A 264,562-nucleotide genomic window follows, 5' to 3' on the forward strand; every position below is an offset into this window, starting at 1 on the left:
CAACTACCAGTTTTAGTCCGTGAGGCAGACACCCTGTTTACTTTTAAGGCTAGGCTTAAAACTTTCCTTTTTGATAAAGCTTATAGTTAGGGTGGCTCAGGTTATCCTGAGCTATCTCTATAGTTATGCTGCTATAGGCTTAGACTTTTGGAGGACATAGGGACCCCCATTTCATCATTCTGCTTCATTCTCTCTCTGTTCTCCTATTCTGCAGAATCTGTTAGTTCAATCTCTAACCTTCTGCTCTCTCTGCTTTTCCTCAGAGTAGCTTTGCCTCGTCTGTTCCTGTTTGGCTGTGACGTCATCCTGGAAAGAAACATCAGCTGTGCTGCTTCCATCAACACCCTTGTTTATAGATGTTGGAGATCGGCCTGTTTTCCAGTGTGGTCCTGTTTCTCTGGCCGTGACTGAGTGGATGTGCTCTCTTCGTCCTCTGGCATGGGAGCTGCCTTGGAGCTCGTCTGCCTGGCTGTGTGTTTCCTGGACGGGGCCGCCTTTTACAGCTGCTTTTTGTATCTCTGTTTCTGTCTCCTTGAACCCCAGTCGGCCTCAGCAGATGGCCGCTCACACTGAGCCTGGTTCTGCTGGAGGTTTCTTCCTGTTAAAAGGGAGTTTTTCCTCTCCACTGTCGCTACAAGCATGCTTAGTGTGGGGGATTGTATTTGAGTCAATGAGTCAATGCAATCAACTGGTTTTCCTTAGATAGAAAACTTTGTATCAATTTGACTGTATGATCTGGTTGAACTGTAAAGTGCCTTGAGATGACATGTGTTGTGAATTTGGCGCTATATAAATAAACTGAACTGAACTGAACTGATATATTGACGCGGCATCGATCTATTTTGCTAACAAAATCTCACAAGAATTTGCCAAATATCACGAGAGTTTGTAACAGAACGATGAAATTTCATGAGATTTTGAAAGTAAAATAGATCGATACCGCGTTTTTAAAAATCAATTTGATATCAGCATATGAAAATATATTTGAGTATATTATTTTTCAAAGTGTCAGAAATGGATAACAAAACTGCTATTTTCAATGACTACTTATTTTTGTCCAGCTTTAACATCGGTATCGATATCGGTTATCGGCTACATGAGTTTCATAATATCGGCATATCGGATATCGGCCAACATCCCAATATCGTGCATCCCTACTGTAAATGCAGATGTCAGAGAGTTGCAACACTATAAAATACATAAATACATAAGGGCTTCTTTGGCAAAATGAATACATTTTTATTCCAGGGGCAATATCTTGCCCTGCAAAATTTATAAAAAATCTTACTTTTAATCTGAGTGCATTATTTAGAGGGAGGTCAGACTTAAAAAGATTATTGTTTTAAGTATTTTGAACCTTTACAGTTTCCAATACCTCTGCTGGTACACTCTTATACAGCTCTGGTAACAATATTGATATTTCAACATTATAACAAACATTGAATTTTCTGCTTTAGATTTCCTAAGTCTGTTAAAACAGATTTTGTTTGGCTCTTTTAGAGGAAACGTCTCGGAGCCGAGCAGGTACCACTGCGTCTTATAGATCAGAGCCTAGTTATCAGAGGGCAAGCAGTGCAAACTGACACTCATTACTGTTCATTTAGGCTCACCAGGAGCTTTATTCAAAGAGGGGCTGTGATCTAGTGTATGTGTTTGCTGTTAATTCACTGTATCAGTGGAGTCTGTGATCGAGTGTTTGATGAAGAAATCATTTTTGACTGTGTTCATTGTGTTTGAATTTATGCAATTCATCTCTGTGTTCTGGCATTTTCTTGTGCTTTCCCATATGTCCTGCTATTTGTTGAGTATTTAGCGGTTTTGCTGGTGATGGGGTGTCCTTGTGTCTTCCTCCTGTGCGTGCGGTGTCCTCCCGGTGGAGCTGTGCCTTGGGGGTTTGCACAGCTGCAGGGAGGGAGGTCTGCTGAATTATGGATGGAGGTGAAGAGGGTTGGCCCCTGGGGGTGGTGTTGGTGGATGGGTGGGGGTTGGATGCTTGCACCCCTCTGCTCTGAACACTTCCGACTTTTGACCACCCCTCCCCCTCATCACCAGCTCACTTGGTTTTCCCAAACACTTGCCATCCATGCATGAGGTTGGATGAGGTTGACTCTGGACAATTCTGCTACTTTGTTTTCTTTAAAACCTTTTTTTATTCTCTTTACAGCAAAAGTTAAAACAAGAAGGCTTCATTTTTCCACCATGTTCGATTGCTGTCAAAGAAAAAGCAATGGAATTTTTTTTGCCATTAGCTCACCAGACCATGTGGTGTTGCTATTCAAGCGTTTGTTTCATTTTAATGGCATATAAATAAAAATAACAAGAAAGTTTAACTTCAAACCAGTGGCGGCTGGTGGAGGTTTTTCCAATGGGGGCTATAAATTCTAAATAGATGTATACCAAAAACCAATCAAACATATACTTAGTTATCACACTAGTATATTTATATGAATGCCAAAAACAAAAAAACATTTTAAAAACACTTTATAGAAACAAAACATAATTTATTGTAAAGGTTTACTTTTTGTACATAAATCTTACCAAACATCTAGAAAAGTACACTGTATTATATTATTTTTCATTTGAATCCCAGATTGTTCACTCTTCCTTTTTGCTTTAAAACAGTCATACCTGTCTTTCTCCATGCTGGGTCAGATGCTGACGTTTGAAGAAGGAGGCATGGAAAGCAGAATAAAATGTTAGCCTTGCTACATGCAGGTAGCCAAGCCTTGTAGCTAAACCAGGTCCTGGAAAAAAGACAGAATGAATTGTCTCCATCTGTCTTTGGACTGCTGATTAATTTTGATGTTCGGCTGATCAGGTCCAAACGGTTTCACATCCAGCTCTTAAGTTTGCTTCCCTCCTGCGACTCGGCCTGTCAATCATCCGCACAACTTTGACGACAGTTACTGTCTCCAGGGCGTAACTTTGGAATGTCTAGAGCTCTGATTTACTTCTGTATTGCATAGGAGCAACTGCACATGTACAGCTTTTAATGAGAGTCAATGGAAAAACATTTTTGCACCCTAGGACGGAAATATGTCACCAATCCAACAAAAAAAAAAATTACGCTCTACGTCATTAAAGACTAAATATTTATCTTGCACATCTAAAAAATATATATGAATATTTTATAATTTTTTTTTAAATGTCTTAATCAAGGTCTATTGGCTGGTGGCGCGGTGCCCTAGCGCCCTCTAGTTGCCAGCCGCCACTGCCTTAAATTATAATCAAGAGCCCAATCAAAATACCCTTATTACAGAAATGACAAGTTATGAACATCTTATTGCTTACAGTTGTTGTCCTGTATAGGTTATTGCGAAAAAGCTTGCTGTATTCATGCATATTCGAAGAAAGTTGAGTGGAGAAAAAGTTTGGTAGATAAAGATGCATAAGGAAAAGGAGTATTCCCAGCCTTCAGTGCGTTATTAATTGGATAACTTGCTTTCCAGCAGATGTTGCTACCAGCTTATACTACCAAAGCTAATCTATTACCTTAAAGGAGCTATAGGCAGGAATTGTGAAAGATTACACATTAATATCCAGTTTATTTAATACTAATTAGTGATAAGACATTAAAAAACAAAACCAACGAGCTCACCAATGTATCTCTCTGTTACGTTGAATGAGCTGGGTGCTGCATAAATCAGGTGCTGAATTATTTCACCCTTAGACCTTTTGATGTGACATAAATTACTGCTGAATGCTCACAATCGTCAGCTTTGATACAGGAAGTCACAGTATACACAAAATATGTGCAGCGGTCTTGTAGTAAACTGTCCCTTAGTAGATAATGTTACAGCACCACTAGTGCAGTGCTGTGAATATGGTCTGTACGTGTTTCTCTCAGGTCGCTTTTCTCTGATATCCTCATTCTGTCTGTAGTTCCAAATCAGGAGTTTAGTGAATAAACTTATTAAGTTCTTCTGTGTTATTGGATGGTAAAGGATCCAGTTTAATTTGGAACTGAATTTTGATTTATTTATTTTTTTTATATATACCAGCTAAACATTTGAGTAAAAAGCATGTTTATGGGACTAAATGACTTTCAGAAAAGCTGTTCATCTTATACTTTTCAGCTCTGTCTTAATCACCAAGACTTTGCAAAGAAATGGTTTTCTTCTTCCATAATTTTAACAATAAAAACCAACATGTTTTTCTCTGCAATTAATCCCAATCTGAAAAAAAAAAGAATGTGAAAATGGCCCTTTGACTTTCTTTTAGGGGGAAATACTTCCATAGTTTTGTAGATGTATTGAAATAGCTGCATTGCTTGCAACTAAAAGACAAATAAAGTAAAACAACCTGGAGTTTTGGATTTACATAAAGAGCTGTTATTTCTCTGTTTTTTTGGGAATCAACCCCTGTGCATATATATATATCATTTAAGAAACTACTAAGATAAATAAGAGCTGTAGGTATTTTACAGTGTAGTTCGGTTCGTCCTCATGATAATGCAGTGCTTGTGGGAGAAACTCAAACTGCCCAAGGGGCATGATTTCTTTGATGGCTTCTGATGAATGATTTTTATATATTTTTTTAAACAAACATAGAAAAAACCCCAAAAAACGATCAGCAACGTTCTTTGGGAAATTAAAGATTTTAACAACTGTTTAATGTAAAGCTCAGTAGTTTACACACCAAGGCTACAAATACTTTATTGCAGTGTTAAATTATTTTTGGAGCGTGTCAGCAAAGTTCAGTTGTTTTTCTGTTTCCTCTAAAAATAGAGTTAAAGTATGAACCGTATAGTAACTAAAGTTTTTTGTTTACTTGACACTTTATATGCTAGAAATGATTGATTGCATTTTGAGTTCCATGGTTTAAATGAGGACATTTTCTCTCAGTACTTCATCCTGGGCTCACAGCTGCTTTCCTTTTTAAAAATGTAATTATGATCTACATGAACACCAGTTTGCTTTATCTTAAATGTGGCAGTGTCATAATGATGTGCTGTGGTCTGTTCATGTGGACAGCGTGTTTTAATGAAATTTGTTGGGGTTTTTTTTCTTCTTTTTTTTTGTTTACCTCAAAGTAAAATACAGCAGCTCCCAAAATGACAGAGAGAGAGAGAGAGATTGAATTAAAGTTTTATGACTGATGAATATTTCATGTTCTGGGCAGTGATTCCCACATTCTGGTATGTGTTCATGCAGTTGTGTGTGGGCTCTAACTTGCAGAGGCTGTTGTCTGTTAGTGTATTTTTTTCTTCTGCAATTTAGAAACCATGGTTTAATCCACTCTATTAGAACTTCATGATTATGTGGATTATTTTGCATTATTTTGTAAATATCAAACCTCACACTGGGTTTCTGGGCTGTATCATTAGGTTTCTCACCTTCGAACTCTTTGACAAAAGTTTTTCTTTCTGAGGGCAAATTCATTTTTTTTTATATCATATTTGCAAATTGCCTTATTAGATGAGTCAAAGCTAAAATAACATGTTCACCATCAGACAGAAAACATTAGTTTGCTTTCTCATCTACAATAATTTTCCGTGATTTTCAACTGCACTGACTCATCCATGTTAGAGTTAACAATGTATTTTTATTGTGTAACAAATTGATGATTACACATTGATTACACATTTAAAATTTAAAGTTTTTTGTCCACTCTGATCCTAACTCAGATTTTTAACTATTTCTTATATGATCCGGTCCTGTTTTTCAATACAGTAAATGTCTTTAACGTTGCCGTTGATGACTTCCCCTTTTCTGGGACTGAGTCGCCGGGGGCTCAAACACCCTTTGACACCCATTAATTTTGCCAAGTTGTTAAAGAAAATGTCGAGTGCATTAATCTTTTACATGGATTGGTGTTCTGATTTCAAATTGTTTTAGGAATCTTTCTGTTTTTTGACCTGAAAACATTTTTTTTCTTAATTTCATGTTGATATTCTAATACTCTTTTGTTGACTCTTCTGTGTGATAATGTCAGTTTTATTGCTTTTTTGTTTGTTTTTTTGAGCGCATCCCTCCTATATTTTGGTGAGTCACAAAGGACCAGCATGCATTTAAAAAAAGGAATGCCGTTTCCTCTCCTTTGAACGTACCTGTTCTTTGTGAAGTACTTTGCCACAGTGGTGGTTGTCAAATGCTTGACATATAGTTAACTTAATCAGTAAGCCAATGATCTGATTATCCTCCCTGTTGACTCAGTAATGACAGCTTCTGACAGGTATTCAGATATACATATTAATCAATAAAGACAGATGTGTATTGGCCCATCAGTTTAGGTCCTCATAAACCATTGATTAAGCTCAGGGATCAATATGCCATCCTGGTTTTAATCATTGGATGATCCTCCCCAGCAGTCATCAACAGTAGTATACATGTACACTGAAAGGGAATGATTGGGTTTTAAATTGAATTTTTTAGCTTAGTGGATTGAAGTGCAACACATTATGGGCCTCGTCTTCAGGCTAACTTTAAAAAGTGCTAAAAATAGACACAAAAACTATGCACAGTCACCTTCAGTTTGATCATTAGAATATGATCTGCATTTTCATGAAAACACATACAAAACAGCGGCCACTGCACACACAAATAAATAGCTCTGCACCTTATATGCAGGTCGGTTTTGTGTGTGCAAACAAGTTTAAACACATTTTAGTTAAACTCCTCCAAGTTTGCAGTTAGCACAAAAATAAATCTAAATTAAATCGAAAAGGGCAATATTGGTTAAAACAAATGTGGATTTGTTCAGAACTAGTTTCAATACTGAAAACCTTTTGGTGATCAGTCCACATTTATTTCTAAGCCAGCAAAGGTTTATAGATATTCAAGACAATATCAAGTTGCAGATACAGTATAAAGAATATTTTCACAGTTGTTTTTATTTTTGCCTTTTGGCATTACAAGGATGTGAATTTAAGGTCATAGTTATGGAACATTATGTTTCTGAATTTGGATATTTGCAAAGTGGGATTGGAATCCCTTGCAAATCAGTTGATGGAAAGTAATACAACACCAACCACAATAGCTAGAGCGGAAAATATGTTCAAATATTGCAGTTTAGGCAATACTTTTAAGGATTGGAATGTAATTGTAATCCGACTGAGATGGGCGGTTTATGCAGACTGTTGATCAGATCCGTATGCATATAAGCGCTTGACAAGATGAAGTTGTTCTGAATTAAGCAAGCTGAGCTGAGTGTGCATCCTGTGTATCGTGTGTCAGTGCAACTAATGGCAAGGTGCTATCAGAAATTTCCATGGGCAAGTTTACTTGTAACATTTTGTGATTCGATTGGCTTTTTTGCTACTATTACTTTGGACATTTATGAGCTGATTTTCTGGCAAACAGGACTAATATTTTTATGATTGAATGTTTTCGAGAGACTTAAGCTTCTGAATGTTTACACAACTTAGAGGATTATATATGCTTTATAAATAGCAAAGGAATTAAAAGGAAAGTCTTTTAGAGGGATTTTCATCTTTTTTTCTGTAACAAATAACATATATGGTTATCCTGTCTTTGATTTTTATTTTATTTTGCAGTTTCAGCTTACTGTAGATTCAGTGTTTTACTAATAACAAATCGTAGACATTTAATTGAGGCGCTGTGATTTATTCAGTGTAAAACTATAAATTAGGAATCTTTGATTGAACCATTCATTAAACATAAAGAACATGGTAATAAAATAAGGACAGTTCCACTTGAGTAGACAAAAGGCTTAGTTTTTTTTCCCTTTTTTTAATGTCTGTAATGCTATTGTAGTTGTGTATTTACAGTGCACATTCTAGGGTTGTCAAAAGTATCGATACTCAAAAAAGTATCGATACTGAAATGTTGTATCCGGATACAATACTCATTTTCAAAAGTATCGAGTACCAGTGGCACCTAAACAGTCATTCATCTAAAGTGCAGAATAGAGGAAAATGCACTTTCTGAACACTGTGATTGAATAATTCTCTGCACTTTTCAGTTTCACACTTTTTTTGTAACAGGTGCAGCTGCTGGGAATTATTTTTGTTTCTTAACCGGTTTGGCTAGTGTCATTGTTATGTGTGCAAATCATAGCCAAGGAAGGAACACTTAATTTTAATTTTGTAAGTTTTTTATCAAGCTTGCTAAATACGGTGCACAGCAAACAATCTTAAAATGTTGTTCTTATTGTTTATTGTATTTTTTTATTTATTGTATTTTAATTCTTAATTAAAATATTTCAGTTGAAATTTGGAAATGTTATCCTTGTGGTATCGAAAATGGTATTGAGTATCGAATATTTTCCTTAGTATCGGTATCGAGTTGAAAAATTTGGTATCGTGACAACCCTAGCACATTCACACGTCTTGCTCATTTTTCGTGCACAACGAAAACCTCCAGATTTTGTGAAGGATGCATCTTATCCTATTTTATTGAAAATCAATCATCATTAGAAATAACATCCAAAAAATGTGGGTCTATTAATGATTCATTAGTGCTGTTTTTTAGGTAACAGCTTTTGTCAAAGTTTTAACAGCGAGTTTTGGGGCGCTGACAAAGTTAGCAGTGATGGCGATAAAATATAACCTGTTTTAAAATTAGAACAGGGTAAACCGAGAAAATTTAACTAATGAATGAAGAATAACTCTACAATTATAAGGTCTTAATGCAAACTTTTGATGCTTGAATAAAGATAGTAAAAATATTAAAGTTGTGTGTAGTATAATCGAACCATCTTAGAAGTTGAGTGGTTAAAATGCATCAGTTAAAGACCAAAATGATTATGACACTCATGTTAAAAATGAGTTTTTGTTAATTTCTAGATAGCTCTGCAGATAAAGTGGTGCTGTTTCTACTCTCGTTTTGCACATCTCTTTGTGTTTACATGTATTTATTTCTGTCTATACGAGTGGGTGTGCATATTATATCAAGCTTTGTCTGGTGTCCCTTGGTACATCATTATTGTACTTGTATATGCCGTGTGTCTTTGCTTAAAGATGTGTCTTCTGCATGTGTCTTTGACAGAAGGGATAATGTTATCTATAAATTCAAAACTTATTTTGTTACACTTATTCTCTGTTGGTGGGTAGTTTTATCAGTTTATCTAAATTGTTTTTTCAGGCTTGATGTCATCTAGATGAATTCTCGCCTTCATTTTTTACAAAACTTTTAGGTGTGCCTAAATTGCATTATAAAAAGTCATTTAATATCAATAGTAAGATCTGCCTTAAACCAATTAACATTCTTTAGATTTCAAGCTTTCCATCACATTCAAGTGAGTGCACTACAAGAAATTTTAGGCTTTAAAAGGTCATGAATACAGCATATCTAGAAGTTTTCTAGTGGTTGTTTAGTTCTTTTACATATAGTTAAATGTGTGGTTATATACAGTATATATTTTTTTATATATTTGGAATTCAGCTTTTCCCTCTAACCTATTTAGGGCATACAGCCAACCAAATTATTCCACTGAATATTAGTTGCATTATTTATTTCATCAGTGTCTTGCTTGTTATTGTTTTTTTCGGATTGCATTTCGGATTACATTAAAGATCTGCATTCTGACTTTGTCTATAGCTACGTTTAACCCAAAATGTCCTTCTAAGCTGTAGGAAAAAAGAAATAAAATGCATAATCATTGGCTGTATAATATGACTTATTATTCATGCTAACCCAAGTCTGCTGGTGAGTAGTTAGAGCAAGCATGTGTTTTCTGAGGAGCTGAGTCAGACCATACTTTGGTAGGGTTTGTTTGTTTGCTCCAATCTGAGCAGACTGGACAGGTTATCTCTCCAGTTATTTATTTATTAATCCAAAACATTATCCCTATAGTATTTTTTTTTTGTTTGTGGGTTAGCAGCATGCGGAACATGCAGCGTTTCTTTTGCTCCTCAAGCCAATATATATAAGTTCTTTAATAATAATACTAATTAATAATGCATTTAACCCATCCCCTTGGGGAGCAGTGGGTCATTGTGCGGCACCTAGGGTGCAGTTTGGGTTTAAGGGTCTTGCTCAGGGACCCAGAGTAGCAGTCTGTGGGAGTGGGGCTTGAACTCAGAACCTCTTGAGTCACCACCCCTCCCCCAAATACTATTTAAGTAGTATAGTACCTTTCAAATGCCTGCGACATGCCTAGGTAAAGTCTTACAGCTGATGCCACTTGCAATAATAAGTTCTGTGTTTTTATGACGATTATCATAGTGGCAAAAGGTTCTTTAAAGAAGACTTTTTTACAGGTTTAAACCAGGTGAAACAAAAATTTTCCACTTGAGGAGTTCTGGATAGAGCATAAGATTTTTTATTTTAAATGCAAAATGTAAATTTTTTTTTTTTTTTTTTTTTTACAATTGTGGTATAATTGCTGTTCAGGTGGGTAGCTCTGTCAGCTAAAGGCATATTTTAGAGTCTCTATACTCCAGTTAACGATTAATCGATTACTAAATTAGTTGACGATCATTTTATTAATCGATTATCACAATTAATCTGATTAATTGTTTCAGCCCTACTGTAGTGTATAAAGTGCTTTATAAGTAGAGGCTGTTTTTGCTACATTTTAAAATTTGTTATTTTTCAAGCTCTTAATGAACTTAAAATTCCCATCTGAAAAAGTCCTAGTAGTTATTAATGAAGGTTACTGGAAACCTGCTGATAATTTGGGACACAAATATTCCATCCAAAGGGCAGAGTAAAAATGCTTTCTTGGATTTCTTTTTACTTGAACAATCTCTTAAGTGTGCCTTTTTTGTGATTTCTCAAAAGTCTTGTAATTTGAAGGCATGATCTTGAAGAACGCTGAGAAAACTGAGAGTGGGGATTAAATAATTTGCTGTAATGTGTAGTGGTATAATCTGTACTACAATTAGCGAAAGAGCAAAATGTTTTATTGCATTTTTTATGTTTGAAAATGTTGAAGTTATTCAAATTATTTGTTAAATGTACTTTTAAACTTAGCTTCATTAAGTTATCATATCATTGACCATGTGGGTATCCCTTTTAAAGATGATGAAACCTTTTTTTTTTAAACTTGGGTTAAGATTATTATTATTATTTTTTTTTTTTTGACACTGCACCTTGTTAGACACTTTGCATAAATGTATTTATTCCTAGCGTATCATGCATGCTACAACCCTTCTGTCCTTTGACGCCCCACGATGGATTTGAGTGGAGAAAAAAAAAAAAAAACTCTCACTGTCTTGCTGAGAGTTGCTGCTGGCAGGAATCCTGTGGACCAATGGGGGGAAACAATCCCAACAAAGTGGCATAAATTAATGCGCCTAATTAACACCATGTTAATTATTTGTAAATTGCATGTTTGGGTACACATTACTTGAGAGACATATGCTGCTTGTCGTGTTCGTCCAAACAAGTGCCAGCTAATCTGTATCTCTGGAGTGCCCCAATGACTGAAGATGGGCCAATCAGTACTGAGCAGAAAACTAAAAACACGAGCAGGAGTAAGAGTGGGATAAGAAAAGAGCATAGAGGAACAAATAAAATCAAAGTTCATATTTCTTGAGGTAAAGGATACAATATGTGCTCTGCTGTGAAAGGTTCTGCTAGTTCTTTCTTTCATGTCACAGCGGGGATTTGCTTTAATCCTGTGATTAACGTGTTTGCTTATGCTGACTTCAGTTGAGAGTTTCTCCTTTCAGCAGAAAGCCTTTTTGTAAGATACTTATTAAAAAAAGATTTTTTTTATGCAAAAAATTCATTTCAAAAATAAAAAAAAATCAAGTGTTTAATTTTTCATTTCAATTTTATTTCAGTCATGTCATTAGCTTTTTTATTTTTAACATTGATCATGAATAGCTTCACATTGCATGTTGTTTAAATGATTGAAAAGGAGCACAAAGAAGACAAAGTTTTTTATACATGCCCCTTTTTCCAAACAAAATATAAAAGATGGTGTGATGCGCAGTTTACAATATAACTTCAAACCACACAGAAAGGTCATGTCTTAGCAAAAAAAAAAAATGAAGTTTATTTATTTCTCATGTTACACTTATTTTTAGCTGCATATAAGATTTAATTAGCAATTTTGCTTTTTATGAAAAGGAAATAAAAAGAAGCAGTTACTTAATCACAACATTTAGTGAATACGTTATATCCCATTGATTTTTCAAAGTAAATACACTAAGATATCTATAGAAATCCAGAGGTCATTTTGTTTTTACAGCCAACCGTTATTTAGTTTAATAAATTATCATTATAATTATTTATAAAATCTGTTTAAATTAAATGGAATGTTCACTTAACTATATTTTTCAATTGAACTTGTTGAGTTCCAAATTATATATAAAAATTTCTCAAGGCACTTCATGAAAAAATTAAAGGTAATAGCGTAATGGCAAATTTAGTGACCTTATCTACCTGTTAATGGTTATTGCAGTAATCGTCAACTAATTTAGTAATCGATTAATCGTTTACTGGAGTAAAGAGACTCTAAAACGTACTTTTAGCTAGCAGAGCAATCCACTTAGAGCAGTAATTATACCAAGATTGAAAAAAATATTTAAAAGTTTTTCGCATTTAAGATAAAAAAAAAAATGTATTCGTCCATCAAAATACTCTATCCAGAACCACAGAAATTGAAAAGTTTTAGTTTCATCTGGTTTGATATCATAAAAATCTTTGGTTATCCGATAATTAATCGATTAATCGATTAAGATTTATCAATTTGCTAAATAATCATTAGTTTCAGCCCTAAATCTTATACTAAAGTACGATAAATTGTTACGCATAAGCTACTCAGGATCATAGATAATTATTTGAAGTGTCATTTCTTCTGCTTGTTTGTTGCTTATTATTATTTTCTGTACAATGAAAATATATTTCAAACTTCTTACCAGTGTTTGATATTTATAGTTTCCCACTTAAAACATTCAGTATGAAAGTATATATTTTCTGTCGCCCAGTGTGTTTTCACAATCACCATCTGTTCTCCACTCAAATTAGCAGTTTCTTTAACATTCTAGGTAAGTTGAGAGTTAAGTTGAGAACTTCTTTAACCAATCTCTAAATAAAGAACAGCAGGAGAACCAAACTTTGTGACCCTAATTTTAGATTAACTAAAAGATGAACTTAGATTTTAATTACTAAGAGTTAAAGAGTCACAATGTATTGTTGTATCTCCTTACTAAGAATTTAACGTGATGAAGTGTCAAAGCTCCTTCCAGCTCGTCTATTGTGTTTGTTTGCTGTATACAGGGAGCATAAAGTATTTGAGTCTCAGTGAGGAAGTTATCTGAAGAGAAACACAGGGCTGCTGTGCTTGAAGTGATCCAAGAGTTGCTAGCACGGCTACTATTACATGCTTATCTATCACTGTGTCACTCCGAGTTACGCACACTGACTTTTATTAGAACAGTTTTGGTTGAGGAGACGCAACCAAAAATCCTGCATGGCTTGGCGAGATGGGCAAGGAGCAGATCCGTGAGTCACCTGAGCATTCCCCTCCCAATCTCTTCATCTCTTCTCCTTGTACCCCCACTGCCGCTCTTCTCTCCCTCATTGACAAGCTCTTGTATTTTTGAGCTTTTCTCCTAGTTTCCCTGTACTGTTTCTCTTTCATCCCCTGCTCATTTTTATTTCAGTCCCAATACACCCCCCCATACCCCCCGTTTCCTCAGAGCTCCTCCGCATTAGCAGTCAGCTCCACTCCTTGGCGTACTTTGTTTTTCAGCCGTGGTGGAGACCAAGTGAGGGAGGCTGCAAGATACAGAGAGAGCGAAAGAGCATCATTTACACAGTCATCTACGTCGAGCACACTCCCCCGTTCCCCTTCCCTCCTCCTCCTCCTTCTTCTCCTCACAGTTGCTGCTCACGATGCCAAACATTTTATCTGTTATTTAGTCATGCCTGACTTTATCGAATTTAAAAAACATGCCAGTCACAGGTCCACCCTCCCCTGCTTCTTCCCCATACTGCCCCTATGCACCCAGCCACTCACATCATCCTCGTATTAGACTCTACCATCCGGGTCTGACCACAAAAATCCTCCTGAGCCAGTGTCTTAGGGGACATTTCACTTCTTAATGAAGTTTTATTCCCAGGCCAAACCCTTCCAACATCCTCGCCCCCCTTAGATTCTAACCTTCACTGCCTCCTGACCAACCAGCCACCCTGGGGAAAAGAAAAAGGGCATAATTCTAGGCAGCACAGTGTTGACTCTAAGATGGATTATTCTTGCTTGAAATCAGAGGCTGTGTGTTGCTGGATAATGTGGCTATCCAAGTCTTTATTTATTTTTTCATGAATGCTCAAATAATGCAGATTCGGTAGTCATGAAAATGCAGAAAAGGAGAGACATATCCCATCAATAAAGGAGCAAGAGGTTGAAGGAAAATCCCAGAATTTAGGTTATGTCTGTCAAATCTTAGTGCTTTTTGTAGGTCGCAGAGGATTTTAACTTGAACCCTATGTTGCCAAAATGAACGCAAGAAAACCAAGTTTAGGGATGTTTCATTTTTCAGATTATTAGTAATGTTTGCTTTATATTATTATATATTAGGGCTGCAACAACGAATCGATAAAATCGATAAAAATCGACTTTTAAAAGCGTTGGCAACGAATTTCATCATCGATTAGTTGTGTCGCGCGATTATTGCGTCATCCGCCGCGCCGTCATCACTGCCTCTTGACTGAAAGAGGAAGAAAAAAAAAAAAAGGCAGAGCGAGTCAGCGCCGCAGGTGCAGTGTTGCCAACTCAGCGACTTTTCAGACCCCTCCAGCGACTATTTTTTAAAAAAGCGTTCTAGCGACAAATCTGGCGACTTTTTTCGGTGTCACTGGCGGCTTTTGGAGACTCTTACGTGAAAGCATGTATCGTTCCTACTCTGCCGTGGGGCGCCTCCCCCACCCCAACCGCGTTTTCCCGCAGGAGTCCCTCTCAGCGCTGCAGTCAGAGCCTCAGCGTCCAGACTGCAAATGAAGCGCGCATGCACCGGGATTGACGGCGCAAATTGATCACAATAATTAAAATAGCCTGCGCTTTGTAAAGCGAAAAAAGTGATAACATGCAACTTTTTTCAAAAGAAATTAACATGGCACGGAAGCACCATGTTTGTTTGGTTTTAAAGTGGGGAAACGTAACGTTAGTTTCTCAGGTAGCTCATCTGATGCTTTCCTTACCGTGTTAGTAGGTTACAGACAGTGATAAGGTTGGCTACTTATTTTACCTTTAATTTCATTTGAATTAGCTTAAGCAGCGTTTATATTTTCTTTATAAATAAATTAACTTGCAAATTATGAGGGCAAGGCTTTTAAAGTTTAAATCTTCTGGCAAAGTTAAAGTAAAGAAGATCCTGCAATTTATGGAAGTAAAGCAGAATAAAATCCAGCAAGATCAGTAATATGTCAATTAATTATCTGCCACATTCCCATGTAAATATCTGTCTTTGGAGGATGTGTTTTTTAGCACCCCTAGTTCTCTCATTTTTATTCCAAATACAATTTATAATTTGAATCACAGGGCTATTTTTATCTCTATGATTCAGTATTTTCTAAAGTAGCAACTTTAACTGCTATACTTTCCTGTCTTAAAAGGCAGAACTCTTCTAGTCTAAAAAAACTCATTTGTTGAAATGGGGGGGCCTATTGTTTGAACCCCTTAGGGGCTTTTAAAAACAAAAATGTCTTTTTTTGCGCTTTATGAAACAAAGTACCCTATATTTTGTGGATGTACAGCTACATTTCTCATGTAAGTTTGCGTAGTTTTAACACAAACATTTATTTTTCATATTGCACCAGTACAGTTAACGAGCAACCTGTACTTGTGTGCTTGTTTGTTCTGTCTAAAATGTTTATTTTGGAATAAAGAGGTTAATATAAAAAATATTTTTTGTCCGATTCATCGATTAATCGAAAAAATAATCGTCCGATTCATCGATTTTTAAAATAATCGTTAGTTGCAGCCCTATTATATATAGATATTATTATGAAAACCTCCACTAATGATGCTGTTAGTTAGCTTGCAGCCAGGTTTTTTTTCAGATATGCCCTTCTGAAGCTTTCACATTTTTTTTCAAGTGTGAGCTTCATAAAACTGGTGGGTGGAGCTTTAGCTCCTGAACCATGACTGCACCATGCAGTTTGCAGTCAGGAATATCTCCAGACAGCCAAATCTGTCTTTCTTGTCAGTGTAGAAGCATTCTTTCAGCTGGATATCTGGCAGCATGATGCAACCCCTGAGCAGCCGTGACGAATGTCCATTTTTGATATGAGCGATACGACTCACCTCCCAGGGATATACAGCATAGGGGGAGCAACAAGAGCTCCATAGGATGTGTTTATTGCTACCATGATCAGTCACAGAAAAGTGTGAGCCTCTCAGTTTAGGCAGTGTGAAACTCTTTCCCATAAAGACTGCTTAACTAATGGTTGATTACTTTAAACTGATTACAGATTTCCGAAAACTTTCAAACATATTTTTGACAAACTTATTATGGAGTGACCAGCGCACATGTGCAGAGGTCACACAGGAGAGCGATGTGGCTAATTAAGTTAGAACTTCCCAGTGAAGTTTTGAAATTAAAGAAGACCCATATTGATAAAATGCAAAAAAAGAAATAAAATTAAAAGAAATAATACTTGATTCTAAAAGGTATAAGATGGGAATAGTGCTGGGAGTACGCTATGAACATTGGTGTTCACTGAAGGGAATGCTAAATCTGCGGAAGCATTCAGATGAGGCCACTAAGTTAATGGAAGCGTGATTAAACATCCTTATTAATACTGCTACTAGTCAAAGCAATGCTGCTTTTCTCAGTTTCTACAGTCTAGGTTAAAAAAAATATTATAAATGGATAAGTTGATTTTCTGATTACTAATTTGTTAAATAGAAAATAAACTGGTGCTGATTGAACTTAAGAACAAACTTTGGATAATCGATCTTTTATGCAACTTTATCAGAAAGATTCTTTTTTTTTACCTTGTTCTTCTCATACTGTACGTCTTTCCCACTCTTTCAATCCAAAGTGTATTTCTAGCTACAAGAGTCTGCAGCCCTGTTTTTTATTTAGCCACTATCCAGACAAAATTGAACAATGCATGAATTAGAAATGAAAACCTGCACATGTACTGACCCAACTAATTTAATAAATAATTATAATATGCTGCCAAATCAATGCGGATTGCTATAATTGATTTAAGGCCACTTTTATTAGATATTTTCTGTGAGAATATAAACATTGGTACATTCTTCCTCATTAATTTATTATTGTCCTTTGGTTTTTATTTCAGTTTTTTCTGTTAGTGTGTTTATGTGTTTCTGTATATTAATCATTGCATATTATTTATACATTTTTTGTTTATTTGTTTAGTATCTATGAAAAAAAAAGAATAAAGTTACTAGAAATAGAAACCTTGCGATTGTCTGACTCTGGGTATTATGACTATGTTGTGGAATTTAGCTTAATGCACATACAGTGTGTTTTTACAGTAGTGGTTTCTTATCCTATTTCATTTTATACAATGTGAAAGTTTAATTCCTGCGATTTGCATTGTATTGTACAAAGAAACTACGAAACATTTGTCATGATAATGTATATCAAAAGTCTAACTTTTTTTGTTTTTGCTGCTTATAGATGTCCAATACTGATTTAGAATATGTTTATTTAAGATTTCTCTCATCTTAACATCAGATTGCAACCAGGGTTTTATATGTTTGCCTTTTGAGTTGCTAGCTTTATTAAACATGAGATTTAAATCATATTAAATACATGTCTACTGAGATTTGCATACGTATACGAGGGAGCAATAATAGTTTGCAGGCAGAAGAGAAAAGTGTCAGCTCAGGATGGAGCAGATACTGCTTCAGTTTCCCTGTGCATTTGATAAGTAGCTGCCCTTAAGCAAGTCAATTTGCTCGAGTGGAGCTGGCCGGTGATGTTTGGATGAAGCAGGTGTTTGCAGAGCTGCTCTCAGGCATGTGCGTGTATGGCAGCGTATAGCATATATGGCTGTACAGAAATAAGAGCTCCACAAGTAGGCTCTTTAAGAATATGCTACCAAGATGTTATCTTTGAGTTTGGACATCTGCTTCACAAGTAACTAGAACTGCAACATTCAGGGTTGGAGAGACAAGTGGAGGCTGCAGGTTTTACTTCAAAGAGAAAGCTGTGTGATGCAGGTGCTCTCTGTGGGTGGTGCGCAGATGATTAATCTACATGTTTAGTTTTGCACGGAAAACAGCCTTGTTTTAAATTCTGAGTGAGTTGTAAACATGGAGATGTGATCTGCATCTACCTGATTTTTTTTTATCTCATGAGCAATTGTCTTAGTTCTTCAATTTAATTGGCCAATTTGAGATAACTAAATCAATATCAGCTTCAGTTTATCACCGTAGTTTCAATTATCCAGTTTCTGCAGTTTAATAGTTTACTTCCTGTAACTGTTTCTTATTAAAAAAGCTTGCTTGGTGAATCCAATTCACAGTACCAGGCACATTTAATGGCACCCTTGGTAAAAATTTTGAAAACAATGTTTTGTTGAATTAGCATAATCCTAAATTAAAACAAACTGCTTCAAAAATTAAACCTTTAATTTTAGTACCTTTATTCGTTTGGGGAGTATTTATTTAAAATTGTTTTTATAAATAGTCAATTTTAATACAAGCCCCTAATAAGATTGTTATGATCATTAGTTGTGAAAATTTCCCTAAACATCATCCATCCTCCACCATGCATATATATACATCCTTTCTTTTCGTTTTATTGGATGCAAAACTCAAATTCAAAACCCCAATTTAGGAGTCGTAATTAAAAAACATGGTGCTTGATAAAGTTGTTGTAGAATTAAGGCAACTTTTTGTTTTTTGATTGAACCTGTGAAGAGTTTCTTCTGGCATCATTCCCAGTTGGTTTGCTCATCACTATCTAATAGTTGTCAGGAACTTTGCAAAAATAAATGAAATGCTTTGGAAACTTTTTAAAACTCCTTCCTTACCAAACTTCTCACTGTGATTAGTGGAGATTAGAAGTAGGTCATTTTTCAGCCTTGTGGGCAGTACCTTAAGAAGTCTTACTCTGTGTCATATATATGTACGTATATCCCAATAAAGCAGAAGATCAAACATTATTGGTTAAAATTTAAAGAAGGTAAAATTATATAAATAATCATACTGAGCCTGGTTGTGCTGGAGGTTTTTTCCTGTTTAAAGGGAGTTTTTCCTCTCCACTGTTGCTACAAGCATTTTTGGTGTTAGGGATTACCTTCATTACAAGTAGTACAGTAGATACAATTAATTGATTTTCCTTAGATAGAAAACTTTTAATCAATTTGACTGTTTGATCTGCTTGAATCGTCACTGTAAAGTGTGAATTGATGCTATATAAATAAACTGAATTGAAACTGAATTGAATTGAAATAGTTGTTAATATAATCAACAGTTGTGCCTCTAATGATAAAGAAAAAACTAATCTAAGAAGTTTGTTCTTCTCCCCCTAATTCAAGAAATGCGGCTAAACAAAAAGTTGGAATTTCACCTCATTTTAGTGTGAGTATATGCTTTTTCAGTAAATAGAGATTTGTTTTGAAACTATGCATACATATTTAAGCAGGAGTGTAAAGGCATTATCTTTTTATCTTTTCATTTGTTTAATTATGACTTTATTTTCAACGTATAGGTTATTTCTTGGATGTTTGTCTAATCTCAGTTTAGATTGCCTGTTTTTAAAAACAGCTTTTGGTACAGCTCATGGATTTTAAATTTGGCAACTGGACCTTTTCTAAATGTATTTTGACATGCCTCTTCAATATAGATGCCTTGTTGGGAGATATAGGGTCATTTTTGGTCACTTTTCTGAGGTGGAAGGGCTTTGAGGCTTTTATAACCTTTCAAAATATATTAATACAAACATATTTACTTATACAATAACAATACTGACTCCTCCGGTTTATATCATGCAGATGCTCATTGTCTCTTCAGGCTACTGTTGAAAGTTTGCATTGCAGAAGCTTTCTGTGATTATGTGAAACATTTCATATAAATGTTGTACAGGTAGCCTAACCCTGGAAGAATAATATACAGAAACATTTAGTTGTTGGTTAAAGGAGGTTTTAAATATCAGCTGTTTGTTGAATGATTTGAGCCTTCAGCTCTGTTTAAGAAGAGTTGAGGAAAAATCTGATGTTCAGAGCGTTCTGCGCTCACAGACACATTGTGTCGATATAAATAACAATAAATCACAATGTAAATGTTTTTCTTAAAATCAGTATCGTTAAGGGTGATTTGGATGTAAACTTTACTAAGCTGCTATATTTCAAGTTAAACACATTTATGCTCTGCATGCAAATATATGTGGGCAGTTTGGATGGACTGTTATTGCCAGTGCTCTCCAAACCTAATATTGATTTTAGTTGTGGAATTGCTTAAGCCTATAAGTAACAGTGACAAAATCCATATAGTGTCTGCCTCAGTGAAAGCTCTGATTTCTAAATGACCTCAATTAGAAAGTCATCTTCTTCATGATTTATATATTTAAATGTGCAATCATTCTGACCCCTCCTCAAGACTCACCTTTCATCTAATAATTAAAAGCAGCCTGGCGGCAGAACAAATGTCTCAGCTGCACCCGTGATTTTCATTGATATGGAAGGTGTCAAACAGTAAACACAAACTAAAATTAGAATTCTTTGTCCTTTCTTGATTTCTTAAAGCGTTTTATGCCTGCCATATATTTATTTTTGTTATTATTGCTTGTATTAGTAATCTTGGTATCTTTGTATTTAAAGGATGAGAAAATTAAGCACTTGGCTTTGATTTTATATAATTTTTATTATTCCTCTAACTCAATTAACTGTGTTAATGTTCAGCATGATACTTTTCCTCTTACAGCTAATCAAAACATTAAAATTTATAATAATAAAAGTTACTTTTTTCAGAATAACAACATTAATTTTGACAATATTAGCATCATCAGAACAAATATATTGCAAGTTTTCCCACTATTATCGTAGGAGGTATTTTATACCGAAATGCAAATGTATATTATTATTATTATTATTATTATTATTATTATTATTACTATTGTTGTTGTTATTATTATTCCTTTGTATATTAACTACATAAAGAGACCTGTTAAAATGGCAATTAGTGCTACAACACATTATTAGAGAGAATTGTAGACACTTATCTAAGTGAAATTACTATGGGAATTTGCTGCAAAGTGCTCATTGGGCTGCTTGTTTTCAGAATAAAACTGATATATAATAATAAATAAAAATATATATATACCAACTAGTGAGCACAGTATAAAAAAAAAGCAGACAGACTCTTTTTGTTTGTGTGCTGAGCCAGGAGGCAATTAGTCGAGCCTAAAATATCTCCAAGACGCAGGAAATAGCACAGTTCTATCCATAAGGTTCTAATTTATGCCTGTCCATCTCTCTGAAGTTTTCTAATGATCTCCCTTTATCTCATTTGTTGAACCATATAATGCACAACTGCAGTGCAAAAACAGTAGGGTAATTTGTGGTGCTTCAGCCCTAGCACACAGCTCGGCCTGCTACCTCCTGCTGTGTCAGGTTTTTAATGGAGACACAAACTACTTCTTTCGCTTAGAACATAAAACATAAGCTGAAGAGATGCTTAAGAATTTTTATCTGCCTCATATTCTTCCTTTAAGGTTCGGATAATAATTTGGTAAAAGTAACAAAGCTTGGAGTTTATACTGACTAATTCATTTGTAATCCCTAGTGTTGTGCACACCTGATTTCATGTTAAACCTGCAGATTTTAATAGATAATATAACTTTATGCATGAATACATTTTAGTTAACCTGCATCTGGTAAAGCACTGTTACTTTAGGTTAGTAGAAAACTAAATAGTGTTGTATGTGCACAAAGCCATATTCTGTGACACAAATAAAAAACCCTGATATAAATATTACATAAAGCAGAAATTTATCACTAGACCCTGTCATTTGTGGACAATAGGTTTCTTGTATAAATTGGAGTAGGAAAAATAGAGCAAACTGAAACAAACATCCTAAAACATCTTGTTGTCTACCTGGTGCAGCCAATCAGCCAAACATCTGTGCATCCTGCATTCAATGTAAGTTGAAAGAATCTCTGTTAATGAGAGGAACTGTTGTGCTACAGTAGTAGTTATTTATGCAGAGGTAATGAAAAAAAAAAATCCAACCGAAGCTCCTGATAGTTGTTATTCCATTTTTCTTTTTAGGTGTTAAAGGGGGTGACCAGCCCACCTGCAGGGAGAAAGAAGTCTCTAGCCCTGTATTTTAGGGGTTCGTTTGGGAACTTATGATATACAGTAACCTGAATAGTTGATTGAAGTAAAATAAAACATAATTTGTATGTTTTAAACAAGGTTTCTTGTTGGAAGTGTACCAGAAATATGTTGAGCCATGGCTTTAAGATCTGAATACATAATAATTTATAATATCAGTGTATGGTATACCTACAGTACTGCTGCAAACATTTTTCAAGCTAAAAAAAAACTAAGAAAAAAATGGTCAAACTAACAGCTATTTCATTAAAAATATGTATATACTCTGATCTAAATGAATCATTAACGATTCATTGTTTGTGTTTTGTGCTCAATATTTGCTTGTGCATTATGTGTTGGGTGGGATGGTTGAGATCAGAGCTGATCTAAATCCAGCTGAGTCTCTGGTAAGACCATAGATTAGAAGTTCAATATTCTTTTTACCCACTCTAGCCTAGCTTGAGCTATTATTTAAAATAATAATGGGTAAATAAAAGATTTAGAGCTAAAATTGCAGCACATGGTGGTTCTACGAAGCTTTGACTCGAGAGGTGGCCATTGATTAAACAGTATATGCAAACACTTCGGCTCTGATAAAGACAGTTGTGCACTAGTTTGTGTTCCTCTGTTCCACCACATCACAACTAAACATATTTTCCTTTATGTGTTTAAACCCGCCGAAATTCAATACACCTCAAGCAGCATAAACAGTGTGTTGATAACTGTTACGTGGCAGCGCAGTGCCATTCCCAGGATGCCATGGCAGATTCACCTGGTGGGGATGTGACTGGATAGATAAGCAATGCCAGCTCAGACTGAAGTGTCTTTAGGCAAGGCATCTAACTTATTGGTAAAAAGCAAAGAACTGCAAGTATAATGAGCAAAAAAAAAAAAATAAGTATATGTAATACTGTTTTAAACCCCCTTTTGTCTCTAAGCTTTTTTGTTGACCAAGCCTAGCCTGCTCTGCTCCTATTTGGTATGGTTAATATCTGACTTTTTTAATATATTATAGTTTTTTGGGGGTTTTGTTTTTGGTCTACTGGTTTAGCACTTTTTCCCCCCACATAATTTCATGTAGGTTTCCTTCATTATTCAACTTTCCCCTCCTGTCCTTCTTCTTCCCTGCAGCAATCGGCCGGACGTTGATACCCCGTTATTTCAGCACAGTGTTTGAAGGCGGCGTTACTGAGCTCCATTACATCCTGAAACACTCCAAGGAGTCCTTCCACAACTCCTGCATCACCCTGGACTGTGATCAGTGCACCATGGTCACCCAGCACGGGAAGCCAATGTTTACAAAGGTAACACCTGACCCTCGAGCTTCCCTCGCCATAAATAATTGATCTTGGCTATGATAATGGCCTGAAAAGGTGTAAAAGTGCTTTAAGATCAAATCCATTAAACCCTTTGATTTCCTTTCATCCTCTTTTTCATTTCTATGATTTTTGAAATAGTCCTTAATGGTTTTATCCTCAAACACTGAAGGTTTGTTTCTTTATAAATGCATTGTAAAAAAAAATCTCCAGTATTTCAGAATGCTTTTTCTTCCCTATAGCATTGCAAAGTTGAAATTGTAATGCCAGATACTTACAAATAGTGAGTTTTTATTCTCTTTCGTATTATTTTTTTGTTTTGTTTTTTTTTTTTTTATAATGAAAGCTGCTTTGATTTATTTAGAACAAATTATTTCTATCCAGTGTAAAAGTTGCCCTTCATGAATGTAGAAAACTAATCACAGAAAAAGTGTCTTGTTATATTTAACCATGCTAATTATTTAAAAATATATATTGAAAAAGTTCTAATTAAATACTGGGGGCTATTTTTATAAAGCAATGCTGGTTTTTCTTTCTTTCTTTTTTTTAGAGTAAAATGCCACTTATATTTACTTTTCTGTCATTCATCAGAAATCTGCCCTTTCAGCCCTCTGGCATTTGCCATGTTAAAGACACAGACTGATTCCTAAATCTGCAGGTACTCCAAAGGCAAAGCCATCAGGACAGCAGTAATATGTTAGCCAAGTGTGGTTTAGTGTAGATTTTATAATAAGTGACACACAGATGGAAGCCAACAAAAGGAAAGGAAACACTAATTGCACAGGTAAAATGATCCAAAGCAGACACAAAGGTCTTGTGGGTGGAAGCAATAATGCTGAGCTCAATGGCTTCTGTCTTTGGGGACAGTATTCCCCTGTGAGGTGGAGTGAAAATGCACTTCTTCACGGTCTGATCCAGACGGCTCGCTGACTCTTAGTGTTCTTCTGCTGACTGTCTAAATGAATCTGAATCCAGATACCTTGTCAGTTCCAAGCAGCTGAGCTAAAGGGATTCCATGTTCCTTCCACCATGAACCCTGAGCTGAAGTACCAGACCAGATTGTTCTGACATTCAACAGCTATATGCACCTCTTGTTTTCAGGACTTGACACTGTGCACTCACTCAAAGGTGCCTCGGTGTGTGTGTAATTAACTTCTAAGCTGACCTGTCACAGGATGTGAGCTGGTAAAGTGAATAGAAAACTTTTGGTTATCTATAACAAGGAGCTACTGTTGTTTTTTAGTTTTTATTTCAAATTAGCTTTTTTTGAATTTTTAAGATCTTTAGTAACCGAATGTAGCTATTCCCTCCTTTATCTTCAACTCTTATGTTATTATGGTTTGAAAAACATAAATAATTAGAAATAAGAAAATTAATTAAGATATGGTGCATCTCCATTGTTGACTTTGCCTTTAGATAGCTCCAACTGACAACCACTGCTATTTTAGCTATAATTGTTTCATGCCTACCTTTCTCAATGCTGCTTTTAAGGCTATCTATGTTTGTTTGTATGTGACTTTAACTACCGGTAAACACCGCTGCAGCATTTCTTTGCTCCTAATCTCATACTGAAGCATTTGTGATTAAATCTAGATCTAAGCAAGGATGCTACATCATTTTTGAACATGTCAAAGAGCAGCACGGCAATGGTGCGCCCAGAAATTCTGCACCATGATGGTCACAATTATACTTCACAGATTTACCACTGCTACAAAATCAACATTAATGTTGCACAAATATGGTAGCAATAACCCACTAATGGTACGACCTAATCTCATGTTTTAGCACACAGGTGCTCTGTTTGCACTTCTGAAAATTTAGTTGGCCTCATGCAAATGAATGTTTACATTGTTGCATGTTCTTTTTAATGAACCTCTTTAGGTGAATTGAGGAGCTGTACATAGAAGTCTGAACAAAGACCAAGAATGTCACTGCAGCATTTTTTTAGGTTAATCAGCGAAATGAAATCAAAATTTAAACCTTTTTTAGGAAGCAGTTTGTACAATGTATACGTTGTAACATGACACAAAAACAACATTAAGAATCCGCCTGTTGTTGAAGTACAAAAAGGGGTGGCATCTCTCTGTTAAACAAAGTTAAGATGTGCTTCTCATTGATAACGACTATCTTGTTAAAAAGCTTTAGCTTTAGCGGTGTGGCTAAGCTAATTAAAATTGGACTCAAACTTTAATTATTGCTCAACCAAGGTTCCTAACCTTTAACTGAGCTGATATGGATTTTTATTATACAACAGATATAATTGCATTAGCCTTACCAACTCTTCACAACCAACCAGAAGTATTAGTTCAATGATGAATCAAATTGTTCATGCAGAATTTGTTACCAAGATAGAGAAACTATTGTTGAACATTACATTTAAACAATAGTGTTTCATAATTTACTTTTTGAATTATGTTTGACGCTGGATAACAGGAGTTTAAGATACTCTTATAGGAGGTGTAATAAAAACATATTACATTTTGGTATTTTCTGATCAGTAGGTTAATAATGCAGAATTTATTGAAATTATATAAAAATTCAGAATAACAATACAATTTAGTTTTCATCTTTTTTTTTTATTGACTGAAGCTCTTTTATCAGACATTTTACTGCAAAAACTAGACCAAAAAAAATAGAGCTTATAAAAGGGGCATAAATGCACCTACTGCATTCTCCACACAGTTATCACCCTCTCATGCTAAATTTTTTATATGTCCCTTTCAAAGGTTTTTTATTCCTTTAGCTCGTAATTAAAATAGCATTATTTTGCATCCAATATGCTTTTTTTTTATGGTATCTATATTAAGGTGTATTTATCTTATATCTGAAGGGGAGAAAAGGAAGGGTCGTTTTCTTTGGTTGGGGTTCAGCTTCAGCATTTTGTAAGTAAAAACTAGTTTACACTTTATTATTATTGGAACAAGGGGGGCTCTTTTGTTATCGTGTTAATAAACATGAGCAGAACGTCTCAAGTAATAGAAAAAGGAAATTTCTTTTCATGTTGTTACTGGTCGGGTTTTCTTTGCTTTTTGTAAACAAGGCTTCTCGAAAGCAGCAGACCAAAAAAAGCTATAATATATTACAAGTGTCAGATATTAACCGTACAAAATGGGAGCAGAACAGGCTAGGCCCGGTCAACAAAAAGCTAAATTTGATGCTTGCAGCCCTGCTCTCTTTTCATCTTCACCTAAATTGGATGAGAAGAATTAATTCATTAGAAAAAAAAAAATTCCAATAACTGAGCGTGTTCTGTCTGAGCTCCCAGCAGCAGCGAGCCTGCAGCTCTGGAGGCCCGAATCTCAATCAGCTCTGCCTCGCCTCGCTTTCCCTCAAACACCACCACCACTGCACATCACCCCCACCACCGCTTTGCTCATCCCCCTCCCCGCTTTGCCGGCTCGCTCATTCTTCCCTCGCTCTCTACTCCACCGCTCTCTCCCTCATCCCCCTCCCCTCTCCCTCCACCCCCGCTCCCTCGAGACGTACAGACGCACACACTCCACACAGACACACACATCCGCATCCTTCATCCCTGGAGAAATCATCCCCAGCTCCCAACTCGTGCTCTTGCTCTCCCTCCTTCTCTCTCTCTCTTTGCCTATATCTGTCTTTTTCTGCTCCTCTGTCCGTCTTTCAAAAAGTCTAATTCTTTCCACATTTCAACAAAGCCAAACATATTGTGGTATATTAAAAGTTGTTTTAGATTTCCGTATTTTTACATCTTTTAAATAAGTAAAAAAAACCTGGTTAGAAAAAAATGTATTGGTTAGTCGGGCATTCTTTTAACGAGAAACAAAGACAACAAACCTAGGATGCAGGGACATTTTAACCATCTTATCCTTAACAGAAACTTTAAAACATAAAGGAACAGAGAATGCAGTGCAACTTATACCACTGAGTACAAAGGTAACATATTGGTTCATAGTTTGTGTTTCTGTAAATTTAAAGTAGTAGGATGCTTTTAAAATTATATGACAAGGAGAATATAGTCAGTTTCTAATTTTGTTCTTTTTGTTCATCTTAAAATAAGAGTTCTGGTTAACCAAAACTGGCCAATTTAGAAAAAAAAAAATTTCTTTGTAGGCCATCAGCAACAGAAACATTTTCCAATTTCAACACTATTAACAATAAATGTTACATATATCGAATTATGGAAATATCATCCATTAGAACTTCCACATATTTTTTTATAAGACACATTAGTTAGCAGTTTACATTGACTAACGCTTTGCTTTCCATCATAGAAGGCCAATAATCACACTCACAGATCAGCTATCAATTGCATGATAGTTAATATTGCAAATACACCAAAGCTGAAACAATAATCTGATTAATTGTCATTAATCGATTATTGAAATAATCGTCAACTGATGTAGTAATCTATTAATTGTTAACTGTATATAAGAGACTCTAAAACATGCGTTTAGCTGACAGAGTGACCCAATTAGAGCAGCAATTATACCACAATTGTAAAAAAAATATGTAAACATTTTGCATATAAGATAAAAAAAATCTTTTTCGTATGTTAATATGCTCTATCCAGAACTCCTCAAGTGGAAAAGTTTTAGTTTCCCACCGTTTTACTTTATAAAAAGTCTTCTTTAAGGAAACTTTAAGGTAAAAAGGTGGTCCCTGTCAAACCTAGTATATGCACAGAATAAAGTTTTTAGTAAATTTACATGTGCTGTATTATAATTAATCTATATGTGCTAAAAACCATAATCAGAATTTGTATTGAGAGTCTGTCTTGTGTGAAAGTGAGAATTGAAGTTTGAGACCAGTTAATCTTGTTTGTCTAAAATGCTATTAGTAAAGTCAGACTTGATAATAGGGTTCTTAGCTCGGACACGGTTGTTGCCAACGAACGGCGTGTTAGCTGTCGTTGTCAGGGTCTCTGCTGTTCTCTGTGTGATGGTAACAACCGTCTACACTCATAAAACTTGTGCACAAGGATCCGCATTAACCTACTATGTTTGTTTTTTGAGTGAAATCAGGTTTTAGTTTTTAAAAATATATATAAAATATAATGGGTTTTATTATATGTATTATATTTGATCATTATATATATATTTAAAAAAAAAATGTTAGCACTGTAAATTTACAGTCATTTTTACTATTTTCTAGGCTGCACTTTTAGAGAAGATGAAATTGTCCAGAGAGCTGTTTCTAAACGAAATTTCTTTTTGTTTTTACACTTGTGTAAACAAAATGACAAATAAAATCTTTCTTAGCCTAAGTCTAATATATGGGAAGGTTTTTCTCGGTTGAAAAACATTTAAAATCTGCTTTTATTCTCTTTAAGAGATGTAGGTTTTCAAGTCGTTTTGAACGTTCAACTTGAGTTGTAGATTAATAAATGCTGCCTGTCCTCACTACAGTTTACAGTGAAATTCAAAAGTAGAAAGAAAGGAAAATTTTTAAATTAAAGGAAAGGAATCCTATGATGTTATTATTATTATAACTGTTTTGTTTTGTAGGTAGATTTTCAGAATAGTTAGAATTTCATGGATTTCTTTAAATTTCTGTTTGAGGCAAACCTGCATTATTTTATTTTAGAAGTATCAATTAACACCCTCCAAATAAAAAGGGTTTCATCGGTTAGATTCAAGTAATTTTATGTATCAAAGGATGCTTCAAGAATAAACTTATTTTGTGTTGCCTTGCGAACCAGTCCAAACACAAAACATTATTCCCATATTTCAAGCAGAAAATACTAAAGTACCAGGTAACATAATTCCATTATTGGTTTCCGTTTATAGTATGAGTTATGGTCCTGTTGCAAATGATCTACAACAATGAAGTGACACTGATGAAACATAGAATAATATCTAATCTAATTTAAGAGGTGGAAATACAAATAAAAGTCAGATTTAAAGACTTTCAGCCCCCCATGTTCACAACTTCTTTTCCTCCATGAATTGATATCACTTCAGCTACGGTGGAGTGCTATAATCTAACGAATAGGTGGTCCTACGGGGGGTTCTCTGAGTGGGCGAGCTCTCAAGGTGCAGGTGGAAAATGTGTGTGTGCAACTTACAAGCCTGAGAGGTGTTGACAAGGTGACACGGGGTAAGGTGACACAGGGTGCCAATTTGAGCAAAAGCTCCCAACCTCTCAGCCACCTTCCAGTATCCCAACACCTCTATTGAGTACCCAGCAGGCCTCGCTTTCCCTGACCAGAGTGTGTTAGCTCTGAGGCCCTGGTGCTTGTTACTGATGCCCATCTGGGGTTTCTGCATGCTGGGAGGCAAGCAAAGAGGAAGGCAACTTTATGACACAATGGATTCATTTTAACAAAATCCAATTCCAGGGGAAGATTTTTTATTTTTTTTATCCCTGGGAAAATTAAAAGGGATTGTAAAATAACTAAACAATTTTTGTCATTTTCATTTAATTGTGTCCATCTGAAAAATTTGGTAAATTAAAGGTATAGTTGAGGATGTTCTTTTTCCGGGTGGATCATCAAAACAAGTGGTCCTCCTAATTTTCAATCATTCTGGTAATATTTTTACATAAGGCCGTCCTATGTGCTCGTCCCAATGTTCACTTACCCGTGCTGAGTCTGACATAGTGGAAAAATTGCAAATCTTCTTTTGGAAAGTAAGCTTATATGAGTGACGCAAACAGCAACTTTTAAACAGAGTGTGCACAAAGAGATATGCGTTCAGGGAAACTGCACGCATTTAATAGGCATTTTCTGTCGGGAGTGGGTACAGGGTTTTGCATGTGAATATTTTCAAAAATTGGCGAAAATTCTCCACTATACCATTAAATTTATCAGTTATCTGGATATTGAATAAATGTATGGACAGCATGCATCACTCAGGGTGAATCTTATATTTATATTAGAAAATCATTATACAATCCAAAGCATGAAGGAAATACAAGGTTTTCCTCATTTAGGTAAGTCAAACCATAGTCTATAACTTTGCTCCCACTGGGCTCTGCAAAACCTCCCTCATAAACCCAATCCAGGGGTGAAAAAGCCTCCACCTCAAAATATCTAGCGAAGGTATTACTACTGTTGACCCTCTGCTCACACTGAAAGCTTTAATATATATAAGCTGATGTACAGGTGCTGGTCATAAAATTAGAATATCATGAAAAAGTAGATTGATTTCAGTAATTCCATTTAAAAAGTGAAACTTGTATATTATATTCATACATTACATACAAACTCATATATTTCAGATGTTTATTTTGTTTAATTTTGATGATTACAAATGACAACAAATGAAAATCTCAAATTCATCATATCAGAAAATTAGAATATTACTGAAGACCAATAAAAACAAAGGATTTATAGAAATGTTGGCCAACTGAAAAGTATGAACATGAAAAGTATGAGCATGTACAGCACTCAGTATTTAGTTGGGCCTCCTTTGGCCTGTATTACTGCAGCAATGCGGCGTGGCATGGAGTCGATCAGTCTGTGGCACTGCTCAGGTGTTATGATAGCCCAGGTTGCTCTAATAGTGGCTTTTAGCTCTTCTGAATTGTTGGGTCTGGTGTATTGCATCTTCTTCTTCACAATACCCCATAGATTCTCTATGGGGTTAAGGTCAGGAGAGTTTGCTGGCCAATTAAGAACAGGGATACCATGGTCCTTCAACCAGGTACTGGTAGCTTTGGCACTGTGTGCAGGTGCCAAGTCCTGTTGGAAAATGAAATCTGCATCTCCAAAAAGTTGGTCAGCTGCAGGAAGCATGAAGTGCTCTAAAACTTCCTGGTATGTGGCTGCGTTGACCCTGGACCTCAGAAAACACAATGGACCAACACCAGCAGATGACATGGCACCCCAAACCATCACTGACTGTGGAAACTTTACACTGGACTTCAAGCAACGTGGATGAAGTGCCTCTCTTCTTTTCCTCCAGACTCTGGGACCTTGATTTCCAAAGGAAATGCAAAATTTACTTTCATCAGAGAACATGACTTTGGACCACTCACCAGCAGTCCAGTCCTGTTTCTCTTTAGACGCTTCTGACGCTGTCTGTGGTTCAAGAGTGGCTTGACACAAGGAATGCGACAGCAGAAACCCATGTCTTTCATACGTCTGTGTGTGGTGGTTCTTGAAGCACTCACTCCAGCTGCAGTCCACTCTTTGTGAATCTCCTCCACATTTTTGAAGGGGTTTTGTTTCACAATCCTCTCCAGGGTGCGGTTATCTCTCTTGCTTGTACACTTTTTCGACCACATCTTTTCCTTCCCTTCGCCTCTCTATTAATGTGCTTGGACACTGAGCTCTGTGAACAGCCAGCCTCTTTAGCGATGACCTTTTGTGTCTTGCCCTCCTTGTGCAAGGTGTCGATGGTCGTCTTTTGGACAACTGTCAAGTCAGCAGTCTTCCCCATGATTGTGTAGCCTATAGAACTAGACTGAAAGACCATTTAAAGGCTTTTGCAGGTGGTTTGAGTTAATTAGCTGATTAGAGTGTGGCACCAGGGGCCATCAATTTTGAACCTTTTCACAATATTCTAATTTTCTGATATGATGAATTTGAGATTTTCATTTGTTGTCATTTGTAATCATCAAAATTAAACAAAATAAACATCTGAAATATATGAGTTTGTATGTAATGTATGAATATAATATACAAGTTTCACTTTTTAAATGGAATTACTGAAATCAATCTACTTTTTCATGATATTCTAATTTTATGACCAGCACCTGTATGCTAGCTGCCTCACCCCTGCCTAACTCCACCAGTCATCTCCACGCTTAGCCCCCATTGTAAGGGTATCTTGGCGCTGACCCCATTGATGGCATTTTTCAAAATATGTATGGGGCTGTGTTTGTTATTCACATGGGGTGAGACAAATTTGATTATGTATTAAGATAAATCCAATGAAAACAGGTTGATTCTAATCTTTTGTAGAGTATTTAATTAGTCATTTGTAAAAAAAAAAAAAAAAATGGCGTACTAAAATTGACAAAGCATGCCCTATTTCCTCTTTATGTATCAGACAAGCTGTTTTTTCTATATTCCAGCATCATCATGACTTACAGTGCCCTCCACTTTTATTGGTACCCATTGGAAAAAAAATGTGTTCAAATACATTGTTTCTATGGAGATTTGGTGACCCCTGGAAACACTCTGCTGCATCCTCTTGGAACAAGCTTTCAAGATTTTTCTTCCTTCTTAACCATTCTCCTGTCATTCTGTGATAGCCAAATTAATGTGCCTCTTCTTTCAGGCTGCGTTATCAGAGTTCCAATTGTTTTAAACTTTACATTAATCTATATTAGTGTAGATCGATAATTTAGTGACTTTAAAAGCCTTCTCATCTTGAAGACTGGTCAAAGCAAAATGTTTCTAGCATCTCATACAAGGTATTAGATCAACTCAAAAAAGACAAGTTAAAGCAACACTGTGGAATTTTTAGCCACTAGGGGCAATAGACTAGGTTTAGCACCCCTGAAAGCAACTTCCAATGCATTGTGGAAAAATTAAACATTTTTGTAACCTGATAGCAAACCAATTTCCACCCACTCATTGAAAAGTCATGGAGTTACTTTTAAAGACAAGACAGAGTTCCCTACTGTGGAGGGAATCCAACATTAGTGAACCAAAAATATGTCAGTTCAAGTAAATGTTTTAACTGTTCTGTTGCCTAACACTAACTATGTTATTTTTAGTGTTTATGGGGAGCTCAAATTGTCGTAAAGTGGCACTTTAACTCACACGATCCAATACTCTCAAGTTAGGTGAGATTTTGAGATGGTCAACGCACACAAAGCCTCAATTGGTGCCAAGTTATGTATATTGACCAGATACGTATATAATTTAAGACATAACAAATGAGACTAATTCTCTGGTCAAAACATTAGCAGTGTTGCGTTTTCTCATTAGAGAAATATTAGCTGTTTTGTCGAGTAAGAGATGCACACTTTGAAAACTGCTTTCCATATGGTAGATTTAACATTTGCATAACCTCTACCCATAAATTTGTGCAGTTTGGTAATTAGAATATGATATGAATATTGATGAAGACAAACACCCAAAAAAAGGTTTGCACACTCTGAATTGCAAACGCAAATCACTTTGCACCTTCTTTTAAGGTTTCCTCTGCACTTACAAACACGTTTACACCTGTTTTAAGATACCGGAAACTACAAAGATCTGTCCCAAAGTGCAAATTTGCTAATTTAAGCATATTGGGGAATAACTATTAGATGGTAGATTAGAATTATGGTTTGAATGGGCATTAATGGACATTTCTGCTGTGTTGTACATATGCTCCCTTAGCTGTCAACAGGTACAATTTTTGACCCAAATATTAGCCTAATTTTCAATGTATTACATTATTTATTTCAGGCCAATGTGTGGCACTTGGCTCATATCAATGCAGCATGTTACGTCAGACATCCTACGTGCTCGTCCCCATTTTCACTAACTGGTGGTGAGTCTGACAAAGTGGAAAAATTGCAAATCTTCTTTTAGAAAGTGAGCATGTATAAGCGATGCAAACAGCAACTTTTTAACACAGTGTTCACACGGAGAAAAAGGCTCTTGCATGCGTTTAATAGGCGTTCACTCTCAGGAGCGGGTACAGGGTTGTGCATATGCATTTTTTTGGGGGGGGGGAGAGGGCGGGTCCTTTCAAAAATTTGCTAAAATTCTCCACTATAGCTTTAAGAGAGTTTAATCTTTGAATTAGTCATGTTACTACTTTAAGGTAGTCTGAGCTTGCCTTAAATTTAAGCAGTAACCTCCTATGCTTCTGTGTGTTGCATAAAAAAAAAACCCCAAAATAGATAGGACACTTTTTGGTTTTCTATCAGGTTCAAAACACAGAAGGAATTTTTTAATTTTGCGACAGTGCTGTGATGCTGGTGGCCTTCAGGGTCGCTCAATCTGGAAATTACAGGTCTAGAGCCTCAAGTGCTTAACAGTTACAGTGCTGCTTTAAGGCTTAGCTTATATGTCTATGTTTCAGTTTAGATTTTTTACACATAATTTTCATTTCTAGCCAACAGGAAAAGTTCCCTTGCCAGAGTGTCTTTAAGTGTGTAAAAAGAACTCTGCTACCCTTTCTTTTTAAAGTCTCAGACTTATAAAAACAACGCAGTCATGGTTTGGTAACCAAAGGATCCTTTAAACTGCTGTTTGGATGTTACAAGCAGCCCTGTTGATTAAACAGGCCAACCAGCTAATCTGTTTAACTGAGCTTGTTTGTTATAAGCAGAAGAGTAATCTTCCCTGCAAGGGGCAGCATCATATTTTATGTAGTATTTTAAGCAGCAGTAATAGTTTTAGATTTTATGTTTCTTGAAAAAGCAATAAGTTCCTGTTATTTATTTTAGTTTTAATAATTTTGAAATAATTATATTAGAAACTTAAAGTCTAGGCTTTTTATTCAAGGTTATTTCACCGCCAACAGCCCTTCCTGCATGTGGTATTATAAGCCATTTAATCACATAAATACTCCTGCTGAGAATATTTAGTAAACATTGATCCTGTTCATGTGTATCAGAAACAGTGATAAATGCTCATAATAGTCAATTTAATGACCCTCAGCCCCTCCGTTAATTGATTGTCAGGTTGAGGCACAGTATTGAATAGTGTCTCAGCAGCACGACACTGTTATTCTTTCTTGCTCTTTTGAGCCAGAGATCTCAGCCCCGTTGTGTGCAAGATTTATGACCCTGGTCTTAAATCAATGAGGACTCTGTGAGGGGTTGTAGCATTTAATGGAAAACTTTTTAATTCATCTAGATTTTCTTCCTTTTGGTTTTTCATAAGGGAACACTGTTTAGCTAAAAAATAATGGTTACAGCTGTTGCAAGAAAATATGAGGTGTAACTAACTGACTTTCATGGTGGAGAAATAACCAGCTTGTATGATTGAATCTTCTCGACGGAAGAAATGAAGCCTTGGCTGCAATTTTGTCTTTGCACCAGTACTGCAATGACAAATCCCTGTGCATTTATTGCACTTGGCAATTAGAGCTTTTTTTTTTCCTTTCTTTGATCTAGTACTGATTTAGTCCATTTACGATTTTATCTTTTAATTGCAGAAAAGCCGAAGGATTGCAGAGAGGTAGGAGCAATATTAGAAGGCAATGCTAAGGACACAGTAGGCACTATGGCAGAAGGAATCAATAGTGCATTGTTGTTTCACTGTAGGCAATAGACCTGGAAAGCATCATAAGACACTGATTCACTGGTAAATACATTTCAAGTTATTTCACTGCTCCTGGGTGAATGCCATGCAGAGAAAAAAGCAAACTTTCAGCAACGATGTAAGAAAATTAATATATGTAGCCAGGGATGTACAAAAAATATTCACTGCATAATTAAGAAGATATATTTCAGTTCAAAAAGAAAATGACACCAAAATGAACATTTTCTAGGTTTCTTTTGCTGAATCCTTATTTGATTACAGTGAACATTTAAATATATTTAAAATAAAAATTCAAATTTAAACCCTTTATTATTTTATTTATAGTAATCAGAAAATATAAGGACATGTTTAACGTAAGTTTTAAGGCCACAAATCTGATAAAATTTTTCTGATTTTCAGCATTTCAAAATCACAGTTAAGTTTTAGAGTATTTCTATTCTATTTCTTTCTTTTATTTTACTTAACTTTAAGCAATTCTACCAAACATATGTTACTGATGAGGTCAATTTATTCACGTGTAGCTCATTTAAAACAGGAGTTACTCTCCAGCAGTAAAAAACTGTATTTAACAGAAAACTAAATAATAATAATAATGAAGTTTCTTGTTTCTAAGTTTATCATTTTTAATATTATCATGTTATTAAGTACAGAAGGATTGACTTTTAAAACATAAGACACAACAACACAAAGAAGGTACAGTAATAATCTAGTATGTGGGGGGAAAAGGTACTGTATAGTGATGGAAATCAGTAATGATCATATTAGTAAAATAAACAAATATAATAAATAAAGTATGTAATCGGGAAGGAAATTACACTGAAGATACTTCGATTTAGACTTAGACAGATTTATTTGTCAATTTGTTTACACAGGTGTAAAACAAAAAGAAATTTGGTTTAGAACAGCTCTTTGGAGATTTTTATTTTTTTTAAGTGCAGCCTTGAAAAATAGTAAAAAATAAAAAATTAAGTATTTTTCTAAGTCAATGCTTCTTTGTACTTTTTATTTAAAAGTCAAGATAAATAAAATCAATGTTACACATCACTACAAAAATATGATGATATATTTACTGGTTTAGTTCTTGTGCCCATATAAAACATGTAATTCTTTAGCAAACTTTTTTGTCTTTCTTTTTTTTAAGGGGATATATTGAGGAAAATTTAGGAAGATTGCAGGGTATCTCTTTTTTTATTTCACGCACCAGAGCGGCTGTTTTTCATGCAGACATTTTAAGGCAGTTTAGATGCTCTGTATATTTCCTTCTTCTTGTTTTTTTTTTTGTGTAACTAAGTGTGTTAGCATGTGAGTAACAGAGGTAGTTGGGTGGGAGGTGGGGGGCCATGGGTGGGGAGGGGGAGGGTCGTGGTGGGTTGAAGGGTTTGCGGCGGTGGTGGTGGTGGAGGGGGGGGGGGGGGGGGGGGGTTGTGTTCAGTATGGCCGCTAGCCTCTTTCTTGTTGATCCTCAGGAGACCATCTGTGCTGGGGGCATTGATTAGAGTGTGTCTGGTGGGATTACATCTTTGCTGTTGCCATGCCAACTAATCAGCTGATTTTTCCCCCCTCTCACTGTCTATCTCTCCACTCTCCCTCTCCAACTCCCTCCCTCTCTCTCTCTCACTCTCGCCTGGTTGTCACAGCAACAAAATACGGGGAAGCGCTAGAGCCCCTGCAAGAGCTGGATTCAGCTAAAGGGGCGAAATAATGTTTTTTTTTTCCTCTCTTCGTTTCCCCCTCTCTGGCTCTCTTCGTCTCCTCCTAATTGGCAACTCTCTCTGACCTGAAGTTCTTTTGTCTCTGGTGTAAACACACCCCTTTGCAGATTACATTTAATTTTTGCATTTTAAAATTTTAAAATGTTAATATTGGGATCAAAATAGCTTGAAAAGCTCTTCATCAAATTCTAGAAACAAGTCAAAATTATTTCAGTTCATTTTTTTTTATTAGAACCATGCCTGAACAATAACTGTTTTTTTTTTTGTGTTTTTTTTTGTTAGAATTATCTGACATATGCCTTACAGTCATTAAAGTCCGATCTTTATTTTTGTTCTATTTTTTTTTTCTTTATAGGTTTGTACAGAGGGTAGGTTAATACTGGAGTTCGCCTTTGATGATCTGATGAGGATCAAGACATGGCACTTTACTATCAGGCAGTATCGGGAGCTCATCCCGCGCAGCATCCTGGCCATGCATGTAAGTATCACCCTACTAACGCACAGCAGAAGGTGGAAAAACAGTAATGATAAAAAGCATATGACCCACTACAGATTTCTTCTGGTTTTACTTAATAATATTTCAAATCAAAGCAAATATTATACTTAGTTAAAAATAATATAAATTAATGCAAAAGGCCGATTTTAATAGGAATAAGTATCAGAACAAACCTGATCCTTTATGGAAAAAATAAATAAAAATATGCATCTTACATGTACTGTAAAGATACTATAATGGATTGTGCCACATTTAGCAGCAATGACTGCAGACTAACATTCATGCTAACTGACAAAAAGTCTTTTAAGATCACTTTGAATAAATTTCGTCCCTCTGCTATTTATAGAATAGAACGCAATAGAATAGAATAGAATAATTTCATTGTCACTATATACAGTGGCATTCAAAGCTCTAATTCCAGAATAAAAGAATAGCAATATGATATATTATAATAGCTTTAATTTAGACAAGTTGGAGGATTATGAAGTTTTTGATGAAAAAACGTCTCATTTCAGTTTAAGTTCAGACCAAACAAAAGAGCCAAAGCCTATTGGCTGAGTGATGACGTAGCAGCATGGCTGTAGTCGGTGCTGTACTAAGCTTCAATGTGGTACTTTTAGCTACAAAGTGTGTTCCTAAGATAAAATTACCTTTCCCTGGTAGACAAAAAAAAACCAAAAAACACATCCCCAGATGTAACCCTGATATTTAACAACTGATGGATCAGAAAAAAATGTGTTGCATGTAGAAAATTATTCCAATAGCTGAGTAGAAAGCATTTTCTCATCAGCAACAGCCAGTCATGGTGCTGATAATGTAGCAGTCAGTAAAGAAGAGCTTATTACTGTACCCAGCTTTTAAATAAAAGCGGACATATAAGAGCAGAACTTGAGGTCGTCTCCACTGACAGCAAGCTCTCCAGCGATATTATGGTGTGTGTGTGAATTGATTAGCTTTGTTTTAACGCAGCTGATCTTTCCCATGATAAAGGTTTGGTTTCAGTGTTACCAATGTTGTAAACGATTACGTACAGATAAGAAAAGATTAGAGCTTTAATCTGTTTTTTTTTTTTTTTTACTAGAAAGGAGAATTGCAAAATAAACCAAGCTTTCATTAAGAAACAAAACTGAGAGAGAAAGGAAAAGGCAGGATTCACTGTTGACTACAGTATCAACAGTGGTTCATCAAAAGTTAGATGTTCTAGAATTTACTTGGGACCTGTAGTTTGTATTTTAGAGCTACCTTTGTGTTGTTTTGCCTTTCTATAATTTGTGAAAAAAGTATTTTAGGCCTTGGTTCATTTGTCTTCTTTAAAAGTTAATCATAAAAAATAAAGGAGTCAGTCAAAGAGAAACGGTGAAACAGACAAGGACTGAGAAATTGGAGGAGGCAATCATCGCCTTTGTTTATGTGCATTTAATCTCTTGCAGCTGCAAAAAATTTTTTTTTTTTTTTTACATTTCTAAAATCTTATATTGACGGGGTTTCATGAACTTGAGAGAATAATTTTCAGTTATTGTGGACTTTCTTTCCAGCTTTGGAGAGCTTTCATTGCTGTTAATATCAATATCAAAATGAGATATTTTAAATGAAATATAACAATTCTATTGTGATATACTGTAAGTATACACGTTTTGCTCATGTCACCCAGCCATAAAGCTGACAATTTGTACTCTTCATGTTTTCTCCAAGTATGGATCATGGCTTTAACTGTGATGTCCAGTTAGCTCATTGCAAAGTTTTAGAACAAGGAATTATGTGTTCACTTCAGGGATCTTTAGTCCTGGTGTCACATTGTCATTGTTTAATATTGACATTTGTTCTCACAGAGCTATGAAGATGCAGGCATGTTATGTATGTGACTTTGTAATCAACCAAGCTGAGCTAATGAGGTTTACATTTCAAAATGTCATAAAACATGACTAGGCACCTTTGAAAGTGTTTAGTGGTAAAGTTAAGTAATATGAAAGAATTTGTTCAATACATGGTAAAAAAACAACAACAGACTGATGAGGAAAATAAGATCTTTGTCTGCAAAAATGTAATTCGAAAGGTTACATATTTTTTAAATTCCATTACATTGACTGCATTACTGCGACTGCATTGAGATCAGAGTTTAATGAGAAATCCACATGATGCCCAGGATATAATAAGCGAAACCATACATATGGTCAAACTAGCCTTCAAGCCATAAAAGAGTATTTTGTAGGCGTTTCAAGGGCCAATAGAAGACAATAAGCAATCTTTACTGTCCCTCATTTGGTAGAAATTCTGTTGTACCAGCAGCAACGAAACAGGCTAATCAAAGCATTTGGATTTGCACAAAGGTGGAAGAAATAAGAGCAAAAGGTAAGAATAAAAAACCATGGGCCAATTTCGAGGAATAAAAGCAAACATACTGTGCAGGCGATAAAAATATCACCCGCACATGCAAATAAATGTGCAACAGTCAGTTAATTAAAAACAGATCTTTGCTATATGATCTTTCTAGAAATCATTAGCAGCTATTTAACTAAAACCAATTATATTTTACATTTTGATCTCATTGATGCAGAGGCACCAACATCATTTTCAAATCCAAGTTATAACTGAAATCCATCACGATAACATTACCAAATCACTTAACATGGCATAGTTGCCATTAGTGCGTGCTCGCATTTAGGTATATTTGCCCTAATTTTAATACAAAAGGTGATAACAAAGATCATAGATTTGAATTGTTCAAGTATCTAACCCAATGCTGGAACAGCTAATAAATCTAGCAAGTGAAACACAAATCACACAATTACATTTGGATTCATATCAGTTTTCTTTTTATTTTGCTTTAAAGGAGGGAGTATAAAAAAACAATGTTGATTTAAAGGTAAAGTGGATGCTGTTCTTTTTACGGATGGATCATCAGAATAATTGGTTCTCCTAATTGTCAATTATTCTGGTGATATGTTTACGTAAGACCGTCCTACGTCTTATTGTTCGTCCCCATTTTCCCTTACCGGTGATGAGTTGGACATAGTGGAAAAATTGCAAATTTGGAAAGTAAGCTTTTATGAGCGATGCAAACAGCAACTTCTAAACAGAGCGTGCACGAGGAGAAATGGGCTTGTGCATGCTCTCGCATGCATTTAATAGGCCTTCCCCATCGGGAGCGAGTACAGGGTTGTGCATGCGCATTTTTTAAGTGGAGAAGGAGCTTCTTTTCAAAAATTAGCAAAAATCCTCCACTATACCTTTAATTGTTTTTGTGGCTCCTTCCTTAAGCCATGCCGTTGAATCTATAGTTGTATTCTCAAATCTTGGCCTAATAAAACACAAGATATATTTTCACAGAATTATGTGTCAGAAAAAAAGGGTTAAATACACCTTTAAATGCTGCATGGTGGCACAGCTGGAAACAAAAAGTCAGCAGAAGAAGTTCTAGATGCGGACCAGGGACTTTCTACATGGAATTTGTGCATTCTCCCTCTTAACAGTGTGTTCTCTCCTGGTACTCCAGATTGTTAGGTTAATTAGTAACTTTAAAATTCCCTTAGCTTTCGTGTTCATGCATTGTATGTCTCTTGGTCTCCCTGTAGGCGACTGCCAACCTGTTCAGGGTAACCTCAGAGAGCCATCATGGCAACATGTGTTACCAATCGTTCACTTGTTGACTGTCATCCTAGGTCCCAGGGTGAATTCTTGTATGGAGCTTCAAAGAGAGGCTAACACTATTATCTTGTGCTTCTTCTATTCACCAATAACCGTGGTGTTGTTCATTTTTCTACTTCTCACCAAGCTTGATGCCATTTTAGCACTGTCTAGGCATGCTTTTTTTTTTTTTTCTGATCTGAGAAAGCTTTTTGGTCTCACCAAAGGCAGTGGGGATATTTGATATGACAATACGATTTTATATACTGTATATACTATATATTATGATCTGATTATAATCTTTATACAAATTTTTTAGACATTTATGTAGATTTCATGTCTGTTAAAATATTCCTATTTTACATACAGTATTCTAGACCATAAATTTCTATGTAAAGTTGTTCACTATGGGATCAAACAAGTATTTCTCACAGCATATCTGATTTGACATCACAGTCTCCTGCTGACAATGTTTTAATGCAGAGCCCTTAGCTGAGACGAAAAGGCCAATGCTAGCATATTGTGTCTTTATTATATGTCAAAAACTGAGCTCATAACTGTTAACTGTAGATGCAGATATTCGTTCTTGTTAAGACATACAGACAAAGTTATTCTCTTGCTATGTAAACTCAATACTTTACTCCAGCATTCAGTCATCTAATTTTTGTATATATATTTATTTATATAATTCTGACTAATTACAGGGTTTTAGGTTTCCATTCCAGTGTAACATTTTTTGCACACACACGTTTTTCAATGTACTTTGGGACAAACGTTTTTTTTTTTTTTTCCTATTTTTTGTACATGGCTTTAAAGGTAACAGAGCTAGTCTTGCTTTTTTCCTGAAACTTCATAAGAATTTCACTCACCGATAAATTGGCCCCTCTGGGTATTTTTGTTAATTCCTGAAGAGTGTGATATTGTGGGCTGTTGTGGGTCTTGGCCTTTTGTGATTTGTGTTTGAGTATAAGTAGATGCTTTTGATCGCTGCCACGGCGAATTAAAGCAGATACAGACACATGGGACTGCAAACGGTAAACTTGAAATTGCAAGTTCTTGTGCAATACCAGCAGCTTTGGAAGGGCCCACATTTCAAAATGTGGACTCTAGAACTGTTTTTTTTTCTTAGTTTTTTATGTTTTCTTTTTTCAAAATTTAGCTCCAAAAATATTTGTATTTTGTTAAGAACTGATCAGACTGGCTACATAAAGCAGCAAAGCAAAAACTTTGCACCAACTTTTGCATTTATAAATACTGTTAATCAGTCTGTCGCATGTAAAACCTGGCAACTTCTATAACAGCTACGTGGGATTGCCTTTAGAAAGTCAACTTTCAGGACTACAATTACTTTGATTTTACTAAAATGTAATGTATAATTTCCCACAATATTGTCCAATAATTCCCCAATTGTGGGACAAAAATAGATTTTCTATTTTTGTCTAACTATTGGATAACCTATTGAGATACTTAAACAATTATTAATCAAGATATTTTTGCTTGCAACAGTGAGTATTTAGGACTCTGTGTTCTTTTTTTCAACAGATTGTTTTCAAGTTATATTGGTTGCTGAAAAAGTTTAATTTAAAATTGAATGTCATTAAAAAATGTTTGATTGTAACAGAGGCAAAAGAAAAATACAATAACAATAAAGTGGTTTTAGTTCCACCTTTAACAACTTGCAAGAGTTATATGTGGCCATAGTTTGGATGCTATAGCTGTGTAATGACATCATCACTTTTTTAACAAATCAGCTGCTTTTTCTAGTATGATGAAAAGGTCAAATTCTTCTAGATTTAATGCAGATAAAATCTGTTTTTTTCATGTTTTTTGTGTTTGACCCTATATAGTCTGGTTCGTACTCTGTTCTTTGTTGGGGTGTCTCCTCTACTCCACAAGTCGGTATTTCCTCAAGTTGCTGATGCGTCGCTGTACCGATGATGCCAAGAAAAATATGTTTACAGAACATTCATCCTAATTCTGCTTGATGAGCAAAGTAATTCAGACTGTGATCCTGCCAGCTGTCAAATAATGCACAATAGTTCAATCCTGCCATCACTCATGCTGGTCTGCCGGGGGTACAAAAGGACTCCCCCGCTTCCCTCTTGACTTTCCCCACACAGAGATGCGACTAGAGATAGAATTATGCATTTTTCATGAGGCACTGAATCCAAGTGTGCTCGCTCCTTCAGCTCAGTCTGGGCTTATTTTTTGGTATGTCAATACCTCCAGCTTTTTTATGATGTGAATGTTTATCTGTGGAGCAAACAAACTAGTAAAAGAAAAATCTTCAGATTTATCCTCATACCTTTTAACCTAAAAGATAAGATGATAAATTGCCAGAAGCTGGACCATCAAAGAGGAAGTCCCAGAACCTAATTGCCAGCATGAGTAAAAAAAAAAAAAAAAAGTTTTTAGAAGTATTCCTGTTTCAAAAGCTTAACTGCAAAAGTTCATTCTATGCATTTCTTAAATATATTCCAGCATTTACTGTTTTTGCAAAATGCAGATAAAACATCTTGCCATACTGGGTCTGTTTTAGAAGGTGAAATACAAACAGTATAACCCAGAAATTATTTATTTATTTTTGTTTTTAGGCTACATCTTTCTATAGCTTGTCATTATTTATTTAATACTCTCTCAGCTCAGGCACGATATACCAATATTAAATCTATTGGAGAAAAAAAACTAAACAAACAAACCTCCAAATGCATTTAGAAAATTGTGAAAACTTGAATATTGTTAGTCATTTGCTTTCAAATTTGCAAATATATAAAGTAGAAAGGAAATCAGATTATGTCAGTTTAAATTTAATCCAACTATTACTAGGTGGATGTAACATGGGCTTGAGTATACATAGAATCTAATTTTTTTATGTCTCTGCTGCTCACTTTAGGCACAAGACCCTCAGGTGCTGGAACAACTGTCCAAAAACATCACACGCATGGGTTTGACCAACTTCACCCTCAACTACCTCAGGGTAAGTACCTTGAGTGTGTATATTGTGTATGTTTAGGGGGTAAGGGGGGATAAATCCCGCTTTTGGTTTGTGCAATTCTGTTACTCTTTCTGCATGAAAAGGAGATATTCTTGTCTGTTTTTATACTTAGAAAAACAAAGTGACTCATAATTTCTAATGAAGTACCATGTCTAGACGGCATATTGTCATTTTATTGTGCAGAATATTCATGCTGCGTCATTTGCAATGTTCTCTTTGTCAAAAAAATATAACATGCTCTACAACTAATTTGAAATGTTCTACTGAGAATTCTTACATTTGCTGATTTTAAAGCACAATGGTTAATTTTTTACTCTCTGATTATCTGTATCGGTAGCTGAAATATGCACTTGCTTAGCTTCTTCTATTGAAATTTAAAGCTAAAAGGTTTTCAATCTTTATTGTGTTAATTGAAAGGGTACATGTAAGGAAAATAATGATAAAGTTTATAAATAAACATATTTTTCTCAGCATTTTAACATGTATTATCATGAGATAATAAGCTGGCTGATGGTATTAGTGATGATTTCAGTGGGTTTTGTTTGTGTTTTTCAACACCACAGTTGACTGACAGGTTCAATTTTCAAATGGGGGAACAAGAGGACAGAAACGAGGAGAGGAAAGAATTAATTGGATACAGAAAATTAGCATAACATTAATGAACGCTCCCTGTTGAGACTCATAATTGTGAAATGGCGCGAATCAGTATACGGCACCTTCGCAGCTTATTATAGCCGGGTGAAGAAAAACACACAGAGAAGGAGCGAGGGAGCAGGATGTTATTTTTTTGTTTTGTTTTTCTCTTAACAAAGATTTTCCATACAGAGGACAACTCCTGCATGGCTGAAAGGGAAAAACGCTGCTAATCCTAATTTAAGCATCTTTAATTACAAACTAAAGGCTTCCTTTCTGCTTCTCCAGTAATTTGTTGATTCACAAGGTCAGCACTTAAGAAATAAAATGATTTTTATGGCTTGAGTGCAAAAAATGTGTTTAGAGGTTAAGATCAGCGTAAACTGTCATAGTGTGACTCTTTCAAACCTGAAATATCCCACCAAATCAATTTGGAAGCAGTATTTCTTAGAATAAACTTTAGCACAGTTTGGAATATTTTTTTTTTTACTTCATTCTGTAGCCATGCAGGATTCTAAAACACTGGATTGGAAGTCTAGAATGAACTCTGACCAGTTGAGGATCAATATTTAAATAGTTTCACCACTAAATAAACAGATAATCCAAAATAACTTATCTTTAAGTCAAGTCAGCTTTTATTGTCATTTTCTACATATGTACAAGACATACAAGGGAAATGAAATTACGTTTACTCTCTGCAATATACAAATAAGCACTTCTTTAAGCACTTCTCCGTATCTCATTAAATCCATCTTGAGGTCTGACTCTTCAGGTTTGAAACTGTGCTTTATAGTCAACGTCTCGCACACTTTGTAAGTTATGTTTTCTGTCATTCTTATCTGGGGTTGTCAGTTTAAAATATTCCCTTTCCTCAAATTAAACAAGTAATAATATGCCTTTGGAAAAAGTTTTTCCCAGCATTTATCAGTCCTTCCAAGAGAGACTGACGGCTTCCTGGCTAAAGGGGCGACAACTTGCATTCTCCCCCACTCAAACACACACATCTTTTTTTTTTTTTTTCATTTGTAGTGTCTAAGCCTTCTCTCCGTGTATTGGAGCTGCTAGCTTCCTACTATTCAGCCTGAAAATAGCCCTTGTTTTCAGGCAGAGAGCCAGGGCTTGTTGGCTGAGCCGGGGAGGGATATTACTGTGTCAGGAGGGAACCATCAGAGGAGAACACTGGATTAGTCTGCCACAGGGATGCTCACTTTACCTCTAGCTGCGTCGCATCCAAACACAACCCAGCGTCCCAGTTCACAGAAGAAAAAAAAGCAACACACATCGCTATGTTCATGTGGGGTAATTTGGCTTAGGCACTTGGCTTTGCTGCTGTTAGATTGACTGGTTTAAAACTTGGAGAACATTTATCGCTTCTCCATAGATTCTTAATGTTGCATAGATGCGTCCAGTCCTGTTTTATCATTAGCTGTGAGTGGACTGTACTCAATCCATACTTCCTGTAACGGCTTCTTTTGTTTTCTTCTAAATTTCACCTTTTCAAGATGGAAATAACTTGTTGATTAGAACTGACATAAGAAAAGTAGGAGTGGTGGGATGCTGAAGGTCAGATGAGATCATTTGAACATGCAAGGAATGATTAACAGTCTCCTTTTCTTTCAGTAATGACTATGAGAGTGCCCTTGAGCAACTTAGTAAACCCACGCCTTCAGTCACTGCAGCAGTTTTGACCTTATATTACAGCCTGATTAGGAGACAGCAAATATGTGGACATATTAGAGTAGTTAACAGCTGCTGGAAAACTTCATTGCACAGGTCAATAAGTCTGGAAAAGTAAAGAATGTGAGTTATTTTCAGGTTTTGGATAGGAATTGAAAAAGATAATCGAATATATACAAATGTTTGTATTTCAAGCCTTTTTTTTTCTTTCTTTCTAAAACTGTTTTCATCCTACTAGAAACATGGACCCTTATGTGTTATTTCCTTTGTAAGTTTTTTTTTTTTTGTAAAAACTGTCATTCCTATCCAAGAATTTACACCAAACTTGCATTGACTGCTGTGCAGGTATCGCAAGGAACCCCGATTTAATTCAAATCAGTGTCTACACTCTGATTGTTCCCCAGTGCAATGCGGGTGTGGTTACTGAGGCCTCCTGAAAACAGAAAATTAGACACCAAACAGGAAAAGCTACTGGAGAATTTCAGAATAAAATCAAATTACTAACTTCAGCTTGATTTTTGTTGATGCGCCCATGAGGTCAGAGTGGCCAAATGGTTCTTATAAGCTTTCACACCCTTTCAAGTGGCGCCCACAGAATTTTCACAGAGCGCTGCTACGCAGACACATCCACTTTGAAAAAACGTGGTGGATGAGCGCCAAATATATACCGGTATATATCTAGAGACATCTTGCAAGTTAGCCCATGAATATAGCCACAATCAACAGATTAACTCTTAGAAAGAAATCACTGTCACCTTTGCATGACATGAAGAGGCTCTGATAAAGTTTGAAAAGCCTCAGGTAGTGTCCGTGTGTTTCATTTTCAACGCAGAATGTAGGCATGTTATGCATAAATCAATCTTTATACTGATCTGACCATATTTTAAAGCACAAGGAACCTGACTATTCCCGCCTTCATGTGGTATGGTAGTAATGTTAAATAACAAAAACTAACATCTAAATTGCACATGAACACCCGCTGGTTTTGTAATTTATACTGGAAAACTGGAAAAAAATTATATTCGAGTTACGGAGAACAGGTAAACTTTGACCGTTCAACATGGCGTAGAGCAGAGAAACTATTGTCTATGGCGAGTACTAGATTCTTAAGTGTTCTCTCATGTTGTTTGTATCCTACATAATGCTGTGACTTATATTTTTAAACAAATGTATCACCCTTTATGTGTTTTTGAAAATACCGTTATTGTTTGATTTCAACAAATTCTCACTAACAGTTAGCTGATGCATTTGATGCATCCTGTTCTTCCTGTAGCAGATGATTTAGGAAATCTAGAACTGTCTTCCCCAAGTATCAGAACAGGCTAATCTGTGCATCCATAACAGAAGCACTGGAAGACAAAATAATTTCCAATTCACAAGTGGAAAAGATTATCTTTACCATACCATGTAAAGGCAGCATAAATCATTGGTCTCTTTTCAACCATTAGTTCTACTCGCCTCTCAAAACCTTTGGTGTGAAGTTTGATGGTGCCTTTAATTTGCTAAACAGGGAAACCATGGGTAATTTCCCTCTTAAAGATCTTTAGATGTTAATCATGGCATCAATAACTACATAGCTAGATTTCTCTAACCAATTACACTGTGGATCAGTCAATAAGATGTAGTCTACAGCTAGTGCAAAGTGTAGCAGCTTGTTTTCTCATTGAGACAGCAAAAACATTATCATATTTCACCTCTTGCCAGCTTGTAATGGGCTGACACCTCAATATCAAGCAGAACAGTTTCACTCTCAAATCTCAGCTAACAGGGGTCTGCTGGAAGTCCTTGGAGCTAGGTAAAAGACTGCAGGTAATGAGGCTATTTTCTGGTGACCGACCTTTGGCTTTAGTATAGCCAATAATGGAGTATCAGGTCTGCCCTTACCTTTGACACCTAAGGGGGGGAAAAAAACTGTTATTCTTCTTTTAATGCATTTTCTAAATAATTCCACCAATTCATCATGATTTCTTTAATCGTTATGCAATTAAAGGAAGGAAAAGCAACTCCAAATTCTTAGCCTGGAAAGAAAAATGGAATTTAAATGGAAAACAAACCTTGATATGGATGGTTCAGGCCACAACTTTTTCTAATATATGTAATAAAAAGCACAGCAAACCAACAACTCCTTGATCTTGACAAATTTGCTTTTATGAGTCATTTTTTAGCTGTTTAGATTCTCCTAATGGAATACAGACACTGCAGGAGAGCTTAGACACTAGTGGTAATAGCTACTGTAATGGAAAGAGTCGGCAGAGCTATGAGAAACCAACATTTCCAGTTAATAGGATACAGATTTGAAGCAAAGAGATGAAGTCAAAAGTTTGGTGAGCACATCCGCCCACAAAGTTCCCCCTCCCTAAAAACATTTTGCAGCTACTTCCAGATAATATGGAGCATAAATGTTGGTTTGTCCAAAGTCGTTTTCTACAAATGATCGTGCTGCTTTTCCTCTAGTTGAGGAAAGGAAGAAGAAAGGAGCTGATGAAGAAATAATGCTATGTTTTTCTGTTTTACCAGGTGGTTAATTTCTTTTTTCTTTGGTTAATTAAAAATAATGCAAAACATCTTTTAAAGTTATTTGATTTCCTTGACACCTCTGCTCACCTGCAGCATGATAAAAGTTGCTGAGGCTTTTAACTAACTTGTCCCTAACATATCTGGATGGTCCTGCAGCTGAACAGTGCGGCATAACCTGCTTCTAATATCCTCCAGATGTTCTGTAGTTAAGAGGATCCTGATGTATTTAAGATGACATACTGACCCCTGATTCCTCTCAAAGCAGGTCGCTAGAGATTTAGTTTTTTTTCCAAAATGAATATTTTACTTGTGGTCTTTCAATATAAGGAAGTTATGAGACCCAACATGGAAGGGACAGACTGTTCTCTGTGGTTACTCTCCTAAAGAGGGAATATATAATAAATGAGAACGTGAATGAAGTGTGTGACCTACAAAATATTTGGCACTGTTGCTAAAGATGTACAAAAGCTTTAAAATATTTGCTTTTGAGACGTTGTGCAGTTCTCCAACAGTAAACTGTAGAGGTGTTTTGTTTTCTTTTCTTTAAACTCACTCAACATTCTAGTTTTAATGAACTCATTGATGTTTTGTAGTCTTTCCCATTTTAATGAGTGACAGAAATAAATCTGTGTTACATTTATACCTAATTGAAACAGGGTCAATGATTATCAATACGAATTTCTTCTGATTGATAATAAAAAAGAAAGTCTGAATAATGCATTTTGGGTTCTTAAAAGGCACAATCGCAGGGAGTTCTTGAACTATCTTTTCTTCATTTCAGGGGGTAGGGGGTTTAAAGGTTTACAAAAGTACCCTTATGCCATAAATCTTTTTAAATTTACTTACATACCAACAACAAAATGTGAATTATTTTGTGTGATAGACCAATATAAAGTAAACCAAGAGAGGACAGTCAAAAGGAAAGAATGCAGAGTTTTAAAAATCTTGCATATATTATGTTCTATTCCGTTCTGCTATTTAACAAGCCCCTTTTTAATCTGAAGTCCAAATAAAAACCACTTAGAACCCCTTTCTCTCAGGAGGGCACCAAATTGGTTAAGTCTACTTGTATCAGTATGAATCCAGCTTACAGGCCTGTAAGACGACATTAGAGAACAAACAGCTTTATCACAAGCAGGGAATAGAGGTCCAGCAAGGAAAGCTGACATGTTAATCAGCTATTTATCATCTCAGATGAGAAGAAGGCTATTGTTAAAAAAACAGCTATAAGTAGATTCACCCAAAGTTGGCATGTAGAGGCTATCCCAGACATGAGAGCACCACGGTGTGATCTAAAAAAAAAAAATAAAAAGGCTCTTTGGCCTAAATTACAAAATGCAACATTTGTGCAAAGCTAACACAGCTGTCACTCCCTGTGGACACCATTATCCAGTAGGATGTTTACCAAAAATGATGCCAAAGCTACAGGCAAATGGTTCAGATATAAGCTTAAAGCTACAGTGTGTAATTTTCAGCGACATCTAGCGGTCAGACTGCAGACCGCAGCAACATGAACATCTCCCCCCCACCGCTTCTCCCCCCCAACAGTACGGCGAGCGTTACGGGACAAAATTTCTTCCACGACGTCCACATCACCTACCTTCTCAAGTGATGAGGTTTGTTTACATAGATAATTTTACAGATAGTATTTCATTAGTCTGAGTAGGGTATAGATTTCATGTAGACTTAAGATAATAAATATACCCGTTATTTTTTCTACATCGTTGTGACGTTTTGGTGAGCTGCTTTGCATGGTGATATAAACAGACGAAGGAATTGTAGTCATTAGTTTAACAGCGAGATTGTGTTCGCTGGAAGAATATATATTCCCCGTTTACAGAGTCTAAGTCATTTTGGTGGCACGGGGGTTACAACGCGAGGAAGAGGGAGAGGACGAGGGCGAGGGCAGGGAGGCCGTGCAGCTAGGGCCAGGCGAGAGAGGGGAGCCAGCGGGGTGAGAGCAGAGGAGGAAAGGCTTGAAGATCTCCAAAGGAGCCGGAGAGAAGTAACCGAGGTATATATCCAGAAAATTATTTTACAGAAAATTACTGAATCATTACCTATGAAACGTCAGGGACGTTGCTGAATAAGTATACTGGAGAGTAACAGCATCATCACGCAGCATGTTATTGTTTTAGACAGGTCTGAGCATCCTGTACTCCAAAAACTGCAGTGATATTAGACAATTGTGTGTGTAGGATTAATTACCTGTCCAAGAGAAAACTGGCAACTTGAGCGTCACTTTGAAAACCTTTTTCCTCCATCAGTGACTTCCATCGTGTAAATGCCGTGCCAATGTTGATCCGTGTTTTTTGCCGTTTCTTGTCACGCTTGCGTTTATTCTCGTCGTGTTTCCGCTTCTTAGATGACGGGGGTTCGGTGTCCGCCGCTTTTCGTTGTGATACAGAGTAGGCATGATCCTCCATTCGTCTGATGTTTGGCCACACAGTGCCAAACAGTTTGCAAAGTCACTCACGCCTGCCGCCTTGTTCACCTTTCTTGTTACTGAGGCGCAGTATACCTGCTTCTTCTTCTTCTTCTTTGGTTTCAGGCAGACTAAACGCTTCTCAGGCATAATACTGCCATCTACTGTTCAGTACCGTCTCAGTTCATCTCTCTCAACTTGCCGTAGTTATTTTTGAGCGTCATGGGAGATCTCGCAATCGCTAGTTTGTTGCCTCTGCGCTTGCCGTAGCGCAAAGATGTCAGCCTCCATGGCTGCGAGACCCGCTCCTATGTAATTATAAATAACGAATTCTAAGGCAACGCAAATATTATGGTTAAAAGGCTGAGCTCATAGGTGATGATAAATAACATAGTTATGTATAATATATTAAATTTCTGACTTTATATCCCTGTAATTATTACACACTGTAGCTTTAAATACAAAGTGTCCCAGTCAAAGTATTTACAGGTGAGAATCTGCGGTAAAGCTTTAAATTTAAGCACTCCATTCAGAATGATGGAGCTTTAGATAATTACCAAAAAAAGCATGGGCTACAGTATATTTATTTTTTTGCTTTTCCAGAGGCACATAAAGCATTTCCCAAAATATATATTTGTAGAAAAAGGTGCTTCAGCAGCCTGATGTAATGTTTCAGGAGGGACGAACATATAAGTACTGCAGACTTTTTGGAGTTTTATTAATAAAAAAAAAAGCAAATTGATAGATCTGTTTAATTCTGTGGACACTCTGTTGAATCTAATAAAATGTAATTAAGTTTGTGGATAAAGTGTCAAAATGTGAGAATTTAGCTATTGGAATTCTCCAAGTTCTCCAAGAAGCCCTTTGATATAGTTGATAGATATATTACTTTTTACTTAGACCTCAGTGATTAAATGAGTGATTATTTAGCAAAAAACTCATCCTTTTCTGGTTTTGGTTTACCATGAAAGAAGCAGCATCAGCAGTAAGGGACAGGTGCTGTTCTCTCATCAGTAAATCTCCTTTCACTGATGTTTGCTTTCTCTCGTTGTGTCTGCAGTTGTGCGTCATCTTGGAGCCCATGCAGGAGCTCATGTCGAGGCACAAGACCTACAACCTCAGTCCCCGCGACTGTCTCAAGACATGCTTATTCCAGAAATGGCAGAGAATGGTAGCGCCACCAGGTAACTACCTAATTTATGGTGTGCTCTTTCATTAAAACCATAAAGACATGGTTCCCTCAGCAAAACTCTTCAGTCAGTTTTTCTTTTTCCTTAGAATTTAATAAATAAAAATGAGTCCTAATAGGGCTGAAGTAACCAACATTATAAAAAGCTGGTTCCTTTTAAAAAATGGTGAGAGGTAATTGCTCCCTCTACTGAGTTTTGAGTTTATTCTTCCATTTAAACAGCTTTTAATTTTACTCCATCCGTCACTGTACAGGAATATTTTCACTCAGAGTACGTATTATTGCATCATTTATGTTTCCAAATTTGCCATCTTAATCCTAGAAATACATTTTTTTTTAGTTGCCTGTCAGGTATATGAAATCATCAGAATTCAGGGTTGCCTCTTGAATCTCAACCCTGCCAATCTTTAACGGGCCTCTCAGGCGCCCTTGATTGATGTTTGCAGGCTGGTTTCTGAAAAGTACCGAGCTTAAATTGGCTGTGCGGTCTTAAGCCGAAGAGGGAGTAAGCCGAGGCCTTTTTCTTTCTTTCTTTCTTTTTTTTTTTGGACACATTGGAGTGGCTGCAAATTACAGCAATGCTTAGCGAGGCGTGACGAGATGTCTTTAAAAACCAACACCAGTCAAAAAGCCTTTGACTCAGACCTGTGTATCTTTAATTAAGAGTGCCTGGTGTAATCAAACTCGCAGATCCAGCTCCCTGGACAGCGGCTCCCCAGTGTCGACGACATTCTTCAAAGAAGAGAAAAAAAACAGTCAGAGATGAAAAAAAAGAAAGTATTTTATGAATATAATAAAGACTCCTGGCTATACTGATAGTTATTTGTGCTTATGGGAAAAGAGCCGAAGCAGATCTGCAAACCTCTATGCATGCAGTTTTTTATCCAAATCTTTATTTATAAGGTAAAAACAAACAAAAAAAAAAACAGTTTTGGGTATTTTTAATTTTAAAATTACTCCTGACACTGCTGACCCTCTAAAAAGAGGTTATTTCACTTTATTTATTCGCACGTTGACACATCTGTAACATCATCTTTTCGGTTTAGCTGAAATGAGGGTTTTCCTTATTGGTGGGGTTTTGTTCCACTTTTCCTGTGATTCTTCTCCGGCTCGGAAACAGGTTGGGATTTCAGCAGGAAGGAAGCCACAGGCGCATTTATGCTCTGATAAGTCCTTTTAGTGGAAATGGAAGCAACTTTTGTGCGTCACAGACTCAGCATCGGAGGAAACCAGTGGGATAAAACAAATGATTGTCTCCCACAATAGGAGCGCATTTTTACTTGTTTTTTTTTTTTTTAACAAACACGTTTGTCCAATTTTTGAATAAAACAAGATAAGATACAGATAAGAATTCCCTTTTTTGTTTAGGCTCTGATTTGTGGAGCTACTTTTGTTTGTATTGTAAGTCTCTGATTGTTATAACTGAATATGAGAGCATCTCCCTTGGCGTGATTAGAAGGAACCTCAATAAATGTATTCCACTTTTCAGACATCTGTTTGAAGATTGCGGCAGGATTTTTCTGTCTTCTCTTGAGATTAAAAGGAATAATGCTTTCTAACATGTCGGGAGAATTTGCAAAACCTTGTATTCATAAATTATGCACTATGTTCTTTATCAAAAGCAAGTGAAAGAGTGAGGGATAAAGCCTGAACTATTTACCTGTGTAACTTTGAAATACTAATTATTTTACTTGTAATGTAATTGCACATTCTACTTAAAGTGTGCTGAGTTACCCAGTAATGTTATTAGCATCTGTTTAACAATCCTCTGTTGTCACATCCGATATCCTCCTCTCTGTTTAACAAACTGAGAAAAACAAAACGGATTTTTGCTCCGGTTTCAGCTGGACACCCACAGAACTTCAAAACGGAAATATTTCCCACAAATCACAAAAAAGGTATCTTCTCTCTAACAATGGGAGCTGTCCGAAAGCAGCGTTATGTTTGTTGCTCGCTTGAATGGTCTGAAATACATTTTTATGTGTGAGGTTATCACACCTGCTCAACTGTCTGTTGACAAATGATGTGTTGAATGTTTGTGATGATTGGTGTATAACTTGTAGTTAAAGCTGTTTAGGGGGAGTGGTGGCCTAGTGGTTAGGGCTTAGAATCCTGAGGTTGTGAGTTCGAAACCTTCTTCCACAGACCACCACTTTTGCTCTCTGAGCAAAGACCCTTAACCCCTGGTTGCCCCACAATGGCAGCCCACTACTCCCCATAGGGGATGGGTTAAATGCAGAGGTAAATTTTTCCAATGTGAAATCATTAAAGTTAAACTATTATTATTATTAATAATTGGCAATGAACAATAAAAATAATAGGAGTTGAGCAGTGATTCTACTTATGTTTCTTGCTCTTGTTTTGCTCCTGCTTTAGAAGAATTTGAATCACATTGAACATCAAGGTCTATAGTTGAGCATTTGTGCTAATAACACAGGGGTTCTTTCTTATAACTGCATGTTTTAGGAGATGTTAACGCTTGTGTGGTTTCACCTCCATAGATAACAGAGCATGCATCCTTGTTTAATAGAGTGTCTTATCTGTGTAGTATGTCTGTGGGGTGTCTGTCTGCATGCTTTGCAGTGTACTAGCACTCCAAACAAGTTTGCATGATCTCACCTACACATTGTACACGCTGCACACACTCCTACACCTTGTCTCCGTCTGTATGCATTATGTTCTTGGCATGGCCTCTGTTTCTCTTTGCTGGTCGCGCCAAAGCTGAGCCTGCCCGACAGACAACGACGAAGAGGAGGAAACGGAAGAACTCAGCCAGCAGCGCCAACAGCAGTGTGGGCACGGCCGCCAGCAAGAAGCGCAGCCCCGCCACCAACTTCAGCCTCTCCAGTCAGGTACCTGTAAGCATCAGCTCCTCTCGGTTTGCCTCTTCTTTTATCTACATACAGCCATTTTGCAGTATTTTTTTTTCTTTAAGCATCTCAGAAAAGAGCTTTAATTGGTTTATGTAGCTGCAATTGAATGCTTGCAGGGTTTCACACAAACACCAGGATTACCTAATGGTATTTCAGTTTGTAGGATTTAAGTTATTTTTACAAATGAAAGAAAAGGCTTTAAAACTGTAAAGAAAATGAGTTAAGAGAGGAAATGAAATGAAACAAAATAGAAACGTCCAAAGCAGGAACAGGTTTTATTGAAAGGTTGCAACATTTAGGTTGCATCGTGACTAACCATTACAGATGCCTCCTAAATGTTCTCAGAAAAGCTTTCTCAGAATGTTTATTCAGACAGACCAATCAGCATTGAGACCCTGTTGCTCATCCAAGTGACCGAAGCCTTGGGCTTTAAAGAAAATAAAGAAAATCTCTGAGTCAATAGAAAAATGTGGGTGGTGAAAATAATGCTTTGCCCTCTCACAGCCACCATACTGACCAGGCCCTTGAGCAAGACACTGATCTCACCATCCCCTCACTTTTACTCAAATATTGGCGACAAGCCTGCCAACTGAAAACAAAAACATTTTATGATCATCTTTAAGCTTACAGTTTTGAAGCCTTTTCTGTCAGAAATGCAAAGAATTGTAAATCTGTAAATGTACTTTTCATCAGGAATATTAAATATTAAAGAAATGGGAAAATGTGTTTAAGAAAAGTGTTAAAAAGTGAATGCAGGTTACTATCATTACGTGGCATAAAAGTATTCAGTATTTTCATTTTCGTTCGGATAAACAGATAGAAAAATCTATTTACATCTCCATTATAAAACATCTCATACACAAAGTCAGTCAATGCACTTTGAATATAGGTAAAACAGATTTAAGACATTAAATGCATAAAAAAAATCATGTTACTTTAGCAAAATTACGCATTCAAGATGTTCATGTTTCTCTAAAACTGAGGTTAAGAGATTACCTCCTTTACAATCCGAAACAGTGTATGTGTTACTAAGATCAACCGTTCCCCTTTCCCAGGCTTATTTGGCACAATTTTGTTGGTATGTAACTTTTTAAGCTTTGATCTGACAATAGCTACGTTTACATAGGCATATGCATTACACGAGGCGAGGGGGGGTGGCATCCCCCTTCTTAAAAAATCGTAAAAAATCATCTACCTTCTAAAATGAACATCCCCCCATACCTTTCCCTGTGACATTTTCTTACTGAATGTGTAAAATTTCTACTATATATTAACAGTAATGGCAATAATATTGCCCTTTCAACATTTGGTGGGCTGTGGGCTTATGAGTAGCCTGAGCAAAATAAATAAAATAAAAGAAGCGGCCTACCATTACTATGAAGCTGATCCCAGTGCGAAATTTGTCCTCTGCATTTGTCCCTATGTAGGGGCAGCAATAGCCATGCCAGTCCAGGGACTGACTGCAGTTCTACTGTAAGGTGTCTTGGTCAAGTTCAATGACCGGCGAACCTGACATGTAAAAACCATACCTTGCATAATGTTTTAGGTTAATAGACTATATTAATTTTGGCTATGTGTGCTTCCAAAAAATATGAAAATAAATTCCCCCTTCCCCCTTCTTTTTTTTACAACTAGACTACTGGGCATATGTGTGATCAGAGTAAACAAGTGGTTGGACAAAAAATTTGTCATGTAAGCATGTCAGTCGGAATATTCCGATCGAATTACGAAATAAATTATAATCCAACTGAGAGGGATGCTGACTGACAAGCCAGTTAGCATGTACGCAAACACTTAACAGGATCGAGTTATTCTGAATGATGCATCCTGGCCTAATTAAGCATATGCACCCTATGTCAATTTGACGTGTATTCACTTTGGCTGGCTAATTGCTCTGGGTATCTGTTTTTATAATATGCGATAGGCAAGTCTACAAATAAAATTGCAATCTACTTATTTATCGTTTTTTTAATCAGGACATTTAAATCAGATTGTAAAATTTTGAGACAAAGATAAAGGAAAATGTAGTTGATAAGTTTCCTTTTAGCCAAGTCTTGTATGGTTTTTTAATATAGTTCACCCACCTTACTTAATGACGTGTTGTATTTTCCCAGCTCTAGGTATAAACTAGATATTCTTGGATCATGCCCATGCATGTTTATCACTGTAACATTTATTTTAAAAACCATATAATTGCATTGAGATCTTTTGCTTTTTAAATGTAACTGTTTACTGACCATCTGTGTAGTTCACAGTAAACTTCTTTGTTCCATATGTTATTGTTATTGGCTGAATTACTTTTTTTGGCTAATTAACCAGGCATAAGGTGACAAAGCTACTTAATTGGAGCTTTTTCAAGTGTTTCCAAGTAAATTTTCTTCAGTGCAGACTAAGCTTCTGCATGTGATTACATGAGAGTGGTAAATAATGTTATTTTAGGGATAATGCTGAGATATATAAGTCAGTATAAGTCATGCATACATTTATGAGCAGTACTTCTTATGTGTAGTACAGTATATATGGGGTTCACCATTCATGGTGCAGAGTCGTTTTAACATGTCCAAAGCATGGCAAAACTGTGGAAGCCTGGCTTAGCTGGAGAACAAATTGTTTTTTCTAGTGTCAAATAAGATGCCGCTGTGTTATATTTTTAACCTGGACTAAAACCATTTTCCAATGCAAACAGAAGACAAGCCAACCGTGTTATACAGTATGCGCATGCACTGTTTTTTTCTCTCTCTTGTCAAAAGAACTTGCATTTATAGTTTTAAAAGTATTCACTTGTAGACAATACATGTTGAGAGTGCTGTACATACTTGTTTTTAAATACATACAAGGGTGTGAATGATATAAGCGGCCTTAAAACACGTATACTGTCCGTGTGAATGTCTAATAAACAGCACCTTTAGGATTCTATTAGTGCCAATTCTGCTCAGCAACTCTACTGTTTATAAAGCTAAAAGTAGAGTTACTGTTCCTTCTAACACCTTCTAACCAAGCTTGATAGGGGGACAAAAGCTGCTATTTCTACTTTCTACGTGTGATGATTTAAGCCTTATATAACTTTAGCATAGTTTCAATTTTAAATGTCACATATTTTAAAAAAAAATAAAAAAATCCCCAAAACCAAATCTGAAATCCATTAGCTTGTAGTTGTATTTTAGTTTTAAAGAAAGACGTTTCATATAAACGTGAAGAGTATTTCAAATTCTTAATGTTTGCAGTAAGGTATCATAGTATCATCTTTTCTAGGATGAACTCAGTATAACCTGCAAGGCTTAAAATGAATTTTGCAAGCATGCAACTTCATAACCTGTTTAAGACTGAAAGTGCCTGATTTGGCAACATGGCTGTAAAAAAGGTTACTAGACGTACTTAAAGGTTAAACAGCCGCCTTAACAGCTCAGTGTTTCACCACATGCCTGGCACCTCCCTGGAGGATTGGATGCCGCTGTGAGTGTGCTGTCTGCAGAGGTTATACTTTTATTCCACACAATGCTCATTATACACAGGCTGTATTACATTCACTCCCCAGCATCCAATTTACTGTTCAGTAGGCTCGTCGGCATGGCACTCTGCTGTTCTTCAACAGAGATCATTTCAGTGCACCAAAAAGTGCGCTGATTCAAAACATAAAAGGAATTTGTTTTTGTTAAGGTTTTTACTGGTTGGAAATAATGGACATTCATTTAGTCCTCTGTACTAATTCAGCTTAATGGAAAATCTAAGTGTAAGAGACTTTCTGTGCAATGTCAGCCCAGCCTCACTATAAAAATGTCTGTTTTTTGGTAGCATATATTCTAAAAAAAAAAATAAAAAAATGACATGCATGTAGGAACCATAAAAACACAAAGACTTTGGATCAGCCTGAGGTTAACTGAGCCTAATTGCAAGATAAGTTGGCAACAATAGCGCCTCATGGTTATTTGTTGGAAAAATTTTTAGATAGAGTAAGCAGGTGAGACATTATTTATAAATTGAATTAGACAAATACAACTTAAAATATTTTTAGAAATGAGACTAGTTGGTAAAATATTGACAGTTTCCCGAACTTCCCCATTTCTTCTTACAGAAACGTCCTGCGTTTACCACTTAAATACTATTCGGGAACGCTGGGAGGTTTAATTGACTGTGCCTACATTCACAAAAGCAACTTCTTGTTTAGATTTGGTTGTAAACAGAGAGTGGATATAATGTGATTCCAGCTGGGAGACAAGAAACAGAAATTCTTAAAGAACAGCAGTAGGCTATTGATTTTTTCTTTGATATCTATTATACAATTCTGCTATTTGACAATGTCTCATTGCTTAATGATTGGCTTTCATTACATACAGTTATGCCTCAGGCCAGCAAGAATCCTTGGCACAATTATTTTTTTTCTAAATTATGCCAATGATTTTTATTGTTATGATTATTATTTAACTTTTGAAAACATAAACAAAATTGTAATCTGTATTCAATAAAAGTAGGGCTGGTTTTAGAGATGATATTGACATATACATGACCTGGTCCTTTTATACAAGAGTCAAACTGATTTAAAAAATGACTTCTTGTTTATTATTTTCTTGTTCTTTTAACTGGACAATAGAGTTTACCACCCCAGGTTACTTTCTCACATTTTTGAACTGACCGTGTAGATTTACTGTAAAGTCCAGGCCTGTCTCTCTTTTTTCTATTCTTTTACCTGCTTGCCTTCGTCTTACCCATACATAATGTACATCTCATGCACATATACACACAGTGCTCGCAAATTGTTTTCTCTTTGGGAGGTAGCGTGGCTCTGTGCCAGCTCTCATTATCACAGATATCTGTATACACCCCCACCCCCCCTTCCCTCCTTCACATGCTCCGTCTTTGCTCCATCATTGAACCCCCAGCACCACCACCACCACACCTCCAACCCAAGCCGCCCCCATTCCCTTTCCTCTTCCTCCTCACCTTCACCTACCTACCCACCCACTCACACAAGCACACAAACACACACAGACATCCTCATTGTGCATTCACACACAACTCTTAAAGACGGGCAGTGCGGTCGGTAACATGCTGGTTACATATGTTGCTCGCCTGCTGTCTTTGTCTGAGAAGTTCTTCGTTTGTGGCTGAACACAAGCCTACGTGAGTCCAATAACAATAAGGAGTGGACCCTTGCAACTGGAAGGGGGGGTATTACTGGAGGTTGTGGTGGTAAGGGGTTGTTTTATATAGAATAAGCAACACTGACCTCTAGTGGCCAAAGCTGCAAGCTTAACAGTGCTGCTGAAAGCTTAACATTTGTCTTTTAGGAGAGCAGAAGGCATATGCTCTTTAGGAAAGGTTCACCTTCAATTTGCATATTTTTATAACCAACCCTTTTGTTGCTTTTGAATACACTTCTCCCTTAATACTATATTTAAGTATCCTTAAATAATTGATCTTATGCTCGCAGTTACTGCAGGAATAGTAAAAACGCTTGTAAAAAGTCAGATGTTTTAATACACTCATGAGACCAGAGCTTTTAATTGTGCATTGAAACTGTTTATGTAAGGGGTTGGGTGATTTTACATTAAACATATTTCTTGAGTAAATGTAAATTGAATGAGTTAGAACAAATTCAAGTCAATGTAAAAGAAGTTTCTCACTAACTTCTGTATTCTAAATTATTCCTACACAAACAGAATATGCTGAAACTCACTTCCTCTAAGTGGACTGTGAATATGCAGTCTTGAAAAGAAGTAACTGCATTTGGTGTCTTTGAGTTAACAAGAAGCTTTAAAACCTGCAGAGCACGCTAGAGTTAGCCTAATGCTGAGGAATGCAGAAAGTGGGTAGAATAATACAGACAGGAATACCTTTAAATAATATCTAGCAAAAATTACAACAGAATCTTGTTGATGGTCACATTATTTTTTTTATTTTTTGCCTATTGATAAGGTAAATTATAAAAAATGCATGTGTATTTATGCATTTATATATAAATTAGACAATGTGTAAAAATAATTGTACCCAGATTTAGTTTTGAAACAGGTAGCTATAAATGTCTCCTCAGCAGACCACCCTTGCAAAGAAGGGACAGAGAGAAGGACAAAGTCAACAGGGGTTGGTGTGAATGAGCCTGCCAATGGTGCACTAGAAAAAATGGTGAACTAGAAAAAAAGCAAAAGTTACACAAATGAAGTGAACAGCGGAAGCTCTCCATTATAAAACCCAAAGCATATGAAGGTGTTTCCATTAGCATGTTTTGCACTGCTTTTTTTTTTTAATGTACCATCACAAAAAAGGTCATGTGCAATCATATAGCTCCTATGCAATGGATTGGAACATTGGTAGATCCATTTACTAAAAACTAACTACCAATAGGTTGCCTCCTCCTTCCTTTTCCTTTGTCTGATAGGGATGGTCCGTCTTAGTTACCAGAGGCGACTTTGATTGACATTTATCTTGGATTAATTGAGCGTGCAGCCCCCTGCATCCTTAGCATCATCTCTAAGAATCCAGGTAGAGACCTGCATAGTCACATGGAAGCCAAAAGTTTCAGGAGACACATGCATATAAATACGACGTCCCTCCTCACAGAACCGCATGCCTTATAGCCAAAACAAACAACTAATCCCAGATATATCTAAAATGAAACAAGAACCCTAAAAAAAAATGTAAAAAAAAAAATACATTTTTTGAGTCATCATAATGATTATCAATTTTGTTTATGTTTACTGTCTCTATACTCCTTCCCTGCAATTGTGAAGTGCCCTACCGCCCCCTATTGACAAGTTGCCACTAGTTGAATGCAATTATCACCATCTGTTCATCCCACAAGCTGTATCTCTCCATGCTACCTGTGTCTGTGTAAACATGTCAGTTTATAATACTGCTGTGATGCAAAACAGATTTTAGACTTGATCTGACAATAAAGGAATAGCGTATCCAAAAGAATCAAATACCTAAAAACAATCTGCTTTCTTAAATACAAATGCTTTTTTAAATTGTGATTTTAGTTGAAATATACAATATGATTGTTTCTTTTGTATTACCTATAATAATTTGGCATCTCCTGACAGGGATTTATTAAATAAGTGTTTTGACAAAATAGAAAAATAAATACTACCAGTTAGTTTAACTCTAGTATTTATCTAACATCTTCTAGTTTTTTATAAAGTAAATTAGAAGATGTCTGTATAATCTCTATGTGCAAGGTATGAATAGTTATTTTAATAAAGATAAGTTCGATAGAAAATATTTAAAACACCCAAATATCCTTTATTCTAGTAGTGTTACTAGATTTGTTTTAAACTATCTACAATTAAATATTTTCAAAAATCGATTTGGTAAAAAGCAATATAATACTTTTTGTAGTACAAGTCATTTTATATAAGATTTTAAATGAATTATTTTACCTTATTAATCATGATACTCAGTTTTTGGTTATTATCTTCCTTCATTTTAGCAGTTTTTGCAACTTTTGTTTTTTTATTTCAAGTTCTTTACAGCTCACAGGGTTTTTTTCATGGCTGTTTAGCATTATAGTGCAACTGAGGTTTTTGAAAATACAATGAATCTCTATCTGTTCTCTGGTTGTCTGTTTGTCTGTTTGTACACTTTCCATCTCCTCCCATCTCACCGAATTCCCTCTTGTTGTTCAGAGAGTCTGTGGAGGAGCAGATACGCTCCTTTCCTCGCTCCCCTCTCTGCTCGTCTCTGTGAATACATGCCAACGCAGCGTTCAGTGAAATCAAGTAAGAAGGGAGGCGTTTGTCTCTGCGTCGGCCCATTCAGAATCTCAACGCTCAGCCAGTGCAAAAGCAAACTCCTAACGAGATGAGTAGACAAGTAGACAGTATTAATTAGCTCACAATTAGCTCTCCCCAGTCTCAGACTAGCCACCAGCTGTTATTATCGGAGGGATTTTTTTCAAGAGGGGAGGTGGAGGGAGGGGTTGCCTAAAACGGGCCAGAGGTAGGTTGACAGGCCCCCTCACAGGAACAGATGGTGAATGCAAGGCTTGTTGGCAATCAGTACATTTTTAGCTAATGACTTAATTAGCTATGCAAATTGACAAATCAGTGTGGATATTGTCATTTAGTTGAAAAGCTCACCTAAATTAATTATCCTGATTAAGGCATAGAGAGGTGTAGAAGTGGTCGCTGGGGGAAAAGAGGGTGGAGATGGCTTGGATTCATGAACTGGATTTCCTTGTGATTCCCATTAAAGTGAGTGAGTGACTGTTTTGTTGTTTTATAAGACAAGAGTAGAAGCAGGTTGTCTTGCGCATGTTTACATCATTGCTTACTTTGTACAGTGCTGCAGGCAGGGTTAATCTGCATTCATCTGCCTTTGTGTGGAGTTGTTTGCAATGGCGCTGTTATGCAGTGGGTTTGTCTTGGCCCCCGTCCAACGCGCGTGCACGTTTGTGGGTTATATTTGTGTATTTGTTGTAGCAGAGATGGCTGTGTAGAGTGAGATCTTCCAACCAGGCAGCGTTGACACACATGGCCAGTGAAGCGTGCACCCCATTTAACTGTACGGCTTGTTCCCAGGTTACAATAGCTACTCCAGACACTCTGCAGCTACAAAAGATGAGACACAAAAACTCACAAATGAATATAGCTCTAATTGAGGTCCTTGTTTATCGATGCTTAAAATAATAAATAACAGTGCAGTGATTATTTTGGCAGAGGAATTGTAAAACATGACTAAACACAATCGCTTCCAGAGGGGCATCCCTCTCCATCAGGATTCCGTCACATAACACAAGTCACAGAAATCAGTAGATAATGGATGAATCTCTCTCCTTGCTTTCCATGACCCAGTGTGAGAGGGCTATCTCTTTGAAATATGTCTTACATGATGAGTATTGATCGGGCCGGGTGCAGAGCACCAGGGGTATCCACTCAATGTACGGGAAGGTTTCATTTGCACAAGGAGCTCCAAGAGGGGTCACCCATTTGGATGGGTTCACTGGGTACAGCCTCACTTTTCCTAAACACACTCAAACTCACATTTGCTGTCATTCCACTGTAAGCAGGGGGTCTGCATTTAAAGCAGGGAAATATACAGCTTTCAGTGTGGGGCGCCTGGGTGTTTCTCCATCAGACAGAAAAATTGATAGAACGTTAAAGGCCTATTAAAGTCAGCTTTTGTTTTTTTGACCTCATGGTATTTCAGTTTAAAGGTGGCCGATTCTGTTCTTCTTTTATAAAACACAACAAGCATAATCATATATGTAAAGTAATGCAAGTAACATTAGAAAAAAGTACCAATGGTGCTTTAGTCGAAGATTTAGATTAAACATGTAAATATGATAGAACAAAAATAGTTTTAAAACAAATATTTCCCCTGTAATGTTTTTTCTTTTTTTTTTTTATTAAATTCTGAAAGTATTTCAGATCGTTGCTTTGATGCATTTGTTCCAGGATACATTGTCACTTTTTCAAATATGTTTTCCTTCTTATGTTTTTCCAAACACAAGACAGAGGTTGCTAAAAGATCAAAATATGATCAATGGATCAATGGATGGAGACATTCGTTTACATTTTCAGATTAAACTAAATATTTTAAGTGCCTGGTCACATACTATGATTTTACACAGTTTTATGCAACTAGCCAGGTTTGGTTGCAGGTTTGTTCTGTTCAATTTGTATATTTACTGTAACAAGTCCCGGTGACCAGAGGCATAGACAAAGAAGTCTGTATTTTCAGAGGAGGAGTCAAAAGAAAGAGGAAAAGTATAAGATCAACTCTGCAAATGTGTAAAAAGAAAAAGGCACTGGATGCTAAGTTGGATAAGATACAATTAGATTTAAAAGTGCTCAAAATCCAATATGAAATTGGTGTTCATTGAAGCAAGGGATAACGCTGCAGAAGCTGCCAAGGTAAAGGAGGTGTAAATAAGTACTGCCAGCAGATCTCAATGTTTAATTCTACTACTTGTTTTCTGGTGCAAAAATCATTTTAGTCTCAAAAAGGACTAAGTAAACATGGTCAGAATCATATCTTGGCATATATTGTTATAGCTAAAAATGAATATGTATTATATTGTGGTTTTGTTAAAGTCATAGTACGTGACTAGGCCCCTTTGTCTTTTTTTCTTCTTCTGTAATTAAATTACTAACTAACTAACTAACCGTTATTTTGTGCTGAATTCATGCGCTATTTGGGAGTTCACAAATTAAAATTCTATCTTGTATGCCTCCAGCTTAGATTGTTCACCAAAACAGATGAGCGAACCACATTGTAGTAATATGGTTTAAGGTAGTGACAAAAACAAGAGCTGCCCAGCCCATAGCCAAAGCAAAATAAACATAGCAGCACAGGAGGTTATACGTCTAGCTTCTGCTATCGCATTTGTTTTGCTGAAATCCATTATTTTATCTTTGAAAAAGGGACAGCAAGAGCTTTAATGCCTATGGTTTTTTTAGTATCTCATGGCGTCTGTTGCTATTTTATTTGTACTGATATTGGCTAAAAAGAATTGAGAAAGAAAAGAAAAGAATTGTGCTATGATTACTGTTCATGGATTGTTTACACATCTATAGAGGTACATTTCCAAAGACATATTAGGGCAGAGGACCCAACTGCTGGCTAATCCAGACCCAACCATATTTAAATCATTTATAAATTACCACATGTTGTCCGAAGACAGTGTTCAACTTCACTTGCGCCGCTTCTCCTGTTAATATGGTAAAGCCCGCCAGAGCGTCCGGCGCCAGGCTGCAGATGATACAAATTAGCGAATGAGCTGTTAGTATGGGTCACTGCTGCTTCTGCTACTTTTAGACACAGAAGGCAAACCTGTGGTAAGCTGGGCGATTGGAAAGCAGGAGAAGATGATGAGAAAAAGAACAGAGAAAGTTTGGACTGCTGGAAGAACTGCGGTGAACTGGTAAAAGAAAAGTGAAATGGTGTGCTCAAAGATGACCCTGCACATTTCGAGTGTTTGGCTCAACCTGCTGCTGTGAAGCAGGATTCTCCACCATGACCATAATCAAAAATAAATATCGATCCAGGCTGACGAATGAGCACCTTGATATGTGCTTGAGAAAAGCTTTGTCGCCATTCAAACCCAGTTTTTAAAACCTTGCAGGGCAGCAAAAAGCCCACCGCTCTCATTAAGCCAGAAAAAGAAATCAGTCAGTTCGGGTGTTTTATAAAATTTGTGAATCAGGAAACTGTCTATATGCCAAACTGAACGATTGTTGTTCTCTACTTCAAAAAGCACATTAGATTTTAAAATGGAAATGGAATTTTTTTTTTTTTTTTTTTTATAGAAAATTTTTTTGGACCTTTACTGGTTGATGGTTTTCTTTATTCGGACCCTGCTGATTTTTAATTGGTTAGCCCTGACCTAATATTTTGCAATTTAACTGAGTCTATGAAAAACACAAAACATTTGAAAAAGCTTTTAAGCTCCAAACAGGTTATTTCCAGACACTAATTTGCTGAAAACATTTAATTCAGAAGATGAGATCTTTAAAAGAAAATCTGGTGAACTGTTGGACTTTACCCTTTTTAACACAAACAAAATGCATTTTAGAGGTTGTAGAGTAATAGGGTGCAATTTACAGCGACTATAATCATGTAAAAAGTATTAACCTCAGTAAAGAGCTCTTTTTTTTTCTTTTTGGTATCAAAACTCAAATGAGTCAATGTAAAAAACTGTTTTCGATCGATGATTGAAAGTAAACAAAACAAAACACAATCAAACAAAATTTGGTCCTGTGTGAAACGATGACTACTCCTCACACCTTCTGTCTACACATTAGAGAGCCAAATTCAGTTTCACATCAAAACTAATTGATGCCATACCTTCCATCCATCCATCCATTTTCTGACACGCTTTATTCCAGCTGGGGTCACGAGGGGTACTGGTGTCTATCTCCAGCTGTCTACGGGCGAGAGGCGGGGTACACCGTGGACAGATCGCCAGTCCAACGCAGGGCGACACAGAGACAAATAGGACAAAATGCTTTATCTATTAAAGAAATTTAAAAGATCTGTGCGACACCATAAAACAACCATCTCAACAAACAACACACTTGCCCAAATATAAAGACATTTGTGAACAGAGCAGAAACATAGGCAACGGAGAAGGGGAAAAAAAAGACAAAAAAAAGAAAGAAACAGAAGCAATGAAATTGCTTTAGAAAGTGTTACAAAACTGAACTACAACTGGATTATGCAGCAAGATAGCGATTTGCAGCACAACAGTAAAAAAAAAAGCTTTGAACGAGACTTGTCAAACATCTGATTAAAGACCAATGGAGATTCTGTGCCCTTATGTTGGCCAAAAAAATGGCCCTAAATGCTCAGGCGTTACTTAAAACAATTCTGCAAACAAAGATCGGCCAAACAGTGAGGTAAAGGACTCTTACTGTGTAACTACTTTACTACATAAGGCCAGGTTGGTTTTATTAGACCTGCAAAATATCAAAGAATCTTTTAATCACCATACTAGTTTTGAACATCTCTGATGTTGCTGCTATTTTCAAATATCTCTTACTGTAAAAATGTCAATGGCTGGATATTGGTTACTAACTCTCCAGGTAGACAATATTTATATTGTGCACTTGTACACAATGCAGTATTTTAATTGTTTATGTTTTAACTCTTCACTATTATGTTATTCTTATATACATTTCTAAGGACCACATTTGTGTGACCAATTTTTCTATCATCTTTTTGCTGCTGTAAACACAAGAATTTCCCCATTGTGGGACAATAAAGGGATTCTCTATTCTGTTCTATTCTATTCTTCTAGTTACAATAAATGCCTATTTTCTTCCTTCCTCTCTTCATCCATTTGTGTACTACATGCTGTGTGACCTTTAGTATTTAGGCAATGTCAGTTGTGTCGAGTGCAAGCATCTCTTACCACAAGAGTTATTCCAACTGGTTAAATATTACATTAGTATGTAAAACATGAGTTTGCAAAGTTTGGACTACATTAGCCAACGTTTATTGCCATTCAAACAGACCCTTAGGATTCACCTTCTGATATTGCTTTGACATTAAATTAGCTATACATATTTAGCCTACATTTTTAACAGTTGTATTTTCTTTCTAAATTTAAACATTGAAAACTACAGGTTATAATTACACAGCCTCTCTTCAGCTTTAAAACTTATTTGATCATCTATTAAATTCAAGTGCAAAGAGAAAAGAAATTTCAAAGGCAGCAAATACTGTTTTCAGCTTTAAAACTAGTTTAAATTTTTGATTTTTAAGCTGTTTTATCAGGAAAGGTTCCAGTCTCTCACCATCTTCTTTTTTAATGGCTACAGGACGTGATGGTCGTTGGCGAGCCCACCCTCATGGGCGGTGAGTTTGGGGACGAGGATGAGCGCCTGATCACCCGTCTGGAGAACACCCAGTATGACGCCACCAACGGCCTGGATGATGAGGATGATTTTAACAGCTCCCCTGCTCTGGGTAACAGCGCCCCCTGGAGCAGCAAACCTGCCACCCAGGACACCAAGCCAGAGAGTACGGCGCCACAGCCTTCGCAGTAAAGTTACAAATATTAGATAAAAGAAGAAAACAACAGATCCTTGGCTCAATGTGGGTCAGGCGTTCAAACATCCTCCTCTCACCCAGAGGGCAGTGCTTCTATGCCGCATAACTAATTCACCTGTCTGCAGACTCATCATTGGCATGTCTAGCCAAACTGTGTCATCTGGAATATTTTCCTTTCTGAATCATTGCAACATATCTTTAAAAAAACACAGAGAACTGGATGAACTGCTTAGAAGTATCTACAGACTAGAAAAGCATACAAGATGTATGCAATGTATTATAGAAATATTATTGCAGGCTGACTTAATCCTTGAGTGGAAAGCTCTAGATCAAATTCTCCTTCTTGGACCGTCAGATACAAACCTCCTGTCTGGTGGAATACCTCAGCTGTGATTGGTTGACCTGCAGGTCACAAGTCATCACACTGACTGCGGACAGTAGGAAGGAGAGAAGAGTAAAAACAACAAACAAAATGTCTCTGAAATAAAAAGCCTGTGAAGGGAATGTGGTTTTCAGCAGCCAGCAGAGCCCATGGAAGTGTCTCAGCACATTGGACTCAGATGAAAACATTGTTGGAGGCAATTGCATTTTTATTGGAAATCCAGTCGGCCGTTGGGCTGTTTCTACTGTTGCTTGAGTTCCATTTCCAATTAAGAGGAAATAAAAGTCCTCTACAAAGTGGATCCTTTTTCAAATGAGGAAAAATCCTGTCCTGGAATAGTTTTCTTATCGTTACCGCTGTTGTCACGGATTGTGATTTCATGCAAACCACTTTGATTGTGTTTGTAGTCTGTTGGTATTTTTGGCTTCTTTCTGAATCTTTTGAAGTCACATTGTAATTTTTGCCAATCATTTTGTGAACTTTGCTGACCCATGTTGATGCTTTATTATTATTTTTTGTTTTTTAATTATCAATCCTGGAAAGTAGGACTTCTTTCCCTTTAACGACCTCCCAAACTGATACAAAGCCTTCTCCTGCATGATTTTATACAATTTTTATTTGGTTTGTTAAATGTGCTCTTTGAAACGCATTAGTTGTTTTTTTTTCTTGTTTGTGTTTATCAGTTTGGGAACACTGTAACAAGGTTTGTAGCTTGTAAATAAAGGTGGAATCTATTTTGTCCACTGTAAATCGACCACTGAAAGCAGTTTGAATACGGCAGCTTTTTTTCCCTTTGTTTTATACCAGTCTCTATTTCTGTAGGGTGGTTCGGATGGATGCAGGTTTACTTTATTTTGAACCAAAACTTCTCTTATTGGAAGTTAAGACCTCTTTAGCTAGCACAGAACCAAAGCCGCAAAGTTAATGAAAAACCACAAAGTCATTATATTTGGTTATATGAGTACCTTGTGACAGACTGAAGGAACCATTTAAAAACGACTTAAAATCTCATCCACCCCACAGAAATGCTTAAAGATCCCTGTGTTTGTGTTCACAATCGTTCTTTAATCTTCAATTGAATCGATACCCTTGCATATACTCTTTTTGTTGGAGATTTCTTTAAAAACTGGCAAGACAATGACAGATGTCTTTATACAATTGGATTTAATGGGTATTTATTTGTGTATTTGTAAGGAAGCTCACACATTTGGAAATATGAGTCTAGTAATATTAGACACCATTTGTATATTATATAGCAGAGGTGTTCAGTGTCATATCTGATGTCTGGTATGTATGCTTTACCATTATGTGTGCCAATAAACCGTGCTTACAGTAAAAAAGCTACTTTCTATTTGGTTAAAGCATGTGGTGTTAAGAGGTGATCCTTTCCTGTTTGTTTGTTGAGCCATATGTGCTTTACTACACCATTAACTCTAAAAATTATAACATTTATTTAAAAGGACTCTATTTAATACCCTGGAAGCTCTTTTGGATTTTTTAGGACTGTCATTATTTTTGCTCCATATTCTAAAATATACATTTAATTTATTTTCACAGCAGATGCTTGATGGGTTGAACTAAGAAGGCTTTTAATTTGGAAATCAGCTCTACAGCTCTTTTGGTGTAGCTATTTTACTGTCCAAAAACTTAACTTGGAATTATCCTCAGTTTACTTTCACCAATGTTTTACCGCTCAGTGCGGTAAAACATATTGTTTTTCTGTGACATATTAGATTATTGATAAAAAGCAAAAAAATATACACTGCTCAAAAAACACAATGTGACTTCAAATAAAAAAAACTCTTGAGAAATCAAGCTGTCCACTTAGGAAGCAACACTGATTGACAATCAGTTCCACAAGATTTTGTGCAAATGGAATAAACTAAAGACAGAAATTATTTGCAATTAGCAAGACACACTAATAAAGGGGTGGTTCTGCAGGTGGGACCAAAAACCACTTCTCAGAACCTATGCTTTTTGGCTAATGTTTTGGTCATTTTTCACCATTGGTGGTGCTTTCACACTCATGGTAGCATGAGACAGACTCTAGAACACACACAAGTGGCTCAGGTAGTGCAGCTCATCCAGGATGGCACATCAATGTGAGCTGTTGCAAGAAGGTTTGCTGTGTCTGTCATTGTAGTGTCCAGAAACTGGGGACGATACCAGGCGATGTGGAAGAGGCCGTAGGAGGGCAAAAACCCAGCAGCAGGACTGGTACCTCTGACTTTTTGCAAGGAGGAACACGAGGAGCATGTCTATTGCTCCTCGTGTTCCTAACCTTAACGGTTCGAAATCGACTCCATGAGGATGGTATGAGGACCTGACATTAACAGATGGGGGTTGTACTCACAGCCCAACACAAATTAGCAAATTCGCCACTGGTGACCTGTGTTCTTCACAGATGAAAGCAGTTTGTCATTGAGGACATGTGACGGATGTGACAGAGTCTGCAGAACACCGTGGCAAGCGATCGGCTGCCCGGAAAATCCTTCAGCATAAGCGATCTGGCAGTGGGTCAGTAATGGTGTGGGGTGACAGTTCTTTGGAGGGCTGCACAGACCTCCATGTGCTCACCAGAGGTAGTGTAACTGCCATTAGGTACCGAGATAAAGATCCTCAGACACCTTGTGAGACCATATGCTGGTTCGATTGGCCCTGGATTCCTCCTAAAGTAGGACAATGCTAGACCTTATGTGGCTGAAGTGTATCAGCACTTCCTGTAAGATGAAGGCAATAAAGCTATGGAGTTGCCCATCCATTCCACAGACCTGAATCCAACTGAGCACATCTGGGACATCATTTCTCGTTTCATTCACCAACATCATGTTGCGCCACAGACTATACAGGAGTTGGTGGATGATTTAATCCAGATCTTGGAGGGTATTCCTCAGGAGACCATCTCCCACCTCATTAGTAGCATGCCCAGGCATTGTAGGGAGGTTACAGTATAGTGTACAGGCACATGGAGGCCACACACAATACTAAGCCTTGTTTTGTCCTGTTTGAAGGACAAATTGAAGTTTGATCAGCCTATAGTGTGCTTTCTAACTTTAATTTTGTGTGTAACTCCAAATCCGGGCATCCATTAATAAATTTGATTCTATTGATAATTTTTGCATGATTTTTGTTGTCAGCAGAATTTAACTTTTTACAGAAAAAAGTACTCAATGAGAATAATTCTTTAATTTAGATCTAGTGTTATTTGAGTGTTCCCTTAATTTTTTTGAACAGTGTATAAAGAATATACATTGGAACAAAACCTGGATATAATCTGGTTCCTTAGGTGTGCACATCCAAAAGCTGACACTTTTATTAGATTTCATCACTTTATCTCTCTTGCTAGGACTTTTTCTGCATTACTGCATGAGAGTTTGCAAAAGTTCTCTTTTTCTTTGAGACTATCTTCTCTGACCTCTTTGTAACAAACCAGGCTAAGGACCTATAGATGGCACTTTAAAAGTAGGATTCATTGCACAGACCACCCTTGGTATAAGTTCTCCTTTTTTTTTCATCAGAATGTGTTGTGACACTATAAAGAAATGAAATCAGTTTTCAGCGGGCAACTAGAGACTATAAAAAGGTTTGAGGTTAAATCCAACAGGTGAGTCTTGTATGTATTTTCCCCTGATCTTTATCAAATATAACAGATTAGTTGGCTCATTATTAATGTTGCACCGATCCAGCACAAAAATTGTCGTATTGGTATCGGCGAGTACCAACAAATATGGCACCGGTACTATTTTGAGAGCCAGAAGTTTATGCAACTATTGTCAACCATTCCAGGTAGGCAATAAAAAATTCTACTGGATTCATTTTGTATTAGTCTCTTTTTCCTGCTTCACAAAGGTAGGCAGCAGCTTGACAAGCCATGACGGCAATTATTTTACATTCAAGTAGTGTGCAGTTCTTCATATATACACACATACATCAATTTCAAACAGATGGTATCAGTCTGGTATCGGTATCAGTCGATACTGCACAGCCAGGTATCTGTATCGGGGCAAAATACTGGCATCGGCGCAACACTACTCATTATGCAGGTTATCTTTTCATAAAGACGTGCTGTTAAAAGCTTGACACGTCCGTCTTCAAAACAGCATATGCTTAAATGTCTTAATCTTTATTTCACATAAATGCAGATTTAGATAAACTAGACAACTGAGTTATCTTCCTTGGTTTACGTTATAAAAGCTTCAACAGAAATGAAACTGTTATTATAGCCCTAAATTTGGACATAAGATTTGCATTCTTGACCATATAAAGAGATAAAAGCTGACTGAAATGAATTAACAGTTGTGATCTATATTACTCTTGAATAAAAGTTAAAAAACAACTGTTAGCTTGAGTTTTGTTTTTCTCAGTAGTGAACATCAAACCACGAGCTTACTTTTATTTACTGTCAATAAATTTGCTTTTAGTGATAACCTTTGATTAGATATCAGCTGTTTAGTTTTCTTTATGTATTAATTTGTTGTTGTTGTTTTTTTTAAATACAGCTTTTCATTTGCTTAACTTGTGATTTTTGCAATTCATTTGTGGCACAGACAGCCATGAAAACATGAAAACAACCACAAATATGCACAAAACAGAAACAGGCTCATGAGTAGATCTCATCAAGTTAGATTCCATATTTTTAAGAATTAACATGATCATTTTGTACAATTTTAAGAGCATGAGACACCTGAATAATTTACAATGTCCAGTCTTGCAAAAACACTTTGATGTAAAAGTTATCTTTTGTAGATTGCTGTTGTTGGGTAGACTTTAAATTTGAAAATATTTGATAGAACTTTGGCGCCCCCATGAGGAAAGTCTTGAGAACTGTTCTTTAATTAGATGTAACACACGGTTAAACCTAAGATATTTTTTTTAACATACCCTAGCTTGAAATGTTTAAAATTGTATGGTCTTTGTTATTGAATATAAACCTTTATTATTTGGTATTTTACATCACGCAAAAATAATCTTATCTATCCATTGTATTATTTTAGGCATTTTATTAATTGATAGGATATATGTTTGAAAAATAATAATAATAAAACCATCGTTGGCTTGTTTTAGAATTTTTATATAGTTTAAGGTGGATTTACAAAATATGACTATTAAAATATGAATAAGCAGTATGTAAGTATATATGTGTATACATAAATACATACATCCGTTTTTTTCTTTCATAAATATTAAAATATGTATATTTTGTATATTTATTTGTATAAGCCGCTCAGTTGACGTGTCGTAGAGCGACGCAGTTTGATGACGTCGTGCGTTGACCACAGTAAAGATGGCGGACGTGTTGGGGACCGAGCTGTCAGAAGAGAAAGAGAGCGAAACCGAGCTAAGAAAAAGACAGAGAAGACCTTGGGAGGATTTTAACAGGTCGGGAAAAAACAGGATAACCCCAGAGCTGCCAGAGACGCTGGGCTTTTTCGACATTAGTGCGGCGAAGAGGGAGCAGCAGGAATCCTCAGCAGGTAAGTCGGAGGTCTTTGAAGCCGCTACTGGAACCGTTAAACAAATTCAACCTTTTTTGCGTGTGTTTTGAGGCGACTGCACGATTACAGCGATTTGTTTTTATTTTGTTTTTTACAGTGGAGGGTATTCCGAAATTAATTAGGTACAGAATCTGAATTATTTCCCTCAGTTTGATGACAGCTGCTCTGTTTGTTTACAGTCAGTGCTAGCCTAATTATCAAGCTAATAATAAACCAACAGCTGGTGCAATAACTGAGTAAATTAAGGCATTTGGTGAAATTATTTGTTTAGTTCCATTATGTTTGGTTTTTTCCCCCAATTTTCAAAAGTTTGCTAACATTATTTTAGGTCCCTATGCTTACCCTCGTGGCTGTTCCTTTGTCCTACTGTATGTTGTTTGTTTAAATAAACCATTTTTTTTTATATGTTTAGTTGTGTTTCTTACTATAGTTTTTAGTAAGAATTCTTATTTAAGATTTTCAGCATCTAAAGTATCTATTTATTCACATTATATTGTGAAATGTGTTCAGATTGCTCTGCATGATTATAATAAAGGAAGGTTAAGGGGAAGAAAAAAAGAGATTGTGTCATGGTGTCCATTGCACCTGAGGTCATTCTTTAACAAGCCAGCACGCATTAGCTCTTCAAAATCTAGCCTAAGGTGATCCCCTTCCTTTAGGCCAGTTATGAATAACGCTTGATGAGATTATTTCAGCAGATATGCAGAGGACAGGGAATGGACTGTTGGATTGTGTTAAAATTCCTTTTTTTTTTTTTTTCTTATGAAAGCAATTGCTAGTTTTATTTGAAAATCAAAGACTTAGAGCATTGAAGGAAAGTGAACAGTTACTCATTTTAAATTGCTTGAGATCTGGTGTAAAGTTTCAACTTTTAGTGCTGATTTATTGATTTAAGTGATCATTTGCTGTGTCAGTTGAGTTTCTTAAATTCTTTTTTTCAGGGATTATTCTGAGCATTGAATATTCTTCATAAAGGAATACTTATTATTTAAACACTAAACTCGTCTAGAAAGCCATTTGGACTAAAATTCAACTCAGTGTTTTACCTACTGATAACTTACAAATTAATAAAAAAAATATATATAATAATAATAATTTTACTTCCTTTATTTGCAGTAGGCAATAAGTGGAAATGACTGTGTAGACAAAAGAAAAGGGCTCCAGGTTTTATGTTTGTAGTGTTATAATAATGTAGTAGGCTCCACTTTTTGTTCACATACTTGAAAAAATGCATATATTTCAAAATTCAATTATTAGAAACAGTCATAAGGCTTCACAGTAGTTTGAATAATGTAAAAGCTCAAAAGAAATGCTGCCTTTAAAAATACAAATTTGGATTCTTTTCATTCATATGCTAATTAGAAATCGTAGTTCCATCTTGATCATCAAAACTATTTCTTTCTTTCCAAAAGAAATACATCCACAGAATGTGTAGAATGGTGTAGAACAAATGTAGTTCAGTAGATGTTAGTGAAAGAAAGATTGTATAGTATACTATTATGATACATTGATATGATGGGTCCTAGAACTATAAATATTTTCTTTAGGGTACGATCCCAATGTCAACACATAAGGATACTGATGCTGAGCATCTCTGTGATAGCGCACAGAAAAGGATTCTTCAGTATGCATTGCCTTTCCTAGATTTAACCCCACCCCCCAACCTCAACACACACACACACACACACACACACACACACACACACACACACACACACACACACACACACACACACACACACACACACACACACACACATAAGAAAAAAGAAAGCAAATAGGCAAAACAAGAACATTTTGAGCAGGGTTCTGTCTTAAGGAAGCAAAGAAACTCAGAACTAGATTGCTACTTTCCGTCTGGACAGGTAGGATAAATGTTTGTAGGACGTCAAAATGAGCAGACCTACCTAACGGCAGGAGGAGGGTGGCCCACTTTCTGGTGGGAGGTTATCTTGTCACCCTTAAATTTTAGGTTATAGCTCAAGAACATCATTATAAATAACAAACCATGAAGCTTTGACCAAACCAAAAACTTCCAGGAAGCTGGTTGTGAAATAAATCAGTATTATCTGGTGCTAACTACATCTTTTATCATCTAAATGCGGGTAAACAAACACACAAAAGTATAAAGTACAAAAGTCATTCTAGGTTACATAATCTCCCTAGCTGTATAAAAAGCTATTTGCCATTAAAGTCACAATAGATGTCCATAGATATGCTACACTAAAGCTCATCTAGAGTTGGATTAAGAGGATTCGTTTAAAAGATAGCTGTGCTTTCATGCAAATTATGTTTCAGCTCCATTTTTACAATATTCATCTTAGCAGCACCATAATGCAAAAGTATTATGTAGATCAAAAACCCAAACAAGCTCATCACTTTTCTTTTACCCTTTTGAGACATAAAAGGTTGAAGTATTCTTGCTGGTTGCTGTTTAAAAGAATGTATAGCATTTTTTTCCCTTTTAGAATTATAAAATGAATCCTTAAAGTTTTTATCAATGAAAATCTAATGTTGTCCAATTTTCTTCTGTCTAAATTTGGTAAATTTTGCCTTTGCATTGAAGTGATCACAGATAAAACGGGCACTGAACTTTTTACCAGAATAACAATCATAGTATTGGAAACTTATTGTGCTGACAGCTGCTACTGTTACAGACAATGGCTTCGTGGTAACACTGTGGACCTGTTGTTGTTCCAGATCCATCGTTGACACGCTTCATTTGTGCAGAACTCACCAGAGGGTACTTCCTGGAACACAATGAAGCAAAGTACACAGAGCGCAGGGAGAGGGTATATACATGCATGCGTATTCCCAAGGAGCTGGAGAAGGTACCGTCTAGTTATAGCCATGTTCATCAGCCTGTCACGTTCAGTTAAAGCCATCAAGGATCTTCTAGACTGAGTCGCAGTTAAACCATTCAACAAGCAGATACATTTTTTCATTCATACATCAAGGGATTTTTTGATGAGAGAGGATTTCAATGTGCTTTTCTCTCTGTTTTATGGTCATTTTTAGAAAAACTAACCAAATGCAGCTTGCCATTCGATGCTTTTATAAAGGATATTAACCCTAACCTTAATTGATTTAAACATGATTTATTATTGTTTATAACAACACGCAGCATTTACAATTATGCAATGGTTACAAAATCCCATTTAGCCACACAATACTGAATGGAATTATTAAAATTCCAACATAATTTGTGTGGAATATTGTTGGAATTTTTGTTGTTCCCTATCTGGTGGCACTCATGAAATGCAAATATTTCCCAAATTTTTCCTCAAACTTTCACCTTATTTATTTTGATTGGATCTATTATTTTGTGCTTCTTTCGACGTACTTTTAAAGAACCTTTTTAACAACATTACAAATGTCTCAATCTTTAAAGGACATATATGGACCTCTTCTTCTTCTAATAGTAATTTAAAATGATGAAAAGCATGATGTACTGTATGCAAATTGACCTCAGTCTCTGAAATACATTGAGATAAACTAATTCTAATCAAATGTATACATTTAAAGATTTCAGACATTTTTATAAGGGTATGTTTGCTGCATTGTTAGATTTAATCCTGATTTGTAAAAAAAATAATTTCAGACACTTTTAATGATCACAGGTAGGGTTTTCCATTCTCACTGACAGCTGTTGTTTGGCACGGCGCTGTTTGTTTGTCTGTTCCAGCTGATGATCTTTGGCTTCTTCCTGTGTGCTGATGCCTTCCTGTACATCTTCACCCTGCTGCCCCTGAGGGTGCTGCTAGCTCTGCTTCGCCTCCTCACTCTACCATGCTGTGGCTTCAGGTAAGACTGAAGACCTACACTGCTGTCACCATCTGCTAAAATATGATATATCTGCAGACAAGTTCACTCCACAATAAAAGCTGCTTATTCTCTAACATCATGTTTGTTGAGAAAACTTGAGTGGTTTGTATGTATTAATTCTTTATCTTACAGCCCCTCAAAACCATAGAAGTTGTAGAGAATGCTAAGGAATGATGATCAGTACTAGAAGATGCTTTAATAGTAGCACTACTCCTCAATGTTTTTGTTTTTTTTTGGTCTTGCCTGAAAAACTGCTACACTGCGGAAAAGAAGTATTTGCACAACCTGCTATTTTGCAAGTTCTCCCACTTAGAACTCATGTAGGGGTCTGAAATTGTCAGCGTAGGTGCATGTCCACTGTTAATAATCATAATCTAAAAAAAGAAAACTCAGAAATCACAATATATGATTTTTTAACTATTTATTTGTATGATCGAGCTGCAGATCAGTATTTGAACACCTGCATCCAATTTATCCCAAATTAGATGCATCTGTTTGAGGTCGTTAGCTGCAAAAAGACACCTGTCCACCCCATACAATCAAGAAGAATCCAGCTACTAACATGGCCAAGACCAAAGAGTGATCCATACAATGTGAGGCATGGGGGTGGTAGCATCATGCTTTGGGAGTGTTTTTCCGCACATGGGACAGGGCAACTGCACTGTATTAATGAGAGGATGACCGGGGTCATGTATTGCAAGATTTTGGGGTATCACCTCCTTCCCTCAGTTAGAGCATTGAAGGTGGGTCGAGACTGGGTCTTCCAACATGACAATGACTTGAAGCACACAGCCAGGATAACCAAGGAGGGGTTCTGGAAGAAGCAGTAGCCAGTCTCCAGACCTAAACCCAATATAGAAAAAACTACACGAAACATTTGACCTCTGTAATAGCAAACAAAGGCTACTTTAGCAAATCTTAACGTTGATTTTCTCATGTGTTCAATTACTAATTTGCAGCTGTATCAAACAAATAATTAGTTAAAAAATGTATATTTTTTTTAGATTATATCTCTCATAGTGGACATGAACCTACGGTGACAATTTCAGACCCCTCCATGATTTCTAAGTGGGAAAACTTGCAAAATAGCAGGGTGTTTAAATACTTATTTTCCTCACTGTATCTTCAAAATGCATTTCTTTTAAAAAGCTCTGACATGCTACATAGGCATGTGGTTGAGAGTGTACAGTTGATTATAGTCCAGGCTATCTCACAAATGTGGATAGTGGTGGACACAGCTAACCTAAAAGAGCTTCAGTAACTAATGTTCTGCTAATTGAATAGATTGCTCTAATTACTAATGAAGAAATATTAAAACTGACCAGAGGTTAAACCGATTTAAGCCTGGTTCAGCCTGTCAAATGTTGTTTCAGGTTAATAAGTCTGGTCTGTTCTAAGTTCTTCTCAGTGTGTTACTGCTGCTTACCAGAAAGCACTGCGTTACCCGAGCTTATCCTGTCCAGTAAACAGAAAGTAGATTTGTGGGACGACAACATCAACAATGTTTTGTTGTGTGTACACACAGCTGGATGTTGCAAGTTGTTGTTGTGAATGTTGTGATTGGATCCAAATATGACAAAAGAAAAAGAGCCTTGGTTTTAGCTGCTATCTAATTGGTGGGAGTGTGCCCACCAATGCATGAGGACAAATGTTCACCTGCCCCCTCAGGAGAGACCTAGCCCCCCCTCCCCTTTCCCTTCTGTACCTGACTCTCCCTTACTTTGCTTCCCCTGCAGGGCACGCACATGCCCCTACTGCAAAAGAAGCAGGTATGCTCCCACAAACCTATAGTGGCTGTTTAAAACACTATTATCGTTCTGAAACCGGCCCCCGTCAAGTCCTCGTCTCCATTCATCTCCATACTTGTTTGTTAAGATACAGTCTGATATTACACATCATTTTATGATCTTCCAGGTCAGTTTTCATTTTGTTTTGTTGTTTTTTTGTCTGATGTAAAGATATGCTGAGCATGTTTGGCCACTTTTACCCCTGTGTCGATTATTAGTGATAGTCCTACCTCACCGCTATCGATCCGAGTCTTTATCGATACCACTATCGATACTTTTCTGTTATTTGGTGGAAAGACGATGCAACAATATTTTTTAACAGAACTGGTATTGCTTTTATTGCTTAACAAGTGAGCATAACAAAAACGTTTCTAGCCTTCAATAAACGTGGCTAATGTAATAGGCCACTTCGAAATGACATAAAACTAACTAGAATATATTTTCACAATTGTTGGTTAATGTATTGTCTACTGTCACTTTTCATCATGTTTTTAGTGATTAGGAGAATATTTAACAAATAAATAATTGTATTTTAAATTAAATGTAATTTTTGATAAATGTTGGCATCAGTAGTTTAATTATATATAGAGCAATGTACAACTGTATTACTCATGTTTCTCGCCAAAAACAAAATTTCCCGTTTTCTTTACGTTACACTTGAACGCATCATGATAACCTAATTGTCATTTTACTGAGCCAATCTGAACACATCATCATGCAGCACATCTGAAACTTTATTTACTTTTCAAGCTAACTAGCTTGTATGCTGCCGATTACAACACGGATTTCACAATTACTATTTTTAACTGACAGGTCAAGCTACAAAGTCTGTGTGCGCGCTTACCAGTGGTACTCTGAGTGGATGATTAAGATGGGCCCGACTGTGGTGCGGCGGGGCAGCAGCAGGAGGAGGAGGAGTCTTTTCCGTTCAGCCATTCTCGAGTCGCGAGCAAAGTTAACTGCCAGACTTCACTTGTTTTACTTTTAATATCTGTTTGCTTACAATTTCATTCCAAAACATTGGTGTACATGCTGCAGTGATTGGATTGATTAGATTTAAATGCTGTGACGCGACTCGAGGGACACACAATTATGTTACAGGACCTCCGGGAGAAAAAAAAAAAAACGACCAGACTCGATAGTGGTATCGATAAGCCCAAACATTATTGATTTTCGGGTTTTGAAAAAAGTGGAACCGGGTCCTTGATGGAACCGGGTTTCGATCCCCATCCCTACTTGAAAGTATTGGGTCTATGTGCTAAGAATGAAGAGTCTGTCTAAAAATTATCTCAGTATTAAACCAGCTGCATTTTGACTGATTTTACCTCTTTTTAGTCGAGGGATTTAGATTTCTTATTGAATGAGAAGTTTCGAACTTGGATAAAAACCTAATTAGACCACCTTCCTAAATTAGGCTTAAATTAACTTTCCTTTTTTATTTGGAAGAAGTTTAGAATCTCCCAGCATTTTTGCTTGATGTTGGCAGATTCCAACATTTGTCCAATTTTTTAAGCATCTCCTTTGAAATTAAAGCAACACTGCAACCTTTAGCCACTTGGGGCGCTAGACTTAGTTGTCTCTCCTTTGGTGAGCATAGACTGCAGTAAACAGCGCTTTGGGTCACATGATTCACTTATTATTTCACGTCATGTGCGCCATCCAATGCAGATCATTGGCGCCATCCACATCTAGTGAAAACTAGTGGAAATGGATGAGTCATACAACGCACTCAATGGGTAGCTAAAGGAAATCATCAGAAGCAAGCAGGTGTTCTTCTCACTGCAAACGTGAATTGTCTATGCCATGCTACAATGTTGGATTCAGAAAAAGATGTTGAAAGGTCGGACACAGACGAGAGTGTATTGGGAGACGGAGACTAACAAAACCTCCCTCATCCTTGGCCCTATCTCAGATAATTTTTTGAAATTGTTGAAAAATTGAGCTTTCAATTCATATAGTGGCATCTGGCTGCTCTTTTTAGAGGTTACTTTAAACTTTTATACTTTAAGTAGTTTTTGGAGCACATACTTTTTCACTTTTACTTGAGTAAAGAGGTCAAGTTAATACTTCAACTTTTACCAGATTGTTTTTAAACTGCAGTATCTATACTTCTACTTAAGTAACAAATGTGTGTACTGACACCACTGATTATTACATAGTAAGCTAATCCCGGGGTCAACATTTACAGTGTTGCTTTAAACTTTAATAACTTAAATGTTTTACTTCAGTTATTTGTAGAAATTCTAACATTCCGAATTTTTTAAATGATAAAAAAAAGAAATATAAAAAATATAACTATCACTATTCCAGTTCTAATCTGTGTTGGAACTATGTTACCATTATTGTTATTAATCAACGCATTACATAAATTTCTTATTTTTGCAGCAACTAGCACTGTAACTAATTAGATTGTAAAAGACAGTAATCCCTTTTCATTTCTACAGTTTAATCAGATTTGATATTTGTTACCTTATATAAGTAAGGACTACAGTATTCTGGTGGAAGCGCACTTGGAAAACGCAACAGCTATGGGCAACTTCAGCATGAGCACAGAGGGAAGACGATGGCACAGAGACGCTGATTCAATAACAGCGTTCTGAAAAAGTGCTGCTGAACGTTCCTGTGATTTGCTCATTATGTTTGTTAACACAGACTTTATAAATGTTGGTTAGATGCTGTAATTTAAAAAAGCCCCACACATCATCTTAATGCTGACTGACAGCTGCTGCACATGTTCTCTGCTTTCTTGTGGCTATACTGATAATTAATATATGTATTTATTAATCAATAACAAACGCCTTATATTCTATAATTGAACCTCTAGCTGTATTTAAAATTCTAATAACAAGTATGTTTTGAAAATTCTCTGATCCTTTAGTTCATAAAATGTAAACACATTGTTACTTTGACTAGTAATTAGTTACTTTCACTGAGACATACCTGAGTTACTTACTCATATAGTTTTTGGAGAAATAACTAGTAACTATAACTATGTAGTTACTTTTTTAAATAACCTGCCCATCACTGGTTAAAAAAAGTTGCAGGATTTCATTAAATCTTTTGTCTTTGTGGATTTAACTGAACTGAAGCTGATGGTTTTGGCTCTACTGACTGTGAAACCAAGAGTATTTTATAGGTAGGACAGTTATTTATACGTGTAACAATGGAGACAAGTTTAAAAGGGGGATATAAATGAAAACATAATAATTTGAAAGAAAATTTAACTGATGTTATCAGAAGAACTGTAATCTGGCCTGATTTATTCTGTGATGTCATGTACTGTAGGTGGTGTTTTTCAAAGAAGCTAGAGCTTATCTTAAAATTTTGGGTTTGTTCTGAAATCCTTTTAAATCATTATGGCAAGTTGGATCTGAAATAAGTCAGAATAATTCTGGCTGTTAGCATAATTGGATCAAATGGTGATGAGAAGTGATGCAGGCATGCACCATTTAATGTGTGTGATGTATGTGATGTATTAAAACGTCTCACATTTGACCACTGGATGGTGGTATAGCGCCAGAAGTCTACTTTACAACAAAAACGTTCAGGATTTGTTGATGATCAACCAGTGCCTTTGCTTTAGCGCCCTTTTCTCAGCTGTGCATTCAGAGAACATAGTGATGCTAATGATAAGCCTGTTTTACTTGCTGTGAGGCACTTTTTTTAGTTTTTCCGTTTTTCCATCTGTGTCGGCTTCAATAACAGTTCAGATTTGTAGGGGTAAAGCCTCACCATTACTCACCTCCTAAAACTTGTTTCCTCTATCCTTTTTTCTGTTGTTAGTAATCAACTGCAAACTCAAGTCAGTAAAGGTAACAAGGCCTGTTAGAGTAGTCTCTAATAGCAGTTAAATATTGCACTTTTTTTGATTAAGAACAAAGATTTTTTGTCTTTAACTTTGGAATAGAGCTTAATACAGCCAGCAGGATGGCATTGAGACTCCCTCAGCACTTTAAAGGTACATTTCTTTTTAATGGTATGTAATTAAATAACTAGAATAATAAACTCGTCGCCATTGAGAAGTTAATGTCTAAGAAGAAGAGACTGGCTCTGCGGGCTAAGATACAGACACACAGCTGACATTGGAAATATGCAGAAAGTGTTCAGATTAATCTCCCCTCAGCTCTTTCCAGTCGCCTCTGTCACAGTAACTAAATAACCGCTCCTATGGATTTGTCAGCTTTCCTCCTAACGTGCTCCACAGCTGCCCCTGCCAAGCGCAGATATTAATAAAATAAGCTGCATGTTTGACACACTTTATTACCCTGGGAAGACGCTTCTTGATGTTGCTGTTGGATATGACGGCTGATGGTGTTTGTTTTCTGTTTTAGACATTTCTGTCCAAAATGTGGAATCTCATTTTATATTATAACTGTAATATTTGAAGAAAGAGCGAGGCTCCTAGCGCTGATACTGCTGGGCTGTTTGGTAGATAAGAGCAGCCTGGGTTTATTTATACTCATGTACTTTAAACGGACAAAAGACATATTTCAAAAACGCCATATTAAAAGGAAAGCTGGCTTCCAAGATAAATGTGTTATAATGGAGATAATATCTTTAATATTTCATATTGTGCGCTGGTTGATATCATCTGTTGTTGCCCCTCCTCATTTTATCTAATTTTGAACTGAGAAGAGAAATTTCCCCCTGTCTATGTTATCTCTTTGTAACGTCTTGTGAGATTATAATCTGGGATCATTCAGCCTCAGTAACCTGCAGTAATAGGCGAGGCTGGTAGAGGTCTGTTGTCTGTCCATCAATGTTTTGGTTTACTGTGTGCCATATGGCTGCAAAGTATCGGCTTGGGGTAAAATCTGTGCATGAATCTTCAAACAGTCGGAAATGTCTTTATGTTAGTACTTAGTTTAAAAAATTTGTCAGTACACTTTACACCATGGTGTGAATACATTTCCTCATGCATGTTTGATACTGGGAGATACAGAGCAGCTTGCAGCTCAGCATGCATCAGTGCATTAAATAACACATGTCTCCGTGTCAGTGGAGGAAATAGACGATGAGCTTTCTGACTGCCTTCCTTTCTCTGTGAACAGTGGGTCACGGTTGCTGCAGCCAGCACAAGTTTGTGATATGCTGAAGGGGCTGATCCTGGTGCTGTGCTTCTCCATGATGCATTACGTGGATTACTCCATGATGTACCACCTGATCAGAGGACAGTCTGTTATTAAACTCTACATCATCTACAACATGTTGGAGGTACCCTACACTGCACACACACAGGAAAACAAAGGGAATCTGGGAAGCTTCTCAGTTGGGCTGTGTTTAAAGATTCTGAATCACTTGTATTAATTCCGAAAGATGCTTTGATATTGCCCAGTAGTTCCCAAACTTTTCTTGTTGGGCCATATTTCACAACAAATAGAAATCTATTAACTTAAAGCTTTGTCTGATGCCCCTTACACATCAGACAAAGCTTGCGCTAGTGTCATGCTAGTATGTTTTCATAACGATATCCCTCCCAAGTGGACAGAGCTCCGATCATACTGGGGGATGTCATTTTAAAAGCTGTAAAATATTAAATACAGACCATGAGTTGAAAATGAAGCAAACCAACATTTGGAAAACTGTAAATTATGCAGAAAAATGATTTGCCTCTTCGCAATGGAAGAGTCTGCACTCTCAGTCAGGTGAAAGGTAAGTCACAGAGGCACTGGCTAGCACATTAACCCTACATATTAACTTAGAAAAATAAATGTATACTAACCGGTAGCTAAATGCTAGGCATATGTGATGTAGAAGCACTGCTATAGGTGTGTAAGCGGTGGGTGATTCTGACAAAGTAACCTGCCAACGAGTCATGTCCACCAGAATTTGTATTCCCTTCAGCTAGACATAGAAATGGCAATGTTTTAGTTTTTGTAATGAAGCAAAAGAAGAGTTTTAAATGGCTTTTTACATCTAATATCTTAAAAAACTAAGTTTAAGATCTGCTTCCTTAGTTGAGATCTTCAAAAGAAAAGTGACTTGTTTTCAGGGAGACTTTATCAAACTTATAGGACCAATAAAATTATCAGACTTATGGAGTTTAAGAAAAACTGGTGTCGGATAATGGCCACAGGCTTCTCTGCAAAACTCTACTGCTGGTTGCTTGTCAACAAGAGTATCCTTTTACAAGTGGATAGATAAAAAAATGAATGCAGCTCTCCAGTAGTGTAACAGTTAACGAGAAAATAATGCCTGGTTCACAGAGCAAAATGAAAATGGCAACCTTTGCCCTGATTCTCCACTTCCTACAATCTTGCGATTGTAACCGTGATAGCCCTCATGATAAAATGATAAGATATTTCTGCTGTGTGGTGTTTGCACAGTAATTTTGTCTGTTTGGAAGGACATTTGATATCCTCTGGACCTCTAATGGGCTGATATTATTTAATGAATTGTCCTGGCCTGGTAACCTATTGGGAGTTTTAAAGAAGATGGCTACAAGTTTAAATCCTCCGAGCCAGTAGGTTGGACATTCGCCCGCATCCACTCTCCTTCCAACCATTAATTGTACAGTTTTCAAGCCGTTTGCCACGTCTGCCAATACAAACGCATTAGCAAACTATTTAGCCTTCCTGTTCAGAAAGAAAGCTGTAACCTCTGTCTGGCTTCTAAACCCTTTTGCTTTCTTCAGTCGGCTCCCAAGCTCAAAAGCTTGGCCGATGTTCACTTTCGTTTTGCTTCTTTTTTTTTTTCTTGGCTTGAATCGGAGAAAAGAGAGATGGCACCTTTTCTGAGCTCTAACATTGAACTATTAGCATCTGCAGTGCCTGAGCTCTTTCTCACCTGATTTTAACCTACCAATCATATTGGCCCAGAATCTGTTCATGTCGACAATGTCATCATAATCTAAAGTAAATATATAGTTAACACTCATAAATATGACCTTTTATTGTGTAATAAAACACATTTAATCTCAAGATGTTTTATGAGATTTCCTAACTGACATCTAAACGTTTGTTAGGGAGATCTGTTGGTGAGTGCGTCTTCCATCTGGCTGTGTGCCAAGCACTAGTAACAAGCCTGTTAGGTCTATGATTTTTGTTTTTATCATCATGTCTGACGTTTTACAGGGTTAAAAATCAACTGACAATTTCAAAATCCGGCTGTGTGAACCACGCATAAGATTAATGACTTAATAGCAAGTCATGCTTAGCCATGTAAACTTCTTAAACATAAAAAAGAACAATTGTATACTTCAATTAAACAAATCCTACAGGGTGAAAATGAACACTATCACAGGCAGACTGTAGTTCCTTCTGGTTTTCAGCCTTTGAAGCACTTTATATCAATGTTCTACAAGTCAGAATTGATTTAGTGCAGATGCTTTAATACACACTAATAATTCACCAGCTGATACCTTCAAGGTAACATTCACAGTTTTTTTGCAAGAGTAATTTATTCTCCAACCTATGTTTTAATTGTAAGGTTGCAGATCGCCTCTTCTCGTCCTTTGGTCAAGACATCCTGGATGCGCTTTACTGGACGGCCACAGAACCCAAAGAGCGGAAGAGAGATAATATAGGAGTCATTCCTCACTTTTTTATGGCTGTCTTTTATGTCTGTATCCTTCCGTTTTATCTTTGTGATAAACCCAAACTCTTTAGAAATATTATTACCTATGTTTTCTTATTTTAAGCAACAGAGATAAACAGACATAAGCTGGGCATTTAGCCATATTTTAAACTTGCCTGTCAATCTTTCAAACAAGGGATACCAAATACAGGAAAGTAAATGCTTAATTGGCGTAGCTATTTGTGTGTAGCCTTAACATTTGAGCCTTCAGTAAAATAATTTTAAATTCATTATTACAGCAACTGGATTTTGTCAACATGTTTAGTTTAGAGGTGTTATACCTAATTTCGGTCATCAATGAATTTGAGATATATGCTTTCATTTTCAAAGTTGTTTTTTTCCTGAGTCTTTCTTCCTCAGTCCTTCATTCCATCCTCATCATGGTGCAAGCCTCCACCCTCAATGTCGCCTTCAACTCACATAACAAGTCTCTGCTTACCATCATGATGTCCAACAATGTCAGTGCACACACACACAAGCCAGTATTTACACAGATACGTGTCACTAAACCACATTATACTAAAGCAGAAGTAGCTACTTAAATATTACCTCAGTTACTCTTACATTCAAAAAGGATAACAAATAACCTTTGCACTAAAAGTATTCAACAATAAAGCATTGAATCCCACTGCTGCAGCTACATTGCTGTATTCTTTTACAAGTATATTTAATGATCGCTTTTGTGTGTTTGATGTGTCACAGTTTGTGGAGATCAAGGGAAGCGTCTTCAAGAAATTTGAGAAGAACAATTTATTCCAAATGTCTAACAGTGGTAAGTTTTTCAGTCCATTAAATATCGGTTTTCACTTACCTCTGTTATTCTTAGCATAAGATATATATCTATAAAAGAGGTCAGAAGAGACTGAGCTGGTTCAAGTCTCATTAACTATGCAGGTTATTTTTGAGAATATTTTAAATAAGCATAAAATACTTAAAGCGACCCTGTTAACAAGGCTACCATCATATTAAAAAGAAACGCAGTTCCTTGTAAAGGCTGGAACACATTTACCCCTTTAGGTTAAATCCTACATAAAAATATGTCTGATTAGGTAAGTGTCATATTTATTTAGCCTAACAACTTTTAGCTCAGCTAGCCCATTTTTCAGGGAAGCTCGGACTGCTCTAAGGCAAGGGTCTGGGTCTCATAAAGGTTTCGATCCTCTTAAGTTACTTTGGCAAGGCTTTGACTAGAGCAGCCTGCTCAGAGCATTCATACAAGCCAAGTGCTTTACAGAATATATTGACCTGATAAATTGTTTAATATATGGATTAAAAGTTAAACAGTTCAGCTTTAATATTGGGGTAATTGATTGGTAAGCATTGCTACCACACAGCTAAAAGGTCCTGAGTTGAAGTGTCAGCTTCTGCATTTTAGTGGGGATTTCTCCATTCCAAAGACACATATGCTGATTAACTGGCCTGTCCAAAAAGCTCTAAGGTGTTTGAGAGTGTGTGTGAGCATGCTATACCATTTTGTCTCATAAGGTGAGGCCCTCTTCCTGTTGGCCCCTAATTGCATTTGCAATAAAACTGCAATTTTACAAAATGTAATTTTCAGCTCACACACTGAATTTTGGTCACAATATATTGACACTGACCTCTGCACTGCAACCCGTTGGGTGGCCATAATACATTTAAAGTGTGTTTGCTGCCACACAGAAGAGAGTTCAAGCTAGCATGCAGATCCATGCATGCGATTAAAGTTATTACCCGTCCATCCAACAGTAGAAATTCTGCAACAGTGGACCTATAGAAGCAGGATTTATTAATTTCCTGAAAACAACAAAACCAAAAATGAAAGATCTGCAAGGCTTTGGATAAGGCTTGAAGAATTACTACCTGTAGTTTCATAAAAAAGAGCTTTTGGTGTCAAAATGATGCAGTTTATTTATATATATATATATATATATATATATATATATATATATATATATATATATATATATATATATATATATATATATATATATATATATATATATATATATATATATATCGCCAGTTAAAAACACATGCCATCTAAAGGGACTTTACACAGAAAATTCAACCAGATCATACAGTCAGATTGATTTAGTTTTTGATCTAAGGAAAACAGGCTGATTTGCATCGTCTTATTGACTCGACGGCAATCCCTCACACCAAGCATGCTTATACCGACAGTGGAGAGTAAAACTCCCTTTTAACAGGAAGGAACCTCCAGCAGAATAAGGTTCAGTGTGAGTGTCCATCTGCCAAAACAAAAGCAGACATACAGAATATCCGATGATGAAGAGAGCACACACAGTTAGTCACAGTCACAGAAACAGGACTACACTGAAAAACAGGCCAAGCTCCCACATCTACAAAGGTGTTGATGGCAGCAGCACAGTTGATATTTGTCTCCAGGATGGTGTCACAGCCAAACAGGAACAGACCAGATAAAGCTACTATGATTAAAAAAAGCAAACAAAACATTAGAGGTTGAACTAACAAATACTGCAAAATAGTAGAATAGAAATAGAATGAAACAGAATGATGGAAAGGGGTCCTCTAGTGGTCTAAGCCTAAAGCAGCATAACTTCTATATATAGTAGCACAAGACACTTTAACTATAAGCTTTATCAAAAAGGAAAGTTTTAAGCCTTGCCTTAAAAGTAGAATTGGTGTCTGCTTCACGGACTAAAATTTGTCGTTGGTTCTACAGGGGAGCAGCCTGATAACTAAAAGATCTGCCTTACTCTGACACCACTGTGTGCAAACGAAAAATAAACTAAATTACAAGTTTTTTTTTTTTTTTACATAATTAACACATTTAATTATTCTTGCAGATATAAAAGAACGGTTCACTAGCTATGTTCTCCTCCTCATCGTCTGTCTCAGGAATATGGAGCAGTTCTCATGGAACCCAGGTAATTATTTGTGTTCCCTTTTAAAATTACATGTCATTAACATTTAGAGCGCAATAAAGATAAACAAAAGCAGCACCCTTTCAAATTCTGCCACAGATATAAAACCGAATCAGTATTTCTGTCCCAGTTGGTGCTAGCCTTTAACAAAAATCTGACAGTAATGCTGAGAAGTTCCTTTCTTTTTCTCACTGCTGACCCGCTGTAGTACTTTGGAGGATTTTTTTCCCAGAGTCTTCCTTCAACGAGGCAGTTAAGTCAGAGATGAGAACTGGGTGTTACTGTTGACAGCTTTCTGAAAACACCCTGCTTCTCCTGCCAGTCTTGGTCCATGCGAACTATGACAGCTGACCTTTGAACACCTTAAAGTAGCAGTCATTTATTTAATTAGAGTGGTGAGAATCAGTGTTTTTTTATTTAGATATCCTGACAGCAATGTTTGGGTTCTACCAAAAATTGTACTTATTTGTATTTATGATATGCTCTACATTTGGATACCAAAGCCTTATATTTACTTAAACACATTGTTTTTTCTCCTTAGACCACCTGTGGATGCTGTGCCCTGACGTACTTATGGTGGTCATGTCTGAAGTTGCAGTTGACATCATTAAACATGCATTCATCACTAAATTCAATGATATTACAGCAGATGTAAGACAAAGCCTGAGGCAGAATAACTACTCTACATATCAACTTTATAACTTTTCTAAACAAACACGTGTAATACTGGGTCCTCCAGGTGTACAGTGAATACAGAGCCAGCCTGGCCTTCGATCTTGTCAGCAGCCGACAAAAGAATGTATGTACATTTTATTTGTCCTTATATCGTTCTGCAACATTTATGGCTGTCAAAGATTGATTCTCCAGAATGTATTTGTGCTAAAACGATGCACCTGGATACACTGCTAATTTGTCATGGTAATATACCATCATCATCATAAACTTTATGTGAAGAGCGCTTTAAAACAGCAATAATAAAAATCTGTTTAGGGTAAAAAAAAACGTCACTACAACTACTGTAAGTCCTGCCAGTGTTAAAAGCCACTTCATAAAAGCAAGTTGAGCCCTTTTTTAAAATTTGGCAATGAAGGATTCTCCCTAATGTGCAGCATTTATTCCATAAACGGGGATCCTTAAAAAACTGTCCAACTGTGTTACATTTGAGTTATTTGCTGTAATTTGGATGGTTTTAACTACCATCTTTTGAGAAAGCATGTTCCATAATGAGATAGAAAAGGTGAGTTTTTCCTTTAAGTAAAAATATTTGTAATCATTTCTCATTGTTTTCATTCCCACTGTATTAAAAATGGTATCCAATACTGATTTTTTTTCTGGATATTAATGTCAGTATTTAGAATTTTATTATCACAACCTACTAACATCATAAAGCTCATGCTGTCAATAGTTTCATATGTTAGAGCTATAACCTTGTCTGTGACTGTGCAGGCCTACACCGACTACAGTGACTCAGTGGCCCGGAGGATGGGCTTTATCCCTCTGCCGTTAGCTGTTCTGGTAAGTGACAGCAATCTGTTACAGCTCAGTAACTGTAAACAGAACTTAAGTCATGACACCTGACTACCCATTCTGAGAACAACCCGTAAGGTCAGCTTTTAAATCCTACAGTAGGTGCTGATTGGGTTTTAGATTGTATTTTGGAACAAACTAAGATTTTGAAACGTCTTCCTGTTTTTTTTGTAGCTTATCCGAGTGGTGATGAGTTCTTTGAAGGTGCAGGGAGCTCTGTCATACACATGCGTGCTCCTGTTTTATCTTGGGTAAGCCTGGAGTTTTGCTTCACTAATTCTTCTCATCTTTTATGTTTCACATGTACTTGCTTATTGCCTAAATCAGTGGGCAGTTTACGCCCTTTGAGTGAAAGAAGTCAACACATAGTACTGTAATAAACTTTTCTTTTTATTATTGAAATTGTAACTGAATCTTTATAGAATCAAATGTATTTTTTGTGACATTCCTTATGAGATGAAGTCACACCAACATATTTAACTCTAAAATCTCTTGGTTATATAAGCATCACTACTGTAGCCTCACTTTGTGTCAGTTTCGTGGTGTTAGTGGATTTGCTGCCTTCCCACTGGGCTCCTACTATTGAAGAATTGACCTGAGGGAGAAGAACACCATGTTGTCATCTCTTGTGTCATCTCTGGCCTTCCTTTTCCTTTGGTTTTAAAAATAGACCTTGTTTGAGCATATCTCTGTGCCTGGGCAAAGATTTAGCTGACACAGTCTCTGTACCAAATGGCCTGTCACAGCGAACATTGTTCCACAGACCCAAATATGTCCATCTTCCAGTCATCAGTGTCAGAGTTTAGGCCCTACAGACAGACGGATTCTGCACTTCAACATCCGGGTGTGAGTGATAAGACTTTTATGGTGGTGATAGTATACAATGGTTTGGGCCTTTTTTAAGAAAGCACTATGACAATGGTGCATTTAAATAAATTAAAACTTAATTTAACTTACAGGGGATTAATTCTACAAATGTGCGTTTATCATAAAGCTGCATTATATACATTACTACATACTAAATTACTTATGAACTTTAATTTTTTGTCTTTTTTTTTGTGTGGTGATTATTTTACCACCATCCAATATAAGGTGCCGCTCTTTATTCCTAAGCTGAGCATCACTAGTATTTGCAAGAGAAGAATTGCCAGAGAGGAGGCATGCTAGTGGAGAGTCTGGTCCAGGATTATTTGGATTATTTTTCACCCTTATTGCATCCATGTGCTGCATTGTGGAGGAGCTTCAACTTCTCTGCTGTTTGGAAGGCCAGGATTTGATGATAGAAAACTAAACGGCATCTTTTGAAAGTCCTCTGAGAGCAACCATACAACCCACCCACTTAAAGGTGATTTTAATGGTAAAAAGTCTCTCCCAGAACTAGATGCTGGTTTATGCTAAAAACATAGAGCTACATGACAATTACCTTCATCTTCATTGAAACACATTGGTTAATAATCTATCAGCATTTCAGAGTGACATAACCTCTCTTTTAATGATAGGTTTACATCTCTGTACTTCGCTGATCATGTTTAACATATTTTATTAATTGTTTTTTCATCCATTACGCTAATACTGTAGATTCTTGTTTTGTTGTATCTTAGATCTAATTCCATAATGTGTAAAATACAATTTTTATCAGCTGGCACAATTCTTAAAATAAAGTTATGTACTGCTCCTTTTTAAATTCTTTAAATTCAGCTTATTTTAAAAAGATATTTAGCCCCTCATGTTAATGGAAAGATCCTCTTGATAAAAGAGAAAACTCTGGTTTTATAGAAAACAACCACTTATTAATCAGTCATTGCTGTATTGAACAGGCCAATCGACTTTAGATAAATTAATTAATCAATAACCTGGATCCCTAGTCTTGACTGTAACCCCATAGATAACTCACCTCTTCTGTCTTATTTAGGTATGGTTAATCAGAAGGGATGAGACAGTTGTAGCCTACGTCTCAAGTGTGGCTATTTAAACACAGCACAGTGAATCAACTTCTGGGGGGTAAAAAAAGGCCTGAAAAGCAGGACTTTTAAAGTCCTATTCTTGCTGGTCTAATACACCTAAGTGGATGGCCTGTTACCTTCTCCTCAACTAACAGTCAAGTTCTACAAACTTCTGCTAATCTACTAATTATATGCATCAAGTGTGTTTAAAAAGATGTACCTCCTGAAGCTGCAGGACGAAGAGCTCACTCCAAATCAGTAGTTTGAAGCTGTAGCCCTAGAGAAGGCAGTTTCAAATTAGCTCTATATAGGTCCACTTTGGCATCACCAATTCTTTAAAGATGCCAGTTGCAGCTGTATAAAACAAACTTTTGATTTCATGATTCCATTTAAGAAGAAAAGCATACTACTGGTATTATAAACTCGCCTACATTTATTTAGCTGTTTTAGCTATATTGTATACTTAAAAAGAACTTACAGTATGCTCCTATTTTATGAAAAGATTGGCAATTTTATGGCTCTTGAGGGCCAAATAAATTGGCTGGACAGAGGAAATTCAGCCTGAGAACCTCAAGTTTGACACATGCTCTAGGTTATCCTTTGTGCCTTTTTGTCCTTTTTCTACCAGTTGTTTTCCTCCACTCAATATTCCATCAGTACTTTTAATAAATCACACTTCTTTTGTTCGGTGTCAGTGCTTTCTCTTGAATAACCATGAGTTTAGCCTTCCTCATAGTTGTGAAAGCATCACACTGATATCATAATGAACTGCACAATACATCAAAAATGTCATTGGATGTTGTCATGGTTATCTACTTTGCAGTTGCTGGTTAACAAATTGATTTTTAGAGGACGACATTTTACATAATAATGTAGTATTTAGTCAGTTGGACAGAGTAATGGAAGTACAAAACTAAAAGAGTTGTTTTATTTGGTGTTATGTTATAACACTATTATTATATGTCATACATAGATTCCCATGACAGCACAGAATGGTTGAATCAAAAGTCATTTGGTGTTATCAAGCTATACAACATCCACTTTTAAATTCTAACAATAAATATAATCTAAAAAATTTGTTTTTTTAACAAAACTATTCTAAATATTTAAATATAATTTGAGAAAAAAGAAAGTCAGTCATACAGTGGGCAGATTCTCTCTTTCTTAATGTTTATAATTATTTGAAGTGTACATAATTGTGTGTTTTTTAGCTCAGAAATTATGATATTTGGTCATTTTAACCTATTATTGCACGTCCTTTTCCATATGATTTGTATAAACAAGGTTCTTGTGTATATATATGATGTATTTATGTATATATACATCATATCTGAAATTAATGAAGTTTAAGCGTAAATTCAATCTAGAGGACTGCAGCTTCACCTGAACCACCTGCGATGTCCCTCTTTCAGCTCCAGCCAACCAACGCAGGGCTGCATCTTCTCTAAAGCCAATCATCTTTTATGATCCCCTTCATTTAGCTCCTCCCTCACTCTCAGACTATTCTCAGCCCCACTAACCCTCTGGCTTATTCCACCACCAGTCTCCAGCCCTAGGGGAGGACTAGTCTTTTTCCAGGTTACACATACAATTGAATGTTGATTCACAGCATTGAAGTCTTCTGCCAGGGCCCGAGTGCCAAAGAACTTAATTAATTAATCAATTAATGTGTTTATCTGTTCCTTGAACCCCAGTCGGTCAAGGCAGATGGCCGCTCACGCTGTGCTTGGTTCTGCTGGAGGTTTCTTCCTGTTAAAAGGGAGTTTTCCTCTCCACTGTCACTACATGCATGCTCAGTACGAGGCATTGTAAAGAGCCAATAGTCCTTGCAGTCAGCTGGTTTTTTGAAGACAATGATTCTGTTACTTGAATAAGTAAATTTAATATTCACTATGTGCATATTTTCCCTGTGAGTTTCTCCAGGTTGAATTGTGGTGTCTAATTAATACGCTTTTAAATCAAATTTAAATCCATTGAGATTCTCCTGTGAACATAAGAAGATAAATTCAAGGAACCTTTGCTTCCAATTAGAAACATATTTACTCATTGGTTTGGCAATTTCAGTGAAACTGATCATTATTGAAATCTATAAAATAGATTATTAAGACCTTAATATCTTTTCAAACTTCTTGAAAATTTATTTTGTGCACATGAAAGACGATAGGATTGATTATTTTCTTCTTTTCATCTTTGCTCTAATTGCAGGATGGTGACACTGAAAGTTTTAAACAGTATTGTGCTGCTGGGGAAGTCTTGTGTGTACGTCAAGAGAGCCAACATGGAGGACAAACTGTTTGAGAGGCCATCAACCGCTCCGTCCTCCTCAGCAAAGAGCCCAAGCAAGGCTGACCTACGTAGATGCGCCAAACCCTCAGGTAAACAAGGACATTTTTTAACATTTGAAATAATGTTTTACATTTATCAATTTCTTTGATTTTTCTACCATTTTCTTACTTTTGTGCTTTAAAACCATCCTCCTTGTCTGCACAATGCCTGGTATAGCTACCTGTAGTTCCAGACTGGAGTAATCTTGTTTCTTTGTTAATCATAATAATTATTGTGCAGTGCACTAGAGTCACTGCAAAACAATTTTCTTCAGCATATTTTATTCCAAATGATTATATGTTAGTTCATATAATTGTAAGTAGATCAATGTCTGCCATGAGAACAGGAGGCTTTGAAGCTAAAACACCCGGAATGGAGGCATTGGTCCCCCTGCCAATCCTCTTAATTATCAGTGCAGTTTTGTTCAGTTCCTTCAGATATAAAATATTCTGTTTATTCTGGGATTGATTTTCCTAATGTTTGGCCCCCGGTGCTCTCAGAATGAAATAGCTCTTGCAGTGTTGCCTTTCAACAAAACACAGTTCTTTATAATGAGACCATTGCTGTTCTATGTTTTATAGAACACTCAGTTTTCTGTATAATTTCCATTATTTTCCTCTAAACTGCATTATGGTATATCAGCCATATTGGTGGATTTGAATGAAGTTGTGGAAAAAATTGCTTTATCTTTGCCAGGCTTGTTTTTGATTGGTTTAATTTTCACTCCAAGTCTCTGGGTGGCCGGACGTATTAATTTAATAGTCATTATATCTGCTAAAACATAAAACATTTATGCTTTATTTGTTTGTAAATGAAAGGCTTTAATCTCACTGATTTGTAAAGATTAAACTTTTAATCTTTTAGCTATAGCTAGAGTCTTGAGGGACACTGAATCTTAAGGCAGGTGCTGTAAGCTGCAGCAGTTTGGTTTATTAATATCCATTTTTTTGTGTAATTGGTAGATAAAGCCACCATAATAGCACTAAATTGCCTTATTGAGAACAAGTTGGCAGATGCATTTACATGCTGGATTCTGCCTTTGTTGCCTAGCAACAAAAACCCTGTACAAAGTCAGCTGATGGCTATGTCCATTGCAATTTTTTAATTCTTAAAAAAAGAATCATTACAGCTTGCATTCAGTTTTTTAGCATTAAGATAAAAGACAGTCTCTTAATACAACATGAATTTGTCTTCTAAAAGTAACAGTAAAAAAAAATACTTTAAGAGAAACAACATTTTTAAATATCTGCATGCTTCATCATTCAGGTGAATCCAGCATCGATCCCAATCCTGCCACACCCTTCACCTCACCAGCCTCCTCCTCATCTGTGACCACTCAGCCATCCCGACGGCCTGACCTGTTTCCTTCCTCAACCACCGTTGCTTCACCTGCAGCAGCAGCAAGCTCCTCTTTGATTACAGAACCTCAGTCTGATGTTGAGCCACCAATAGCTTCATCCTTAAAGGAGGAGGAACCAGACGAAGCCTCAGAAACGAACCAGAGGGCTCCCAAAAAAGACCTGCTGGAGATTGACCGCTTCACGATCTGTGGCAACAGAATCGACTGATCAGCAGCATCACTGATGTAGCTGAGATGTAACCACTCAGGTATAATGGAGAGCGAAGGCTTCAAGCTGAAAGCAGAGTATTTATTGGCAATACATTAAGTTATTGTTAACAGGGACTCAGCGTCAGACGATTCTGCTGTGCTTGATGCCTAAAGTCGAGACATTTGACAGGAAAAGCTTCAGGTGTCTGATAAACAGTGGGAGACAAAGTGTGAGTGTGGCAGGCGAGTTGTCAGGATGGTCTGCCAATGATGTTTGCGTACCAGTGATTTTATGGGTGTCTGTGTGAGTGAAAGAAAGCAACAGCATATGTGTGAGTGTGACAGCACACAAGCACTTCCTGATTGAGCAGCTGTGGGACCAGAAGGAGACAAATTTCTGTGAGCAGCCAGAAAACAAACTAAAGCGGCAGAATATGTTATTTTTTTATAAGAAAACAGATGCTGAACTTTCATCAATATATTGGCTTTGAAGACAGACTTTAATTCTTTCAGAGATTGATCAAACTGGAAAGCAGGAAAATGTTTTCTTCACATTTCAGCCAGCATGTTGTCTGTTTTATTGTGAATAATAAAAAAAATAATTACGCAAGATTAAAGAAAATATAGACACCAAAGCATCTGTGAGGAAGAAAACAAGACCTTATGCTTTTTTTTTAAAGACATTGAAATGCAAAATGAAACTTTTTTTGTGACATCACAAATGGCACAAAGAAAACAACATATTTTCTTTTAAAATGCCTCGGAGCATTTTGTTTACACCGTTGTTAGATTATGATTGACATCTTCGCCGACATACTGACGTTTCAGTAAAGAAACCCATCCTTACTCAACAGATATAGAGCAGAGGCTCAGGTCTGCACATTATCTTCACTTTTGGTACATCTATATCAACACTCTTTATGTACAAAGTGAAAATCCTTCAATATTGTTAAAATTAAAATCTCTATATGAAGACAGGGTATGGTTGACTGAGGTGCCCTCACTGGAATGTACAAAGTTTACTTTGATTTCCTCTGGTCTCGATTGTTTGCACTGATGGACCATATGATGTTTATATCCAGTTATGTTTCACATCAGACTCTGCTGATGTTTTACAGGAATATCTGAGAAAGATGGAAGTCATATGTCCACAACAGAAGGCCTTTCCTGCATGTGTGCTTTAAAACCAGTGATTTGACTGACTTCAGAAAGTTATTGTTAACTTTTTTATTTAATATACTGTATATTAATAAAATATAAAGTATATTAAAATATTGTTTTTTTTTTATATAATTAAATGTAAGGACAATATAAAAAATCAGAGCTTCATGATATTTCTATGAAGGGAGTCAAACAAGGATTTTCATCTGACTAGAAAAGTTTAGTTTCAAACGTTCTGAAAATACCATATCAAAATGCGAGATCTTGTATTTTATACTCCAATTACTGTAATTCTTTTAAGCAACAAATTATATATATATATATATATATATATATATATATATATATATATATATATATATATATATATATATAAAAACAAACAAACAAAGAAACAAACCTTCCAAGTTAAAAACATTGGCAATCATCTTTTTATATTGTCCTTATAATATGGAATATGGTTCTATTTGGGGAACTGTAAATTATTATAAATTTTTGGGTGTGAAATGTGATTGCAGAAACCATTGCAGGGTTCTAACAGGTGGCAGGAAGTCCCCCTTGTTTTGTTAGGTGTGGTCCAAACTCTTTGCTTTGTTTACAGCGAAAGGCAGCCGAACCAAAGGCAGGCCGAAGCAGAGGTCAACAGAACTTATGGAACTAGTGTTTTTACGTCCCATACACTGCCTGCTATTTTTCATCAGTATGGATTAATATTTAATTCATACTTTGATAATGTAAAATTTACCTTTTTAAAATAATAAAAGCTGATTGTTTTTAAAATGGTGAGTGTAAACATTTTTTTTTATAATTCTGGGGAAAGACTGACTGTGAGCTACAGCTTTTATGTAGATGTAGCTGCTAAAGGGCAATAACCCAGCACTATGTAGGAACAAATAGCCTGCTTTGGTAATTGATAAATAATCTATGATTCACCACAATAATCCAGTTAAATCTCAGATATGGAATGATGTGAAAATCAGTAAATACCTTCTAACATACCAGCAAGTCCACCCATGTTTAACGTAAGAGAAATAAATAAGTAAACAAAGTACCGTTTTTGGGGTGACCTAGATAAAGTCTTTACCTAAATTCTGTACAGATGTTTTGGCATTAACAGTTTGTTCTTCCTAAAGAAAATATAACCTTCATATTTTTGTTGTTTTCTTTTCTAGTGGTGAGAGCTCATGTCTGCTGAAGGAGTAAACTTTAATCAGAAACAACAGACTGTTTGTGAACCATTTATGGGTGTAGCGCATTTCACTCAGTGACCAGGATCCCACAGTGATTAACATTCATTCTGTTTACACTACATAATAAATCAATCAAGCTAAAGAGAAGAAGGGATTATGAGAACCATCAATATGACTTAAAAGCGTGTATGTGAACATTTTCTCTAAAAGGCAAATGATGAAATATAATGAAACTTTAAAAAAAATAGAGTTTTTGTGACTACACAAACGCTAGTATTTTGGTTTAAAATGTCAGACCTTAAATTAGCAAAGAACCTTATTAGTTTTAAGAAAGTAAGTATTATTTCTGTGTTTAGCTATGTACAGAAAAAGCTGTCAGTTGCAGGTAAACATTGAATACTTGGGTTATTATGCAGTGGTGGAGCAGAGGCTTTGGTCCTTAACACATCTTTTAGAGGTTCAAGTTCTGGCCTGGTTACCTTCGCAGCCTTTCTCTGCTCCCATTTCCTGTCTGCATACTTTCAAAAATAACACAAATAAAGTTATGTGGTATAAGCCAGATTGAAACCGTGTAGAATTCAAATTGAGCTACATATTTCCATCTGGAAAGCCTCGTCAGAGAGTGTTTGTAAAAGGGAGGGACAGTCGGTACAAATCTTTAGGCTTATTGGGTACCTGCGTCCCATGTTGAGTGTCCAGCCAATTGCAGTATTGGTTTTAGTGGGGTTAACTGATAAATCAAACTCTTACCAAATCTGGGCAGGAGGGAAGTAGCAAACATCTTCCCAACCACAAAGCCAAAAATAAGGCCCTTTCATTACAAATGATCTTGCTTGCAAGGGTTAGGTTTATAAAGTCCTAATTAAAGGCCAAAGGAGCCAAAAAGAAAAAATAGTCTTATCTATACATATATTTCAGCTCTCTTTTGCTTGTTAGTTACATTATAATTCTAAACTTTAATATTCTGACATTTTGAAAGCTAGACCTTGAAATATCTGCCTTTGTTCTGAGCAGAACTATTACCCTGAGTTTCGGCATCAACTCGTCTCAAACTGCAGTACCATTCCAGTAAGGTAGGCCATTCTTCCTACTGAACCAGTCACTTGTGCCATAAATCAACATAAGTCAATATTTTCAGCAGCACTTGACTTCTCTTTGGGATGCTTCATGTTAAAGGATTTAAAGCTGCACTTTACTGCTGTATGAGACTTCTGAGGAGTGTTACCATGGTGACATCACAGAGGTTTTTGAGCTGCTGATTAATAAGGCATTTTGGCATTCAAGCTTTATGATGTGTTTTACACTGGAAGATTTTTTCGAGATGGGCAACATGTTGTAATCATAATCATTTTTAAAACATGCATGCTGTACAACTAATGGCAAAATAAATCTATTATCCAGTCTTAAGTTAATCCTTTGTCGGTGTGCATTATGAGTCCACTTTGACATTTAGTCTTTATTACGAGTCTATTTGCATCCCACATCTTACTGTAACTTCAAATCCATGTTATTCCTGCCCTGAAAAGTATCTATGAATCTTATCAATGTTTTACTACCTATTTTGTCAAATGTAACTCTAGACTCTGGAAATGCTATTCCAAAACCTCCACTTTCATTTTTGAAGCTTTTCTCGTGGTGGTTTGAATGTTTGCCTTAACTCACTGTGATTCTGATAATCAAATGAATCTATGTTCTCATCTTTCTCATTTAGACAAATATATTTTTTTCTTCATGGAATTAAGCCTCCATCTAGACAATCTCTTGATTTTTAAATCATTTTCTTGCAAGCTTTTTTTTTTTTTTTCTCAGAGCTGCATAGTTTGTAACAATGTTGCCTTGTAGCAAGAAGGATCTGGGTTCGATTCCAAGGCCAGGATCTCTCTGCATGGAGTTTGCATCTTTTCCCTATGCATTCTTTATCTGGTTCTCTCCAGGTACTCTCTCTTCCTCCCACAGTCCAAAAACAAGACTGTTAGGTTAAATGGCGCTTCTAAATGGCTATTTAACCTAACAGTGCGTTTGTGCATGATTATATGTCTTTGTGTGTCTATGTGTTGCCCTGTGACTGCGACCTATCCAAGGTGTACCGCGCCTCTCGCCCGTAGACTGCCGAGGAACCTCACAAGGACTAAGTGGGAGAAGAAGAATGGATGGAGGCTAGTTTATTCTTGTAGTCTTACAATTCTTCAATTATCCTCATTTTGCAATTATATTTAAATAATTGTATTTTTCAGTCTTCCACAAACGTGAAAGAATAACACCTTACAAATTATCTGCAACATATCTATCCAGCAAACTATGACCTTAATCGGAGGAAGGAAGAGTCCAAAACTCAAATAAAGTGATTTTTTTATGTAGCCTAATAAACTAGCCCCACCTGCCAGAGGCCAAAATCATTTTTGCCTGCGATTTTTTTTTTATTACACATTTAGTCTGGTTTATCAGGCTTATTTTTATGTATATAGCGCAAATTCAGACAGCGTGTCATGTCAAGGCAGTTTACACAGACAATTCAAGGAGACCATACAGTCAGATTGGTTCAAAGTTTTCTATCATGGAAAAGCAACTGATTGCATCCAGTCCTTGATTTGGATGAGCTTGTGGCGACAAAATTTGCTTGCATTTTGTCGTTGACTATTCAGCAATACAGAGAAATTCATGCACAGCATGCTTGTAATGACAGTGCCACATCTAACATTAATTAAAAGAAATACAAAATATATTCAAAGGCACACTTGGAAACATTCTTTTAAAAATGTATAAAAGTGAACCATGGTTCAAGTGTTTAATGCAGGAAGTAAAATCACTGCAAAGTTTCACTTATTGTTTGAAATCAGTGAAACTCCCATCCTTACAGCATAAAAAAAATTCCAAAAGTAAGCCACCACATATTGTTTTGTTTGCCACTTCCCATAGCGGTTGATGACCTCACCTTTACCTGTACATTGTCTGTTTGGGAGCGGAGGTCAGGCAGAATAAATCTGCACAGACATTCTTAGAGGGATAAGCTCCTTACACTGGCGAGAGCTGAGACAAGCTTCAGCCCTGTTCCAGCTTCCTGTACAGTAGAGAGTGGACGACAGGTGTAGACAGTTCTGGGTTATATAGACAAGGTTTAATGAAACAGCACCAGTAGTTTAGTTCAAAGTCTGAAACTAAAACCTTTTATAAGAAACTTTAAAATATGTATTAATGGCATTATTGAAGCAGGTGCTTTTTTTTTTTTTAATATATAGACAATATCTGGACTTTCACTGCAAAGATCTGTCCCAACCCAGAAAATGATACATATCATATATCAGTACAGCTAGGCCATTCCCCAGGTCTTATTAGGTTTGTTATCTATGAAGAAATGTGATCATGGTCAACTATCAAATGTTTCTGAGCCTGTACCAAGGCCTGCCGTGCTCCACATGCAGAACAAAGATGTTATTGTATTGCAAAAACCTGAAAAGAGCTTAACTGAGCGCCACATCAGCAATCACACTGGCATGTCAGCTCCCAGCACAGATCCAGTTTCATCTGTTTGCAACCTGAAAATTAAAAGGTATGCAAAATGCATTCTAGATAAACAGAGTGAAGACCATTTCTGGAAATACATACTTTAACTACATAAAGCTATTTAAATAGCGACTTCGATAAAACATTGTGTTGTGGCACAGTTTTTCTTCAATGTGTAAGCCAAGTTTATTTCTATAGCACATGTCAGCAATGAGACAACTCAAAGTATTGTTCATGACTAAAACAAAAAAGAAAGAAATACATTGCTGTGGCAAAATGGCAGATGGGGAAAATCGGACTACATAGACAACAAAAGGCAACTCTAAACACAGGTTTTTAATGTTGACATGTTGTATTGTTATATGCTGCATTAATATGTTATCATAATATTACAGCTTTATCAGCTTTGATCGGTTACCTATTATATTTGTCTAAATGAGTAAATCTTATACGCAGATGACAACGATTCAAAATATTCTAAAATACAGAGGTTCTCAATTACATTGGAACACTGAAACAATCTGTAAGCTAATTAACTTTAATTTTGTCCCTTGTCAGTACATACATCCATTATGCTAAATGTACCTATGAAAAAATGTAGGAACAAATTTGGAAAACCACAACTGTAGAAAGTATGACTATAGTACATGCTTACTGTAACCGAAATCAGTTCCTGGAGCCATAAGCAAATTGAGGGACTTCCCCGTGGGCCGGCCCTGTACTTACTATAAAACTGCCATTATTAACCATTTATCTACTGAATTATATTATATTTAAATGTTAAATAAAAGTTAAATGCATCTGTTCAATATATCTGCACCATTGACAGAGGTATATCATAGCAAAGTACAAAAACTTTGCTACCTTAAGTAGAAATTTTGGCTATCTACTGTATACTTGACTGGAGTAATTATTTTCAGGACAACTTCTTACTTCTACCCCTTACATTTTTTGATTTTTATTTTTTTGCAGTTATCTCTACTTTCTACTCATTACATTGTAAAAATAGTGTGGTTAGTTTTTTTCATTTTCGTTAACAAAAAGTCAAAATGATTTGTTTAATCCAGACAATTTTTTTTCTTGTTTAACTCGATCCTGCACCAACTTGTTGTTCACTATACAAAGATAAATTTGACACTATTTCCATTAGTTATAAAATTAAGAAATTTAACTTTAAGGGAGTTTTCATCCAGAATTTAAGAAAACTATTTCTTTAATAGATTAAATAATTTAAAGCATTTGTTCTTAATTTTCTTTCCCTGCATGAAATTCACGTTTATACTTTGGCTAGGTTTAAAATGGTACTTTTACACTTTTACTTGAGAAAAAAGCTTACGTTGATACTCTACACTTCAACAAAAGTATTTTTAAACATTAGGATTTATACTTCTACTTGAGCAATAAACATTAATACTTTTGTCACCTCTGATCATAGACATATATTTATATATATATTTGAATGTATATTTATGTATTTATCTATATAATCTGAATAATAAGACATGGAAACAGACACACATACCCCAAGGAGACAGATATAACAGTTATTATAGGCGTCACCCTTCCTGTCAGCCATGATAAAACCTCATGCTCTAGCTAAATTAGGTGATCCTTATACCTGCTAACCATATAAATTCAATTTAAACTTCTCACTTCTTTAAATAATGTAAGTTTGAGCTTGATCACAAAGGAAGAGAAGTAAATATTAAATTAAATATTTGTGCTGTTGATCTTTTTTATGAAGTTGAGCAACTTCAATATGCAATTTTTGGGGCCTTTTTTTTTTTTTTTTTTTTTTACATTTTCCAATTTTTCCATGTGCAGTCTGGGTGACATTACTTTAGCTTCTTTTTTTATATGAAATGTTGCAACCACTCCCTTGTTGCAATTGTCCGTGGTCTCCCAATTAAAATAAACTAGGTGCAGTCTTTTGTTCAGAAATTGTAAAATTCAACCTTTTTTTTAGTGCTGAGGATAATCTAATATAATAATATCAATAATGATTTGTATGCAATAATGTAATTTCACTTCCTATGCTTTTTGCTACCCCATGTGAAAAGTAAAAGGTTAAAATTATCAACTATAGAGCTATATACTCTAGACTTATAGGTTGGAGGCAAATATTTTTCTTAACCAATGGTGTCTGTTTTAGCTTCTAGAAAGTTATACTTGCTAAGACAGAGTTTCCATGACCTTTAATAACATGGAAAATATTTATGCTCCTGTTGTACTTCTGCTTCTCTCTCCTTGAACCCCAGTCAGCCTCAGCCGAAGACCACTCTCACTGCAGCTGGTTCTGCAGATTTATTTTTGTTAAAAGGGAGTTTTACCTCTACACTGTCCCACCATTCATGCATGCTCTATGGGAGGGATTGCTGTAGAGTCAACAACAATGCAAACCAAAATCTACTGTCTCTACATGGAGGTGTTCTGAAAGGTTATGACTGGATGCAATCAGAAAATGTTTGACCAATCTGCCTGTGAGATCTGGTTGAATTGTCTGTAAAATGCCTTGAGATGACGTGCTGCAAACTGGCATTGAATTGAATATTAATAGGATGAAAGGCTTTTAAAAAAGTTCATTCTTTTTTTTATATATATATTTATATTGTTTTTAGATAATCCAGATCATTTTATGGACATTTTAAGAGTTAACCCTGATATTTTTTAAGTAGATTTATCATGTAGTTAAAGTTTATCCTCATTTCCAGATGATTGTAGTGGGTAACCCTATAAAAAGTGAGCAGAGCACACAGATATACATCATGCCAAGACTTGTATCAAGCATAAGGCTGCAGGGTTTTCAGACAAAAATATTTAACTGGAATATTCATAATAATTATGATTACATTTGATTTTTAAGATATACTTCTTGCATTACCACTGTGTCTCCAATAATCTCCATTGATTCCTTAAATAAAAAATAAAAAATCTGCTGTAGGAAGGGAAAGTTAAGAGTCAATTAATATGATAAAAGTTTGATTAAACTTAAGATATTACGTCTCACTAAATATTACAGCTAACTAGTCCATGCAATTATGCCTCTGCATTAAAAATGTTGTAATTACAAGTATGATTGCATTAATTTTGCTTTTCATCCTGCAGCAGGTGCATGTTTTCAGAGCTAGGTATGTACTGTTATACGTTTAAGTAAATAAATAGACTTAGCCTATTGGGCATAAAAGTAAATTTAATTTCATCTTGCTGGAATGACATCCTTCATCCACCCTCTTTTTTCCCGGCAGGAGGAGCGCTTCTCTCTCCGTGGATTATCTGTCCAGCTCACACCCCCGCCCGCTCCTGTGACGCAGCGCATCTTTGCGCGCAGATACTGGAGTGGAAGCGACAGGAGCGCACGTCTCTGTGGAACTGAACGCACAGGAGACTGGATACGGTGGAGACAAGATCAGTCGGTTATCAGCCGACAGGGAACCCCGGACCGTGGGGTAGGATGCTCACAGCGCGTACACCCGTGGGCAGCAGAACTTAAAGAGCTGCGGCCCATCCGTTGAAGCGCTTTAAGTCGAAAATCTCCCTTCTGTTTGTGGAGAAACACAAATCTGTCAGTGATCGTCCAGTTGAAGTACCTGTGTGCAATCTGAGGGTAGATCGAGGTTCGCTTTAGAAACGATGTGGAAACCCGGGACACTGCTGCTGCTGTCGCTTCTGTGGGCGTCCGGTGAACTCCAGCAGGAGACGGAGCAACGGAGGCTGCCGCCTCCGGGAAAGTTGGATTTCGGCTACGTGCCTGCGGGAGTTTATGAGACCCTGGCCCATTACGAACCCGGACCCATAGGGATCCTGTTCCAGCTGGTGCGCGCCTTCCTGCACGCGGTGCAACCCAACGCGTTTCCACACGGTAAGGCATCCTCCTTTGGCATCATCGACCCTCAGCAGCAAGAAAATCTGCTGCAAATCAGCAGGGTTATGGACTTTTCACGACTAAACTAGTTCTCCCTTTACCTCCCATGTTTATTTAAATCAAATGCTCTACTTTTGGTGAGAATAATCCACTCTCTGATTTGCTGCTGATGCTGATTTTTGCGTGACGTCCATCCATGCGCGCCTCCAGCTCCGCGCGCACAGCAGCGCACTAAGTTTAAAGGTGGTGTTTATGCCTGTGGCTCACTTTGTGTCAGGATGATTACAATTAGCGCACCTACATGTTGTCAGAATCAAATGGACTGTGGTTAGTTTTCCTGACGTTTTGAGGTATGCGTAAAGAGTGTTGTTGGAGCTGCATCCAGAATCTGGGACTGCAGCAGCTCTACATTTTTGAAATGACTCAAAGAAGGTTGCTTTTCAATTGGGTTAGAAACCCTTAAAAGAAACAGCCACTCCTTACCCTACTTTGAGTTCATATTCCTTTGCAACAATTTGAAGATTAGTAGCTCTCCAAGTCACCTTGTTAATTGAGTAATCCCATAAGCCTCTGCACCATATGTTGGCCCCTTAGTTCTCAGTTGGCCACCAGCATTCAGAGGGGGGTCCTGACCCAACCGCAGCAGGTGACAGCCCTATCTTCAATAAGATTTTATTAACCTGTGACTGTAACCAGTAATTAACAGGAGATTGTCTTGCTGAGGTTTTGTAATAACGTAAAACATCCATTCATTGGGCTCAATTTAAATCTTGAAACAGACCCACCAAATCAGAAAAGTTTATCTAAACCTGCAGGATGAATTATACAGTTTATTTATAGTGGTAGTATTCAATCAAAGCCTTTAGACATATTCATATATATTTTATCGTCTAACTACAAATTTTACTGTATCTTTTTGGGATTGAATTTGGATATTATTTTCCTATTGGCTGCGTCTTTGATTAATTGTCTCCTTTCCTGGCCATGTCGGGGTAGTTTTTCAGGCAAAAAATTTTTTTTTTGTATTAATTTAAAGTGACAGAGTGAAATAAAATGAAAATTTCAAAACTTAAGATATTGTTTTAGAACCCAATCCCATTTCAGAACCCAGATTCCCCATTAACTTTTGTTAAAACTTTGATTGTAGGGTTATAAATCACCAGCTATATAAAAATGGGGACATTATATTGATTTATCTTCGATGGTGATATCACAAAGTCAGACACAATATGATTTCCATCCAATTAGATTAATTAATCTGAAATTTATAAAATGGAAAAAAAATCAGTTTTTCTATCACAATTATCAGCGATGTTATACCCCTAGCCAGCTGTGTTTTTTGGTCTTTGTGCTCCCTTAAATGCCTTTTGGCTGTTTTCCATTTACAGAAAACCATATAAAATGTTTCCTTTCACTTCAAAATTGCGCTCCCTTGTGTTGATCTATCTCATACTGTCAAATGATAAGACACTGAAAATCGGACGATGGGGGAAAGTTTAGGATTATATTTTTTAAATGCACTCTTAAAAAAATAAATCCTGCTGAGACATGGTTTTCTTGGCCATCACTTTGCATTAAGTGCAAACTAACATTCCCACTGTGCTGTTTTTATTGAAAATCTGTTGGAAGTTAGTAGCCTCTTTTTTTTTGAAAAATAATTTTTTTAATTTATTGAAGCATGCCTCTAAGTCAAACAAATGAAAAAAAGATATAAACACACACAGAAGCTTCCACTCCACTTTATAAGCTAAAATTCAGGAATTGAGGCAACATGCCAGTTGTTAAAGCAGGAGCTCATTCCTTTGAAGTGATGTGGTACATGTTACCAATGCCAAAGGTTAGGTCAAATCAGTTTCATATCAAAATGTGTTTATTTGTATAGTGTCATTTTACAACATGTGTCATTCCAGGGAACTTTACAAAGCCAATACAATTAAATCGTCCAGGCAGATTTGTTAAAACGTTTTCTATCTAGGAAACCCAGTAGATGGTATTCAGCCAACGACCTGCAGAATTTACACCTCCTTAATGAGCATGTATAGCTGAAAAGAAAACTGCCCTTTAGCAGGAATAGGAAAGAACCTCCAAGTGAGGCTAAATGAATGGATGGATTTTCATTTCATAACTGTTAGAAACAGTCAAGTGGCTTAAATGAATAGAATCAAGGAGTCAGGAAGATATTAATCACTATGTTGTAGCTGTTTTATCCCTGACAGGACCCAGTTCTCCATGAGTTATCTATATGCGACAAAGACAGGATAATGTTTAATTGATCATACACTGAAGTGCTCTCAATTTGCTTCATTATTTGAGTTTAGTATCTTTAACATCAAGGCTTATTCTTGTGCTATTTTGCTGTGAGTTTCCAGTTAAAATGGTTCCCCTTGAACTTTGTCCAATTATTGTTCAACATTAATTTGTTTTTCTTCTTCTGCACACCATTGCTTATTTACAGCAAATGGCTTCCATCATTTCATGGTGACCTAAGATTAAAGATGATAAAACCCAATATTTAATGTAGTTAAGATCTTTTTTTTGTGTGTGCAAATAATAGGGCTCTAACTTGAAAAAAAAAAATAATAATGTACAAAAATAAAATAGAAAAAAGCAAGTAAAAAAAAAAAACAAAACAAAAAAAAAGCACCTACAGCTTTAGGCTATTTCATCCTCTCTTTAAATGCTATGACATCAGAAAACTTAAAAGCAGCTTTCTGGCTATTTGTCCCACAATTCCTGCTGTGAACAATGGTTAGTCAGTAGCTCATCTAACACAGTGTGAGACGGTGTTCTCTATTCTACAGGACTGAAATACTATTTTACACCAAAGAGAAAATTATCAGTCTAAATGTTTTAACTCAAAAGTGTCCAATACTTCGTAGATTATTGGAGTTGAGTAGATTATATGGTTAGTTGTAGAAGAAGTTCTGTAGAGGCCAAAACTAGCATGCTCCCTAACACAGGTTGATAACTCCCAGCACCTCTGCAGTGCTTTGTTTAGCCTTTTGCTGAAAGTCTCACGATTAACTGATAGATCTGACTGTTTATGCATGCTATCCACTGAACATATTTTTCAAGAATTTTTTACGTCTCATGCTAATTAATTTGTTAAGAACCCATACACCAAATTCATGCTGTCAGACCTGTTAGTCTTTTAGGGAGAGGATAGTCACTGGGTGGAAAGAATATCTGTTTTTTATGTTTTTTATCCATTGGTTATCATTTAGCTACAATCATAATAACAATCAGAATTTTTTTTTTTTAGATTGTATATTTACTAAGTTAAAAAGGGCAGTTTGATCATCCTTGGACCAAAGTGAGCAAACAGAAGTTCTGTGTTATTTGGAGTATGTTTAATATCCACATCCCCTGCATTCACAGAAAGTGATGTTTTCCAATTTTGGAACTCCTTGCAATGTTTGTTTGTTTTAATAGGCTAACTGTATCATTCAATTTTCTGAAAGCTCGTAGGAGGCGATACAAAACAGACAAGCAACAAAATCCCACCATGCACGACCACATAACACAGAGGAACGGTGCTGTGTGTTTAATAAAGTCTGTCGTTTGGTCTTTCTATGTAGTGTGGTCGTCCACAGCAGCTGCTGATGTCCTCCATCAAACAACACAGGCTAATGTTTGGGTTTCCATTATCTATCTGTAACATTCCTTTTGCAGAACACAGAGCCAAGTTGTTATGGTAAAATGCTTTGGTTTCTAAGAATGGCAGGATAAGTCTTGGTTAAAAATTAGATGATACAATAAGAGTCTTTCAAAAATTATTCATGCAGTCCACTTAAAAGGCTCCATGCGTCATTAAAAATGATTTATTATGTATTAAATGCAACTGAGCAGCAAACTTTCAGCAGTTACTAATGCTAGTAACTCATATAAATGCACAGTGATCAGGAGCTTTACAGTCGTGAGAGTTTTTATATAAGATTATTTATTTTGGTGCTATACCATGTTTTGCAAAATGATTTATTCCTCTTGAACTCTTTGGCACATTTTGTTGAATAAATACAAGCTGCAAGGTACTATATTGGTATGTTACTGGATACTAACACGAGGGATTGCTTAGTTAGTTTTTAGTTAGTTTCCTTCTACGTAGTTCTAATTAAAAGGAAAATGATGCATTGTTTTTACACTTTTTACCCCCCAAAAAATCAAGCAGGTTTTGTTAGCATATGCAATTTTGCTACATATTCTCATTTGGATTTCAGTGTGATCTTTGATGCAATCCTTCTATAATTTCTTTATACAGTAGACTTTACAAAGTACAGTATATGCAATTCTTCTTTACAATACCAACAACAAGTACTCCTTTTTGGTTGAATTTGGGGCATTATTTGATGGAAGTAAAAACTCTCCCCTGGCCACATGTCTTGCAGCCTGTAACATGGATCTTTGAGACCTTTTAAAGATAGAAGTTGTCCTTGCTTAAAGGTATAGAGGGTGATCTTTTATTTCCAGGTGGATCATCTAAATAAATGGTCCTCCTAATTGTCAATCATTCTGGTGAGATGTTTACATAAGGCCTTTCTATGTACTCACCCCATTGGCTATCGTTTTCTGCGTATGTGTGGTGTGATACGATTTCAGGCATTCATTAAAGCTCACCTTTCTCACCATGGTTCTTGGCAGAGAATGGCAGAGGGTCGTAAGAGAAAAAGTGTCTACAAAGTGTAATAGAAGAAAAGACATGCCTCAGAAGAAGCAGATATATCCCATAATGCTTTGCGAGAGAGCTCTCCTCACAAAGCATTATGGGACTGTAAATTTGTTTTATAGTATGCAAATGAAGGAATCAGGACAAGAGCTGGAGCTATGGGGAACTGAGGATTAAAAGATGTCGGACATCTATGGGTCAGTCTGCCTTCTCAGTGAAAGCATCACATCTCTGGAACTCTTTGCCTCTGGAGCTTAAGTCACAGACTGATATTCGACTTTTCTCCACAAGATTGAAAAAATGGCTCAAAGACAAACAAGAGTGTGAGCACTAAACTGGCTTGTACTGTACATTTTTGTTTTAACTTCTCTTGTTTTTTTTTGTGTGTTTTTATGCATTTGTGTGTCGTTTTTAACCTCCCTCTCCCTCAATGCTAACACCTTTTAAAAGCCTAACCAGGGACGAAGGCTGCAAATTAGCCCATGGCTACAAGCCTTATGTACTTGGACATCGGCCACCTGTTTGGTTGCAATGTTTAATTGTACTGTCCCTGTCAAATAAACAAATAAATAAAAAAAAATAAAATAAAAATTTACTGTCACAATGGCTCACTATCGCCATAGACTGTCCCTACCTGACTAATAAAAAAGATGGCTTCGCGTGACCAACGAAGCAAAAAGCAGTGATCAGCTGTCTGAACGGTCAGTTAAATTAGTTCACTATAAACTCCACGATATAGTCCCCACATTTTAAACAGGGCGTTCACAAGGAGAAATGGGCTCATGCATGCTCTTGCACACAAATTTTTTTCAAAGTGTTGAGGGTGGGTCTTTTAAAAAAAAAAACTCCAGAATACCTATAAGAGAAGCATTCCCACAGCATGATGCTGCCACCACCATGGTTTACATTGAAGCTTGTGCTTTTGGGTTAGGTTTAGCTATATTATTTACCACCCACCATGTTTGTAGAAGGTCCAAACATTCAGTTTTTAATTCACTATCTGTTTTAATTAATATTTAATAAGAATTCTAAACCCTTTGCAATCTTAAAAAAATATATAGAAACGCATTTCATGTTACATTTTTGTTCAATGTTGTGTTACTATATCAACAGAAAATTGGCTTTTCTGGTTTAAAATTGACAAACAAGTTTCAGGTTTGAACACTTTTCTGAGTTTATGAATATCTTGTAACCCCCCCCCTTTAAACAGCCTGACATAAACTATTCATGTAATGTGATTCAAGCCTTCGATATCCCATCACTCATTTCTTTAAGTCAATCTTTCTGCAAGTCAGTCTACTTAAAAACTGGGGTGCAGTTTGCTTTCCTGGTATCATCTTGTAGCTGTGGGGGCGACACCAGTCACCATCAGACTGCAGATTCCTGTAGAAAAGCTTGTTCTCATTAGTTTCTGTGTTCCCTTTCTTTGTTAAATTAGTTTTACACAGAATTCAATCTACAGGAGGATCTGAGAATACCTCCCACTTCAAGGGAAAAGCCGTCTTTCGTCAGAACAGGGTCTTTGTTTTCAAGCTCAGTTTGTTATTTAACACTAAGCAGTTGACATACAAAGTTTAAAGCAAAGGAAGGACCTCCGGTGATTTCTAAGCAGGAACACTGAAGCACTTAATGATTTGCATTTATATTATGCTTGTCAAAATATCATTATTTCATATGGTATCAATACTCAAAAGCTTTATCCATATACAATACTAGTTTGGGATGGTGTTGATATTAGATACACATGTTTTCATTTTGTTTCTATTGTTGGGTTTAGATTTCTGAATTATTTACACATTAGAGAAAACATACATTGGAAAACCTTAAAATGTCAAATTGGAATGTTTGGGTTGCATTTAGTTGCCTCCTCTTTTATTTAGCTGTAATTCTGGTAAGGAAGCATGTTAAATGTCGAGCTTGAAAAAAAATGTTTTTTCAGGTTCATAAAAATATTTTTTATGCCTTTAATTATTTCTCATTACTCCCATTGTATAAAAACTGTTACTGAGTATCAGTGACGTGCGGTGAGGTTCATAGCTGGTGAGGCACTGACGTCATCAGAATCAGATTTGCAAATAGATGCATAGATTGACAGCAGTTTACAGGTTATGTTTCACTTCTGCATCCTTACACATACAAACTGTAGCTCACAAAACACACATTTCCTTAAAAAACAAAACAAAATAAATGTTATTACTGTCTTACCCGTATTACTTATAATTGAAGTGTAAACAGACCTCTATCTCCATCATTTAAATTCTTCTACTGTCCTCAAGAGAGTCACGCAGGAAAATAATGCTCTTCTTGATCCTGTCTACTGTATCCTCTGCCTTATGTTTTCATCTCTGTTGAGCACCCCCTTGACCAATGAGTAATAGAAAACTGATAACACTGCCTCACCTCGAACTTGTTCTCTCACGTTATTAAAATCGCTTTACACAAACACGTTTACACACAATACAACACTGTTGGTGACAAAAGCGTCTGTACATGTATATAGCATAGGCCAAATTATTAAAAAAGTTCACATATAACATTTGTTATAACCATTTTTGATTGATGATTCGAATCAGCAACTATTCCTCCCACCGCATTTGCATCCAGCGAATTCCAGGTTTGCGCAATCTGCAAAGTGAAGGCTGCTCCTGCTGTACCTCATACCGTCATCGCTTCCTAACCTTATTTTGAATGGAAATATAAGAAAATTCAGCGATTTTGAACAAATAAAAATCGAAATTGGTGAAGCTACATGAAAAATGAATATTTTTTAGTACAAACCACCGGATGAATATAACAATTTAAATTACTTTATGATTATATATTTTCTTTCTTTCCATGATGGCTGGTGAGGCACTGCCTCACCTGCCTCCCCTGACCGCACGTCACTGCTGAGTATCAACAATTTGGAGTTTCCATTTTTGGTTTGTGGGTAAACTACTATATATTTATAGGAAATTTGCAGGTGTTTTCATTTTGGCTTTTGTATCCTGAAAAATAGGCACTGATAAAGGAAAAGGAATATTAATACAATCCATCTAAATTGGGTTTAAAAATAGAAAACAGGCGGAGTGCAAACCTGCTGCTGCTCCTGGTTGCCACCTCATGCAGCACAGGAGAACATCCAGATTTTGAAAAATATTTTGATAATAATGTTCAAATATACAAAATGTTAATCATTACTCCCGTAGATTAGCACTACATTTGAAGGTGTAAACAACCTGCTCACCATCACTGTAAATCTGTTCAGTAAACTCCTTTCAAAAATGTCCAGAGAACAATAATGTGTCTCTTTTAGCATACTGATTCTATTTGGGAACAGGCTGCTAGACCGTCAGTTTCAACAAAAGCCTGAATTGCATGCAGCCACATTGCTAAATATGATCCCTTATAAATTAGAGTAATAAAAAATCATGAATTTAAACAATGTTACTGATCTTGTATACTGTGTTCTTTAGATAAAATAATGGATTAAAATAGCTTTCAAATACAACATGTCAATTTTTTCAAACAGCATCAATACAGAGCTGTTGTATCTGTTTAGGTAGAACAGCAGATTCTGTAGGATGATAGAAGCCTGCATTGAGGCTGAACCGATTTATTAAACACACAGATATGCCAAAAACAGACATAGCCTCAGTTTGCTCCTGATTGATAATTTTGAATCAGAATCTGTTTAGTTTTCCTTCCCACCCATGTTTTTATCCAGAATTCCTACGTTTGCATCTGAAGCAAGGCTGCTCACTGTGATACAGCATCGATAGCACTCACATTATTAATTCCTTATTTTGCATAGCAAATTTATAAAAAGGGGTTTATCATTCCTACTGATTATGTTTGGCAAAAACCTGTTAATATTATTGTAGCGCATCACACTAGACAAAAGCTAAATCAGAAGCATTACAAATGACTTGTCCTGGATTAGAATGCATTTAACATATTTTGGCTTTTTGCAAAAATAAATAAATAAATAAAATAAAACATAACATAATTCTCCAGAAGCTCATAATCCACATTCTTTAATATACCTATATGAAGCTTGACTTAAAAGCTTAATATTTCCTTACAAGACTTCTTACTATTAGAATTTTTTTTGTTTTTCTATTGTTTTTTGGTTGCATCAGTGTTCTGACTTTTAATCTATCTGAGCTTTTCCTCTCGTAGGGGTTGAACTTCACTGAAAAAAGACAGAATCAAAGCCTGAGCTAGAAAATAGGCTGTTTGTGCCTAAAGGTATTTTGCAGTGCACAGCGATGACCGGGTGAAGCTGTGGGCGGCGTCAGAACGCAATGCACTGCTAAAGTGATAACAGCGAGTGTCCTTCAACTGGAAGGTTGTAGCTAGAGCCCTTCGACAGCAAACATCTGCTGTGCTGAAGTGTCCCTGAGCAAAGGACTGTGCAGAGTGTAAGATGATGAAACATCTCTGTTGGAGAGGGTGATCTCTTTAATCCCTGGAATTCAGAACAAAGGAGAGTCCTGAGTGGTTTTATCAGTATTTCTTCCTTCTGGGGAAAATGTTCCTAATTAGAGACTTCCTGAGCGGTTGGAACATCTGGAGAGATAACCATCAGGGACTTTGATGATCCCCCACAAAGGCTTAGATTTGCAATTCAGAGATGTGAAAAATCTGAATCATCGTTCTATTCATAATCTATAGATACATAATTACCTCACTTTCTTGTATTATAGGTTGAAATTAAGCTATTCTACATTACTACGCTTTAAATAACTTTTGCACTTTTTGTACAATATAGTTTTTTCAAGTTTTTTTCATTTATTCTATTTGCAACATATAGTTTAGCTAAATGTGATAAATCAATGTAAAAAAAAAGTGACAAAGAAAAATAAAAAATTTTTGTGGTTCTGAGATGCTATCAAGAATGAACCAAAGCTCTTAATGAAAATGTTATGTTTCCTTAACATTATTTATACCACAACTGATCACAAACTAAAAGAAATTGATCTACTACGCTTTTAAAGTGAAATACAAATTCCTTGGCAGATAAAAACCTTCAGGTTCAATGAAAATCTTTGCAAGTGCAACTTAGCTTTATGTCTTTGTGCATCATGTCACAGCTTTAGTCCTGTTCTTTTTCTGGAGTCATGTGCAGCTGGGCTGCAGCAACACGGCTGAAATTAGAGAAGCTTGATTTATCAGAGATTGCTGTGTGTTTGAGCAAGACTTGGTGCCGCTGTTGGGTTGTTTGTGGAAAGGTGGCATTGGACGGTCTCAGAGTTTGAGTAACAAATCTGTTTTTAGATTCTTTTGCTGCATTTAAGTCCTAGATTCAAAATTAGTTCAGTTGTTGCCACATAATTGTCTGAACCCAGAATCAGCTTTATAATGTTCAGCATTTTAGCTAGAAGAAACTAGAGATTAGTTGATTTGTTGAAGCAATCCATGACATCAAGTTTTGAACAGTAACAAAACAAAGAATATGTAAAGATTTATAAATCTTTGAATAAAACAGAATAATCCATTGGACGAGCACTTATATTCAATTTTTTATTTGTTTTTTCTTATTCTGATTTTTAGGTATTTCTTTCCAAACAATCTATTTATAATCCCATTTGTGAACAGAGCCATGTTCAGTGAAGGATTATTTGGTTCTATTAGACCAATATAAGGTCTGACATCACCTAAATCTTATATCAGCTGGACAAGTCTTCATTTATTTATTACGGTATATTCATCTTTGTTTTAAACCGCATCCAGTATGAACCTAAGTTGGACATGGATTGACAGATGGACAGCAGATTCCGCAACAGCTTCTTCCCCACTGCCATCATGCAGCTGAACTGTTGAGAAAACTCTAAATCATGCCACAGACTCTGTTATCACATTGATAACACCAAAACAAAATTCTGCATATTTGTACCATACATATTTTAATGCTCTGAACTGCACCATGTCTTTACCCCCACACTGTTTAAATTTGATCACTGCTGCTCTTTATGGAATGGAAATGTTCTGAAAGCTGCACAAAAAGAACTTTTGTTTTGTATACACTGTGTAAACAAAATGACATTAAAAGTTGTCTAAGTCTAAACTGTGAAAATTCTTGTCCTCAAACGAATGTCCTTTTTTCTTAAGGTGTAGGGGGACAGCAGAGTCTTGTCCGAAGGAGGTAGCCCGTCTGTGTTGAGCCATGCGTCTGTGGAAAGGTTGTTTGGTTTCTCCAATATAAAGATCTGAGCATTCCTCACTGCAGTGAACTGCATATACTACTCATCTTAAGTTCTCAGGTTTTGTCCTTAGGATTCACTAGTCTCTATCTAAGGGTCTTGTTTGGATTGAAATGTACTGAGATTTTGTGTTTGGAGAAAATCCTCTTGAGTTTTTCAGAGACTCCAGCAACATATGGTATGTTGATGTTTTTGCGTTGAATCGTCTTATCGTTATGTTCTTCTCCATGTCTTTTGGTTTTCCTCGCTGATTTTAAGACTACTAATGTTGTATTTTATCTGACTTACCTCACAACATCCACGGACTCACAAATTTGCCTCAGAAGAGATGAGAAAGTAGAAAGCCATGCTCTTTATCACACTTAATTCTGTTTACATGAAGCACAATCACATCAATACTACTTTCTGTTAGAAGATTGACTATATTTTACAATAAGTCTGTGACAACATTGAAGAAATTAAGCCGCATTTACTCTGTAACTTTTCTGTCAGCATTTCCTTGCCTCACGGATAGATCCTGATGGATAAATGATTTAAAAACAGTGAACATTTTTTTCATTGATTTTATAACTTGAGTATTATCAGCTAGTTTCAATGATAAATGGTGAAAACAACAGCAGGAACAATTATATGTTTGTCTAGTTTATTGTAAACCCCTTTTAAGGATTTGATTGAATCACTTGAGTTATAATCTTTCTACATTGAAAAGCATGAAATTCAATTCAATTCTGTTTATTTATATAGCACCAATTCACTTTACAGTACATATCATCTCAAGGCACTTTCCAGAGACAATCCAGTCCGATCAGTCAGGTTGGTTGAGGAAAACAATTCTTCTGGAAGAGCAGAAGGCAACACTAGATATTCACTTGCAGTATTTTGCTGACTACAGCCGTCCCTCCCAGAGAGTATGCTTACAGTGGAGAGGAAAAACTATTTTAATAGGAAGAATCCTCCAGCAGAAACAGGCCCTGTGTGAGGAGGCTGACAGGGGCTTCAGAGAGGTAGAAGCAGTACATGATGAACATAGACCCACTGATCCAATCATACTACATATGTTAGAAAAAGTAACAACTAGCTCCATATGTGGCTCTATCAAGGAAAGAAGCAGTGAAGCAGATGAGCTCTGAGCTGGTTTTCATATCAAATGGGATGGTAGAGAGCGCATCCAGTTAGTCATTATAAAATCTGAGCTCAGTGCTATGTCTATGAGAAAAACAGGACTAAACACTGAAAAACAGGTCCAACTTCATCATCTATAACTTCAGTTGTTGATTAGCAGCAGCTCAGCTGATGTTTCCAACCAGGGTGGAATAACAACCAAAGCTGGAGAGAGTACCTAGCCCCTCTTTACCCACACACAAAGCAGTTAAAGAAAAACAAAAAATGTCAACAGAAAGGGAGCTTGCAGCAGATTTTAGCACAAAACATGCATTAATTTTACTTCAGATTTGAAAGATTAGTCATCAATGTTAAAAAAGCATTTAGGCAACTTTTGTAACATTGATTCATTTTACATTCAATTTTATAACAACCATGATGTCATATTAAATATAGTACAGATTACCGGTATGTCAAAAAATAAATTTAATTGTGTTTTTGCACAGCTAAATGTTTCCAAGCTTTACCTCTTTTCCCTTTTTCTAAACTATTAATACCAATTAAAAAACATGACTTTCATTCTGAACATACATGTAGATGTAATGTCATTGGGGGAAGGAAAGGATTGAAATGGGGATTTTTTTGTTTTAGGTCTGAACCTTTCTAAATTCTAGTTCTAAAAAATATTGCCATGATGGACAAAGGCTAAGCTCTGGGCTGAATACTTTGATAATATTGAGTTGGAAGTTAAACACCAAATGAGAAAAAAAATATTTAAACATCCTTTCGTTTTTTGGGGTGTTTTTTTTTTCTGGAGAGAGATGATGGCAGTGCTATGTTCTACTTTTAGCTTTCAGAAGCTGTTCAAGCAAACAGTCAGCATATCATGCACCATCTGGGTCTCCATCCTGATCATTTCCATGCAAGATTGAATGACTCAAAACATGCCCTATGTGTCACATCGTCATGTCACATTTAGTAAAATTGGGCTTCATCTCTGTTGCACTAATTGTCGTGTCTACTTAGTTTTGGATGCACGCGACCTTTTCATATGTAAATGACCAAATATGGACAGATCCACAGGCATAAACCAGATTGGTGCACATAGAGCCTTTTTCTTAATTGAAATAAAAACCAATAATTTCTATATGATTGCAAAAGTGACAATGAAACTTGCATCACTCTTTTAGTCTTGAAACTGGATATATTTTTCCCTCTTAGTATGAATAGTGACAGGCCAAAGAATTAATCTATGATTTATGCTTTCTTTATAAAGTGAAAGCTCTTTCATTGTTAGTTGAAGAAACACACTATGGTGTTTTCATCAGACAAGCTTGTCTTGTATTTAAGTTACTGCTACTGTCTCAGATTTGTGGAACACTCAAGCACCATTTTCAAAAGACTAACAGAAAGATTTTATATCACTTTAATTCTCTATTTGCAGTTGTAACCTTGTCAGTATAAGTAGCAGCCTTAAGCCACAGGCCTACAGTATATGGTGGTTCTCTTGAAATAAATCCACATGTTGGGGTTAGTCTTTCTGAATACCCAGAGAAAAAAAAAAGAAAATTCAGTTTTGGTCGATTTTGGCTCCCCCCGAGTGGAAAAAAGCTGTATTGTTTTGCCTGAAGGAAGACCTAATTTCCCACATTGAGCAGCACATTGCCTGGATGTCATCCCTGCACAATTCACATGAATATACACTGTGTGCAGAATTATTAGGCAAGTTGTATTTTTGAGGATAATTTTTATTATTGGGCCACAATTGTGTTCTTAATCAATAACAGAGATGCACACCACCTTATTTACTTAATTGGTAGTTGGCTTTCAAGCCTATACAGCTTGGAGTAGGACGACATGTATGAAAAGGATGATGTGGTCGAAACACACATTTGCCTAATAATACTGCACACAGTGTACAGTTTCTAAGAGAAACTTCGCATCAACTTCTGTCTTTATAACAAACAGAGAAAGCGGGAAATGACATATGCAGTCTGCACATTTGTAGTCGTTTTGTGTGGCAAGGTTACTGCTTAGTGTTGGTGAAAGTGATACAGACTCCCTCAGGCTATGACAGAGGTGTCATTCAACTAGTTGTAAGTCGATGTATAATCACAACAGTGATTAGTAATAAAAATATTTTATGAGGGTTAAAAGAGCAATTTGAAATGAAAAATTATGTATTGCCAAAACCAAATACCAACAGACAGCCTACAGATAGATAGACCAAACACACAGTTACTTGAAGGCAAAGTGCTTTACATGCAGACATCTTCAGGAGAGAGGTTTGAGTTTATAAAAGACTTTTCAGATATGTCTATTCCCATATTCCTCCTAAAGAAACTGCAAGATTTCTTTTGCTTCTGAAATGTTTCAAAAACGTGTCTTGCAGTTTTGGGGACAGATATATTAATAACAAAACAATAGTATGAGCCTCTACGGGGTCCCAAACAACACTGATGCCTGACTTCAGTAATAAGTAACTGTCTTTCCTTGGGAATTTTCTCTTTCCTCACATCTCATCTTCAGAGAGAGAAAGATTCATCTCTTGAAAATAAATACAAAACATGACCAAAAAAATGTTTCCTAATGCTTGTGATCTAGCATGACTTTGGTCCAAACTTGATACTAAGTTGCTTCTCTCAATATTTAGGTAGAGGATAGAGGATCAGGAATGCCAGTCAGAAATTTAGCCTTGCTTATAATTAAAATTTTTTGAATTAAAACCATAGATGCAGTGGAAATGAAGGAGTGTAAAAAATGCTGCAGTGTTCCTAAAATAATTGAGATGCCCCTTTAATGAATGTAGAAAAACATTACTATTAACGGGAAGTTCTTTTCAAAATAAAAAATGTTTTTCTTTATTGTCACATTTTTGACCCTACATTCCTTAACTGTACAAAACAATGTAATATTCTGTTGCTCTGTCAGAATATGATCAAATGAGGATATCTTCTTTTTTTCTTTGTTTTCTTATTTGACCTGGTTAAATGTGTTTTGGAAAAGAAGGTAATAGACTTAAGAGATTCTTAAACCCATAAATGGAAGTGCATTAACAAAACTTGTATATATGAATATTTCAACATATTAATGTAATTTAGCAGTCTGATAGCTTGAATTTAATTAACTAAAAATAAAGCTGATGAATAGATAAGATTAAATGAAAAGAGAAAATCAAAAAACAAAAACATTTTTTAAGACATTTTGCTTTTCCAGAGACTTACTGTGAGAGATCTACTTTTAAAATACTAGAAATTAGTTTTAAATCTGGTGATTATTATATCTTAAAATGATATTAACAAAGACGTAGATGATTTCTCTCAGTAAGCCAGAATCTCAAAACTCTGGTTGGACATTTTTTCTATCTTCAGAAGAGGATACAGTATGAGCCGTTATCCAGGATGCTAGACCCCCTGTTGTGACCCACATTCTCTTTCTGGTGTATTCCTCTCTTCGAGAAAGAGTTTAGGACCTTCTCATGGGCATTCAGCCTACCAGCAAACTACACCATCTTTTACTTAGAGGTTGTGTATCATTACATGGTGATATATTGATTTAATCACATAAAAACATGTAAATATAAGACTCAAGAACACAAAATAACCTGTCCAAAAACAGGAGTCAGATTCTGTGGATTAGACTTGATAGCCTCACTCTGTATCTGCCTAAGGTTAATCTTGATCCCAGTTATTGCTCAGACCATCTTTTTATCAACCTAGGTAAGCATCTATTAATCTGTATTAAAATTCTATCTAGCACGATGTAGCCAGCAGCTTTTTAGCCTTTAAAATCTATTCACACGCATTTAAAAGACACATTTTTTCACCCTAATGATGTGTTCACATCTAACCTGATTGCAATGACCCATTTACATGTTATCCTTTTAAAGAGGTACAATTCAGGAGCGATGCTACAGTTGTAGCCATGCACCATTATGGCGATTACAGCAAAGCAACAATGAAGCAACAACTTTAATGGATTTGCAGCTACTGTAGCTGGAGTTGAAAAAATTTCACATTTCCGTCAAGTGGTGTTGTGACGACCAGTTAGGGAGTGGATATGGCTGTGATGTTGCATGAAGGAGCTCAGTGGAGACAGATATCTTTTTATCAATGTGGAAGGTAGAAAAAAATATGTTGAAATAGGATGAAGCAAGGAATGCACTTCAGAGGTTCGTTCATGGCTTTATAAAAAAATGTTTTAAGTTAGCTGTAGACCGTCTGCCATCTGCCACCGCTGCCCGCTCTGGTTCACTCTCTGACCTGCTCCAATCTCCTGCTGTCCTCCCTTAGCTCCAGAGCTGGTTCGGGCCACCTGCCTCCAATGCAGCCCTAAGTTTTTGTCTCTGTTTAATTTCTTACACTACACTCACTCTGTCCTCCCTTAGCTCCAGAGCTGGTCACGGCCAGCCACCTTTGCCCAACTTGGGTGCTTTCGCTCTGATCTCCCACTTCTTCTGTCTGAGCTCCAGAACACCTTTCCCGTTTACCATTGCGATCCTCCGCTGAAGAGAGATAACAATTTGGAAGCAGATGGAAGTACTGCAGGGGACAGCCATGACCCAGCCATAGTTCCTGGACTTCATAAACTGGGAGCACCTCTGTAGGATTTGATGGACCCAAGAAACTGGAAATGTTCATATCCCTCTATGATTGGTGGGCATCAATATTTGACTCTCTAAAGTAGCTGCTGAACTTTTTCCATCTTGGAAACTAATTAAAAAATGTTACACTTTTCTAAAACTACCTGTGTGTATATATTTACTAATATAAATAAAAACAGTTTTGAATTTGTTAAGCAAACATTTTCTAAATCAAAGCAAATTAATAAGCAACCAAAACCATAGTTATATCCTTTAATACAAGCTTACCCTGAAATGTATCCATTTTTAGTGTTTTTATGCTGTATGTTAAGACCTAGTGATTGACTACGACTAAAATCATCAAATCTAAATAGATAATTATAATTCTAACAAGCATGGGAAGTAAATTACTCAACTTATTAGTATATATTATGTATTGATATAGAAATAGAACAGGGAATTAGAATGTACATGTATTTCATTTTGGAACATTTTCTTTTTCTGGTCAGTCATTGTGGACATATTTTAATTAAAATGGTTAAAGCAGATTAATTACTAATACAAATATGCTCTAAGGTTGTTGATAGGCTGCCTTTGATGATCTGTACCAAGTCTGGGATTTGGTAACAGGGCCGTAGGTGATGTTTCCTTACCTGCTGTAGATGCTTGCCGTTCTCCCTGGCCTGGCTGGTGGTAATCATGCTGACCTTGGCCGGACAAAAAAAATAAATAAAGAAAGAAAATAAATTGCTGCATCCAACACAAACTTTCTCGACTCCACCCATCTCTTTCACTTTTATTTTGGTCATCTTTGCTAATTAATATCCAAGCCCAATAAACAATGTGACCATCAGCAGATTCTGCCTGGAACAGACCAACAGAACTCCCTACTGCCACCCCCACCCCTACACATAGATATCACCAAACCTATTCAAAGCCAAAACTCTTGTTATTTTTAAAGTAACCATACATACAGTATGATCGATTTGACAAATGCTTTTTTTTTTATCAACAGCATTAGAGAAACAAGAGTGTAATTTTTTGACACTGCACTTGGGATTTGGCTTCCTTTTTGATGACGTTGAGTATGTTTAGTTTTTGTGTTCCCTTGAGTTTAGATTTCCATCATTTCATTACATGGTGAAGAATGGATCATATTAATTATGCCCAAGAAACCAGAGAGGGTGTGCTTTTACCGTATCTGGCTGAACTAAAGATGTTTCACAAAATTGATTTCAATCGTTGTAAACTTTTGATCTCTTGACAAGATTTCATGAAGTCTGTTTTATACAACCAAACCATCTAGACTAAAGAGCCTTCAAATGTGCAGTTTGGGTTTGAATGCTGTATGTGAATTTAAAAATAAAATGGGAATTATGAAAAAAAACAAAAATGGATCTTTAAAAAAAGACTTTAACAATGGCTGTGATATTAGGAGACTAAGAAAGGCAAGATAAGAGCTCTGCATTAAAATAAGGTGAACATCTTAGACTTTTAAAAGTAATACAATAATGTCACTGTCAGCTTAAACTCACCGCTACTTTAGATACTGGATGAGAACTTTATCAGACTGAAAGCTGAAATGAAAAATCAAAGCAATTCAAAAGACCAGTCCTTCAAGAAAGGCTGGGTAGATCAGCTTATTTTAAGAATCAAGAGAAAGAAGATGGAGTAAAATAAGGGGAAAAAAAGGAGGAGTTAGCGAGGGAAAGAGCTGTCACTTCCCCGGGTGTTGCTAAAGCTCCGGTTCATACGGGAACATCATATTTGGGTCAGGCTTGGGAAGCCAAGCAGGAGAGGCGAGGATGAGATGAAGCAAGCGGCTCAGGCCTGCTAAATAGATGTCAAGTCATGCATTCTCTGCCCCTTTGTTCTGCTTCATTGGCAAGAGCAGTGAGGCCCGCTTCAACTCTGGGGATATGGTGGATTTTAACCACAGGTGTGTTTTGATAAGGGGTCAGTCTGCCAATGCAGCCCATGATGGCTTTACTCTTAAGGTCCAGCTCTCATGCTGTTTGTTGTCAGAAATGTTTTTGTGGTTTTTGTTGCCTTCACTCAGAAACTGTTTCTGTGACACAGAAAGCTGGCTGTGGGATCATTCAGAGGACTTAAAATGAATCGAGCTTATCTCAAACTGACAAGCTGTATGTCAAAAGTACTCCATCGTGGAAGACAACATTTATCCTAAGTGGTCCAAAATTTTTTTATATTTTTATATATATATATATAAATATAAATATAAATATATATATATATATATATATATATATATATATATATATATATATATATATATATATATATATATATATATATATATATATATGTATATATGCATATGTATATATATGTATATATGTATATATGTATATATATGCTTATGTGGCAGCTTAGGAACCAAAGTCTAAATTGGGTTTGGCTTTAGAAATCCCTGCTCCAGTTGGTTTGCTTTTTCACCCTTTAAATGAAACATCTCAGTGTTCATTTGATATAGAGTTATACTAAATTATTCCACCACTATCTCAGCAGCTAGAAATTAAATGGAAAACACAAATTTTCTGTCCGAAATAGTTCAGCAAATTAATGCAGCACTGAATGTTCAATCTCTTTATATAATAAAATTACTAGTTAATTTATGTAATCACTACACCAAGTATACCCCCTTATAAAGTTTTTTTTTTAATTAAATGCTGTTTAGAATTTTTCATAAATAAATTAGAAAATCCCTTTTTTGTCCCACAATGGGGAAATTGTTGTGTTACAGCCGCAGCAAAAGATTATATCAAAAATGGTCACATAAATGTGTACCTTAAAAAGTGTACAAAAATAACAGAATGAGTGATAGAGTTAAGAAAATAAACAAATGAAATACTGTAATGTACAGCATTTTAAAAATAAAAATACTGTTCATCTGGAGAATCAATATACAAAACTGTGCAAAAATCAGCAGGAATATTTCATGAAAAGACTTTTTCATAAAAATATTTTTAAAATATTTCTGGGATGATGGAAGTAAAACAGCAGAATCGGAAGACTCCATTAAAGCCCCTTCACTGTTGTGGTGGTTTCTCACACAGGCAAAATAAAGCATGCTCTCTAGATTATTATTTCCAAGAGGCTTTTAAATCTCAGCCCACACACATACAACACTGACTAAAAAAAAAAAAAAAAAAAAAAAAACTCTCTCACTCTTATTTTGCACAGCAGCATTTGCACTATATAACAAATTTTTATTTATACATTTATTACCTGAATATCCCAGTAAGCCAAACCAGCTGGTCATTGGTTAGTAAAAGTCAAGGAAGCGCTTGAACTTTAAAATTCAGTCTGATTTGTTTCAATGTCACACAAATACCGGGAGGGATTCACACCGCAGTGGTATAACAGATGATAATTTGAATAGCCCCCCATCTGCCTATTTATTGATATGAGTTTTGTTTTTGTTCTGTTTCAGGCATCCCCATTCAGTAAGTTTGGAGGTATTAGATCCTGATTATTTTTTTCCTTCTGTTGTTGTTTTAAATGATCAAAACCATTATGATAACAATGTCATAACAGGCTGCCCTTTTTAAATGGCAGATTGCGGTAGAGATTTAATTTATTTTTTGTGAATTGTGTATTTATGAAAATATTTCCAGAAATAAATCTCTATTTGTGATTAATTATTTTAAGAAACCATATTCAAAAAAAAAAAAATTATGGAACATCTCTATTTTCATGCCAACAAGACAATTCAAAATGATAACAAAAGCCTTTTAGGTCATCAGAAATCTCTCACAAATGGAGCTGAAACTCACCACAAACTTGCTATAATTCATTACAGATTTTTTTTTTTATGATCTCTCACGCAATGGCTTGAGGCCAAACTCATGTGTCGTAATGATAATTTTCCAAAAAGCTCAGCTGCACAGTGTAGCAGCAGCTGCCTCCCTCCAAAGCACTTAAACATAGATATATATACTTTCTCTAATGATACATGGCACTATAATGTCATAGCTGTTTCAAATCTTAATTTCATGCTTATGAATTCATAAAATCTGAATACACCCACAACATATTTATTCCAGCTTGTTATGGATGGTGTTTATGCCTGGATAACAGCATTAGCTGAAAATACATTTCACCTGTGTCCCCTTTTATGTGATTTATCAGCAGGTGGGCGTCCAGATCGTTTGGTCTGATTTGTTATTGTCCAGACTGCAGGTCTGTCTTTCTCTGTCACCTCTGTGACAGCGCTTCAGCCTTGATCAGCTAATGATAATCTGGGTTTTGTTTACCTGGTCAGACTGCAGAGCCAATCAGATTGACACATACGATCCAGGCTCCACCACAGCCCTCTGATCTCCAAATGTAGGCAAAAAAAAAGTATATAGTGTTTTTATCTGACAATTTTCTGTGCACTGTTTTCTAGACATGCATGCAAAACTATACATAAAAAAGAGCCAGATTCACTGAATGGGTTAAACCCCAAGAAGTCTTGATTTATGGCACCATTTCTAAAAGTGTGCAGCTAAGATTACATGGAGTCTGTGCAATACAACATGCTTTATTGCTGTGTTTCCTTCCACCGTGTCTCCTAGATTTATTTTTATCTTCCTGTGATCGCACTAGTGCTCGCACACTCGCCTTGTCAAGCACTTCCTCTTATCAGTGTTACTTCAACACAAGGTGAGACTGTCAACTTTATTAACACACTGATCACACTGTATTTCCACAAGTGCATCATGTAAACTACAACTGAGCATTAGTATTCTTAAAGCACAAGTAAAGAAGTGTTTTTGTTCTGAGTGTTTCTTACACTTGGCTTCACCTGTAAAAAGAGAATTAAAGGAGACTCCAGCTGTGTATCTAGCCAAGAGACTCAGCTGTTCACATTAAAGTGCTTTATATACACCCATACATTATGCCTGTGCAGTATGTATATCATTGTATAAAACCATCAACCCTTAGATTATGACACAAAGAAGCACATAATTGTTAAGTAGGAGGAAAATAATGCATACTTTGTTTTGATAAATCTAAATATTTAAGTTCTTTGTTCAGTTATAATGAAGTCTGATTAACTTTAATATCCTGAAATAAAATCCAGTGCAACCAAATGTTTAAAATGGGACTAAACTGAGTACATCTACACTATATTGGCAATTATTTGTTGTTATTATTATTATTATTATTATTATTATTTGTCTGTAGGCTTGACATGTATAGAGTATGAACTGACAATAACATCCTGTTCTTATTCTCTAGGGTCCAATTTGTTGATCCCGTGATAGAAAGGTTTTCACAGTTTTTAAACTTGTCAAGAGAATTTCTTTGTTTGACTCTGCTCTCATTATGCCATGAGTGGTAGGCATGTGGATAAGTAATATGAAAACAACTTAAAACTAAATACCACCAAGACCATTATATCCTACTAGGAAGGTTTTATCACCAGGCAAAGATGGATCTTTAAAACTCAAAGCATTCTTTATTGTCTGAATAATTCAGATGTAAATTTGGGGGCTTAATTGGAGGATTCAGTTTTATTCACTGAATAATTTCATCATCCTTTATAATAAAAATATAAAATAGACAATTTTTTCTCAGGAAAGAAACACCATGGTCATGATGCATCAGAATGCATCATGATCATTTAGAAAAGAAGTAGCAAAGATACTGGGAAGAGGTAGCAGGGCTTGATGTTCAACAAAATATGTTAAAAAACTTCTTTTCAAACTCACACAAGACAGGAAACATAGACCAGAGTAGTTTTAGAGCTACAAACTCTCTGGATAAAAGGATATCTGAATGTAATCCTATGCAATACTAGGAAGCGATACTATTCCTTTCCATTTTATTAAGCACATAGATTATGAAATATTTTTTTCTTTTTTCCCCCCTCTACATGTCCTACCACTCTTTGTGCACTTGAACTTGTCTTCCAATTAACCTATGCAACCTATGCTATGACCTACTAAAAATGTGTGTATATAAAAACATGTTTATATGATAGTGAGTGTGAAGCTGATCCACTACCACAGTCAAATATAAGACATGTTTAGGGCTTTTTCACAAGCTGCTTGGACCGGTCAAGGTTATGTATGCACTAGAGGTATTTTAAATGGGTAAAAGATCTGGTTATAATAATATACTGCTTAAAGAATATAATACAAATGTATAGCAGTTCAGGGGTGAAAAGGGTACAATGTAAATTAGTTAAGTTACTAGTTTACCATGTTAAAATGCAGTTTTACAACTTCTGGTATGTGTCCGACAGTATGACATAAGTCAACCAAAATATTATGTACAATAGGCTCAGGGATTAGCCTTTAATACATTTCAGAAATGTTCCGGGATGTGTAGTTTGTCTTCTCTGCTTTCTGTATCCTGTTCATATAATGATAATACCTGCCATCTGTGTTTGGTGCTGTTGCAAATTGTTACAGCATTTGGAATGTGTAAAATCTTTCCATTCAGCTTTTATAAGTCTCCATAGGGACAATCAATAACATGCATAATCCTTTTTAAATAGGGAAGTCTGACAGCTTTTGCACCAGGGGTCCACCTCAAACACAATCTTGAAAGGTCACCTGCAGTATGCCCATTGATTGCACATCCAACTTTGTGTTTGCACTAGTAGTTTATTGTCCTTATTTGGGATTTTAGTAGATTGTGCCCGAAGTGTTTGCATTAAGGGAAATAATAGTCTGTAAGGGGTAAGAAATAGTATTGGCTCAAGGTTTTGAATTTATGACACAGGAAATGTGTCATATCAAATTTTGTATTCAGGCAGTCCTCTGCAGCTGCAATATTACAGCAGGAAGATATAGCCCTCATTTGTAGGGGATATATGGATTGTATCTCCTGCTGTTCATTTGCTGCACCACCGAAGACTCAGGTAAAAGAGGTAGAATTCACTATAAAAGTTAAAGTCTTTTCTCTCCCTTAGTGGGAACATAGTTACTGAGTTATTAATGGCAATGTTGGCAGCCCTGAATCAAGTGTCTTGGTATACTGTTGCTATGATTGTTAGTCTTCTACAAAAAAGTAAAGTGTCATTGTCTCTCCATAGATACAGATTCTATGGTAACAGTGTTTGTTCTGTGCGGAGGTGTTTTTCAGGCAAGCTCATGGGAAGTCAGCTCTGATACAAACATCAAGCCCTTGAGGCAGTCTCTCTCTCTCTCTCTCTCTCCCTCTCTCACTTACCCAAAAAAATACACAAATTGTGTGACACTATCCTTGTGTGGACTTTCTATTGACTTCTATTTGTATTGAATTTAGTTCAATGGCCTAACCCTGACCTTTTCCCAAACATTACCAGTGCATGCCTAACCCTAAACCCTAAACTCAATTCACACCTTAGTCATAAACCTAACCACCAGCACCCCCCAAAAAAACCATTACTTTCCCTCATGGGGAACAGTTGTTGGTCCCCACAAGTACCTACTGTATAAATCCCCAAAATTGAGTATATTGATAAGAAATCTGCACCACAGAGTAATAAAGCCATACACACAATATTGTCTCTCAATATTTGAGGTGACTTTCACTGATTTCTGTTCATTTCTAACCTATTTCTGCAGCCTCACCATGACCTTTATCCTAAGCCTAACCTTTCATACCTAACCCTAACCATGACCTAAATTTAATTCACACATTAGTCCTAAACGTGATCCCTAACCCTAAAACAGCAGTTCCCCTCTTGCAGTCCAGGCATCAGGCCCCACAAGGAACAAGCAAGAAACCAAATCTCAACATGTTTTTAGAGATTTACAAGACAAATATTTATAACTGGTATTAAATGGGCTTATGACCTCCACCACAATGATTTATCTAGACTGGTGTTGCTCAAATCTATCTATCTAACCTCTATTCATCGAAAGTCACCAAAGTCTTCTTCTCAAGATGGGCCGGAGGTTTGACAGGACTCAAATGCAGACACTGAAGCTGAAGGTGGTTACTTGCAGATTTAATTAAAAAGGTGGCAGTAGAAGCAAACACCCAAAAACCTAAATCCACAAAAACTGAGAACCAGGAATACTCTCGAGAAGGGGGCAAAGAAATAGAAAACAGAAATAGTCACTGAGCAGGAGATGCATATATGGGAGAGAGAAACAAAGACCAGGCTAATCAGCACATTGGGAGCAGGTGTGAACACAGGAGACTAGAAAGGAGGGCAAACAAAAAAAATACCTAAGGAGTCTAAAACATCCAGAAAACACCACAAAATACAAATTAAACCAATAAAACTAGAAAACTAAGAAAATCATGGATCAAAGTTAAACTATAAATTAAAAAAGAAAACTTAAACAGAACCAAAACTAGGACACATCTTTATTTATTTTGACTGTGTTCTACTGTGACACTGAAATAATATCTACCTAACAGTTAAATCTTAGCTCATTATGTTGCAGAATAAACAACACAAACACAAACATCACAAAAGCAACTTAACATAATCCCCTGTTCTTGACCTCCTTCTTGTGGTTCCGTATAGCCAAAAGCAACTATAATTTGCAATACTTCAAGATGCACTGGTTAGAACTTGGGCTATGTGTCCTTCTGTCCGTCCGTCCGCCCGTCCGTCCGTCCGTCTATAAATATCCTTCAGGAAACCTTGAAATCCTGACTTTCTTATCTCTGCTCTTCAAACCTCCCTCTGACAGAGAAGGAGCTACTGTCAGACAGCAGTGGTATTCTGCTCTAAACGAATGGATTTACCTCAACTTTTCACAACACCGGTTTGACATTTTAATAAAACATAACTTCTGCTTGATATAGAACTCATAAAGGTAAATTGAATCAGAAAAGAAAGAAAAAAAATCCCTCTTGCCGCAAGTTAGAGTTTCACACTTCAGGCTGGTGCATCAGGTGATGGATGTTCTCTGGTGGTTTTTAATGACCTGTTCTGTATTTTCTAAAATTGTTACAGTATTTATGTTCAGTCAGGGTGGTTTTTATTTTGGTTCATTTGCATATAGGACTGGTTTCCTCTGCATTCATTTGTGCAGGCCAGTACACTTTTCCTCACTGATATTGCTCTACATTTTTTTTGTCTGGCAGTCCAATTATGTTCACATGCACAGAATCTCTATCCATCTACTGTAATTTACCAAAGCTCTCTTTGCGTTTACAATGACCATAGAAATTATATTGTGCGCGCAACTTTGCACCTGACTTTCATCTTGCCAAATAAAGAGAAAAACTGCACCCATATTTAGTTCACAGTTTAATAAATCACTTTGTCTGCAGTAATTATCCTCCATCCAGCAACCTACATAGTGTAGTTGGTCATTAGAACGGGGTAGATTTATGCAGATTTATGGATGTATATAGCACAAATGGACAGTCTTCTGCACGTTTTACACACAAATAATTAATTGCACCTGCTTTGCAGATCAGTATTGTACAAGTATGTACAATACTGATCAGCGCCGGCGGGAGTGTTGATTTTCCAAAACAACAGTGGCACGTCTGGAACATATCAGGGTCACGGAGATGGATCCAGTGTATCCATTGTTGTTATTCCTCGGTTTTTAAAAATGGCACCACCCAGCACCAAATCGACAAGGACGTCCACAGAGAGCCGGAAAGGCATACCAAGGACCAATCACAGCTGCTTTTCGTCTACACACTTCCGCTTGAGGTCTGCGACCGTCCAACGTGTAGTCAGGATTTTTTTTAGGTGCGTGACGACAGTTGCAGGGCCTCTGCGCGGGGGGCGTGGTCGCACACAGAGACAGATTTTATGGTTGCAGAGGCTATGCGTCAGATGGATAAATTGGCCTTTAGTGGTAGCTACTTGTAAGCATGGATTTGTGCACTAGCTGCAACTCTCCTCACTCCTTTGTTAGAGGAGTTTTCAAACCCACTTTGATCATATAAATCAGCGCCACCTAATGGGCTGGAGGAAGAGATTATAGTCTACACTATGGAATATTGGGGGGAATTCCAATTTCTCTAATGTCTGTTCTTAATTTCTTGTTTCAGTTGACCTTTTTTTGTCCTTATTCCCTCAGTGAGTTTTTTGTTGATCCAGATCAGCGGTCACCAACCTTTTTACAGTTGAGGGCTAATTCAGGGGCACTGAGTCACAGGAAGGGCTACCAATACTGACCTATGAATTGCAAGGGTCAACGTTCACCTAAACTTTATACATCATAAACATATCTTTATCGTTTCTTTAAATTTATAATTTTCTTTTAGACATTTTCATTTTGAAATCTCTATAAATGCTTAAATGCCATATATGATTAAATGATGTTCTATAACCCAATTAAAAAAAGAAGAGCAACAGAATACAGGAAAATTTCAAACGTGGCTCACTGTTGAGTCCTTCTATTTTCAGAAGACTCTAAGGGCATGTGGTCCTTGAGGGCCCCTTGGTGCCCGCGGGCACCATGTTGGTGACCCCTGATCCAGATCATAGCATTTATTAGAGGGGTTGGTACCATACAAAAAATGCAGTGCTTGCCTTTGCTGCAATTTTTTGCTGTTTGCTTTGAATTTTTTAATTTTAAATTGATTAGCCTAACCTCTTTTTTTATATTGTTCTTATATAAAAGAAAATTATAAATTTAGGGCAAAGGTTCTGTTGCAATCTCTAATCCAAAAAATGAAAGAAATACTTACCCCAACCTTACAAAGTCCTGGGTATCAATCGTTACAACAGGATTCTTTTCTTTCTTACTGTTTCCCTGTGTTGAACTTTGCTTTAAAAACCTGAGTGTCAAAGCTGTTATCCAAAACTGAACCTCTAGTTGCATAGCAACAAGTAAAAGGATGAAGACCTGATCCTTGAATGCTTTTAGCACCTTTTTCTATTGACACCCTGAGAAGCACTGTAAGAAAAGCTTCATTTGTGATATCACAGGAATGCAGAGAGCTTGTATAGAAGACAGAAGATATCACAGCATTTTAAAAAAAGCATAACTTATTAATTTTGTGTGATGTATTTACTTAATTTAAACCTACATTTCTTTTAACAATGTTGCTGGTTGCTTGCCTGAGTGGTTATGATAGATACATGTATATAAAATAATAATTCATATTTAGCATGCTGTCTTATGCTGCAGTAAAGTACTGTAAGCAGTACATTTTAAAAATCAGCATGTATTTTTAAAAGCTTTAGAAATAATAAAATTGATATTATTGGTATAATAAAATAGTAATTTGGCTAAAGGCAAAAACAAATCCCCTTGTTTCATGCTAAATGTTAGAGCATTTTTTTCGTAAAGCATATTAAACTAATAGCTTAGGTTGGGCTATCGAAACAATATAAGCAGTAAAATTAAGATGATTGCAACAAAATATCTCCCGCAGCTGTTGAATTTTTTTCATATTATGTTTGGTGGTTGCCCGTTATTGGCGATAATTAATGCCAGACTCTTATCAGGCGATAAAAAATATATCGCCAATAATCTATTCTCACAGTTGGGTTGCAAGCTGGATCTATAATAACAATGACTGTAGACTCGATATTTTAGCATAGATGCATATCTGGGGGAGAGAACAAATCAGTCTTCCAAGCTGTGTAGCCGTACTGTGAAATTACCACATTCAAAGGGTTAGATTTAATTCCTTTTTTGCTAAATTATATATGTTTAATTATATATGTTATAATATGTAATTATATATGTATCACTACAGAAAGCAAAGTTGTTGATTTTGTAAAAAGGATTGTGGCAAAGAAGGAAGTTTGTTAATGAACTTTTTCTAAAGTGAGGGGATCTATGTGATCATTAACACTAGAACTCATTTTGACGGCCGTGGGAGTTCTAGTAGGATCAGAATTCTGGGAAGCCCAGTGTTAATAATGTCTGACCCTGAAACTCTGTCTGCGTCTGAGAACATGTTAAACATGGAAGCAGCTATAAAGATGCTGGGTTTACTTCAGGGGAAATGTATTGGACAGTTTCTCAAGCCAGATGGCTTGATGGCTTGTTCAAAGACTTACTTTTACTTATTATTTAGGTAGCACACACATATCATGAATTTCTTAGGCAGAATTCAAATGATCTAAATTAATCTAGATTAATTCCAAAATTACAGTGAGATTAATTTAGATTTAAAAAGGAAAATCTATGCCCACCAGTAATTATGTTTGATTTATGGCAGACAGTAAAACAAAAAAACAAAACAAACTAACCTAACATGCTGTATAGATCTATCTTTCTCAGTGTACCCTGCTGGGAAATGAATGCAGAGGAAACCAGTCCTATATGCAAATAAACCAAAATAAAAACCACCCTGACTGAACATAAATACTGTAACAATTTTAGAAAAATACAGAACATGCCATTAACAACCACCAGAGAACATCCATCACCTGATGCACCAGCCTGAAGTGTGAAACTTGCAGCAAGAGGGATTTTCTTGACTAAGGAGTGAAGCGATAAAAGGCCAAGCAAAGTTCCTTGTCTACATTAATCTTAGAATTTTTGCTGGATAAAACCGTTGACATAAATGGCTTTCCACATTTCTTTCTGCATCTTCTGATATTTTAGTGAGAATGACACACAAAAGCATCTAACTGGCTGGGCTCTTTGTTGCACTCCTTGCCTTGCAAGCAGAGAAGGGTTGAATCAAGTCTTCGTACTCAAGCTTACTTTAATTTTTTTTCTTAATAAGCCTGTTAGTAATGCATGTTGTCACACACTGCAGCCACAGCTTAACTGTAAGATGTTGATTTGCCTCATGGCTGTTGGAGCAAGCTGATTGCGTTTTTTTTTTTTCCCCAGCCGTTTTTGCAAAGGTTACAAGGATTATGTAAACCCCAGTGTAACATTAAATCCTCCATAGTGTAGCCTGCTAAAAGCATACAAGGTCTCACCTAAATATTAACATGTGTACTCCTGAATTCTTAAAATCCATCTCTCTCTATCATTTCTGTCAAAGTTTTTTGTCTATCTGCGTTGTACTTTGTCCTACTATCTTTTTTTCCACTTTTCTCAGGTACTATATATATAGATATAGATATATATATCTATATATAGATATGGATATATATTTATATATATTTATATATATATACAGTGTTGTGCCTGAACGCGTTCATTGAACGAAAGGTCATGAACTCGTTCATATTTTGGGCGAACGTGAACTAAACGTATTGAAAGTACTACTGCCTGATGAACGTTATTGTGAACTCGTTCATTCTGGTGTCTGTGAACGGCACGCTCTCTCAGTTCAACTTCGTTCAATAGGTTGCCAGATTTCTCTAAAGCCCTCCGGGCAAAACCCCGGCTAAATCACACCGTAAACAAGCCTTAATATGTAGCGGGAAAAACACCCAATCTGGCAACACCAGCTACCAGTGTCGTAGCCTACAGCCGCGTGCGTCATCAAAACAAAATGCAGCGTGGAAGCCACAGCAGCATGGAGGCGACCGTGGAGGCGACAAAGCAGCAGTATGATCACTTAAAACAGTTTTATGACCAGGTGGTCGGTGAGGATGATGGCAACAATCTTACATTTCTCTGCAAACTTTGCCCGCCGGCTTTCAGTAAAAAAATCCGCACTTCAGTAAACTTAAATTCCTCCCTCAGCCTGGTCCCTCAGTTTGTGTTAGTAAAATTTTCTTAAGGGTTTTGTTTCTTGTTTCTTAAACCTGCCTGGTATAATTTTCCAGGATTCCAGGATTCCTTTTTAGTATGTACTGAAATGTAATTTCAAATTGAAAAAATTATTAAAATTAAAAAAACATTTGCACCTTGAAGACTACTTTCCTGTTTTTCTTTTAACAATTCCTTATAAAAAAGACCATTCAAGCAGCACATTTTTCCTGATGTTTTTGAGAATGTACTGTAGGGGTGAAAGCTGCAGCTGCTACTAGTGTGAAGTGAATGGACAGCAACAAAGCATTAAAGCAACAATGGGGAAATCTGTCCCCTCAATGCTAATGTAAACCCTGGTTGGATAAGGATTCAAAACTGGATATGAAGATGAAATCTGATGCACAGTTTCAGTGTTACAACTGATAAAATAACTGCTGTCTCTGGTTCTACAGTAGGCTATGGTGTAATTGAGGAATATATGAAAAAAAAAAAAGAACTATGAACTAGTTCATTTTTTGGAACTGTGAACTTAGTTCAAAATTTTGAATTATGAACTATGAACTGAACTAGTTAATTTTAACATGTGTGAACTGAACTTTGAACTAGTTCACGTAGAAAGAGAACTTTCCCAACACTGTATATATATATATATATATATATATATATATATATATATATATATATATATATATATATATATATATATATATATATATGTGTGTGTGTGTATATATATGTGTGTATGTATATCTGTGTATGTGTATGTATATACATATATATGTATATGTATATACATATATATGTATATTTATATACATATATGTATATTCATATATATGTACATATATGTATGTATTAGGGCTGTCAATCGATTAAAAAAATTATCTAATTAATAACATACTGTATAATTAATTAATCTAAATTAATCGCATATAATTTGTGCTGTGAAAGTATTTTAAATATTTCAATGCAAATGATTCAATGAATAATCAGCATTAGACACATTAAAAGTTCAAAAACTCTTTTACTCACATTTCATGCCGTCAGACGTTTAACATGTGTGTTTGTGGCATATGTGACACAGTAACATAGGGGACACAATGAAATTAAATGAGCACTCCCCTATCAACACTTTACAACAGCTTTACAACAGCTCAGGCAACAGTCCAAAGGTTTAACATAGTCCAATATAGTTGAGCATAAACTTTCAATAAAAAAATAGCCCTTTTACCACAAAAATAAAAAAAGCAAACATTTTTCAAGTTGTAGTAGACACATCTGCCTCACCTTTACTTCTCCTTCAGCCAGTCACTGAGACAAACTAGCTTCTCTACATTCTCAGAGCTCAAGGCTGCCCTCTTTTTTTTGGACTATGTTACCTGCAAGTGAAAAAAAGTCTCTCACAAGGAACAGAACTTGCAGGGGCAGCCAGATATTTGCGAGCCAGGACAGACAGCTGTTGATGGGCTCCTGCATGAGTTTTCCACCACTGGTGGGCTCAACTTTGTAGTGGTTCAGAGCCCTGCATCGTTCCACCATGTCATCATCTGAGTCTGTGTTTGTTTAAGCAAAGAGAAGGCTTCTCTATTTCAGTGGCTCTTCTACAGGTTCTGCCATCCATTGTTGAGGTTTGCTTACCGTTCAGACAGGTCCTTCTTAAAGGCAGCCTTGAATTTTCCAATATAGGCTGGGTCCTCGTCCGAAACTTCCATTGTATGGTACAGGTGGCAGAGAGCAGGCAACACCACAAAGCAGGAAAAATAAGTTTCACCTCGAAGGAGCTCAGTCACATATCTGCAGTAGATGATAAGAGATGCACACACTGCATTAGGCTATATCAGTCATAGTAGTAGCCTAGCCTACTTAAACAATTTGCAAAATCAATTACTGTAAATTTCTTTACAATAAATAAAGAGAGTCATTTTGTGTGTGTGCATGTGTGTAAGCTTTTACCTGCATGGTTCAAGGATGGTTTTCAGCCTCTGAAGTTTGTCCAACTCAGATGTAGTCAGAATAGTTAGCTTGTGCTTCTGTCTGCTCAGTGTAGCCTTGATGGCCTCCTGGTTCTCCATGAGACGAGAGATCATGGCAAGTGATGAGTTCCCTCTTGTGCTAACATCCTGAATCAGACTTTGGTTCACTTGCCCAAGTTGAGTTTGCTGCTGGTGGAGCTCCTCTGTATTGGCAGGGCTATATTTAAAATGTAAACACCTTGCCAATGTGTCACAAAACCCACTATCTGTAAGGCAAAAGGAGATGCTTCTTTGTAACATATGGCATGTGCTCATATAGAAGCTTTCTCGCCGCACCGATCATGTTTCGGGCACTGTCGGTGCCAACTGTGGTGATCTTTGGTTGAACTCCCCATACCTCCGCCACAGACAAAAATTGCTGGGCACAGGCATCGGCGTAATACCTGGTCTCCGTTTTTAGCATTGCTAACGTAAATGACTGGAGTTTTCATTCACAGTCAAGATGTGTGCCGTAACCCCACGATAATTGTGATTGCTAACTGAAGTCCAGGGATGCCCTGTCAGCGCGATATGTTCTGCTCCCACCAGTACATCTCCTTTTGGGTTTTTTTTCAGTGTCGTACAGCTGCTGGATTTTTGACATGATGGTGTTTCGTGATGGCGTGTTATATGTCATCTCTAAAGAGGCTATTTGCAAAACCTCTGCTAACCCGCTGTCTTCTAACAATGAAACTGGTCTGCAAGACCATTTAGCAAGGGAATTGCTCAGTCGGTCACATGCAGATTTGCTTAGTTAACGTTTCAGCGTTTGCTCCAGTGTGGTTTGATGATGAGGTTGACTGCCAGAGCGGTCAAAGCGGCTCGTGTATGACGTCATCCATGCGCCAGACTGGAATTGTGACAGGCAGCCTGGGCCACAGGCGGCTACGCTCTACCCTTCATATTCATTCGGCTAGCTAATCTGAATCGTTCAATTCCATTTCGAGAGCGAGATCATCTGTGGTAGTAGCACTAGACATCTTCCAGGCATGTGAGTAAAACTAGCAGCAGTTCAGCGGACAGGATGAATTATTGGTAGCCGGCCCACGGATGACGTCATACACGCACTACTTTGTTTTTAAAAGATATAAATATAAAACATATACCTGCAGATGCCTGGGGGACAGTGATTCGCCTACATGTTATGAATGCTGGCGTACCATAAATGATAAATTATTAACTGTTTTGTTTGTGCCTTCAACTCGTTGCCCATAGGAAGACTAGGAAGACTTTTATTTGGATATTAGAAAACCGAATATCTTTGGAAGAGCTCCAAATGACACAAAACTAATATGGGTGTGTAGAACATGATGTAATAACGTAAAATGTAAAAAAAAAAAAAAAAAAAAAAAAAAAGTGTTCCCCTTTAACCATTAAATATAAAGACTATCAACTAATAGTGTTCAATTTCACTCACCAGTAAAGCATCTATAGGAGATTAAGCTGTAAGATGTTGATAGAAGAAAACAATCTGTAATAAAATGGAGGCCTTAACTAATAGTTATTTACTTTTAAGGGTTATTTTTCCTCCTCACATCAGCGCAGATTTTTAGGCAGCATATTTTTGGGCTTCATGTACAAAAAAATGTTCAATAAACCCCGCAAACACACATCATTTGGCTAAAAATTACATTTATTTTCCAAATGTAATGCAATAGTGCAACTTTAAAACAAACAAACAAAAAAAAAAAAAACAGCCTGGTAGGATTAAGATTTTTGTCCAAAGCTAAGTTCAGTATCTTCATTACTCATGCGGTTGGTTGTCCATTTTTTCCCACTGCTGTTCCAATCATGTGGTGCATCTAGATGAAGAGCTGTGGGATTCCTCTGGGTGGGCGACTTCCTTCTAGTGAAAACTGATAAAAAATTCATCATGCCAGGTTCTGCTTTATCTTGAGAAGCCTGAAAAGCTTCATCAAATCTGCTGGGAGAGCTGTGCCATGAGATTGTTTAAAGCTCCTGAAAGTAGTCATGGCAGCTAATTTTACATTCATGTGCCTTGTACAGTTCAATACTGATGTATTCCTTTCAAAAGGAAAAGAAATGAACAGGCAACCTAGAGGCATGGGCAGCCTACTGAAGACTGGCTACATCATCCATTTGACAGGTGTGTTTTACAGACTTCAAAGGCCAGTGCATCCTGACAAATACATTTATGTCCATTTTGAATGGCATGCATATCATTATGAGCCAAGAGAAAAGGAAAGTGGGTGGAAACCAGAACTATCTGAGGGTTAAAGCTGAAGTCTGTAAGTTTTTAAAAATCACTTTTTTGTCATATTGGCTAAAACTGTCCCTATGCCCAGACAGCAGTAGGTGTGATATGTAACCTGTGAAAAAAACTGCTTCAATTGGTACCGCCTACTGCCTGTATTTCAATCTGGAAAGAATAATTAGGGACGAGTCAAAACAACCAATCACAGCCAGAGGAGCGTCTGATGGAGTGTCAAATGATGAAATGCATTTATTTAATATTCAATTAAATAACTTTTGGTCTGTCATATATTTTTTTCCTGTAAACACACACCCAAATGGCTGTTTGTTAGAACAACAGAAGAAAGATTGAATTAGAGCTTTATCTTTGTCAAACATGCAAACTCTGCACAGATATAGAATTAATTATTTTAAAAAATCTGTTGAAAATATTAGAATTTATTCACATAAAGAAATCAACTATAGGTTAAGCTTATTTTAGTTAAAACTCTTACCTAAACTAGTGAAACTCAGCTAAGTTGCTATGTACACATAAAATGAAATTTGTTACGAACTGATTAGAGGACCTACAGATTAAGCCAGATACAACAGCACAGATTCAAGAATTTTTTTAGGAGGGAAACTCAGTGATTAGCAGGAGGTTGTCAGTTGTCAGGCCAAAAGAATAAAAAGCCAAGCATGGAAAGGCAGACTGACGCTGAAAAAATCCAGGGGGAAGACAGGAGTCAACACTCCGAGGGCAGAAGAAAGGTCAATGCCCAGAGATCAGAGACCATGGGGTATCTGTGATGTGGGCATGGATGAACTGGTAAATCCAGAAAGCAGAAACAAAATCAATATCAGACAGGGAGGCAGGGATGCAGCATTGGATTTTTACTCACATAAGGCTTGATAATCTGTCAACTCTTTCCAGTACGAGCAAATTATTTAAAGGCAGGATCACAGGTTTGGTGAATGAGGGGTGACTACTGTAGTACTGAGTTCTAATTCAGGGGCTGCATCCCCGATTACGTCATAGCCCAGGTCTCTTTGGACTGCAGCCTACTAGTTATCACTGCTCTTTAGCACTCTGGTGTTCTTATGGCACTGATTTCCTTCTAGTTACATTTTAATACATTGATGAAGATTAAAGTGAAAATTATTTGTATAATTATCTTGACTTTCTTTGTTTAAATAATTTGTTTTCTTTTTGATTTTCAGGAAAGAATAGGGTCTCCTATTATCTGCCCAGCAGCACTTCTCATCTCTTTGCAAACTGGTTATATAATATGGTACTGGGGTTAGAAAATGGGCAACTAATCAGTTTACTCCTAATTTTCTTTGAATGGCATTTCTCAATGAAGATATTTTATTCAAAGATGACTTGAAATAAAAATTTTAAGGGAAACCTCTGTTGAGCTAAATATCTTCAAGTAATGATTGATTTGCATCATACAGCCATTCAAAATAGTCGTTCCCAGTCAAATGCCAGGGGAATGGCAGCCCACTTCTATCCAACTCCCAGCAAAATCCCCTCCAAATTCCATCCACTGGAGTAACCCCTTCTTGCATATTGTTTCACTCTGACTCCACCCTTTTGATGGGTCTGACCAGGAGAGGACACTTCTCTTTGGGTCTTAATGTACACAAATCATGACAGAAAGAATATTTTTGTACAAATACTGATGTTTAAAAAGGAATTATAGGGGACCAGCCAAGGGTCAGCTAAGGACCCATCCAGGAAAGTGGGGTCATTTTGAATGGCTACTACTGTAACTCCTACTGTGCAAAAACAAAACACAGACAAGCAGAAAATAGAAGTTTTTGCAGTGGTGCTGGGATAAACGCTCCATCATAGGCGTAACTTCCTTAAGGACTGGTGCGGACATGTCCCCACCAATCTTGACCGGTAGGGGGACAGTCCCCACCAATATTTTGTACACGTATTTTGCTTTCGGTGCTGTGTATATCTGATTAAAACCCCATTCATGCCGCTCCTCAGAAAGAAAATTAAAAAAGTTCTCCCCGCTGCTCACCGTCCACAAACCCCGACAAAAAACTCAGAAAAAAGAATCTGTTGCCTCTCGCTTTCTCCCCATCACCCTCCTCCGCCCTCTCCCCATAACACCTGTCGCTTCCCTCCAAAAATGCTAATCCATTCAGGGACAGCAGTGGACTCAGACTTGCAGGTGAGAGGGACTTGTGGAAATATTAAGACCTAATTTTATTCAGGAGAGACTTAAAGTAGTAAAAGAATAGAGAATAGTGTAAAAATAAGTTAATACCGTATTTAAAATATAACTGAAACATTGGAAAAAAACTCAAACCACTCTTTTCCGGCCCTGTTATGTCAGCTACACTAGAGTCCTGCAATGGGTCGGGTACCCGCGAAAAATACATAAAAAAAAATAAACGGGTCGGGCGGATATTTTTTTAGTGCGGGCGGGTAGTTGGTGATTTTTTTTATGCGTGTGTGTTGTTATGGACATCAGAAATGTAATATTAATCAGGCACTGGGTGCAGCGCAGCGTCCAATAGCCTATGATGGGTTAACGGATCGGGTTGCGGGTTAAATATCAACGGGTCGGGTCGGGTTTGGATTTGAATTGAAGATATCCGCAGGTGACGGGTCGGGTTCGGTAGTCATCCTAACGGGTTCGGGCGGGTGCGGGTTGGTAAAACTCGACCCATGCAGGTCTCTAAGCTACACTACATTCAGTATCGTTGCCATAGAAACAGACAACAGCGCCAATATATCAGAATTATACTAAAACACACGCAAATAATTTCCCACATAAAAAACAGGACTTTCAGTCCATTACAGTTTTCCGTTTTTAGAGGGTTGTTTATTTTGCGTTTATTAAGTGATGGCTGTGGTATATTAGCTTTCACTGCTATAAGCTTTCGCAGCAGTGATTGATTAATTTAAACACCTGCTCTACTGATGGTCTATCGGAGTTGGTGTTTAGGTTGAACATAAAGAACACCTTTTATTTGAAGCTTCTTGTAGCTACTGTTTTAATCCCGGCTTTACTTAAAACGTTTTCCTGACTTTGATAGTGTTGCCATTCAGTAGCAAGCACTGCGCCCCTTTTTCTTTTATATGTACACGTACATTTAAGATTTAGCGTGTTAAGTTGACAACTCATGAGCAAGCTGCTTTTTGCAATCTAGCAGGAAGGTAAGGATAGGATCTTGCAGGTGTGACGTCACTCTGCAGGGGGTCCAAAGATAAAAGATTTAAACAATTTTGGCATTGGAATTTCAGATTTAAGGGAGTTGGAAAGTTCACTTAGTAAAAGTGCAAATAATAAATCTGATTACCGATTACTTTTAAGCTGGTTGAACATACTGCGACAGACTGGTGACCTGTCCAGGGTGACCCCACCTCTCACCCAGAACGTGGCTAGAGATATGCACCAGCACCTCCTGATTCCACTGAGGGATAAGGTTAAAGAAAATGGATGGTTGAACATAGTCCGCTCTCCCAGATTCTATCAAATCAGTATTGATACCCATACCCTGCTGGTGGATGTTCTTGACAGAAAGACGGAGTTGCTTAATCATATTCTGCTTAAGGCCCCATAAGATCTTGTCCGAGTCCTGGTTTAAAAGTAAATTAATTTTAAAAAGTGACCCAAAATTGACTGTCAATAAATGTTCTACAAAATTGATATATTTATTTGATTTGTACTGTCTGTTTAGATTTATGTGATATTTTTTGCACAAAATATATAAGTGAATATTGTAACAGTTATGTTTTCAACTGTAAGCATTAAATTGATAAATGTTATTCGCATTTTTTTGGCTTTATCCTTTCCAACAAAAAAAAAAGGCGTCGCGCAGGTAGCTCCCTTTCCTTATGAGCCGTCCCCACCAACTTTCAACACAAAGTTACACCCTTGTGCTCCATTGTTAGAAAAACACATAAAAAAAACAATGTTATAGTATTACATGATTTAAAAAACAACAACATGTTACTGACCTTTCTAGTTTGAGCTGAAAAGCTGCCACTTGATCACGCTTTGACATTTACAGAAAGTTTCTCAAACTGAAACCCTATTTCCAGCCCTGAGAATTGTCCTTTGTTCAGGCATTGAAGCCTTTGTTTATTATATGGAATTTACAGTTTATGTGGATGAATGGTATAAAAAGCACACCCTAACCCCAAGCCTGTGTTGGAAACACACACTCTTATCTCTCTGTACTTATTTTCCACGGACAGACTGGATCGTGTGACACTTCATCCAGCAAAGCACAATAGTGACTGCCGGCAGCCATTTTGGGGCAAAAGAGTTGACCCAGAAGACATGGACAAGCTGACCCAAAAAGTTGGGTTGTTTTTCTGATCTCGGTGGGAAAATTGATACAAGAAAGTGCCCCACACTCTCAGATGTTGAATTACATTAGTGACACAATAGGTACAATGGACAGAGCTATAAAAGAAACAAGAATGGGTGAGACTAGGTTAAAAAATTCTGTGTCGTAGGGAAATCATATTTAATTGTCAAATCATTCTGGCTTAAACATGTATATACACTCACCGGCCACTTTATTAGGTACACCTGTCCAGCTGCTTGTTAACACTTAATTTCTAAGCAGCCAATCACATGGCGGCAAATCAGTGCATTTAGGCATGTAGACATGGTCAAGACAATCTCCTGCAGTTCAAACCGAGCATCAGTATGGGGAAGAAAGGTGATCTGAGTGACTTTGAACGTGGCATGATTGTTGGTGCCAGAAGGGCTGGTCTGAGTATTTCAGAAACTGCTGATCTACTGGGATTTTCACACACAACCATATCTAGGGTTTACAGAGAATGGTCCGAAAAAGAAAAAGCATCCAGTGAGCGGCAGTTCTGTGGGCGGAAATGCCTTGTTGATGCCAGAGGTCAGAGGAGAATGGCCAGACTGGTTGGAGCTGATAGAAGGGCAACAGTGACTCAAATAACCACCCATTACAACCAAGGTGGGCAGAAGAGCATCTCTGAACGCACAGTACGTCGAACTTTGAGGCAGATGGGCTACAGCAGCAGAAGACCACACCGGGTGCCACTCCTTTCAGCTAAGAACAGGAAACTGAGGCTACAATTTGCACAAGCTCATCGAAATTGGACAATAGAAGATTGGAAAAACGTTGCCTGGTCTGAGAGTCTCGATTTCTGCTGCGACATTCGGATGGTAGGGTCAGAATTTGGCGTCTACAACATGAAAGCATGGATCCATCCTGCCTTGTATCAACTGTTCAGGCTGGTGGTGGTGGTGTCATGGTGTGGGGAATATTTTCTTGGCACTCTTTGGGCCCCTTGGTGAAAGTAAAAGTGCACTGTCGTAAATATGCTAAGCTGTTCTACTGGTTTCTCCGTCAAGCCAGGCGCGGTTGTTTTGAGCTTAGCAGACAGGCGAACGCAACAAATCACCATGTCTACTGCCGTAAGTGACTATTTTGATCCAATTTTTGAGTTTGAAAATTTAGCATGTTTTCATACATTATTTGTTATGCATGTGTCTAAATAACAAAGATTGTAGTTAGCCATGTTCTCGTGGTAAAGCAAGACAGACTCTCGCGATCCACGACACTTCTGGGCCAAGGGCTCCTGCAATTGCAAGTATGGGATTTCCCCTACAGACCACCAGGGCGGCCGAGAAAACCTTTGTTCGACCTGAAATGACTCATTTAATCATCCAAAACGTTATGGAACACATTAATTAACTGAAAGATGTTGCATAGTATTCCTTTAAAATAAGGAACATTTACTTTACCATTGAGGTATGTCCCAGTGTTTCCTGGGATGGAGGTCTGTGTCTTCGGCAGGCGTAGAGCTAACAGAACTGGCAGCGTTGCGAGGCAAGGGCTCAAACATGTACGGCTGTAAGCCTTCTACACCAAACGAAGCTTCTGCCGCCCTGGCATCCTCTTCCACAACATCTTCGTCCCTGCTTTCTTCCTCTAAATAAAAAATGTATGACGGAGGACACTCATCCACGACCTTCGACACAAAACACTCCTCCTCTTGCATCAGCTGTCCATAGCATTCCTTGACAGAGTCGTTTCTAAGTCACCAATTTTGTGCTACACGGTCCCAATGTAATTTCCCATTGGGAACCTACTTGAACTAAATAATCGCTAACTGGTTCTTAAGATGCTTATGATAAACCGGTCACAGTCAAACTTGCTTGCAAACCTTCCACGGTCGTTTCCCTACGACTTTAAAAGAGAAGCTTTTTATTTGTGTATCCATAACAACGGGGCGAAAGCTAAGCCTATAGCAACATTTTGATGTAAAATAGATTTTCTTTGAGTAGATGTGCAGTTTCGAGTTTCGGTTTTATATAGAATAAAATGGCTTCAGGACAGTATGTTTATTTAACTTCAATTAAGACAAAAGAAAAACTTCATGGTTGAGAAGGAAAAACTCTTATTTTTCTTGTATCCATTTTTGGAAGTGATGCTTTCTCTGTCATCACTGTATGATGAGTCAGCTACCACTGCTCCACATGTACATTTGAATTAGAACAGAAGTGTAAAACTTTGATAGGGGTTCCTGATGATTTAAAAAAAAAAAAATGCTCATCTGTCTTTATCATTTTCTTAGATTTAAATACATGTTTCCACAACTAACAGCTTACTGTCTATAAAGAAACTGATCGTACATTGTCAGCAGGTGTTTTTTTTGTGGTGGACTTAAAAGATTCGATGGAATTAACTGTAATGCTTGGATGAACCAAGAACTGAAGATTTGCTTGTCTTCAGATTGTAGAGAGGATAAAAGTTTGTGTGTTTAATATTTAATCTAAACACCTCTGAGGGAGATATAGCATTTATTTTTTATTTGACTGTAACCTACTGACAACCACTATATTGTCTTGGCAAAGCCAATTAATGGTGATGCCCATCTGCATGAGAAACCTGACAATGGCATTGCACAGAATAAATCACTGTTGTCTTTTATTTTATTTTAATCTTTTTTATTACTTCTGGCTTTAGAAGCTTCCACGTCAGTCAGATTTACATTGATGCACAAACACAAGAGTGAGGCTGACTAAGGAACCACATTTGTAACTTTAAAGCAAAATGCATCATGTCATTATGTCAGCCGGTACACCTGAGGGCAAAGATTTCTTAGTCAGTCTTATCAGTCTGTGCTTTGTCCATTAATCTAACCAACATGTTGGTGAATGTTTCTTTTAATTGATGTTTAGGGTTTCTCTGATTCACTACAACATCTTTGCATACTTTGTTCTCTTTCTCGGAAGACATAGATTCAGTCTCTTCCTTTTTTTTACCTTGTCCTCTGCCTCATCTTACTGTACCTACCACCTATCTTACTCGGCACCTCAGAACACAGTCTCCAGCTGTAAAACCTCCTATATAAGTTGTATCTTTTACAGATTTGATAAACCATGATTTACAGCCTCTGTTTACCAAAACCATCTGCGTACCCTTCGCCTTGTTCTCCAGCTGCGTACCATGGAAACAAAATGATGCATTCTTTATACAGATACATTGTAAATCTGATAATATTTTATTGGTATGTTTGAGTTGTGAAAGCATTACTGATAAATTAGGTGAGTTCAGAACTAGATATTAGCAGATGCAGCAAACAGATCAGTGATGAAGATTTGGGAGACTGATGGGTTAAATAATGGACCCATACACTGCTCTAAAAATATGGTAAAACATATGGTCTTACAAGATTCAACATTTTGTATGTCTTTTATATTAGAGGTCTAGTGTAAACTAGAAACTGGATGTAAGGATTTTTAATAAGATGAACTCAAGACAAATCATAGATAATGTATATAGAACTATAGAGGCATATATGTTTATGCTGAATACATTTAAGGAATTTGTGGATGTATTTTCTGTAACAGAAGGAAACCAATGTAACTGAGGTTTTGATAGTGCCTGTTATTTTCTGAAAATGAGATAGTTTGTCCTTTTTTCTGTACCATTGCAGATCTTATTGTCAAGCTGGCAAAGGACAAGTTTGGAGCCATTCAAACAGAATATAAAAAGGTGAGTGAGTGAGTGAGTGAGTGAGTGAGTGAGTGAGTGAGTGAGTGAGTGAGTGAGTGAGTGAGTGAGTGAGTGAGTGAGTGAGTGAGTGAGTGAGTGAGTGAGTGTGCAAGTTAGTTGGTAAATGAGTGAGTGAGTGATTCAGTGATTGACTGAGTGAGTCAGAGTGAGTCAGATCGTGAATGAGTCAGAGAGTAAGTGAGTGAGTCAATGACTGAGTGAGCTAGTTATTCAGTAAATGCGTGAGTGAGTCAGTGAGTGAACAAGTAAGTAAATTAATCAGTGAGTGAGTCAGAGAGTGAGAACGTGAGGGAAAGATTAAAAAATAAGTTAGTGAGCAAGAGATTAAGTCAGTGAGTCAATGAGTGAGTCAGTGATTGACTGAGTCAGTGAGTGAATGAGACAGTGAGGGAGTCTGCAAGTGAGTCAATAACTGAGTGAGAGAGTTAGTCAGTAAATGAGTGAGTGAGTCAGTGATTGACTCAGAGAGTGACTCATGTTTACTTAGTAACCTACTTAGTAAACGTGTGAGTGATTGAGTCGGTGGGTGAGTGAGTCGGTGAGTGAGTGAGTGACTCAAGGAGTGACAAAGTGAGTGAATCAGTGAGTGAGTGACTGAGTTAGAGAGTAAATTAGTCAGTAAGGGAGTCACTTAGTGAGTGAGTTAGTCGGTGGGTGAGTGAGTCATTCATTTATTCAGTCATTCAATCAGTGAGTCAGAGTCAGTCAGTCATTTTGGCACCTTGTCACCTTGTTTTAATGTATTTTTTTAAACTTCAAATAAACAGAAGCCCTGTACTTCTGAGCTACTCTGTGACATAAAACGTTTACTGTAAGGAGAGCTGCTCATATGGGTTTTAATATTAACTAGCTTTGTTTCCATACACTCTTTTTTATTACAGAGGAGATACAGCCTTTCTTCTGATAACCTAAATTAAGGATTTCTTGGATGCAGCCTTTCACATATAGACTTGTTATTCACATAATATACTCAGCATTCTGAAATTACATTTAGATAAACCCAAAAAGTGCTTTTTTCACTGTGTTTTGGTACATTATGTATTGGTGTCTTTGCATGCAGGCTTTGTTGTTTTTCTTTCTATTGGTCTTTTTCATATGTTTGTGTTTTGTGGCTTTGCTCTTTCTTTGATGCTGCACTGCCCGTGTCTACTGCATGTCCTCTTCATCTCGTCTGGCTTCACTCAGCCAGAGAATATAGTGCTGACCTTGCAGGTAAAGTCTGCACTCTGGACTTTCTGTCCAACCCATCTGTGGTCTAACTCCTCCTCTGTTAGTCAACAGGGTGGTACAACTACATCTGAGAAAGTCATTTTTCACTCTTTTTAAACGGTTATTTTACTAATTTAAAGTATATTTTGGTGAATTATGGTGATTAGTTGTGCAGCCCTGAGTCTTTCATGAAGCTGTCCCATTTTCCACCACCCCTTATCCCTCAGTTTGTCCTTCTGCTCTGCTTTAAAAGTATGTTCTCAGAGAAGGAGAAATGCTTTTTAGATCTCAGAAAGGACAACAGTGAGTAATGGAAAACCAAAACATTATAATTTGGATTTCACTTCATTATTGGTCATTCCAGAGCTTTTTAGTTTTAAATAGGTTGCATTTTATTATTTCTGAAATGCCTTAAGTCCGAAGCACCACCTCTTCCTCCCTGTTGGTTACAGTTTCATTGGTATTTTGTCACTACAGACTTTAAAGTTGTTGAGAAGACTAGATAACAACTTCAAAATATTATTGGCTTTGTTTGGATTGAATTAACTTTTTAATGTATGTGTAAAAAATAAAAGTATAACACCAGATTTTTTATGTTTTACATTATTGTGTATATACACTTGGAAACTTATGTAGTACTAAACTTTATTGTTCAATTAACCCATAACACCAAACTTATAAATACAACTTGTGATAGACTAGACCAAAATAGAATAGAGTAGAATAAATAGAATATAAATATCCTTTCACTATCCCTCTGTGGGGAAATGCAGGTGTATTGACTGCAAAATAACAGGCAAAGTGATAGAAAAAAGAGAAAAAACTAAACAAAAAACAGGCTGCACAGAAAGGGTACATTAAAGACATAAACATACGACAGTTATTAAAATATGATATTTTCATACATTTAGATGAGCAACTAAATATAAATGTATACACAATAATAATTGTGCTAAAAAAAACAAGTATTTTTCAAGAACAGAAAAAACTTCTAATAACAAAAGTGATGGAAACAGTTATTGCGCCTATTGGTAGCAGTGATAGTTAAAAAGTCTAAAAACTGCTGAGGAGATTGATTTATGATAATTGCGCTAACATGCAAACAGGATATAGCATGGTTTTTTTTGCAGAAGGAGCACTTTTGTTCTGCAGAAGTAATTATGTGTGAGTTGGGAGACATTTTTCAACAACTCTTCAGGGCTCCAATCTCCCTCCACCTTCATTGAGTCAATCGAGATGCCTGATGAACTCATCCATCTGCTCCATCTCAGCAGTATATAAGATATTTCAGGATAAAAGATTACCACCTGAAAGTCAAATAAGGTTTTCAGAAGTGCACCATTACTCAAAAAGATAAAATTTTCCTTAGCAAGTAGAGTCTGATCTGACCCATCTTATTATAGGAAGAGTCCCTGGATCCTTGGATGGGCTGGGTGTGTTTCTGCAGAAATCTGCCACCAATTCCATGTTTATTTATTTTTTTTGCACATAGATCAATCTAACCGGACATTTAACAAAGTCCTTTGAGTGACAGACATATTGTCCTAGTTTTATGATGATGTGCCATATTAATACTGCAAAGCCTTGCATTTGCACATTTTAATGTAGAAGGGAGATACTCACACAAATGGCATTGCACAAAAAATGTTGAGATAGGAAGCACTGGAAGCATAGAGAGGAAAGAGGTTAACAGGCATACATTGCAAGTGATGTAATCACAGTATAATTATTATTGCCAACACAAGTCCTTTTTTTTTTTGTAATGTAATGTAAGATTTTACATACTGCTCTGTTTTATATACTTTGTGGTCCTGTAGGCTAAAATGCCAATAATATGTTTTTTTGTTTTTTTTTTACATATGCTTGGCAGGTATTTCTAGAATATAGGTGGGTTTAGCCATGAAGAAGCTGTTTGTATTAATGCTGAAAAGGGTTTATTTTGGTAGACACAGACAGACTAATTCCATTTAATATTTTAGTTTATGTGCACACAGTACCATCTGCTGCCAGTGAGGCCCAAGAAACCAGCAGGGACTTGCATTGCAGACATGCATTGCTTTCTACATAAAAAGTTAGATTAATTCTACTGTGTTTGGACTAAGTTATTTTTTTATGTTTCCTCTACATAGGCATACTGTCTGAGTAATATTTCCACATAATAATGAGACTTGTATTTCCAAAGCACACTTTAGTGCACAGAACCAACTCCAGATTGAACATTAATATACCAATAATTTATTAAATATTTTTAAAGTTTCTTAGTCAAAAGGCAAAATGAGGACTTAGGAATTTATTCGAGTGGGGATGAAATTAGTTTTTTACTGTGTTAAACATGGGACGATGTTTTATTCTTATTGGTTCACTGTTCAGGCGCCTATGGCCACAACAACAAATTAAGCTGAAATAGAAAAAAGAGGTTGAAACAAAAGGCTTCTCCATTAGGGGACTCACACCATGGTGTATCTCAAGTAATGGCTTTAAGGTATTAAGCTTAGACTCACAGTAGGCAGGTTATTTGCATGTCTAATGGCTGCTGCTGGCATTAGATTTAATCAAATCTACATCATCTTAATCTGTCAGACATGCTGCCAGCCTATCATTCACTGTGTTCCTTTTAGAAGGGCACCTTTTTACTTTGGGCATGTGCCAAGTCAAAACTGATGTCCAGAAATAGTAAACGCTGCAGGCACTCACAGAATTCAAAGAAAAAAAACCCCCAAAACATATATACATGGTTGACCTTTTTTGTAACAGATAACCCAATACCAAGCAGTACCCAGAAGCATAATGACAATGGTTGACATTGGGGCTTTTAAATGACTCACATACATTAAAACTCATTTATGCTTCATTTCTTTTTCTCCTCTTCTGCCTACCGGCATTAATACTGTCCCATTTGCAGATATGGGTTTTGTAATCCTCCATATTTTAGTAGCTTTAGATTAAACAAAAAAAAAAAAAAAAGGATCAGACTTTACCTATCAAGCTCTTTTTACACTCCGGCTCCCACTTTGAAGGTGGATGATTGTGAATACATAAGATAACCCTTTTTACTCAAATATCTCTCAGAGAACCAAATAAAATTCCTGAACATGGTTCAGAAGCTACTTATTTTTTGGATAATAAGACATGGTTTGGATTAGTGAAGATCAGGACTAATGAGAAAAAAAAAAATGATGACGCCACATACATGTTAAAAAGTTACATTTGCTGGTAGGGATTAGACGCAGTGTTTTCAGTTTTGCCAAATAGAAATCCTTTGATGATTTTAGGTTTAAAAAGGTTAGACTGCTGTGAAGAGCCGAGGCGCATAACAAAAAAAGGCGGAAGATCCACATAGAATATTTTACGACCAGTTTAGCCGACGTCAATATTTATATTCAGCTGGAGTCCTAGATTACTGTGGGTCTATGTTGAGGGATTTCTACATTTCCTGCGTGAAAACATAAAGGACAAAATCCTAAACAATAAGGCTGAAGTAAAACAGCATTGCTCCTCTCCTGCTGTGAGTTAGATTAACAAGTATGTGCTGTTTTCTTGTTCTAAAATATCTTGAAGTATTAAACATAATAATGGTTTTAAAATCCCTAGAGTTTGTTGTCACAGCATTCATGTGGTTTAAGCTAATTTTAATGGCAGTTCTTTATTTTTTTCTACTGGTAGTTTATCATAGTTACATCAATTTCCTCAGGTGTTCCTGCATGCAGCAGCAGGGGCACATAGCAGAAAGCTGGGATTCCATCAACACCTTTCTGATTTGAGGACAACTTCCTCGCACACTAATCTAAAACCCTACATGCTAGATACAAGAAAATTAACTACACTTTTTTTGTATTGGAGTACAAGGGGTTGGTGATTGGGTAGTAAAAACCAGAGGCAGGTAATAAAATAACATAGGACAGCTCTTCTGAATTTGAATTTAATTGCATTAAAATGTTTTCCACTATTTGAGCCTGTCAGAATAAACAATAAATCTATCGATAATGTAAAAAAAAATGTCTTTCATTTTATATTTAATAGATTTCAATAATTTACGTATGCATGCTTAGTTGTTTTCCATTTGTACTTCTACTAGAGTCCGAATGACATAAGGTTTCACTCCAGAGTAGGGTTAACACAATTAATTGGATTAATCATGTTTAATCGTCAAATTATTCAGTAATCGATTCATTTTTAACTGGAGTATACAGACTATGACACATGCCTTTAGCTGAAAGAGGATTACGCAGAGAAGTAATTATGCAGATATTATTAAAATAATGTAAAAAAAAAAAAACATTTTGCATTTAAGATGAAAACCTTTGATGTCCTTTAATATTCATTATCCAAAACTCCTCAGCAGGCATATTTTCAGACTAGGTTAAAATTCTGCAATCAGTTACAGCCCTACTCCAGTGCATTGCTCATATTACATACCTCCCCTCGTTATTTCCTTAGCCTTCTGAGTGCAACATGAGAGTCTTATGACAAGGAGGTAGCAAGCCAGAGAAACGCTTGTGTCACAATTTGGTTATGGATTGTTGACCCAAAAGCAAAGGCAGGAAGGCAGAGGTCAATTTCTTGGTGATTTAATGAAGGTTTACTGAAAACAGAGGCAGATAATCCAAAAAGAAAACTAAATCCAAAATAACAGGAAACCACGAGTCAAAAAATACAACAATCAAAACAAGAAAACAAACCAGAAACCATGGAGACATCAGGGGGATAACTATCACAAGGTGGAAGGCTCAGAGAGACGGAGTTGGAGGAAGTTTGACGAGGAACCAGCACTGAAGAACTGCACAGAGAGAGTATTTATGGGAGACTGAAACAAAGGGAGAGCTAACGAGCAGATTAGGAGCAGGTGTGAGTAGAGCAGAAACAAGAAAGGGGCAAGGGAAAAAAGGAGAACTCAATAGGGCAGCAGAGGGCAACAAATAAAAATTTGAGAACTGAAAATAACCAGAAAACACAACAAAATAAGAATTAAACCACTAAGACTATAAAACATGGAGTAAAGCAAAACTCAACACTCAAAAGAAAACATAATAGAACCAAGACTAAGACAGAAACGGAGAAAAAAAACAAAGAACACAATAAAATAAGAATTAAACCATGAAAAACTAGAAAACAAGGAGCAAAGCAAAACTGAACATCCAAAAGAAAAAAGAAAAAAAAACATAACAGAACCAGAACTCTAACAGCTTGTTGAAGTTTTGTTTAGAAAAACAGATATGGAATTTATTTTCAAACCTAAATGTGACAGATGCAATGTGGTAGCATTTTTGGATTTAATACCAACATTTATTACAATAATAGACAATTTATTATCCAGAAAAGTTTTTTGTAATAACACACCTAAACCTGAGTGAGCTTAACAAAAAAAAATGACAGACTGTTACGGCCCGCACAGGGCACGCAACATATGAAGTCCAGAAGTTACACAGACAAAGGTTTTATTTAGACTGTGGCTGGACATAGAGGTTCTGGGGAACCGTGACAAATAAACAAAAGGATGGGAGCATTCGCGAACCAGCCAGCAGTTGACCGTCGGATTCGGGCCGCTCCCCTCACCCTGCCTTGCCGGATCAGTCACCCTACAACCAAAAACCGGAAAAGCACAGTCCGGCCAACGGTCCCCAGACCTAACAACCCGAGGGAAGATTAACAAAAACAAAAAGACACATCCAAGGAGCGGGAGCGAGGCTTGGAGACACGCCACCACACAGGAGTACTCCCAAACTTCCTCCCCCCCTGGTGGGTTGGGCTTGATCCTTTTAAACTCTCCCCAGCCAATCAACTGCAAGAAGAAAACAGCAATTAGACAGGGATTCATTCACAAAAGTGACAGGAACCCGTCACACCTCCACCCTTAAATGCTGCACGGGGACTTTGAGTCATCATGCAGCATCAGTAGTAGGAGCGAGACAGTGCGTCAGCCAAGATGTTATCCTTACCCTTTATATGCCTCACCTCTAAACAGAAGGACTGAAGATAAAGGGCCCACCGCACCAACCGTTGATTGGAGTTACGCATTTGCTGAATAAAGACGAGCGGGTTATGATCGGTGTAAACCACAATTGGGGCACTAAAGGAGCCCACATAGACCTCGAAGTGTTTCAAAGCCATAATCAGCGCCAGTGCCTCCTTCTCTATTGTAGAGTACACCTTTTGGTGCCTATTAAATTTCTTTGAGAAATAGCACACAGGGTGTTCTATCCCATCTGAGCCATCTTGCAAAAGAACCGCCCCAGCTCCTGTATCACTGGCATCCACCGCCAGTTTAAAGGGGATCGTGTACACTGGTGCGGCAAGCACCGGTGCATTACTCAGGAGCGCTTTGACGCATTCAAACGCATGTTGGCACTCAGGTGACCACTTAAATGGAACCTTTGGACTCATCAGGTCAGTGAGAGGAGAAGCGACGGCGGAAAAGTTCTTACAGAAGCTCCTGTAATACCCAGCCATACCAAGAAAGCGCTGTAGCTCACGTCGTGAGGAAGGAATAGGAAATGCTGAAATAGCCTCTATTTTTGAGCCCACCGGTCTCACTTGTCCATTACCCACCACTTTACCCAAATAAACCACAGTGGCACGACCAAACTCACATTTTGCGAGATTAACAGTTAGATGGGCTTCATTTAATTTTTGAAACACAGCTTTCACCTGTTCTAGATGTTCCTCCCAAGAATTTGAAGAAATGACAATGTCATCTAAATAAGCCTCACACCCCTTCACACCAGACAAAACCGTGTTTACCAGACGCTGAAAAGTTGCCGGCGCGTTACGCACGCCAAATGGCATCACGGTGTACTGCAAGAATGCATCTGGAGTCACAAATGCAGTGATTTCCTTGGCTCGCTCAGTCAGCGGGACCTGCCAATAGCCTTTCAGAAGATCTAACTTTGTCACAAACACTGCGGAGCCTACGCGATCAACACAATCCTCCATCCGAGGAAGTGGGTGGCAATCTGGTTTTGTGACTCCGTTAACCTTTCTAAAATCAGTGCAAAAGCGGTCAGACCCATCCGACTTAACTGCCAACAAGCACGGTGAACTCCACGCACTACAACTGGGCTCAGCAATGCCATTTAGCAACATGTATTCAGTTTGGTTTTGTAGGCGTTTTCTTTTATCTGGATTCACCCTATAGGGATGCTGCTTAATAGGGAGAGAATCACCGACATTTATATCATGTTCCAACACATTCGTTTGGGAGGGCACATCTGAAAACAAACCATGGTATGAATGAATAAGGTCCACCATGTCCTGTTGTTGATCAACAGACAAATGTGACAAACAAGCGCCCAAGTTAACCAGCATCTCAGAATTTTTTAATCGACCCCGCAGCACAGCCTCCTCCGGGTGGTCAGCATCGGATTCAGGACTGGACAGCTCCTCCGAGGAACTCGCCTCAGCTGACTGTGCTGCGGGTGGATCTGCAGGTAAAGGCTCACCACCAGAAGATAAACTCAAGGCAACAGAGTGGTTTTCACCTCGTTCATGATATTCTTTCAGCATATTGACGTGACACAAGCGGCTGCGGCGCACGCGGTCAGGAGTAGAAACTATGTAATCTGTGTCACTCACTTTACGCACAACCACGTATGGTCCGCTGTAGCGTGCTTGCAGACTAGCACCTTCAACTGGCAAAAACACCAAAACTTTATCTCCCGGTTGAAATTGCCTATTACTAGCCTTAATATCAAACCAGCCCTTCATTTTGCTCTGAGCGGCTTGAAGATTTTCTCTAGCCAACTCACATGCCCGATGAAGACGAAAGCGAAACGCACTAACGTAGTCAAGAAGGTTCTGTGAGTCAGAGCCCATCCACTTCTCTTTTAACAATTTCAACGGGCCACGGACAGAATGGGCAAAAACAAGATCAGCTGGGCTAAAACCTAGTGATTCCTGCACCACCTCACGTGCTGCAAAAAGCAGCAGATGAACTCCTTCATCCCAGTTCCTGTCAAACTCGAAGCAGTATGCACGGAGCATGCTTTTTAAGGTCTGGTGAAACCGCTCCAGCGCGCCCTGGCTCTCCGGGTGATAAGCGCTGGAACGGCAATGTGTGATGTCAAGCTGTTTTAAAACTTGCTTAAAGATGCGTGACATAAAGTTGGATCCCTGATCCGTCTGCACTACTCTTGGCAAACCAAACAAGGAAAAAAATTTCACCAAGGCAGACACCACCGACGGCGCAGTTATTTTGCGCAATGGTATAGCTTCTGGAAACCGGGTTGATGCACACATCACCGTTAGCAAAAACCTATGACCAGATTTGGTTCTTGGAAAAGGGCCAACACAATCCACCAAAACACGGTTAAAAGGTGCATCCACAGCAGGAATAGGATGTAAAGGATAAGGTGCAATTGTTTGATTAGGCTTCCCGGAGATTTGGCACACCCCGCAGGTTTTACAATATTTCCTCACATCTTTTTTTAATCCCGGCCAAAAAAATTGCCGCAGAATGCGGTCATATGTTTTGGTCACCCCCATGTGACCAGCCATAGGATTATCATGAGCAAGGCTTAAGATGGCAAGACGAAATTTCTGTGGTACCACAATTTGATTAACTGTCCGCCAGTCATCCTCTGCAGTGGCCTGTGATGGTGTCCATTTACGCACCAGCAGGCCATCTATACAAAAATATCCCTCGTGCATTTTCTCAATTTCTTCATTTGAGACAACACGGTCGAACAAGGGAAAAAGAGAGGGATCACGACTTTGTTCTAGAATAAGATTTTCTCTCGACATGTTGTCGTGATGAGCCTCCCCCTGGCCCACATCACATGAAGGTGCCACAGGTGTGAAAGACACCGACGTACCCGCAGAATCCAAGTTGCTTTCGATCATATCACTGATGCCCGTTTCCATATTTTCCCGGGCCATAGCACGAGTAACCGCACACACGGGGAACACCTTTGGATATCCTCTCTGCAACTCGTCTGGTGCACCTGAAACCACTGGAACTGCCGTGACTTCCGGATTAATTAAAATTTTACCCCCGGCCAAATCATTTCCTAGGAGAAAATCAACCCCTTTAATTGGGAAAACTGGGCTTGCCGCCACCACCACCTCACCAGAAACCAAGTTCGAATCCAAACAGATGCGATGAAGAGGGATGCGTAAAAAATCCATCCCAAGACCTTGCACCAGCTCATGTGAATTTAAAAAGGTCTCATCATTTAACGACAGAACACTATCAAGAATAATGGATCTAGAAGCTGCTGTGTCCCTCAAGATTGTTACAGGTACTCCTTCTCCACCCCCTATGGAGACACTCCCTGTCATGAGAAAAGGTGCATAAATTCCCAGCTCTACGTTCCCCGGCTCGCAGGAAACTAAGACTGGGGGTGACTTAGCTGCCGCGGCCACTGTAGCTGACAACGGCTTCTTGTTAAGCAAAAAACAATTGGCCATAATATGACCACGCTTATTGCAGTGAGCACAAACTGGCCCCCTACCAACTCCACTTTCAAAGCGGCGTTCCACCTCAACGTTAGGCTTTGCAGGAGGCGGGGCACTACGTAGCGGCACACAAGGCTGCCTATCAAATACATTTTTATGAGTCAAAACATACTCATCCGCTAATACAGCCGCCTTGGAAATCTCAACAACCTTCTGTTCATTTATATAGGTTACAATCTGCTTTGTTAAGCAGTTCTTAAATTCTTCCAGCAGAATCAGATCACGTAACTGACTGAGATTTTCCACGCCCAGTGCCAGACACCAACGATCAAAGAGGACCTCCTTATCATGGGCAAATTCTACATAACTCTGACCTTCAGCTTTAACAAGACCGCGGAACTTTTGCCTATAGGCCTCCGGCACTAGTTCATACGCTTTAAGAACAGCTGATTTCACTGAGTCATAATTCACACTGACATCAGACGGAAGTGCAGCATAAACCTCCTGAGCTTTCCCGGTAAATACGCACTGCAATAATAATGGCCAAAAATGTTTTGGCCATTGTAATGATGTAGCCACTCTCTCAAACAGGACAAAATACATGTCCACATCCTTTTCGGAAAAGGGTGGTATCAAACGAATGCACTTGCTCATATCAAAGGTAGACGAACCCCGCGGGGCAGACGAGCTGCCCACCTCAAGCTCCTTCAAGCGAACTTCTTTATTTGCTTCAGTTTCCAATTTACGCAGCTGAAACTCATGATCCAATTCCCGTTGTCTGAGATCCAGACGGCCGAGTTCAAGCTGCAATTCCAATTCACGAAGATCAAAAGAAGATTTTTCAGTCCCAGCGCCCTGACAGGTTTGACAGCTAGGCTGAGCAAGAGGGCCAAGCAGAGGAACCGGGTCAGAGTTAGTTTTACTGTCAGCATCAGAGTTAACCCGTGGACCAGCATCAGAACCAACGTGAGGAAGAACGCCAGCGTCAATCAAAGCAGAAACAATCTCAGATTTCATATCCGCCTTTTTTAACTGTTTAGAAACGGAGAACGAAAACTCACCAGCAATTAACAAAAGCTGTTCCTTTGTACAACAGTCAATTTTCTCAATTGTAGGATTGTCCAAAAACTCCTCCAGTTTAAACTCCATTTCAGTCTAAAAAGTCGAAACAACGCTGAAAAAAACAAAACAACAAAAGAAAACAAAAACAAGCACGAAAACCAAAGACGCTCCTTGCAACCCTCAAACATCAATAAGTGCCGGAAAAACCGCCGAGCGTCCCAAACCAACGCCCCAGCAAAAATATAAGCGCATTTCCAGACCACCACAAGGATCCCACACAGAATCCTAACTGAATCAAGTCCTCCAAATATGACAAGCCCCCAATATGTTACGGCCCGCACAGGGCACGCAACATATGAAGTCCAGACCAAGTTACACAGACAAAGGTTTTATTTAGACTGTGGCTGGACATAGAGGTTCTGGGGAACCGTGACAAATAAACAAAAGGATGGGAGCATTCGCGAACCAGCCAGCAGTTGACCGTCGGATTCGGGCCGCTCCCCTCACCCTGCCTTGCCGGATCAGTCACCCTACAACCAAAAACCGGAAAAGCACAGTCCGGCCAACGGTCCCCAGACCTAACAACCCGAGGGAAGATTAACAAACAAAAAGACACATCCAAGGAGCGGGAGCGAGGCTTGGAGACACGCCACCACACAGGAGTACTCCCAAACTTCCTCCCCCCCTGGTGGGTTGGGCTTGATCCTTTTAAACTCTCCCCAGCCAATCAACTGCAAGAAGAAAACAGCAATTAGACAGGGATTCATTCACAAAAGTGACAGGAACCCGTCACACAGACCAGTTCCAACTTATCTTGTAGATGACGTCTAATATCTTATACATATTAAGTTTGTCAAAAACAAAATTAACTTAAATAAAATTGTAAAATTTTAGGAACGTTGATGAATATCTGATAATGTGCCATATTAAATTATCTGCTGCTTATCTGCTAATTATCCACTTAGATGTGGATTTCTGCTCTTTCAAAAGAAAAAAATAAGTTTTATAATTCCAGTTGAATCTTGTTCAGAATCTGTTTTCCCTGTTTTATTACAAATTTCAGTAAGGAAGGTTTTCCATCAGGATTGCAGCCTTTATATCTCATTACATCGGAGAAAAGAGCACTGCAGGCTAACTTAGATTGGTCAGATTCCTTTGACTGTTTTCTCCATCATGCCTCATGCTGTATGCTGCTATTCTTTTGATCACTGTTTGAAATATATTCAAACTCTCTGAGGCTTTTCTTTTAGAGTTGCCCTGACCAGACTAACTAATGCTGAATTCCAGTTTTCTTTCATGTGTAAGCTTACAATCCTGTTTATTTTAAAGGCTATATATCGTTAAAGGGGGGGTGGGGGAATAAAAGGGTCATTAATCTAAGAGCTTTACACATATATATATATATATATATATATATATATATATATATATATATATATATATATATATATATATATATATATATATATATATATATATATATATATATATATATATAAATATGTTGTAAATATAATGTAGATTCTACTTGTAGATGATGTAGATTCTAAACATTGATGCATTGACAGTATAAGAAGCAAAAAACACATTTGCTGCTCATTAGTTGTAACCAGTAAGGGAGGAAACAATCCCATTTATGTTTCTGGCTAATTCTTTGGTGCTTCTTTATATCTTTAAGCAGCATTTCAGAATTAACTTTCCTGTCCATTACAAATTCAACTTTTCATATGTAGTGTGATAATGTTTATCTCATCCTATCATACTATTAAAAGTTATGTTTTTCTAAAATCTAAATTAAATAGCTTGGAATGTTTAAGTGTTATCCGTTGTGTTCATTGTTTGTGTTCAAAAATCATTTGGACAGGAGTAGATTTTACAGCCCAGGGACCTTACAGATATTTTTAGATTTGTTGCTCACTTTATCCTTGGCCTCCTTGTGTGTCCTCCCTCATCCTTCTTTTTGCCTTTATTAATCTCTCCTTTATTTCCTTCCTCACCTCCAAACTCCCTGCACCCAAAACATCTTATTTTAATTCCCCTCTGACCTTTCATTTCTCATAACTTTTCCTTCTATTCTTCCCCCATTAACCCCAGGCCATCTACTATGAGATAGGCTTCCTCATATGTGCAGCGGTGGGCCTGCTGTTCGCCATCCTCATGCCAGTTGTGGGGCTCTTCTTCTGCATGTGTCGCTGCTGCGACAACTGTGGCGGCGAGATGCACCAACGCCAGAGGAAGAATGCGGACTGCCGGCGTGGCCTGCTGGGGACATTACTCTTTTCCACCTCATTGGTCATCACGTGAGTGTGACAGAAACAGGGATGACAGAAATGTCCTAACAAGAATGCATATTGCTTTAAGAAGGTCTTTTAGCACATATAAACCAACCCTTCAACAGCTTTGTGCTTGTAATTATGTTTGTGCACAGACACTCCAGACACTTTTCTCCTCTGGTCAAACACTCAGTCATCAGCCTTCACCATCCCCCCCATGTTGTTTGCTATATTTAGTCAAGTATTACTGTAGGTTCAGTGTGGCAGCATTCTTCATGCTTGTGTTCTGTCTAAGCTGTTGTCTCATATCCTGCAGACCATAGAAAATCCTCTATCCAGTCAATATACACTTATAATCCAAATATATCCCAGATAAACCTTAAAGGTATCTTTAAACATATTAATGAGTTTTCAATTTTTATGTTTTTGATGTGTTTAGGTGCTATAGACACCTGACATTTCTGCATGAAGGGGAAACATTTCCCAGATGACAATGCAGCGGTTTTAGCAAATATGAATTTATTTCTGTGGTCTAAAACTAGTGTAGTATGAGTTGTTATGCAGGATTTTATTGCTTCCTGCAGCTATTTATTGGTGAAACTCTGCCTGCCCTTCAGAGCTTTACAAGGCAGCTGTAACCAAACATTTTTGTAGAATATAAACCCAAAGGTCATTGTTTTACATCGTCTGCTATCTGTGTTCATTCTGAAAAGTGCTCTTGGTTTTAATGTGTTGTTTATACAAAAGCATTTGTTTAATTTAAGCTTGAATTTTGATTTTTTTTGGTTCTATTCTGCATCAGTATATTAATTCGATTTTTTTTCTTAATGAATAAAAAAGATGATCCACTCCTCCAAATGGCTTTCAACTGAAGAATAGGGGTTTGCCCCCTTCAGGTCAGAGGAAAGCTCCTTTCTTAATTGGAGGAGTTCATGTACCTTGGGTTTTTGTTCATGAGTGAGTGGAGAATGGAGCAGGAGATCGACATATGGATCAGTGTGGCTGCTGCAACAATTCAAACGTTGTAAAGGTCTATGTGAGTTAAGAGAGAGGGCTGAGTCAAAAGGGAACCTCTTGATTTAATGGTCGGTCTGTTCCTACATTTACTGTCATTGAATTTGGATCATGACCAAAGAAAGGGATCCTGATACAAGGGGTTAAAAATGGGCTTTATCTGCAAGGTGCTTCCTTAGAGATTGGATGGAGAGGGAGGACATCAAAGTAGAGCCACATTGAGAGGAGTCTGCTGAGGTCTTAGGGCATCCAAAGAGCAAAGGCCCAGGACACGCTGGAGAAACTGTGGCCATTTCACCGCAACATATTTATGATATTTATATTTGAGAAACCAAACAACCACAGATGCATGGCTCAACACAGGAGATCTACCAACAAGATTCCGTGGTACATCCACACCTTCTGGACAACGGACATTCTTTTGAGGAACAGAATGTTGATATTTTGGACAAAGAGGACAGGTGGTGTGAAAGGGTGTGAAGGAAGCTATTGATATTTGTTAAGAGAGAAAAAACAACCTTAATAAGAAGGGGTAGACTCAGGTTTCAGCTCTCAAAAACCTACAATGCAGCGATAGAGTTGACTCCTGCAGGGAACCAAGACAACTCGCCTGGTCAGTCAGGCCAACAACGCCCCTAATGACTCCCCCCTTTCAGAGGTATCGACCAGCATCGCGTACTTTTTCCTGGATGGGAAGCAAAATGTCTTCAAACTTGGAAACCTAAGTCTAGTGTATTGTTTCTTAACTTTTTTGGAATGATAAAAAAATAATGTACCAGTTTAATAATGGAGAAGCTATTAGTTAGCTTTATATTTGTTTAATATATAAAAGCAATTAATTTTATGAGGATTTGTTTATTTTAGAGCAACTATGCAAATTAAGAAACACCTAGAAAAACGACACTAAATTATATGATCTTCCACCTGAATCCCAGATTGTTCATGCTTCTTTGTCTTTTCTAAAAAGTGCCTTTTCTAAAAAGTCTTTATATATGCTGGGTCAGATCCTGACGTTTGAGAAAGGAGGCAGGCTGTCAAGGCAGCAGAATAAAGCGTTAGCCTCGCTGCATGCAGTTACCCAAGCCAATTTTGATGTTGATCAAAATCTGATTAGGTCCAAACAGTTTCACCTCCAGCTTCTCATCTCAAGGGGAAGCGTTGTTGGCCCAGAGCGCTCCTATACGTCTGTGTTGCAGAGGAGCTACTGTGCATGTACAACTTTTAAAAAGAGTCAATGAGCAAACATTCTTGCGTCCTAGTGTGGAAATATGTCACCAATCTGATGAAAAAAAATGAGACAGCTTTATTCGTTATTAAAGATAAAATATTTATCTTGCACATCAAAAAAATATTTAATATATTTTGAAATATTTTTATTTTATAATTTAATTTTGTTTTTTTTATGTCTTAATCAAGGTCATTGGGTGGGTGGGGCGGTGGCCTAGTGCCCCTATTGGCCAGCCGCCACTGCTTCTGAACATGCATCATGGTTAATTTAAAGGTGGCGAACTGTCTTACTGCAGAATGATCAGTCATCAGAGCGTAGCTGACTCCATCTATTTTCAGCAGAACTAGAAGCGCCCCCAGGTTTGCAAACATCTAGCATTTGCACAGCTTTGTGCATCTGCCCCTTGGAATCTTTTTCACTACTTTCTTTAACTTGGTTTACTTTGCACTCTAAGTAGAAGCTTGAAATGTATCACCAGTCTGAAGGCTTTGACAGAGCTTTAGTTGCATGTTGTGCTTAAATGCAGGAGTCCAGAAGTGTACTTTATTTGATCTACTTTGTCTTTCTGTCCTAATGTTACAAAAAAATTCCACAACAGTAACCCAGCAGCCCAGATACAGGAGTCTGCAAGTCACTTTTTTTAGTTTTATTAAATCTCCCAAGCTACAAGGGAGCAATGCAGCAAAAGCTCTAATGAAGCAATTACAAGCTGAGAAAGAGGCACCGAGCTCAGACACTGACTGCTTTTTACTGTCACAAGAAAGCTGACAGCTCACAGGAGTAGCAGTGAGGACATTTATTTCACAAGAAGTGTTGAAATCAGATTAAGGGGAAGACAGCAGCCAGGTGAACCTGGGAACATAAAAGGCAAAAAAGTATTGGTATAGAGCAAAATCAACTTTTTGCACATTCATAGTTGGAGGCAGTAGCACTCGCTGCTGAGTTTTCTTTTAATTAGTTTAAGGTGATCCTTTATTCTGGTAAAAGGAAGCTTAATATACTGTATAACTTAAAATCCAGTTTTATGAAGTGATTATAAATGAATTAAACAGTAGATTATACAAGACTAATGCACTAAATGGAGCAAATGAGAAATGCTGCAAATACACAAAACCTACTGCAAATACCTAAATAAAGGCTACATATTACTACATATTCCATAAGAATCAAGATATTTGTTCTTGAGGCTGCAGGAAAGTATTCAAACTCCCAAAGTCCACCACTCTATAACACAGGTCGCTAAAAAGAATGGGGAAGGGGTACGGAGAGAAAGAACCAAGCAGGAGAGCTGAACCTAGAGGAATGAAAAGAAATATAAGCTGTTGTGGCTCTGCTGCTGCTTGGAAAGACCGCAAACACTGGGGAAGTGCAGCGCTACAGGGGGTCGACCGCTGCAAGTGAGCTTAAGTGTTACGTTTAGCCGCTTAAGCCACCAGATTTGAGCTGTGCAATGAAAGTTTTAATTTTGACAGACACATGAAGCATCTTTGCTTTTCCAGCCTAAACACGCCCATCTTAATCACATCCAGTCGCAGTACTGTAGTCAGACACCCAGCAAGAAAGTTGTGTTTTCTCAAGAACAATCAACAGACAACCAAAGAAAAGATGGAGGGCACAAAATACATTTTATGAAAAGCAAGTTGAAAATTTTTTCAATAGAACAGCAAAAGGTTCATCTGCAAAAGAAGATATGTTAACAATACTGAGATTGAGTGCACTTCTATTATTACAATCTAAATGGATACCTGAATATTAATAAATAGAGTTGGGGCTATTTTTTTAGGCTCATTATCACATCTACAACCTCAGAAAAGTTTAATATCTGATTTCAGTCCAAGCTTAAGGCTTGTATGGGACACATTACCGAGCAACTGTACATGTTTATGCTAACAGCGTTAAAAAAAGGCAATGCATGAATCCTTGACAATACTAAGAAACAGTCTTAAGTTACAGGCTGAAAAGCTACATAAAGGGAAGTCTGTGTGTTCTCTCTGAAGCTGTATTAAAAGGAACTGTAATAGTTTTTCTTTTCTTACAATGGTTTGATTCCTTTGGCATCAATCTGCATTGATACTGGCCTCATTGTAGTTCAAAATTCACATCTTTAACTAAGTCTGTATTTTTACTTTTAATTTCCTACTGTAGTGCTGGACCTGAGAAAAATACACTTGAAAAGCAATATGAACCTGAAAGCAGCAGCAGCAGCATCCTTCGCTTGTCCTCATCCGTCACAGTCAACAACCAATTAAAGTCAGATTTGCTGCAAGTAGAACCGATTGATGCAGTAATAATGAATAAACAGTGTCAGCTTCATTAGAGGCTTGTTGTTGCAGATTCAACATTTCTAAAGTCTAGATATCGCTTGATGGAATGTTTTTAGATTTACAACACACAACTTGAAACCTTTCAAGTGAGACTTTATTTTTTTATTTGTTTTCCTCATATATGAGTATATGGATTATTGCTGATCTACATATTTTGTAACACTGCATATTCTGCATATTACATCTGGGCATTCATGCATTCATATTATACTGACATGACAAGTTGTATTTTGTCTGCCAGCTACACTGATGCTGCCCCATGTATTATTAAAAGAACAGCAGGAGCTATTTGAGTCTCTCCTAATCAGCTCTGATTCACCATGACCAGTGCATGGATTTATAACAAGAAAATGAAGATCCGTCCTTTTGTTGCAGTCAAGTGGAAGAGCTCTGCTTTTGTTATTATCCAGCATGCACTTTAACTGTCTGTATTAGTTACTGGGTGTCCAACAGTATTAAGAAAATGGTCAAAATTATACGCTTAGTAAGCCATGCTTACAGTATTATGGTAATCAGATGTGCTCTAATTAAAGATAGTTCAGATAGTTTGAGTATTGACTTGAAATGGCAGGCAGCAAGTTTAGTGTGAAACACTTACCCATATCTTTCAGGTGCCACACACTTTTCACATTAAGCAAACCATGTCAGCTAATTTGCTGTGATCATAAACAGCTATTCATTTTACTTGAAACAACAATATGCACAGATTAATCACAGCGTCCCATTTAAGCTAAAAAATAAATTTATCTGGGGTTTAACATGATTTTCTTCCAAAGTTTATTATTATTTAGCGTTTTATTTGCAAACATTTAAAGCGTGAATTAACCAAGTTACCAGTACAACATCCTTTGGCAACTTAATTAGTGTAAACTGCACCAAAAACTGGGCACAGTAATTACAACAAATGTTGTCTACATGAAGAATTTCTGCCACTTTTCCTTACATACAACAATATTTAATTTCCCATTGTCTTGATATTTCTGTCAGGTTCCAAACATTTGAGGCTTTTGATTTACTCGGCTTGGTGTAAATATCTGTCTGTTCAACAAATCCTAAACTAGCACAGTGAAGGTGTTGACCTGAAACGTGGTGATGTTCTGGGGTTCCATCTCTTCTGGGTATTTAGACCAGGTTAGTGTAGCTCTATTTCAAAAAATGTGCAGCAATTATACTTCAACAATCTGGTATGGATTATAATGTTCAAAATCTCTAAGGCATAGCATGTTATTTGCAAAGATAAAGAAAATCAGATAGATAATCAATGCAAAAGAGGCTTCAAAGATACTGGTTTTTATCATTTTGATATGGAATAAAAAATAAAGTCTGAAAAATTTAATACTTAAAATTCTATTTCAAATTTTTTACTCTAGACTTATCCAGAGTAAAAAAGTTTTTTTTTTCCAAAAGGAAACTCATACATCCTATCAAATGGTTTCAAACCAAAAGAAATCTGTCCTAGGCTACCAGCTATTTCTTAAATGCCGTCCTGATAGTCCAAGTTTATGTATTTATTTACTTTTCTGTCTTGGATTATGCTGCTCTAAAAACAAATACTAGAATTAAAGCTTTGACACATCTTTATTAATACAGTTCAATTCAGTTTATTTATATACTCATTTATATCTATTTCACAACATATGTCATCCCAAGGCACTTTACAATTCAACCACATCACACAGTCAAATTTATTCAAATATTTCTATCTAACGAAAACCAGTTGATTGTATTGACTCATTGACTCTTCAGCAATCCCTCACACTAAGCATGCTTGTAGCGACAGTGGAGAGGAAAACCTCCCTTTTAACAGGAATAAAGCTCCAGCAAAACCAGTGTTAGCTGCCATCTGCCGAGGCCGACTGTGGTTCTAAGAGACAGCAGCATAGATACAGGAAGAAGCAAAGATACAAAGGCAACTATCAACCAGCTCCACAGGCGGCTCCGTCCAGGAAACACACAGGCAGCCAGACAAGCTCTGAGCCAGCTCCCATGTCAGAGGATGAAGAGAACACATCCAGCCAGTCACAGTCAGAGAACCAGGAGTACACTGAAAAACAGGCCGATCTAGAACATCTATAAACAAAGGTGTTGATGGCAGCAGCTAATATTTCTCTCCAGGATGGTGTCACAGCCAGAAAGGAATAGATGAGGCAAAGCTACCATGAGAAAAAGCAGAGAGAGCATAAAGATTAAACTAACATATTATGCAGATTTGGGAGAATAGAGATAGAATGAGGTAGAATGATGAAAAAGGGGTCCATATGTCTAGCCTTAAAAGTAGACATAGTGTCTGCCTCACGGACTAAAACTGGTAGTTGGTTCCACAGCAAAGAAGCCTGATAACTAAAAGATCTACCTCCCCTCTACTTTTAGAAATTCAAGCAAAGTGCTCTGTTAAGAACATGAGGAACGTTCATATCTGTGATATAAGATGAAACTTGCCCATTTAGGGTTTTATATGTGAGAAGGAGGATTTCAAATTCTATTCTGGATTTAAAGGGAAGTCAATGAGAGGAAAGAGGATAGAAGATATATGATCTGTTTTTCTATTTTCATCAGAACTCTGGCTGCAGCATTTTGGATCAGCTGAAGACTTTTAACTACAGTTTGTGGACTTCCTGATAGTAAACAATTACAATAGTCCAGCCTTGAAGTAGAAAATGCCTGGACTAGTTTCTCAACATCACCCATGGACAGAATATGTCTAATGTGTGTCCCGAGCCCGTAATATCATCAAAGACCCCTCACACCCCCACCATGGACTGTTCTCCCTGCTGCCCTCTGGAAAGAGGTTCCGCAGCATCCGCTGCAGATCCACCAGGTTGTGCAACAGCTTCTTCCCCACTGCCATCAGACTGTTGAACCTTTGATCCACAATCCGAACTCTGCACCTATTGCACATTATCGGGCATCAAATGCTGCTGAACTTTTAACTTTTAGCCCTTTAAATTGTTCATCTCATTGTATTTTTCAATAACGCATTTTTTGCACAAATGCCATTTTGCACTGAACCACTGCAACTTGCACACTGTCTCTTATCCTCTGCACTGTTCACACTTTGACCACTGCTGCACTTTTTGTATTTTTCTATAACTCGTGCCATTTGAAATATCAATGCAACGTTCATAAGCTGTATGTAACGCAATTTCGTTCTGTATGCACCCTGTGCATACAAAATGACAAATAAAGAAGTCTAAGTCTAAGTCTAAGTCTAATGTTTGCAATGTTCTGCAGATGAAAAAAATAAATTCTAGAAACCTCTTCAATATGGGATTTAAATGACAGGTACAAAAATAACAGCAAGATTTTTTACTTTACTTTTATTCTGGGTAATTGGAAGGTCCCTGTATGTAAGAGAACATCCTGCTTGCATAAACAAATCTTTGCAGTTTTAATATCTATAAAAGGTCCAGTCAGCATTGTTAAATTTGCTGCAGTGGTTTAATGGAAAACAGCATGTTTTCAAATAAAGCATGAAAAACTTGATTCAAACGTCCTGTTAAAAAAAAAAAAGAAAATCTGGTTCAGATTGGATTAACATTATTCTCAGATAACTGCTACGGTATCATACTTTTTACTGAGTCCTGAGATCTTCTCGATTAAGATCAAAATAGATATCCATGATCTCTAAGTTTTCGCCTTTTTTCTTGCAACACCATGGAGTCTAAGCGCACATTTTTCTACTTTAAAAGCTCTAACATAGAAAGAAAATAAATGCTGACACATAGTTCCTTTTGTTAACTAAAGGTTACAAAATAGCACCTAATATCTGACAGGAACTCGATTACTGTCAAACCACCAGAATCGCCTTTTCTTCAAAGCTCTATGAGCTGGGCCCCCCACCCCAATCCTCCACTCACTCCCCATCCTATCCTTTTCATTATGGGTTCATCATTTGGGAATATCTTCTTGGACATAATATTATCAATATTTAAGATAATGAGATGTTATTTGCCACAATAAGAACTGTGGTTGCTTAAAGCAGTACTGTGTGAGCAAAGCTGTCAATGTAATGTCAAACACAATAAGCAAGTCAATGATTTGACACAAAAAGCCAAAGTTTTTATATTAAAACTATCGAGGAGAATGAAGACATTGTGCAATTACTGGGAAAAATTGAGATTTCCTAATTAAAACTTTCTTTCCCACGTCATCACAAGTTTAATTCATTACATTCTTTGCCTCTATATTTTCCCAGACATGCCCCTCACAATCTAAATAACGAGAAATTCCAATATATTAATGAAAGCTCTAATTGATCACATTACAGCTCATTTCAGTATTCATTTTCCGAAGCTCTTGTGTTTTTCATGAAAACATCTTTATCTTGCTCTGTGGTTATTTGTAGGATGTACGCAACATTACAACATACAATTCAAGCATGTCGTTCAGGCTTCCCTAAAAATCTATAAGGTCATTAGTTTAGGGATAGAGAAAGTATTGCACATTGCACCTCTGAAGATAAAAGAAAGGAAAGGAAACTGCAGGGCTCTGTGATGTGGTATAGAGCTCAAGTAGATTCTCTATCTCTGCAACGCTAGTCTGGGTACTTATTCAGCCCCAAAAACAGGATTTCTAATGCAAATTGGTTTGTTTTGTCTTTCTCTGAGTCCCTGTGTTTCAATACTCATTTGAACTAAAAAGACATTATGTTTAATTCATCAACTTTGACAAATAATGAACTACGTTTATGTAAAACAAGGAAAAAAGAGATATGGTTTGTTAAATCATACTTTTCTATAATGAAATTTCTCTACTCATAGAGGGGAATAATCCAACTCCCCTGTCCTTTTGATGCAGTTGAACTAGAATATCACACACAGCTATTAGTTAAAACAACCACTTCACTGCCTAAAAAGCAAAACAAAAAACAGCATGATTCTTTTGTGGTTTGTCATATTAAAATGGTAATATTTAATCAAATTCAGCACAGGTACTTTATGATAAAACAGCTAAATGGAACAGCTTTAGAATTATTTTAATTTGTCTTATTGTCTTCTGTTGCTTTTTGGAAAGCCTTCTTCCTTGGTATTTGTTATGCACAGACTTTGGCATTCATATCATCTCCCCCAGACTGTTCACAGGAAATTTATGTTTTGTTCTTTTCAACCTTACAAATGCGGCCATTCCAATGATGAAGAAACAGCTACTTACATAGAGCTATATAACAGGAAAGGCCCTGGCATGTTAGAGCGTATCCATTCATTGTCTGGTTATATGCTTATGGGGAACAGCTGATTGTAGCTGGACGCTGGGTTTACATACTGAGCCGGGGTCTCATTTATAAAGCTTGCTTATGCACAAAATGTTGTGATTCATAAAAAAAAAACACACCTGAAATCTGCAGTCCCTCTAATGAAGACTGACCCATCCGTACAGGTACGCATATTTTGGAGAGTGGGGCAAATTGCGAAACAGATGGAGACTGTGGCAGGAACTGTAGCTAGATTGCATCATCATTTCTCTAAGACATTTAATTTCACTTCTTATGAAATTCTAATCATACATCGACTTTATCAGATCCAAAACTACAGTGTGATAATATGCTGGCACTGACAGGTCCTGTCACCAATAAAAGACAAAACAAAAAAAAGCTTAATTTCAAAATTAAAGTCTGCCCATATTTAGATGTTTCTTCAACTGTCTTTATTGAATTATTAAATTATCATCTTTTTTATTGCTCAAGGTATTTCCAGAAATATATCAAAATAAATTAAGATATTTAACGTCTTACAATTTTAACAAAATTAATACAAATTGCAGTGTTAGTTTCTTTTTTTATGTAAAATATTATAATAATGAAAGGTTTGTTAAATACTTTTATCCAAGTTAGGTCTAGTTTCAGTCTTAGCCATATTTTTCATTCCTGAACCACTTTCAATTAAGAATTAGTCAGATTTTGTGTGCAGGAATCTTGCTTGTACTAAAAAAGATGACAGAATATTGCAATCCAAGAAATTAGTACTTCTTCACTACAGCAAGCCAGCTATACAAAACCTGAGTGACAACAAAATAAGCCAGACCTGGTCAACTAAGTCTGACTTTCAAACTAAACGACTTTTATGAAACATCTTGCTGATTACTTGAATAACCATTATGCATTAAAGGGGTTACCACCAGTACATGGGCTATTATAAGATTCTAAATGCAAGCAAACCCACGGTAAAGTATCCCCGTTTTACGTTTTGCGGTATCAACACAATAAATTTAATTGACATCTTAAACATGGAATAGTTACTTTAACTTAAATCAGAAAAGGGCCAGTTATTCTTAATCCCGCTAAATAAAACTTTCAATACTGACTTTTTCAGTCATAAAACTGTTATTTCTAAATCTTGTTTATTGTTTAAATTTCAGAATAAACACCCATTATATTCAGTACTGGCAGAATAGGATTTCTCTTTACTGTGCTAATGATAGAGTAAGAATAACAAGCTTATATCAGCTGCTTAATTAGTCAGGATGTCTGCTCAGGCAGCCAGAAAGTTTTGGGCTGCTTAACAAGCATTTTGCATTGCACATACATTATTAGGGTACATCTCGATAAAAATACTTTAAACCGTAGCATCATGTGTACTCGTTCTCTGTAAAATGTTTTGATTGTATCTGCTCAGTAGACAAGGACAGGATGTGAGAGTACATTGTTTTGACTCCAAATTGTGTAACACAGCACATATACTGTATGTCCTACTGTATGGATTACGCTCTAATCTCTCTGTTCCCATACATTATTTAGATTATATCAACACAAAAAAGCAAATAAATTAAGATATGCTTAAAGTAAAAAAACAAAACTTTTGGATAGTCACAGCATAAAAAAAGAGTTTGAGACTAAAGCTTATGTCTTTATTAGAGATGGGAGAAATGAGGGCCAGTTCCAGCAGTGTGAAACAAGGCTGAAAGGAGACTGTCCCTGCCTCGCAAACACAGTCACGCTGAATGCGGCCATTGTTAGAGTTTGTAAAAGCTATGGAGCCACCAGACCATGTAACACACACTTCCCAGCCCCGAAGTAGTGGCCTAGATTCTACAGTATTGCACTGGAGTCATGCTCTTCTTCATCTGCTTTTCTGAGTTTCCACCCTTAGGGAGGAGTTTCATGTGTCATTTGGCTTTTATTCAAACAAAAATTAAAGCCTTTATCCACAGTTGTTCGAGGTAAATCTTTTTCCAAGTGTTTGAATTATCCCCCCTGGTCAAAAAAAAATACACTACCGAGAAAAAAAGCCATACAGAGCTGTAGCCATTTGCCAAAGTTAAATGTATTAAACTAACCTGGAATCCCTTAAAATCTGTGTTGAGGCACCACCATATGATAGAGGCTCGGCTTCTCATTTTTAAGACCAAGATAGTGTAAACCAAAAGAGGCAGCACTCATATAACCTAATGTATGCAAAGCAAGTTAGGGCTTTAAATAATATTGTGACCAGGAGAGCCACAAGCAACAATGTACTGTAGTGTAAATCTATTTGATACAACAACATCCATTTAGGTACAACATAATGTTGAAGTTGAGAGAATTCAGCACAAGGTTTTAAGATATTTGCAAATCAAAATCTATAAGGTGTGGTTTCCATTGTATTCCAGATAAACCAACAGCCATATAAGCAGGGAATTAATAAGAGAAGCAATCATGCGAACTTTGGAGGAGCTGTTGGGATTCCAAGCTCGGGTCTGTGGTGGTGTATTATACCGGTATGTGTTTTTTCCAAATTAAGCCAATTTAAGCTAATTTTACTGACGGTTTGCAACTAAAAACACTCTTTACTACTACTTTACTCAACTCTCTTTAGATAAATGGGATGTCGCTTTGATCATGTTGGTATTATATGAGATTTGAATTTTTTCATTAGTATTTTTGAAAAACATTAATCTGTAGAGATTATGAAGCTTAAGTGTAAATTCAATCTAGAAGACTGCGATCAGCCTTACCTGGATCACCTGCTGGTGCCATGCCTCCAAACCTCAGCTAATGAGCCTCAGGACCGCACCCCTCCCAGAGCCAATCGGCTTGCAAGGTCTCCTTCAAGCGTCGTTAATGACGTCCCTCCTGCTCACCAGCTGTCTCTCTACCCACCTCCACCCCTTCTTCTCCCCACGAGGTGAATCTGGGGACAGGCTCCGTTTTCAGCCGGTGTCCGACCGCCAAACAGCTTTATTAATTATGTCGCAAAACGCTTCTAATTACAACTTCTCTCTCTGTGAGTCTCTCCAGGTGGAAACAATTCTAGAAATAAAGTGAAGCCTTGGGTAATACATTTAAACATCACACAAATGTCCCCGACTTGGACTAAACTGAACAGCTGGCCTCAGTTTCAGCCCGTCTGTTTGTGACAGTATCTTCAAAACAAACGAGGAGTGCTGATCATCCGCAGAAGAAAATTCTTTTTGCTGTAAGATAACTTGCTTGTTGCTTTGAGAGTGTTTTCATATGCCGGAGGGTATAAATGCGCAGAACGTTTGAGGCACATAGAGGAAATGAAGATGGTTTTGAGAAACAACATCCGATTCCGTCCAGTTTAGTTTATTTTTTTCAAATCAGTAAAAAATAAGTTTTCCTCCTGAGGAAACCCAGCAGGTGGGATCAAGTCCCTGACTTGCAGCTTTTAATCCACCCCCGGATGAGCAAGTGGCAATATTGTACGACAGCTTCCATTGTGTCATGGATATTGCATTTTTCACCTTTACTAAACTATCATATTATTCCGTGGAAAAGATTTCAATTAGACTGTTTTTAAAAAGAAAATATGTTTATTCCACATATATGTCTACGTGATAGAATCCTTTTAGTGGGTAAAATCTAACAAAAATATTCCTCTATGTTGTAAAGGAAGACAGAACAGTTTAAAGCTCTTTGATAACTGCTTTACTTTTCACTCAAAGACTCTTTGTTTAGCACTAGATTCCAGTGACCTTGCTGGGCATCAGGGAGACAAAGAGAAAGGGAGGTGGGCTGAAAGGGAGAGGAAGGGAACAAAGTGTAGATTCTACAGGCAGAGAATCTGTGTGTAATAGCAAACCTGAATTTCTCTGTAGATGGACAGTGTGTTGAGTGATGTGTGCAGCTTTTGCTGAAATAACCAATTGAACCCTGAGAAGAAAGAATGATATTATCAGACAAATATATTTGAATTTTTTTCAGTTTCGTGAATGTAAAGATGATAAATTGATAAAACTGCATATTCATAGGATTGAAAGAAATTGAAACAGATGGGAGAGAAGGTAAAACAAAATATTTTGGTGCTAAAGTGCTGTTTTTCCTCTTCCAAGAAATGTCGATCTTTCTTGAGTCCTGCTCTACTCATTTAACTCTTTCTTTTTAAGTAGATTTCAACCTATTCTGTTAAAGAGTTGGAACATGAACTCAGTCATTATTCACAGCAATTTGATCAAAACTGTAACATTTGTGGTGACAGAAAGTAATTATTGAAAGCATTTGTTATTCAGAGATCACAGCACTGATTTAAGATTTTTAGCTGTGCTTCTGTGTCAGCAGTTTGCCTTTAAAGTCAAATGTTCTTACTATTTGCATCAATCATGTTTTCAGAAGTTGTTTTTTACAATTCGTGGTTTTTGAGGATTTGGAGGAAGACAGGACCTTCCAAAAACCCTCATGGTGGGAACCACCAATACTGGATGATGTTCTCTCCTTATCTGGACTTTGTGGGTCTGCTATTAACAGTATCTTTAATATCACATGGATAATTCAAACAGTTCTGAACAATTTTTGGCCTGTCAGGTATGTATTTTGGTCTATGTATTTTTCTACAAATAGTTGACATTTCTTATTCTATTGGGGAATTCTTACCCTTTTTTTTATGGAGGTTGTGACTTGTTTGGCAAACTGGATAACGTAGCAGACTGTTAACCAAATGCATAAATGTGGAATATTTTTTTATAGGGTTAAGTTTTCAACCTTCAGATAGCTGAGTGGTCGAACCCAATGCGCCACAGCAGCCAGCTTCCCCACAGCTGACAACCTGTTGGGTCTGCAAATATATAGCAATAAAATGATCCTCGATGCGTTTTGATCACCTCATTAATCAATACCTATATTTCATCTATATTTATAGCTTAAAACTGTTAGTGGCAAGCATTATGGAACAATACCGGTTTGAAACTGAATTTTTCATGAGTCAATGCTTGAAATACTGCAGTTGCAAAATATTTATTTGGTCCAATGTCAGATAGATAGATAGATAGATAGATAGATAGATAGATAGATAGATAGATAGATAGATAGATAGATAGATAGATAGATAGATAGATAGATAGATAGATAGATAGATAGATAGATAGATAGATAGATAGATAGATAGATAGATAGATAGATAGATAGATAGATAGATAGATAGATAGATAGATAGATAGATAGATAGATAGATAGAAGTTATTTTACCTTTTTAGCTCACCTTCTTTTGCTCTGCAGAAATCACTTAATCCTTATGTACAAAGTTTGGGCAGTCAGATAAAATGTAAAACATTATCTCATCATAGCTATTCTAAACAGACATTACAATCCCTGCTCTGGAAAATGTCTGCAATTTAACATCACATCAGATAATTTTCTTGATGCCAGACTGTGACTAATGCAGCGGCTGCTGCTCAGAACACTGTAAGGATAAACTACACACACCATCTTCACAGCATCACATATGTACGAGCTGTTTTTCTACTTATGCACAACTGACGGCCCCTCTGCTTTTTTAATATAATGAGTCACAACAACCTCATCCATTTCTATTGATCTAAACATCCCAGCAGCATCTGAGTCAGTCCCTTTGTTATTCCTCTCAGCAAGTCATCTTACATCATTCATAAAGCTGCTTATTCCGCTGAGGCATTTCCATGAAAGAGGTTTGCTGTGCTCTACAATCCCACTCTATGAATTCAGACTTCTTCAAACTCCATCAAACATCTTTTTTTTTTCTTTTCTTTTTCTTATTCTGAGGCTAACACCCCAAGAACCACAGCGGTACTCTCAGGAAAACCCAAAGAGACTTATAGAGGCAGGTACAGCTTTGAGGTGCTTAGCAGAAATTTCAGCTGGGATGAAAATGAGTCATGGAAACAGCCTAATATTATGGGCTAGCTCCCTTGATGTTACTGAAACTAATTAAGCCTTGTGAGCTATCCAGGTTTGTTAGAAGCATAGAAGAGACTCCCTCTATTGCCCTGCTTTTTGCATCTGTGTTTTTGAATGTCATTTATATTTGTTTGCAACCTGGGGACATTTGATTTGATGTCTGGTAACAAACTGTAATCATCACATTTTGCAGGAACTCATGATGGATTTGTATAATTAAAGTACCTTGGTCTACAGGTGCCTCTTATATAAAAAATAAAGGCAGGAAAGACTGACCCCTGCTGCTTATAGCATGCCATTATACCACTCTGTAAAACCTACTGCTTTTAGGACTGAGAAAGCTTTGTCACAAACAGGTCATTGTGTTTCCATCTTTCAACTGTTTGCAGGATTGGTGTTCTGTGTGCATATGCAGCCAACCAGAACCTGAGTTCTCAGGTGAAGAACATACGGCGGCTGGTCAACAGCAACATGAGAGACCTTCACACCTTTGCTAACGACACACCAATGGTGAGATGATATAGACACCTAACATCCGTTGCTGCCTCTCAGTAAATCACAAAATAATTTTGAATTTATGATTTGAGAAAGTCTGTCCGACAGTGAAACATATTTGCTCTCTTTATGGATGCATTACTCTGAGACATTTTCAAATCCACATTCTCTCTAAATTTGGATTTTAACTTAAAGCTTGTTGTACTTAAAACTTGTTCTCAGAAGACATGAATACGACCATTAATATGTAGTTTTTTTATGCTGTAAAAAACTGACTGTTGTCCAACAAACAGATATTGAAAGGAGGTCAGCATTACATGTTGGTGTTCGCTAAAGAATACATCCAATTTTAGAAAGTTAATTGGAAGGAAAAAGTGGCATAGCAGTTGTTACAGGTAACATTAATAACCATCATGAAGCTGTTACCCTAGGAGTTTCACGAGATATGGGGCCAGTGGTTTAATACCCACAAAGCATATACATATCCAGGACATGGCATGTATTTCTTGTTTTATCTTCTGTACAAAAAAAATAAAATTGAGAAAAGAGCTTAACTGTGTCCCAGAGACTGGAGGAGGAGTGAAGATGAACAGACTCTACGTTGCTTGAAGTTTAGAGTGAAGTTTTTGTGTTTTGTTATTGTGTCACAAGTGTCCCAGGGAAATATTCAGCACTTCATGTTTCACTTTCTGATAAGTTTACTGAGATGCTTCATGATGGAGTTTAACCCCAGATTGAAATCATGACCATGGTCTAAAGCCTATTAACAAGAATTAAAGCTTTTCACTGATACTCTACCTTAATAAGCATTGAAATCTTGTGAATCTTGTTGATCTGATGCAATCAGTATGTTCTGTAAGAAACAAGATCTAGAGCAGTTCAAAAAATGTGTTGTAATTGAAGGATTACTGCTGGCTCTTGTCCAGCCCTTTAACTGCCATTTGTAAAAATGTACATAAACAATAACCATTTGTGAAATGTCAAGGAGTAATTGTTCGGCATTTGAATCATTATTTTTTTGCATTAAGTGTAAAAAAAAAATACATTTTTGGAAAGTACATTTTTATCATTAGTTTTAATCTCAGACCTGAGGTTTTGATTTTTGCTGTTATTCTTACTTATATTGTCTCAATTGATTTAACAAGTTTTTTATTCTGAACCATTCAGAATCCACTAAAAGATTAATGAAGTAGTTTTTGCATGCTTTCATGTAAGACTGCCTTTGTGTTTCCTGTTTGCAGCAAATCGATTACCTAATATCCCAATACGCCACCGCCAAGAACAAAGTCATCTACGACCTAGATAGTAAGTAGAACTTCTTTCCTCTAATGGAGAATTAAGTAGGCATAAATGATTCACTCAGCTTTTATTCCTTGTAGTACATTGTGTTGATTTCTTCTTTTCCAAGACTTGTTTTTAGAACTGAATGGCAACGTAACTGAGTTTAGTTAGCTCCAGCTGTGACTGTAAAGGATGCTCACCCTGATTATTCAAGTTTCCTTCTAGAGAGTTTTCTTGAAAGTTAAGCTTGCAAAACAATAAAAAACAAGAAAGCAACTCAAAGTCCTTTAGCAGTCACATAACTTTTGACAAAAACAGCTGAACTGTTGAAAACAACCATAAATTATGTCACTGACTCTGCATCAAACTGACAGCGCTGAACCAAAACTCCATACTATATATATTTAATGCTCTGACTTCCATATCAATGCATTTTTTGCACCATGTCTTTTTCTCCCACACTGTTTACATTTGATCACTGCTGGACTTTAAGAAATGGAAATGTCATAAAAAGCTGTACAAAACAAAATGTTCTATTTGTCTACACTCTGTGTATAGAAAATGACAATAAAAGTTGTCTAAGTGCCTAAGAAAACAAAACTAGCGTATATTGTAAATTCTTGCTCTCCTTATCTATTTCTTTTTTCTAACAGACATAGGTCCATTACTGGGTGGAAGGATACATGAACAATTGGATAAGGAGGTTCATCCTGCTTTAAACCAAGTGCTTAATATGGCTGGAGGTACATTTATCCTTTCTTTGATTTACTCTGATTGGTGTAAAACTTCCTGCTTCTGTCATTAGGTTGAATAGCCTGACTGCTGTTTTATGAATAAACTTAAGATCTGATCATTTCCTTTCAGTTGCTGTGAGTAAATCATTCACCTTTAATCAGTATTGCTATATTTTATTGTTTTTTATTTGTATTTTTATGTCATAAAGTGAAAATCCAGAGATTCATCAAAGGTAACTCAGAGACTCAATAAATTTCTGATGATCCACAGCTGTTTAATCCCTAATGTCCCTAATGTTTTTGATGCTGTGGTTGTTCCTGTTATCTGACCCTCTTGTTTTTTCCTTGAAAATGTGGAACCTCCCTAATCCTCAAGTCTCATCTTACTGGACAGCAATTACAACTTTCAAATTGCACTATGCAACATCTGACAACAAATATCCCAGAACCTCATAGACAGTCAAGAAGGAGATGATGGTGATAGAAAACATAAGCAGGGTTGATTTTATTCTATTGTTCAATTTGGATTGCTAGATTTCTATTTCTATAATGTGGGATAGGTATTTTTTTATTAAATGTTGCTAAGTGCATTTTTAAGTTGACAGTATTTGTTGAGTCCACTAAATGTCCAAACCAAACTCTACCTGCATCTGAATGTTTTGACTGTTTTTTGTCTTGGTCAAGTGTTTGTGTAACCAGTCCTTATTTTATTTTAATTAACCTAGAAAAACTAAGTGTGACTAATTATCTAAAAATGCCTTGCTTTGAAAGAGCTTTCATACACATCAAGCCATTGCATTCAACACAATAGATGCATACATAAATATGAAGAAGAAAAAATATGTATGCTTTTAATTTATTTCACAAATGACAAATCTAAAAAGTATCGTTTCTCCATGATGTCCCCCTCCTCCCTTTGATACCCCAAAATAATATCCAATGCATTCAGCTGAATTCTGAATAAACAGCTGTGTGTAATATTACCTCTGTATAAAATTAACTTATATTTATCGGGCCTGAGAGTTTTGTGGTAAGGAAAATATAATTAAACAGCATCTTTAAGGCATAGGAACAGACAGGTGAAGGAAAAGGCTGTGTTGCAGTTTTGAATCTCGGTTATATTATAAAACAATAGACCCATTTGCTGTTTGAAAACAAATACCCCTGTGAGAGAAAGTTGCAAAAAAAAGGATGCCAGCTAACAGAGGCGTGTCAAACTATTCCATTGCATTATCTATGGAAAAATTAAATTACTTTTTCTTTTCAAACACTAATCATCATAAATGAAAACCAGCTCAAGGTCTGTTGAAGGAAATTATAGGTTTAGTAAGTGGCTGTGCACTTTCTGCTGTAGAAATCAGCTTGATTTATCCAAAAACACTCTTTTTGTTTAATACTTCAACAACCCTATGAGGTTATTTCATTTTGCATGAACTGAATACAGCAGCCTATTATTCAGTGAACAGTCCCACCTTACATGGTTCAACATGAGCTGATGGAAATGGCAGAAACAGAACAACTGATTCTGTACCCTAAAAACCCCAAGGCTAGGGCAACATTTGCACTGCATCTGCCTTTTTTACAGAACAGTATTATGAAGCAACCACCAACACCTTTTAAACATCATGTACCCAAAAGAGAATACAAAATTTCAAAGACTTTCACTCAAAATAAAGTAAATAAATATTTATTTCTTAAGGAAAAATACACATGCATTTGTTTGAGTATCTATGAAATCCTAGGTTTCTATTGAAATAAAAGTTTAGACACATAAACATAGCTGATATAAATTAGGCACTGCAGACGTTTTTTTTTTTAACTGATTAGTTACCCAAAGTTATGGGTTGCCCTGAAATGATCCACACAGCCCCTTAGTATGCAGCAGAACTGCTTAAGTTCATTTAAGAATTTGTGTTTGAACAGCTATAAATGCAACAACCTGTCTTTAGATGTGGTTTTGTTTCCTTGTATGTTGGGGGGAAAAAAAGAAAAGAAAAAAACAAGAGCTTACAGCTCAGCTAGAATAGTCTTGATAGATCTGACTCTTATGAAAGGGTAGAAAGATGGGAACCATTACTGAAAAATAAGTCAGAATTTCACTGTGCTAGAAGCATTAACTCACTTGGTTTAGTATTTTATTTGCAGAAAATATGGAAACCCTGAACTATACTCCTTTACTTCTAAAGTGCACTATTTTACTTTTTCTTGCACATAAAATCCTGTTAAATAAACATTACAGTATGTAGTTGACAGGTGAATACTTTTGCAAAACACTTTTCATAACTGTGGCAAACCTAAAGAAGAACAAACGGCTTTCAAAACGTAAAGCTGAACATAAGGATCATCAAACACCATTCTTTTTACATGGGATTAATGTTTGTAACAGCCTCAGTGTTGCCCTTTTTTCTCAATAATTTTTTATCATGCTTCCAGGGTGCTAGCATCTTCTTATTCCTGAACCTTAATTTGAATTTGGACATTTGCTTCAGGTTATTATGGGGCTTTTAGCCAGAACTGACTGCTGCTTTTCAAAACTCTAAAGCTCCTCATTAACAACATTGTTAATTTAAAGAATCTAAATATTCCTCATTTTAAATATGGCTGTTTCTATTCAAGGAAAAAAAGACAAAGCAGTTGCATGAAAGAATTTATCACATAGGTTCAGTTCAGCCTTATATGTTGTAATGAGCTCTGTTCTGGTGATTTCACTCTGTTAATTGGTCCCTGTTTGAGTCTGAATGTGTGGAACATGAGCACACATTGTGTTTTATGTCTTTTTTCTGTCTCTGTATACCTATTAATAAAAATAAAACTAAACTTTCATACATACAACTAAACAATGGGCCAATTATATTGAGGAATGACACAAAACATGTACTTCTAATAGTAATAAGATGAAGCTGTACATCATTTTATCCATCCCACATTTTATCAGATTTATCAGTTACATAGATTATTATTATTTTCCTCTTTATGGGTCTTAATGGCTCGTTTTGTAAAAAGTTGGACCCTGAGGAAATAATCCCTTTTTTTAAAAAGCTAATTAAATTTAAAACTCAACTTGATCCATAAATAATTCTTACTGTTTGATAAAAAGAAAATCAATGTTACAAGTTGAACATCTTATCAATCATGGCCTGGTTTTTCATAGGCAGCCAAATAAACGTTTTTTAATCTCTTCTTTACTCCCTTTCATTTCAGCCATGAGAGAAACCAAAGAGGCCCTGGAGAACGTCAGTGTTTCTCTGGTGGTCTTGCAGGAAGGAGAAAAAAAACTTCATTTCAACCTAAGCCGAATCCGCAACAGCATCAACCGTACCCTCGATGACCCTGGCTGCCTTGATGAAGAATCGGACGCCACCACAGCCCAGCTTTGCCGCAGCATCCGCCAGTCTTTGTCCCAGCTGCAGATTAGTGCAAATTTCACCCGGGTATGAAAATAAATGTTTCACAGTCTGAGAGGGGAGAATGCTGTGAATCTCTTTAGTCTGTTCATAAATGTAATGAAGTTGAAATTAAATTAAAAAGTTAATTATCACCTCTGTAGCAGTGGGAAGATGTAACTTTGATTTAATGACACCAATACATATCTGGACTGCTACAGGGGAAGACTTTTAGCAGCTAGGTTTTCTTATCTGTTACATACACTGTATGACCCATGCTTGAGAGTTTATCATGAGAGAATATGAAGCAAGGAGCCAAGCTGGTCTGATTCCTAGTCAAAAACTTTACATCTACACCAAACAAGCTCCCAGTGCCATGGTTAGCGAGTGCATTGAGTTTGGCTAATGAATTGGACAAAACCAGAGGGTTTTCATAAAACAGATAACACCAACATTCCACAGATATCACAACCAATAAAGACAGTGCAAGGATCAGGCTTCTTCCACACTGGAATCAGTAAACACTGGATTCCTGTGGATGAGAAGAGAAAACCACTGATTAAACTGCTGCTGGTTGCTGGGAGATAGGTGAAAGTGGAGTTTTAGAGGATGCAGTTCAAAATGTAGTTTTATAATGTCAAAGTGTTACCCTGAAACTGTATAGGCTATAGTACTATTAATAAAAAAAAAACATGCATAAAGCTTTATGTAACATAAGTAACATGATCATCCTAAAGCATTATGCCCTTAGCTGAGAATTTTGAAACCTTATTTTATTTTACATTTGGTGTGCATATAATCACAACTCTGTGTTAAAAAAAAAAAATATTTAGGATGGCACATTTTTCCAAATGCTTTTTCAGCCTTTTTCTGCTTAAAATGTCTGGTAGGAGTTCATATTTCTTGCCCATATTATAGTATTTTCACTTTGTAAGGTAATCAATTCTAGCTTTATTCGGAATATTGTGTTTGCCATCTGCTTAATGAGTATAGAAAAACTTACAACAGTGATAAACCAATGACGGCGTCATCTTCCCCTTGCATCAGTATTCATGTTTATTATTGTTGGTTTTTCTGCTGATTTTTAGCTCCCTGATGTGAACCCTCAACTGGAAAAGATGAAAAATGTTGTGAAAACAGATCTCAGCTCTGTTGTCCACAGGGTAAGAGTTAATTAATTACTGAAAAGATTTCACTCAACACTTTTAAATTGGTTTTTATTTTTGTTTTTAGTTTTCAGTTTTTATTATTGTTAACAAAAATAACCAATGCCTTCTCCATTTCACAGGGCTTCTATGCTTTGAATGACACCCCACACATGGTCATTGAACAGACCAGAGCTGTTGTCATGAGTGAGTGTCTTTTAATAGCAAAAAAAAACTACATTTCGGAATCCTATCTTTCTGTTGCTTTTCAGAGCTTTAGGTCTCTTCATGCTTTTAACTGATCTGTCTTTCAGGCATACAGAATTTGGTGGGCAGCGTCGGTAACAACATCACCAGTTTCTCCAAAGTTTTTCCAGTGCAGACATGCCTGTCCAACTTCACCATCTTCATCAGCCATGCACACGCCAAAATTGAAGATTACTATCCTGAAATTGATCAAATAGATTTCTACAGGTGATCTGACATCCTGATCCTTATCTGTTCATAATAAAACAAAACATCTGAATATATATAGTGAAGGAAAGATGAAAGAAGATGCAAAACTTGTCATTATTTTGTTATGATAGAAAATAAATTAATCCCTTTTTTATACCTATAAGCAACTATCAAGGAGAAAGACAGGAATGTTTGAGTATATTATATCCGAATCTAAATAAATTCACAGGGTCTTTCAATAGCTTCATGCACTAAAATGTAGACAAACTGGTTTGTTTTTAAAACAAAGTGGTTACTTATTATTCTTTGTGACAGCTGTACATATTCTCATCTGATATATTACGTACAGTATATTTTATGTATTGCTTCTATCAGTAGTTCAATGCTTTTTTTTTGGTTTAACCTATTGTATCTTGTAAAAAAAAAAAAAAAAAACACAGCTCTTTTACTCAGAATAATAAAAAATAGACTATATCCAATTATTTTGTATGACATTAAGGCCACTGTCCAGTGAAAATGTATTTAGCTTCTGCTTGATGTTAACAGATGGATTGGCTGTATTGCTCTGTGCTGCATGGTGGTTCTGGTCTTGGCCTTTAACTATTTGGGCCTTCTGTGTGGCACTCTGGGATACGACAAGCATGCCTCACCTACAACACGGGGATGTATATCCAATACAGGAGGAACACTGCTCATAGCGTAAGTCTTCATTGAAGAAGTCGAACACTTTTTTCTTACTCAGACTCCTTTAACTCTCCAACTGTTGTTTCCAAACATAATTTTCTCTCTTAATATTTGACATATCTGACATAATTAAAGGTGTGCTATGCTAAACGGAAGAGAAAACTTTGGAATGTCTTGATAATAATCATAAAATAAAAATATTCACAGTTATAGTTTTAACCAGATTTAACTATTATCACCTGAGTTCAAGTTTGCTTTGTACCACAGCGGCGTTGGATTTAGTTTCATTTTCTCCTGGGTGCTGATGGGGCTGTTGACTGCCATGTTCCTGGCAGGAGGAAACATGGAGAAACTCCTCTGTGAGCCGTTCCACACCAAAGAGCTCTTCAAGGCAAGTGAAGAAGCAGACAAGCGTTCAATTATTTCCAAACACTTGCTTGTAATTCTCAATGGGAACAGAAGGAGTTCTTTGCATCATAAATGTATTGCTTTAACACAAACTCAGGAAAAACAGATGATGTTGCTTGGACTGATTACGGTTTCTACTGAGTTGCAAGTGTGTAGAATAAGAAAATATGACTTTGTATGAATTTGAAGTCGATATTTTTGAAAATTTCTCTTCAGTAGTCTGTCAGGCTGGACCTTAGTGCCTTTGACACTACGGAGTAATTATTTGTGATATTTCTTTTGCTGCTTCCACCAATAACCCATGTCATTATGTGATAACCCGATTTATTGCCTTTAACTGATTGGTTATGGTAGAATAGAATAGAATAGAATAGAATAGAATAGAATAGAATAGAATAGAATAGAATAGAATAGAATAGAATAGAATAGAATAGAATAGAATAGAATATACCTATTGTCCCCTAAAGGAAATTTTTCATGGACCCAGGTTTACAGTACATAGTAGTAGCTGCCATTAGAAGCAATGAATACACATAAAAAATACCAGCTAAAAATAAACAAATAGCCTACATACACACTAATAACACATCCCCTAAGGAATAAAAATAAAAATAACATACAATACTAAAACAACATTGATTTGCCAGATGGACATTTCAACAAAACAGTACAATAGTGTACTATTTGTTAGCTATATTTCTACCAAGTTTACACCAACACGCTTTTCATCATTTTGTTGTAAAGCATATGTGTTAGCATAAATGTTGAGCAGAACTTGAAAAGAAAATGTATTATATACTTTAACCTATTATTTTTTCCCACAGGTCGTGGACAGTCCGTATTTGATCAACCCAGAGTGGAAGAATTTCATCCCTGGCTACCTGTATAATGACTCTGAATTAGAGCTGACGACAGAAAGCTTGTATAGGTAAAGGAAACTCGGATACATACATTTACAACTTTCTGCAGATTTATATCTTGATTTCAAATTTCTTATTTTGATTTAATCTAAAATAATTTCATATAAAAGTATATTTTATAGAGTTTGGAATTTGTATTTAAGAAATTAATAAGCAAAAAATGCATTCCTCTGATATCAAAACTAGGAAGAAATGAGAAAAGTGAGAGTTTTAAACTGAAAAAGACTTTTTGCTCTTTATCTTTCTTAAAATTTTAGAAAGCACTGATGAATGTGTTTTTCTTCCAAGGGAATTAATGTTTTATGTTAGATAATCAAATAAATAAGTTATTTAGATTTTGCTCAAACTTTCCGTTCTGTCACATTCATCGCTTGTGGCTTTGAGTCTCTTGATGAATATTTCATTCATGCAAATGAAGGAGTGGCGGTTAACTTGCCGTAGCTAATTAGAGTCATTTTTATACACCATCAGTGCTGCCTTTCTGCAGCGTATTTCTATGTCATTACATGAGCTTTCATCATCCTACTATTTGATAAGGATTTATGAGTAATCTTGGATGGTAGATCCAAAGTTATTAGGTTTACAAACAAACAGACATGGAGCACTAACACACTGGAGTCAGCCTAGTTGGCTGACTAAATGTTTTCATTTGTGTCTGACATTTGAAGAAGGATTTTAGCTTTTTCTGTAAATTATCCAGCTTCAAGCTTTAAACATATTTCTGTACTTCCAGTCAATTACACATGATGGCAGCAAAGGCTTTCTCTCATGCTCTCCAGTATGTGTATTTAATTGTCTGTTTCTTTTCAGCACTTGCAAAGAGAACAAAGGCATCTACTCTGCCCTCCGCCTGGACAAAGTCTTCAACATCTCCTCATTCCTTAACACTACAGTGGTTAGTAACCTGCACAAACACAACAAATATGAAGATTTAGCCAATCCAATCCAACTTTATTTATAAAACATTGTAAAATTTCTCAAAAGACCTAAGGGCTGTACAGTGAAACAACATAGCACCACTACACACCAGACTCAAAAAACCATACAACCATAAAAGTCCAATTGAAATCAGAAGTATAAAATCTATAATAAAATAAAAATAAAAGTAATTTAAAATAATGTATCAAAGACTAAAATCAACATCTAATACAGTTTAGAAAGCCAAGGCAAAGAGATGAGTTTTTAAGAGCGATTTAAAATCAAACAATGAAGTAAACAATTTAATTTGCAATGGAAGGTCGTTCCAAATTTTTGGAGCTGCCACAGAGAAAGCATGATCGCCCCTAAGCTTCCATATAGTTTTTGGCACCTGAAGAAGCAGCTGATCGGCTGACCTGAGTGAACGGGAGGGTGCATGAAGGTGGAGCCAGAAGAGAAGTGGCCCCTAAACTAAGCCCTGTGGCACCCCATACAATAGGGTAGCAGAGGAAGACTTCTACAGTAATCGCTAAGAGAGACACAGAAAGTTTGGTTTTCTAAATATGATTTAAACCAATCCATTGGCGTAAACCTGATGCCAACCCACTGTGCCTGACGAGAAAGTAAAATTTTGTGGTTTACTGTATCTAAAGCAGCACTTAAGTCCAAAAGTACAAGAATCACACAGTCACCAGAATCTGTGACTAAGAAAGTATCATTAAAAACCCTTAGAAGAGCCGATTCAGTGCTTTCTAATGTTTTAAAACCACACTGGAAAACCTCTAAAATATCATACTCTTCAAAAAAGGCCATCAGTTGATCATAAAACACTTTCTCAATCATTTTTCAGATAAAGGGAAGATTTATGCTGTAGGTTCTGGTTATGTAAATACTAAAATCCAAGAGATTGTTAAAGAAGGGGAAATCACTTTTATCTCCTCAAAAATGTACTGCAGAGTAAACATGATAACCACATAGTGCTATGAATAAGACCATTCAAAACCTTTTAAGACCGAAATGAACCAGATTATAAAGTGTAAATATTTACATAAATAATATTTAATACTAATAAATAGAAATTGCAAATATATACATATTTTTTCTTATGTTGATGTTACATTATATGAATAGGCGGAAAGTCTTTGCCATACTTTGCAATATTATAAATACAAAGCAATTGTAAATGTATCTCAGAGTGCTAAAATATTAGCTCTGTTTCATGTCCCTGTTCCTAATATAAACAGGCATCTAACAGGAATAAAAAGATGAAAAAAAACATCAAACAATAATTTATGACAAAACCTAATGAAATTATTAAGATGTTATGTAAAGAAACGCACAATCCAAACAACAGGATAATCATGCGTCACAAAATGACTGACATAGGCAGTCCTGATGCTCCAAAAGTGGTAATTTGCATTATAATTGAAGGCATGGTAAAATGAAAAATCTGCTCTCAAAGAGCAAAACTATTGGACTGAATGCCCCTTTGAGTGGGTGCATGTACACAGTCTTCTCTGGCTGCTCCTATTGTGGCTTTGTTCACATCTGATTTCATATTAACAAAATCAAACAGATAATGAGTATCAAAGGCAAAGAGGCTCCTAGAGATGATGTTTATAACACTTCTTCATGTAAAGCTTCTTTACTTTAAAAAAAAGGTTTGCAATGTCTTAGACTTTGTAGGGTTTAATTTTGTCCAGTATATCAAACTAAGAGGGAGTAATATTAATATTTAATATATTCTAGTGACTCATTATTGTAGCCAGCAGCTGAGTCATACAATACGTAACATAATTTTGGACATTTATCATTCATCATTGTAATCTGAACTTCTCATGTGAACCTCATAAAATCAGAAAAAAATATCTTGCATTTCGCCCTAATTTAAATTTCTTTCTTTTGCATCTTAACTGTAACAACCATCTTTATCTCAGAAATAATAATGGATCATCTTACAAATGAATTAGAATGGGAAAGTCACACCAAAATCAGAAGGCAACCTTTTTTTTATCTAATTTTATATCATGCAAAATTACAATGATTAAACATTTGGGCCGTGGTGTCAATAACATCTGTATGTAAATAATGTAAAATTATCAGAAAAATTCTATTGACTTTGTCACCCTTTGTTGTATTATAGATGTTAGTAGACCTGTTAAGTTGTATTCTTGATACTAAAACGGATTGACTGGTTTGACTGCTGTAACCATTGTGTTTATTATCCAATCAGACTTTTCGCAAGCAGCCAAAAAGTCAAGTTAGGAGGATTAAGTTTCATTAGGTATTTTTAAGTGTATAAAGTGGCTTTATATGATAAATAATACATTGCATTAAATTGTAATCCTGACATGAAGCTATTTAGTTATAAAAATTTCTCATTAACTGTACCAGGGCTCAGGAGATGGACATCGGTATCACCTTAAAAAGTGATAAAAATGTTTTTTTTTACTCCTTTCTTACACTTGGAAGTAGATAACTTTGACTTTAAAACATTTATTGTACTCTGCTGAAAAAAAGCACAAAGCAAAAAAATTAAAAGAAAAGAAAAAAGAAAGAAAAATCTTGTATGCAAGGCGTATTTAGTTTTCTGGAAAATCCTAAACTTTTGTCATGGTCATACAGTTAGCCGGGAAATGACTTTATTGTCCCAGTGTTCTTTTTACAGTCTTTATGGTGGCACACACACAAAAAAACATCCCTCTTGTCTGGGAAATAGGACATTCTCTGGTTAAGGCATTCCTTTACAAAACCAGTTCTACCAAGAAATGATGATGTTTGTGGTTCTGAGAAGAGCTCAAAAGAATAAGGATACCTAGTGAAATCTTTTGTTATGTCGGCTGTCAGTCCACGTAGAGTTGGTGCACGCAGACACAACAAATACAGCTCTAAAGCACAGCTGGAGGGCAAGACATTGTCAGGAAAATACCAACAAATGCATTTCTGAATTGAATATCTGCAGCAGAAAAACAAAGATAGAATATTTGAACAAACACGATCCACATCTGTGTTCATCCATTGAGTAATTCACAGTCTCTGGAAAAATTTTTACCGTGCTAGTCACATGTTTACATGCCGCTATCATCACCACTAGGAATGGCATATTATTTGGAACTGTTAAATTTTCTTTTTCAGTTGTTCTGTTTTCAGGGTGCAGTGATTCAGTGGCAGGTATTATTTAAAAAAAATAATCTGATGCACAAGTTGTAATTAACACAGTCTTTTTCTCATTGACAGGGGACAAAAATAACAGATAATTCATCTACTAATATTTTCTCATATCAGTTTTTCTTAGAGTTTTTTTTCTCAGAAGCAAATGACGGTTTTATTAGGCTGCATCATAATATATTATGCAGCTCTGTAATTATAAATAACCTTTTTATTGGCATGTCATTATCCAGGGGACAATGGTTTAATTTGTGGTCATTTTCACAAAAAGAACAGTCAATGAGCTCTATGTGAGATCAAACTACTATTGAAATATCATCCAGAATAGAAAATTGCTAGAAAGTTCAGCAAAGCTCCTCTGGCATTTTCAATTCACTCCATGGCTCTTTGGCTTTATTATTACACTAAATGTGGAATCTTTGGGTTTGTGTCTGTCTGAATTCATCAAATTAGGGTTTTATTGTCAATATTTTTATGTTTATGCATGAGACAGATGGAGATGTCAGACGTCAATGATGGGATGACAGACGTGGTCTGTGTGTGTGCATTAAAGGAGATTTTGCAGAAAGTTGTCATGTTTGTTGATGGAGAGCTCATATTAAGCATTCATATCATATGTTTTCATTGACTGTTTTTGAATCAAAAGATTTTTTTTTGTATTATTTTCATGTTTTTTATTTTGTTTACATTTCTGTAGCAGCTTCTGACAAGCATGAAAGTTGTAGCCCTGCTACTCATTAGTATCTTTATAACATTATTGGGGCGGTAATTATGCAGATTCACTTTCCTCATTAACACACACAGGGAAACTTGCATCATGTTTACAAGGCTTATTTAGGAATTTTACTGAAGTTAAGAACGTTTGTTAAATCTGATGTTTCTTATTCGTTAAAGCCCAAGATAGGAAAAAACCTAAGAATTTTATGACAAGAATTAAAATAAATGTTGTTGCATGAGGTCCAGCATGAGTGAATAAAGTGATATCCATGACAGTGAGTTTGCAAGAAATACAGTCTTCAGTGTTGGTTGATGAGAGGGGTGGTATGGTATCAGCGTTAGCCTCAACACTATGGAGGATGAGCTTTACCATATAAATAAATGCTCAATAAATAAAAAAGCACACCATTTATTGCCCCCCAAATATACAATAAACAAATAAATGTTGGTAGAAATTAAATTATACAGTGAGACATAAATGTATATATGTCTTTTAATTAGCTTCTTTATTGATTCTCCTTTGTAATAATTCCCTCATTTATTTATTGTCCATTATAATCTTCAACTTTATTTATTAATGACTGATTTTCTTAAGTATTTATTTATATGCATGTTATAATATTTTTACCCTATTTATTTCTTCAATGCTATTTATTTCTGCCCGTCGTTTTTACATTTCTGTATGCATTTCTGCCTTTTTATTTCTGTATTTATTTTTAAATATGGTAGAGCTGGTCCACCATACAACACCCACCCCAAACCATCCTTTTCAACTATGTATAACTTCTGGTAAAAAAAAAACAATCAAATATTTATTCAGAAATAGATTACCAATATATTGAAAGCAGTTCACCAATATAGTTGGTGTTATGATTTTACCCTGAGAAATTACATGTTTCAGTAAATCGTCAAATCTTCGACATTGATAAAGAACATGACTAGATGTAAAACCATAATTATGAATGTTAAACATTAATCATATAACAATATATTTTCATTTTTAGGTTAAAAAACAAAACTACTTTTCAAAACGTAATTCAAAAACCATTAGCTGTGGCTATAATGTATCATGCTACTATCAGCATTTAAATATGTGAATAATTAAATATTTAAAGCCATAATGAAAAGAACATTTTTGAGAAAAAACTAATTTAGTGAAAGCTATTTTTATAGGGCTCCTCTTTAAGGTAGGTCATCAGATGTTGGCATTTTTCACTCCAGCTTTAATGTGTTGTAAATGTGTTTGTGTATATAAGGAAACCAAAGGCCCTGTTGGTGATCAGGTTTGAGCAAAAACCTCTCATGAAGTTTTGTGTAAAGATATTAGAGCAGCTGAGGGTCACAGAACAAGCTGTTGTTGGCATAAATTAACATCTATTTAGCTTTTAAGATTTAAGCAGGTTTATAAAAGGGATTAATTAACTGAGGACTAATTGTTACAGACCTTTCACCTGTTTTAGGATAACATTTGGAATTTTCCATATTGAGTTTGAGAATCCCTGTTCTGGATAGTTATCCACAGCTTTTCTTATTGCTCCAAAACCCCTCATGCCCTGTTGTGTTTGCAGTTCACTAAGGATGTGGTGCGCCAGCTGGAGAGCTTCCGGATCGACCTGAGAGGAATAATCTTGTTAGAGTCAGAGGGGAAGCAAAACCTCCAAGATTTCTCTGAAGCAGGCCTGTCAGAGATTAACTACGCGGACTTCCTTGAAGAGGTGACATTTGATACCTTAATATAGGAACTAGAAAACAAGAGAAAAAAAACCTGGTTAAAAGCAGGTGTTGTCAATTGTTTAGGTTCCGTTGCTTTAAATGGCCAATGTTAGAGAAAAGAAAATTAACATCTTAATGATTTTTTTTTTATTGAATTACTAAATCATCAACAACTAAACTTTAAGTTATGTTCTGCTGAATTCAGCTTATACTTTGATATCCAGTTAAATCCATTCTTAGCAAAATGGCGTGAAGGGACATTTGTTCTATTCCTCAGTTCGACCTCTTGGGTTCACCTAAATTAAAGGCAGTATAAGAATTTTTAAAATATATTTATTTTCAGGCCTTCTGCTCGTAACAAGTGGTGAACAGACTTATCCAATACATTGACAGTATTGATACTATCGTGGTCGACTTGAGTTTTAGATTCACTCTTAAATTCACTGCTGCTGTTTGGTGTAAAAGGCAGCGGCATGTTTATATTTGTTCTACACAGGCCAACAGTGAGGCTCCTTCAAGATTTTTTTTTTACTTTTACTGTTTGATAAGTTTGTACAATTTTTCATTTTAGTAAAATCATGAAAAACATTTACAAAACACACTCTCTTTTGTGGAATATGAATAACAATAACTAAGATGCATCAATAAAATAAAAAATTCCCCTCATGAGCAGTTTGTGTATTTAATAAAATACACAAAATGCACAAACCGCACAAACTGCGGAATACCCTAACCCTAGTGTGACCTAGGGTTAGGGTATTCCGCTTAGAATCCACAGTTTCTGAGTTCAAACCCCACTCCCACTGACTGACACTCTGGGTCCCTGAGCAAAAGACCCTTAACCCCACACTGCTCCCCAGGTGCCGCACAATGGAAGCCCACTGCTTCCCAAGGGGATGGGTTAAATGCAGAGAGATCATTTTGTTGCTCTGTACTTGTGACATTGTAAATACAATAAAAAAAGTTGAAAAGCTTAAAAAAAAACACCAGGCCGCCACTCTCAGGAAATAAGTAAGTACCATATTCTCCGGTCTATAGAGTGCACCTCACTATAATATAGACATATAGACAGATTTATTTTGTCATTTATACATGAGTGTATACAAAAACAAATCTCGTTTAAAACAGCCTAAAACAGCTATAAGCTGCAGCCACAAAATTTTTTGAAAAAAAAGCAAAAACTTACCCTTAGCAAAAAGTAGTATACCTGAAATAAATTCTATTAAGAATACTTAAGTATAAGTTTAGAAAGTATACCCGAACAATGTACTTTTAGTGTACTTGAAGTATTACTAAAGTAATACTTCTTCGAACTAAATTGGGACATTTTTAAGTTTACTAAAGTATACTTAAAATATACTTTACTAAACAATAAAGTAAACAACAGTATAGTCAAGTTCAGTTGACTATACTATATACTAAGTATATGAAATATAGTTTAGAATAAGTAAACTCTAAGTGCACTGCCTGATTTTAAGTATGAAAATCATGCACTTTTAGTATAGCCTACTTGAATAAAAACTACCTTTTGCTAATATATATATATATATAAAATTAGGGGTTAATTTTCATTTAACACAAGAACATGGTAGCAGCAAGCACGGTGGAGAACAAATGTCCCGGATTCATACATTTTGCCATTTATTTGTCTCATTAAAGCTGCCAAACCAATGGAGAGACTGAGCTCAACTCAGACTGGGCTAAAAAATGGACAAAACCCCTTTTTTCAGTAGAAGCTCTCACTGCTGTGAGCCAACAAGCTAATGGGAGCTAGCATTCTTCTTCGTCCCATAGTCCAGGGGCTATATATAGAGCTCCCCCTACAGGTTTGGTGGGAGACAGCTCAGTAGATATCAGCGGATTATAGCCTGGTGTGTTATATATATATATATATATATATATATATATATATATATATATATATATATATATATATATATATATATATATATATATATATATATATATATATATACATATATATATATATGTATATATATATATATATATATATATATATATATATATATATATATATATATATATATATATATATACATATATATATTCTTCTACTGAAAAAAGGGGTTTTGTCCATTTTTTAGCCCAGTCTGAGTTGAGCTCAGTCTCTCCATTGGTTTGGCAGCTTTAATGAGACAAATAAATGGCAAAATGTATGAATCCGGGACATTTGTTCTCCACCGTGCTTGCTGCTACCATGTTCTTGTGTTAAATGAAAATTAACCCCTAATTTTATTTCCAACTATCACTTCCTCCTCTGGCGGTTAGGATCTTCTTATAAGCTACATGGTTCAAACAGTGGGGGAAAAGTAGCGGCTTATAGTCTAGAAAATACTGTAATAGTTGCATACAGTGTTAAATGTAAATCCTCACTTTCTATGTCATTCCCAAAATCCAGCGTGTTTCATTATAAAGAATGAAAGCCTAAAACCATAAAACTGACCAATTGTCAGCATTTATCTATCTTTTCTTCAGCCTTTAGTGAAAGCCTCCACACTGAAGAGTGTTGTCACTGTGGGCTGGAACTTATTATACCCTGTTTACTCCATTTAGCCTTCCTATTATGTGTTGACGGTCTGAATCTCACTCTCTTGCTGCATTTAAATAGCAAACATATCAGGGCAAGAAAAAAAAAACAACTCTTTACTTTTGAAACGCTTATTGAACCTCTGTGCGTCCTCCAACCTCCTTTATTAAACAACTGATACATTGCATTCCCTTTTTTTTCTCTCTTAAGGTTAATAAAGGTGTCACTGTGGTGGATGTTGTCTCGTTCGCCAAAGAGCTGGAGTCCCAGACAGACCTGATGGTAAGGAAGCTGATTTGGCCTCTTTTGTTGATGCAGTTTACGTTGACGAGTTTTATATAACCTTTTCTCTCCATGTTGTTATTTTTTATGCATCTATTGACTTAAAATGCTGCAAGGAGGCCTTGGTCTTTGTAAATAGTCTCTATTGGTGTGCAGATTTGGTTGCGCTGGCAAACACAAAATAAATGATCCTTTCCAAATGCTGAAACTAAATAAGATCATTAAAAATGTATGGTTGGGTAAACTTTAATTTAATGTCTCAGTTTATTGTTTCATTTTATTTTTATAGATTTGGATTTAAGTGTTTCTTGCTGACTTTGTAATTATTAAATAAAAAAATGATTCTTTCTGTGATGTCTGATTGACGACAACTAAGGAAAGCGTTGTTGTCTGTTACGTGACAGAAACGTTTAAGAAAAGAACTCTCCCCGGGCAGCAGGAATCTGACGAATGCAGTCTTTTGTTTGTTTCTTTTCTTGGGAATAAACCTCAACTTGTTTTCTGTCTTTTATTTCAGCCCAGGGGACGTCTGCAGACAGCTCTGAAAGGCCATGTGGCCACTCTTCAGCGGATCCACAGACAACAGATAGCTCCAATGGAGCAAGCCATGGTAATCCTCGCTGTGTCCAAGAAAGTTTTTCCAGAACTTTGGTTATGAGTAGACCAGACTTACATAGTTAGCTTTCCACATAGAAGTAATATGAAAATATTGACATACTTTCAACAATTTCCAACTTTGTTTTTTACTCGGAGCGTCCTGAGAAAGTCCTAAACGCAGCATTTAGGAGAAACTTGGTGGTTTTAAAGATATTAAATTCAGTTTCAATCTCTATGTAAGATTTCATTGTAGATTAATATGATTTGATATTTCTGAAAGTAGGTTTGTGTTTCTTGTAAAGTTCCCTGAGATTAAACATTTGTGTTTGATAATAAAATAAAAAAAACAAATAATATAATATTTTATAGTTCCTTTTGGCCTGTTTAGTGTAATCATTATTCTCTTTTCGCTATGTTGTACTTTTGCCGGTTCACTTTCTTTCCCTAAATTCTTAAATTAAATCAAGAAATCCCTTATCAATGTTCCTGCCTTTACAACCAGATATTTGAATTTAATTTGGCAGCGTTGAGAGGGGTTTTATGTAAATACAACTGTGGTCAAATTTTATGTTGAAAATGTGCAAAAAAAATAAATCAATAAAAGTACTACTATTGTTATTATTTATATAACTAAGGAAATATACATATTTTTAAACAGAAAATCATTCGAAATTTACTTTTGTTTGGTTTGATGTTGTTTGGTAAGTTCTTTGATATAATAAATCAGTGCTTTTGACCCCAGGCCTGTGTCATAATAGACATTTTCTCAGTGAAAAGCAGCACCTCTTTTTCAGATATTATCTAGGACGTACAGCATCAAGCACTTTTGGTTCTCTCTACAACTTTTATTTATTTATGTTTTTGCTGTTCTTCTTGTTTCTCTGTTCACCTTCAAGAAATATGTTAGAGCAAGGGTAAGCACAAATGTATTTATGATATGCTTTGTGTCCCTTTTTACAGAAAGCTTTAAAGAAACTGAATCTTTCAGATGTTATGTTTTGTTGAAAACACAGTAAATTATTTTTTTCTTCTGTTGTATGTATATGCTCATCACAAACATGTGGCTTATATCAAAGCCTTCATGCCAAAATAGTACAAAATATCCACCTAAAATTTTTTTATATTTGTCAATGATAAAACAAAAGAGACATTTTTTATGTTTCTTTTTGTTTACCGGTACATTATGTATTTTTCTCTCATCACATCGTGGATATTTGATTTTGGGAAGAAAATCATCCAGCTTGACAACATTTTCATCCGTGTAACTCATCATATTTGTGTTGCCTTCAGTTTTCTATAAGTCTACCTTTGACTTCTAGCACTAATCTCTGATAATGCTTATTTTTTTCTCTTTTCTAAGAGTGCATTAAACCAGAGTATGAGATTTCTGGAGAGGACAGCCTCTGATCTACCAGTAAGAAAACTCTACACTATAACACCTCATAGTTAACACATTTACAGTTGCATCCATACTGACTCTCTTCTCTACAGAATAAAGTAACAGATGTTCTTGAGGCCATTGAAGCAGCTCAGCACCTTATCTCTCACAATGCAACACTTTTGATCAATCAGGTAAATAAATCATATCAGTTTGTATCCTTAGTAGTAATAGTTATGTTAAACTAACAGCGGTTGTTCCATTTTGTTACAGGAAACAAGAAAGTATTCAGCAACCATTATTGGCTATTTTAATCAATACATAGAATGGGTCAAAACATCAGTAAGTGTTGATCTACCATTTGAGAACATGATGTGGTGTTTTGTTTTTCAACATTATATGTAGATGTTTATTGCAATGAGTTTAACCAGGATGCATTTTGAGGAGTTATGAAAAGGCTCTGCGTTATGAAGTGGGGGGGGGGGGGGGGAATCTTGCATAAGAGTTTTGGGGTAAATTTAGAAAGGATGACTATAAAAGCTACAGTGCTTTTTTAATTGAAGGAATTTGCTTTGAGGCGCATTGGTTTCTGCTGCAGTAAAACCAAGGAATTCAAACCAATGTAAAAAAAAATAAGACGTTTTAGTTCTGATTCACGGACAGGTCAATAAAACTGCTTTGATTCAGTCTTAGTGTTTTTGTTGTTATTGTGGAACAGGAAGCATACACAGATCTGGTGTGCAACAGTTTAGAAATGTTCGTGTTTACTCCTTAATGTGCTTTAACATTTCCTGTTTTCATTCTTTCTAGTTGGCTTTGGAGGTCGCACCATGCAAGCCTTTCAGCAACGTGTTGGATACAGTGCAGATCATGACCTGTAGTTTCTTGGTGGATTCAATGGTAACCACTGTAGAACTAGTAACGACAGATCCAACATAACCAGGCCTTATGCTATTATAGTTTTTCTCAATCACTTTGGTGCATTTCTTACATCAATAGTAACATTTACACAACAGGTAAACGTCATATCAACAAAGTTTTAGGCAAAAGATTAATTGTAAATAATACATCCGCACAAGGAAAACTAAACATATACTAAACTCTCTTGTATATACTACTAAACTTATACTACTAAACTCTTTTGCATATACTACTAAATTCTGTTGCATGTACAACTAAACCTATACTACTAAACTCTGGTGCATATAGCACTAAAATGCAAGTGAATAGTTGTGATTCTGTGTTTATATCAGCATGTAAGATAAATTTTGTCCCATGGGGCTTCTAATACATAAGCAAAACTTCAGACACTTAATAATAGACACAGAGCATAACATCAGGCAACTTAAACCCAGAGTGTTCTATCTTTGTCCTCTTTAGTATGATATATAAAATTAAATTTTTGATGAGTAAAAATTTACATGGTATTCTACACTATATACTAAACATACATTAAGAAGTTGCTAGGGACCAGAAAAGCTAGGACTAAAAACTACCAAGTCGTAACACATCAGCACATTTTCATTGGTTTACAATCTTATCTCCAGCCATACATCCAGTTCTGAACAGGTTTATCTATTTTGATAGGACATTCATATGAAAATTGGATCATTTTAAAATGCTTCCTAATCTGACTCCATGATCAAACTAAAAGGGTGCGAATACACATCTATCCGTCTTAATCTGCATAGTCTAGTTTGCCAACCAGTGTCTTAGTTTTCTGATTTACATGATCAAAGGCTTTAGAAGCATCTTAGAAACATTAAAACAACTTTAACAACTTAAATTCCTTAACTCCTTAAATTCCTTGAAGACATATATGCATACACCAGTTCTATATTATAAAGCACAAATTGAATATCAGCTGAGAGCAGTTATAGTACATTACAGAAGCATTCAAACCTATTTACATTTTGGCATATTAAACTGAATAGATGCTAAGATTCATCTCTGTAAGACGAAACTAAGGTCTAGCCTCCAAAGCTCCCAACCTCCAATCAATAAGATTAGGGAAATATTTAATTTTTCTGTATAGTAAGTGAGAAGCAGAAATAATGAGCCATTTGCTGCTCCGGAATCCCCAGATAGAACAGATAAAAGCCGTGATTCCATCTGCAGCTAAAATCATTGTTAATCATTGTTCAAATAAAACTGTAAAGGTTAAAAATAAAATAGATCCAGTCAGTTAGGGCTTTCATGCCAGTGCATAGAAATTCATAACAAATGTTTTTACCATTACAACCTTTGTACAGGGGCCATAATAATAAGGTGATGACCAGTTTTATGGGTGAGTAATTCCCTGTTGGCCCCTGTCTAGAACCAGCCATGGTAGTAAGCTGTGGGTTTTCTTTCTGGGTTTTTTCTCTAAAACACGTCGATGTGTCAGAATTTATCCCCGAATTGTCTATAAGTCTCCACAGAATGACAATTTAACAATTGAGCATCTTGCAAAAGATTCATAAAGCATAATCATTCTAACACATCAATATACATTCACTTTAAAGATGAACCTGCACCTCAGTCTCCAGGATTTTTTAACCTGTAAGAGGTTTATCTTTTACCACAAATCATTCCAATGAAACATCTTTATAAATATATTTTGAAAAAAAAAGGAAAAAAAATCATTATAATTTTAAAAACGAAACAGTTCTTCTCTGTTAAGTCAAATTAAATTTTAGGATGCCCATTTGTTGAAACAGATCAAATAGATTAATAGGAGGTATAAAATTTAAAGATGTGTAAGATAAATTAACCTCCAAACAGGTTTATATTTGTAGAAACTAATGCTGATATAGTTAACACCATCCTTCTTTTGCAGGGTAATTTGCAATGTTTTCAATAAGATCACCCAATACGATATGGTTAATATTGTGGTCATAATGTGACAGAAAGTTTAAGGGATGTCGTTACCTTACAAGGCATAGTACTGGGTTGATTAATGCTGATTTAACATGTTAAATTCTCTTTCCAACAGAACACTTTCTGGATGGGTCTGGGCTGCAGCACTCTATTTTTTCTCCCAAGTGTAATACTAGCGGTGAAACTAGCCAAGTACTACCGCAGGATGGACACAGAGGACGTCTACGATGAGTAAGTTGTTTTTCCACACATATATATTTTATTGTATCTGCTGTAAAGCTGCAGTGTGGATTTTGTCAGTTATATCTGAATTGGGATCAATGGACCTAAACAAACATTATTTACGTTTTTTTCTGATTGCAGGACATCCTTCCCTTTATTAAGCTTATCAGTATTTAGCATCCTAATATAATTTGATAGTTTTCTGTTTCTTAAGCTTTCTTAAAATGCTCTGTACCCCTGAAACTCTTATAGTTTGAATTATTTTGTGCTTACTTTTCTCTTCCTTGTAGCTCCTCTGTATCTGGGACTTGGCATTTTACTTTGTGATAACCATTCATACTATTTCCATCTCCCACATTTTTTATTTAAATTTTTTTTCCTTCCTGTCAAGCACTTTGCACTTTACAAAAAAAGACACGGCGATACTAGTCTGCTCTTATTTCGTCTTCATTTCCAGACTCTGTGGTCTCATAGCTTTTACTACTTTGTAGTATTTCTGTTATGTGTCAGCTGATTAAGTGCATCTTCTTCTGTGTAATCAGTGTTGGATTGTACAGAAGGACATATTGTGGTGCATTTCTTTGGCTGAACATCCCGATAAATATTTTTATCTTATTGTATCCTGTGTATCTCTGTAGAGTTGAGACAATTCCCATGAAAAAGTAAGATGTTCTTCCCAAACATCTTAATTTTAACCTCTCTCACTCCATGCTTTTCTTTCCAAATAATGTATATAGAGAACTGTTTACTAAATTATTGGTGCTTGTTTGTAATTATGAGCTTCAAAACTGCTGGTGTGAGTGGATGATGTGGCTTTTCGTCGTGTGCTAAATTTAAGAAGTGTCCCTTAAAGTACCTTTCACGAAGGGCTCTTGCAATCATTAAAGTTTTTTTTTGTAAAATATTGTCTAAATAAAGCACTAAAGTTTATACTGAGGTCATAACTATCTCATAATGAACCATTTTTATTCAGCATGTCATCTTTCTCATTTTCATCCCATCATTGTTTACAATGTTTTATTTTTCAGTATGGAAATTGGTAATAATGGTTATCATATTGAGAGTTCACAAGGTGTTCCTAACCCTGTGATGACAAGGTAAACATCCTGTTTGTCCTGCTGACTGCATGTCATGGTGGAGGTGGATGCATGCCTGGGAAAGTTGGCTGGTTTTATAAATTACGGTTTTATAAAGGGCGGTGCATGTCTGCAGGGGGAGTCATTTTAATACACTCACATTTATAGGTGGGTGTAATTATTACTGACGCAGACATTTAACCTGAGAGGTAGTGGTTGCTTTTCTAAAAAAAAAAAAACTACCCAAAGTCATTTTTGTACTTGATGAATATCAGATGGTAACTTTACAGTCTTCTTTAAAGCTGAAATATCATGTATTATGACATTTAGGTTTAATCATCTTTAAGACTGGGGGGTAAGGAAAAAATGGACTATAGACTTTTCATAAATTAGAATAAAATCTGATTCCTATCAGGTCTAACGTTTAAATACAACTTAGAGGTGGAGGAAGAAGTCATTTAATGAAATGAATGTACTGTACAGTGAAATACTAAAATGTCTGAATAAATTAACCAAAACTTAGCTAAAATATCTAATATCCAGCTGTATTTTTATGATTTAAAAAAGCTGAAGGAATATTTGGGTGGTTTACTTTACTTGATAGAGATCTACTAATTTATACACTTTTATATTCAGACATTTTTTTCTTCCAGATGCATCATTTTATTAGTTAGTGACAGACAATATTTTCTATTACCATGTTAAATGAGAACAAATAGAAATGGATGGCGTACCATTGTTGATTCAAGCAAAGAATAATAATTAAGAGCGAAATTATGGTTTTAAAGTTTTTAAGCTTATTTTTAGTGTAGGGAAGTTAGCAACAACAAAAACATGGCCAAATCTGAACACCAGGAATAACTTAACAATTAATTAAATTAGGGCTGGGCGATATAGAAAAAAAGCTTATCGATAAAAAAAAATGCATATTGATCGATATAGATAATTATTGAAAAGATTTGAAACCATATTTTATGTGCAGCTCTGCCTGGACATTTTATGATATTGCTAAATTATTTAATTTTAATAAAGAACACAAATACAGACTTCCAATTAAATATTTATTTAACCAACTTTTTTAACCATAACAGAATTGTTTTAAAGAAAAATAACTTAAGAGACCTGAGTTATGTTATTAAATACTGACAAAGAGTAAACTAAAGTAACCAGAAAAGTGACCAAAATAAATATAACAAATAAATGGACCCCCCCCCCCCACCCCAATTCTTCTAAGCTGAACCTGGTTCAGCTTAGTTTCCTGCTTTAACCTGAGTTAGTAGTTGCTGGCCCCTCAGCATTTTTCTCTCAATTGTTAGAACTACGTGGGAAACTGCCCAGAACTTTATATATAAATTTCCCGAAATTCCCAAAGATTCCTCGGAGGAGAGCCGCGTCGGGGCCTACACAGCTCTACTCCTGCGGCTGTGATGATAAAAAAAAAAAAAAAAAAAAACGTTGGTTGTGTTATCAGACTTGGTTTTCACTGGTTCCCTACACATTTTACAGATGACTGTGGTTTGTTTTTTGTCCGACTTGCCATGACCGAAATACTGCCAAACTGGCGAACTACAAAAACCCTTCTTTGGAACAATTTTCTCCGACTCTCCTTGCTGAGACATCTTCATGTGCTCTGTGTTGTGGTTTGAGAGGGCGGCGCTTTGTGACGTCGTGCCTGGGTCCGCGACTGTGATTGGTTGGGAGGAAGCAGTGACTAGCATAAACCTACACTTTTTTTTTTTTTTTTTTTTTATTGAACAAAATGTATACAAAATCTCGATGAGGTGCAAGAACAATCCAACATAGGTAGAAAAAGTAAAACAAAAAAACAAGGGGCTAAGACTAAAAACAAGCACATAAAACAGTAAGGCAATTGAATAATAATAGAGCAGGGATTTAAAACAAAAGAAAACTTGAGATACTGGCAGTTACTTTTCTTGCAGAAACAGATTTCAAAAGTTTCAGTGAGGTGAAATAAAGTTTAAATTGGTTAAGAAAAAAATCAAAACAAGGAGTAGAACCTCTCCATTTACAGCAGTGTATGTGATATTTCACAAGTAAAAAGATAATATTAACCATGTCAGATATTTTACTATCAAGGCCATCAATATAATATAAAATGTGGGTGATGGTTATCTCAGGAATGTCATCAATTTTAAGGGATAACCAATTTTTAACGTCGCTCCATAGTTTAAAAGAAAAGGGACAGGAAAAAAAAAAGATGATTAAGGGATTCTTCTGGACCATCACAAAAGGCACAACATGCTGAATCAAATTTAAATCTTTTGTGCAAAAATTCAGCCACTGGGTAAAAATTGTGAGAAATTTTGAAATGAGTTTCTTTAACTTTTGGTGAAATTGGCCATTTTACGTACTTGGAGAACGCATTCTCAATTATAGACAAATTGGTTGTTTTTATTAAGATATTATTATTGTAATCATTAAATAATTTAGATTTGAAGGCAGTCACAAGCAGAACATTGTTGCACTTTGAATCGGTCACACTATATTCACCAATTTTTAATTTGGGTAAAGATGAAGTGACATTTGAGTATCGTAGGGTGTTTTGGATGAGATGGATAGCATAAACCTACATGCTAGGCTACAATGAGAAGGAAGGAAAACTGCGTTTTTTTATCGAACTTTTATTGAGCCTATTTTTTTCTATTGCGCCACACGTCTATCGATCGATATATATCGTTATTGAATTATCGCCCAGCCCTAAATTAAATGCTGGCCCAAAATGTCAGGGGCCTTAAAATACTTATTAAATTTATGGAATGGTTTATTATTATTTTTTTATTTATTTTTATTTTTTTGGTGCTGCTGTATATATGCTTATTTTTATTAATTTAAACTCAACTTAAAGGTGATAGCTACAAGGTTACTCCTCCAAGCTAGTTAGTGAAACACTTTCCCACTCTCGTTCTGTACTGTTTGCCAGTCAGTTGCCAGGTCTACTAATCTTTTAAGTATTTAACTTACATGTCCAAAAAGAAAGGGGCAACCTCTGTGTGACCTCTGAGCCCCTTTGCTCCCTGAAGTTTGCACCAATACTCAAAAGCCTAACCAATGTTCAACCATGTTTTGCTTTTCTTTTGTTTGCATTTTGGCTAAAGTCGGAAATCTGTGAGGCTGAGAAGAAACCATTTTTCCAGCTCTATCACAGAGCTACTAGGATCATGCAACGCCTGAACTCCGTGTCTCATGACTTTCAACTGCTGACTCTATTGCTGCAGAATACTTTTATGTTGATGTTTGAGGAACAACCAGAAGCCAATATTAGTATATTTTGGACCCATCAAAATGTATGAAACACTTATTTATATACTTTTTCTTTTCTCATACTTATGGGTGCAGTTGTACCCATAAGTAGCATACAAGTGTTTGATTTTACTCATATCATCAAACTAAAAGCGTTTTTTTATTTTTATGTTATGTTTTGAGTTTTAGAGAGTTTAAAGATTTAGATTTGGTTGTGTTTGCAAGTGGATTACTTTTATTTTTCATTTATTTTTATTTTTTTGCCAGCATAAACTTAGGCCCGAAATGTATCATGCTACTGATGGATTTTTTTACTTTTATTTTTATTATTTTTATTCCCTAAACAGGAATCTCCCAAAAATATAAAGAAGAAATCTAGAATTAATATAAAAAAATTGTTATATATATCTGCATTTAATCTTAAATTTCTTTATTGTGAGATAATAATCAAACTCTTTTTATACATGTTTAAATTCTGTGTAGACAATTTATCGTTTGAAGTTGGAAAGATCTTTACCATCAACATTACGCCAGCTTTTGAATTGTTACTTCCTTTTAGTAAAACGTGAAATGTCTTTTCCAGACAATATCTAAAGCAGATATTCAAAATTTAGTTTCTTCATATTAAAAACCACTCAAAGTTCCATTTTTCACAATTGATTTTTTCAGATACCTCAAATAAGATTAATCAAATTCAAATTTACTTTTACAGAAGCTTGTTGCAGTGAGATAAAGTTAGCAGCAGCTAAGTGCTAGATAAATAAGGGTTGGAAAATGATGAAGACGAAGAAGAGGCTCATATTTGTATATTATATTAGGCCACAATATGTGGAAATCTGCCTCTAAGTGGAAAAGTACAAATACTAAAAAGTCCCTTTTGTCAGTCAATATGAAGATAGGAAAATATACTCTAATGTGAATAGAAAACATACAGTATTTACACAAAGGCATAAACTGTTTTACATGCCAGAAAAAAATTAGGGTTTATTTTGCCAGGAATCAGTCTGACTCCACCCCCCTTTTGCCATGCATCGACTGACCCGAGACCAGGCTCGGACTGATAATCTGTGATACCGGGCATTTACCTGGTGGGCCCGTCCTAATTTCAGCGTGCGAGGGCCGGCCCTCCTTAAATCATATCGCCCCCAACACTTACTCTGTGGCCGAAGCACCTACCTGTGACAGTAAATAAATCAAGGAGCTGAAGAAGTAATACAATGTTAACTACCTAAATGATGCATTCAGTATATATAGCCCTTCCTTGTCATGCACATCCTTGTGACGGTTGGCATATGGTGTCATTTTCTATTTCTTCAAAATGTAAAATCCTTGCAACAAACTGAATTATACTAAAAACTAAAATGCTTTCTTTAAACCAAACTACGATGTTCCTCTTATATTTGGCGAATTTATGTTTGAATATTTAGCAAAAATGTGATGAGGTGCATGATGGGGTTTTGCATCTAAAGGCTAACGTTTCCGGTCTTATGTGCATTGTTGCCAGGTTGGGATGTTTCCCAATCTGGCAGGTTAGGATGGGTAAAAATGTTTTCCTTTAGATTTATGGCATAAAAGATCAATAGACTTTGGTTCAAATTGGGCGAGATTTCGTATATCCAGGAGGTTTATGAAAATTTTTGGGGCTGGAAAACGTGAGTCACTGACATCTGGCAACCCTGCTGAAGTCACTGTCATGGAATGCCAGGAACGTAATGCCAGGGCTGAGTCCCAGTCCGAGCCTGCCTGAGGCCCATGACTGTTTGCTACCACTACCTCACTGTCAGGTGTTAAATGTTCTGCTCTGTTGTCTTCTGGAAACCTGCAGCATCACTAACCATTTGCTTGCTCTCTGATGCTGGGAAATTATTGTGGAATGAAAACTTTCTTCTATTTCCTCCTGCTTAGTGTCAACCAAAGTCCGATGAATGTTCACCTGATCATTTTGTTCAGAGAGAGGCAAGCATGTCACAATTAAGTGTGTCGCTGCATATGGTGCTACTTTTATAATTTTTGCATCTAACCAACTGCATGTCTTATCTGTTTACGTTTGGATGGAGATGAGCTTAAACAATCACACTTGGTGTTAAAATAAAAGCAGAGGGTAAAACGTCTAAATCGCTTTTTTATCTTTAATGTGTTTCATTCCAAGAAACGCTGTGATTGGTTCAAATATGCAAGATGAACTTAACTTTTTATAAGAACTTAACTTTCTATTTAAGTTTGGCTTTATATTAAGATAAACATATTTTTTAAATTTTCTTAAAGCTTTTGGAATGAAGCTTATCCATTAACAGGAGTGTTGTGCTAATGATTGGTACTAAAATACTACAATTGCTCATTAAAACACTCAATTGAAGCTTTTGTGACTGTTTTGCTCTCTGATTTATGAGCTGCTTACCCTTTTCTTCTTTGCTACTCAAAAGTAAAGAGTGAAGAAACAGTCTGGAAAAATGTTTAAGTCTGTCTGGTAACTCTTTTCCGTGTATGTGCGTGTCTTTGTCCCTGCAATGGTAGCGTTCCTACATATGATACAATGAACAGGTTCCCACGAGCTTCGGCACCTCCGAGGCACATCGACTGGTGATAGTCAGCTCTAGCTTGGCTCCTGAAAGGTACTTGAACACAAGACGGGGAATCTGTCTCTAACATTGACTTCCTCACACTTTTTCTCACAGCCATCCTGCTGAAATAGAGTCAACAATCATCTGTTTTTAGCTTATCTTCTATATCTTTCATTTTCTAACACTTAACGCCTGTCCACAGCTTGTTTTAGTGCTTTTTTTCTGCTTGCTGAAAAACCATCATGGTGAGAATGACTAATTTTACAGTGAACTGTCAATGCCTGTGATTGTCGAAGTGTTTTAGATATGAGAAACCTTGATTTTTAGCTTTTGCTACTTGTTTTTAACACAAACATCTTGTGAATGGTTTTGTTTAGTTAGCTCCTGATATTAGTAAGCCAGTAAAATTAATTTAGATGTAGCTGCCTACCTTACAGCACCCTCTGGAAAAGTTCACAGTCTAAAAATAAGTTTGTCTTTTATTGCAGTTTATCTTGCAACAAACACAAGAGTCACAATGAAAATAGAAATTAATATTAATTTTAATATTTAATAATTAATATTTATTTAAAAAAAATCATAAATTTCCTCTGAGCAAATTAACTCAGTGAGGCGAAATGTTTTGCGATATAAAATACTATTTACACTGAATTACTGTTCCCTCAAATAATAGTGCCATTAAAAACTCCTATTAAAAATGTAGGTAAAGCATTTTTTTGCATTGCTTTATTAATACAATTTTTTGTTGTTCATCATGAAATCTAGAAACTTTTATTATAAATGCATATATTTTGAAAAGGGTAAGTTCAGGCCTGATTACAAAGACTATGTTAAAGACAAAATCTATCTATCTATCTATCTATCTATCTATCTATCTATCTATCTATAGATAGCTGTTCTTGTTCAAGGTGTGCAAATTTGCATTAAAGCAATTGAATCAGGAAATGGATGCAAACTTAGTTATGCTTATCTCTCTATTTATTGTTTATTGTCTCTATATGAAGTTGGAGGAGAAGCAGGGATATTATGTTGTAGATTAATACAACAACCTATAGAAGCAAGACCTTTTACCCATCTTCACAAGGGGTTAGAATAACTGTATTAGTTTCCACTGATGTGGAAAGCAATACTCATTGAAAAAAATTTGAATGTTTTTAATGATTTTTATAATGGAAGAAAGCCTGCATGCTATTCTTAATAACTGTACTCATACTAATAATTAGTTATTTTCTTTATATATATATATATATATATATATATATATATATATATATATATATATATATATATATATATATATATATATATATATATATATATATATATATAAAGTAACTGCAATTAAAGCTTAATTTGTATTAGAGAGTTATTTTTCATCGGAGTACAAGTAAAAAGGAGGTTTGTTTTGAATTAGTCGCTTTGATAAAAATAGCTAAAGTCATCTTTCTCTGCTTCTTGTCCTTGTAGTGGCCTTGAAAACTGGAGCTAAAGAACTTCATGGTGAGCTTTTTTGTGTTTTTATGTTTCATTGTGTAGCCATTTGAATAAATGTACATAAACCCCAGTGGTTGAATGAGTTTGGACTAATCTATCAATTAATTAAATCAATACAAATTATTACTCTGAACACAGTTTCCTAAGCCAGAGTTTGCTGCATCTAAACATTTTTACACAAGTTAATGTATTGAAGATGAAACCTCTGAGACTCAGAAAATTTCTTTTGATTAAAAGTAAAATAATTCCTACTTGTTAAAACAGGGTGAAAGTGATGTGATGGAGCCATGTGAGTTTCAGGTAAAAATAAATAATAAAATAAATCAGAATTTCCTTTTTAGTGCAAATGTTACACAATTTACAAATGCTACAAAAAAAAAAAAACCTAAGCATTTTACTAGTTCAATATGGGAAGCCACTGTGTGTAATTCTGAATAATATCAAGGCTGATGATGACAAAACCCTGGAAGACCTGCAGCTGTTTTTGCATCAAAGGTTTCTCTTCACCTCACAATTAACTTCTTAGTTTGTCTCTCTCAAAAAAACTCAAATTCTTGGAGGGCTTTTTATAACAAGACGTGATAATAGGGTCCAAGCCAATTCCAATAGCCTCAGTAAAAGAAACAGGACTACAGTGAAAACTGGCCAAACAGCAGAACAGCTGATATTTCAATCACGGATGGAGACCTAGCTGAACAGGAACAGATCAGATAAGGCAACTATAATAAGAAAAAAAGCAGAGATAACTAAGTTATGAGTGAAGCTTAACAAATACTGCAGAATGTGAGAAAAGAGACATAATGATTAGAGTCCACAATAGGTCCAACGTAGAGCCAGGGAGAAACATCTGACCGGACTGAAATGTATCCCTCACCGGTTTAGGCTGTTAACGCTCTACCTCTCTACTCATCCAGTAATCAAGCAGTATTCTGTTTTTAACTAGCTTTATGGAAAAGGAAAGTTTTAAGCCTAGCCTTAAAAGTAGACACAGTGTCTGCCTCAGGGACTAAAACTGGTAGTCGGTTCCACAGGAGAGGAGCTTTATAACTGAAATATCTTCTAGGAACCACTACTAAACCTGCAGATTGAGGAAAAATTGCTTTGTCAGGAACATAAGGAACAATCAGATCTCTGTTATGAGATGGAGCTTGGTTTTCTAGGGTTTTAGATATGAGAAAGAAGATTTTACATTTTATTATGGATTTTACCAGAAGCCAATGAAGGGAAGCTATGATTTTCATCATAACTCTGGCTGCAGTATTTTGGATCAGCTGAAGGTTTATAATTACAGTTTGTGGACATCCTGATAGTAAAGAATTACAATAATTCAGCATTGAATTAACAAATGCATGGAATAGTTTCTCAGCATCACCCCTGGACAGGATATTTCTTACTTTAGTAACTTTGAAGATGAAATAAGGATGGTTCATCTGGATTTATAGACAGATATAGCTGAGTATCATCAGCGTAACAGTTGAAACAATCCCATGCTGTCTAATAATTCTGCCAGTTGGGAGCATATATATATATATATATATATATATATAGTAAAGAGAATTGGCCCTAGCACTGGTAATCCTGGAGCATGAGGAAGATTTATCATTAACGGGACCAAACTGAAATCAGTCAGATACTGTACATACTATTTAAACCAGTCTAGCACTGTGTCTTTAATTCCTACAAAATAATCAAGTCTTTCTAAAAGAATATTTTGGTCAACTGGATCAAATGCAGCACTAAGATCCAACAGGACGAGCACAGATACAAGTCCATTGTACACATGACCATATCTGAGGCCATGAGAATATCATTAAGGATTTTACCAGAGCTGATTCAGTGCTATGATGAGCTCTAAAACCAGATCCAAACTCTTCAAAATGTTCATTCTTTACATGGTGTAAGTAGTCACAAATTATGAGAAGATGAAGCTACTTTCTCAAAACTTTTAGGTAACAAAGGAAGATTAGATATAGGTCTATAATCCACCAAGTCATCTGGGTCAAGAGATGGTTTAATAAGTACAGGTTTCATTACTTAATTCTTAAGTAAAGGTTTATTTACAGCTACCTTTACAAGCCTGGGATGCATATCACTGTAACATGAACAGGTTAGTCACATCTAAAATGTGATTAACCGAATGGAGGTGGAAATTAGAGGGAATACTTCATTAAATAATTTGGTTGGAACTGGATCTAACATACAAGTTGAAGGCTTGGATGAAGACAATAGCTTTGCTAACTCTGAAAGTTAAACTGAATCAAAACAATCCAAACCCGGTTCAGATTCTATAGTTACCACAGATGCTTCCCAACCTTTCAGAGATGATCCAGTTATATTTAGAAGGCTGCCAATGACCTTATTTTTAATCAGATCAATTTTATTTCTAATGAATCCCATAAAATCATTACTGCTAAGAGCAGGGGGAATGGACGGTTCTACAGCGCCATGGCTCTGAAGAAAAGTGCAGGAGTAGAATTTGTGATAAAAAGTGCTTCTGAACAGTTAGATTAACTTAGGGGTATCACAGAAAAGATAATTTAGCTCAGGCTGAGAGAGCCTAAGCAGTTACACAGAACGTAGATCAGCAGTCAAAACAGGAAGGGAGCGTGATATGCCTCATCAACAGCAGCAGCAGCTGAAAGGCCTGAGTAGACTGTCTTTATGTACCAACTATGATTTAAATCATCCATGAAATCCAGAACACATTCTCTGCTGGTTCTATACACCATGTAAAATCAAATTCAATTCTCTTCACTTCATTCCAAATACAAACGCATGTAGACAGCCAAGAATCATTGCCGTAGATCATTAAAAACTGCAGTAGATAAAGAGACAAAACATATACTTCTGATATAAAAAGCTCTATAATAGTTTTACAGCAATAACAAAAGCAACAGTAATAATACTAGTCATAATAATAATATGTAAAAAAAATTGTTCTTACTGTTTTTTAGGATCTGAGATGTTTCTACAGTTGGTTTCTTCCTTCCAATAGAAGAACACAGAAGGTCCTGCTTAGTCTCTGAATTCCTCCCAGTTTTGCTGCTGCCTGCAGGACACTAACCTCCTCACCCCTCAACATCAATCTGAGCCATTTTCCATTCATATTTTACCAGGACTGCTGTGTCTGCGTTTACATTTGTTTGGACACAAAATGAAGTAAAGAAAAAAACACCTTAAGAGGACAAAGCATTGACTGTTGTGATTGCTCAATTTAATGTACGTTTTGCTCAAGAACCGAGAAGCTGAAAGCGGACCTTAAGATCAAGCTGGGGAAAAAAATTTCCCCTTTCAGTTTAAGAAGGTGTAGCACTTTCAGTTTAATAGAAGTCTAATAATATGGGGTATTAAAAAGGTATGCTCATATAGATCAGATTGTTTTTTTTTTTGTTTTTTTTTATAATGCATCCCTTTTTTAACTGGAGCATGAGGGAGGCAAGGGATGTGTGATTATTTTATGTACTAAGAAATAGTGTGTTTGAGCAAAGTGGTGTAAAGACTCATGGAGAGATTTTGTATGAAAATGCAGCATGACTTTTTTAAACTGTTTACAATATTTCCAGAGATGTCGATTCTGCCGGTTGTAAATGGCTGTGGGTCAATTTGTCCCTTTGGCAACTCATTATCTTGTTCAACACTTTTCGGTTTTGTCTCCATCTACCTCCATCTTTGAGCCGTAGAACAAACTTTTTGTTCCCTCTCTTTAACAATGGTTTCATTTTCAAGTTTATTTCTATTGGTAATTAGGTGTTGTGATGCATTTTAGAAAAAAAATTGCATTTTTGGAAGAATAAAGTTTTATTGTGTTTATGCTCCTTTAAAATTTATGTTTTATCTAATTTCATCACTATCAACTTTGATTTTTGTCTCTGGAACAATACCAATGGAGTCACAAGACCACATTTCCTTACCACAATATACAAAATTACCTTAACTCAGTGGTCCAAATGGGTATTTTTTTAATCCCCAGGTCAGCTCGATTGGCTTGACACCACACCCAGAACAGTTCAGTCAGAGAAAGACAATATTGTGAAAGTACAAGATGGCAAAGGGCCAAAATGACCCACGTTGTTGTGAGAAACACAGGAGGGGACTGTTTGCCTTTAAAATGTTTTACCATTAGATGTTACAAATAGAATTCTTTTTAAAAGAAGAACAGCCCATTTTACACTGTTAAATATATACAACCTTTGAAGATTTTTCCCCCCCTTCTGTATCATTTGAATTTGTGTCAGGCATTCAAAGTTACAACAGCTTCCTCTTTGAGTTTTAAATCTCAGCTGGTTAAAAAAAAGTAGCTCTAAAGGCGAGGAACACATTTGACCTTTTTTTCCTTTGCCTTGGTAACAGAATACCTTCACTTCCACCATGTTATGGGAACTAATTCAGTTCCAATGTGTGTCAGATGTGATTTGGTTGAATCTTCCATTTAAAATTTACAGCAAAGTTGGATTTTAATGGTTGAATTGAACTATATCGCCTCTGTGTGACATGCTTTATTTTCAGGTCTTCCCTGCTTTTATTTTTATTATACTTTGATGTGGAAAGTTAATTCTCAAGCCAAATCCCATTGTTTTTAAATGTTCTTTCTATTGCTCGCCTTTTTTCTCTTTGTCTGCTTTTTTGTAAAAAAAAAAAAAAAACATTACTTATGAATACATGCATAGGTGTACATGTGTTCATTCATTGTTTATCATTATATGAAGAAGCTGAGTGAGGAATAAGCTGAAATCATTACATCAAGCAGGCCAATCAACATTCATTATATCTCAGATCTAAACACAGATGCTAACTCTGGTGAGAACAAGGACAATCTATTATATGGGACCAATGAGCACTTTCAATCAGATGATGAAGAGAAATATTTTTTAAGGTTTACACTGATTAGCTTGATCTACTCTGTAAAACAAAATCTACCTTAGCGGCCAAAGTTTGGATTTTTTTGTGTCATTCTAAATACACAATAACAGAATAGATTTACATGATAAAGTATATTAAAATGATATAAGCTATATATAATGTATATATGGACAGAGAGAGAGAGAGAGATAAACAATAACATAAATACTTTTTATGTAAATTGTATGAAAATATCTAAGATTATTTTTTACACTGTTAAGGTTAAAGGTCAAAAATCTAGTCTAAAGTTTTTTCTCCACATTTAGAAGTATATCTTTTTTTCTAACAAATGTAACTCATTAGCTTAGCTTCTTTTTGTTTGTAAAATCTGCAAAATCTGGGCAAAATAAAGTAACAAAAGTCATCCAAAGGAGATGCTGACTTCCATGCTGAACTGTCCAAAATGTGCTTTTCCATAACTTATTGGCTCTGTCTTTTTTTTCTTTCTTTTTTTGTGGCTTAATTTACAGACTAGTTCTCCTTAAGGTGGATCTTTTTAGGTGATTGATGTGCTCAAGTTGACTATCACAGTTTTCTTCCTTTTTAGAGTCTGGTTAAGCATCTATGGGGACAAATTCACAACTTAAGTGCTTTAACTAGTTATATATCATAACTCTGCATTCATCTGATGAATAGCTAGCTGGTATAAAATGTGATGCTCCATAGTAGGGTGATGATGAATCCAGATTTTTTTTTATGTGGCTATGACAAGTGTATAAATTGTGAATAAACTCTTCAGTTCAAGTTATCTCTTTTGCCAGTCTTCCTTTACCTATTTTGCTTACTGATTACTTTGGGTAGTAATATTAAATTATAATGAAGAGAAATAATTATGTTCTTTTTAATTATTATTATAACTGAGAAGAAAACATAAAATTTTGTGGAAATATGTGGTCAAAAAAGGAAAACATATTTTGAATTAATTTATAATTTATGTTACATTGAAACCATGTGTAACCAAATATTTCAACAGTTTTGCAGAGTTTAGTACAAAGCAAATTCCTATGTGATGTTGGTACTGCCAAGCCTCAACCCTGTGGGTTGCATTACTGGACGGCTTTTCAACAAGACATTATTATCCTCTTCCATAAGCTTCGTTTCCAAGTTTTCTCAGGGCCTGGGCAGTAAGCAAATTAATGCCCCAAGAAAAACCACGCACACATTGGTTCTTCTAAATACATTTCTTCCAAAAAAAATTGTTGAACAATCTCTTTTTTACTTAGTAATCATACACTTAATCATTAGTGTCTGTGTCGTAAATTTCAAAATTTGATGAGTATACTTTGATTTCGGAAAAGGTAGCATCTCATTTGATTTTATTTATGGGTTTCAGATAAGGAAATCCAAAACCTACACATCTGATGAGAACAATGTAGAGACGTTACAGAAAAATCATAGCAAGTTGAGTGAAGGGTAGGAAGAGTTGCAACGGGGATAACAGCCACAGCTTAAAATAGTATTCTATTCAGGAATCTTAAGCTTAATCTCATGTAAGATCCCCTATCAGTGTCTCTCAATGTGCTTTGTTGAATGGCATGCCAATTACTGGCCTTCTTTTGCAGTTTTGCTCCTGCATTTGTCTGCCTATGTTTCTCTGGGGTGCTTTTCTGGGTTTATGTTTAGAGGAAAATGACAGCTTACCCTTCAGTGTTATGAGCTTTAACTGCCACTTAAAACAAAGAAGCAGAGTTCATTTTCTTTTTGATCTGCTTTTACACTTGGTTTCTAAATATATACAAAGCAAACACAAAGCTATGAACATGTTGTCGATGAGTGAAATAATGCAGTGTTAAACTGACCTGTGTGATTTGGAGACCACTTGAGTGTGTCTAAAATGTCTTAATCTTTGAGAATATATCATGTTTTATAGAAAGAAATCAAACATAAGCTTCCTTGCTGCAACAAAAATCTTTACATACATTTCAGCTGAATGCTAAAGTGGTTGTTCCAATCTCCGCCCACATAACCACATTTTCCTATTCTGACTCATTTTGTGTGCCTTAAGTTACCGTGTCGCTTGGCCAATAAATAGCCTGAGCGCCAGCGATTCCACTCTCATCTTGCCCTCAGCATTCATCCGACACCATGTGGATCCAGGCCACTGCTCTTCTGCTCCTTGCCTATTGTCCTTGGCCAGCTGAAGCTCAGCGCGAAACGAGACAAAGCATCTGGGATGATCCCATCAAGTTCACGACTAAGAATAAGGACAAATGCACCATGATACTCACAGGCCAGGGGGAAAACATGAAGCTGAGGCTATCATGCGAGGGCAGCAAGAGGTCTTATTGGTGTGAGTATGTGGGAAAACCTTACACTTGCAGTGCTTTCAACAAAAACCCAAGGCACTACTTTGTCCAGATAATGTGGATCCTCAGAAAGCTACCGAATGCCTGCCAGGGTCCCAGAGAGATCAAACCTAACATGTGCAGGAAGGCGACCGATGACTCCCGAATGATCTTCTCGGCTGGCCCATACCTACGACAGCCTCAAAGACCCCAACGTTTGTCCGCACACACAAGACCGAATGTGACAGTGAAGGCACTTGTGAAAACAACTCGGGCATCAGAGAAAGTTAAAACCACAGCCCAGTCACAAACGACCGCACCACCGACTGAAAGCACAAGCAAGAGAATGGCTAAACAGTACTGCTGGAGGTCCCTTAATGGTGTCTGCTCCTTCATAATTGGCCTGTTTAGGAATTAACAAAAGAGGTAAGAAGCCCGCCTAAAAAAGCAGCTCTTTATCAACTCTAAGGATCAGCATCTTGTTTAAGAGTGCAATGCCATTGTATTTCTGTGCATTATATTTTGCTTGCTCCAGTGATTTGTTAAACATTATTTTCTTATTTCACTGATTCCTAACTTTCAGGATTTTGCTTTGTCTTTGTAAACCACACAGAATCTGCTGAACTGGTGACTAAAGCCACCACCAGTGGAGAAACCCCGGCCAGTCATTTGTTTTCAAACATCTAAAGCGCCCTCTAGAGGACATGGACTGGTACTGGAGTGATATTTCCCCCAAAAAACTTGATTTAACATGTTTTTTGTTTTCTATGGGAGCCTTTCTGGTTGAATTTCACTAACTTTTTTATGTTTTGCATGAAATAGACCTGTATCAAATGAAACTACTTTAACCAGTGAAAAGATGAGTATTCACGTTTTGTTGTATTATCTTATATAACTACCTTAAATGTAATTCTCGGGGACAAAATTTATGTTTAATGTATGAGAGAAACCCTCTCTTCTGCTGATTTATCAGAAATGTGCATGAACAGTGAAAATGTGAGAAATAAATATTGTTAGTAAAAAAAGATTATTTAGATGTTTTTCTTTTTATCTGTCTTAGAAACTGGAGTATCATACTTGACTTGTTCATATTAAGCACAACTTTTGTAAAAGGAGGGGATTTACTGGGTAGAAAAATAAACAACTTAAAGTATATAAAATATTGTTAAAATCTTAAAGCTCGGTCAAGATTTAAGAATTTATCAGTTCTCCCATGATTCCTTAAAAGGATAGAAGAATAATCTTCAAAACAAACGTTCCTATTAATTTTAATACTTTAAAAAAAATTTAAATGTCATGTCTGTATGAATTCTTCTGATTCCCTTAAATTTTTTACCTTTTGTCCATAAACCTTTTTGTATTATATTGGAATATATATCATAGATCTTTAGGAGGTTGTGCATTTATGAATTGTAAAGAGAAAACATAGCATGCTCACAAAATGTTTTACAAATAACATCTAGAAAGTAAACTTTTCTTTTCCACCCCCCTTAAGTTAATCCCACAATGCAGCTGCACAGAAGAACACATCAATTTTCTGTGATAAAGTTGTGGAGAGATTCAAAAAAGGGTAACAAAATGAAATGTTAATCCCTGCGACAAAGACAGACCTACCAAAGGATGGATATCCACCTAAACTGATGAGTAGAACAACTGTTATTTTTGCGCTCCCCAAATCTGAACTTAATCAAAAGGTCTTGGCAAGACAAAAAATTATTGAAAAAATAAACACAAATTCCTATTAGGATTAACCAAAATCCTTGATGATGTTCGTCTCTTAATGGTTTCACAGTGAAACCGCAGTGGGGGAGAGTTAATGGTATTTTATTTGTCTCCTTAGTCTTTAAATAATTTGATAAATTTTACACAAGAAATATTCTAAATGTCAGATAAATATATTTAGTTTCCTGGTGGCTATATAATTATTTCTTTCCTCAATAAGTAGGGTGCTGATTTTGTCAAAGCTGTAAACTTTTTTTATTGATTACTGCAGAGGCTGCTCAGAGGGGCAGTGGTTAGCACTTCTGCCTTGCAGCAACAACATCTGGATTTGATTTCTGCAAGGAATTTGCATGTTCTCCCTGAGCATGCGTGGGTTCTCTTTCAGCTTCCTCCCACAGTCCAAAAACATTTTGGATTTTAGGTTAATTGGCTTCTCTAAATTCTCCACTCTTAGTGAGTGTGTGAATGGTTGTTTGTCTCTGTGTTGCCCTGCGATGGACTGGCGACCTGTCCAGGGTGTACCCCGCCTCTCACCCATAGACAGCTGGAGATAGGCACCAGCACCCTTTGTGACCCCGCTTGGAATAAGCGTGACAGAAAATAGATGGATGGATGATTATTTCAGAAAATGTTTTTGTCAAAAACAAAAGAAATAATAATTGTCTTTAAAAAGCAGCCTTCACCATGCTTCTTGTTTTATCATTCTACACCTCTGTGCTGTCAATGACAGCCATTTGACCTAAGAGCCAGTACAGAAACAACTTTTGCAAATTATTTGCTGTATATGTATCTTTATTTTAAATGGATAACAGCAACATTTACATAAATTTACCTGAAACTATTTGGTTTCTGGTTCATGAAATGGTTTTTCACTTTACATTTATTGGTTGGTTTCTGTTCCTCATCTTAGAAAAGAAGCATTGGCTAAAAAGGCTCCATAATAACATGCAGCACATTAACTGCTTAAGGAAAACCTCCAAGAGCCATGTCCTATACTTACAGACTGGTTTCGATCTGGCTGTAGATGCATGGAAATTATAAGGCACGTAAGAGGAAAAGTACATCACTAAAAGCAGCTGAAAAACATAGAAGTATGAAAATATGAACATGTGGATCTAGCCTGATGTATCAGACAAATCAGCAACTTGATTGACTCTTATCTTGCATTATGCAGTACCTTATGTTAATTTGTCAAATAAAATCCTAATAAATTGTTTTGTGGTTGCAATACAACAAAATGTCAAAAAGTTCAATGGACATGAATCCTCCTCCAAACTACAAAACTCAATAACCTTCATGGTTCATAAAACAACATAAAGAAGTAAACTAAGGAGCAATGAATCTCAAAGTGTAAATGTTTTAGACACACCTGCCTACCTGCCAAATTGGCCAAACATCTCTCACCTGCCAGGACATCTGAGAACTTTTAAAATACAACGTTCTACTTTCACCACACAGCAAAGATGTTCAAGTGAAGCATGTAAGTTTCAGCTCTTCTTGAAAATACAATCTTTATTGCAAAAACAATGCATTTTAAAAACAGAATAGAACTCTCCCAAAGTACGTGTTAGTGGAGACACTGAGACACCGTCTCAGGTTTCTCAGCTCTCTGTGCTGAGGTGCATGTACTCCCCTCAGTCGGAGAAAAGGAGCAATATTTGGCAATTCAAGTGGCAAACCCCGATTACAATGACGTACTTGATTTTCATGCATGCATGCATGGGGGCGAGGTACGTGGGTGTGTAGGAAGGGGAGGGCTGATTATGCAGCAGACTTTTGACATCTGAAGGAAAGACGTTAGAGCTCAAGCGGGACAGCAAACCAATCTTGCTCTGAAAATTATAGGTAAGTTTAATCACATTTAACCAAAACTTTGCTGTTGAACTGTGTAACTGTGTAACTTTGCTGTGTAAGTCTGCCACCAATTCATATAGATTTTTTTCTTTTTATTTCTATGTCTATAAAACTATTTTCTTTTATTTGCAACAGCTTTATTTCATTTGGTACAGTAATATCACATACTTAAGAGCCTTAAACTTGAGTATGTATCTTTATCGATCTAAGGTTATGATGTAATAATGTTAAAAATTTATTCTATAAAATGATTAATAATTTTTTTATCAGAGGAAAAACTTTTTCAGTCAAAGTCTTACTTTACATGTACTGTAGATTTTGGCTTTAGGTCTTCTGTTACATACCAGCAGTATTTACCTTTTCCACTCGTCCTCTCTATGCATTTGTAACCTTAGCATCATTCCTTTAATTTCTAGAAACCATATAGGCATGAAACCAATTTTTTAAATGATCTTTCTCCACCTGCGAAATGTATCCCAACATCTCTTTTAAAATGCCGATCTAATGGCAGGTTTAAAAATAGTAGTTTAAGGGTCTGATCTCCTAATCTAAGTTCATTCTCTTTCAGGGTTTGTTTTGTGGATTTCATGGCTCTTCTCACCAATATGGCCATCCTGATGGTCCTTGCTTGTATTTCCCATCAGATGGTGTTAGGTAGCTGTCACAGGGGCCATGGACGTAGAGGACAGGGGGACAAAGCGCAGCGCAAGGAAAGATCAGGGCCCAACCGTGTGAAACCTGTTCGAAGTAATCTGCTCACCAAAGATGGTTCACAGTGTACCTTGACTACAACGGATGAAGACCCCCTGTCACTCCTCATTAGTTGCATAAAGGGAGAAAGGAGCTTTGTTTGTACATATACCGCCAGACCAGCTCTTTGTCCCCAGTATGCTTCAAACACTTTACTCTACTGGAAGCAGATCAGCAGGGCTCTGAAGAAGCAAAACAACCTGTGTTATAATGAAGCCACATTAGTGAGGGCAGGCATGTGTAAACATGCTCCCAAAGACGCTCACTTTAGACTGGTAGTTTCAAAGAAGGAGGTGACACCCTCTCCTTTCATCATTTCAACACCTCCAAACAGAAGCACCAAGTCCTGCCTGTCTAAAAACAAGAAACTGGCCAAAGAGCTTTGCAGCGACTCCTGGTCTAGTCTGTGCACCTTCTTTTCCACCATGGTGAATAATTATGATTGCTGAGGCACAATCGATGAATTGCATAGAAACAAGGTCAAGCTTTGCAACCATATTAAGACTTACAGTATTGAAGTGTTGGATCTTTATAAAAGATTGTGGTCATGTAAAAAAAATGACAGTAGACAAAACTTGTAATGTGGTAGTGCACATTTGAGATACACAAATACACAGTTGATTTAAACACACACACACACACACACACACAGACACACACACACACACACACATATATATATATATATATATATATATATATATATATATATATATATATATATATATATATATATATATATATATATATATATATATATGTGTGTGTGTGTGTGTGTCAGTTTAGTTTTAATTACTTGTACAAGCTTTGATTAACAGTAACTATTACATTATTCGATCTGAGTATAAAATGTGGATCTGAGTGTAAAATCTGACGAGGACATAATGACTGTAAAGTTAGTTTTATGTTACATTAACACAATTTAACATTTACTGCTACAAAACTTGTTTGTTTATTTAATGATTTTATTCCCTTTTAAATGATTGTGATTCCTGTGGGACACAACCAGCATGTACAGAAATCCAGCCTGAGCATGATACATACTGAGATAAAGGATCCCGTCCATTCTATCAGGTGTATTAGCCACAAAACTAGAATTAAATTGAGGATGTGATAAAACTTGAACATTTTTACCAGAAGTCATGAATGACCACCACATTTCTTTACCCAATTTCATGGGCTTGCGTTTTAGTATTACTTTGCTTTGTATTAATCAGTTGCAATGAGTCTTTATGTACAGTAGATGTTGTAAGAAAAATATCTTTGATGTTTTTGTGTAAAAAAAAAAAAACTTTGCATCTCAAAGTATCATAGATTAGAAATGTCAAAGTGTGCAGGATTTGTTATTGTTAAAATACTTTTTCTATGCAAATATTGTAATGAAAAACCCAACTGATCTTTTTCCAAAGTGTCATGGTTGACTAACAAGTTTTGCTGAAAATTATTCCAGGGGTGAATTAAGGATTTTATTCTTAAATCAGGATTTATAGTTGGAGATTTGTTCCTAAAGCATAAGATGAAATTCTGTGACTTCACTTAAATCATACAAAATTAAATCTATAACCTAACATAAACAGAGAACTGGGATTTTCAGGACTTTGCCTTTAAAATAAAAAATGTCAATAAGAATACATTTAATTTGGTGTTATGTTCAATCTATCGACATAGCATAATTTAAGATGAAAACATATATTGTTTAGACAACAGTCTATATATATATATATATATATATTTACTATTTCAAAAAAGCCTTTAGGTGTGCAGCATTCATGCCCATGATATTCTCATATTTTTGTACTTATTATCAATATTCAACCTTTATCATTTTAATAAAAGCTTTATTTTAAAAGATAAACATCAGTTTGGATCCACTTCTTGTTCTTTTTGATTTTTTTAGGATGCATATTAACATCTTTGTCTCCTTTTGGTCTACCAGTAATAATCTGCTTCCATAACATCAGTATGAATATCAGCGTTCAGAAGTCAACCAGAGGTTATTAAAAGGCGGACTTCGACCAACCAGAGTCGTCTGAGGCCATGCTGAGATTTTAACAGGGAAACGATGTGATGCTTTTTCTCTTGATTTAATCCTGAACTCCTGCTGAAACCTAACGCTATCCCCACAGATGATATCCATCAAGTTTAGGCTCTCAGCAGGCTTTGCTCTGCTCTTTGTTGGAAATCTGTTATGATAAGAAAAAAAAAAAAAGAAGACTTAAGCAATGTGGCTTAAAAGGAAAGAAAATTAGAGGGCAGTGACAAAGTCAGGAGGATTGCATTGAAGTGCAGAAGTATATTTAGGAAGGAATTTTCCTTCAGGCAAAGCTATAAAAACGCCACCTGCTGAAAGCATAACACTGATGCTGCAGTGAAGGTTGTTAAAGATAATGTAACAGCCCTCTAAAAAAGCATCCAGCTGCTGGAAAACCATCTCAAAGCATTTACTTTAAGAATTGGATCTTAAATTTGATGAAGTGGGTTCCAGAATTATCTTTTCAGTCTGGAATCTCTGTTCATCAACTATAAGATTAAATTAAACATTGTGAGGTTTACTTTTTATTTCTTAACTGACAGTAATCAGGTAAGGTAGAAGATAGGAAAAAAAAGCTGGACCTAACAAAAAAAAGTTAATTGCAGTTAATTTATGATATAACAAGGGCAAGGTAGTTTTTCATTTTTCATTTCAAGACACCCATCAGTATTCATTTGAGATTCATTTGCCTAATGTTTCAAGTGTTTTCAATCATATTAAAGGGTAAAAAAGACAAATATGCAGGTAGACAGGAACAGTACAGCTTTAGAAATGTTTATTATTGAAAACACAGGGCCAGGGTCAGGGTGGTTTCAGAGAAATACTCACACTGTGAATAATTATCAGCAGTTCTCGGTGGTGTTAGTCAGACCATGCCACAATGTGCTATTAATCCCTGGAGAGGTTCTTTACAGTTGCTTTTTTATCTCTGCTTCGGATGGCCGCTCACACTGAGCCTGGTTCTGCTGGAGGTTTCTTCCTGTTGGAAGGGAATTTTTCCTCTCCACTGTCGCTGCAAGCATGCTTAGTTTGAGGTATTGCATCCGAGTCAATATGTCGATGAAATCAACTTTGAATCAATTTGACCGTATGAGCTGGTGAACTGTAAAGTGCCTTGAGATGACGTGTTGTGAATTGGTGCTATATAAATACACGGAAATGAATTGAAATTGAATAAAAAAAAACATTGGTACATTTCCAAAAATATTCATTATTTTAAATATGAGACGTTTTTTTTTTTAAGTTAGTCATTTTAACCTCTGAAACTGCTTGATAGGCTGCTTATTAGGGTTTTTTCCTTTATTTTAAACTATATCAAATATAGTAAAAAAAAAAAAAAAGACCAAGCATTTTCCTGAGAAGACTGATAAGTCTGAGAAGTCTCCTGCCAGGTAGGTTCTCCATGATCTCAGCCAACTTCTTGACAAACTGGAATTGTATTTAAATATCCAAATGCAGATCATATGGCAGCTTCCACAAAATCACTGCAATTTGCTCCATGTGTTGGTGCTCTCCATTACTACCTTTTTTATTATGATGGTGTGTAAGTGTTGCAAGCTTCTTCAATTAGTTTTTATTAGGGCCCACACTGAGCAGATTACCTGGAACAACAGTTTAATCAAACGTTGATAAAACGTCCATGGTTAGTAAATATATCCCATTTGAAATACTTCTTTAAAAGTTAGAAAAATGTAGTTTTCATTTTATTATCAGCGTCTTAACAATCTTATTCAATCTTGCTTTGCTGTGTTGCATTTAAGCATGAGAAATGGCCTGGTTAGAACTTCCAAACGATTATTCTGCATCTCTGTAACCTTTGGCTTTCATACAACTCTGGTTCTAATCCCTTGAGATGTTATGTAAAATTAAAAGCCTTTTTAGGTGCACGCCACAAATTCTTCAAAGTATATTCTGAAACATTAGAAACAAGTGTTGGTGTGTGGTCCAAGTCTAGTGTGGAGTTACAGGTGGTGTGACTGCCTTCAGCCCCTGATTGGCTGATAAATATCAGTCGGTCAAACTGAAGATAAACGGGTACACACTCCAGTTCTTTTCAACACAAAAGAGGTTTGGCACTCTGTGTGTGGGGGCCTAAGTGATCATATGAATGCCTTTGTATGTGTCTAAATGAGCATTTGGTTTGAACAGAGCCTCAGTTGAGCAGGATTACAGGAATTACAGTAATGAAGGTGCCCAAAAAATGTATTGTTGGTATCACATGTCAGATTAGTTTGTGTTGCTGGTTGCAGCAAACACTGCTCTACAGCTGATAAAATTCATGGCGCACAATTTTTACAATTAAATGAGTGAACAAAAAAAATCATGAAAGAGATTCCTGAGCTTTTATAAAGACCATATGCAGCTGTATTTGGACTTGAGATTGAAATCTGACACCAGCGTTTTTCACTTTAAATTACTGCTATTGGATGAACAGATAGTTCAGAAAGAGACTCATTTATATTAGTCAGAGTTGTCTTACTCTTACCAAAACAGAAATATTCAAATGTGCTCATGTAATTGTCTGAGTTTTGAGTACCTTTTTAGAGTTTTTACTTTGAGCTCAGTTGGGTTTTTTGTGTGTGTATTAAAACCCCTGGATATAACTGTTTCACATTGTTATGTTGCAACCAGAAAATTAAATATAATGCAAAAAATGTATGAAAAAGAACAAACCAAAGTAGCAAATATTGCAAAGGCATAGAAAATGTTTAAAATTGCATTTGTATTAAACGTCCTCTGAGAGAATACTTTTTTTTAATCAGTTCATGTTGCAGCTACAGCTGTAAAAATCTATTGAAGCTTGTCTCTATAAAGTATACACATTAAATATACATGCAGGCTACTTCTCATTGGACTTTCAGAGCATGCGATTGCTTGGTTTATTCAATAATTTAGAAAACAGGTCCCAGTGTATAAATGTGAGGGCCTTTGTTCTGAATTTTTTACAGTTCACAAGGGTTTGCCACAAGGATCTGTTTTAGGCCCCCTCTTATTTATCTTGTACATCAACAATGTTAAAAAAAATTTCTCTGATGCTAATTTGCATCTTTATGCTGATGATACCATTATTTATTGCTTTGGGTCATCTTTTGAACAGGCTATTATTTCTCTACAGAAAGCCTTTGTTGCTGTACAGTATTTTGTTATTAATCTTAAACTATTTCTTAATGCTGACAAAACAAAGTTAATGTTGTTTTCAAATCATAGGAAGGTGCCTCAAACCGTGTCAGTAGTGTCCACTCTGGAGGGGAATGTCATTGAGGTGGTACATGAATGTAAATACCTTGGAATTGTAATTGATGACTCCCTCACCTTCGAACCTCTTATTGATAAACTTGTGAAGAAATTAAAAGTTAGACTGGGCTTCTTCTTTTGTAATAAGACATGTTTTTTTTTTTGTAATGAAAAAAGCGCCTTGTCTGTGCCACGTTTTTATCGGTGTTAGATTATGGTGACCTTTTTTATAAGATTGCTACTTCTTCATGTCTTAAAATGTTGGACTCTGTTTACCATGCTTCATTAAGGTTCATCACAAACTGTAGAGTCATGACACATCACTGTGACCTGTACTCTCAGGTGGGATGGCCTTCCCTCTCTACCAGAAGGCAGTGTCATTGCCAATGGCATAACTATCGGTAAGCAGAGTATGCAGTTGCTTAGGGGCCCCCGACCTGTTAGGGGCCCTGTCACTGACAGCTGGTAGCCCCCCTACACAATTGTAGGCTAGGACGTCTCTTTGCAGATGCAATGGTGCAAAAAATTCCTCTTATACTCACCTGATACTACATTGACTGACCGGACCTTATTTATACTCCAACACATGGCAGATTTCAACATGATGGTGAGCCGTTTAAACGCGACACCGATAGCAAAGCAGACAGTGGTACTTTTAATTACTATTTTAATAACTGTGTATAGTTCATTAGACGGTTGGTAAAAAATACACTCATATATATGTTTCAAACCGAAATAAAGATCTTAAAAGAACAATGTATTTGATTATTTTATTTTTTTTACAATACGACTTGGAATTATGGGTAACCCAGAGCGTTGATTAAAAGCATAACCGTTATATACAATGTGTTAGCTATGATAGATACCAAAAAGAGGAACTTAAGTGGATTCCAGAAAAGAAAAAGCAAAGAAGATCTGCTGGAAGAACGAAAAAACATTCCAAAATAAACACGTTCTTTCTAGGAGCCAAAGAGGAAGAGGTGGACATTGCTGCTACAGTGAGTGAAGATTGAGCCCAGGCGATGAATGGAGAGAGCGTGGGCAAGGAGGGGGGCTGTGAAACTCAAAGTAGCCTGATAAGACTCATTTTAAAACAGAATATAAAAAAGTATATCCATGTCTATTTAAGGTAAAGAATGATGAAATGATGAAGTGTTTTGTACTTCATATGGGGCCCACCCAGTTAATGTTACTATTGGGCCTATTCTTGTTTCGCCATTGCTCATTGGTACACTTTTATTTCCAAGGCCCTTCTTGGATTACTGCCCTTTTACATTTGTACCTCACTTACTGTACACAGAAAAGCATGGCTTCTTATGCCCTGAGATCCAACGATCAGCTGTTGCTCACTGTTACTTTTGACCACACAGAACTAGGGACAAAAGCCTTTAGCTATGCAGCTCCTTGAGCATGGAATTTTTTACAGAGAAACTGGAAGCTGACTGAGTTTTTATTGTTAAATGCTTTAAGGTTGGAAGTGAAAGAATTTGAAGCAGCCTCAATTATCTGTAATTGTTTTACTTGATATATTTTTTTTTTCAAATGCCACTTAATTTAATGTATCTCTGTATTATTATGTAACTTTGCTGCCTTACTCACTTGAAAAAAGAGGTTTGTAATCTCAAATTAAAATATAATAAAGGTTATATAAAATATAAATACACGTTCACAGAATGAGCTATTAGGTGTTTACCAGCTCAAGCTCTGTCACTTTAGAAAAGTGTTTTTGGATATCAGCTTTAAAGTTTTTCTACAAATCATCAGCTGGATTTAGGACTGAATTTGACTAGTCCATTTTATCGTATTACAGTACATCACCTTAAACTAATCTCAAATAACTTTTACGGTGTATTTTGTGCAGTTCTCCAGAAGTAATTGCCCCAGTCTTAATTAATTTGTTGATTCTAATCAGGCTTTTACACAGCTTCCCTGTCCCTGATGGAGAAAAAAACCTTCTCAAAACATTAATTTTAATATCATTATGTTCAGATAGAAATCGGGGGTTTAGAGTTGTCACAAAGGGGGTAGTGGTTTTTGAGAAAATAAAGATGCTTAATCCAAAAATCTAAAAATCTGAACTAAAGATAATGAAACTTAATCAATCCAAAAGTAAACTGATTTAAAAAACAACATTGTTGTTTCTATTAGTTAAAGACTAACATTTAGTATGAAAGCAACAAACTTTCAGCACAAGCACCTTAAGCGCCTAGGACCTGTCATCTAATGTTTATTCTGCTTTTACTAGAGATATAGTTTTATTTCATTATCCCTAAATGGACCTTTTACTTTTTTTAATATCTCTTCTTAATTTTTTTTCCCAACATACTATAATATACTTTGATGCTTGCATGTTGCCGCTTCTCTTTGAAGTTGCTGCTATAAAGAAGCATTTACAACTGCTATGCCTGCAGAAACAGTCAATAACAGCAAACTAATCTGGGAAAACTGCATCATGTCTGAAACGACACAACAAGAGGATGATCTTTACAGAAAAGAAGCAGAAAGTCACACGTCACAAGTCAAAGTGCCCACGGCACTACATTAATCACAACATGAGAACGTCAAACTGAACACAGTGGTTTGTAGAAAGAGCAGCAGTCTCTATGGGAAAATAAGCAAACATGTGATGCCTTGCCAAAAAGCATAAATGTTGAATTTTTCACATCATGTCACGTGACAACTAATATATATATGTATTTTTTATTTATGTGATAAACCAACACAATGCATTTTTTATTATCATTATTTACAGATTTCTATTGTGGTGATAGAAATCTGGAAAGTGGCTTTGAGATTTCTTTAAAAAAACATTATAGAACGAAGAGCATCATGAAGACCAAGGATCACAGCACCTTCTTGAAGATAGAAGGTAAATAGGTGTAAGAAAGTGTTCTGATCAGAACAGACCAAAACTAAGTATTCTACCAAACATATGGTGAAACATGGAACTGGCTTTAAAACACCCTTGAGGAGACAGATGGAAGGAAACCAGTTCAGTCAGTTATAACTAAAGCTGAATTTATTTACCTCCCACTGGATCTTAATGCACACCACACTATTCAGATGTTTGTCATATTTAGTCTTCTCTAGAATTATTGTCTACTTTGTATTAAATTACATTGGGAATTTTTCCTATCTACTATTGTTTCATGCATACTCGGTGTGAGGGATTGCTGTAGAGTAAACAACAAAATCTAACTTATCAGTACCTATGCTTTCTGGTTAATGTTTTGGTCACTTTTGAATGTTGATGGTGCTTTCAAAATCATGGTAGCATAAGACAGACTCTACAACCCATACAATTGACTCAGGTTGTGCAGCTCATCCAGGACAGCACATCAGTGTGAGCTGTGGTAAGAAGGTTTACTGTGTCTGTCGTTGTGTCTGTTGTAGTGTCCAGAAGCTGGGGGTGCTACCAGGAAACAGGCCAGTTCACCAGCAAATGTGGAGGAGGCTGTAAGAACTAAAAAACCCAGCAGCAGGACCGCTACCTCTGCCTTTGTGCAAGGAGGAAAAGGAGAGGCACTGCCAGAGCCCTGCAAAATGACTTGGCATTTGCCAGAGAACACCAGGTTTGGAAAATTCACCAATGGCACCCTGTGCTCTTCACAGATGAAAGCAGATTCACACTGATCACATCTGACAGACATGACAGAGTCTGAGTATACTGTGTAGAGCAATCTGCTACCTGCAACATCGTTCAGGATGATCTGTTTGGCAGTGGGTACGTAATGGTGTAGGGGTGGCATTTATTTGAAGTATTATGAGCAGGACATATATATCAACCAAGCATTATATGTGTGTATAGAAAAGAGGTCAACAGGGCTCTGAAAAAAAATTCAAAAGGTGTTTTAGTGACAGAGAGCATTACTGAAACCTTGTGCAGGGGTTTCATATTGTTTATTGCACAGTTCAAAAAGGTTATATACATAAGATTTGAAAGTCACTATAACATGTGGAAAAATAGACAAACAGGACATTCAGACATACGTAAAAAGGTAGGATTTTTACAAACCAGGTTTAAGAAAAAAAAAATAGACCGTACTTTGGTTTAAGATCTTTCCATAAGATATAAAATAAAATTTGTACAATTTTTGAGTAAAGAACCAAACTATGTTCCTTAGATCAATGTGGTGAGATACTGGGGATGCTAAACTTTGCTGCCACCCTGTGGTTTAGCTTCAGTGACCTGGAACATTTGTCATCTTCTACGGATTGTTAACACATGGGGCCTTCGTGAAAAGATCCTTGTTTAAGTCAACAAGTGTGTAATGCCCTCCTATTACGTATTGATTACTGAGAGCAGGCTTAGGTTTCTTTTCTGGATCAGTATCTCATTTGTAATTAATGACAGCAGCAGTGGTGTGGACATGTTGCCTAAATAATTGATCAGGAGTATTCTTTTTTTTGTGGGCTAATTTAACATTTACAATGAGCACAAATTAGGTACCGAATTGTCATTGATGAGAACTTGACTTGTATTAGAGTAACCCATTATAATCTACAACACAATAAATATTATTTTTCATATTAGAATCAAGCTTGCATCTCCTCTAAACATTGAAGAGGGTCTGCTGAAGTGTGTTGTTTCCGATATTAACAGAGCTGATATGCTTTCTGGTGATTCATTTGTAATTTGCATTAATTTAATCAACAGTAAATTAGAGAAGGAAGAAGAAAATGGATCGATATCTTATTCTGTGTGAGTAGAACTGTCTCAGAGCAGCTCATCCCTTAAACACGATTAATCCTTCCCACCACAGAGGTACAGCAACGCTTTCTGGTAGTCCCCTGCTGTGTCCTCCTGCAAAAAGAAAAGATGTGGAACCCTTTTTTTAGTCACAGGCAGAAATATTTCTTCCTTTTGTGTTGAAATTGATCAATTTCTCTTCAGTGTGTTTTTTTTTGTAGAGACATGAGACATTTTGGATTTAACAATGACTCGCAATGTGACATGTGTGTGGGTGAGGATCCATGATTGGATCTCCTGCTCCTCCTCTCCACATGGTGATGTGCCTTTCAGCAGAAGACAGAAACTCACACTGCTTGCATCCTTTCTGTCAGAAGCAGAACAACTGTTTCACATCTGGGAGGATAAGTTCTTGATATGTGTATTTGTATATTTAAGCCTCCACTCCGGTTGACAAACAAGAATTTGTGTATAATTACTGCTACTATTTGCATCAAGAGCACTTTATAGAGCACTTTAAATCAACCACAGCTGCAACAAAGTTCAGCACATAGAAAACCATAACATTGCAACAAAACTATAGAAATGCATTGAAATCCATTGACTCATTGAAAATGAAAAGTTTAAATGAAAGTTTAAATTTTTTTATTTTTTTTTCTCCCTACTGAAGCTGCTACCCCCATGACCTGACCTCGGATAAGCGGAAGAAGATGGATGGATGGATGGATGGATGGATGGATGGATGGATGGATGGATGGATGGATGGATGGATGGATGGATGGATGGATGGATGGATGGATGGATGGATGGATGGATGGATTCTAACTGTTTTTAATGGCGGAGGCATTAAGCAGGAGGGTAAAGCAGTGAGGCAACAACTTCCTGACTTCTCCCAATTCAATTCCAGCTAGAGGCCTGGGAGTTAAATTCTAAACCTGTCAAAGTCTTAGTTTTCCATTTGTTGTCCTCTGCTGCCCTCTTGTGTCCTCTTTCCCTAGCTCTGTTTTCTGCTCTGCCCTCACCTGTTTTCCATCCCCTCGTTAGCCCTCTCTTTGTCTCTGTCCCCTTTAAAAGCCTCCCTCTTCAGTTCCTGTTTGCTGGATCCTCGTCTAACGTCTGTCTGCGTACCTCGTCTCTCCCTGGTTCCTAGAGTTTGGTTTTCCCCTGATGTCTCCCTGGTTCTGGTTCGTCTGTTATTTCTGTTGGATTTTTTTATTCCTGCCTCAGTTCTTGTAAACCTCATTAAACCCACCTAAATTCACCTCTGCCTACTTGCCTCTGCATTTGGGTCCTCCAAACCAACACCAAATCCTGACAAAACCAACCGGAGGGGTTTCAGAGAGGACTGGTTGAGGTTAATGTAAAGGTATTTGCAGTAGTCAATGTGGTTTATAATCAAAGCAGGAATAGCTGTCTCAAGGCTTTATTTTGGGAGAAACAGTTTTTTCCCAGCTGCCTAAAATGATTAAAAAAAACAATGAACTGCTCCAACCTGGGAATTGAATTCATAATAACTGTCCATTTTAAAACTTAAATTAAAAACTGTTTGCTTTCTATGAGATCCCAAGGAGCTCAAATCACCAGGAAGATAACTATTAACTATTATGACTAAACAAGATCCCCTCTTTCTTTTTATCATTGAAATTCAAGGTACTAAAGTCTTTTATATCTTTAACACAAAAAAACATGGGTTTATTAAGAGGATTGTCTTATTTTATTGACTTTTATATCTAACTGCCATCAGCATAACAACAAAAAAGGATATTGTGGTTTCTTATGTAAGGGACCTAGAACAGCTTCCTGTGGAACCCCATAAATTAGAGGAGAATTCAGAATGTGGCAATTTAACAATGGTTAAATAAAATTTTTGATATTTCAATGCAGTACCATGTACAGTATACCGACTAGGTGCTGCAAACAGTGTAAAAAAAAATACATAATTTACAGGATGGCCAAACAAGAACTGCATATTTAGCTGAATAATTTGCCAAAAATGTTTTATAAAAACTCTGGCTTGGGCAGATTCTGTGCTGTGGTGTTTTAAAACCAGACAGAAAAGCCTCCAAGATATTATGTGTAGAAAAATATTGTTTTCCTGAATTCTAATGCATTGTTCAACCTATTTTCTAAGATTTAATCTGCTGATAATGTTGTTTGAGGTTTCATCACAGCCAGTTTACTTATTTGCAGCATATATTTAAATGCATAATTTTATGATTCAGCCTGTAATTTATAAGACATAAATTCCTATCACTTTTATTTTTGGGTTCAGACACTAGATTGTTAACCTAAGAAAAGATCTAAATAATTTATGTAAAATCCATGAACGTTAGAAATTGTAGCAGCTACTCTTATATAGTAGCAGCAAAAAATACATATGATTTAAATTACTTTGGATAGAATGGAATAATGGGGGCAATGAGTGTTCAGGAATAAAAACCATCATCAGCTATGGTTTCTAATAAAAGTGACTGACACAAAAAGCCAGCTGTGAGAACACTTTGTTCATGTGAAAAAGCTTTTTTTGAATTCTTTTTGAAAGCTATCAATGTTTTCTTTTTTTATAAACAGAGGATAACTTACAATATAATGGCTTTATTTCATTGAAAAATATAAGAGCATGATTGAGAATACACTTGGTCATGTTTATTCAAAAGATATTTTCAAATGTCATATTTATCTATTCTGTCTTGGAGATTTGGGGGGAGGTTACAAGAACAGAGGGATAATTCTTCTCTATGGGAACATCTGGTCTGGGGGAAAAGATTAATTCACTTTGTTGTATGTGAATAGTAGGAAAGCTATGCAGTAAGAATTGATGGGTGCATTTAGCCAAGGTGAAATATATAAGAAAAACATCCTGCAGTCTTTTTGGACTACTAAAATATATTCTGTACTTACTTAAAATCTAAATTACATAAAGGTTTTGAATTCTCATGGTTAGTACCTGGATGGTAGAGTAAAGAGATTGTCCATATATCTTCTTGAAGTTTGCTCTGATGTCCAACATATCCACCTCACTCCTTGACACCATTATTCTCATCAGGGAGCCATCATCAGTTCCAGCTCGCTTCATATAGAATAATCAAAAGAGATAGGCAATATTAAGATGGGTACATTTATTTAAAATGTATTTATGTTTATTTGGTTTAGTAGATTAGATGCAATACTTAAAGAAAAACAGTCCTTTTTCGAAATTTTGTTATACATCATTTACTATTTTTCTTTTCCTTAAAGGAATAAGGTAATAAGGCTGTTTCTGATCTTAACAAACTTGAATTAAGCAATTCCCACTTTTATTGAAACACAAATAAAAATGTCATGCCATACCCAAGCCTCTTTGTGCATAACACTTCCTATTAAATGGGAGAAATACCCCATGACTCCAAACTGCACAGAGTAAGTGCAGGGAGACTTGAGAAAGATGTTGATTCCTCATCTTTCTGTTAAAATATAACGTGTTCTTGATTAGTATTTAAATGATTTGTATAAGTAATTCTCTCCTAATCAGACTGTTGTTGTAAATTCTTAGACACATTAGGATCCAACCCTTGATTTGTCGAAGGTTTGACAGCAACAGTCTGATTAAGAAATTAATAAAGCAACCAACGTTCAAATACATAGCATCCAATGAGATTGAGACAGCCAGGTCAAGAATAATTCAAAAGATTAAAAGAAAGTAAAACAACCTGGATATAAAATGTATGGATGTCAAGGAAAATATAAGACTTTGCACATCCCTGGATGCTTGAAACTATTTGCAAATGTTCCGTCTTGTGGATAAAAATGTGTCTATTCCAGAATAATCCATAACTAATATCTGTGAATAATGCATGTATTATGTTACGTTCCCTTTGAAAATGAGATGTTTTTGGATAAATAAAGGTTTTATATAAAACTAGAGCTAATAAAACACACTTCTAGACTGTCTTGTGGAGAGTTGAAATGAAGGTTGACCAGCAATGAGAAGGGAGAAAAAAAATCATTTTTACTGTTTGATTTGCAACTGGTCCTTCAGTTTGCAGTCAGAAAATAGGGAGCAAGTGGGAGTTATATTTTGTTGTTTCTGTGTGTAACAGCGGTACCTACCCTCATTGATTTATAGAGACTCTCAGCAAAAAAGCCAGGGACATTTCTGATACATTTTACTGCAGAATAAATATGACAAAGAGACAGAATTTTAAAAAGAATCAGGATAAAATTTTGTTAAAGTGTCAAGATGATTATGTTGCTTAAATATGTAAAATCAAGAGGGAATGTTTATTTTTGTTAATGCATCTAAACCAACAGAAATAGCGCATGTTACCAACGGCGAGAAGTAAGTCCTCCAGATTCCCTGTGGTCTCTCCTTTAATGCTGTCCTCTATGTCAGAGCCAGAGAGCTTCTTGTACTCATCAAACACTAGTAAAAGACACACTGTCAGTTTAATGTTACTGCAGGAATGAAACATTCAAAATCAGTGAAGCAGTGAAGTCGTTTTAAATCTACTTGTATATATATTTTTTTGTTATTTTCATTATTTTCACATTTTATATGCGTCTCTGCTTCCATACCTGGATCAAATGGCTGCAACACCTCCTCTGCATGCAGTCACATCCTACAGAGCCCTGCTAATTACCTCATTATTTGACTCAGGTGTGTTGATGCGGAGACACATCTAAAATGAGCAGAAAACTGAACCTCCAAGGCAATTTATTTGTATAGTACAAGACAACTCAAAATGCTTTACATAAATTAAATAATAAAAGGGAATGAAAATAAAAGCAGAATAAAGGCAAGCAATGATAAAAACATTTTAAAAGCAGGAAATAAAGTAAAAAAAAAAAATCAGTTGGATCACAACCTTAGACTACCTTAAACTTTTTTTAGTGCGTCTGCAGTTAAAAAAAAAAATCTGCCCCAGCGGAGAGCATGTGAGGTAGAGAATGTTGTTTATCTCGCATTATTACACTTGGTTAATCTCTGTGCTATTGCTGACTTCTGGATACTTCAAACTAATCTACAGTTTTGTTTTGTTTTTTCTGTCAAATTCTAATGCTGGGATCAAATGGTAAATGGCCTATACACCAAGTGCTTTTCTCAAGTCTGGAGCCTTGACCAAAGCGCTTAACTCTACATTCAGTCATTCACCCATTCATGCAAACACTGATGGTGGCAAACTACATTGTAGCCACAGCTGCCCTGGGGCTCACTGACAATAGCGGGCTGCAGTACACCGGCACCACTGGGCCCTCTGACCACCATCAACAGGCAGGGCAGGTGAAGTGTCTTACCAAAAGACACAACGACACTGAAAGCCAGAGCTGATGCAGGGCAACCTCCTGCATCCGACGCCACTGTCGCCTACAACATCCCATCAAAGCTAACACTCACCTTTCAGGAGATGCTCTGAGCTCCTGTTGCCAAGAATTGTGATGAATTTTTCCTCATCTGTGCCAAACTTGCCCTCGCCAGCAGCATACAGGTCCTGTAATGGCAGAACACACTCATGTTTTCACACATAGGCAGCCACCTGGCAGAGCCGGTGTGACAGCACTAATAAAGGGCTTTGCACTGATGTAAAACACCTGATAATATAAGTATTTCAGTGTCTTCTCTGCTGTTACAAACTCTTAGCCGTAGGTTCATTTTTCTGCAGCATAATGCTAGGTTTACTATCTTCATCTCATCTTAAGTCACATTTTATAATATAGAAAGGAGGATATACTAAGATCATATAATGAACACAATGAATCTTCTGGTGTTCTTGTTAGGTTGCATGGTTTGGTTAAAAAAAGTATGTGTTTTTACAGATACATTGTGAAAAGGTTTTATACGTTAGATCCCAATTCACAGCTCAATATCAAAACTGAGAAATTACTTTTAAACAAGATGTTCTCTCAGTGAAAGTTAATCATATGTCACTTCAACAGTGGCAGCTCAATAGATGAATCCTGCTGAAGTAAATCTTGGCCTTTAGCCTCTCTACACCTCAGAGAACAACATGTTGACAAAGAGGATTACGGAATTTAAATTAATCTCTAATTTGGTATGCTGGCCATTGAACTGCTGCTTAGTAAATGCCTCTGTTTTCTCTCCTTTTCAAAGTTGTTTATGCTGCCTGTTTACAGATGTCAAAACTGTCACTAAATAATGCTGAGATGTTTCTGAATTTCCCAGTAGGTCAGAGGAGTCTGCTATTGAAACTTGTGTTGTCATAGGGCTTAATAACTTTCTGTTATCTGCGTAGTTAGGTGGGAATGTCGCACAAAGTCAAACTATATTGAATTATTATGCAGCTGATTGTGTTCACAACTAATCTTCTTTAAAAATGCAAGAACAGGTGCAGTTATGGAATATGATGTCTACCCTGCATCACCAGAATCAGAACTAAGCAGGGAGAAGTAGCATTCAGTTTTCATGCTTAAATAATCTGAAACAAAAACATTTTTATACATGTTTTTTGCTGCTGTGGAGGAAGTTTGCCACCTAGGTTTTTTGTTTTCAGTTTATTGATGTCTGCACACAGGCTTGCTTATTTGCATTTCTTTTATCATGCTGCAACTTCAGGTTCAACAGATTGAGATCTGGTGTTTATTGGCTAATTGCAAGACTAATTATTGTCTTATTTAACTTCTCTGTTAAATTTGGCGTTGTCTTTGGCCCTCTAACACTTTGTCCAATTTATGTCCTGGTTTGGGTCAAAGTTCTGTGGTCTGACAGATGGTCCTGCAGTTTAATGAAGAATTAATTATGTACAGATGGTTCTGTAATCAAGTCAATGACTGCAGGGCGCTCAGGTCCAGTGGATGCAGAACAAGCCTAAAGTATCATCCCTCCACCATTCTTCTTGATAACTGATATTATGTTTTTGCTGATGAGCTGTTTGTACCAGAAATCTTTTGGTTTATTTAGATGCAACTTTTTACACCTAAGACCCTCTAGTTTTATAGTTTTCCTCAGTAGGTCATGTTCATTCTTTCCCAAATTCTCCTGCCAGAATCCTTAAAATTCAATTGCTAGCTGAGGCCTGTGAAATGGAGCTCTTGGTTTTGCAGCACTTTCTTTAAGCATCGTATAACCTGAGCAAAGAGCTTAGTGTTGATTTGCTGAAGCATTTGTCTCTGGGAAGACTGGCACATAACTAAAAAGTTTTGCACTCATTAATAGCCTGCAAAACTGATGTGTTATGGAAACATTAAAACACACAAGCACAAAAAAACAAAAGGAAAAGAAAAACGCTGAAAAAAAAATGCTGCTTGCAAGCATTTTTTTGTTGCAAGCACGTTGCAAAAAAAAATTTGCTGCTCTAAAAGTTGAATTTTTTACATTAAACTGCAAAATTTCTGCCTTTGTAGAGACAATTAGCCTGATGAATAGATCATTAAATATCTCATTCACATTTTTTTTTATTGTAATGTACATGTTGTTTTGGTCTTGTGTTTTAGATAATGCAAACGAAAAAATTTTGTACATAAAAATGTTTTGAAAGCTTTATTTGTCTTTTATAATGAACAGAAAAATCAATAATCAAAAAATACCTAGGTTTTTAGAATATTTTCGGCATTGATTTGCATGTTCTCTTTGAGCATGCGTGGGTTTTCTCCGGGTGCTCCAGCTTCCTCCCACAGTCAAAAAACATGACTGTTAGGTTAATCGGCTTCCCTAAATTTCCCCTTAGGTGTGAGTGCATGCTTGAAAGGTTGTTTGTCATGTTTGTCTCTGTGTTGCCCTGTGATGGACTGGCAACCTGTCCAGGGTGTACCCCGCTTCACGCCCGTAGACAGCTGGAGATATGCACAGCACACCTCGCGACACTACTCGGGATAAAGCGTGTCAGAAAATAGATGGATGGATGATATTGTTTGGATTTTTTTTTTTTTTTTACCTTGGCGTCTTTTTCAATTTTGTCCTCTTCTACTCCCTCCTCCCGGCTCCCCTTTGCACATAAACAAAGGTGGAAAAAGGGACAGGCAGGTGCAGAAGCAGATAGGCACAGTGACAAACAGAAGGGAAAAGTAGGTTAGCGTGGATAAGCTTAGAGTGACGTTTGAACTTTAGTAACCCAGAAAGACTAAATTATTCTGAGAGGGCCTCAGAACCATGCAATTACTTTACTGTCACTGGTTAAAAAAACACATATACACAGACAGCGAGTCACCTCTCAACTTCATACTTAACGCTTTCATGACTGTAATGAAATCAGCAGGGACACTCATTATAATGACAGGAAAGTCCTCCAAGCAATTTCCGCTTTCTACCTGCAGCAGGATCACCAGGAGTCTACCGTAGCTCCCTCCAGTGTCACTGCTGATATCCTTCTCCAGTTTGTTTCCAAACTCTGGAAGAAAAATAAGAAAATGAACCAAACGAGGCTAAGACTCATAGCTCCATATCTTTGCTTATGGAGGCAGTTAATAGTGAACTGTTCTCCAATCTGCAGGACAGCTAAAAGGAGAATGATTGGATTAATTGATTAGCAGTAATTAGGATCAGAGCCAACTCTGATTTTAGGCATCATAATTGTATCTCCTTTCACGTGTTTAATCTAATAGGATTGTAGTAAAGATGTAAAACAAAAAAGATGATGCAAGACATTAAAATCTGAGGTTTTACTGTGCAAGAGGAGAAAGCCTTCTTTAACTGAACGCAGTCACACTTGAAATCCTATTAAACTCCAACCTACTTGAACCTACCTAAATGTCATCTAAAGTTGATAAAAACATTTAATCAAATTAAAAAACTGTTTACCAGTCTATCATGGAGGTTCTCAAATATCCTAATTTTCTGAAGGTTTGATATATCACATGACTGCAGTCACACTCATTTTTCTCTGCTCTGGTCTGCCTCATTACTTCACCTTTTTTGTAGACTTTGATGATTTCTTTAATCTGTTCACCAGTCCTGGAAGCCAAGATCTCAATCAGAACTTCATCGTCAGTCCCTGCACCCTGGGAACCAAACAGAGTGATTATGTGCTGGAGCTCAGTATATAACAAGACAGATGTGCTACAGACAACTCAATTGCATTTTCTAACAGCCTTTAGAGGGTTGTAAAGAGGGTAAATGTCTGATCAGAAAATTAAACCAGTTTCATCTATAGTTTTTTTATGTAAAAAAAAAAATAAACAAAAAAAAGCTTTAACATTAATGTTGTATATGAAAAGAGATTAGGATGTGGCTGTGAAAGAAAAACGAGCTCAACCTCTGACCCTGAATAGTTGTGAGGCAGCTAGAGGGAGAAATAAAAAAGCAGTCAGGGCATAAACATGACACCTTATGATGGATGAATTTCATTGTCTAAAACTAGTGCCATATCAAACCTCAAACCTTTAATCATTTGCAAATCTAAATATACCAAAGAAATGAATGTTGCTTCAATGAAAAAATAGGACAAAATTCGCAGTTAAGAGATTTACCCAAATGTGTCAGCAGAATGTTTGGGTTTTTTTGTCTTTTTTTGTAAATCATGTTTTCCATCTTGTGACCCAGCCATTGCCCTTTCAGAAGTAAATAATAATGGCATACTGTTTATTTCCGATGGTAGATTATTATTATAATCATAAGAAAAAATCTAAAGATTTAGCTTTTGTGTAGTATGTAGTGTTTTGTTTTTATGATTGTTAATCCTTTATGATTTTGCTGCAATTTAATTCATCATGCTCAGATGGACATAAATGTGTAAAGTTACTCATTTAATGCGTTGGGCTGGACTTCCTTTTATGGAAGAGATATGTTTGACTTAGACTTAAACAAACTTTTTTTCATTTTGTATACACCAAGTGTATACAAAACAAAATTTCATTGGTTAAGCTTATAACAGTGAAATAAGCAGCTTACTGAACAACAGCGAAATGAACATTACTATTGCGAAATAAATACCGTGCAAAGGTCAGTATAACATTTAGTTGTGTCCAGTAGTCCAAAATAATGTTGTGAGTGTGATGCAGAGTCCAGTTTAGAGTTTAACAGTTCAACAGGCTGATGGCAGCAGGAAAAAAGCTGTTCCAGAACCTGCTGGCCAGCAGCGGATTCTGCAAAGCCTCTTTCAAGAGGGCAGCAGGGAGAACAGTCTTAATGTCTGTACAGCAGAGATGGCAAAAGTACTCACTTTCCGTACTTGAGTAAAAGTACAGATACTTGTGTTAAAAAATACTCTGGTAAAAGTGGAAGTACTGATTAAACTTCTTTACTCAAGTAAAAGTAACAAAGTACAGGCTTGTAAATTTACTTAAAGTATAAAAGTAAAAGTAGAAACCACTTTTTTCATGCCGTTGCCTACATTTTAAATGGATGTCTGCCAATAGGACTAGATCTCCGTTGTGTTCATTTTCAATCATCTCGTCGTCCATGCTACTATGCTAACGCCACCGCCACCAAGCTGCAATGATTTGCCGCCAATGAATACCGCCGAATCTGTCGATTCATCTTGTAGTGGTGCGTCAAATGCAACATAGATTCCCATCCAATTAGATTGAATTTGGTATTGATGACGTGAAAAATAATAACGGTAACTCCATTGAAATGATTCAAAACTAAAGTAACGAGACAATTTTTTAAAATGTAAGGAGTAGAAAGTACAGATATTTGTGTAAAAATGTAAGGAGTAGAAGTAAAAAGTCGCCATAAAAATAAGTAGTAAAGTAAAGTAAAAATATCAGAAAAATCTACTTGAGTACAGTAACGAAGTATTTGTACTTCGTTACTTCCCATCTCTGCTGTACAGATAACAGTTGTGAAGTCTTGGGCTAACATTTCTTGTCAAATAGCACTATTTAAACAAAATTAACTGAATTAAAGGGCATTGAATTCAATTTGATACGATCATAGGAACATCTGAATTACGCTCATTTTGATGTTGTGTTTATGAGTGATCAGTCTCCAACTTTATTGTAACATAAACCAATAATTACTACAGTGGCGGATATGAAACAGGTATATAGTTATTTGAATTCTAAAATTCTGTTTTTTGTTAGTTTTTGGTTTATACATTATTTAAGAAAATAGCATAATACAGAGTAAGTTGATTGCTGTTGTGGTGTTTGTGTTTAGAACTTTCAAAGACTAAAAAAGGAAATTTGCTACCCTTAACTGAAAAAGCATAATGTTGAGACACAACATTTAGCCAATGGTGGCAATAATAAACATTTTTTTTTATTCAAAATAAAAACAGATCTATTTTTGCATAAAGAGCTCTCAGATTTCAGTCTGCAACATGGTAACTTCAAGTTTCATTGAAGAGATTATATTGTTTAATAGGATATGTAAATTAATACCATATTAATAAAGCAACAGCTATAAATGGACCCTCCAATTAGTTTTAATTGATGACATTATATCTGTGGAGATTTCCACTGGTGTTTAGAGCTTTGCATGATTCTGGATGGTTGAGAATAAATTTTAAAGGGTTAAGATTCCTGAACTGGCCGGCATGTTTGTAGCAATTATTTTCATATTCTTAACAGGCTAACATTCCTAAATTTTTGAGAACATTAACTACATTCTGGAAGTCTTGTCATCTTACATATCTTGGCATTTTTATTTACCACCAAACAGTATTTTGCTTAGTTCTTTGTTTCCTTAATGCATTTAAAAGAATTTATTCTTGTATACTTCCTTAGAAAAAGGTCAGGACATTTTCTCACCATTTTCAGAGAAACTCTTTTACCTATTAAAGTATCTCATTCTGACTTTCGACCTACTCAATCATAAGGAAAGGATTAATTAGTTTAAATAACCTTGTGTCTACATAAATCAGACAACTTATCAAACAGACCATTTTAAACAGATTCTTTGGGAATTGTGTTACACAACATATTACGAAAACCCATAGTTGATCAAGATAACACATAGTGACACAATAAAGATTTGGACACAAAATAAGTGATTCAGAAAGTGGTGAAAATCTGGTAATTCCCCCATTTTATACTTTATAACAATGGAGAACTTTTGATCAGAACCACTAAATAATAAGAACATTTTCTTTCTTTGAGAGCAAAGAGTAAATCAGAAATGTGAAAAGGCTGTTTCACTTTTTATCATCTAAAAAGTATCATTACTGGTCAGCTGGATTGTAAAGACAGCAAATGCTAAACTATTCTGGAATTTCAACCTTTAGGGAAGGTTGCTATACACTTTCCATCTCTTGGCTTTTCCCCTTAGAATTATAGCTCATGTTTAAACATTTATGAACTAAATTACTGCAGCAGCACATCTGCAACGGTATTTCTTCTGTGGGAGAGAGAGCAGCTGCAACCAGACTACCGGTGAAGATGGAGATGTGAACCAATTTTCTCATTTATTAGTCAATGCATTATGAATGAGGTAAAGGTTTAGTTTGAAATCAAATTCCTTTTTAGAAAGAAAAGTTTTTTTATGAAGGAAAATAGCTGTACTATATTATAATTTTAATAAACACAGTGTAGTTCTTTTCAAGATTCTGTGAAACAGATTTGCAGATGAAATAAGGACAAACTGAAGCATTTTTGAAAAAGTATTGTAAGTTACCTTTATAGCCTTGTGCAGCAGAGTTGCGTCATATAAGACTGGAGGCATCATCAATGCCACAATCAAGTCCTCAAACAGTCCTCCAATCTCAGATTTCAGGGCACTGACTAAGTCCTGCCGCCAAGGGATGAATAATAGCAAGAGGAATGGAATCATTAATAAATGTATTTGTATAGAAACGTGCTCTCATAGTGTATTACTCACACTGACAGAATGATTGATACTGGTTGAAATAATCAGGTTAGCAGTCTAGACATAACTTGAAAAAAAGAGTACCCAGGTAATAAGTCCCCAATATGTGGAAAGACAGTAACATACATTTATCTCATCGCTAATATCAATATAAATATATATACATTTGTATATATATGTATATATATATATATATATATATATATATATACATATACATACAGTATATATATGCACATTTTTGTGTGGAAATAACAAGCTCAGTTTACTTAGAAATGTCCATAATTGTAAGAGCAAGACAGAAAGAAAGCAGAAGGAGATCATGACGAACGCCTTAAAACTTTAAAACCTTGCAAATGCATCAGTAAAACAAAAGAAGACTAGACAGCTTTAACTTTGTTTAAAGTCATACAATAAAAAAGAAGTTTTCAAACTAGATCTTAGACCTAGTTTCTAGATCATTTTAGAGAGAAGTTGAACTTTGAGGTTGAAAGAAGCTTCAATATCTGTTCTTTATGATGGTAATTACCGAAACAGCAATTTAGTCTGTTATATGTTATATAAAAGTTAAACAAGCCTCTGGCCAATAAGCTGAAAGATCGAGTTCCTTAGCAAAAAAAAAGAAAACAGCAAGAAATTATACATAAGAGACCCTGTCTTTTTTGTTCGGTGCCATTTATGATATTTTACATTTCCTAGAAGTGAAAAAAAAAACTCCAAACTTATAGGAATTTTATTTTGCTCTTCCAAATGAACAGTTTATGGCATTTTTTTATATCACACCAATTAAGGTGCTCAGCCTCGTCTTGATACAGTGCTGTAATAACCAACGATATTACAAAGAGTACTTTGCTATTTTCTCATGTATATTTTTTACTCTGCTCTGTTTTATCAATTTGTACTTGAGGCAGATATTATGTTTCCTAGAAAACCAATAATAACTTTCACAGGTGGTCATTAAACAAGTTGACAGTAAGATGGAACAAGAGGTATTAAAGCAGGATGTCCATGCTCCTTCATAATAAGCTGCACAGCTCTTTGTTCCATGGAGATTGCATTCCCTAAATGTGTTTTTACTCCAAAGTAATGGTCAGCAGGGCTTCAAACTTTCCTTCTAGACATCGGCAGGAGAATGATACAAGACAAAAATATTATTGGGGATATTATTTATTGATTAACCTTAGAGGGATTAACCTTAAAGGTTTTCTGGGCTTTGGTTCTAAACATTAGATAAAGCGTGTTTTTTTGTTTCGTTTTAATTTATAATCTTCCTATTACGTGTTTTTATTTTCTTTACTATCAACACAATGGCAACACAAAGTGCACCAGTGTGGCTTTGAGCTCTAAAGCTGCTCAATGCTGTGTGCAGCTGGCTTTTTTTAAAGCCAATTGCACACAATTGCTCCAGGCAGCATGTGTCTCCATTTAATTTACATGGACAGAGTAGTTTATGCGAAATAAAAAAAAATAATAAAGAACCATGCACAAGTCAGGTTCATGCAGAGGTCCTTGAGTAAAACATTATCCCTATTTATTGGTTAGTGACAGCCAGTAAGCTGCAGTTTTCCATTTCATTTTCCATAACTCACCTTCCCATAGGCTTTTTTATAAGCTGCTTTTATCTGCTGGCGTTGATCATTGTTGCGGGCAGTCAGAACCATGAAAATGACATCTTCATCTGTACCTGTATCATAGTTTAAGAAATCAAATTTATTGGAAAATAATCACTGTATTTCTAAGGCAGGGTAAAATATACAGATGTCATCTAACTATGAAACAATGCACCAAAAATGCAAACTTTTTTTCACCCATTTTGGCAAGTGTGGCTAATTATTATTAGTTTTCTAACTTAATGTTTTGCTAAATTTTTATACGAAAAGGGTTTATGTGCTCAAATCTTAGAGGTAGTTGATAGAACTATTTCAATTTGAATAGTGACAGAGCTATCATTCTGAGCCAGAGGATTGATGGCTTTGGAGGAACAATTATCTACCCCAATTAAACTTAGACTCTTACCAATCAGTAAAAGGTTCCCATTCTAAGGCTTTACAGATATGATTATAATAGAAATAATTAACCTTACACTATTACTTCATTACTTATTCAACAAAAGCCATTCAAGCAATCAGGTAGCTAATGCCATTTTTTACTCAGCCTCCTAATAAAACCACTGTAACAGCCGCTCATCAAATGCACTTGATTAAAGGCAAATATCATCATATTTTTGCATAAATATTAATATAATAAAACATAAATAAATCATAATCTCCCTTTGCATTGTTTTCCAAAACAGCTGACTAATTTAAAAAAAAAACATGCTCTGACAACAAAGACCTTTGTAGGACATAGGCTTTTTATCTTCATAAGACATTATTAAGTAAAATATAACAAACAGGTGAATTGCTGTTTAACATCACAAAGGGGCAGCAAGCAAATATCATTCACACAGAAAAGCGGGGTAAGGTCCATAGAAGGACAGATTTGTCAAGAGGGAAAAAAATAGATGCTCTTTTTTAGAAAAAGATTAGTGCCAGAGGTTCATCAACCAGAGGCATATTTCATGCCAAAACTATAGAGTAAATAGCCAAACCACAGATGCACCTGTACACGTTGTTTCTGATAAAGTTTATAGGATGAAAAAAATAAACTCTCACAGTAATTTGAAGTTTCATATTAACTTTGTCAGAACAAAACATCTACTGATGTACAAGTATTCTGCTGAATATACTATCAGTATTCAGCATTAGCTAAAATAATTTCTACACCTGAGCCAAATGAATGAACAAATGAATCTTTAACTGCAGCCTGATTATATCTCAGTAGAAGGAGAGGTCATTTTTGAAACAGTGATACAGGAATAAAATGTGTCCAAGCTCCCGATGTTTAGTTGTTTGATGTATAAACCCACACTTTTTATTAAACTGTCTCACAGTTTCATTGAGGCTACAAAATTGGCTGAATGGACTGGGTTGGAGTGGTATCTTCAGTAATTTATAAGGGGTGGGGTGTTAAGTACCTTATTTGTGTTGAACGAGACCACACCATTAAAAAAAAAAAGCTTGTGGAACAACAATATGATCAATTCAGATCAAAGCATTGCCGTTGTACTTAATATAGACTTCAGCTGAATGATTTAAATGCAAAACGGCAGAATTAAAAACAATGATATGAACCCAACAGCCTGCCTCTGGGCTGTTCAGCTGTTGTTGGGCTGGCTGGCTGACTGCTGTTCTCTACTCTGCACTGTTATGTGTAATTAGAGAGCAGATGCACCTCTCTCTGTAAATCATCATCATTTCTCTAAGTTTTTACTCTGCTTATTGATACCTTCTCTCTCAATCATTCTCTGCCAGGTTGTCTCCTTGCTTGTATGAGTTCCACTCCAGTGGTTATATATAGCCAGCCCAAATTGATTCTCTTTGGCTTCTAACTCTGGTCATGACAAAGACTACCTATGCCTTCATTAATCTGTTCAGCCTGTTCAGTAACCAGTCTATTCAGTCGTTACCCACCTTTCTATTCTGCCTGCTTACAGCCTGCCACCAGGCTGTTCAGTCATCATCCATCCATCCATGGCACTACAGACCGCACCACTGTGCGGCCCTTTTCAGTCGTTAAACCTGCCACTAAGGCAGTTCAGTCGTCATCTCCCTGCTTGAAACCTGCCACCAGTCTGTTCAGTTCTCCCTGCTTAAAGCCTGCCACCAGTCTGTTCAGTTCTTCCTGGTTAAAGCCTGCCACCAGTCTGTTCAGTTCTCCCTGCTTAAAGCCTGCCACCAGTCTGTTCAGTTCTTCCTGCTTAAAGCCTGCCACCAGTCTGTTCAGTTCTTCCTGCTTAAAGCCTGCCAGCAGTCTGTTCAATTCTCCTCACTTAAAGCCTGCCACCAGTCTGTTCAGTTCTTCCTGCTTAAAGCCTGCCACCAGTCTGTTCAGTTCTCCCTGCTTAAAGCCTGCCATCAGGCTTATCATTTCCTTGCTTAAAGCCTGTCATCAGGCTGGTCAGTTATCATTTCCCTGCTTAAAGCCTGTCATCAGGCTGGTCAGTTATCATTTCCCTGCTTAAAGCCTGTCATCAGGCTGGTCAGTTATCATTTCCCTGCTTAAAGCCTGTCATCAGGCTGTTCAGTTATCATCTCTCTGCTCAAAGCCTGTCATCAGGCTGTTTAGTTGTCATCTCCCTGCTTAAAGCCTCCCATCAGGCTGTTCAGTTATCATCTCCCTGCTTAAAGCCTGCCATCAGGCTGTTCAGTTATCATCTCCCTGCTTAAAGCCTGTCATCAGGCTGTTCAGCTATCATCTCCCTGCTTAAAGCCTGTCTTCAGGCTGTTCAGTTATCATCTCCCTGCTTAAAGCCTGCCATCAGGCTGGTCAGTTATCATCTCTCTGCTTAAAGCCTGCCATAAGGCTGTTCAGTTATCATCTCCATGCTTAAAGCCTGCCATAAGGCTGTTCAGTTATCATCTCCATGCTTAAATTGTGCCATCAGGCTGGTCTGTAATAATCTACCATCTCAAGTCTACTTCTAGCCTGTTTGACTACAACTCCAGTTCAGTCTTTTGCCCTAACAAACTCAATAAACTTTTTAACTGCCGTGCACTCTGGCTAAATCTTGGGTTCTCTTAGGCATTTGGCAACACCTTAAATAGTTTAGTAAGTGACCCTAAAAGTTATATAAAACTAAATTTAATACCAGATACTTAAATATTATATATAGCAAAATGCAATTTGTTTCTCCATATATAGATTTGAAAACTCTTTTCATGATTTAGTTTAGTTTGGAATTCAAAGATTGCTTATATTTGCGTCATGCCATTACATTACTGCATAGCTTTGCAAATAGAAAAGTAGATTATTCTGGTAATATTGTTGTTGGGAGGACCATGCTGACACCTGCACACATCAGAGCAACAATACTGGTCCAAGTCATAGCAGAATTTGAACATATAATGAATGCTGACAAAAATTGCTGTGTTTTATATTACAGTTTTTGTCACAAGGAACAACTTGCATTTCGTTTTTTTATATTTATCCCTAGGGTGCTGCTTTTTAAGCCCCGCTGCATTAATCTGCATATAAATCTTCAGTAAATGAGGTAAAATTTGAGCATTAGAATGTTTAATCACTGCTTTTGTCTCGTATTGTGTTATAATTTCATATTTTAAAGAGCAGCATTAAAAGGTTTAACACCGTCATGTTTTGTGCTTTGTTCTCATCTGCATTGTGTTTTTTTCTGGGGTGTCATGTACTTTTACAAACAGGCCTAAGTAATTAAGAAAATTATTTTCAACAATCTTGAGCTACAAGTCTGATCACAGCTAAAATGAAAGGCCTTTGAGATAACAAGGACAAATTGTAACGTTAACACCATTAGTGATTGTTGGCCTGAGACATTGAGTTATGTGTGTTTATGTTATTGTGACTATAACAGACAAAGGTTGCAATCTTTATAAGCAACTGTTGCTGAATATCAATCCAGGTTAAAAATGTAATTAAGGTGGATACTTCCTAACTTTAACAAAAGCACGGTTTTTTGGAAACTTGCTCCTTAACAGTTTATATGATTCATTGATATAAAAGGGTAACAGAAACTGCTACACAGAATTGATCCCAAGTACAACCTTGCATCTCTGACAGAATGGATGGGAAAGCCAAAGTCCAAGCCTTAACTGGGCTGAAATGCTCTGGTAAGACTTTAAAAAGACAATTTGTGATTTAAAAATTGCCTGCAAACCCCAATGAGACAAAGGAATGTTGTAAATATTAAAAAAAAAATCAAAAAACAAATTGGCAAGGGCCAGCTTGGTTTTTCTATGGTATAATTTTGAGATATATGATGTAAACAGACCTATTTCAACTGTATACTTTCAGAGGAAATTGGTACCTGTCGAAACAAACAATTGATTTTACAAGCCACTTAATATTATGTTCTACATTTTTACAGAATTTTGGCTTAATTCAAGGGGGAAAATATATGGTGACATAGCCAAATTAGGATAATGGTGAATTAGCGTGTTTCACTTTTTAGATTGATAATTGCCTAAATTAGCTAAATTTGGAACCAAGGAAGATGTAGTTTAATTTCACTATGACATCAGGACGAGTGACTAGTTTGTTGGGTTTTTTTACAGCCAGCTTCAGCTGTTGGTTTTTCTTATCCTTTAATATATAGCATCTGTGAGCCACATTCAGATATTTTCAAAAAGTGGAGATATCATATAGTATATAAAATTCCAATAAAAAGTTCTAGTAAGCTTTAAAAAGTAATAAATCAGCCTCTATACTTCAGCCTCTATACTCCTGCATAGAGGCAGGAGGTCCATGACAGTGGTGGAAGATAAAACTTTTGAGGTGTGAGAGAGAATGTTTGGGTCAGAGGAGGGCAGGATGGGCATTTGACTGCTGGCAGGATAGAAGGATACTAGGCTTGTTCCTGAACTGAACCTGTTGAAGAATGTGCTCAGTTCCTTGGCTCTGTCCATCATCATCCTGCTTGAAGCCTGTGATCTTTATCCCCATTTCTAATATTGTTCATGTGGAGCTTTCTTTCCAGCTTCTTCCTGTATACAATCTTGCTTCCTCGTTTTGGCCGTTAGCTGATTCTGCAAACTCCTCAATAATCTCATTTTTTCTTGTTTAGCACTTCCTTCAGACAACTGGTGACAACTGACTACTTTAAACTGTCTGCTTTAACAAATGTATGGTTGGAAAAAAAAAACTGTCTCACTTTATTCATGTCTATACCGATTTTTTCTGCATTAGTAACCAATGGGCATAAATTGTTTTCATAATGATTTTGCATCCATTGTAAAAATAAATCTGCTTGACATGATTGCTTTGGGTTTCTTTTTTTTTCTACAATATTTTATATAGAAAAACCCCATTGTGTATAAAAGTACATTTATAAATGAGGCTACATGCAAATGTAACTGATGTTAGAAGAAAATCAAGTTTGTGTCAGTTGAAAAATGTTTAATTTTGAGGTCCCTTACAATATAATGAACAATTATTAAACATGCCGTCAAACATTTTTTGTGAAGATGAAATTGAATTTATCAACACCAATTAGCATGCTAAAGAAGAGCAAACAAAGTAGCATTCAATGTCTAAAAACTCACCAATTCCTTTCATCGCCTTGTGAAGGATTTCAGCATCATGTTTGGCGTTAAAGTTAACATAGGGTCTGACACTGCCTCTGAACTCCTGTAAATAGCAAAACGTAAGACGAATTTAAATATTTACAAGACACATCAACAAGCATTTTATATATATATATATATATATATATATATATATATATATATATATATATATATATATATATATATATATATATATATATATATATATATATATATATATATATATATATATATATATATAATTTTTTTATCATAATATCCTTATTTCTAAAACTACCACAACAAAGGTAGGAAATCGTGATTTTCTTTCTTTTAAATATATTACAGTTTTCTTGTGTTATGATTTGGAACACTGAAAGAGTAGAAGCTTTAGGCCCGCACTTTTTCTGATTGGAAATAATACGTCTCCCATAGAAATGGTTTATTCTGTAGCTGTAAAAATGCTAAAAAATTACTGCAAATGATTTAGCAACACCTCTTGTGATCATTAGTGATGACGTTTAAATCCCTCATTGGTTTTAAATCCATTTACCGAGGTATTACTCATCACCTTTATGGTCTCTATCTTCAGTTCGGTCATATGGGTGTTTTCTCACTTTTACTTCTGTTCAAAATGGTTTCACAGAGAAAATTAAATTTACACGAAAAACAATAAATTCTATTCGTTAACTGCAGCAAATTTAAAATATCATCTCCTGTCCCTTACAATCAGGGTTATGTTCATGTGCGTTTATTGTAGAACTGAAAGTATAAATAGCACAAAAAAACAAAAATAAATAAGACATTCAGTGAATTATACATATTTTTCTACAAATAGGTGAAGGTCAAAAACTTGTTTAACTGCTAAAGAATTTACCCCTTCACTCAGATTTCTACTAAAAAGCATTGCTTGTGTAACTATAAACTTCAGCCCTTTTTGGACACAAACCCAGGCCTACACAGTGTTTCCACAATCATGTAATGGAATGCATCACAAATCAGACCGATGTCACCATTTGAAACTTAGTTCTTGCTACTTATCCTCATCACACAGTCTGAAGTGTCTCAACATCTTAAATCAAGCGTATCAGATGAAGGTGCTCATTTTCTCTATTCTGCTAATGTAAGTATACAACAGGGGAAAACTCCTGTTTTAGTAATGAGAACATCTTTGTAGAAATACCCAAGTTTGAAATAGACATCATATGAAACAGAGCGTCTCTGCCAACAAACAAAACTGTATCAGTCAGTTAAAAGAAACTGGAGATGAGGCTTAGAGTGTTTTAGAGAAAAAGAAAATTGGAAAATGAGGAAGTCCCTCCAATATAAGTGACATTTAGGTGATTAGATGATGACCTTCTAGAGGCAAGATATAGTTAATTAGTCAAACATAACGGTTCGCCCTGTTGTATGACTACAACACACTGCTCTTCATCTCAGGTAAGGGAATAAAACATGAGACTTTGGCTGGCTATAGAAAACGCATCATTTTAGTTTTTCAACTAATAGAAAACAGCACTTACCATTGCAATCGTTGGATGAAATGATGAATATTTTGAACTGAAAGGCAAAGGAACAAATTAAATTTTGTCCTGACAACTAACTATACCTGTGTACAATTAATTCAATGATAGTCAACACAAATAATTGCTGAACATGTTTCCAACCTTACCAAAAGGTGTGTTTTCCTCTTCTCACAGATGATCTCAAGCTCAGGTACGCTTGTGTTTTCTCCTTTAAAGCTCCTCCTCACAGCAGAAACATTCACCTCATCCGCTTGAAGTGTTGTGTTTCACTCCAAACCAGTGAAACAAGAGGTTACGATCCCATGTGTAAATTTATTGCTGTGTCTTTTAAAAGTCAAAGATACCTGAACATGTGCCTCCATTGTTCAGTAACACAATTTGTGTTGCTCCTATGAAGATGTAAAGATCTTCAACAAGTTTCACAACAAGCCTGAATAATCCTTAGACAGCTTTTTTCTGCTCAGGAGCATAAAGAGCTTGATAATATATGGCAAAGCCCAAAAAAATTTGTGGATTTAATGTACAGACAGGAAAATTGTAAACCTCGACTAAAAATATGTGTTAATGTTTTTTTGTTTTTGTTTTTTGCAGGGGAATAAGCAATACTAAACTAAAATAAAAATAAAAAGTTCCAGTTCAATTCCCATCAGAGCTGGCACTACTGAATTTATTTTATATAGATATCTAATCTCATATTAGAAAATATAGGAAATGTATTCCGTGTAATCAATAATATCACCAGTCATTATTTATGACTAACTTGTATGTAGGGTAATATGTAAAAACAATACTTACAGAGTAGAAGGTAATCAATCTCAGTTTCTAAATATTTCAGAGTGATGAATGAGAGGCCAGAAGAAGTTTTTGATATTTTGAATAATAAATCATAAACTTTTCATCGCACCGGTGCTATTAATAATTTGCTTTCAATATAATTTACTTTTTTGACGTCTTATCAAGCAGGTAAATACTTAATAAATCTAAAGTTGTGTTATAGCAAACAGGACAGAAACAGAATGTTGCTGATGGGAGCGGAGAGCTCAGCAGAGGAAAGGGATAGCTCACATATCTATATAGCTGTCTCTTTTCTCTGAGCTTAATTAAAGTGAGCACTTGAGAGTGTGAACACCACCTGGGAGATTATCAGGTAACAGAGCTCACCATCAGACACTCCCAGACTGACATAAAACCAGTTTCCTTTATTTAGTAAACATATGCACCGGTTGCTAACAACAAGCATATACGATTTTATGGAGGGATTTATTTTCCCATAAGCGAGAAACAAACAGGCAACACTTTAGGCACTTGGTAAATAGATTTTACAGGGACCAAAGGATGCATGGATGGATGGACGGACTGACGGATGGATGGATGGATGGATGGATGGATGGATGGATGGATGGATGGATGGACGGACGGACGGACGGACGGAGTGAGGAAGGGAAGGACTGAGTGAGGAAGGGATGGACAGATGGATGCATGGATGGATGGAAGGATGAATGAAGGGAGGGAGGGAGGGACGGACTGATGGAGGAAGGGAGGGAGGGAGGCAAAGATGGATGGATGGAGGGACTGACGATGGGAGGAAGGGAGGAAAAGATGGATGGATGGTTGGATGGAAGGAGGATGTATGGAGAAAAGGAGGGATGAAGGGAGGGAGGGGGAGATGGAAGGACGTACGGACAGAGGAAGGGATGAAGGGAGGGAGGAAGGGAGGGACAGATCGATGAATAGACGGACAGATGGATGGATGGACGGATGGAGGGACTGACGTACGGAGTGAGAAAGGGATGGATGGATGGATGGATGGATGGATGGATGGATGGATGGATGGATGGATGGATGGATGGATGGATGAAGGAAGGGAGGGACGGATGGACGGAGTGAGAAAGGGAAGGACGGATGGGCGGAGCGAAGAAGGGATGGACAGATGGATGTAGTGATGGATGGATGGATGCAGGCAGGGACGGACGATGGGAGTAAGGGAGGGAGGGAGGCAAAGATGAATGGATGGATGGAGAGAGGGAGGGAGGGAGAGAAGGACGGACGGACGATGGATGGATTTTATCTTTAGGTTCTATGTGGGATCATCTGAATTTCTTATAAAGAATATTTGGTGATTATATTTTGTTAATCTTACAACAACACTTGTTACAGGGTAATTAAATAAAATATGATATTTAATCTCTAGATCTGTAAAACACCCAGGAGCTGATGGGACTAAGTCTGTGTCATGGTTTTGGTTTTGTCCAAGTTTTATTTTGAGTTTTCCTTGGTCTTATTTTGATTCTTGTGTTCTAGGTATTTTTAATTGTATTTGCGTTCTTAGAACTTTCCTGTTTGCCCTCTTGTGTCAGTCTCTTTTTTCCTAGCTCCCTTCTTGCCTCTGTTCACACCTGCTCTCAATCTGCTAATTAGCCTGGCCTTTGTTTCTCTCTCCCATATAATCTCCTCCTGTTCAGTCACTCTTTGCTGGTTTGTCCTCATTACTTTGTTTCCTTCTTGTTGTGAGTATTCTTGGTTTTTGAACATTTTTGGATTTTGCTGGATTTAGATTTTTGGCTAAACTTTTGGCATTAAAACATTCAAGTAACCACCTCAAGCTTTTTTCTGCGTTTGGGTCCTGTCAAACCTCCACCCCCATTGTGACAATCAGAAGAGTTTTCTGTTTTATAATACATAGTCTGTTTTTATTTTCCTATCAGTTTAAAATTTTTGTTTGAAAATGCAAAATCTGAAAGAGAAACTACCTTAGGTTAAAAATAAGGTGAACTGATTTAGATTTGAAATGAAGCAAACATCATACTCATTTTCAAGACATTATTTTTCTTGCTATGCTAATGCTGCTTTCTCAGTTGCTTTCCTCATGAGCCAATATGAATTCTGTCCTACTTGAAGAAATAACACAGCTACTTCATAAAAATCCAGGGACAGCAACTTAAAAACTGATGGTTGGTTTCACTTCCCAAACATTTCAGTATCAAAACAACATTAGTGAGTGTTTCTGTGAGAGGTTCTCTGGTTGACAGCTGGCGGACAGAGCTGCGTATAGACAGCTCCATTTGTCCAGTGTTGACTGACAAACAATAAGCACTATCATCAGTCAAAATGGCTCCCCAGCTGCCACTTACGGCCTCTGTTTACCACCTTCTCTGAGCTGAGAGCGGGCTCCATTTCAACTATTATTACCTGCTTCTCTCCTAATAGCTAACTATTCCTCACTCGTCAAGAAAGAGCCATAATTGTAACCTTGTTGACTACTGAACAAATATACCAAGACTGCACTGATGCTGTTTTTCTAAAGATTGGAGGTAGATATATAGATTGTTTGTTAAACAGTATTAAAAATTGAAATTCTGTATACCTCAATGTAAAAGAAATTGCTTCATTTTAAATTCAGCTTAGTTTTGATTTAATTTGTCTTTATAAAACACTTTTTTAAAGAAAATGTTTACTCCTGGATTAAAACAGCTCCCTGATCTAAATTGTACATATAAAAAGGTTTTAATTTGCGTCACTTCCAAGAACAGCCTGCTGCATTGAGAATTTGATCCCTTCCGATGGCTTCGGTATTACCTAGAAGAATCCAGATACCATAGTAACCACAGGATAATGTTAAAACCACAGGCTTCTTTACTTTCTTTCTCTGAAACCAGTATAAACATTTCTCTATTTGGTCATTTGCAAACTAAAGCATATGCCCTTATTTCATCTTGAGATGATTAAGAATGCTTCCTTACATTTTTTCCACTCACTGCTGATTCAGTTGAATAATGTTTGCTGATTATCCTGAAAAACAGCTTTTCCCACCAAACCTATTCCTTGTTATGGGGATGTTAGGGTGGTGTGCATTGCTGTTTCTCCTGCAAACATGGTGACTGACATTCAAAGAGATGTTTTTTTTTTCCTCCTCGCTATACCCTCCAAATATTTTATTGGCTCCTATAAATCCTTTTCAGCAAACTTTAAATGAGCTCCAACACACTTTTTTCTTTGCAATTCTGAATCTGCTTCCTGCTACTCTTTCTAAAACGTTGTCAGTGGAGGCTCTTGGTTCCTGGCACTTCCTGATTAAGAGTTTAACGGTGTTTAGTGGAGAGTTATGAAGTTAGAAAGTATATATTTATCATCATGCTCTGCATCAATAAGGTTGCAAAGGTCTGAGACTACTGTTTATCCACCATATTATGCATCTTGCGTGATACCTTAGTAATGAAGCTTTTCTATAATCCATCCATTAGGATTCAATCATGCAATCCTTTTTGCGCTGACAGGGAGCAGGATTGCTCTCCCTTAATTATGACTGAATTTGGTTATTTTTCTTTACTTCTTTTTGGCAGCTCCTTATCTACATTTCTTCTGTTCTGTTTGCCTGCAGTTAATCTAAATTTCTTTCCATGTGTTGATTTATTGGGTTGTAGGGGACAGCTGGAGTGAACCCTGTGGTCAGAAATGTTTTATTTCTATTAATTTCTTATTTCATATATTGATTTATGCTATTTACAGTACTCACTGAAAAATGTTTTCACTCAGTTTGTTTCACCTGCAAGGCCAAAAAATGTTGGAGTGAGGAATGTTTTAAAAACAAGAAAAACATATTCCCGATTCTTTCTCAAGGTTTATTCATAACATGTTACTACAGTAACTACTTTCCATTAGTTTTAATAAGGGAAACAAACTCTATCTAGTTAGAACAGGGCAGATCAGCATAAATGTGTGACTTAATGGATGTCTTTGTCACAATTTAATTTGCAAAATAAAGTGTCGAATGAGTAACTTCAAAGGTTTCTGTTTGCTTGACTGGACTGTAGTTGAATACTTTTTTTCACATGACACCCCATGCCATTACCCTCTTTAAAACTAGATTTAGATAGAATAATGTTGACATGTTTTAATTATCATTTACCTTAGTTATAATGTGGTGTTTTATAGCATTTCAAAGGCATTTCACCTTAATTTGTCTGGTTCTTTCCAATTCTTTAGAACTGGCAGTGAAACAGCTGAAAAAGAGCTTTGTTGCCATTACAGGCATATTTACTGAAATGTTTATTAGTGTGTAATTTTTATTTTATCGCCTCTATAGTTAATTCCAGCAGATTTACCTTGCTTGAGTGGTTAGCTCATTGCTTTTGAACTTTGTGACTTTGACAGAAGTTTTTATGAACTGGAAATCTGTGGCCTGCTGCCTTGATATTGTGCACACATGTTCATTTTCTGTTGAGTTTTGTAAGTCTTTAGCTTTGTATGTCTTTAGCAGTCAGTAAAGTCCTTTCTCTCTTCAGGTCTTTATCCCAGGGCCATAACACTGAATACACACAGAAGCCTATTCAAATTCTTTATTAATAATAAACTGACTCAGGTACAAATCTAACCTACTATTTCTGCTAAAGAACATAAACAACAAATTGATTTAATAAAAAAAATTATTAATTAAATCCTTCTAGTCAGCATTTTGATGGCCTAAAAGCTCTAAAGCTGCATGGGTCAATGTTTTAAATCACATAGTTTTGGTTTGCAACACATGTTATCATGAAAAGTTGATAAGTGTTTTGTTTGTATTTTATGGTAATCATATTGATCTAGAGTCTCTCAAGGCTCTACTCTAACGTCCCTTTTATTTAACACTAAATGCTGCCCTTGCCCAGATTATAGAACGCTGCAACATCCCTTACTAAACTGTACTGATGAAAACAAAATTTAGATGTCTCTGTCCCCATATATCAATATTTTGAGTAAGAGGTTGGGTCAGAATTTGGTCCAACCTAATTCAATAAACACAGAAGTTATTGTTTTTTTGCCCCAAAAATGTAAGGTTAGAGATCAGCACTCATCTAGACTTGATAAAACCGGAAGCAAATTAGTATTCAGGAATATCAGATTTTAATCAGCCTGCTACCTTTAAAAAAATTTAAAAAAAAAGTTCAATTTCAACATTTCAGAACTGGTAAGAAAAATAACCTATTTGTTTTTTGTGGTTGTTTTTAGTTTAATTGGTTCCATAGTCTGTTCTAATGCATTTTGCACCATATTTATTTTGCAGTGCTATAAACTTTTTCATATGAATGCTCTTTTGCACCATTATTTCAACTGTTTTTTTTTCTCCTACATTGTTACAGTCTGTTCACTGCTGCGCTTTACATTGGTAATCTTCATCTACTTCAGCTGCAATCTCATTACACTGTTATAAGCTGTATGCATACAAAATTTTTTTTGTATACACCCTGTGCATACAAAATGACAAATTTTGTCTAGGTCTGTGATGAGCGCCGATCTGTCCAGGGTTTATGGCTCATTCTACCCATAAATTGCTAGAGATAGGCACCAGCCCACTGTGGCCATGAAGATGTATGGATGAATACTCCCATACATTAATCTTCTCTGTATGGTCGCAGTAAAAAAAATAAATCGATAATCTGCTTTGTGAGAAAAAATTCTTCTTACATTAGTAGTTTGATCCCAGCTCTGGCTCACTGTTGAAAAAATCAGGGAATCTTATAAGGCACTAAATAATCTTAAGCCGAAATATATCCCAAAGACACTTGTTGTGTATGAACCTTGTGGATCCTTTGTTCCATCAAAGATCGGATCAATCACCGTTTGCAGGACCAGAACTAAACAATGAAAGGCAGCATAATTAAAAAAAAAAAAAGTTAGCACTGTGGTTTTTTTTTTTTTTTACTTTTATCATTTTTTTCTGCTATAGATTTGTTCTAAATTGGTATTTTATGTTTTATTTGATGCATTAATCCCCTATGATTGAGAAAAAGTATTACAATTACTTAATAGTGCCACATTTGTTTCTCCCCTTCTTTATTTTTCTGTGTAGTTGAATTAACTCATAGTTAAATAGGGGTAAATATGTCGTCTTTTTGTTGTACGGGGGTTTCTTTGAATTTGAACATTTTCCCAAAAAGCTATGCTATTGCAGTTAGTCAATCCAAACTGCAAATCTGCAAATCCCACAGTATCTGAGCTTGTCATACTCTGGCCTCTTTGAAATATAAAAGATACAACACATCAAACTCTTAAATGTTTCATTACAATACCAGAGGATAAGTTGAAGTGAGAGCAGGACTTAAAAAACATGCATCCAAGGAAACCATATTTGCTGCCTTACATCTTTAATCTGCAGGTCTGCTGAAGGGAGCAGATAAGCTGACAGTAGTTATTTTTAAAATAACTTGTTGAAAAAGAATCCCTGCAGAGTTGCTGGTGTGACAAACGCTGTGAGATGCAGGTTTTACTAGCAATTTATTAAAAATCCTGGGGAGGAAATGTTTACAGAAATTGTTTGGGGAAAAACCTTTCATTTTACCTGTCAGATAAAAAAAATACTGTTAAATCTGTATATGAGAGCATGAAGAACTGAAGCAGATTATTTTACCTTGATTTTGAATTGGGTATTTTGCCTTTTTGTATCACTAATTATTTTTAATTAACATACGTTATCACTGCAAGTTAATGTAAACATGTCAGTTTTTGAGAAACCTTTCCAACCCTGAGAGATCACATTAATTAAGCGTGAATCTTGGTCTAATTATGTTGCTCCAGAAGGAAACACAGCTGTCAAAATAAAGGCAGTGCTCTCCCTCAGGGTTCGCAGTTTATAGATTCCTCTCAGACATAAAAATAAAAGACATGGCTTCCACATCTAACTGCTAAAGCTAAAACACATTAAGAGCAACAATTTTTCAAGTCACTGAATTAACGGTCAACATTTGCAGCTTTGACAATTGAGCCATCTGCACAGAACACAACAACAAATAGTGCATTTTGCATTGAGCTCAAACCTGTAAGCACTTGCTGTTATTTCACACAAGGGACTCATTCTCTTCTCACCAATATGGACAATGGAGCAAAGCTGGAGTCACATCTTTATATTCTCCTGGCATTTCACCAATAAGATGAGAGGAGTGCAAATTGCCCCCCAGAAAGCTTCACTTTAATTGCCATGAATCTGGGTGAAGATTTAATCCTGCCTTTTGCTTTTATTCACTAATTTACTTGTTTAGGCTTGGCTGCCTTAGATCAACGAAGATCATAGAAGAGATAAGAGTGCTTGTTTAAGAGCTGAGAGGAGTAAACCTGCAGATGTTAAAGAACAGACAAAGGAGTCTATAGATAACTACTTTTATTTTGTGAGGCAACAGAAGAGTTTAAGAGCAATTCGGCATCCTTCAACATGAGAATCTGAAAAGGCACCTTCAAGCACTCCAACAAGAGTCAGTCCTCCTTGCAGAGTTTTTTGACAAATTTGTCACATTTTTCACATCACTCGCTGCAACCTTTGATCCGAGTAAGTCTGTCTGTAAGAGCGAGCAGGCTTCAGCATCGATTTCCCCACAGAGTTCCTGAGCTGCTTGAAAAGCATCCAGAGAAGCAGCAGCATCAGCAAAAGGAGCCCAAAGAGCATCCCCACATACAAGCTGAGATTCCAGCCCCATCCCAGCGACAGGGGCAGTGAGGTGGATGCCACCAGAAATGTTCTTGGGGCAGGCATTGGTTTCTGGCAACAACCTTCCTCTTCCACTCTCAAAAAAAGATCCTCAGCCACACTTGGGTCTTCTCAGACGCTGCAATGTTGCCATTGTTCAAGAAAAATACCCCACAGGTTGCATTAATCCACTGCTTCTCATGGCTACATCCCTGTCAGTCAGTATCATGCTGTTAGTCATAAAGCAAACCTGTTGACTGAAGAGCATTTGAGCTGTCCATTCTTGTAAGATAAGAATCCTCACTGCAGCTGGGCTTTGCTTCCCCTCTGCCAGATGCTGTGCACAACTCAGCCTCTCTATTTATCACGGGGGGGAGAGAGTGAGGTGAATTCAATGCCATTGGCTGCTGGAGCTCCCTTTCAGAGAGAAAGTCACTGAATGGGAGGTATCAAGAGAAAGGCAAACCACATTTTTTAAATCAGACCCCAGCCTAAAGCAATTAGAGGTGCAGCTGGCGAGATCTTGAGCATTCTGAAATGTATTCATTCAAATTAGTCATTTAATTTCCACCTTAAATATAACTTATAAAAAAATGAAGGTATCATAATATGAATTTTTATTTGAAATACACCATGAAAGATGAAACCAATTAGATTTGGAAAAGATTCTCAGTTAAAGTGACCTGGCTTTAAATTTCAATGCGAAGTGATACATAAGATTATTCTATATCTTGTTTACCCCTTAGGATGAAGTACTTGGACTGCTTTTAGTTAAATTCCCTTGGTTTGTATGTAGGCAGGCTGAATTTTGTCTATAACTGGGCTCTTATGTAGGATTACTAGACACTGAAATCATGTTTTCTGTTGCTAAAAAGTGGAGAAAGAACAGGAGTTAAATGGGCTTAAAAAAA

The 264,562-nt window shown here is 36.4% G+C and overlaps 5 protein-coding genes across 8 annotated transcripts; 4 read left to right on the forward strand and 1 right to left on the reverse strand.

The window, feature by feature from the left end:
• The first annotated feature begins 13,339 nt into the window (after positions 1-13,339).
• Positions 13,340-70,950, forward strand: ldb2a (LIM domain binding 2a). Its single transcript, XM_038307930.1, has 9 exons — positions 13,340-13,406; positions 13,520-13,738; positions 23,284-23,456; positions 37,663-37,785; positions 44,321-44,404; positions 52,735-52,858; positions 54,708-54,761; positions 55,570-55,715; positions 68,993-70,950. The coding sequence occupies exons 1-9, from the start codon at positions 13,340-13,342 to the stop codon at positions 69,218-69,220; spliced, it is 1,218 nt and encodes a 405-aa protein (XP_038163858.1). The 3' UTR covers positions 69,221-70,950.
• Positions 70,951-74,863: 3,913 nt separating this feature from the next.
• prom1a (prominin 1a) lies at positions 74,864-218,075 on the forward strand. Of its 2 annotated transcripts, XM_038307956.1 has the most exons (42): positions 74,864-75,080; positions 77,802-77,932; positions 78,787-78,905; positions 80,663-80,695; positions 85,765-85,927; positions 88,142-88,277; positions 88,649-88,746; positions 88,991-89,060; positions 91,096-91,176; positions 91,715-91,824; positions 91,913-91,972; positions 92,620-92,688; positions 92,875-92,951; positions 96,849-97,018; positions 150,466-150,524; positions 151,731-151,757; positions 164,301-164,506; positions 180,518-180,638; positions 181,865-181,928; positions 182,558-182,647; positions 182,848-182,871; positions 185,840-186,069; positions 187,110-187,184; positions 187,310-187,373; positions 187,481-187,640; positions 188,169-188,321; positions 188,574-188,697; positions 189,539-189,642; positions 190,445-190,529; positions 196,006-196,152; positions 198,909-198,980; positions 199,498-199,590; positions 200,474-200,491; positions 200,938-200,991; positions 201,069-201,149; positions 201,229-201,297; positions 201,766-201,855; positions 203,930-204,045; positions 205,065-205,133; positions 210,888-210,985; positions 212,402-212,434; positions 215,383-218,075. In XM_038307956.1, exons 1-40 carry the CDS (start codon positions 74,891-74,893, stop codon positions 210,955-210,957), a joined length of 3,972 nt encoding a protein of 1,323 aa, XP_038163884.1. In that variant the 5' UTR covers positions 74,864-74,890; the 3' UTR covers positions 210,958-210,985; positions 212,402-212,434; positions 215,383-218,075. The 2 variants fall into 2 exon arrangements, with proteins under 2 accessions (XP_038163884.1, XP_038163891.1); XM_038307963.1 differs by lacking the exons at positions 205,065-205,133; positions 210,888-210,985; positions 212,402-212,434; positions 215,383-218,075 and adding an exon at positions 204,327-204,408.
• A 1,297-nt stretch (positions 218,076-219,372) lies between these two features.
• fgfbp2a (fibroblast growth factor binding protein 2a) lies at positions 219,373-220,597 on the forward strand. Its single transcript, XM_038308589.1, has 2 exons — positions 219,373-220,038; positions 220,226-220,597. Exon 1 carries the CDS (start codon positions 219,413-219,415, stop codon positions 220,028-220,030), a length of 618 nt encoding a protein of 205 aa, XP_038164517.1. The 5' UTR covers positions 219,373-219,412; the 3' UTR covers positions 220,031-220,038; positions 220,226-220,597.
• A 2,426-nt stretch (positions 220,598-223,023) lies between these two features.
• On the forward strand, positions 223,024-224,583 carry fgfbp1a (fibroblast growth factor binding protein 1a). Of its 2 annotated transcripts, none has more exons than XM_038308595.1 (2): positions 223,024-223,179; positions 223,757-224,583. In XM_038308595.1, the coding sequence occupies exon 2, from the start codon at positions 223,776-223,778 to the stop codon at positions 224,385-224,387; it is 612 nt and encodes a 203-aa protein (XP_038164523.1). In that variant the 5' UTR covers positions 223,024-223,179; positions 223,757-223,775; the 3' UTR covers positions 224,388-224,583. The 2 variants fall into 2 exon arrangements, with proteins under 2 accessions (XP_038164523.1, XP_038164531.1); XM_038308603.1 differs by having other exon boundaries at positions 223,072-223,179; positions 223,833-224,583.
• Positions 224,584-233,088: 8,505 nt separating this feature from the next.
• Positions 233,089-255,514, reverse strand: anxa5a (annexin A5a). Of its 2 annotated transcripts, none has more exons than XM_038307982.1 (13): positions 255,359-255,514; positions 255,215-255,251; positions 253,689-253,773; positions 248,163-248,257; positions 246,382-246,495; positions 242,735-242,825; positions 242,136-242,215; positions 241,763-241,813; positions 239,269-239,362; positions 238,201-238,296; positions 237,984-238,042; positions 236,842-236,964; positions 233,089-234,008 (listed from the first exon to the last, which is right to left on the reverse strand). In XM_038307982.1, the coding sequence occupies exons 2-13, from the start codon at positions 255,215-255,217 to the stop codon at positions 233,949-233,951; spliced, it is 951 nt and encodes a 316-aa protein (XP_038163910.1). In that variant the 5' UTR covers positions 255,218-255,251; positions 255,359-255,514; the 3' UTR covers positions 233,089-233,948. The 2 variants fall into 2 exon arrangements, with proteins under 2 accessions (XP_038163910.1, XP_038163903.1); XM_038307975.1 differs by having other exon boundaries at positions 255,364-255,513.
• Positions 255,515-264,562: the final 9,048 nt, after the last annotated feature.

The sequence above is a fragment of the Cyprinodon tularosa genome, unplaced genomic scaffold, assembly GCF_016077235.1.
Source record: "Cyprinodon tularosa strain WSP-4 unplaced genomic scaffold, ASM1607723v1 ctg117, whole genome shotgun sequence".
Taxonomy (NCBI): Eukaryota; Metazoa; Chordata; class Actinopteri; order Cyprinodontiformes; family Cyprinodontidae; genus Cyprinodon; species Cyprinodon tularosa.

Coding starts and splice junctions, on each gene's coding strand:
- ldb2a (XM_038307930.1), top strand. CDS start 13,340: ATGGGCAAGGAGCAGATCCGTGAGTCACCTGAGCATTCCCCTCCCAAT. Junction 37,786..44,320: donor GCAGCATCCTGGCCATGCAT/GTAAGTATCACC, acceptor TGCTCACTTTAG/GCACAAGACCCTCAGGTGCT. Junction 52,859..54,707: donor GAGAATGGTAGCGCCACCAG/GTAACTACCTAA, acceptor CTCCGGTTTCAG/CTGGACACCCACAGAACTTC.
- fgfbp2a (XM_038308589.1), top strand. CDS start 219,413: ATGTGGATCCAGGCCACTGCTCTTCTGCTCCTTGCCTATTGTCCTTGG.
- fgfbp1a (XM_038308595.1), top strand. CDS start 223,776: ATGGCTCTTCTCACCAATATGGCCATCCTGATGGTCCTTGCTTGTATT.
- prom1a (XM_038307956.1), top strand. CDS start 74,891: ATGGCGGACGTGTTGGGGACCGAGCTGTCAGAAGAGAAAGAGAGCGAA. Junction 164,507..180,517: donor TCCACCTCATTGGTCATCAC/GTGAGTGTGACA, acceptor AACTGTTTGCAG/GATTGGTGTTCTGTGTGCAT. Junction 182,872..185,839: donor AATCCAGAGATTCATCAAAG/GTAACTCAGAGA, acceptor CTTTCATTTCAG/CCATGAGAGAAACCAAAGAG.
- anxa5a (XM_038307982.1), bottom strand. Junction 238,043..238,200: donor GGACTTACTTCTCGCCGTTG/GTAACATGCGCT, acceptor TTTATTCTGCAG/TAAAATGTATCAGAAATGTC. Junction 234,009..236,841: donor CTCTTTACTCTACCATCCAG/GTACTAACCATG, acceptor TTCTTTTTGCAG/GAGGACACAGCAGGGGACTA.